Source organism: Ceratotherium simum, chromosome 3, assembly GCF_057802395.1.
Source record: "Ceratotherium simum simum isolate JZ-2026a chromosome 3, ASM5780239v1, whole genome shotgun sequence".
Taxonomy (NCBI): Eukaryota; Metazoa; Chordata; class Mammalia; order Perissodactyla; family Rhinocerotidae; genus Ceratotherium; species Ceratotherium simum.
In genome coordinates, this window is record NC_141902.1 from 27,563,991 (window position 1) to 27,851,453 (window position 287,463).

Genomic DNA, 287,463 nt, shown 5'->3' on the forward strand with positions numbered 1-287,463 from the left:
GACCTCATTCCAAAAAGGATTTGAGGCTGTTGAATCTGGGGTTAGCCTGCTCCCTTACTCCAGGGACAAAACTAAAGTAAATATAACTTTATATTTTCTGTACAGGAGATTTTCTTTACCAACCAAAACGATCTTTCGTGACTGGGAGGCATTAGAGCATTGGTCAAAGACAGCATTCTGCCTAGAGCTCCTGCTTTGAGAGACATTAATGGATACCATTTTGATATTCTGGAGCATATCTTTTTAATCCTAAATCCCACATCCAGTCATCTAGTTTTAGTATCCAAACCACTCATAACCTTCTGTACTTGGGTATTTCACCAATTGTAAGGGAAGCACAAGAAACACAAGTATCTGGGCAAATTTGTGAACTGTTGATCATTGCTGATGTTCTGAGTGAAATGGTCATGAAGAATTACCATAGAAAGTGGATCTCCCACCGCCATGTAAAGAATGGTAGTTATGAGATGATTAAGGGTGTTGATTGGTTTTTGAAGGCCAGAACCATTGGAAATCATACTATTGACAGCAGTCTAAATCATACTAAATGATTATAGATCATTGCAGGTAGCAGAAATTATTAGACAAGGCACACTCTTTCCCCTTTCTATAATGCCTGTAACTGGTTCCTTTGATATCAGGTTTATTTTGTACCAAATAAGCAGAAGGATAATAGGTTCTCATTCTAGAAAGTATTAATAATTAAGATCATATCTGTACATGCATTTACAGACAAACACATTGTTCTGGTAAATCCTAATCCTAACCTCAAATTTGATATAATGACAGCAATAGCCAGGGGAGAATTTGGCCAACAGATTTTGTTCAATATACAGGGAAATATATTTGGCCAAGGCTTATGACTGCCCTGATAAAATATTAACTCATATGACTCCTTAAGGTCTCTGGGCTCCCACCATGTATGACCATGCAAATATGTTATTCCTTGAGAAATTCCTTTAATTGGGAGGACTCCCTTCACTCACGAGTTAAAAAAACAAAAACTTTGGGGCTTGCTAGGTGGCGTAGTGATTAAGGCCACACCCTCTGCTTCTGCGGCCTGGGGTTCATGGGTTCGGATCCTGGGCACTGACCTACACAATGCTCATCAAGCCACCCTGTGGCGGCATCCCATGTAAAAAATAGAGGAAGATTGGCACAGATGTTAGCTCAGGGACAATCTTCCTCAAGCAAAAAGAGGAAGATTGGCAACAGCTGTTAGCTCAGGGCCACTCTTCCTCACCAAAAAACCAAAACCTTGTAGCAAGTTGTAATAGCAGTAGAGATTTAGACTAGGAAACACCTGAAAAATCTTTCTCATTGAGTGCAAGAGAATTTCACATACGATAAAATTATTTCCTTTCCAATTTAAATGCAGTTATTAGAAAATTAGTCTCTGCAGCCAATGTTTCCAAGGTTGTCCCCTAACGGCCCTCCTCCTTACATATAATTTCTCCTCTATCATTTACCTATATTCACACGTAGTTTGAGTCTATTGATGAATTTAGGCCTTTTTGAAAAAAACTGAAATTCTTCCCTTAATCCTATTCATTTCCCATTGACTCACAGCCCTCTGTACAGTCAGTCAGAACACTGGAAAACTTGCAAATGAAGCATGTGGATTAGAAACATCTACAATAGATACAGAACCTTATGTTGGTCATGTGCTGATATCCTGAGGAGTGAGGTGTCTATAAAGGATTATCCCAGGAACTGGGAAAACTCACTCTCGTTCCAAGAATTCATTTTTGCTTCTTTGATTTGGTAAGATCGCTTCACTCCTATGAGAGGGGGGTGGTGGTTGCCTCTAGCTATATTCAACATTATTCCAGTTTCTCCCCATGGCGACTGAGGGACATTCTGATTATATAAACGAGAGTATGTTGGGGCTGGAGCTAAGAAGTCCTACAGAACGCCGAAAAGGGGTTCAAATTCTTTAAGCACTCCTTCCTCCTCCCAGTCCCCAAGTCACGCACCAGCCGGGTCCAAGATGGCTTCCCAGAAACAGGTACCTAAATGTTGTTTTAGTTTAGAGCGCCCCCAACGGCGGGGGTCAAAAAATATGCTGTGAGGCCTGAACGCCTGTAAACTGGGCCATCAGAAGTGAGCTGCCGCCAGATTTTATTTTCAATCAGGCATTATCTGTGGTTGCCTACGTACCCTTCTCAGCCTTTTAGGACCTCCCACCCTCAAGAGACTTCCTGAATGACACTCACACTACCCTGCTGGAAGAGGCCGGGCATCGGCCCTGCCATTGGTGGGTCGGAGCGTAGGTGGGCGGAGCCGAAGGAGAATGGACTACTAGCAAGCCAGGTTGAGAGGAGGGCTGGCCATGCTCCGCCGGAAGGCGCCTTGTTCTCCGAAAGGGTGAGTTGAAACGCTCGCTGGCTGGAAAGGAAGCCCCAGGACTTATTCAGGTAGGATTCCCGCTCACACCCGCTGCTCAGTGCTGGTCCAAGAGTGCTTGCAAAAGCTAAAGCTCTTAGAACTGGTTTCAATAACTCATCCTCCTCCTCGCTCCCCCGCCCCCTGCCCGTCCCCCGGTTGTGAGGGATCAGGTGCTGGGTGATGCTCTGGACTGAACCATTCTCCTTTGTGAGAGGCCGGGGGAGAGGGCGGCTGCCGGGCCACAGGGCCCGAGCCCGGACGGGCCGCGCGGGGGGCTGCGCCGGCCGCTGTGGAGTTTTTAGGGCTTGTCATTGCCTACCGGGCGTGGTGTAGATTTGAGGCAGCTTCTGGTTCTCCTTGCGCCTTCAGAGGAGGGAAAACTCCCCGGCTCCGTTTGGTTACTCCATACTTGGACTCACAAGTGGGAGGTTAGGGGGGTTTTCTTTTTTCTTTTTCATTTTTGCTTAGTTTTTGTATTCTAATAATAAAGGTGGGTAGGAAAGCTTGGGATGCGCGTGTGCAGATTAATATACCTTCTTAGGTGTAATTTCTGTGGGTCTTTGGGAGAGAAGAGCTGGGTATTGGCGAGTGTTTAGAGATGGTGGGAAGAGAGGAGCTCAAGCTTTGCACCTGCATTGACAGGTCTGCAGAGCTCACTGGTTTTCTGTTGCATTATGTAAACTCTTCCCTGGGAGAAGACCCCTCCCCCTGCCTAGGAGCGAATGCAATTTCTTTATTTACCTGTCCCTAGTGTCGCAGGAAATTTCCCTGCTATTGCAGCTGCTGGACAAATGCAGCAGCTCCTACCTTTTAAGGGGCAGTCCTGAAGTGATTAAGGGTTTCAAAGACGTGTTTAGTGGAGGTGTAGAGGAGTGTAGGTGTTTAGTGGACCAATCTCTTTTCAATGACTGAGCATAGTGAGCCAGAAGTCAAAGACTTAGAACTCGATGTCTTTTTCTTTTAAAGAGTAGACATGGTGGAACGCCCCAAACACAAGCCAGAGGAGCTGCATTATCGGTGTCTACTGCATCCTGCCATCACACCAGCGTCCAAAGATTATTTACTCTTCATGTTGTTCTGAGCCTATCATTTCAGTCAGGGATTCTCTGACTGGGTTATCTTTAGCATCAGCTGAGGTCCTATCTGTGTGGGGCACTTTAGATACTAGAAAGTGAGTTTGTGATTTGAATACTAATGTCCTCTGTTAGTTAATTAGATACTGTCTTCTACTTAGGAATTTCTTTTGTATTGGTCGCCAAATAGGTTTAGGTTTCAGAACAAATTGTGGTCAGCCTCTTAGGGCCAGAACGTGGGAAGCTTCTCATTGCAAGTATTTTGGAATTATCCCACCCCTTAAAAGAAGAGTTATGATGAGGAAAACAACATTGTCCATCTAAGAAGACCTGGGTTGCAAGAGTGGCATGCCAGTGGGTCTGCAAGGCAAGATGAAGGGCATTGGCCAAAGAGAGGGTAGGTATGTGTGTGAAGAGACAGGCTTGGGGGAAGGTTTAAAACTGATGAAGCAAAGGAGTAATGCACTAGGATAAGGGATTTGATGGAGCAATGTATGTGTACTTGCACAGTTCACACTTTCCCCAGGTTTGATCTGTCTTGTGCATCTGGCCTTTTGATTTTCTCAGTTCCCAAATTGACAAAATCCATTTAGACATGGATAGAATATGATAGAAATATATAGAAATCTGCTGAGCTGGAAACACACATCTTGTATTTCCTGGGACAGCCTTATCTGCAGCATAGCTGGGTGATGGAGTGGAAGAATCTTGGCATTGTCGTAACCACTACTGCAGAGCTTCAGTTGAAACAGGAAAAATTTGATGTTTTATGTGAAGAAGGGTCGAGTTTCTGACAGGTAATGTAGGATGGCGAGGGGATCATTTTTTGAAAGAAACCGTGTACACATTTTTCTAAGCAAAAGTACCATTTAAGATTAATTTCTGGGTGCCAAGAAATGTGCTTGCTTACTGAAAGAATGAGATTTGATATTCTCATGTGTGGAAAGACTGTAACATTTTCAGAGCATTCGCATGAGTGTTAAATGCTTTAAAGTTACTGTTTGTCCACAGCCCTGCAAGAGTTAAGCTATCTTCTAAGCTTACATTGAGCCTAATACCTGGGGGATAAACAGAAGACAAATATTTTTCTGGACTCTCAACCCTCACCCCTAGAAGTCCCTCGGCTGCTGGACTTGCATTTGAGCAAGTCCCTGATCTACAGGTCTTGCATGACCTACCCTACACTACTGTGACTAACCTAGCATTTACCATTTTACCTTTAGCATTTGATTCATTGATAGACTATCATTTCATATTTTACTCAGTTTAACTTTGTATATCTCCTCTTTAATTAGTTTTTTATCCTTTTCTTTACAAAGTTGGTGGTCTTCCTTTCATCCTCCTGTTAGGATTTGTTCACTTTGCTTTTTATGTTAATTCACTGACATTGTGCCTTTTTGCTTCTGTCTTGGCTGAGGCCTTTTAAGGAATGTAAAGAGACCCTGATTTTCAAGACGTGGTTTCTTTGGTACCTAGTACCCGAGTGATAGTTGTGTTTGTATATAACAGAGCTGTTGTATGAACCATTTACTATTGCCTAAAAGTTTATTTAACCATTTATTACATTCTAAATTTTATCTTGGATAATCTTTCCACTCCTTAACCTCTCAGTATTGTCTTGTGTATGCAAGTGTATGAAGTTGCAATTTAGCTTTTTTGTGTGTGTTTTCTAATTCTTTCATATTGCCTTTAAGATTTTCATTGTATTTGTATTGCAAAATAAATCCACCTCTTTGTAGTCACTAGATGTTTTAAATTTAAACTACAAAGTATATTAGTCTGTGAGATTTCTCATCAATCTGTTCTTTAGGTAACATTTTTTGTTTTTTGCCCTTTTACTGTCCATTAAAGGGCTCTTGGTTGTTTAATGTCACAAAATGGTCAACTTTAAAATATCTTAATTCTTGCTTTCAGATTGCAGCAGGAGACTTTTAAAAATAAAACACTTAGGGGCCCGCCCATTGGCGTAGTGGTTAAGTTCATGCGCTCTGCTTCGGCAGCCTGGGGTTTGCAGGTTCGATCCCGGGTGCGGACCTACACACTGTCATCAAGCCATACTGTGGCAGCATCACACATACAAAATAGTGGAAGATTGGCACAGATGTTAGCTCAGTGACAGTCTTCCCCAAGCAAAACGAGGAAGATTGGCAACAGATGTTAGCTCAGGGCCAATCCTCCTCACCAAAAAAAATAATAAATAAAAAAATAAAACACTTAATTTCTACCCACTAATGTATGTTACATGATAATCAAAAATCCAGCAGGCATAAGCCGACAGTAGACTGGTCCAGAAAATTGCTTTACATTTATCTTCAGCAGGGATGGATCAGGAATGTATTCCAAGCAGTGGAGCAGTGTAGGGAACCTAGACAATGTTCTACCCTCTTCAAATTCAGACCATTCAAGTGTATTCTCACTATTTTGTTTTTTTTTTTTTTTTTTTCCACTATTTTGTTTGAAGAGAGTTCCCAGAACAGCAGACTCACTCACATTCAAATAAAAGTACAAAAAACTTCAGAGACACCAGGGATTTTAAAAATTATTTACTCTTATCCATGATTATTAAGAAAAGATTGACTTTGTCATTGAAAGAATGAAACATCCCTGATTTTATTTCCTCTGTACATTTCCAGAGAAATTTAATGTGTATGGCTTCATTTTATTTGGTATTTTCAGACTATTTCATTTTTAAAACGTTAATTAAATGACATGCTACTGAAATTGCTAGGTAATAATAGGATTGTGCTTCTTTTCTCCCCTGTATGTCAGTACCTTAAATGTGATAGTTCTAATCCTTATGGTAATGTCCCAATATTCCAGTAATTAGTAATTTCATAATAACGCCTTTTGTTTTAAGAGTCTGTAATTCTCCTAAAACTATATTAGTGACTTTCTGAGAAAAGATATATATTAACTGAATTCTCTTTTTTTTTTGTTGAGGAAGAGTAGCCCTAAGCTAACATCCATTGCCAATCCTCCTCTTTTTGCTGAGGAAGATTGGCCCTGGGCTAACATCTCTGCCCAGCCTCCTCTACTTTATATGTGGGACATCTGTCACAGCATGGCTTGATGAGCGGTGCGTGGGGCCACGCCCAGGATCCAAACCGTGAACCTCCCAGGCCACCGAAGAGAGCTCGCAAACTTAACCACTGCACCACCAGACTGACCCTTTAACTGAATTCTTAATTTCATTTGACAGGAAGAATATTCAAGAGCTGTAAAGTCTTTCTTGTTTCTCAGATTGTCTCTCATGGTCATTATAGAAACCTTTGGAATATCCTGCTTTCATTTTTTCTTTCACTACATACTTTGGGGATACACTACATCTTTGAGAATTATTTCTTTGGGAAATAATGGGTGTTCAGAAGTACATTGTCCCATTAGTGATATGGGAATTTCTTTTTGGTAGGTTCTAGAAGAAACCAGTGGTTTCAAAAGTTTGGTTGCCTATTTACAGCCCAAATCATAGCAAGATTTTGTAATAGAATACGATTTTATCAGATCTACATCTACCCAAGTAAACTGAATGACTGGGAAGATTTTTCTGGATTTTTGAATAGGGGCTACCAAGGTGCGTGAACACTGGACTTTTACTTGGTGTTTATTCCTCATTGCTTCTGCTCAGTACTCAGTCATTTTTTTTTTCCCCTTTGTCTGGGGAGTGGAGCACATTAGTCAGCTCTTTGTTTATTTACACATCAATTCTCCAATAAACTGTATTGCTTTTGCCTGTTTTTCAGGTGTGCCTCCGGTTGGGGGGACCTTTATCACGAGGTCTTAAGTATATATAGGTAATGGTCCCTTCCATTCACTGTTCTCCTGAAAGTCATGGGAGTCAAAAGTTGAGGCAGCTGGATCTGGGCATGTATCTACCAAGAGACAGCCTCGTCAGTCAGAGAACTATAAGTTCCCATAAGCAGGCACTGTGAAGTAGATGGAGTGCTATGACACAGACACTGGCATCATTCCTACTAACACACAAATGATTAATTGAATTACCTGGATGTTGCCCTAGACACCAGTGCTGGTTGAAGTCTTTTCCATGGTTTTGAGGTTAAAGGATTGTACTGCTTTCTCAGCACAGTAGTACTAGAGTCCTTTCATCTTGCCCAGCAGTCCTGCTATTCTCATTGTGAAACTTTTACATCTGTTTCAGTATCCCACCATTCTGCTTAGCAGATCAGCTCAGCCAAGTCTCTAAGGAGTAATTTTGCTTTGAGAGAAACCTTTGGTAGTACTCTTTTCAAATTATTGGACAGGGAATAATAAACTGCTTTTTATTTGCCTACTATCTGCCAAACATTGTACATTATCTTTTAAGCTTAGTAATAACCCTGAAATGTATGTGATGTTAGCTTCATTTTACAGAAGAGAAAAAATGAGACAGTGAGGTTAGGTAACTTAACCAGGAGGGGGACTCTGGTCTGTTGGACTTCAAAGCCCCATTCATTATCCAGCCTCCCCCCATTTAAAAGTTCAGTGCTGGGCCGGCCCCATGGCGTAGCGGTTAAATGCGCGCGCTCCGCTGCTGGCAGCCCAGGTTCGGATCCCAGGTGCGCACCGACTCACCGCTTGTCTGGCCATGCTGTGGCGGCGTCCCACATAAAGTGGAGGAAGATGGGCACGGATGTTAGCTCAGGGCCAGTCTTCCTCAGCAAAAAAGAGGAGGATTGGCAGATGTTAGCTCAGGGCTGGTCTTCCTCACAAAAAAAAAAAAAAAGTTCAGTGCTCACCCCTGTGGGAAAACTGTCTTTGACCACAACATTAGACACGTAGGCATTCGGTAACTGGTTCAAGCTGTACCTTTAGCAGTTGTAGAACTTGGAGAATGTAAAATTTCTTTTTGTGTCTCTGTCTGCTAAAAGGAAAAAAAGAGTAATATTTTGTTTCTTTTATTTAACTTAGTATTTTGAAGATAAGATTATGTAAAATACTTTAAGCTTTACACTTGGTCAGACTTTCAAATAACTCCATTTTTCAGCCAATGCAAGTCAGACAAGCTCACTAAATTTTCATTAGTCCTTTGTCACTGAGGTCATTTTTTGTGCCTGGAGGCACAAGTGTGATAATAACAGTGCTTTATAATGTTTCTTCAACCCCATCACACACGCTTTTGTAACATAAATGTTACAATGAAGACAATCCCTCATAAACAATTAAAAAATATTTATATTTTTCTGTTAGGCTGAACAAATGTATGTGTACTTGACCCAGTTAAAGTAGAGCATGCAAGAGTGGTGTGGGGGAGCATAAAGAGGACCAGAACTCTGTTACCTAAATTATATGTATTGTTACTTATACTGGATGCCAAAAGTGGCATCATACAAAGTGGATATATTGAGCCAGTTAGATATTCCTCATCTGGAACCAGAATGTTATTTTCATCTTGGTGACCATGTGCCAGTGAAGGGAACTTCTCCAGATCCAATCTAACTTGACCTAAGGGCAGTGATCCTTAAACATTAGCCTCTTATTTTCTGTCTTTAGACTTAGGCCAAAACTCCAGGTTTTACGGAAAAAAGTCTACAGTGAGGGTGACTTAAAAATGAATCCATGCTCTATTTTTGAGTCACGGATATAGTGTCATCCATTCGCTTCTTGCCACGGCTTTAAATTGGCCACCACTGAGGCTTTATGGTCCCAAGCCCAAAGGAGATAACTAAAATTTCATTACTTTCAACAGTGATTATCATTGTCTTTTATGTGTATTGCATACAGCCCCTTTTACTTTACTTTACATTAAAAGCGGTGTCTGCTGCAGCCTAAAAAGTGAAGATGCTTTTGATTTTATAATGCCTCTTCTGAATGTTTCTGGTAGGAAATGTGCCACTGCCCGTTTACTATCTCTGCAGTCTGAGGGAAGCCCTTGCTTTTGCTCAGGAACCTCCCCCTTACCCCTCTGCAGCCCCACTCCCACACACCTTTGACTGGAAGTTGAAAATGCATTCCTTCAACAGAAGTACATTGAGTGCCCATTACTACCTGATAATCAAAGGGAATATTGTAGTGAACAAGTCATACACAGTCCTTGCCCTTGTGAAACTTGCATTCTAATATGAGGGGAGTGGACACCGCACAATTATATAATCAGTTATTCAATCTCTACTACAAAAAAGAAGTTATGGATGTTATAAAAGAATTTTTAAGAGGGGCATGTAACCTAGTTACATAGTATAATGGGGTGGTTAAGAATGTGATTTCTGAAGCCACACTGCCTAAGTTTGAATCTGGCACCACTTTTCACTAGCCGTGGGATGTTGGGCAAATTACTTATCTCTCTGTGCCTCAGTTTCCTCATCTATGAAATGAAGATAGTTATTTTAGGCTTAAGAAAATTCAGTGTTAGTACATTTTCATTGTTTAGAAGAGTGCCTGGCATGTAATGTACACTCAATAAATTTGCCTATTTTTTGTCCTGGGAGGGTCAGGGAAAGCTTTTCTTTGAAATGGTGATGTTGAAATGGCTTTGAAGGATAAGTAAGAATTAAATGGGCATGGGCCGGCCCCGTGGCTTAGCGGTTAAGTGCGTGCACTCCGATACCAGCGGCCTGGGGTTCGGATCCCGGGCGCGCACCGACGCACCGCTTGTCCGGCTATGCTGAGGCCGCGTCCCACATAGAACAACTAGAAGGATGTGCAGCTATGACATACAACTATCTATTGGGGCTTTGGGGGAAAAATAAATAAATAAAATTAAAAAAAAGAATTAAATGGGCAGGATGGAGGGGAACCAGTTAGAAGACAATTGCAGTAGTCCAGGGAAGTGAGGATGGTAAATTGATCCAGACTGGCAATAGAGGCAGAAGTGGATGGATTTGAGGGATACTTAGGAGGTAAAGGTAGGATTTAAAAATATTGGATATAAAGGCTGGCCCCGTGGCGTAGTGGTTAAGTTTGGCGTAGTGGTTAAGTTTGGCGTAATGGTTAAGTTTGGCGTGTTCTGCTTCAGTGGCCCAGGTTCGCGGGTTCGGATCGTGGGCGCGGACCTGTACCACCCGTCAAGCCATGCTGTGGCAGCGACCCACATACAAAATAGAGGAAGATTGGACAGATGTTAGCTCAGGGCTAATCTTCCTCAAGCAAAAAAAAGAGGAAGATTGGCAACAGATGTTAGCTCAGAGTGAATCTTCCTCACCAAAAAAAAAAAAAAAAAAAAAATTGGATGTAGGTGGTAAGGAAGAGTTTCTGGTCTCTGCAGCCATGACTGAATAGGAGATGCTGGGGGATGATTACCCTTTGTGTGTGTACGTGTGGTGGTAGGGATGGAGGAGACTAGAGAGACTACCAAGGAATCAGTCTCCTTGAGGTCATAAGCCTCTTAGAGAATTGGACAGATGGGTCAGCCAAAGAGACTGGAGAGACTACCAAGAGCTATCGAGTAAGCAAGTGGATATGCAGGTCTGGAGTTCGGAGTTGACATCTTACCCAGAGGTATAAATGAGAGACTTAAGCATATAGATAATTTGTTGAAGAAAATAATGAGTAATAATTGAAGCCATGTATGTGAATTAGACATTCTTGAAAAGAAGTATAGAAGGAGAAGAAAAGAGGGCCTAGGACCAAAGCTTGGTGAACTTTTAACAATTAAATGCTGGTAGAGGAGAAGAGTAGCAAAGGAGAAGTGATCAGAGAGGTAGAAGAAAAACCAAAAAAGTATGATGTCCTGGAAGGCATCCAAAAAATGTGTTTGAGGATGGGAGTGGATTTTCTGAAATCTTTATGACCCTTCCTTGGATCCCTAAGAGTCTTAACTTAGGTCTCTCACTACTCAAAGTTGGACACTAGTGCCTTAGAACATCTATAGCAGGTGTAGGTTGACTGAAGCCAGTTAGTTGAACATGATCTTCAGACTCTAGAATCTAAAGTGTAGTTATTTCTGTTTGCCTTAAATTAGATTTAATATAGAGGAAGAGAGAGCTAGAGTGCACAGTCAAGTTCATAGATATTAGCCTGCTGAAATTAACGAGTTATTTTGGAGGCCATTAATCTTGGTAATGATCCCCTCTAAGGCTGGTTAGCATCTTCTAGGTAGGTAGAGACATTGGCAAAAACAAAATTTTTTCCCAACTATCTATCCAGCAACATTTGTTGAGTACCTCCTAGGACATAGTGGTTATATCCCAAATATTGTGCTAGATGTTTCATTAATCCTCATTAATGGCCCTGTAACTTGATCCCCCTTTGTACAGGGGAATGAACTAGACTCAGAATGGTTATTTTACTTGATGGGATAGAAATTTGAACCCAGGTCCCTCTTACTTCAAAGCTCATTATACCTTCATGAACAAATATAACTAAAATACAGAGTAGGAGGTAATTATCCTAAAAGAGTACTTAACAAAAATACTATGAAAGCTCATATGGGACTGCTTACTTTGGGTTTGACAATGAAAAGTAGGAATCAAGAGGCTTTCAATTATTAAATCCAATGGATGTTTTAAAGTTCTTATATTCTTGGACATTTTTGCTTTGTTCACTAGAATTGATCACTCTTTTGCCCTGCAAAACTCTGCTCTCTCTGCTTCTGTGACATTGCACTCTTCCTTCTGTAGCATTTCCTTCTCTGCCTGCTTAGTCGGTGTAGCTTATTCTGATTCTTAAATCCTGATGTTCTCCTGGGTTTTTCCTTAGCTTTTCTAACTCTACACCAAAAATTTCAACAATTGGATTTCCAGCTAAGTGTTTTGTTTAGCCTGCATAGTGTTTAAAACATTTTTTTAAAAATCAATTATCTACATTTAAAACCTAGAAGATTTACATAAGACTCTGTATTTCTGGATTTTGAAAAATCTGAAGTTCTCTCTCAATCTTGGATGTGTGTTTCCATATGGCAACACTTAACTAGAGCTGAATAGCATCTACTCCCTTTGGAATGGCCATGGATTCTCCAGTTCTTTACAGACCCCAACATTCTTTCTTGTCTCCCCCACAGTATTGGTGTAGTTTTTCGTGTACTTCCTCTGCTCACCACACTCCCTGGGTAATGTCCTCTCTTAAAACTGCCATTTATATACTAATAACTCTAAATCTATCACCAAGCCAACTTTTAGTTTTATACATCCAACCTCCTACTGAATAGCACTACTTAATGTGCCATAGGCAACTTAAACTCAATATGGCTGAACTCATCTTTCCCTCTAAACTCCAGGTTCTGCTGATTTTTACCCCCTATTACTTGGCTCTATCCCTTCCTTCCCATCATTACCTTTTGAACCACATTGCTATGATTCAGGCCCTACTCATCTTGTCAGGATTCTGGTTGCAAGCAACAGAAATCGTCTTTTGGCTAACTTACACAGAAAGGGAATTTATTGGAAGGATATTGTATGGCTTACAAAATCAATGGGAATGCTAAAGAACCTGGTTTAGAAAACGATCTGAAACCAAGGGAGGTCAGAGACATGGAGAACATGTCTAAGAGAACCTGGCCAAGATCACACCACTGAACAGTCTCTTTAGGATGCCGCAGTAGAATTTTAGTGTCTGCCATTGCTGAGTATTGTCTAACTCATTAGTTACCTCTGCAAAGTCAAAGTTCTCCACAGGAGTGCCAGTTAAACTAGCCTAGGTCATGTGTGTACTTCGTCTCTGACAGGAAGAGGAGGTGGAACCCCACTCTACTTCCCACCTCCCCCCACCCCAGCTCTATAGGGAGGTAAGATCCAGCCTCCCATTGAAGACTCTTACCTTGAGCTATTCCCCCAATATAGGAAGGGGCTTTTGGTTGCTGAATAGAAAAAAAATCAGCCAATATCCACTATACAACTCTTTTCTGGACTACCACAGCAGCCTCCTAACTTAATCCTGTGTTCTCTGTCTCCTCATCTGGCAAATCTATTCTCTATCCAACAGCCAGTGTTAGCTAACCAAAATGCGGTTCTGATCATGTCATTCCGTGTTTCAGTGGCTCCTCATCTACCTATAAGAAAGTGCTTTAACGTGGCGTTCAAGGCCCTCCTTGAAGGGTCTGGCCCTTACCTATCCCTTCAATCTCATCTCCCTCTAATTTCTTCTTTGTGACTTACACTTTGGCAAGAATGAACTACAGAACTACTTGTTTCCTCTACATGTCTCATGCTGTTTCTCATTGCTGTGCTTTGCTTTGCCTCTTCTCTTACTGTCCCTGCTGCTTGAATACCCCTTTCCTGTAGCCCACCTTACCTTCCCTAATTAACTCCTCCTCATCTGTTAAGAAACTACTTCCTTGATAACTTTTCTTCCTAAGTCCCTTTCATCTGTGTTCCTGTATTAGCCCCCTGCTTATTTCATTGCATGTATCACCTTGTATTATCATTGTTTACATTTGTCATTATTGTCATAGTCCCTACTCTTCACCCTCTCCCCACATATATACACAAGTATACTCCTACCTAGTTGTGAGTTCTTTGAGGATAGAGATTATGTCTTATTCATCTTTGGTTCTCAAATACTACCACATTACTTGGTATATCATATGCTCAATAAATATTCAGATAATGAAGAGGCATTTGATGTAGATCTTAGAGGATAAGTAAGATTTTGATAAGGCAAAGAAATGAAATAAAGATGGCATATAATTTGAAGGCAATAGCATTAGGCTGTTGAGGTGAGAAAGGCCCAGATGAGAAAAAATATATGACACTAGTAAGTTGTCTTTTTTTTGGCTAGCATATAAGTGTATATGTAGAAGAATAGTGGGAAATAAGACTGCAAAGGAAAAATGAGGTCTTAAGATTTATCTCTTAAGTAACAGGGAATCTTTGAAAGTTTTGAAGCAGGAGACTGATTTGGCCATACTGTGTTTTAGGAAATTAATCTTGTAGCAGAATGGATTTGTAAGGGCAGAGATCAGTTATGAGGCTTCTTTCTCTTGCATAAGCAACTGCATAATTAAAGAAGTGGCAGCAGAAATAGAAGAGTCAGATATATGGATCCTAACTTGGCCTCTTAGTTTCTTAGTTGAATCACTGAACTAACTCTCTAAGCCTCGGTTTTCTCATCTGTACAAGAGGGCTGACTTGATATGATTGCCGAAGTCTTTGCCAGCTCCAAAATCTGGCTGTGATATATTGCAAGAGGGTCAGTAGGACTTGGCAAATGATTGGATGGTAGATACAGGAAGAGGGTTCAGAGACACCTTTGAGGTTTTGTCCCTGAGTGAATGGGAAAACAGTATTGCTGTTTACAGGAGTGGCAATTGGATGTTCCTAGCAATAGTGGTAATGCTAGGATCTTTAAAAATAAGAGATCTAAGGCCAAGTTGATCTTCCTCATTTGTGTCCTAGAGTACAGAAAATAGGATTTCAATATTGGGGATGGTTATGTTTCAGGGGAAACTGGTAGTCAGGAAGTAAGAAGCTGTTTTTAATAAGTTTACTTTGGGAGATTTAAGCTTGCATAACATCATTCTGAGGTTGACTAGTCTCATTGGAAATGAGGGTGGTCTCAAGTGGCATTGCAAAGTGGACACTGGCCAATGTGTCAAACAGGCTGAGTTTCAAGAGAAGTGAGGTGGGGGTGAGAGACCAGGTTTGGGGGTGAGGAGTAGGTGTGTGTTTTGGAGGGGAGGAGGCTGAGAATTGTTACAGGGCACCAGGGATTACTTTGTAGAAAGAGATACTGTTGCCTAGGGATTGGAGTATCAAGAATGCAAACCAGCATTATGGGTTGTGGCAGAAAGAGTGCTTTATCTTTTAGGAGTAAAAGTCCCCATGTCCCAGCAACTGGGCTGACTCACTCCTGTGATGGAGGGAAGGTCTGGCCCTTTTAATGGGTAATGGGATAAGGTGTAGACACTGCAGCACTGCAGTTGACAGGGCTGCTAGAAGGCAGGGGATTGAGAGGGAGGTGGAGTTGGCCTAGTGTGGAACCTTCCCTCCCGAGTTTATGCTCTTTGGTGTGCAGAATACAGTGTAGGTGGTAGGGAATTAACCCCTGGACTAGTTTCCCCTAGCAAGAGACTATTCCTCTGGCCAGGCCCCTTTTTTTCAAGCAAGCTGCAGGCTTCGCCTGGGCCCTAGAAACCGGATAGGCCTCTCCGTGCGCTCTCAACCTAACCCGTGGTGGCAGGGGAGGGGGAAGTTCCGTGTAGTCCCTCCCTTTGCGCTGTTTTGCGTCCTTGCGTTTCTGGTGAGTGGCAGTCGAGTTTAGCCAGTGAGGACGCGGGGCGGGCAGGAGCATCACGTTAGGTTGCGCAGGAGGAGGGGGAACTGGTGCTGGAGAGACAGCGAGAGGGGCGAACCGGCCCCCCACGGCCACTGCAGGTAAAGGCACCTCTCTTACCCGGCTCGGGTGAGGCACAGCTCCTTTTCTCCTTCAGGGCTTGTCGAGCCTTCCAGCCTGTAGCTTCCGCCCTAACATTGCTCCCACCCGGGCATCCACACCCCCCCTCCCCCCGCATCTTCCCGTCTTGGCCATCCCCACCCTGGAGGGCACCCCGCTAGCTCCCTCCCTCAAGTGCATGTACCTCATCTCCATTTTGGGGGCGCCAGTTGCCAGAAATCCGCCTCTGCTGTATGGGCCTTACTGGCACCAACACCGGCAGTATGAGCAGGTAATGTCCCCGGGTCCCGCCACCCCCACCCCCAGTCGCGTTTCCCTCTCCATCAACCCCTCACTTCCTTACCTTGCCCCTTCCTTTCTTCCCTGTGAATACATAATTTCTGTAGTTTCTCCTTGCCCCTGAACATACGTACATGCTTTTAGCTTTCATAGTTGCCTATTTTGCTTTCCCTGTTTATTCAGAAGGGCCCAATTCACCAGCCATGTTTGCCCCCAAATGTCTATGCCCCTGACTGAGGTGTGAGTGCTTTTTTCTTCAGTAATTGGGAAAACAGAAACAGAGTAGCCACACATTTGGCAGTGAGAGTAGTGAAGATAGAGAAAATGACCTAGGATCTCGATCTTCTTGAAGAAATCTCCTGAGTGGCTCCAAGTTAATAGGTCCATTTCTTATGGTCTGTGTCCTTCCGTCCTGATCCCTTGCTGGCCCTAAATTGTGATTACAGTCACCTTGGATGTTTATTTCCCGTTTCTTTATAAGATTTGAGACCCTTTGGGTCTCACAAATGTCTCCATGGTACAGTTTTTAAATCTTTCCCTTTTAAAACTATGTTGATGATTTTCATCTTAGGCCTCTGATTATTTTATTTTCAAGGGGTTTCTCATTTAAATTAAGCTGCTTCTACCCATCTTGTGTTTCAGTAACATGTGTTTATGTCTGTTTGCAGCTGATCTTCTTGAAGGGATACAGTTTCCAATAACAAGATTTATACTTTGAAGTAAAATAGTTTGTTCTGTTCCGAATCTTTGAGCAGTTAGAGGTTAAGAGGGCATGGGTGGTACTTTGTAAAAGTGCCTATTACAAAAGAAGTCCGGTATTTGTCAATATGGCATTCATTCATTATCTTCTAAGAAGATGGGCAGTACGGAGAAATCTGTAAATGGAGAATGGATGTTAGACAACTGGGATAATTTCTGTTGCAGTGTTTCTCAACCATCATAAACAATAAACTATGACAAACTCCCTTTTGAGAGACCATAAGAAATTTTCTCTCACCAGAGATGTTGATAACCCTTCCAAGGTGAAATGCTTCTTTCTCTGCCCACCCCCCACCATGTTATCTTTTACAGATCTTTACTGGCCAAGAATATTTTGTCCAATTTTACTGAATATAAGTAACCTGAACAATGAGATATGTTTTCTTTTTCCATTTGATAAATATAAAATTATGGCATTGAATACACATTTTCAAACTTCACATACCTTCCATCCCCCAGTTGAGAATCACTCCTTTGTTGAAAGGTATGGGGAGATTGAGATGGAAAAGTGTAGAGCAGAATAAAACAAAGTCCTTTATGATCAGACAGACTAGTTGTTATTGAAATAGGCAAGGGTGAGAAGACATGTAAAATAAAAATGGAAGAGTTGAGACTCTAGATTCCCCAAAAAACCAACAAGAACTATATTAAAGGTGGTAAAGCTGCAGAAGAAGATGAATTTATATTTACTTTGAGAGGAAGGAGTAGTTCCCCCTTTAAGAGGGAGGTGAGATGAAGGGCTGTTTTATGAAGTATTTAGCGTTAACTGGCTTGTTATTTGGAGATTATAGATGGGTGGCCTTGGATTTAACCTTAACTGACTAGTTTGTTCCACTTCTCCCCAATTCCCACTCCTCCAAGGTTTCTGTCATTAGTCTGGTCATTAGTTTGGAATTATGGAAAATGATTAAGTACAACCATAAAACTGTGTCTTTCCTTTTAAGCATATATATGTGTTTCTCTTTGGGGCAATGGTAGGCCAACACTGGCTTACATTCTTAATATGATAAAAGTCTGGTATGATTTATCTAGGCAGATGCTTTGCTTAGGGATATCCAAATGCTTCATATAGTTGAATGCTTAACATTTATTTATTTTTACAACCAGGGTTTGAATCATGGAAAGAGAATTTGTGGGGTAAATAAGCTTGGTAGAATAGGCCAAATGTGGATACTGTCAAGACGACCCACAAGTAGGAATAGAAGGAGGGGTGAAGAAAGTTGGAGGTATGTTGGGAGAAGGTTAAATCTTTTGAGAGTCAAAGACAACTTAAAGATGGGAGTTAGAAAAGAAGCAGGAGACTAGGATTTAGAAAGTATGTACAAGGTGAATTAGGTCAGTAGAGGTGAGTTGATGGGATGGGACTGAGAAGTAGTGAAACTTGGTCCTGTGGCATTAAGTTTTTTAATTATTGGGCCAGGCGGAACCAGAAGAAGCAGAAATTTGGCCCCAAAATTGGGAAGGAGGATAAATGATAAATGCATTGACCTTTAAAAACTTATACTTGAGTCATATGGGAGTAAGGAAATAAATCAGAAACTGTTACCCTTGTTTTTCCCATTTAAAAATGAGATCTCTCTCTGTCTGAGATTGGGCTGCTGTGGAGGGAGGGAGGGCATTTGGATGAATAAATAGCAAGGAGTCGTGGAAAGGACAAGATACTCCATGGAAGAAAAGACAGGTTATAAACTATTATCAGCATAAATTTCTAGTTAGTGGAAACTTTCACTGTAGTTTTTATATGACACATAACTGTTAGAAATTTAGTGTAACTTCTCTGACAGTGCATAGAAAGATAATAGGTGGCAATGTAGGGAATAACTAGAAAAAAGTTGATGGTAGTGTTGAGGAAATTTATAAAATTATTGAGTAGATTTTCATTAAATTAAGAAACATCCATAACTTTTCTGGTTGCCATTTTGAATAACTTTGGGACAGGTATTAGATAGTAGAGGCTGGAATGAGTTGGTGGCGTAGTTTAGCCGGGAGTGGGAAGTGATATGGATCCTGGGTGAGATTTTAAGGGTGTACAATTACTCGAGCAAGGAAGATCTTGTTTGACATTGGTGTAAATGCCATGTATACTTTGTAATTTTGACTGGTATGCGAAGTACTGATGAGTTTGTTCTCTTTTATCTATGTCTGAGTTTCTGGGATATTTACGCACATTATATTGTTTTATAAGCATAACTGGAGTGGGTTAAGGAAGGGAAAAAATAGTTTGAGAGTTACGTGAAAAAGTCTTCTTCAGTCAAGTCTATACTGTGTCGCTGGCAAATTTCTTCTCTAGCGTCTTCTAAAAGTTAGGAGAAATGATCTTATCAAGCAAGGCTTTCCTGAGTTGTCAAATATTGACATCATATGCAAAGAACAGATACTACTTTCCATATAGTTTAGTTATATGGTGATGTACTTATAATTGCTTGTCGTAGTTTTTCCTTTTTCCAGCATTTTCATAAACTTAAACCCCTAGACATGAATTTGGTAAACATACTTGTAGGTATTTGTGGGACAGTTTTTCAAGACTGGAAGCCTTCTACTGTCTTGTCTTAGAAGCAAGGAATACAATTTAGTTTCTGTAAGGGCTGAATGGTTCATTCCAGATACTACAGGCAAATATATTAATTCATTAAATATTTTTTTGAGCAACTACTGTGTATGCGATATCCTGCTGGTGCTTTAGGAATCCACAGATAAATAAGATGTGGTCCCTATCGTCAAGGAACTTTTTGTCTCTCAGGGAAAGAGGAGCTGGGCTACCATGCAGGATTGTGTAGGGTGTACATTGCACATATTCATTATCATCATCAATAGTATGTTTAGTATGACAATTTTCCAGCAGATGGCAGACAAGCATCTTGAGGAGCAGGCAGCTTTTTATAATTTGCACAAAGGAACCATTTAAGCCTTCAGAGGTTATGGATAAGAGACTCATCATTTTAGTAAAATATTAAATATAAGTGTTTTAAATAAGATGCAAACAATGCTGTGGTATTTAAGGGTGAAGGGACCAAGTCATCACAAATTGCTCTGTTGTTAAAGGGTCAGAGGTTCAGGGCTCACCTTATGGAGTAGAAGACCTTTGAGGGTGGGAAAGATTTCAGCTGGGACAGATTTTTGGGAGTGGGGCTGGGGGAGTTCCAGGCAGAAGCTACAGCATAATAGGACAAGTCATGCAGATAGGAATCACATTAAGGAAACTGTGTAGTCTAGTTAGCCTGGAAGGTAGGGTCTATATAGGAAATGATGAGAGAGAATGTTGGGAATATAAACTGGAAGTAAAGTATAGAATTCTTTGAATCCCTTGCAAAGGAAGTTTTTGATCTTAAGTATGAGAGGGGGGGAAGGGACTTGAGAATAGAAATGCTATGTATAGATTAATTGAATAAAGATTAGTATAGATTAACTAGAATAAAGGTTGCAAAACTTCCTGAGTAAAATTATAGTGTAAGCTTAGCAAGGTTGTACTGTGAGCTTGGTTAAAGGTGGTTATTTTTGCCAGTGGTAAGTAAAAGTATCTAAAATACAAGGGAAATTTATAAAGTACAATATATCTAAAAATGTTTATCTACATTCACTGAATTGCTGCTGGTATATTGTTAAGTTCTGCCAGCTTAAGAACCTGAGATAGAAGGTGAATGAATATTAAATTTCCAGACCTCCACCTAAGAATGATAATTGTAAAAAGAAATGGACAGAGACAGCTGAATGATCTCCAGAAACTTCAGGGTGTGTAGGTATAAGATCTCAAAAGAGGGATTGGTTTCTTTTTTTCTTTTTTAGTTTTAGTTTTGAAGCAGAAATACGGGTGTTCTTTTTGCTGTGTCTCTATCCTCAGATTACCTCATATTTCTCTCCTCTCTTATTATTTTGATGCTATTTGATATTAAGGGTAATACCTAAGGAGGAGAAATTTTCCCTGTGGTCACCTACTTTGCTTATTTTTCATTTGTCTTCCCATAACAGGAGTTCCACCATCTTCCTCTGAAGACCTAGCCATCTTGCTCCATGAAGGTCAGGACAATCTGACATGCACTTGTTTCTTGCCTCTTTAGCTGAAGAGTAGTCCTCTTCCATTGTGTACATTTTTTTCTTAATAGGGGAGGGGAGGGGAGAGCCAGTACCCCCCCTCCCCTTCCCTCCCTAGACCTTGGGGAAGTACCCTGCATTGCTTTCCCAAGATGGCAGACCCCATCATGGATCTGTTCGATGACCCAAATTTATTTGGCCTGGACTCTCTGACTGATGACAGCTTCAACCAGGTCACACAAGACCCCATTGAGGAAGCTCTTGGACTGCCAAGCTCTCTGGATTCCTTGGATCAGATGAACCAGGATGGTGGAAGTGGTGATGTGGGGAATTCATCAGCAAGTGACCTGGTCCCCCCACCAGAGGAAACAGCCCCCACAGAACTTCCCAAAGAATCAACAGCTCCAGCTCCAGAATCTTTAACCTTGCATGATTATACCACTCAGCCTGTCAGCCAGGAGCAGCCAGCCCAACCTGTCTTACAGACACCGATGCCAACATCAGGACTTTTGCAGGTCTCCAAGAGCCAGGAGATCCTGAGCCAAGGGAATCCTTTCATGGGTGTCTCTGCCACAGCTGTCTCCTCCAGTAGTGCTGGAGGGCAACCACCTCAGTCAGCCCCTAAGATTGTTATCCTTAAGGCCCCACCAAGCTCCTCAGTCACTGGTGCCCATGTGGCACAAATTCAGGCCCAAGGTATCACCAGCACAGCTCAGCCTCTGGTGGCTGGCACAGCCAATGGTGGAAAAGTCACTTTTACCAAAGTGCTAACCGGCACGCCCCTTCGACCAGGTGTTTCTATTGTCTCTGGTAATACAGTGTTGGCCGCCAAGGTCCCTGGGAACCAGGCTACTGTTCAGCGCATTGTCCAGCCCAGCCGACCAGTAAAGCAGCTGGTCCTACAGCCAGTTAAGGGTTCAGCTCCTGCTGGAAACCCTGGGGCCACAGGGCCCCCACTGAAGCCTGCAGTTACACTGACCTCTACACCTACCCAGGTGACTTGAGTGAAAGGGGGAGGTGAATTGTGGTTTAGTAGAGGGCCCAGCAACTGTGTGAGCAAGAGCCCATGAGAGCTATCTCCAGGAAATCCTGTTAGAATTCCGTCTTTGCTTTTTATCAGTTAGTGTTGGCAGCCACGTACTTATTATTTACCAGGTGGAGGCAGTTAGTATTAACATATTTTTTGAGCTCTTACTACATGTTTATACTGTGCCCAGCTAGGGCTGAACAAGACAGCACAGTCCCTGTCCTTACAGAGCTCACAGTCTGCCGGGAAAGACAGACATTAAACAAGATTTCACAATGATGTATGATATAAGGTTTTATGAGAAATATAGGATGCTATGGGAACAAAGAATCATTTTTGAAAAAATATGTTTGTTTGTATTTGCAAGACTTATAGAAGCTATATGTATCTTTCCCCTCTTCTTACTACTAAGATTGTCCTCCTCTGACTCTGCCCAGTGAAAAGGCTAGTTTCTTTTGTGAGAAAGTAGAGGCTCTAGCCTCTGAATAAAGGGCCAAAAGAGTTTGAGGGGCAGGGGGCCAGTATTAAGATCAGTATCTTTCCCCTCTTCTTATTACTAAGATTGTCCTCCTCTGACTCTGCCCAGTGAAAAGGCTAGTTTCTTTTGTGAGAAAGTAGAGGCTCTAGCCTCTGAATAAAGGGCCAAAAGAGTTCGAGGGGCAGGGGGTCAGTATTAAGATCAGTAGGACCAGTGGAAAGAAGCTATAAGGAGGTGAATTTCAGCCCCATATAAAGACTTTTGTTCTAATAGATTTCCAAAAAATGGAATGACTGCCTTAAAAGATAGTAAGCCTCCCATCAGGAGTTTTCCAAAAATAGGCTTGATACCCACTGGGTAGAGGTGTTATAGAAAAGATCCTATCAGGACAGGATAGGAGGATGAACAAAGTGAATTGTACTTTGTCTTCTGACCCTCAGTTTTTATGACTCTAGGATGAGGAAAACTGGTGGCTATTTAAGGATATACCATTCTTTAATGTTGTACCTTTCTTGCAATTTCCTTTCTTCATTCTAGGGTGAATCGAAACGCATCACCCTGGTCCTCCAGCAGCCACAGTCTGGAGGTCCCCAAGGACACCGGCATGTCGTGCTAGGGAGTCTACCAGGCAAGATAGTGTTACAGGGTAACCAGCTGGCAGCCCTGACTCAAGCCAAGAATGCCCAGGGTCAGCCCGCCAAAGTAGTAACTATCCAGCTGCAGGTGCAGCAGCCACAGCAGAAAATCCAGATTGTACCACAGCCTCCGTCATCACAGCCACAGCCCCAGCAGCCACCCTCAACCCAGCCAGTGACTCTCTCCTCTGTGCAGCAGGCTCAGATAATGGGACCAGGACAGAGCCCGGGACAAAGACTTTCAGTACCACTCAAGGTGGTGCTGCAGCCACAGGTGAGACTTAAACAGTTAGGAAGAAAAACAGACCTCTTAGTCCTTTGCTGTCACCCTCAGCAACCACTCATTGTTGAATGTGGGGCCAGTCTAGAGTCATAACTCTGAACTGAGATGCAGACTTTTATTTCTTTCACCCATGGAAACCTTGTTTTAATTATATCATGAAAAGATTTGAGGGTTATTATTGGGTTTGGGATAAGAGGTGGTTTATCTGGTATTTGTCTTTTTTTTTTTTTTGCTGAGGAAGGCTCGCCCTGAGCTAACATCTGTTGCCAGTCCTCCTCATTTTTTTTCTTGAGGAAGGTTAGTCCCAAGCTAACATCTGTGCCGATCTTCCTCTATTTTTTTGTATGTGAGTTGCCACCACAGCATGGCTGATGAGTGGTATAGGTCTTTCCCTGGGATCTGAACCCATGAACCCGGGCCACTGAAGCGGAGTGTGTGGAACTTGAACCACTCAGCCATGGGGCCGGGCCCTGGTATTTGTCTTTGAACTGTTCCATTTACAATCTTTTCCTAATACTTTGTGAAATAAAAATGATTCGAAATATCCTCTCATTTAAAAGATAAAGAAATAGTCTTAAAGAAGTCAAGTGATTATCACTCCTCCCACCCCCTCAGGGAGGTAAAGGTAGGCCAAGAGTAGAATTTGAATTTTTTTTACTTTTAGCCCAGAGACCAGTATTCTCTCTATTGTTTGAAATTTTTCTAGAATAATGGAGATGGATATTGACATTAGGAGCATGGCTAAGGGATTCGACGTTTAATTTGGCACAATTCTTGCCTTTTCTCACCCCTTTCCCACCAAAAAACACTTTTTTTTTTTTAATCTGTCTAGGTTCACTAAGACTTGATCTGAGTTTAGTTCATGAGGAATTAGAGGACTAAAGTTTCTAGCCTACCTGCTTCAGAGGTGGGTTTTATTTAAGCCATTTAGTTACAAGCATGTTGAAATTTTAGTATCTTTATTTCTATAGGCTAGCTCTTCTCAAGGGGCCTCTTCTGGGCTCTCAGTAGTTAAAGTTCTAAGTGCCAGTGAAGTGGCAGCTCTGTCCTCACCAGCAAGCTCTGCTCCCCATACCGGAGGCAAGACAGGAATGGAGGAAAACCGCAGGCTGGAGCACCAGAAGAAGCAAGAGAAAGCAAATCGGATTGTAGCAGAAGCCATTGCTAGGGCCCGTGCCCGGGGTGAGCAGAACATACCTCGAGTCCTGAATGAGGATGAGTTGCCCAGTGTTCGGCCTGAGGAGGAAGGTGAAAAGAAACGCAGGAAGAAGAACAGTGGGGAGAGGCTCAAGGAAGAAAAGCCAAAGAAGAGCAAAACATCTGGTGCCTCCAAAACTAAGGGCAAGAGTAAGCTAAAGTGAGTACCAGCCATTGCTATTTTGATGGGACATTTGAGGGCAGTGTATTCATTTTTAAATTAGTTTTGAAGGAACGACTTGTATTTAGTAGCAACATAGTTCAAGGTGATCTGTCTGTCATGGAAGATAATAAGGCCTTTCTTTTCTCTGTCCCAATGCTTGTATGATTTGTTAAACAGAAATTTGCAAATTTTCATAGTCTGAAAGAGAAACATTAAGGCATAGCAAGGATAGCCAATCATTGTGTTGGGAGTTACATTTAAAAGCTGTGACTGTGTTTTTTTATATTCTTCCTGATTTTGTATCACTGTAGTGTGAAAGAGACTTTTCACTACCCCTCTTCCTTCCACACCTGTAAAAGAGAGCTGCTGGAGTCATAGCTACCTTGTTCTTGCATCTTATCTGTGAACTGAAGATTTCATTAATGACTGTCAGCCCTACCATGGCTTGCCACATAATTCTTGTTACAATTGAGTGTCCTCTCTTTGCCTTCCATGTCTTGTAGTTTCATTCCTTTCTCCCTAGCTTCTATTCCCTGGGATTCTTTAGGCTTTGTGGTGTAATTATAATAATCCCTTATATTTATACATGATTTTTCAGCTTTAAAAAAATAAGTTTCATATCTATTGTCTTATTTGATTTTCAACAGCTGTGAGATCAAGGATTACAGATACCATCAATGTTTACAAATAAGGGAACTAATGCCTAGCTAATGATGACTGGGCCTAAAATGAGGCCTTGTAATTCTTAGTCCAGTATTCATTCTGCTGGGCTGCTGGGCAGAATGAATGAGTATCGTATGCTACCTTCCTTCAGGTATTTGTGAATCACTGGTAGCAAGGATTTGTCAAATCTGGTGAAAGGTCAGCCAGTGGTTTAGAAACCCCAGTATCTTCTTTTTTCAAACACCCTACTCAATAGCTATGTGTCCCACAGACTGAAGATCTAAACACTTCTGTCTGGAAGGTTCATTTGTGATGGTTTAGATTAATTATATTTTCTTACTCAAAAATTTTCCTTGCCCTCACTGAAAATGAATTTGGTTTTTCCTTTTTAGTACCATTACTCCTGTGGTGGGTAAGAAGAGAAAGCGTAATACCTCATCTGATAATTCAGATGTGGAAGTCATGCCTGCACAATCACCCCGGGAAGATGAAGAAAGCAGCATTCAGGTAAAAGGATCCCTAAAGAACTTAGTAGAAAATTCATGTTAATTCTGACAGATAAACCAGGAATAGATACTGAGAGACTATAAGCCTATAGAAATTTCAACACTTGTTCTAAACCAGAGATACGCCTAAAAGGTAAAAGAAGTAGACCTGGTCATGGTCATTTCTTTTCTTTTCTTTTTTTTTTTTTTTTTTTAAAGATTTTATTTATTTATTTTTTCCCCTCAAAGCCCCAGTAGATAGTTGTATGTCATAGCTGCACATCCTTCTAGTTGCTGCACGTGGGATGCGGCCTCAGCATGGCTGGAGAAGCGGTGCGTCGGTGCGCGCCCAGGATCCGAACCCGGGCCGCCAGCAGCGGAGCGCACGCACTTAACCACTAAGCCACGGGGCCGGCCCGATGGTCATTTCTTTTCAGTTTTTGTCTTTTTAGGCAAAAAACATATTACTATAAAAATAGCAATACTCATTTTCCTCAAATTCTTGTGTTTTAGAAACGAAGCAAAGTGCAGTCATGCGGCGTGATTGTTGGGGCTGTGTCTGTACTTTGGTTTCTCTTCGAACTGTCCAGCTGTCCCTTTGCCTTACCTTTTCTGCCCTCAGGGTTCTGACTCTGTGGACTGAGGTGCTTAAGCACAATGTTTTTTCCTACCTTTTGAAGATGAGAGACTTTGGAAGAGAATAAAAGAAGCTGGACCAGAAGAACTTTAGTCTTCTGTCTTTGATTCTTGCCTTACGGTACCATCTTTGGCTGCAGTTTCCAACCGTAGAAAGAACCTGGTATTAAGATTCAGGAGACCCATAGTGCTTCTCAGTAGCTCTGTGGGCTTGGCCAACTGACACTTAGCTGTGTCTGAATTCCTCATCTGTAAATGGAGGTTTGGACCAAACGAATCTGAAGTGCCTTTCTAGCTATTAATACTTATAAATGCCTCTCCTCTTTCTTAATATACGTTCAAAAATTGACAAACTGATACTTGGGTTCTTTTGGGGGAAATTAACTTGTGAGAAGAGCCAAAACATTTTTGAAAAGGAAAATGAGGCAAAAACTAGATTTAACAGACATCAGAGTATATTATGAAACAGTAATTACTAAGAGTTTGAAATAAGAAGAAATAACAGATTAATAAAAGATAATAGAGTCTAGAAATAAATGCAAATAGTTATGAGAATTTAGTATATGAATTAAAATGCCATTTTAAAGATTATTTAATAAATTATATTAGGACAACTGGCTAGCCATTTAGGAAAAAATAAATAAAACTGGGTTTCTTGTATCACTCCTTAGAAACAAATTCTAGTTTAATCTAAGGTCTAAATGTAAAAATTGAAATCATGAACTTTCTATAAAACATGGATGGATTTTTTTTATAATTCTTGAGTGGGGTAAATCTTTCTAAATAGGGTATTAAAATTCAGAATTCATAAAGTGAAAGATTGATACATTCAACTACATAAATTATGCCATGTGTAACAACAAAAAAATTCCATAAACAGCATAGTGGTTAAGAGCACACTCTGGAGCAAGATTTCCTGGATTCTCATCTTAACTCTACTAACATTGTTATCTCGGACAAGTTTGTTTAACTTCTTGGTGCCTCAGTTTCCTCATCTCTAAAATGCAGATAATAATACCTACCAAGTAGAGTTGTTAGGAAGATTAAATGTAAACATAGAACAGTGCTTAGCTCGTGGTAAGAGAGTATAGTAAGAGTTATATATGTGTTTGTTAAATAAAGTATTTGTTAAAGAATCAACAAACAAACTGAAGGCGGGGGCCAGCCTGGTGGCGTAGTGGTTAAGTTCACGAGCTCCACTTCAGCGGCCCAGGGCTCTTGGGTTCAGATCCCAGGCGCAGACCTACGTACTGTTCATCAAGCCATGCTGTGGCGGCGTCCCATACACAAAATAGAGGAAGATTGGCACAGATGTTAGTTCAGGGCTGATGTTCCTCACCAAAAAACCAAACTGAAGGCAAATTTTTATAATACAAGAAGTAGATTAGTAAAATTTGAAAAGTGGTATATTAGTTTGCTAGGGCTGCCATAACAAAATAACACAGTTTAGGTGGCTTAAACAACAGAAATTTATTTGCTCACCGTTCTGAAGGCCAGAAGTCCAAGATGAAGGGGTCAGCAGGTTTGGTTACCTTTGAGACCTCTCCTTGGCTTGCAGATGGCCATCTCCTCGATGTGTCCCCACATGGTCTTTCTTTAGTTCATATATCTCTGCTGTCTTTCTGTGTGTCCAAATTTCCTCTTCTTTTAAGGACACGAATCAAATTGAATTAGGGTCCACCTTAATGGCCTCATCTTAACTTAATCACCTCTTTAAAAAGCCCTGTCTTGGGGCCGGCCGTGTGGTGTAGCGGTTAAGTGCGTGCGCTCTGCTGCTGGCGGCCTGGGTTCGGATCCCGGGCGTCTACCGATACACCACTTATCAGGCCAGGCCATGCTGTGGCAGCGTCCCATATAAAGTGGAGGAAGATAGACACGGATGTTAGCTCAGGGCCAGTCTTCCTCAGCAAAAAGAGATGTTAGCTCAGGGCTGATCTTCCTCTCACACACACACACACACACACACACACACACACACACTAAATAAATAAATAAATATTTTAAAAAAATAAAAAATAAAAAGCCCTATCTCCAAATACAGTCTCATTCTAACGTGCTAGGTGTTAGGGCTTCAACATAAGAATTTGAGGGGACACAATTCAGCCCGTAACAAGTAATGATGCCGGTGTTGGCAATGGAGTTAAGGTACAGGCACTTTATACATAGTTGGTGGGAGTATTGAGACAATCTTTTTGGCAAGTCAGTGTTTCAGTATGTAACAAGATTTAAAATGTTAATGCCCTTTGACCCAATGATTGTGCACCTAGGAAACTACCTTATGAATATATTCTTGAAAGCATGCAGTGATGTATGTACTGCAGGAATATTTACAGTAACAAAAACTGTAAATATTAAACACAAAATTAAATGTCCATTGGGGAGAAACTGTTAAGTAAAAATTATGAAAAATCCATGCAGTAGAATACTACATGGCAATTAAAAACAATGAAGTAGGGTAGGGTATAATAATGTGGAAAACTCCATATTAAATGAAAGAGGCTAGTTATAGACTAGTGTATATAATATCTCTTTAATAACTTTTTTAAAGAGAGTGTGTGTCGGTGTGTGTGTACATACATACATGTATATGCATCCATTTTTTTATCCTGGAAGGATACATAAGAAATTTTTTAAGAGTATGTATCTTTGAGGAGAGAGGTTGAAGATAACTGGGTCACGATTACTGTACTTTCATTTTTGTTCTTTGGAACTGTGTGAGTTTTTTCAACCCCTTTATCATTTTGTTTTTTAGGTTAAAAAAATATATATATGTATACGTATATATATATATATATACACGTGTATATATATATGTGAGAAAAATTACAACAGTGCAAAAAAACAGACACTATGAAAGTCTCCCAATCTAGACCCCAATCTCACAGTCCTCAAGTTCTCCTTCCCAGAGGTAACCTCGGTTACAGTTTTTTTGTGTATCCTTCCAGAAATATTCTTTACTTTCATGAACACTCTACTTTTACTTCCAATTAATATTAGTATTCCATACCTACTCTTCTGTACTGTGCTTTTTTCTCCACAACAATACATCTTACAGGTTGTTCTTTATCAGAAAACATAGATTTAGCCCATTGTTTCCCCCACTCTCTTTTTTATTATGAAAATTTTGAAACATACACAAAAATAGATTATTTAATGAAGTCCCGTGTTCCATCACCCCAAAAAGTTCCCTCATACTCTTTTCTAGTCAATCCACCCCCTCCCCCCACAGAACCATTGTTCTCATCTCTATTACCATAGATTAACTTATCCTGTTTCATGTAAATGCAGTCATATAGTATGTACTCTTGGGTCTCACTTCTTTCAGCATAAGTTTTTTGAGATTCATTCATGTTGAATGTATCAGTAGTTTATTCTTTTTTTTCATGAGAAATACTTTATGAATAGACCACAGTGTTTATCTGTTCTCCTATTAATGGACATTTGCGTTATTTCCTGTTTGGAGCTATTATGAGTAAGGCTGCAGTGAGCAGCCTTAGGACAAGTATTTTGTGGATATAGGTTTTCATTTTTCAGAGCTAAATCCCCAGGAATGGAATTGATAGACCATAGGGAGGTTAAACATATAAATATAACTTGATAAGAATCTGCCATCCTCTGAAGTGATTGTGTCATCTTACACTTCCACCAGTAATGAGAATTCCAGTTCCACATCTTCAACATTTGGTGTTGTCAATCTACCCCACTCTTTTTAAATAGTTCTATGGTATTCCGTTTTTTGACTATATCAAAATTTATTTAATGAATCCTCTCTTGATGAGCATTTAGCTTTTCTCTGGTCTTCTATTACCACAAGTAATGCTACAGAGATTTGTACACACATGCAAATTTATCTGTAGGATAATATCTTTGAAGTGGAATTGCTGGATCAAAGGATATTGTCAAATTTTCTTCTGAAGAGTTCATACCCCTGTGTACCTCTCACCAATACTGTATGAGTTCCTCCTTCAAATATTTGATCAAACTTTCTTGTTTTTGCCAGTCTGTTAGGTACAAAAAAGAAAAGAATTGGCATCTCAGTTTATTTTTGAGTTATAATTATTTTATTATGAGTGTGAGCATCTTTTTACATTTAAAAGCCATTTGTGGTTTTATTTCTGTTCATTTGTAGTTTTTTTCTATGCATGTCATTTGCCTGTATTTCTGTTATTATTGATCTTTTTCTTAGATATTCAAAAGAACTTTTTATGCTTAGAAAATGTATCATAGCATTTTTCCCCTCAGTTTATTATTTGTCTCAATTTCGTTCATGACAGGATTATATTATGTAGATATCTTAAAATATTTTACAGGGGTCGAATTGATCAATCATTTTATTAGAAACACCTTCCCTACTCCAAGATTATAAAAAATTCTTCCACATCTTCTTTTAGAAATTTTATGTCTTTTTTTTTAATTTTAAATCTTCGATCCTTTTATAATTTTGTTTCTTTCATCCTTTAGATGTCTAGCCATTTGTTTCTAATCCCATTTATAGAATAATCCACTTTTTCCTCACTGATTATAAGTGCTATTTTTATCACATTCTAAATCCACATAAGTATTTTAGTCTATATTTGGACACTATTTCATTGACCTGTTTATCTCTCCTTGGAGAGGTACCAAGCTGTGTTAATTAGTATAGCTTTATATTGTCCTTAATAATTGGTAAGGCCCACTATCTTTTTTCATATATTTTCTGATTATTCTAAGATGTTTATTTCTCCATTTGAATTTTAGAATCAGCTTATCTAATTAAAAAGTTTTATTAATTTTGTTTTGTCAAATTGACGTAATTAGGGAGAATTAAGTCTTCTTATTCCAGAACAGTATATTTTCCTGTTTATTCAGGTCTTCTCGGGGCCGGCCCTGTGGCTTAGTGGTTAAGTGCTCGTGTTCTGCTACTGGCGGCCTGGGTTCGGATCCCAGGCGCACGCCGATGCACTGCTTCTCTGGCCATGCTGAGGCCTCGTCCCACATACAGCAACTAGAAGGATGTGCAGCTATGACATACAACTATCTACTGGGGCTTTGGGGGGAAAAAAAAAAAGGAGGAGGATTGGCAGTAGATGTTAGCTCAGAGCCGGTCTTCCTCAGCAAAAACAGGAGGATTGGCATGGATGTTAGCTCAGGGCTGATCTTCCTCACAAAAAAAAAAAATCTTCTCTTATGTCCTCTTACAGTATTTTAAAGTTTTCTTCATAGGGATTTTGTATATTTCTTACTAAATTTAATCTTTTAGATAATTAATCTTTCTTTTTCATAGAATCTTTTTTCTCATTTTTTCTGGCTGAGTCAAGATAAGAGTGCTATTGATTTTTAAAAATTAGTTTTATGTCAAGCAAGTTTGCTCAATTTCAGTAGTTCTGCTTCTAATAACTCATTTGATTCTTTTGGGTTTTCGAGGGATATCACAATTGAAAAATAATTTTATTCTCCATCCTTCCTAATTTTTTATCATGAGCTGCAAGTATTACTTAAATTACTTAATTAAAAAATGTTTTACTCAACCACCTGAAAGAATAAGGTAGATCTAAAATGTATTGATATGGAAAATACCTCACAGAAATATTAACTGAAAAAGTAAGCAGCAGAACAATGAGTATAGTATGATTCTGTTTATTAAAAGAAAAAAACTTTAGAACTAAAACAAAGAAACCAAATTAGATACAATATATTCTTGTACCTTTGCACTTCAGGGTTGCTCCTGGTGTGAAGTACATTGCACCCTGTAGCTTGAGAGTCCTATTTCAATTTCCCAGAGCTTCTTGCCAGTAGTACCCAGGTTTCTTTCAGTTGGATTCTGGTTCTTTGGTAAAACGATTCAGCAAATTAATATATATTCAGTACACAGAATAAATTACATGGTTTAACATCACATAGTTTGATAAATAAGCTCTTTATCATCTGCTGGTTTGATTTTTCGTGGGGATTTTGGAGTAAAATCTAAGTATGACAATAGGCAAATAGTTTTCAAGATTTTCTCTTTGAGAGACTAAGCAATTATTTTAACTATTTTTGCCTTTACAGAAGAGACGCTCAAACCGCCAAGTGAAGCGAAAAAAATATACAGAGGATCTGGATATAAAGATCACAGATGATGAAGAAGAAGAAGAAGTGGATGTAACTGGTCCAATAAAAACTGAGCCTATTCTCCCTGAACCAGTGCAGGAACCAGATGGCGAGACTTTGCCTTCCATGCAGTTCTTTGTGGTAAGCTGAGAACTTAAGCAATTTGAGGTTTGTCCTACTGCTCACAATCTCTGTTGACTGACTGCATCTTTTGCTACAGGAAAATCCCAGTGAAGAAGATGCCGCCATTGTAGACAAAGTGCTTTCTATGCGGATTGTAAAGAAGGAGGTGAGGCCTCTTAATGTCAGCCCGTAATGCTACATTCACAGGCTTTATTTATTGAGCACCTTTGGATGTCAGGATATATTGGCTACAGTGTAGTTAGGAGAAATGATGGGGGAAAGTTAGCTAGAAAATAGGAACTGTCTTAATGCCTCTTCTTTCACTTACCTGTTTAAAATGGGAAAAGGCTTATTTTCTCCAGCTATCAGGCCTCTAGTATTGAAGTACCAGGTTAGTTCTTTAATCCCTCAGTCAATAATATATTCTGGTAGCATTGGTATGAAGCAATACCATGTGTGGTTAAAGTTAAATGTTCTCTCTTTGACATATAAGGTATTAGTAACTATAATTTCTTTCTTCTCAGCTTCCTTCTGGACAATATACTGAAGCAGAAGAATTCTTTGTCAAGTACAAGAACTAGTATGTGATCTGTGCAAAAAGCTTTTCACCCTAAACTCCACAGGGTTGTAAAAAGTTCTCCTGCATAGTTATCCTGGGTGGGAATATGTCCCTTTTTTATCATGTCCTAGTCCAAATTATTTTCGGTGAGGAAAATGGCTATTCAGAGAAAAGTTCAGGAATTGACATGATTCTTATCATTTCCCTGCAGGAAGGTGGGGCAAGGGTAGTTCTTGATAATCAAATCCCTTGTGGTCCTCTATACCTTAGTCTAACATTAAGATCTTGCTACTCAAAGTATGATCTGTAGACCAGCAGAATTAGCATCATTTGGATGCTTGTTAGAAATGTGAACTTGTAAGCCCACCCCAGACCGGGTGGTTTGTGTACAAAATCAAGTTTAAGAAGCGCTGACCTAAGAGACTGTCTCCCTATTTAAGCATGTACTCATTATGTCTGCTTCTGGCTAATCCCCAAATCTCAAACACTAGCCTACCAATTCCTCTTTCTCACACCATGACTGGCTATTTCCATCCCCTTCAGCTCCTATCTGCACTGTGAATGGGCTACCATCTCCCAGCTAGAGAAGGATAAGAGGATTCATCAAAAACTAAAGCGCTTCAAAACTAAAATGGCTCAGATGAGACACTTCTTCCATGAGGTAATTAGGAATAGGTATTGCCTATTTCATAGAAGCATAAATTACTGGGGTTATCAGCCTAGGTGCATTCTTCAAAAGACTTACAGTTGCTTTGCATAAATGGGTATAAAGTTTCATTTTGATTATTGGACTTTTCTTAATTGCCCCATGCTTTGTTTTCCTAGGTCTAAATATGGTCTTTTCATAAGTTATAGAGTATTTTAAAATTGACTTTCTCTATATTCATGATGTATTTTGAAAACGGATGATAAACTGATTTCTGGTCCCCTTGACACATGCTTCTTCCTCTAATGTCAGTCTTTAGCAGTTGATGGTATCTGTAGACGTAAGCAACCATATCAATGAGAGAGAACATTTTCTCTAATTTTTAATCCAGTACCACTAGAAATGGTAATAAAGGAGCTTTACTTTCCTCTATCCATTGTTACTGTAGATTAAACACTGGAGTATGCATAAGGGTTTCTTGAGCCATATTTTAGCTCGCCATTTTGCTTTGCAAGCTTTGTGTACATATCCCTTTGCCAAACTGGGATTTTTCATCTTTATTCTATATACAGTACTAAATCCTTGAGAAGAAGGATTATTTTTCAAAGCTTCTTAGCTAAAGGAGAAACGGTCTAGTGAGAAAGATTGAGAGAAGGAATAATATGTAGCTTCAGCAAAAAAAACAGTTCTGGCTGAATACATCTGATAAAGCTAACTTTATATCACCAGGTTTGCCAATAAATGAATTATTTTCTGCATCACCCGGAGAGGGCAAGTAGGACCATGTAGGTTTTATAATTTCTTTTATATGAAAATAATGATAATTGGGTTGTGTTTTTTCATCCATATTCTTTTAAAGCCTAATTTGTGAAATGCACAATGAAACTATAATCCCATTCCAGTTGGTATTTGATGTACAATTTGTGACCATTGAACCAAGCTCTACTAACTAACTTATATGCCAGTTAAATCTGCCTTTAACAAAAGGTAGGCCATATAACCAAATCAGTCATTCATTTATTATGTGTTAGTCACTATGGTAAAAAAACCAGACATGGTCTGTGTTCACATGTAGCTCACTGTCTAACTGGGGAGAGAGAGGTGTCAAAAAATAATTCAAATTGTGGTAAGTGCCAGGAAAGAAAGAGCACAAGGAGACATAAAAAAGAAAATGCCTGCTTTACTTTGGATGATTAGGGAAGATTCTCTGAAAATTGCTGTATGAATAGGAGTTAGCTAGGCCATGAACACACATAAATAGTATCCTTGGCATGGGAAATAACATATGTGAAGCCTCTGAGACCGGATGAGGAACTGAAAGGACAGTGCAATTGATGTGCAATAGAGAGAGAATGGCTTAAAATGAGATTAGAAATCAGGCCGAGTGCTTCTTTACCTTTTAAGCAGTTTGGTTTTACTTTTCTTTTTATTCTAAGTTCAAAGGGAAACCACTGAACTATCTAAAACAGGTCAAAGACATATTCCAATTTTCACTTTTTTTGTGTGTGTGTGAGGAAGATCAGCCCTGAGCTAACATCCATGCTAATCCTCTCTTTTTGCTGAGGAAGACCGGCTCTGAGCTAACATCTATTGCCAATCCTCCTCCTTTTTTTCTCCAAAGCCCCAGTAGATTGTTGTATGTCATAGTTGCACATCCTTCTAGTTGCTGCATGTGGGACGCGGCCTCAGCATGGCCGGACAAGCGGTGTGTCAGTGCGCACCCGGGATCCAAACCCGGGCTGCCAGTAGCGGAGCGCGCACACTTAACCGCTAAGCCACGGGGCCGGCCCCAATTTTCACTTTTAAAAGATCACCTACACTTTGGAAAATGGATTGAGCAAGAAAGTAGGATGAGCAGTAAGGAGGCAGTTGCAATTTTCTAGATGAGAAATTATCATGGCTTAGACTGGAGTGGTTTCAGTGGATAAAGGGAGTGGATAGGTTTGAATTTATTTTAAAGTAGAATTTGACAGCACTTGGTGTGATGCCATGTATAAAGGGCTTCTGGTCTGAGCAAATGGGTGAGGTGGGATCATTTATTGAAGTATGAAAGGTTTTAGAAGCAACTGATTTGGGGAAAATCACAAATTTAGTTTAGACCATGTTAAGCATAAAATTCCTTAACATATGTCTAGTTAGCGGGTGGATATACAAATCTGGATTTTTCAGGCTGCAATTAAAGTTTGGAATTTATCAGCATATAAATAGTTATTAAAGCCTTAATAATGAATAAAGTTACCTGTGAGGAAAGTTCTATACTTTCTAATAGTTCTGTACTTTCTTATAGAAATTTCTTTCTGTAAGAGAATGGATATGATTCCAGAACCAAGCTTTAAGGAATTCTCCCAAATTTAGAGGTCCAGGTGAAGGAGAAGGGATTATATGCCAGAGTGGTAGGAGAAAGCTTAGGAAAAAGATATGTCACCAAAAAAAAAGTACCTTAAGAAGGAGGGATTTTTTCCTTAAGGTTTCTTTGAGATCTTTGCAGCCTTGGGTTATTTATCTTGGGACCACCCAAAAGCTGGTTACCAGAGACTTAGAAGGAAAAGAACCAGTGAAGGTGATTAAGAATTGGCCAAAACAAAACCAAAATAAAGGTGGAGGGGGCTACCAAGAGAGTATGGTGTCTCAGAAAAGCCAAGGGAAGAAAGTGCTTTAAGGAGAGAATGATGAATTATTGAATACTGTGTAGAGGTAAAGTGACATGAATACAGAAGTGTTTCCATTTTATTTGGCAATTTGAAGATCATTAATGACCTTGAAAACAGTAGTTTAATTGTGGAGTGGATGGACAAGTGAAGGAGGTGATGAAATGGAGATCCCATGTATTTAAAACTCTTGGGAAAGTTTGGGTATGAAGCAGAACAGAAAAATAGTTGCAGGTGAATGTAAAGTCAAGGGAGATCTTTTTAAGATATGAAATACTACAGCATGTTTGTATGTTATGGGAATGATCCAGTAGAGAGAGATTCCTAAAAAGGTGAGAAGGGACGGAATCCAGAGCATTTATGGAGAGAATGGCCTCTGTTAGAAAGATGAGACACTTTCTCTGGTAACAGGCGAGAAGATGGGTGCAGACACAGCTAAGTTTATAGGATTTGATATTGTGAAAATTAGGAACTCCCTTCTGATGGCTTCTGTTTCCTTAATAAATTTTGAAGTAGGGTCATCAGCTAAAGGTGGAATGGAGGAGGGATGGGTTTACTGGACAGTGATCTTTTGGTCTTATTGTTTGGTTTCATAATTCCTCTAGGATGAAGAGCCCTTCAATCCAGACTACGTAGAGGTGGATAGGATATTGGATGAGTCTCACAGTATTGACAAGGACAATGGGGAGGTGAGTAGGGTCGTGGAGGAACATGAAAGGTCTCTTATACATTTCTGCTGGTCTGCTTGCCCATCCTTTATATTTCAGATATGGCTGAAAAATCCCTTGGACTGAAAAAGTGTTTTTTAATTATTCTGAGGGATCTTTAGAATGATAATGGGAAGGTAAGGGAGTAGGGAGAGATACTAAAAAGAAAGATTCCCATAAAGTCAACATCTAGGAGCTATATTTATAAGTATTATATTCGTAAGTACTGGGACCTATATTTACAAGTACTCATTCCCCTTGGTCTCAGATTTTATATCAGAGACCCTTGATGTGCAGTTGAGGGTGAGAGGTGGGGAGAGGGAAAGTGATACTTCACAAATCGCCAAACTTATGAATATAAAAATACTTGTACAGGGGGCTGGCCCGGTGGCGCAAGCAATTAAGTGTGCAAGCGGTTCAGTGCGCGTGCTCTGCTGCAGCGGCCTGGGGTTCACCAGTTCTGATCCCGGGCACGCACCGACGCACCACTTGTCAAGCCGTGCTGTGGCGATGTCCCATATAAAGTGGAGGAAGATGGGCATGGATGTTAGCCCAGGGCCAGTCTTCCTCAGCAAAAAGAGGAGGATTGGCAGATGTTAGCTAAGGGCTGATCTTCCTCACAAAAAAAAAATACTTGTACAGACTCATAGCTTTCTCCGTGTTGTTGTTGAGAATTATTTCCCGAACTTAAATGCATTATCATTTGTCATTAAAACAGATCTACGGCATTTGAATCTGTACTTTTAAACAGATTATGGGTTCCCACTCTCACAGATTCAGATTCAGTAGGTCTAGGGTGGGACTCGGAGATCTGTATTTTTAAGTTGGTTCTCCAGGGGATTCTCATGTATAGCTTGATTTGGGAATCACTGCACTAAAGCTTTCTTAGTTTGGGGAGCAGATTTTAAATACACTAAAACACTTGCTAATAGAATTTCATATATCACTTTTTTCATTTTCCAAATAAGAGGCATACAGATCTAAGCCACTAATGAGTTCAACATTCTCTCATTTAAATTTATTTCAAACTTACTTAGGCTATGAACCACCATTTCCTTAGAATTCTTCGCTTTCTTTTTACTTTAAATAGTTGTTGGTTTAGCTTTGCAGGGGCATATTTCATGAAGTTTTTATCACTTCTGACAGTTCCTGCTTACACAATGACCAATAGAGAGCAACACAACCTTGTTAAGATATCAGTGGCAGGTGGTGAGCTGGGCTCGCTCACAGGCTAAATAACTTGCTCCCACACATCATCCTTACAGGACCTAAGAGTCCAAGTCTAACCTCTGTAAAATTCCAAAGTTTGCTCTATTTTATAAACCTTCAGGGTCACTCGGATAGAACCTTAGGTGTCCAGGACCTATTACAATTCAATATGTCTTCAAATGCTACCAGGCATGCTTCAGATAACATCTATTCTACCTAACCCAAAAAGCATTTGTTTGTTGTTCATTTGTGAGAGGTGAGTAGGGAATGGACCAGATATTACTCAGAAAAGGTTAGTTACTGTTAAATGCTTCTCATCATTTTCAGGATCTCAGCCTTCTTAGCCTTGAAAATCGTATCCTCTCTGCCACCATACTTACCCTTCCAAAAGTAATTGGCCTTTGATTAGGCCCCTTTGGAATGTGTTGCAACTGGCATGACAGATGAAAATGTTTTAGTACCCTGGTACTGTAATTTATGCTCCCAGTTTTGGATAATAACATTCTCTGTACCCATTTTCCCCCTTTCCAAAATGAGTTTAATTTGTCATCCTTTTTACATTACCTAGTAGTGGAATTAAATATTATAATAAATATTAAAGTTTTTGGAAAAGTAATTTATGATGTTTGAAAGGCTTTACATAGAAAGTAACCTGAGTCACTACAATAAGCAAAAAGGTTAAAGAGCAACTCGGTTAATTCTAGAAATTCCTTGATTTGTGACTCTGTTGAGGCACTTATATCTTCAAACTTCTCATGGGCTGTTTTAGGCATTCATTCTATGAATCAATAATTAGAGATTCCTGTTGATTATACTAGGCCCAGTTTAATCGTTCTTGCTTCATATAAGCCAAAAAAGGAAATGCAGTCTGTGCAGTGATCATCTTGAGTGGTGAGAATAGGAGCCATTTTACCATCGATCACTGCCCCTTCCTCTGCAGTGGAATGCCTACATAGAGCATAGTACTGTAGTTGGAGCTTCAGCATTTCCTCTTTGTCTTCACTCTTGTTACCCTTCTTCAGTGACAACTCTCGTAGTTATCTCCTAGCTTCCCGAGTCTCACAAGGAAATATCACATTACTGCTGTATGACTGCTCTTTGAAGTAACATCTGCACTCTAGGAGTTCAGAAGCTTGGTGTCAGCCCTGCTCTGCTCCTATGGGTTTAACCTATTCCTTACTTCTAAAAGTAGCCTGGCTTTCACTGTATCAAATTTGGTGCCAGGAGAGTAGTATGGAACAGAGCCGTATCTTTTAATTTCAACCTAATTCAACACAATATAGGAAAAGAATTTTTTTTTTTTCATCTGCTTGGTTGATGAGCATAATGTTTCAGTGCTTAGTGTTCTAGAAACTACTGGGTAGAAATTTCACTTTTAGAACAGATTCTGATAAATTGCCTGGAAGAATGATCAAAGCCGTGAATTGTACAGTGCATCAACAGATGCGCCTGTGGTTGGTGTTTTCAGGCTGACATTTTCAGCACCTTTTTAGGTATTGACTCTTTGTGACCTGATTCTACAGTCAAATTCTTATCTTTTAACCACAGCAGAGACACAGAATCAGTTTATTAAGGCTTTGACTTCTTCTCTCCTAGCCTGTAATTTACTACCTGGTGAAATGGTGCTCCCTGCCCTATGAGGATAGTACATGGGAGCTGAAAGAGGATGTTGATGAGGGCAAGATTCGAGAATTTAAACGGATCCAGTCAAGGCACCCAGAACTCAAAAGGGTGGTAAGTACATTTGCATTTGGAATGTAAAGCCCATATAGGAAATTATTTAATTTTTCCCCTATAGAAGTTTATGTTGTTTTGGGTTTTTATTGTGGAAATTTTCAAACGTATGAAAGTTGAAAAAATAATATATTTAGTATAATGGACTCATCACCCAACTTTCACAGTTAACACATTGCCAATCTTGTTTCATGTATTTCTCTACCCATTCGTTTCCCTGTTTCCCAGATTATTATAAAGCAAATCCCAGATTCCTTTATTTCATCTGTAAATATTTCAGTGTTTGTCTAAAACATAAATAATACCATTATTACACCTGAAAAAATTTAACCATTCCTAAATATAATCAAATAACTAATCACTGTATACCTAAATACAATCAAATAACCAATCACTGTATATCCTGATTATTTCTAATTTTTGTTAAATTGTGTGAATTGGATTCTGAATAAGGTCCATCTATTGCTATTGGTTAATATGTGTCAAATGTCTCTTAATTATAGTTCCCCCTTGATTTCCTCTCCTTACTTTGTAATTTTCTCTTGAAGTAACGAGGTGATTTGTTCTCTAGGGTTTTTCACAGTCTGAAGTTTGCCAATTGCATTTCCCTTGGTACCTTTTAACATGTTCTCTGTCCCTCCTATTTCACATAAATGGTTAGATGGAGAGCAGTGCTGTCCATTAGAACTTTTTAGAGCTGTGCTGTCCAATACAGTAGCCACTAGCCACATTTCAAATACTCAGTAGTTACATGTGGTTAGTGGCAGATATAAAACATCTTCTATCATTGTAGACAGTTCATTAGATATCACTGTTCTAGAGGCTTAATCAGATGGGGGAGGGAGGCTACTAAATCTACTTCATAGGTGATTCCATCAGGTTGTGTTTTGTGATATTATCAGCCATTTATGATCATTGCCTAGACCCATTCTTTAACAATTTTTAAATGGTGATATTTTAATTCTTTAGTTCTTCATTTATTAGCCAGAATTTAATTTAGTTCTTCATTTATTAGCCAGAATCTTCTATAAAAATAAATATGTTTCACCTACTATTTGGTTAACCTGAAGTACAGATGGTATAGGAAAGAAGGATAAGTGCTTTGTTCTTTTCTTTATTTCCCAGTTTTCAAAATAATTAATAGTTCCCTAGCATCCTCCAAAAGTGACCAGTGGGTTTTTCCTCTTTTTTTAAAAGTGTCAGTATGAACTCATGGATTGCAATATATTTAACATGTTTTAATCCAAGCAATAATTGACTTCAACTACTAAAACTACCTAGTAAGTTTGCCTAAGTTTGTTAGTGTCTCCAGCCCATTTATTCAAATTTTCTATTTTTTAGAATCGTCCGCAGGCAAGTGCCTGGAAGAAGTTGGAACTGTCACATGAGTATAAAAACAGAAACCAGTTACGGGAATATCAGTTGGAAGGAGTTAATTGGCTGCTCTTTAATTGGTATAACAGGTAAAGAAAAAAGAGTGGGCCCATAAGATGTAGGCTTAGTCTGGGATTGTTTTCATTCGTTTTCTGTTCAAAGAGTTTCCTTTTACGTACTTTTTTAAAGATATTATCTTTTGACATGCTTTTCTTTTTCCATGATGAATCTACAGGCAGAACTGCATCCTGGCTGATGAGATGGGATTGGGCAAAACTATTCAGTCTATCGCCTTCTTGCAGGAGGTATATAATGTGGGCATCCATGGCCCCTTCCTGGTCATTGCCCCACTTTCCACAATTACTAACTGGGAGCGAGAATTCAATACATGGACAGAGATGAACACTATTGTGTACCATGGCAGTCTGGCCAGCCGGCAGATGATTCAGCAATATGAAATGTACTGCAAAGATTCTCGGGTGAGTTGTATGTCATGGGAATGTTACGGTTTAGAGAGAGTAGGCCAAGGTACCTGGTATTTTAGAGACTTTTATATGAATAAAAGACTTTTATTGAACTCTCTGTGCTTTAAGGCATTTTTTGTCTAGATTGTGCACTGCGTTTTTTTGACTTGGCTGTTTTTATCCAGTAGACATTTTGATTCAGTGGAAGTTATGACTTTATTTGTGAATACATATACTTTTAAATAGAATTTTACCAGCATTGATGAGTTTTCATTAAGAAAAGTATTTTCCAGAATAAAATTCATTTAGCCATTTTAATTCCTTGATCCATACGGTGGTGAACTTAAGCTATTTCCTTTCTTTTCTTTTTTTAAAGTCTACTAAAATTTTCATCAAGATCAATTTCTTTTTCTATGTAAATTTGAAAATAAATATTTGAATCATCCATCAGCTCTTAACATCGAATTTTATGAATTTCTTTTGTATCATTAGTTGTCTGTGGTTTTTATCTCTACCAAACCAAATTTATTCAAGTCATATTTTGTTGCTCTTAATTTTGTTAAGATGATTCAATTATTCTGTCCACTTTTAGGTAGTAACCAATATCACCACATACTATGTTAGCTATTTTCACTTTTAGTTTTGTCTTGTATGTTTCAGCAATGCCCAACATTTGTGGATTTCACTGTTAAACAATGAACGATCTAGGACTGAGATACATGAGCTAGGCATACAGCAGAATCAAAAACGTCCAGCTTTGTTCAGTGAGGTCTGTCATTTTCCCAAGAAGCTGAGTATGTTGAGGAGGCAATGTATCTTACATTCAGTGACTTAGCACTGTTTATTAGGAAGTTAAACAGCAGCAGAGGTGGGTGGTGGTGCAGTTGTTATTTCCTATTAAGCCTGCCTGAATATAGAAAAGAGAAATCAGAAGAGTCCTCATTTAGGTACATTTTAGGCCTTTTCTGACTTGACTGCCTTCATGCTTAGGGGCGCCTCATCCCAGGCGCATACAAGTTTGATGCCCTGATCACCACTTTTGAGATGATTTTGTCAGACTGTCCTGAGCTTCGTGAGATTGAATGGCGTTGTGTCATCATTGATGAGGCCCATCGACTAAAGAACCGTAATTGCAAGCTGCTTGATAGTCTCAAGCACATGGACTTGGTGAGTTCCTCACACTGACTTGTGGCAGAAACACTTGGAATTAAAATAACTCTAATTTCCTATGGAGTTAATATAACCCTAATTTAGCAGAGCAGAAAAAAGAATCAGAATTTTGGTATTGGGTGGTAGGTATGGCCCATGGGAATGGTAACCTGAAAGCCATATAAAAGTCATATAAATTTTAGAATTAGAAGGCAATTGTAGGTCAGTGGTTCTCAACCAGATGGAGAGGTAGGGTACTATATTAGTTACCTATTGCTGCATAACAAAATACCTCAAAACTTAGTTACTTAAAACAACAACTCTCTGTTTTTCGTGATTCTATAGCTCAGTGACTTGGACTAGGCTCAGCTAGGTCATTTTTTTAGTGATCTTGCCTGGAGTCAGTGATGCGGCTGCCGCTGGCAGTTGGTGCTGGTTGTCAGCTAGGGTGCCTGGGTCATCTTCCACATGGACTGTCATCCTCAGTAGGCCAGACTTTGCTTCATTACACAGTAGAATCAGGGCAGTGTTCCAAGAGGGCAAAGGTGGAAGCTGCAAGGCCTTTGAGGTATAGGCTCTGAAACTCACACAATATCACTTCTACTACATTCTCTTTGTCAGAGCAAGTCACAAGGCAAGCCCAGATTCAAGGGGTGAACCTTGATAGAAGGAACTACAAAGAATTAATGGCCATATTTAATCCAGCACAGGTACATTCCCTAGAGGGGGACATATTATTAGGATATCTGTGGGGAGTTGAGTGTGGAAAAGGATATGTAATTGGAAAAAAACATATTCTGAATATTTCTTTACTTGCTTATAATCATAATAATTAATTCAATATTTTAAATAATATCAAGGGTTTTCTTGAATATTTTATGTTTATCAAAAGAGAGAGCAAGTGAAAGAAAAGATAGTAATCTGGTCCCCCATAATTTTACTGATAAAAAAGCTAAAGCAAAAGTTATATACTTGATAGAAAATCCCAGAAGTCCTTTGTGCTTTTGAGTTTTATCGTTCTTCTGTTTTCTCCATTTCTAGGAACACAAAGTACTACTCACAGGAACACCATTGCAAAATACTGTGGAAGAACTGTTTAGCTTACTTCATTTCTTGGAACCTTCACAATTTCCCTCAGAATCAGAGTTCCTCAAGGACTTTGGGGATCTCAAGACGGAGGAACAGGTAGGAAGTCTATCTGATGAGGTATTAACCCAGGACAAAAAAGGTAAAGTTTGTAGTAGGCAGACATCTACTGCCAATAGACATCAAGGGCCCTTCTGAACTCCTTATAACCTTGTGACTACATCATTTGTGGCATTGTCCAAAATCCACATTTCTCAGATACTAGAAAACTCGCATTGTGTTTCTCTGTGTTTCCACATAATGTAAGAATGTTGATCTTCATGCTATTGATTTCTTTTCTCTCTGTATTGGGCACAGGTTCAAAAGCTACAGGCCATTCTCAAGCCAATGATGCTGAGAAGACTCAAAGAGGATGTTGAAAAAAATCTTGCACCCAAACAGGAAACTATTATTGAAGTAGAGTTGACCAACATCCAAAAGAAATACTACCGAGCTATTTTGGAGAAGAATTTCTCCTTTCTTTCTAAAGGAGCAGGTCATACTAACATGCCTAATCTACTCAACACAATGATGGAGTTGCGCAAATGCTGCAACCACCCGTATCTCATCAATGGTGAGAGAACTCCTGGAAAATACCTGCACTTGTGTATTACCTGTTTTTACTTTCTAAATGATATTCCTCAGGAACAATGGATGCATTACCCATCTAGCCTAATTTGGAAGTGGAAGGGCGTTCCCCTTTTAAAACAGTTCTTATGTGGAATATCTTTCTCTGGTGCTTTCTACTCCCTTGATCCTGCATAATCTCCAAAATTAAATAGGATTTACAGTTTAGAATTGCATGAATAAGAACTCAAGTCATTCCATTCTCTGGATAAATGTTCTCACTGGTACTCTGTTTTTCTATTTCTGTTTTGGATGCCAGTAGGATGGTAATAGTGGTTTGCATGTATTGTCCTAGTCCTTGTTCACATATTTACGTCTTTTATCCAGTTACTGTCTTAAGCCTGACTTACTTGGAGTACTTTGTATAACACAATTGAAGATGATTTAGGATTTTTGGGTGCTTAAATCTGTGTGTGAGAAATGTTGATCTCAAGTTAGATTACCTTTTTCCTTTGCTTCCTTATGTCTTCCTTATGTCAGTTAAATAAATCTACAGCCTTAGTGTGTTTCTCTAGATCTCACTATCAAGTTTGATTTTTCTTTTGGCAGGTGCAGAAGAAAAAATCCTAACAGAATTTCGAGAAGCTTGCCATATTATACCTCATGACTTCCACTTGCAGGCCATGGTTCGTTCAGCTGGCAAATTGGTTCTTATTGACAAGTTACTTCCAAAACTTAAAGCTGGTGGCCATAAGGTTCTGATCTTCTCCCAGATGGTACGCTGCCTAGATATCCTAGAGGATTATCTAATCCAGAGGAGGTGAGAAAAGAGTCATCCCTTGCTTTGTGTTGACTGTATCTTCAGAAAGCTGCCAAGAATAGGAAGGCCTGGGTTTAATTAAAGTTGACTAGGACTGGGATAAGAGCAGTATTTAAGACTCTCACTGTCAACTTTTCTGATAAGGTTTTTGGTCAACTGGAGATATGGAGTTACTGGTATTGATTCTACTCTGCTATTTGGGGGTCTTTTTCTGCTTAGCCAATTGAATGTTTTTTCTGTGACTCCCATGCAGGTACTTATATGAGCGTATTGATGGGCGAGTTAGAGGCAACCTTCGACAGGCAGCTATTGACCGCTTCAGCAAGCCTGATTCAGACCGCTTCGTCTTCTTGCTATGCACGCGGGCTGGTGGACTTGGTATTAATCTCACAGCTGCTGATACCTGCATCATCTTTGATTCAGACTGGAATCCACAAAATGACCTGCAGGTAAAGGAAATCATTGTCTTAGGAACTACCTACCTAACCTGGAAAGTTTTTCAACAGGATCAGGATCTCTTAGAAAGACTGGTCCTTCAGACAGTATGGAATTGTTTACTTATTTAGGGGTGGCAGTCTAGATCAGAGACCAGCAGACTTTTTCTGTGAAGGACCAATAGTAAATATTTTAGGCTTTGCGGACCATACAATCTTTTTTTTTTTTTTTTTTTTTTTGGTAAGGAATATCAGCCCTGAGCTAACATCCATGCTAATCCTCTTTTTTTTGCTGAGGAAGACCGGCTCTGAGCTAACATCTATTGCCAGTCCTCCTCCTTTTTTTTCCCCAAAGCCCCAGTAGATAGTTGTATGTCATAGTTGCACATCCTAGTTGCTGTATGTGGGGTGCGGCCTCAGCATGCCTGGAGAAGCGGTGTGTCGGTGCGCACCCGGGATCCGAACCTGGGCCGCCAGTAGCGCACGCACTTAACCGCTAAGCCATGGGGCCGGCCCACGGACCATACGATCTGGTAACTCACCTCTGCTCTTGGAGCACAAAAGCAGCCATAGACACTATGTGAATGAATGGGTGGGGTTGTGTTCTAGAAAAACTTTATTTACAGAAACAGGTGGTCTTACAGATCATAGTTTGCTAACCCCTGGTCTACATCATGGGGCAAAATTTCATCTTGCAATTGACTTTTTTTTTTTTTTTTAAAGATTTTATTTATTTTATTTTTTCCCCCCAAAGCCCCAGTGGATAGTTGTGTGTCGTAGCTGCACATCCCTCTAGTTGCTGCACGTGGGACTCGGCCTCAGGACGAACGGAGAAGTGGCGCCTCGATGCGCACCCGGGATCCGAACCCGGGCCGCCAGCATCGCAGCGCGCACACTTAACCACCAAGCCACAGGGCCGGCCCTTGCAATTGACTTTTGATTTTGAGTTGTTCTCATGGCTGCTTTATAGATGTGAATTGGTATTTTGAATCCTTTCTCCCCCCGATTTTATGTTATCTTTGCCCTTTTCTTCCTTTTTTGTTCTTTAACCAGGCCCAGGCACGGTGTCATCGAATTGGGCAGAGCAAAGCTGTGAAGGTGTACCGTCTCATCACTCGTAATTCTTATGAGAGAGAGATGTTTGATAAGGCTAGCCTCAAGTTGGGATTGGATAAGGCTGTGCTTCAGTCCATGAGTGGTCGAGATGGCAACATTACTGGAGTGAGTCCTCTTTGTCTCTAGATACGTTTGTAGCAGGTCATAGTGATAGAGAGACAAAAGCTATTTTTGTACAGGAATCTGACCACCTTTTTTGGATTCTCAATTATTGTTTTTTAAAATATAGTAAACTAAAATATTATGATACTGTTAGATACAGACTCACCAATATTCTCTTGGTAGTCTTTTCATCTTTCTATTGGATTTTGTAGATCCAACAATTCTCCAAGAAGGAGATAGAAGATCTTTTACGAAAAGGAGCATATGCAGCCATAATGGAGGAAGATGATGAGGGCTCCAAGTTTTGTGAAGAGGACATTGACCAGATCTTGTTAAGACGGACCACAACCATCACCATTGAGTCTGAAGGAAAGGGTTCTACCTTCGCAAAGGTGTGTTCTGTCTGTGCCAGAGGCTAGAGAAGCAGAGATAGAGACAGGAATCTCTAGAATTTAAATATATTTTTTAAATATAGTTATTGGTTTACCATTGCTCAAAAAGTGTTATAGTCAACTTTACTCTGTTCCTTTGTTCCTTACTAGGCAAGCTTTGTTGCTTCTGAAAATAGGACAGATATTTCTCTGGATGACCCCAACTTTTGGCAAAAGTGGGCCAAAAAGGCTGACCTAGACATGGATCTACTCAACAGCAAGGTGAGCTTCCTTTGCCTTTAGAAGGAAATATTGCAGAAGACACATTATTTTCAGGAGTCTTTATCGCTGCTCTGATTCTTCAGTGCTGACCTTGGTTTATGATGGTGTATTATATAGAAGGGCCATTGTAAAAACTTTCTACGTAGGCGGCCCCAGAAAACTACTTAGACATCCTCCACTTAATTTTGCTTCCTGAGTCCCTGTAGATTATTTCGTATGCTCTAAAAAAAATCTCTTTGAATATTTACAAATGTTACCTCCAAGTCTATTTCATTTCTTTTTTTGTGTGTGTGAGGAGATCAGCCCTGTGCTAACATCTGCCAATCCTCCTTTTTTTTTTTTTTTGTGCTGAGGAAGACTGGCCCTGGGCTAACATCTGTGCCCATCTTCCTCCACTTTATGTGGGACACCGCCACAGCATGGCTTGCCAAGCAGTGCATCAGTGCGCAGCCGGGATCCGAACTGGCGAACCCCGGACTGCCTCAGTGGAGAGCGCGCACTTAACCGCTTGCACCCCCGGGCTGGCCCCTCCAAGTCTATTTCAGTCCATGATTGTCTTAATTCCTTTCCCATGATCGTATCATGAAGAGAGTTACTTCTTCTGTTCTCTGCATAGAATAACTTGGTGATTGACACACCTAGAGTACGAAAACAGACTCGCCACTTCAGCACTCTGAAAGATGATGACCTGGTGGAATTCTCTGATTTGGAAAGTGAAGATGACGAGCGGCCACGCTCTCGCCGACATGACCGTCATCATACCTATGGGCGCACTGACTGCTTTCGGGTGGAAAAGCATCTCTTGGTATATGGGTAAGAACCCACCTTGCCATCAGAGGTAGTGCATCTCCATCCTGATAGACATCTTGGTTGCCTTTCAAATTGGATGCTGTGACCAAAGAGGGGATAATGGGAAAAACTTTATTCTATTTATTCTATTACCATGTTTTCCCAAGATCTTTTTGTCTCCCACCTTTTGGGAGATGTGATTCTTGGAGAATGGGGAATATCATTGATTAGAGTACCCAAGAAAACATTAATATAATTTCCTTTTCTGTTTTCCTAGTTGGGGACGGTGGAGAGATATCTTGTCTCATGGACGCTTTAAGCGACGTATGACTGAACGAGATGTGGAGACAATTTGCCGGGCCATCCTCGTGTACTGTCTTCTACACTATCGTGGGGATGAAAATATCAAAGGCTTCATTTGGGACTTGATTAGCCCAGCTGAAAATGGCAAGACAAAAGAATTGCAGAATCATTCAGGTAATTATCAACTCTTTACTTTTTTTCTTTATATAGGTTACCTAATCCTTTTCAGGTCCAAGGGTTTTTCTCAATCCAAGTCTTCAATCTCTCCCGTTTCCCAGGTCTGTCTATCCCTGTACCCCGTGGACGCAAGGGGAAAAAAGTCAAGTCACAAAGCACTTTTGATATCCATAAGGCAGATTGGATCCGGAAATATAACCCCGATACTCTGTTCCAAGATGAGAGTTATAAGAAGCACTTGAAACATCAGTGTAACAAGTAAGGATGGAATTTAGCAAAGACCAAAGCATTTTCTACCTCAGACTTTCTACGTTGCCATTGAGCCAGCTCTTCTCTCTCCATTCTAGGGTGCTGTTGCGGGTACGAATGCTATACTATCTGAGGCAGGAAGTTATTGGAGACCAGGCAGAGAAGGTGTTAGGAGGTGCCATTGCCAGGTAAGTTATGCTATATTCTTCTTTATGCCCTGCCTTATTCCAGAAAAGATGGGTTTACTCATTTCATTTTATACTATCTTCGGGATGCCTGATAATTAAAATCTATATATCAGGTCTTTAATCCTATAGTTGATACCAGTGGAAGGAATAGGCAGATGCGTGAGCATTTAAATTAATGAATAAAAGAAGATACCTGTAATAATCTTTCCAAGGATTATCATTTTAATTTCCTGCATTGCTGGGCTGACTCTGCCCTCTTATACCTTTAGTGAAATTGACATATGGTTCCCAGTAGTGGATCAGCTGGAGGTTCCAACAACATGGTGGGACAGTGAGGCTGACAAGTCCCTGCTCATTGGAGTCTTTAAGCATGGTAGGTACCTTCTCTTAGTCTATGCTTTTATGCGCACAGATGGAACGTTTAGCAAAATGCTCATGACTAATAATTGAGTTCTCTGATTGATCTTCAGTAAACTTATGTTTGAATGAGAAACTAATTCTTAAATATCCAGAGCAGAGCAATTAGTTCTTATAAATAGATGTTCAAGAAAGAACAGATGGGTAGTTAAATCCCAAGGTAGGGAGTCTCCCATCTGTTCTCTAATCACTGTACCCAATCTGTATGTTGTGGCATCTAAGTTTCCACAAATCAGGGGAGGTAGTATATACCCACTCTTGTTAATAATAACACACTTAGTTTGTATGACTTTCCTATGGCTTCCTGAAAGTGTTCTACTTGTATAACATCCCATTTGCCTAAATGTTCAGCAGTTACTCTGATGTAGGTGTGAACAACAGTGTTTGAGTGAAATAAAAATAGAGTATATAAAGGGAGAATACTCTCTTTTCAGTCTTGCCTAATAGCAGATCTCAAGCATTAAAAGCAGCGAGCGCTAACTTCCAGCCCAGTGACTTACTGAATTGGAATACCATTTCTTTTTTTAAAATACTTTTTTATTTACTTTTATAAAATAAAAGTAATGACAGTCCACATATTTTTGAGAAGTTTCCATTAAACTGAAAAAAAGATAAGAAAAACTGTGAGCATTTGTAGTCTTAGATTTACTTGTGAGACACAGAGGTTTAGAAGAGTCCAGATGTCCTGAGGTGTGTTTGTTCATTCATTCATTCATTCATTCACTGTTCATCAGACATTCAGAGTGCCTGTTTGTTTGTAGGTACAAATTTCTTATCCTTCATTTGAAAATGTCTGACCCAGCCCTAAATTATTGGACTTTTTTAGTTTTCCCATCTATGTAGTAAGAACAATCATAGAAAGATTACCAGTTAAATGGCTTTGTAAATCTGTCACCATTCTATATAAACTCTGATTAAATTCCTATCTTCCATAACTAGTGATAAAACTCTCTCTGACTCTAAATTGCTATAGAAATGTTAAATATGGTAATATAACCCAACAGCTGTCCAAGTTAACATTTTAACCATATTTTGCATTATGAGCAAAATGAGTAGCCCACATATTGTAATTATTCCAGCAGCATATGAAGTAACCATAAAGTTAAAATGAATCTCTGATTTTCTTCACCTTACGACCCATTTTCTTCTAGGCTATGAGAAATATAATACTATGAGGGCAGACCCAGCCTTATGCTTCCTGGAAAAGGCTGGCCGACCAGATGACAAAGCCATTGCAGCAGAACATCGAGTGTTGGATAATTTCTCTGACATAGTGGAAGGGTAAGCAGGTGTTTAGTTCTTTTAAAGCCCTGAGTCCTCCCTATGAAGTCTGTTAGTTGCTTTAAGAGATAATGTAACTCTAGCCTTGACTGACCCATTGGGATTCTTAATGGTGGTTATGCTTATGAATGATAAATTCTTAACAAAAAGTGAGACCAGCAGAAAGGACTCTATAAACTGGCCTAAAGCCACACATTGTCATAAGATGCAATTAAGGGTGAAAATTAATGTTAACTCCCAAATGGTTTATTTGATTTATTCACTTTTCTTTGCAGTGCTTTTCTGTACAGTTACAGTAGTTGAGAGGATAACTGGTTCTCTTAAAAGATAATAGCCATGCAGTTCTCCCATGCCATTTATGTGGTAGAGCCTCAGGAAATTTTAGCCCTAGTTTATCATCTTCTAGTTGTGGCTGACACCTAAGGGCATTTACTCTGCCTGGATACATGCCTCAATGATGAGTTGCCATGCTAATACTGAGCCACCAAGTAGGGCAGCATTGCCCTGGTTTGGGTGCCAGTGAGTTTAACAAAACTTCTCACATGGAGACCTGAGAGGCATGTGAAATAGTTGGCTTAGTTCGTGAATATCCACCCACCCCTTCATCTTTGGGAGATTTCTCTTTGATTATCACAACCACAGTTTGCTTAGTAGAGGACCCTCAAAGGAAATTGGGTTGTTTATTCATTGCAAATCATTTATTATGTCACCCTTTTGCTCAATAGAGCAAAGTAGTAAAAAGAAACAAGCAAGCGTGGACCATTCAAATGAAATAATAAAAGTAAATAGTTGCGAAGGATGGGGAGAATGGGTTAAATAGAAAAGGCTGTCAAGAGAAAGGAAATGTGCGGGTCAAAGGGTTTCATTTCAAATTCAAGCAATTTAAATGGCACTTGGTCAGTTTCTCCCAGTTCTTTGTTATGTTGAATGCTGCACCTAACTTACTCAGAGCTTAGCACCTGGCCTGCCGTCCCTTTGGGCAAGAAAGAAAAGACTGTTCCTTGCTGGATTGTATGTTTGGCCAGGTCTTCATGCTAAGTTCCTCTTAGTCAAAGAAGGTATATTGTTAACATTTTCTCATGCTTCTGGATAATTTTAGGGTTGACTTTGATAAAGATTGTGAAGATCCTGAATATAAACCACTCCAGGGTCCCCCAAAAGACCAAGATGATGAGGTGAGGAATTTTCATATGAGTCTAGCTTTTCTCTGTTAGGAAATAGTTAAGTATTCTCCCATTCCCTGATGCTGAAGTATATTGGTTAATTCATAATACAAAATGGAAAGTAGTTACCATTTTGAAAATATAAAGTGTTAATGGAAAAGATTGTAACACCAGCTGGGGGAGGTCAGGGATGGCTTTGTGGAGGAGGTGGGACCCAAGCTGGACATTGAAGTATATATTATTTGACTACTAAATTCATGAGTCCTATTATCTTCAAGCCATTAATAAGAACTGACGTTTCAGGTTCTACGTTCTTATTCTTTTAGTTGGTTGCTTCCATTTTTTTGTGGAGTTCATTAGAAATTTTTCTTGATCCCTTGGTGCCATATAGAATGACACACATAAGAAAGTGATTTCAGAGTGCCAACTTCCCCCCTTTCCCTCCCCCCTCCATCCTGTGGGGTGGATCTCCTTCTCTAGGGTGATCCCTTGATGATGATGGATGAGGAGATCTCAGTGATTGATGGAGATGAAGGTAAACTTCTAGGTCAACTAGTACAATTTTGTGTGGGGTGGTGGGGTTGGGGAATTACTGACTGAATTTTATCCCATCCTGGGATTTCTAAGAGCCTTACCTTTGGGTGGGTTGAAATACCATATTACCTCTACTACCTTTCCTGTATTTCCTGTTCATTCTACTTTGCTTCCCACAGCCCAGGTGACCCAACAGGCAGGCCATGTATTTTGGCCTCCAGGCTCTGCTCTGACAGCTAGGCTTCGGCGCCTGGTAACAGCCTATCAGCGCAGCTACAAAAGAGAACAGATGAAGATAGAGGCTGCGGAACGTGGGGACCGGAGACGGCGGCGTTGTGAGGCAGCCTTCAAGCTAAAAGAAATTGCACGGCGGGAGAAACAGCAACGGTAAAATATGGCTGGGAAGTTGGGATAAGCTGTCAGTTTGTCTTCAACTATGGGCTCTATACTGAAAAGCATCTTAGGAAGGATTTATTTGGAATTCCCTACAGAGAGACCATCTTTTTTGCTTGAACTGTTGTACCTCTGTGATGTAAAACCTCACTTGTGAGCATAATCATGATTCCCAGGAAAGTCTCCTATGTAGCCATTCTCATTGAGTTGTTTGCCTGCATCATTTTTTCCCCTTAGCTTGCTAATTCTTAAATTGTTACATAATATAGAGTACCTCTTAGTACCTCTTCTGCTGTCTTCTGGGCCTTTTTTTTTTTTGCCCCTACTTTCAGTTTTTGTGTATTCAAATATTCGAAGCACACTAAGAAGTAACCAGTTTCTCTGTGTTCTTTTGATCACTGTGGCCTGTTTCCTCTTCCCTTTGTAGATGGACGAGGCGTGAACAAACTGATTTCTATCGAGTAGTGTCTACCTTTGGTGTGGAGTATGACCCTGACACCATGCAGTTCCATTGGGATCGCTTCCGCACGTTTGCTCGACTAGACAAAAAAACAGATGAAAGTCTTACCAAGTACTTCCATGGCTTTGTGGCCATGTGCCGCCAAGTGTGCCGCCTTCCCCCAGCAGCTGGAGATGGTAAGCAAAACTGGAGAGTCTTAGTTGAGTGGGAGTGGATGGTGACAGAACCAACCCTTGGTTCATTTCTCCTTCCACCCCTATCTCTTGCAGAACCCCCGGACCCTAATCTGTTCATTGAGCCCATCACTGAGGAAAGGGCCTCACGGACTCTCTACCGCATTGAATTGCTTCGGCGCTTACGGGAACAAGTTTTATGCCACCCCCTTTTGGAAGATCGGCTGGCATTATGCCAGCCTCCAGGTCCCGAATTGCCCAAATGGTGGGAGCCTGTTCGGCATGATGGGGAGCTTCTACGAGGGGCAGCCCGCCATGGGGTGAGCCAAACAGACTGCAACATCATGCAGGACCCAGACTTCTCTTTTCTGGCTGCCCGTATGAATTATATGCAGAACCATCAGGCAGGAGCACCAGCTCCATCCCTGTCACGCTGCTCTACTCCACTGCTACACCAGCAGTATACCTCGCGCACTGCCTCACCACTGCCCCTGCGCCCAGATGCTCCTGTTGAAAAGCCACCCGAGGAGACAGCTGCCCAGGTCCCCAGTCTGGAGAGTCTGACTTTAAAGCTAGAGCATGAGGTGGTGGCCAGGAGCCGACCAACCCCACAAGACTATGAGATGCGAGTAGCCCCCTCTGATACTACCCCTCTGGTTTCCCGGAGTGTTCCACCAGTCAAACTGGAGGATGAGGATGATTCAGACTCTGAGCTGGACTTGAGCAAGCTGTCACCATCATCCTCTTCTTCCTCATCCTCATCCAGCTCCAGCTCCAGCACTGATGAGAGTGAGGACGAGAAGGAAGAGAAGCTAAGTGAGTGCATGTGACAGGCTGGTGGCCCTCTTCCCCATTTCCCCCCTCTCTGCTCTTTCTCTTCTTATCTAAATGCATCCTCTGAGAGAGATTCGGATTTTGATGTGATAGAATGTTGAGAGATCTATTATTCTTTGGGCCTTTATTTAAAGCCCCTATAATACCATTCCTATATAACTTTATTCTTCTATCTTTGCTCACACATTCCATATAATCTCTAGCTGCTGACCAGTCCCGCTCAAAGCTCTATGATGAAGAGAGTCTCCTGTCCCTCACTATGTCCCAAGATGGATTCCCAAATGAAGATGGAGAACAAATGACCCCTGAGCTTCTGCTGCTACAAGAAAGACAAAGAGCCTCTGAGTGGCCCAAGGTAACAGCCTCATTCCTGGACATGTAAAGTCTAGAAATAACAGTGTAACATATACAGGGAAAAAGGAACAGGTGGTTCTGGTTTTCTTAGTGTTTAGTACTATATGTTTTTTCATGAAACTCTTCCCAGTTGATTTAGGGATCTGATACTGTTACCTTTATAATTTTTACCCATCCTGATAATGATAGCACTATTTTTTGTCACAGGATCACATAGCTAGTACTCAGGCCCTAAAACCAGTATTGATTTCTTTTTCCTCACTCAGGATCGTGTCCTGATAAACCGTATTGACCTCGTCTGCCAGGCTGTACTCTCAGGGAAGTGGCCTTCTAGCCGCCGGAGCCAGGAAATGGTAACAGGAGGAATTTTCGGACCAGGCAACCACTTGCTAGACAGTCCGTCATTGACTCCAGGAGAATATGGTGACTCTCCAGTCCCCACACCACGAAGTAGCAGTGCAGCTTCCATGGCAGAGGAGGAAGTGTCTGCAGTCACCACAGCAGCAGCTCAGTTCACCAAACTTCGCCGTGGCATGGATGAGAAGGAGTTTACAGTTCAGATCAAAGATGTAAGCTCAGCATTTAGGCATTGGGAAGTGGGGAAGGAGGCTGTAGCTCTTGCTAACTAGTTTCACTAAGAGGATACTAAACTCATTTGGTTAGCTAACTTTTAAAATGAGAGGAGGAAAAAAAATTAGAGTTCACAAAGATCCATTTAGGAAAAGTCATTGTAGTAAAGGAAGGGATCTTGACTTGTATCTCCTGAGGACTAGATTAAAAGAAACCGTATTTTTGAAAGAAATTTAATTGACACAAGGCATCTTTTGGGTGGCTTGTTTCTAGATCCTAGAAACCTCGTTTTTAAAAATTGAACTCAAATTGTGGGAAAGCTGTTAAAATGACACCTAAGTATTATGGGCCTTACTAAGTTAAAAAGGAGTCATTCCTTTGTCCTGAAATTAAATCGTGTTATTTACTTTATAGATGGAAAATTTTATTTTTCCTGATCCTCTTCCCTGTTGAACCCTATTAGCTGGTCATTAAGTACTCAACAAGAAAAATTTTTTACATTAGCATGTGACAGGAATATCAGGATTTTGCCCCTGTGATGAGTTGCCATGCTAATACTGAGACACCAGGTGGGGGTTTTACCCTGCAATGGGTGTTATTGAGATAAATTCTCCTTCTCTTAAATCTACCTGAGGGGCATTAGGTCAAGAAATGAAATCTTTCTAAGGAAAAAGTATATAAGTTTTGTTGTATTTCTAATTTCTACCCTTTAGTCAGATGGCCTTCCTTTTCACCATCATTAAGGCAGACTTACCATTAAGCCAGACTTAGCCCAAGTCCCTCAAACCTTAATCTTTACTTTAAAAACATGTGCCATATGACGTCTTGGGTGGCTGGGTTGTCTTCCTAGGAGGAAGGATTGAAGTTAACATTCCAGAAGCACAAGTTGATGGCTAATGGAGTAATGGGAGATGGACATCCTCTGTTTCATAAGAAGAAGGCGAACAGAAAGAAGGTAGTCGAGGTGAGTGGTAAAGAAAGTCTTTAACGTGATGATTAGATCTTTTTATTCCTAGTAATTGATGAAGGCAGTTGGGATTGAGGGACTAGAAGATATCAGAGTTATTTTATGGCTACCATTGGCTCTGCTCCCCCTCCCTTCCTGCCCCAAAGAAGAGTATGTGCTCATGGGGGTGGATTCTGGGTTTGCAGCTGGAGGTGGAGTGCATGGAAGAGCCTAATCACCTTGATGTGGACCTGGAGGCCCGGATCCCTGTCATCAATAAGGTGGATGGTACTTTGCTGGTGGGTGAGGATGCCCCTCGCCGGGCTGAACTGGAGATGTGGTTACAGGGTCACCCAGAGTTCGCTGTCGATCCCCGATTTCTAGCGGTGAGTGGCAGTTCCATCCAGCAAGTTTTAAAGTCATTCTCTTGGTATTTAAGCTGTATGAGAGGGAGGAAGCATGCCATATTGTATCCTTGTTTCTGCATCTGCAAAATAAGAGTAATAATACCTAGTCTTCCTACCTCAGAGTTGTAAGGATCAAAATAAAATAATGTTAAAGTACTTGTTAAACTAAATGCTAGGCAAATACTTATTATTAAACTATTGTATAACTACCTAATTTTTTTTGGAGATAGCCACTTAATGGCAGTTTTCCACTAGGACTAATCCTTTATTTATCCACGTAATAAGTATTTATTGTCAAACTAGACACTAGTACCTTAATTATTACTCCACAGCTTATTTCTCTAGGATAACCAATACTTTTCTATTGCAGTATATGGAGGATCGCAGAAAACAGAAGTGGCAGAGATGTAAAAAAAATAATAAAGCAGAATTAAACTGTTTGGGAATGGAACCAGTACAGACAGCTAACTCTAGGAATGGAAAGAAGGTGAGTGAGACTGAGGCATTACTAGTCAGTTCACACACTAGATGTGACTTGGGATATTAGTTAATGTTATTTATCTTTTTTCCAATGTATGTTTGAGAAAACTTCACCAATAAGGAAACCAGAGTATTTTTATTGGTATTTTTACAGTCCTGTGGCATTGTCATCTCTAGAAAAGCATAAAATTCTAAAAACTAACTTTAGCACTTAAAGCATATTAAAATATAAGAATTAGTACGATGTGTTAGAACATTCAAGGCCTTATCCTGCTCTTCTACTGACTAAGGGATTTTTGGCAAATCTTTAACCTTTTCAGTTTGCAGATCCTGAAAAGTGAGGTTTTGGAGCAGATAATCTCTTAAAAGTTATGATTCTACATATTTTAGAAGTGATTTGGGGGCCTACTAAGGAAAACAGTCATGGTGTTTCCCAACATAGAAGAGGTTGAGAATCACTGTGAATATACTAGTAATGGAAAAAGGACAGGAAACCATGTTTTATAGTTATAATAACAATTTTGGTCATTAGGTTATTCCATTATTTTCAAATGTACTTATGCTTTTATTATGGTGACAGACCATTTGGTGGATTAAGTACCCATAATCCTTTCCACCAAAATATAACTGCAAAAGTTTCTCTTGGCTATGTTTGCCTTACTTTGGGCAATAGTTGTGTTTTTTAATCATATATAAATCATGGTTTGGTTTGGTAAGCAGTCATTTAAAATGGATTAGCACTTTTGTATTCTAAAGAGAACATTATTTTGCACGTAATATATGTTTATTTGTGAGGTGAATTTATGAGGCTTATTATTTTTATACTGGTGAAAGTGGTTTCATATAAATATTGTTACCATAGAAGAATGTTTTAATTTTCCTTCTTAGCCTCCATGGGAGCAAGAGTGTAATAAGCAGAATGGCTGATAGGGGAGGCTGTTGGCTAGAAGGCTGGTACCTTCTTTGTCCTGAATTTAACATTATTAGAGAGGCCTGTAAAAAAGGCTTTTCCTCTAGTATTACCTATTTTTACCTCAAGTACTTTTCTACTTCTTTATAGTTAGTTGATAACTCTAAGAAAGAAGAGATCATAGGAAATCACAGAAAATCATAATGCGCCTGGTACAGAATTCTTAATGCAGAATTGATGGTGTATCTAGCACTGCATTATTACTGAGACCTGCAGGAGTTTAGGTGCTATTACAGTTATATTTTGAAAGTCTATACAAATAGAGTATAGAGATGTTTATTTTTCCCAAGTCAGAAAGGTATATTCCCATGTCAGGTGTTAGGCTTAGATTGAGAAATAGAGTCCAGAGATACAGATACCAATTGTCTGAGTTTAATGCTAGTTTACCCAGTATTATTCTTAGGTCTAGCAAAGCAGAGGCACTAAAAGTAATAAGTTCCAGCTTCAGTGAACTTAACCAAAATTTACAGTCAGAATATCTAGAAGAAGCAATTTAAAATTCAGCAGATATGTAAGTTTTTTATCAACGTGAAAAAAAACTTATTTGGTGGGGATCTGCCCACAATCTTTTTGGTGTTCTAGACATCCAGAAGTTTTAATCTGACCTGTCTTGAGTTTATCCCACTCTGATGTGATAATAATGATAGTATTGTAAATGTCAGTATAGTTGTGCTGCACTTCATGTGGTAAGGTCATGTGAACAACTTGCCGTCAGTCAAGTATACTGTGCGAGTACTGATTTATTCACTGTCTTACTCAGCCCCTTATTAACAAAGGTAAGCATTTGTGAAATGGTTGGCTGGAGTAAAGGTACAATGTAGTCAAGGAAAAAAGCAAAACTCTGGTTCACCTGAGTTATCAGTATCAAATCCTTGATCTTAGCCTCAGCATCATAATGCTTCAACCAACCATGTCCAGCATTTCATCGTCCTCATCACCATCAAGCCTCATCTGACTATACTTGTTTTGCCCCTCCTGAAAACAGATTCAGTGAAAAAGCATTTGCAAGCTAGGACTCTATTGACTTCTGTTTCATTTTTTCCCTTTCTTTCTTTTTACTGTGTTTTATTCCTTCCTTTCAGGGTCACCATGCTGAAACTGTCTTCAACCGGGTTTTGCCAGGGCCTATTGCACCAGACAGCAGCAAGAAGCGGGCCCGTAGGATGCGACCAGACCTTTCTAAGATGATGGCCCTGATGCAGGGTGGAGGCACTGGGTCCCTATCTCTGCATACCTTCCAACACAGCAGTAGTGGCCTGCAGTCCGTGTCATCTGTGGGTCACAGCAGTGCCACTTCTGCATCTTTGTCTTTTGTGCCGTTTGTGATGGGTGGTGCAGCATCATCCCCTCATGTAGACTCCAGCACCATGCTTCATCACCACCACCACCACCCCCACCCCCACCATCACCATCATCACCATCCAGGCCTGAGAGCCACTGGCTACCCTTCTTCACCAGCCACTACCACCTCTGGTATGGCCTTGAGGTTGCCACCACTGCAACCTGAGGAGGACGAGGACGATGAGGATGAAGATGATGATGATGATTTATCTCAGGGCTATGATAGCTCAGAAAGGGACTTCTCACTCATTGATGATCCTATGATGCCAGCCAACTCAGACTCCAGTGAAGATGCTGATGACTGAAGCCCCAACATGGTCCCCATTGCTTGGGTGGCTGCTGTATTTTCATTTACTCTGGCCCTTGGACTATGGAAAAGTGGGAGGGGCAGGGGAGATGTGGGGAAACCCAGGACTCCAGGAGGTGAAAAGGAAAAAGAAAACTTATACCTGATTACTTCCAAATTTGAGAGGATTGGGTGGGCAGGGGATCTCCTAAAATAATACATGACCACTTCCTCATTTCTGGGGAAGGAAAGGAGACTAGAGCAGCTGATGCGCTCACCCCTCCCTAGACACCTCCATTAACCACAGACTATGTAGCGCTGGCCCTAGCCTCTGGCAGAGCCTGTTCCTGGCCGAACTGTGGATACAGCTGGAGGGTCAGGAACTGTTACCTTCCTTCCCCTTGGCATTAATAAATTTAAGTTAATCCTTTTCCACTCTTCCCTTGTTCTATATTTGCTCAAACCCAATATAAATATTAAGAGTTGATGTTCATGATGGGTAATTTCAACACCACTTTCCTGAAGTTCATTATTGTTCATGCAAAGTTACCTTGGATATAGGGGAAACAAATCATTTGTACTCCATTAAAGGATATAATATACATGAATGTAGGCTGTCCAGCTTGCTAAAGGCAAGGAAATAATTTAAGCTAGATAGTAGGATAAAGGTTGTTCCAGATTCATACTCCAAGTTCTTAGAAGAGACAGAAGGAACAATTTCGTCAAGGACCACCTACGTTTTGTTTCCAATTAACTGAAATAACGGTGCTCTCGAGAAGCCGTAGGAATGGTGTCACTTCATGAACCGCGGCAAGGGGACTGGCTGACTGGAAGGACACTGTCAAGACTTGGGCCCGGGGAACTACATTGTGTGAAGCTCCTCGAATCGTTTGTTTCCCAGCACCCTTCCCCCACCATCCCAGCGCTCAGATGAAGCCTGGGCATTTTATTTCCCTTTCTAAGGCTAAGTCCTTCCCCCATAGCTTGGGTCGTAGTTTATCGGGAGGGTGGGCTCCCTCTCCCTGGTATGAGTTCTCTGTGTCCGCGCGGAGCCCCTGAGCCAGCGTCCTGGCACCAGGAATCCTTCTAGCCCCGGAGCAGCAGAGGCTTTTGCTTCCCCACCATTTCTAAGAGGGGAGCGTACCAAGTTACGCTGTAGTCTTCCCACTCCCAGCCCACGCCAGATCCCGCTCTTTCCGCTTCCCCTTCCTTTGCCGATGGGTGGGGCCATCACACCCGCGCGCGGCAGCCCGTGTGAGGCGGGGCCAGCACGTCCTGCCTCCCGCCTCCTTCGCATCGCCCAGCCACCGCCGCCGCCGCCTCGGCAAAAGGTCGGAGCTCCTGTAAACCGCCGCAGGGCAGAGATTAAGGGCGGAGGCAGGGCGTCACGTGATGACGTCGATTCGCATGCCGCTGTTGCTAAGTTGACAAGAAAACCCCGCGAAAACCTAGACTCTTTTTGCGTTGCACATTTTGTTGATTTCCCCACGCGTTTTCTTCCTTTCCTCCTCCTAACCTCCGGAGAGAGCATTGAAGGAAAAAAAAAAAAATTCTCAATCGCTTTCGGGACCCGGAAGCGGAAAGGGCATCTTTGAAGTCGATACTTCCGGGTCACTGGGAGAGTGCGGGATTCCGGGGCCGAGAGTGGGTGGCGGAGCCGGGACCTCGCGTGATTCTCGGAACCCGAGGAGGAGCGACGTCTGTGGCTATGGCTGTGACTCTGGACAAAGACGCTTATTACCGGAGAGTGAAGAGACTGTACAGCAATTGGCGGGTGAGACAGATCCCGTAATTTTCCCTAGGGAGCCCCCCTCTGCCATCCCATAATAACCCCTCTTTCTCGGCGCCCTTTTTTCCCTTTCCGTCGGGAATTCCCGGGTTCCGTGTTGCGCCCCTTTCGTTGCTCCAGGATCATTCACCACAGGCGGCCCCGCGCGCTACCCCGTAAGAGGGAATCCCCCGAAATCACCCTGCCCTGCGGCCACCACCATCTTCCCCTGGCGCTGGCCCCCGTCATGCATAACAGCCACTTCTCGTAGTCGCTTCCCGCCCTAGAAGAGGGATCATCCTCCCCTCCCACTCCGTGATCACGTCTTGCTGCCTCCTCCTGCAGTGTTCACACACACCCACGCACTCACTCTGTCCTTCCAAAACCACAGTATTCCGTCCCAGGTCCCGCCAGAATTACAACCCTCTTCATAAAGGACGGATGGAGGGGCTAGGAGGATGTGAATAGGGCTCTTCGCGTTTATCGTTTGCGGGGCTTTTGCTGGAGTTAAAAAAAGAAATACTGCTCACGCACAACCGCCTCATGTTCTAGGCCCTCCCGTGGGTAACACAAAAACCTAACGCTGAAAACCTGCGGGCATTAGTAATACAAAAAACGATGTGATGCCTAAAAACTCCTTAGTTTTTCTCCTTGGTCGAGTATCCAGGGCACGTGCTCAGAAAGAGAGCTGTTGTAGTTCCCAGTCTTAAAGATTGAGCAGTTTTGCTGCTTGAGAAACGGTCCACAGTTAAAATTTATTTTTGTGATAGTAATTTATCAATTTGAACATTTGTTTGCATCCTGTGGTGCAGCCCGAGCTGTCTAGCTTAAGTCTGGCTTCTGAACTATGTCATCCGGGGAAGATAAAACTAATGGTGACTTTATAAAACCTGAAAAACGTCCTGACAAAGATGATCAGTTTTGATTTCAGCATTATAAATTGCCTTTCAAATTGATCCTCTACTAAAAAACAAGCTAATTAAAATTGGTCATTTCCCTGACATTCATATTAAAGGTTCCTGTGCATGTTTCATCTTTTGAGGATAAATGCATTAGATAACTGAAAATAAAGTGAATTCTCCGTTGCATTTTATGAAAAGAAAAAATAAGGGCTCTATGCTTGACAAATGCTGAACATAAATTTTATTTTTAAAATTTTTTATTGGTTAATTTCCACCAAATGTTTTTACAGCTTCTCTCACCATCACATTTTTAAATTTGAACATGATCCATGTTAGAAAAACTTTCTGAAAGCCCCGATATTTTCTGGGTAGTAAATACTGGGCCGGCCCCGTGGTGTAGCAGTTAAGTGTGTGCTCTGCTGCTGGTGGCTGGAGTTCGGATCCCAGGCGGGCATGGATGCACCGCTTGTCAGGCCATGCTGTGGCGGCGTCCCATATACAGTGGAGGAAGATGGGCACGGACTTAGCCCAGGGCCAGTCTTCCTCAGCAAAAAGAGGAGGATTGGCATGGATGTTAGCTCAGGGCTGATGTTCCTCACACACAAAAAAATAAATAAGTAAATACTTGTGTGCTGGTAATAATCAAAAGCCCTCTCTTCCAACCATAGACCCCCAAATTATACACCTTTGATGTGGAAGTTGTTTCTAGTCCCAGTGATAAACTCTATCAGATTATTCTTAATCCTCTCTAGATCATTCAGGAGACCTAAGATTAATTTAGAGCTCAAAGTTCCCCTACATGATTGATAAATGCAAAATGTGAAACTAGGAAAAGCTTGAGGTCAAAAGACAGATTGGCAACCTTAATATCAAATGACAATCTGTAAATCCATTAAGTTGTCATTGGCCTCCATTTTTTGTTTCTCAAAAATCATTAAAATATATCTTGGCCCTCCTATTTCACTTAATGACATCATTTGAAGGGGGGATGTTACATGTTGATAAGACACTGGGGTTATAAGGTTATGAGCCTAGTTAGTATAAAAATGTACTCAGCAAAATTTGTGCCTAATTATTATGAAAATTTTATTTGAATAAACTTTCTGCTTTTTTATAATTGTAAATTTTAATAACTTTGCCCAGAACCCACCTGTAGAATTTCTTTCTATAGGCACAGTCTTTCCAGGTTACAGTACATTCTCGATCTGCTTAAGCAAAGATCATAGTTTTTTAGGGTAAGTTCTGGTTGCTTATCCTCCTAGCTGTGGCAGAAAGATAGTGAAATATATAGGTGCATGCTATACATTTTTCTTTTACACTTTTGCCTTTTTAAATAAGAAAACTGGCATTGAAATAAGAGAATAACTTGATGTTAGCTATACAAACCCTAAGCCTCGTGTTGTCAGCTCCCATTTTCAAAGAAACCTCTGTTATGACAAAAATTAACTAAAAAATTAGTTTGGGGGGCTGGCCGGGTAGTATAGTGGTTAGATTCATGTGCTCCACTTCAGTGGCCCGGGGTTCGCAGGTTTGCCTCCCGGGCTCGGACCTACGCACTGCTTATCAAGCCATGCTGTGGTGGCGTCCCATATAAATAGAGGAAGATGGGTGCGGATGTTAGCCCAGGGCCAATCTTCCTCACCAAAAAAAAAAAAAAAATTAGTTAGGGCTCCACACCCACTTTTTAGTTTCAGATTCCCTTAAGCATAAGCCTTTCAGAACTGTGTGGTTACTTGTGATCACTCCAACTCTCTCTCTCTTTTTTTTTTTTTCTGAGGAAGATCAGCCCTGAGCTAACATCCATGCTAATCCTCCTCTTTTTGCTGAGGAAGACTGACTCTGAGCTAACATCTATTGCCAATCCTCCTCCGTTTTTTCCTCCAAAGCCTCCGTAGATAGATGTATGTTATAGTTGCACATCCTTCTAGTTGCTGGATGTGGGACGCGGCCTCAGCATGGCTGGACAAGCGGTGCGTCGGTGCGCGCCCGGGATCTGAACCCGGGCCGCCAGCAGTGGAGCACGCGCACCCAACCGCTAAGCCACCAGGCCAGCCCCACTCCAACTCTCTTTAATTACAAAGTTGTAGACAACTAAAAAGCTACTAACCTTTTTTTTGTTGATCAGAGTAGGAGCTAATGTGGCTCCTCATCTCACCTGTCTGCAAGTTGAGTTTGGGTTAGGTACCTATTGTGAGGCTATTGCAAATAAGATTATTTCTTAATTATAATTTTCATAACTTAGTCCTAAAAATAGTTGCATCCATACTTTTAACTGTTTTGAGTAGAAATTTCTAAAACATTAAACCTTATACCTGAGCAAGTAGTGTCATTTTAGAGATAAGAAGACGAGCTCAGTCAAAATTCAAACAGGAGACCTCCATAGTGACTAGAACTTATTACTGTTTTATAACTCTTCTTGGATGTTTGAGTCTAGTCCAGTCCTGCCTCTTATTTTTTAAATTAGGACTGCTACATGCAGAAAGGGTTTGCAGCACCTGTCTATTTCTGTAGTAGAAAACCCCAGGTGGTAGTGGTAGGTCATAAGAGTGGGCTGTGGGCTTCTCCTCTGTTCTCTTATACTTACTGGGTCCTTATTCAGGGCTTCCCAGCCTTTTCATGATTGTGATTATTTTTAACCAAGTAATATGATTAGTACTGCACAGAGTACGGGGGGGGGGGGGAGGTTACCCACCATTCCAGGGTCCCGGCTGCTTTGAGAGCTGAGGGACACGATGTCTAGGCACATCTATAACTCATTTGAGACCTACTTACTAGGACATCCTGCTGTGAGTGAACCTTGACCTCAGTCATCTGCCTTTTATCCCAAAGGAATTCTGTAAAGTGTCAGAAGAGCAGCTATTTTCAAAAGGAATGCTCATCCAATGCATTCATTCCTATGGCTCTACACCACCCGTCAGCCACCCCCAAAAAGAAAGTTTGTGTCTTTGGAGGAAACTAATAAGCTATAGTGTCAGTGCTTCTCTTGATGCTGCTTTCTGGCTCTTTGCTGATTTTTTGTCATGGTCAAGTTTCTTGCTTTGGGTTGCTCTCCAAGATTAGGCAGCTACCTTCTGTGACTTAGGAAGGTTCTTTAAAATATAGGCAATTCCCATACTACTTTGAGCAAGATAATGGGTTGCGTTCACCCGTCTCAGTTCTTTTATGACTCCTTTATCTCTGGAATGAGTTAGAGACAGGTTTAAATAATGCTTTGGTCTCGAATAAAGAGGAGAGCTAGATGGAAGTAAATGTCTGGACATTTGGTTTGCAGAGATTTCTGTCAAGGGTGATACTTTGGGTGACTATTAAGTCCTTCCTTTCTTGGAACTGTTCACCTGTTGTCCCTATGTAATTATTCATGGCATACCCTTTTATTCTCAGAATAGTCTTGGTTTGGATGATAAATTATATGGATAATCCTAGCTATAACAAGCGACTTCAAAAATGTTTCCCCTTTTGGTACAATACCCATTTGGTTCAAAGGAAGATAGTTCCTCTGCTGCAGTATTTCCCCAACTTTTATCATTCAGATACTACCTTCACAATTTTTGCCAATTCCTTGCCATCTATATTATTTACCTTGCACTTTAAAATTATTTTTACTCAAGTAATTCATACATAGGTTTTAAAAAACCAAATAGTCCTAAGAGCCTTAAAACAAAACAGTCACCTGTCCCAGAAGCACTCACTCTCAGTTCTTTTGTTTCTTTCATATTTTGAAATAATATCTATTTCTTGATTTGTCAATTTTAGATATTAGCTTGTTTTGGTAGGTTAGGGTTGAAATTTAACTTTTTTTATGCCATCACACTCATCCCAACTTCCCTACCTCCTAATATTTTAAAATTTATTCCTGACACATTGTTATGAAAATTTTCAAACACATAGAAAGGTGAAAGAATTTTACCGTGAACACCCGTGTACCCACCACCTAGATTATACAATTATTTTATTATACTTGCTTTATCGCACATCTACCCCTCTTGATAAGTTTTCACAATTTTTAGTAAAATCAGTAGTCAGTTTACATTGTTATGCTCCTGTAAATATTTTTACTACTGGGTGAAGTAAAATAATGTAGTTACCTTTCCTTTTCTCTACAATTTTTCATTTTTCCTGGCGTTAATGATTGCCTCGGTTTTTCTCCTTTTTTTAATGTCCTTAGCCTAAATTTTTTCCTGCAGGTCTGTCATAATCTCATCAATCTTCTATTCTAAAATTCTCACATTTGTCAGATATTTTATTAATTCTCTGTCTTTTAAACACTACCACCACCACCACCCAACCAACCTAACATTATCCTGCTCTGTCTGTATAGGGTGATCTCCAGGCCTATTGAATCTTGGAACTTTGCAGTGTTCAATCCCATATAGTATCCTAGAGCCCATGTTTTAATTTATTTCTTTGTTTTATTAGAGCATTTTCTCTAAGAGCCTCTTAAGAAAGGATATGGAGAATATATATTTCTTGAGCTCTTGTGTGTCTTAAAAGTTTTATTCTATCTTCACTTTTGGTTAATAATACAGTTCAATGGGTATAAAATTTGAGGTTGAAAAGCTCTCAGAGTTCTCAGAATTTTGAAGCTATTGTCTGTCAGTGTTCAAGCTTGCAATATTACATTTGAGAAGGCTGGTATGATTCTATTTCCTGTTCCAATATCTATGGGCTGTTGTTCTCTGTAAAACGTTTAGAATCATCTCTTTATTCCTTGTGGTTTGAAATTTCACTGCCTTGGTATGAGTCTTTTTTTTTTTTCCTTCTTGCATTGAGTTGAGAAGTGAGGGGCTCTTTTAATCTCAAGACTCACATCCTCTGGTGCTGGAATCTTGCATTCTTTGATTATTTTCTCCCCTCCATTTCTTCAGTGATGTTTTTTTTCCCCCCTGAAATTCCTATTCGGTAAGATTTAGACTTCTTGCCTTAAATTTGTTTATCTTTCAATTTCATTTCATATTTCTTTGTCTTCTACTTGCAGATACTGTTTCTTAATTTTATTTTCCCACTTTCTATTGAATTTTTTTTTTTTAATTTTAGCTGTGTTTAATTTCTAAGAGTCCTTTCTTATCCTCTGTTCTTTTCTTCTTTCATGGATGTACTATATTTATTTCTCTTACAGAGTTTTTTTTTCTTTTCTGTCCCCTGCCTTGTCTGTTTCCTCTGGGTTTTTTGCTTTCTCTCTTACATATTGGAGACTTCACAAAAATCAAAATGAGGGTTGGGTATCCATCTGTATTAAGAATAAGGTAATAAGAAACTGGTTGGAAGCTCTGCATGGACGGGACCTCTCAACTAGTAAGGGTTACTATGGAGTGAATCAGCTGGCATATTCCATGGAGGACCCCCTAATGTCAGTATCTGAAGTGTTTTCTCTGAATTCAGTGAGGACGCGCAAAGAACAATCCTCCAGTTCTTGTCTTTGGGGCATTTACTCCCCATTATTGTCATCCAGAGTACAGACTTCCATTAATCCCCAACATTTAATACTTGCCTTCTGCTGGGCCTACTGTCTGAGTCTAGAGCCCATCTTATTTTCTTAGCCTGTTTCTCCAGATAATAAATCAAGTCTTTTTGTAGAGGGATTAGGAGTTGTCTCAGGGCTTCTGAAGACTGTGGGTCCAGCTCTTAAGCTCGCCATCCAGACCTGTTCTCAGCCCTGAACTCATTCGTGTACAATACACCCCATTCCCCTTCCCTGTTACTTGGTGCCTCCTGAGTTCTGAGCCCATTGGGGCTTTACGAGATATGCACACTTATCATCAATATCTTCCCAGCGAGAATGCTTGTCAAGCACCCCAGCTCTGCTTAGTCATTTCCCACTCTCTTCTTTTCATCTCTCAAAAAACTGTTGAACTCCTTAAACCTACATATTCAGAAAAGATACTTTACATCGCTATAAATGGAAAATTGTGTCACTTTCCAAAAATAAAAAGTACTGTTAAAAAATGAAGTTAATATAAGCACAGCTGCGTTGTTCAATTGTAGCAGGTGGTAAGGACTAGCATTAAGCAGATATAATCTTGATGTAATCAAGTGCATTAAAAGAGAGTTGAAAAGTATATAACTTTTTTGCTCTGTGATTGAATATTTAAAGCCATATCTGAGATTACCTAAAATCATCTCCTGTATGAATTGTACACTTTCAGAAAGTCTGTTCTACTCTACATATCCTGTACTGATTATGTAATCACCAGCTAATCTTTGACATCAGTAACAGTAGTGGTGTGATACACCTGGTAAATTTTTAACAAACAGCCATTTTAGTCTTTAGTAATAATGATGGCAGACATAGTAGTTACTATGAGCTAGGCACTATTCTTAGTAATTGATACACATTAGCTCATTTAATTCTCACAGCAACACTTACAGATGTGAAGACTGAGGATACTGGAGCACAGAGAGGTTCGGTCACAGTTAAGTGGTGGGGTCAAGGATTCACACCCAGGCGGTCTGGCTTCAGTGAGCCCTTACCCAGTAGACATACTGTCTCTCTAAATATAGAAGGCAGACTTTGATACCTATTACTTTCATACCTATTACCTTGCAGTTGCTGAAAGAAATTTGTAGTAAATTTAAGTCACCAATACTAACATCTTACCTGAAAAGTTTATCAAATGATTCTTTATCTTTAGGACCCTAATGAAATTATTCTCTCATCTGATTTGTTACCTAAAAGAGATAGAGATGGTAGAAAAAGTATAACTTTGCCTGTTATTCTATAATAATTGTGTCCTAATGAAAAATATGTATTTTAAACTTAATATGTGTATTTTAATTAGACTTTCAGCACATTTTTTTAAAGCCTAAATCGTCATTAGTGTGAGGACTGCCTATATATTTGTGTGGGAGTTCTGAGTGTGCTAGGTCTTGATTTGGGGTTTTGAATATGATAATGCATACTGCACCTAAAGTTTTATTGTGAGGATTACAGATAATAAATGCAAGGCATGTATTACTCCCATCTAAAACACCTGTTTCAGCAAGACTTCGGTGTCAGGTGGACCAGAAGCCTGGAAGGAGGCAGAATTTGGAGACAGAAAGGGTTTAGTGAATGTTGAGAGTCAGGGCACACCAGGGGTCACTGCTGCAAGATGGTTCATCTAGAAAGGGGAGCACTTGAATTGCAAGTCCAGGTTTGACAAGGGCTCAAGTCTGAGTCCTGAAGGCCAGCCCAAGCAGAAGAGATCAAGTAGGAATCTGGGGCCACTTAAGCAGCACAGAGTCGAGCCCCAGCTGGCTATAGGACTGGTCCTGCGGCGAGGGCTACTAACTTTGAGGCTTTTTTTTTTTTTTTAAACCAGCCCCCTTCCACTCCAGTATTTTCAAACAAATTCTAGACATACTCTGGAATTTAATCTGAAAATATTTCAGTATTATATATAACTTTACTATAATGTTACTTTGGGTAACTTACCATGTGAATTTTACAAGCAGATTATTAGGGCTGGCCCCCTGGCTTAGCGGTTAAGTGCGCGCACTCTGCTACTGGCGGCCCAGGTTCGGATCCCGGGCACGCACCGACGCACCGCTTCTCCGGCCATGCTGAGGCCGTGTCCCACATACAGCAACTAGAAGGATGTGCAGCTATGACATACAACTATCTACTGGGGCTTTGGGGGAAAAATAAATAAATAAAATTTAAAAAAAAAAAGATTATTAAAAACCTCCCACAGTTTCAGACTATTTTCAGATGTAATCTATATAAGGCATTTATACTCCTCATAAGGTTTGAAAATACAAAATAGCATCCCAGATTTTGCTGTCAAAATAATTTGATTTTATTGTAATCCTTTTCATTGAATCACATTTTAAGAAAATTTTCTGTAAATTTACCTTTAGATATCTTAAATTCTGCTATTATTTACTTCTTCTGGTGTTAGAGTCCACCAGTTTTTGTAAAGAATCAATTAAAAATATTCTATGGAATGGTCAGAGCACCTGGGTTCCAGAAGAAATTAGGGTTCATCATCTCATGTTTTTGATTGACAGTGGAAAACTAGGCATTTTATGAATGGAAATTCTTGAGATTTGATGGATTTATTTCGCCAGTCTTCACAAAAGAGCTGAACATGTGGGTCTTTTTTCTTCTGTCCTTATTTTAAGTTATATTGAGATTCCTTTGGATGATTTTCCCATATTATTAATGATTAAGTTGCATGATTATACTCTTCATATACTTTTTAAAAACGTGTTACTATGTATTGAATTTTTGTACATATTGATACCTTTTTCTTTGCTGAAAAATTTTGACTCAACCAAGATTTCAAGTATCAAAAAATACTAAAAGGGACTTTTTGGTTAGGTTCAGTGGTATTTTTTCTAGACAAATGTTTAGGGAAAAAAAATATTGTCCGTGTCCATAACACATAAGCATTAAATATAGGGGAGTGCCTCTTGCTCATTTGGGGGGGTTGCCAAGGTTCTAGTAATATTAATGCCACAAAATCCCATGTTTACTGAAGAATTGGAGTGTAGATAGCAAAAATTTGGGGAGGAGAGACTATCTGATGCCAAAGTTAGTGTTACTATATGTGATAGGAATTATATAGCACAGTGCTTCTCAAATTCTTTGATACCAGGACCCCTTTATATTCTTAAATTATTCAGGACCCCAAAGAGCCTTTCTTTGTATAGGTGGTATCAAGTATATAAAGAAAATCTGGCCTCATACATGCATGAAACTGGAAAAAGGAGGATATTTTAATAACCTTTTCAGATAATTATGGATATTCTTTGTTACTACACTAAACCTCTAGAAGTGGTAATCTCTTAAAAGGTAGTTGTAATGTGGAATCTGAAACCACAACAAAGAACTTTTTTTTTCTTTTTTTTTTTTTTTGCTGAGGAAGATTCTCCATGAGCTAACATCTATGCCAGTCTTCCTCTATTTTGTATGTGGGTCGCTGCCACAGCATGGCTGCTGCCGAGTAGTGTAGGTCCATGTCCAGGAACCAAACCCAGGCTGCCGAAGCAGAGTGCACTGAACTTAACCACTAGGCCACAGGGCTGGCCCCAACAATGAATTCATACTCAAGCTATTGTTCTGTCTTGCACCTTTGATCCTTTACCCATGGATGACTTTGTAACATCACACATTGCTTATTTGGAAAACGCTGTTCCCTCAGTTATGCAGATTTTCTTAATGTACACATTTCATTATATGATATCAAAGAATCATGTAAATATCACCACTGATCTCAGAAAAGTTTTGAGTAAGTAGGGAAGCTGTGAAGTTCACGGTGGTGGGTACAAGTTTTTTCAGAATTTTAATTTTTGCTTGAAAACTCAAATTTTATCATTGATAACACATATGTCATTCATTTTTCTTGGAATGACAGGCTTGGTTCATTCATTTTCGAGAAAATGTATACCAGATACCCAAATCTGTTTAAATGGCTAATTCAACTTGTTATTCAAATAATTGTACAAATACTTTTCCTTGAGACACCCGTCATACTGCAGTGTGCACACAGAAGTGCTTTGTGTGTACCTCCCATTTCTTTACACAGAATATTAAAAAGACATTCTCAAGGGTTGGGATTTCATAATACTAATCATTTTTACTACATTGAGGACATTCTTTAGTGAACTTGGCTTTTTTTTTTTACCTTTCTTTCCATGAGTATGTAGTAGCAAAGAACTAGTTTGGTGCCACTGCCTTGATTCATGCTAAGACATTAGCAGTTTTAACTATCATCCCTTTTGCATCATCAGTGAGAACTAATGATAAAACTTGAGCAATCTGAAGGAAGACATTTTCTCATTGAAAATCAATGGGGGAATGCATGTTTCTGTGTAGTAACTTCTTTGGGTTATATATTTTATTGTGGTAGAGAAATTTAACAAAACTCTCAATCGCTATATTTGGATTCTTACCGGCAACCAGAAGTCTTAAAATGTGGAACAGTCTTATGGAGATGTTTTTCTTGACTTAATAGAGGAAGTCAGAGATTTGACCTCATAGCCCACAATTACCAGTCTCTTGGTCTTACAGAGCTGTTCAAGAGTAGCTAATGGTTGGAGGACTTAACACTTCTCAATTTCTTTTTTTTTTTTTAGTTAACAATTTTTTCTATTCTTTTTTGTTTTTTTATTTTTAATTTTATTTATTTATTTTTTCCCCCAAAGCACCAGTAGATAGTTGTATGTCATAGTTGCACATCCTTCTAGTTGCTGTATGTGGGACTCGGCCTCAGCATGGCAGGAGAAGCGGCGCGTTGGTGCGCGCCCGGGATCCGAACCCGGGTCGCCAGCAGCAGAGCGTGCGCACTTAACCACTAAGCCACGGGGCCAGGCCTCAATTTCAAAACTTACTAAAAAGTTGTAATAATCAAAACAATGTGATACTAGTATAAGGATAGACATGTAGATCAATGGAATAGAATTGAGAATCCAGAAATAAACCTTCACATTTACATCATTTGGTTTTTCACAATGATGCCAAGACATTTCAATGGGGAAAGAGTAGTAGTCTCTTCAACACATGGTCCTGGAACAACTTGATATCCATATGCAAAAGAATGAAGTTAGGCCCCTTCCTCACACCATCCATAAAAATTAACTCAAAATGAAGCATAGATCTAAATAGGAGAGCTAAAACCATAAAAATGTTATAGAGGAAAGTATAGGTAAATCTTCATGTCCCTGGGTTAGGCAAAGCCACCTTAATAAGACATCAAAAGTACAAGGAAGTGGGGCTGGCCCTGTGGCACAAGTGGTTAAGTGCATGCGCTCCACTGCAGCAGCCCGGGGTTCGCTGGTTTGGATCCCAGGCGCACACCGACGCACTGCTTGTAGAGCCATGCTGTGGCGGCATCTCATGTAAAGTGGAGGAAGATGGGTGTGTATGTTAGCCCAGGGCCAGTCTTCCTCAGCAAAAAAATGAGAAGGATTGGCAGATGTTAGCTCAGGGCCGATCTTCCTCACAAAAAAAAAAAAGTACAAGGAAGTAATTTGGACTTCTTCAGAATTAAAAACTCTTGTGCTTCGAAGGACACCATTAAGAAAGTAAAAAGACAAACCACCAAATAGGAGAAAAGTTTGCAAATCATATCTGAGAAGAGACTTACATCTAGAATATAAAACGAACTCTTACAACTTAATAATAAAGCAGTAACCCAGTTACATAATGGGCAAAGAATCTGAGTAGGAACTTCTCCAAAAAAGGTATACAATGGTCAGTAATCACGTGAAAAGAGGCTCAGCATCATTAGCCATCAGGGAAATGCAATTCAAAACTAAAGTGAGATACTACTTCACACCAGTTGGATGGTATAAAAAAGACAGATAACAACAAGTATTGGTCAGCACGTGGAGAAATTGGAACCCTCATACATTGCTGCTCAGAATATAAAATGGTGCAGTCACTTTGGAAGACAGTCTGGTGGTTCCTCAAAAAGTTAAACATAGAGTTACCATATAACCAGCAATTCCTCACCCAGGTATATACTCGAGAGAAATATGTCCACACAAAAACTTACATGAATGTTCATAGCAGCGTTATTCATAATAGCCAAAAAAATGGAAACAACCCAAATGTCCAACAATTGATGAATGGATAAAATATGGTATATCCATACAATGGAATATTATTCAGCCATAAAAAGGAATGAAATATTGATGCGTGCTACAATATGAATGAACCTTGAAAGCATGTTAAGTGAAAGAAACCAGACACAAAGACCACATATTCTATGATTCCATTTATATGAAATGTCCAGGATAGACAAATCTATAGAGACAAATTAGATTAGTGGTTGCCTAGGGCTGGGTGTTAGATGGATAATGATTACTGTGGGTTTCTGTTGTGGGAGATGAAAATGTTCTAAAATTAGATTGTGGCGACACAGTTGCTTAACTCTGAATATAGTGAAAACCATTGAACTGTGCACTTTAAATGGGTAAATTGTATTTTATGTGAATTCTATCTCAATAAAGCTATTTGAAAAGTAGAATAACTAATGGCTGTGAGGTTGCCAAGCAAACATATACCTTAAACTTGGAATTTCTATTAGGAAAAAATTATATATATCCTGAATAAATACTGAAGTCTGTATTCCTATTTTGCTAGTGTAAAAAGAAAATGACCAAATTACCTACTCTTTACTTTTCAGAAAGGAGAAGATGAGTATGCCAATGTTGATGCTATTGTTGTATCAGTGGGGGTTGATGAAGAAATTGTTTATGCCAAATCAACTGCCTTACAGGTGAGAGGTTTCCAGCAGTTTTTTAGCCCTGAGAATCATTGAGTCATGTATTGCACTGTTCAATATGGTAGCCACTAGCCACATTAAAAATTTAATTCCTCAGTCCCAAGTCTCAAGTACTCAATAGAGACTACCGTTTTAGAGTGGATATAGAATATTTCCATCATCACAAAAAGTTCAGTGGACAGCACTGATTTAGAACATAAGAAAAAAAGAAGAGAAGTATATAAATTGAGAAGGATTTAACTCTCTATAACAGGAAAACCTAAATAACAGTGGGTTAAACAAAATATTTCTTTTTCTCTTAGATAGACATCAGGGACCCAGGTTTTTTCCAGGTCTCTACTCTGCCATCCATAGAGTATAGCCCTTTCGGTCATGGTGCAAAAATTGCTAGAGCTCCAGCGGTTATATCTACATTCCAAGCAAAAAGAATGGAGAAAAAGAAGAAAATGGAAAAGGTCCCACAGAATACTTCTACTTATAACTTATTGGCCAAAATTTAACCTGATGGCCATATTTAGCCACAAGAACAGATGGGAAATAGAGTCCTCACGCCAAGCAGTGTGCCTGTCCAAAAATCCCGAGTCTTTTATAGAGAAAAGAAATGAATAATTGGTAGGCAGCTAGCAGTCTTTGAGGGAGGTAGAATTAGAACGCACAGTTCTCTGAGGTGCTACTCTGTCCCTTGTTTTATGCGTTTCTATCCTAAATAGCAATGTAGTTCTTGTAACACAAATTATCCAAATGATTTGATGACGTTTATTATGGAATGTTTCAAACATGAAAGTAAATAAAATGGTATATTGAACTCCCATTTACCCATGATCCAATAAATTGTTAACTCCTGGCCAGTCTCATTTCATTTGTATCCACATCCAGGCACCCCTACCCCTGATTATTTTGAAGTTAATTCCAGAAATATTATTTTATAGATATTTCTGTATAAGTGTACTAATTTTTTTTATCTATAAATAACTGTTGTCACTATTTTCTTTTCCCATAGACATGGCTCTTTGGTTACGAACTAACTGACACTATCATGGTCTTCTGTGATGACAAAATCATCTTTATGGCCAGCAAGAAAAAAGTGGAGTTCTTGAAACAGATTGCCAACACTAAGGGCAATGAGAATGCTAATGGAGCCCCTGCCATCACACTGCTGATACGAGAAAAGGTCAGAACTAATAAAGAATGTGTCATAAATGTGAAAGAATGTTTAAAAGTGATAAACAGAAATACCTTCTAGGAATTTAAGAGAATACAATGGGAAGATTGTAGCTGACCGTGGTTGTAATTACAAAGTTCTGTCACATCTGCATTGTTTGTTAGGAAGAAAAGAGTTCATTAACCCTATCAGTTCTGCAGCAAAACAAATGGGCTGTGAAGTTCAGGTGAACACTAACTTATCTGTCCATTTTCGAGGACACTGTCAACTTGTTTCTTTTCATCTGAGTACCTTAATTAGAATAAATAACCTTAAATATCCTTAAGAAAACTGAGATATACTTCATTTCCAGTTTTTATCAAATGTGATCTTTTTTGTCATACTGCCCACCTGACAAAGACTCTTTCTCAGAATATTGTTTACCTATGTGTTTGAGTTTCTTAGCTGTTCCCTAAGAAAAAGAATAGCCTTACCAACTTATATGGCATTTCACTTAAATATATAAAAATATCCAAAGCAATTTTGTGTTAACTTTGATATGTTACAATCTCCGCTAAAGAAGTAAGCGGGGGATGGGTAGAGAATTTATTCTTTCCACAGTTTAGAGTATTCATCTCTGCCTGTTAGTAGTAGGACATAAATGTCTGATTCTAAAACTAATTAACAAACTCCATTTCTTCCCTGTGGCACTGATAGAATGAAAGTAATAAGAGCAGCTTTGACAAAATGATTGAAGCCATTAAAGAAAGCAAGAATGGCAAGAAGATTGGAGTGTTCAGCAAAGACAAATTCCCTGGAGAGTTCATGAAGAGCTGGAATGACTGCCTCAACAAAGAGGGCTTTGACAAAGTAAGAATTCTCCCAGAAACAAGCAAATTGGGAGTTGAGAAGACAAAAGTGTGACAGTCTTCCCTAACAGAGAGTACAGAGAATTTGTTTTGGGAAAACTATGTGTTCATTCACATTTCCATTTTTCATTCCCTTTGACTGAGCAGTAAGCTAGTTTTACTTTTCAGTCAGGAATGAGGCATTCAAGAGATACATGTTAGAAACCCGTATGGCTTTGATTTCAGGTAGATATCAGTGCAGTTGTGGCCTACACCATTGCTGTGAAGGAGGACGGGGAGCTCAACCTAATGAAGAAAGCAGCCAGCATCACCTCAGAGGTCTTCAACAAATTCTTCAAGGAAAGAGTCATGGAAATAGTGGATGCAGATGAGGTAAATGGAGAGGGGAAAGTCTTTTTACTGTTTTAATGAAGCAGAAACAAGTCCCTGCCATGCAGTGCTTTGGTTATGTTCAGCTTCCTTTGAAATTAAGCCTTCAATACTTAAATTGGTGGTGTATAATTGTGCCAACTCTCTTTCAAAATAACTGTAAACCTGCACTGTAGTTTCTTGAGGTTACCGAGTATTTTACTTGAGAATTCCTTGAATAGCTGTGAATCCCACATATTGTTCTCTAAATTTGCTTTGCATCTATACCAGTATATTATCTGGTGCATAAACCAATTCATAAGACTTTCGTAGCATTCTAAATGATATCAGGGTATAGGTTGTCTTCAGATGATAACATCCAAAAACCCGACACCCCTCTTTGCCACCCTCTAGTAAGTGTTGTTTTATTTCTGGGTATACTTACAGAAAGTTCGACACAGCAAACTGGCTGAGTCTGTGGAAAAGGCCATTGAAGAGAAAAAATACCTAGCTGGAGCAGACCCTTCTACTGTGGAAATGTGTTACCCTCCCATTATTCAGAGTGGTGGCAACTACAATCTCAAGTTTAGTGTGGTGAGGTAAGTATGAGAACTTCAAAATAAAACAAAAGCCAGACCATTTCAACCGTTAGCCTATTTTTTCTTTGACTCATTCCAGAATTTGGAAAAGTAGGAGGAGACAATAACAGTCTGCCTTCTGCATTGTCTTCTTGTCTTATTCTGTGCATATTTCTATTTTATTTCACGGTTACTCATTTCTTACTTGAGCATTTGATTATAAGCATTTTTCAAGATTAAAAATGCCAAAGAAAAATGCAGAGCATGTTCCCAAAAATCATTAAAATCTTATTAGGGGGCCGGCCCCATGGCTTAGCGGTTAAGTGTGCGCACTCCGCTGCTGGCGGCCCGGGTTCGGATCCCGGGCGCGCACTGACTCACTGCTTCTCTGGCCATGCTGAGGCCGCGTCCCACATACAGCAACTAGAAGGATGTGCAGCTATGACATACAAGTATCTACTGGAGCTTTGGGGGAAAAAATAAATAAAATTAAAAAAATATATATCTTATTAGATGTACCATAATGTAATTCCCCTTCTAATTTTTAAAAATATTGTAAAGAATGCTATTTCTCCTGGTCAGTCTGAAGGGACTAATTCATAGTGAATACTATAGTTCATAGTGGACTGGTGGATGGATGGCTCCTCACCACCTTACTGTTAGACTGTAGTTAATAAACATCAGTGTATCCTTTGCATATTTACAATACAACTCAACTTTCACTGAATATTTATCCTAAATATTTAGGTCACTGATTTTACTCCAGAGCCTTTATTAACTGATTAGTTTATTTAAAGAAAGAAAAATTGGGGTCCTTATTCTGCTTCAGCTGTGGGATACAGCAGGGAAAGGTGGTGATTACGATGTTGTGTGGCAGTGATAGGAAGGGCTTTGCTAGTTTGGGTAATGAAATGCTTTCTTCCTTTGGTCTCTAGTGACAAGAACCATATGCATTTTGGGGCCATCACTTGTGCCATGGGTATTCGCTTCAAATCTTACTGCTCCAACCTTGTTCGCACTTTGATGGTTGACCCTTCTCCGGAAGTTCAAGAAAATTACAACTTTTTGCTCCAGCTTCAAGAGGAGCTGCTAAAGGAATTAAGACATGGTGAGGTGCCTTAGAAGAGAAGGTTTGAAAATTGTGTAACAAAAGTGTCATTAGTGTTTATGTGAGTTTATATCCCTGAGGCTCTCATACTAAAAATAGAATTAGATTTTACTAACCTTGAATCATACTAGCATTTAGTTCTTGAATCTGCTTTTCTTTTAGGCAGAAGTAGTTATTATGGTTTTACATTGATGTTTACAAAAACTTCTCTGGGAGCCAGCCTCATGGCCTAATGCTTAAGTTTGGCACTCTTGCTTTGGCAGCCCAAGTCCGGTTCCTGGACACGGACCTACACCACTTGGCGGCAGCCATGCTGTGGCAGCGACCCACATACAAAATAGAGGAAGATTGGCACAGGTGTTAGCTCAGGGCAGATCTTCCTCGAGCCAAAAAAAAACGCTTCTCTGACTGGTTAGGCCTCTGTATTCACATCTTCATAAAATGCACTGGCTGTATTACTCTTCCTTAGAACTTCAGAAAGTTCTTTTTTTTTTATTGCGGCATAATTAACATACCACATTCTATTAGTTTCAGGTGTACAACATAATGATTCAGTATTTGTATATATTGGGACATGATCACAAGTCTAGTTAACATTCGTCATCATACATAGTTACAGAATTTTTTTTCTTGTAATGAGAACTTTTAAGATCTACTCACTTAGCAACTTTCAAATATGCAATACAGTATTATTAACTGTAGTTGCCATGCTGTCCATTGCATCCTCAGGACTTACTTATTTTATAACTGGAAGTTTGTACCTTTTGACTCCCTTCACCCATTTCACCCACCCCTTATTCCCCACCTCTGGCAACCACTAATCTGTTCTCTGTATCTATGAGCTTGTTTTTGTTTTGTTTTTAGATTCCACATGTAAGTAAGATCATATGGTATTTGTCTTTCTCTGTCTGACTTATTTTACTTAGCATAGTGCCCTCAAGGTCCATCCATGTTGTTGCAAATGGTGAGATTTCATTCTTTTTATGGCTGAATAATTTCCATTGTATATATGTACACCACATTTTCTTTATCCGTTCATTCATCGATGGACACTTAGGTTGCTTCCATATCTTGACTATTGTAAATAATGCCGCAGTGAATATGGGGGTGCCGATATCTTTTCAAGTTAAGTGTTTTTGTTTTCTTTGGATAAATACCCAGAAGTGGAATTGCTGGATCACATGGTAGTTCTATTTTTAATTTTTTGAGCAACCTCCATACTGTTTTCCATAGTAGCTGTACCATTTTACATTCCCACCAACAGTACGCAAAGCTTCCCTTTTCTCCACATCCTCACCAACACTTATTTCTTGTCTTTTTGGTAATACCCATTTGAACAGGTATGAAGTGACATCTCATTGTGGTTTTGATTTGCATTTCCCTAATGATTAGTGATGTTGAGCATCTTTTCTTGTACTTGTTGGACATTTGTATATCTTTGGAAAAATATCTATTCAGATCCTCTGCCCATTTTTAATCAGTTTGTTTACTTTTTTGCTATTGAGTTATATGAGTTCTTTATATATTTTGGATATTAACCCCTTATCAGATAACGTGACTTAAAAATATTTTCTCCCATTCAGTTGGTTGCCTTTTCATTTTGTTGATGGTTTCTCTTTTGCTGTGTAGAAGCTTTAGAGTTTGTAGTCCCATTTATTTATTTTTGCTTTTGTTACCTTTGCTTTTGGTGTCAAATCCAAAAAATCATCACCAAGGCCAGTGTCAAAGAGCTTACCACCTATGTTTTCTTCTAGGATTTTTATGGTTTCGGGTCTCACATTCAAGTCTTTAATCCATTTTAAGTTAATTTTTGTTTATGGTGTAAGATAGTGGTCCGGTTTCATTCTTTTACTTGTGGCTGTCCAGTTTTCCCAGCACCATTTATTGAAGAAACTGTTCTTTCCCCATTGTATATTCTTGGCTCCTTTGTTGTAAATTAGTTGACCATATATGTGTGGGATTATTTCTGGGCTCTTTGTTCTGTTGCACTGATCTGTGTGTCTGTCTTTATGCTAGTACCATACTGTTTTGATTACTATTGCTTTGTAACATAGTTTGACGTGAGGGAACATGATGCCTCTGGCTCTGTTCTTTTTCTTAAGATTGCTTTGCCTATGGGGTCTTTTGTGATTTCATACAAATTTTAGGATTATTTATTCTATTTCTGTGAAATATGCCATTGGAATTTTGATAGGGATTGCATTGAATCTGTAGATTCCTTTGTGTATTATGGACATTTTAACAATATTAACTCTTCCCGTCCATGAGCATGGAATATCTTTCCATTTATTTGTGTCTTCTTCAATTTCTTTTATCAGCGTCTTATAGTTTTCAGTGTACAGGTCTTGCACCTCCTTGGTTAAATTTATTGCTAGATAATTTTATCTTTTTGATGCAATTGTAAATAGGATTGTTTTCCTAATTTCTCTTTTGGATAGTTCATTGTTAGTGTATAAAAGCAACAGATTTCTGTGTATTGATTTTGTATCCTGCAACTTTACTGAATTCATTTACAGTTGGCCCTCTGTATCTGTGAATGCAGAATCCATGGATACAGAAGGCTAACTAAGGGACTTGAGCGTCGTGGATTTTCATATCCACGGGGGAGCCTGGCCCCATTCCCCCATGGCTGCTGAGGGACAACTATATTAATTCTAACAGTTTTCTGGGTTTTCTTTATATAGTATCATGTCATCTGCAAATAGTGACACTTTTTCTTCTTCCTTTCCAATTTGGGTGCCTTTTCTTTTTCTTGCCTAATTGCTCTGGCTAGGACTTCCAATACTATATTGAATAAAAGTGGGGAGAGTGGGCATTCTTGTCTTCTTCCTGATCTAGAGGAAAAGCTTTCAGCTTTTCACCGTTGACTGTGATATTAGCTGTGGGCTTGTCATATGTGGCCTTTATTATGTTGAGGTACGTTCCCTCTATACCCACTTTGTTGAGTTTTTTATCATAAATGGGTGTTGATTTTTGTCAAGTGCTTTTTCTGTATCCATTGAGAGGAACATGTAATTTTTATCCTTCATTTTGTTAATGTGGTGTATCACATTGATTGATTTGCGGGTGCTGAACCATCTTTGAATCCCTGGAATAAATCCCACTTGATCATAGCATAGATCCTTTTAATGTATTTGTTGAATTCAGAAGAACTTTAGAAAGTTCTGAGAACTAGTGTCTCCACTAACAGAATGTGTAACGTTAATCCTACATTGAATGGATACCAAGAATCTTAGTGTGAGAGCGGAACTAATAATAACCCTGCTAAGCAAGCCACTGTCTACCTCAAAAGAAAGCAAAATGTTTGACACCTCACATCTCTTTTGCCTTTAGACTCTACACTCCCAATTGGCTAAATGAGACTTTATGTTTACCACCTTTCAACCGCTTTGTAAGCCCACCAATGTTGCCCTGAGCTTCCAGACACCATTCCTCCATAATATCTCAAGTTGATCTTGAGAAATCCTATTGGAAATCCATGTCATAGGTAGTTTAATGAGGATCAAGACCCCTCTGAGGCTACCATATCTGGACTACTCTAGCTTGAACTATCTATTCATATCCTAGATCCTGAAAAATTTAGGCCAGAGTCCTTCTAACAGTAATTCACCTAGTTAGTAGTCCAGTTTTTCAAAATGTATGACTTTAATATGATGTCATTTATCAACACTTAGAAAATTATTTCACTGAAACCAACTGGTGTTCCACAGTCCCCCTGAGTCAGTGATTCTCAAACAGCGTAATTAAGAATGACTGAGTGTTGGGCCGGCCCCGTGGCTTAGCGGTTAAGTGCGCGCGCTCCGCTGCTGGTGGCCCGGGTTCGGATCCTGGGCGCGCACTGACGCACCGCTTCTCCGGCCATGCTGGGGCCGCGTCCCACATACAGCAACTGGAAGGATGTGCAACTATGACATACAACTATCTACTGGGGCTTTGGGGGGAAAAAATAAAAATAAATAAAATCTTTAAAAAAAAAAAAAAAAGAATGACTGAGTGGATTGTTTAAAAAATGCAAATTTCTAAGCCCTACCACTCCTGCTGCTGCATTCCTTAGTTCACACTTTAAGAAACCGTGCGTTAGGAGACTTAATAGGTGAAAAAAAATGTGTTTATTTTTCTTTTCTGAAAGATACTTTAGTGTCCCCTTTCTGTCTTGTCATTAGGTGTGAAGATATGTGATGTGTATAATGCTGTTATGGACGTGGTTAAAAAGCAGAAGCCAGAGCTGCTGAACAAAATTACCAAAAACCTAGGGTAAGATGCTGTGATGTGCATTGTCACTCTGAGTCAGTTTTCATGACTGCCGGTGGTTAGACAAAATATTCTTAGATTGATTCACCCCACATTGATGGACTATTAAACTTAACTGTGTGCCAAACACATAGTGTTATTAGAGAATAAGATCCTGATATGGGGTGGAAATTTTTCTAGACCAATGTAGTAGATGCCAGTAGATGTTCCAGGCTTAAGTTACAAACGTTAGGAAACGTTACATACTATATTTCCCTTCTTAGAAGCTTAAGCTCACATTTTCAAATTAAATACGCTGAGATGTCCTATTGTTTAAAAAAATTTTTTTTTGAATTTTTGTTTAATCCAGTGTTTCTCAAATGTTAGACCATTGAACACCTAGAAATACCTAATAACATCTTACAAAACCAAAGGCATTTTGGGAAACAAAAGCTCTAGGCAGTCTCCTTAGATGGAAATTAGTCTGGAGTATATAGTTTCTTTCTGGACTTTGCTGACGTACAAGAGGAAATATACTCACCTATACCCAGTCTTGGCCCAGGTGACTTAATGAATATGGTTATTAACATTCCACTAAAAATTGCCTCTCTTAATCCAATTATTACTGTCTTGGTAATGTGCCCCTTAACAGTCTGCTAAGTTCGTTATAGGAAAACTTGTAACTTGATTTCATGGTGGAATTTAAAATCTAATTGTGGTAAATAAGCTAAAATAAAGAGGGCTTGATACAATAAATGTTACATAAAGTACTTAGGACATTATTTTCAACGTATTAAGAGCCTGAAGACTATCCTAAATCCTCTTCCTGAACTGACTGAGGCAGGGGCAAATCATTCAACATGTTTGTCAGCCTTATCTTGAAAATTGGAATAGAACATATTGTACTTGACCCACGTTAGAGATCTTTTAGCCTATTGCTTAAGTTTCTCTTCATTTCTTTTTTAGGTTTGGAATGGGAATTGAATTCCGTGAAGGCTCTTTAGTGATTAATAGTAAAAATCAGTACAAACTGAAAAAAGGTGAGTTTTACATGCATGCAATAGGAAAATACTTTTTTGAATAGTTCCTTTAGCTTTGTCTCCCCCTTTTTGGCATAGAATCTACACTTCTTCATCCTTTCACAGTCATAAGCTGATTCCTGTTTTACTGTTTTAGGGATGGTTTTCAGCATCAACCTGGGATTCTCAGACCTGACTAACAAGGAAGGGAAGAAACCAGAAGAGAAAACCTACGCCCTGTTCATTGGTGACACAGTGCTCGTGGATGAGGTGTGTATCTCTTCGTAAACTGTGAATGTTCATGAACTGACTTTTGAGGCATCTTTTTTACCCTATGGTTTTTTCTTAAAAGTCTTCGTTAAATGCTACCTAAGGGGAGAAATCCGTGTAAACAGCCTGACCTGACACAGCTAGGAATAGAGGTTGTAGTCCAAGTAGGGAATGATTTAAACCAAACTGCTTATCACACTGTGTCTTGAACCTTGATAGTGATAATATCAGGAACCAGTTTTTTCATAACAGCTTTATTGAGCTACAATTTACACACCATACAATTCACCCACTTAAAGTGTACAATTTAGTGGTTTTTAGTATGCTAACAGTTGTGCAACTGTTGCCACAATCTAATTTTAGAACATTTTCATCACCTCAGAAAGAAACCCTGTACTCATTAGCAATCATTCCCCATTTCCCCCCAAATCCCCAGGCCTAGGCAATGACTAAACTACTTTCTGTCTCTAAGGATTTGCCGATTCTGGACATTTGAGATCTTTTGTGAATAATTTCTTTCAGTTAGCAGGAACTGATTTTTAATAATAATGATCGCAGATATTTCAGTGTTCTTATTATAAGCTAAGCTCTTTTACACACTAATGCGTTGAATCCTTATAATAACCCTATAAGTAGATACTTTTATCCTCATGTATACAGGTAAGGAAACTGAGGCACAAACAAGTTTAAGTAACTTGCCAAATGTCGCACAGCTAGAAAGTGATTGCACCAAGTTTCAAATCAAGCCTGTATTCTTAACCATTATCCCAGTGTTGCCTCCCAAATTATACAGTTATGCACTCTTTAACAATGTTTTGGTTAACATCAGACTACATAACGACAGTGGTCCCATAAGATTAGTACCATATAGCCTAGGTGTGTAGTAGGCTATACCATCTAGGTTTGTGTTAGTGTACTCTGTGATGTTCACACAATGACAAAATCGCCTGACGATGTGTTTCTCAGAATGTATCCCCATCGCTAAGTGATGCATGACTATAGTTGCTAATGAGAGATTGGGAGGATAAAGACTGTATTTACTCATTGTTCAAGATTTTCATATCCAGAAGGTTCAAAGCATTGCCCAGCTGTATTCTAGGTCAGAAAGTCACACTGTTTCATTTAAATGCTCCTATAGATATCTGACTTCTCCCTTTTATTCTAGGATGGCCCAGCCACTGTTCTTACTTCTGTGAAGAAGAAAGTGAAGAATGTGGGGATTTTTCTAAAGGTAGGAATAAGATGAGTGAGTGGTATAGGAAGTTTGGTACAGTGAAGATAAACAATATTGGCTAAAAAAATTAAAGCCTGAATTTCTAATTATGACTTTTTCCACATAGAATGAGGACGAGGAAGAAGAGGAGGAAGAGAAAGATGAGGCAGAGGACCTGTTGGGAAGAGGCTCTCGGGCAGCATTACTTACAGAAAGAACACGAGTGAGTTTACTATTTTAAACTACATTGATCTCATGTCTGTCATGGGTCACATGTCCTGGTAACTTGGGTTTTCCCTTCTCTAGAATGAAATGACTGCGGAAGAGAAGCGAAGAGCTCATCAAAAAGAACTGGCAGCTCAACTCAACGAGGAAGCAAAGAGGCGATTGACTGAACAGAAAGGAGAGCAGCAGATTCAAAGGTAAGAGTTTGCATTGAGCAGTGAGAGTGTCTTAGGGTTATGTGTGATTTGCAGAAATTTCTCAAAAAATTTTTCATTCCCACTCCAGAGCTCGCAAATCTAATGTGTCCTATAAAAACCCATCTTTGATGCCTAAGGAACCACATATTCGGGAAATGAAGATCTATATCGATAAGAAATACGAGACCGTAATAATGCCCGTGTTTGGCATTGCGACGCCTTTTCACATTGCCACAATCAAGGTACTGACATTGAATCAGGTTCCATCCAAACTGTTTCTTAAAATATTAATTGTGCTTACCACAGATTGTTCTCTCTGCATCCTCCCTCACCCTCTGCTCCTTCAGGCTCTACTTTCTCTCTTTACTGACCTCCCCCCTTCTCCCTTACCTCCTGCTGTCGTGCTCCTTCCTTTCCAGTTTTTTGTAGAAAGTTAAATGATCTGGCCTAGAGATATAATTTGCCTATCTTTCCTTGAACTTTATTTTTTAACCTGTAGTTGTACATATGGCAGAAGGTACTTGGCAAACTCAGTGATTCTTTTGGAAATACATTTGGTCATATAAAAAGATAAGCTAAATATGTGGTTTATTAAATTCAGATTAAGGTTTACAAGCTAGGTTTGTAGTCAGTTTGTGACTCCTAACTTAATTTTAGCATCTCTATAATTCCTAACCTTTGTCCAGGAAAGAAACCTAATTGTTTATTTTTGTAATGCTTTCCGTTTCTTTGAACAGAATATCAGTATGTCCGTGGAAGGAGATTATACTTACTTGCGAATCAACTTTTATTGCCCAGGCAGTGCTCTGGGCAGGAATGAGGGCAACATCTTTCCTAACCCAGAGGCCACTTTTGTCAAGGAAATGTGAGTCCTCAGGAAAACAACCATCCCCAGATCCCTGCTGGCTGGGTGGTACTCTCAGAAACATTTCCTCTCTGTGCTGTACCCTCCCCATCTAGTGAATGGCAGAGGCTCCCTCGGTGACACTTGTTTAGGATCACCTCACAAGCTTTGTACTGTTTCGAGGATGGAACCTAATTTGGAATCCTCATGAAAATACTTTATACTTACTACAGTTATTTTGCAATAGAATTTCAAGGAAATGTGTGCCACATTGGAGTCTATTCCTTCTTGATATAGAAAGAGAGAATTTGGGGAGGTTATGCCAGTTTTGAAAAATAAGTGTGACTGCCCCTTCCAGTGGATTAGCCATTTATAACATTCTCTGTTTAAGAGAAGAAAGGGAGATTTTTTTGGCTTTGTTGGCATTGTCTCACCACTCAGTGGTACCATTTTTTCCTAAAAGATATTAAGCCAGTTATAGCAATGAGTGCAGGTTACCTGGCCTGATAAAGAAACTTATATAAATGCTTCCCCTTTTCTACAGTACATACCGAGCTTCAAATATGAAGGCACCTGGAGAGCAGACAGTACCAGCCTTGAACCTTCAGAATGCTTTCCGAATTATAAAAGAAGTACAGAAGCGTTATAAGACTCGAGAAGCCGAAGAGAAAGAGAAGGAGGTGAGCCTAAACACAGACAAAGCACCTTTGTGCAAAAGGACGTTTGTGGGTTTTGGGGACATGTAAAGACACATGAGGATTCACATTAATTTTCGTTCTGCTTAGGGCATTGTGAAACAAGACTCACTGGTGATCAATCTAAACCGGAGTAATCCCAAACTGAAAGATCTGTACATTCGCCCAAACATTGCCCAGAAGAGGATGCAAGGTTCACTGGAGGCCCACGTCAATGGTATGGATGATCTCTCACGTGCCTGGGCTTTGTCTTCGGGGTACATTTGTAGGAATGACAGATCAGATAATATGGAGTGACAAGGAAATGCTAGGAGGAATCTACCTACGTTGCTGTATGGCCAGAAGGAGAGCAAAGCTCTATACAGTTGTTGGCATTTCCTCTGACCCTGTTCAGATCAGCCAGAAAAGATGCAGTGCCTTTTGGCCTAGCCTAATGATGCTGCTTGGTACTTAGCTGCTTCCTTCTTTTCCGCCAGGTTTCCGTTTCACATCTGTTCGAGGAGACAAAGTGGATATTCTATACAATAACATCAAGCATGCTTTGTTCCAGCCTTGTGATGGAGAAATGATTATCGTCTTGCACTTTCACCTCAAGGTCTGCCTTTCTACTTACTAGCTGTGAGGTCTTGGGCAAGGTCTTTCTGTCACCCTCTTTCCTTTAAAATAGTGATGGAAAATGTCATCTGTCACATAAGGTCATTAAGAAGATTGAATAAAATAATGTTTAAGTCCACGTTGCCTGGTATCTAGAAGGTGCTAAGCACGTTTGTTCCTTTGGTATGATGTATAATGACCATCCAAACTAAAAGGTCTTCTCCAAATTCCTGTTTCTGATAGAAAATTTTTGCTTTAGACACATTTTATTACCAACATCATCTCCGAAGTCCATTCTAATAAATAGGAATACTTTTAATATTTATACTCTTTCACATTCCCAAATGTCGTGATTTATGATGACACCAGGGATGCTTTAACTGATTTTACATAAATGCTGTGGTTTCCAGCATAGGTATTTTTATATTTTCATGTTTTGTTTGTTGTATCTTGCCTCTTTGTTGCATAGCCTAAATCTTCTGACTTCTTTCTTGTTCTTTCTGCTTTCTGCCCTCAGAATGCCATCATGTTTGGGAAGAAGCGGCATACAGATGTGCAGTTCTACACAGAAGTGGGAGAGATCACCACAGACTTGGGGAAACATCAGCATATGCATGACCGAGATGACCTCTACGCTGAGCAGGTCTGTGAAATTGAGTATTTTATTTACAGGATAGTGAGGTAGGAAGCAGTCCAAATCTGAGCTCAGTAATTGTTGTTTTATAAACAACCCTTGAACCTGTGTGCAGAACAACTCAAGTGTCTGCTGGGCTGGTGCAGTGCAGTGGCTTATGGATCGATCAGACTTAGGTTCAGACTCAGCTCTGCAGTTACTGGCATGCTGACCTGTAATAAGGTGTACATATTAGTATCATGTTCTGAGAATTAAGGACCACAGAAACACTTCTGATTTTTTGAAGGGACGTACTATTAACAAATAAAGTGACAGCTATAGTTAATTAGTATTTTTTTCTTCTACAGATGGAACGAGAAATGAGGCACAAACTGAAAACAGCCTTTAAAAATTTCATTGAGAAAGTAGAGGCTCTAACTAAGGAGGAACTGGAATTTGAAGTGCCTTTTAGGGACTTGGGGTAACATATCTCATCTTTTTTTGGGCCTGAAGTTTTACTTCTGTTTTAGAAGAATTGGTTATTTTTCCTTTAATAATAACTTAACATAACATACCATGTCCTTTTTCCTATGACTGATAACCTTTGATACATCCATTCCCTCTTGACAATTTTTAAGGGCTGGGATGAGTAGCTAAGACTGAGAGGTTTCCTCTGGAAATGAGTCTCCACTAAGGATGCTGGAGTTGTGTTGAAGTGGGAAAAGGAAAGAAGTTGACTGTGGCAGCGGCAGTTTCTCTTGCAATGAGCCCAGTCTCATGGAGTTTCTTTTCTTTTTCTCTTTCAGATTTAATGGAGCTCCCTACAGGAGTACCTGCCTCCTTCAGCCCACCAGTAGTGCGCTGGTAAATGCTACAGAATGGGTGAGTATTTCTTACCTCCTTTTAGTAAGAAAATAGAAAAAAGAAAGCAAGAGGGTAGGTGTTTTGAAAATTAGATCCTTCTTATTTCTTAGGTTTTTCATTTTTGATATTTACTTATCTTAGACATAAAATTTATTGAACAAATGATTCTTAAAAAGGCTTTTTAAATAGTTTCTTCACATGGTTTCCATAAATTTCTTCTTCTTGAGGGAAGATTTTAATTTTGCAGATCCTTTTACTGGGGTTCCTTAGTGTGTTACACTGCTTTTAGTCTTTCAAAAAAAAGCAAAACAGTTCAGTTATCCTTTGCACAGTGATTTAGATTCTGAAAGTATTTGAAAATGCTAGTGCTTTAGGGTAAGTATTTATGTGATAATGATGTAGTTCCTGCCTGACAGCCACCGTTTGTGGTGACTTTGGATGAAGTGGAGCTGATTCACTTTGAGCGGGTCCAGTTTCACCTGAAGAACTTTGATATGGTAATCGTCTACAAGGACTACAGCAAGAAAGTGACAATGATCAACGCCATTCCTGTGGCCTCTCTTGACCCCATCAAGGAATGGTTGAAGTAAGTAAATCTGCCAGCAATCTCCCATTTACCCCATGAACCCAAATTATAGAATATAAGTGTGGTGTATTGTACATAAAAATCTACTGATGTACTTAAGGTGAGACTGCCTTTGGGTTGAGTTATAGGCCAGGACTTGAAAATTTGGGATCTATTAGATGGAAAGCTACTCACTTTTTCCTGAATACCCAACAGTAGTTTATGGGTACTTAAACAGGGAAAATCATTGTCTGAGATCTTTTTTGACTACTCGATACGTGTATAAAAAGATATATATATATACACACACACGTATAATAATATTTACAAAAAGTGGGGGCATATTTCTATCTTTTCCTCTCTTTACTGAAAGATAAGATAGAATTTTTTTTTATATTTATTTATTTAGTGTGTGTGTGTGTGGAAAATCAGCCCTGAGCTAACATCCAGGCCAGTCCTCCTCTTTTTGCTGGGGAAGACTGGCCCTGAGCTAACATCCGTGCCCATCTTCCTCCACTTTATATGGGACGCCGCTACAGCATGGCCTGACAAGCGGTGTAGTCGGTGCACGCCCAGGATCCAAATCCAGGCCGCCAGCAGTGGAGTGCATGCACTTAACTGCTACGCCACGGGGCCGGCCCCTATTTGTGCCTTTGATGTTCATATACTCAGATTTCAGCCAAAAGAGTTTTTCATGGAAGTACCAGAATTCCAATAAATAGGGAGATATCACTCCCTAGGTAAAGGGTGAGGTTTAGTAGCCAGGAGTATAGTTTGCTCTGCCCCTCCCCACCATTATCAGGGAAGGGGAGGTGCTATAAACATAAATCTCCTCTTAAGAAATCGGTTGAGGGGGCAGCTCGGTGGCATAGTGGTTAAGTTCACACACTCTGCTTCAGCGGCCCGGGGCTCGCAGGTTCAGATTCTGGGCGCAGACCTACGCGCTGTTCATCAAGCCATGCTCTGGCAGCGTCCCACATACAAAATAGAAGAGGATGGGCATGGATGTTAGCTCAGGGCCAATCTTCCTCACCCCCCACCCCCCCCAAAAAAAGAAATGGGTTGAGAGCTTAGAAATAAACTGAGAAAAAGACAAATTTGTTTCCATAAGGATTTTCCTAAGAAACATGTACAGGTAGGTGATATAGGATCACAAATATTATATGTCAGTGTATGTGACATTTTAAAATTAGCTTTATTGAGGTGTAATTTACATGTAATAAAATTCACCAATTTAAGTATATGATTTGATAAGTTCTAACAAATGTATACAGTCCTGTATCTACCATCATAATCAAAATACAGAATATTTCCTTCACTCCTAAAAGTTCTCATACTCCTTAATAGTCAGTCCCCTCATCCCCATCCCTGGTCTCTGTCACTATACATTTTGCTTCTTCTAGAATTTTATATAAATGGAATCATACAGTATATAATCTTTTGTATCTTGCATCCTTCACTTAGCATAATGCTTTTGAAATTTTTCAAAGTTGTTCTGTGCATCAGTATTAAATCCATTTTTATTACTGAGGAGTATTCCAGCGTCTGGATATTCCATACTTTACCCATTTACCAGTTAATAGACATTTGGCTTGTTTCCATTTGGGGGCTATTATGAATAGCTGCTATAAACATTATATACAGGTCTTTGTATGGACATATGTTTTCATTTCTCTTGGGTAAATGACCTAAGAGTAGGATTGCTGGGTCATATGGTTAACTTTGTGTTTAACTTTATAAGAAACTACCAAATCATCTTCCAGAGTGGCTGGAAAACCTGCAATATGTGGGAGTTGTAGTTGCTCCACATCTTCACCAGCGCTTGGTGGTGTTGGTCTTTTTAATATTAGCCATTATAGTGGGTGTGTAGTGCCATCTCGTGGTTTTGGTTTGCATTTCCATGATGACTAATGATCTTGAGCACCTTTTCATATGCTTATGTGTCATTCTATACCTTTGATGAAATGTCTGCATATTTTTTGTCCATGTTGAAAATCTGTTACTGAGTTGTAGGAATTCTTTAGGCTGGGTACAAGTCCTTCTTCAAATATATTTTGAAGGTTTTACATATATTTTCTTCCAGTAGTTTCTTGGCCTTTTCATTTTCTTAAGTGTCTTTTAAACTCCAGAATTGTAAAATTTTCATGAAATCTGTTTGCTCAACTTTTTTTTTGTAATTTGTGCTTTTTATGTCTGATCTAATAAATTTTGCCTAACCCAAGGCCATAAAAATTTTTTGTTTTCTTCTAGTTTTATAGGTTTAGGTCTTATCTTTAGGTCTGTGATCCATTTTGAGTTAATTTTTTACTGTGGTGTAAGGGTCAAGTTTCATACGTTGCATATATATTGCCAGTTATTCTAGCATCAGTTGTTGAAAAGATTATCCCTTACCCATTGAATTACCTTGGCATCTTTGTCAAAAAAAAAAATCAACTGACCATGTAGGAGAGGATCTATTTCTGGACTATATTTTGTTCCATTGGTATATGTTTCCCCTTATACTGATACCATACCGTCTTGTTTATTGTAGCTATATAGTAAGTCTTGAAATCAGGTAGTGTAAGTCCTCCAATTTTGTTTCTTTTCAAAGTTAGCTATTATTGTTTGGCTAGTCTATATAAATTGTAGAATCAGCTTGTGTCTTTCAACAGACTGGTTTATTTCATCTCAGTTATCAACTTTAGTATCTGTACAGTCTATAATGGTGTTCCCTTTCATTCCTCGTATTGATAATTTATTTCCTCTTTTTGTTGGTCAGTCTGGCTAAAGATTTATCAATTTTATTGATTTCTTTTTTCATCATTGTGAAATGTCCTTCCTTATTCCTGGTAATACTCCTTGTTTTGAAATCTGTTTGGTGTGATATTACTATAGACTTCTAGCTTTATTTTAGTTAGTGTCTCCATGGCATCTTTTTTTCTGTTCTTTTACTTTTAACTTACATTACTTTATATTTAAAGTGGCTTACTTGGAGACAGCATATATTTGGGTCTTATTTTTTTTAATCCATTCTGAGACTGTCTACCTTTTAATTGGATTGCTGAAAACACCATTTACATTTAATGTAATTATCGATATAGTTGGGTCTAAATCTACCATTTTGCTGTTTGTTTTCCCATCTGTTCTTTGTTGCTTTTCTCCTCTTTTTATGCCTTCTTTTGGATTAATTTTATGATTCTATATTATTAGTTATACCTCTTTGTTTTTTTTTTTTAAAGATTTTATTTATTTATTTTTTTCCCCAAAGCCCCAGTAGATAGTTGTATGTCATAGTTGCACATCCTTCTAGTTGCTGTATGTGGGATGCGGCCTCAGCGTGGCTGGAGAAGTGGTGCGTCGGTGCGCACCCGGGATCCGAACCCGGGCCGCCAGCAGCGGAGCGCACGCACTTCACCGCTAAGCCACCGGGCCGGCCCTATACCTCTTTGTTTTACTTTTGTAATGATTGCTCTAAGGTTTACATAGACCTGTTACCACAGTCTGCATTCAGATAGCACACCACTACTGTTGGAAGGTTCTTATGCTTTCTTCCCTTCTTCTATCCCATCTGCTATTATTGTCACACGTTTTACTTCTAATATACTATGGATTCCACAATTTATGGTCATTATTTTAACCTGAACCAGTTATCTTTTAATTTACAAATGGAGGGGAGAAAGTCTTTTCTGTTTACTCACATATTTACCATTCCTGGTACTCTTCATTCCATTGTGTAGTTCCAGCCTTTATCTGCTCTAATTTTCCTTTGCCTCATAAACCTCTTTAGTACTTGAGGCGCAGGTTTTTTGGTGACAAATTCTCTCAGCTTTTTTCTTGAAAGTACTTCACTTTCATTTCAGAAAGATGTTTTTGCTGGATATAAAATTCTAAGTTGACAGTCTTTTCTTTGGATACTTAAAAGATGTTGCTCCGTTGTCGTCCATCTTGCTGGGTTTCTAATGAGCTATTTACTGTGATTCTTTCTTCCTCTGTACAGATTATCTTTCTTCCTCGGGTTGCTTTAAGATTTCCTATTTATCACTGGTTTCAAGCAGTTTGATTACTAGGTGCTTTAATGTGGTTTTCTTTATGATTATTCTGCTTGGTGTGCATTGAGCTTCTTAGGGTTTATAGTTTTCATCACATTTGCAAATGTTTTGGCCATTATGCTTCAGATATTTTTGCTCTTTCCTCAGTCCCTTCTTTTTTTTTTTGAAGACTAATAACAGATTTTATTTCTTCATTTCTCTCATCATCTTCGTTTCCTTCTTTCTTGAACATATAGAGCATATTTATAATAGCTTTTTTAACATCATTGTCTGCTACTTTATCCATCATCTTGTATTTTCTGGATCTATTTCTGTTGGTTGATTTTTCTCCTGCTTCTTTGTATGCCTGGTAATTTGTGATTGGTTGCCAAACGTTATGACTCCACATCTTGTGATGCTAGGTTTTGTTGTTTTAATTTTTTTAGGTTCTATTCCAGGATACAGTTAAGTTACTTGGATTCTGTTTGATCTTTCAAGACTTGTTCTCCACTGTCACTGGTGCTGGTTCAGGACAGCCTTTAGTCCAGGGCTAATTGGCTCCCCTGCTGAGGCAGTACTCTTCTGAGGACTCCACCTGATTCCCTGTGTGTTATGAGGTCTTTCCACTGAAGCTGGTGGGAACAGGAATTATTTCCAGTTCTGTGTGAGATCTGGGAATTGTCTGGCTTCCTGCTTTCCAGTGCATCTTAGCCCAGTTCTAGTTAGTTCCCTCTCACGTGTGTGCAAATCAGTCCTTCAGCCAAAGACTTGAGGGGATCCCTCTGCACGTCTCCAGAGCTTTCTCTATCACTCCATCCTTCAGTGCTCTGCCGCACAAATTCTAGTTATCTCAGCCTCCCAAATCCTACTCTCTCTCTCAACTCCACAGAGTACCAGGTTCTGGTTGGGTTCTCTCTCCCTGCGTAGCAGCCTGGGAACTGCCTCTAGGCAGCAAACTGGAGCAGAGTTATAAAACAAAAGCTTGTTAATTTCCTTCTCTCAGGGATTGTAGTCTTGAACTTTTTATCCAGTGTTTGAAAACTGTTGTTTCATATTTTAGTTGGTTTTCTAGTTGTTTAAGGTGGAAAAGTAAATCTGGTCCTTGTTACTCCATCATGGCTAGAAGCAGAAGGTTCAGTGTACTGCTTCTACTGGATTCATGCCAGTGGTTCTCTGGCAGGTTTTATGCTGAAGGTTTCTTGTTGTGATGCTTTGTGTTGTTATTTCTTTGGTTTTCTCTTCTCTTCTTTCTCACCCACTTTAATTGATTCAGCTCTCAACAGAAGTGGATAAGACAAAGTCATTTGAGCATCTTCTTAATACAGGGCACTCGTACTAAAAACAAATTCATCCCTACTTTCAAAGAGAAAGGAAGGGAGGCCACATCTACAACACAGCCTCTCGTCACTGCTGCTACTTATTTTTACTTGTTCTTGAAGAAGGGCAGAGGCTTCCACTGTTAATAAATATTGTTTCATTCCTCTCTCTTCCTGTCACCTTCAAATAGATCTTGCATCAAATAAACAAGACATAAGAAAGCAATGGAAGGTTGAGGAAGGGAAGCTAGGGCCAATGAAGCTTGTCATTATGTCTTAATTGCACGAATACGAATGATCAGAGCTGAAACATAAGAATCACAGAAGTGGTTATGAGTTGAGACCTATGTGCAAATAAGAGTGGAGTCCGAGAGGGGAAAGCATGGATGAGTAAGAGGGAACTCTAAGTGAGGAACAGGGAAATTGGTGCTTAAGGAAGAGAATAGAAAAGAGAGAGAGGGTGAGCTCAGATTTACTTGGTTGAGAGACAAAGCTGGCTTCAGCTGGAATGTTGCTCTGTCGTGAGGGCTGGTGCCCTGGGAGACGAAATTGGGCATGTTCTGGTGGCATCGTGCAGAGAAGACCTGCTCTTCAGAGATGCTAATGACCAAGATGACACAGGACATTCTCAGAAAATATAGAATATTGATTTTGACTTTGTAATGTTATTTCTCTTAGTTCCTGCGACCTGAAATACACAGAAGGAGTACAGTCCCTCAACTGGACTAAAATCATGAAGACCATTGTTGATGACCCTGAGGGCTTCTTCGAACAAGGTGGCTGGTCTTTCCTGGAGCCTGAGGGTGAGGTGCGTGAGTGTGGGGTTTCTTTTCTGGTACATAGTGTTGCCCATTATCATTTGTGCAGTTGGGAGAATGCCATATAAATAGTACATAAGGGACCAGATCAAATGGGAGAAGCTCTGAATACATCTTGGTATTTTTGTTTCTCCAAATTAGTTATACAGGTAAATGGTAAATGAGCTGGGCATTAGTAGCCACTGATAACATTTCTTTCAAATTATAAAAACTGTTCTTTCAGTGAATTTCTTAATATTTGGAAAAAATTCTTCAGGGAATTTTGTGAAAATTGTTTTCTAAAAAATGGTCCTCCCACCTCTGCACAATGCATTGGTTTTTTTTTTATTTATTTAATTTTTTTTTGCACAATGCATTGTTATCAAGAGTATTTGTGGTTAATTTCCTGGATAAGGAAAGATGAAGTGAATCTTTAAGAAATATGAATTAGATATTTAGGGTATCTAATAATTGCACCTTACTGATGATTTTAAATAAGTCATTTTATCTCTTGGTTACTCAGGTGTTTTTTTGTTTTGTTTTATTTTTTCATGTAAAATAGAAATGCTGGTGTGCTGCATTGAATTAATTCATTAAGTTAATAAAGTGAATGTTTAAAAAAAAACAGTAAATAGTATTATGTTCACTCTAACTCACCAGGGGAGTGATGCAGAGGAGGGGGATTCAGAGTCTGAAATCGAAGATGAGACTTTTAATCCTTCAGAGGATGACTATGAAGAAGAGGAGGAGGATAGTGATGAAGATTATTCATCAGAAGCTGAAGAATCAGGTTAGTCTTTATAGGGAAAAGTTTTCATGGCTTCCTAATCTAAAGTCAGTTCTGGAAACTACTTTCTTAGAAGGAAAGAATTCTATCATTCCCTTCCATTCCTGTCTAACGACTAATGCTTAATCAATTTTATTCCAGACTATTCCAAGGAATCATTGGGCAGTGAAGAAGAAAGTGGAAAGGATTGGGATGAACTGGAGGAAGAAGCCCGAAAAGGTAAATTTGTTCTTGTTGTTTTATTTTATGTTTTGAGGCACAAATGTCAACATTTTGAGATATTAGTAGCCTAGTAAGAATAACAAAAGTACTCTAAAACTGACATGGAGCCACAGCTACGACTTCACTGACCAAAGGAGAAAAAGAAGTCTGGGCTATGTCCATACTCTCCAGGTGCCATGACTGCTTCTCTGGCTGCTTTTTTCATCTGCTCAAGCCCCCAGTGGCCCCCTAGCCATGATAGCCACATAGTCTTGTAAGGCTCCAGAATTAGGCTATTCAGTTTTCAAATCTAAGGCCTATAATAGTCTAACTTTCTGGGCCTCTTCCAGGTTAGGAATATTTTTGTAGTGCTAGATTAATTACTCTGAAACCAAACACCAAATATAAGTTAAAGATGAAAAGAAAATATTATCGTATGCCAAGCATTGTCATAGGTACTTTGCATAGGTTACCTTATTTAATCCAAAAACAGTTGTCCATTTTATAAATAAATAAACCAAGGCTCAGAAAGGTTAAGTACTTGCCCAAGGTCACACAACTAGTAAGTGACTAAGTAAAGATTAAAACTTAGGTCTGACTCCAAAGTACATTCTCTGTACTATTTCATGCTATCCAGTAGTAGTGGGTACCTAGAGCTAACCTATAGCTAACTAGTAATGCCTCTTTCTTCTATTTAGCGGACCGTGAAAGTCGTTATGAGGAAGAAGAAGAACAGAGTCGAAGTATGAGCCGGAAGAGGAAGGCATCTGTGCACAGTTCAGGCCGTGGCTCTAACCGTGGTTCCAGACACAGCTCTGCACCTCCCAAGAAAAAGAGGAAGTAACTTCTGAACTTTGGCCCTCAGCTCCATTCTTCTTCCAGCCAACCCCTGAAAATTTTACATGACATAGAAACTGTATTTTTCCTTTTTATTTTTCTTTTGAAGTTTTGCCATTTGTGTTTATGGGTTTAGGGGGCCATTTGTGTGGACCAATCTACTCGGGGAATTCCAGGCCCACCAGGACACGTGCCAATGGCCCCATCCAGATGGCAAGGGAGGAGGTGTTCTTGAAGAAGGGCAGAGGCTTCCGCTGTTAATAAATATTGTTTCATTCCTCTCTCTTCCTGTCACCTTCTGCCAGGACATCAATGGCTTCTGACATCTTATTCTTTGATGTCTCAAAGCTATATTTCCAAGACATTGGTACAAGGTGACCCTTAACTATCTGTACCATGGTTCTTGACCAGCAGATTCGATCCTGCATACTGCCATGACCTTCTTCACATCTCTAAGTTCCATCTTTGCAGTACTCAAGAAAAGGTTCTTGGAATTTGCTAATGGTTGTGATAAACCATACAACTTGAGCTAGTGAGGCAGATTGGGCTGGTACCTCCGTCTGAGTTTTCCTGCTTTCTTGCGTCATGCAGATTCTGAGATATTTCTGCTGCCTTTGAAGACATAAGAAGCAGTGACACTCCCTGGTTTGGTTTCATCTTCCTTACAAATTCACACATGGTACAATGGTAGAAGCAAAATTACCACTGTTTCTTTTTTGATATATCTGAGGAAGAATGGTTATGCCTCACATACTGCTTCTAGTGGAGTCTAGAAGGAGGCTTAAAGGAGTCAACATTTAGATCTGGAAGGGGCAAGTCATGCCTTGGGCCTAGAATACCCTGATGAGAAAAGAGAAGAGGAAGGGAGGCCACATCTACAACACAGCCTCTCGTCACTGCTGCTCCTTATTTTTACTTGTCTTGCATTGTTCTGTATTTATCACAGTTTCTGTTGAACAGCTTTTTAAGTATTCGGGGAGTTTATCTTGCCATCCTCCCCCTCCTGGTTCTCTGCACCCACCTGTCCCACTGCAGTTCCTTCTGTGTTCTGTGACTTTAAGAGAAGGGGGGGGGAGGGGTCTCGGATTTTATTTGTTTGTTTGTTTTTTTCTCCTTAGCAGTAGGACTTGATATTTTCAATTTTGGAAGAACTAAAAGATAAATAAACTGTGGTTTTTTTTGTTGTTGTTTCGTTTTTGTAAATTCACCTTTTGTGACAGTTCTTTTGCAGTTCCTGAAAGCAAGCCTGCTTCTTGCCTGGTAATGTGCTAAGGCATTAGAATAATGCCTTTACCCAGCTAGTCTCACAAAAATGAACTGATCATTCTAAACTTACATCATTAGGTTGAGAGATACTAGACATCACAGTAAACCAAATTCATGGTATAGCAAGTTACTTTATAAGAGACTTTTTACTATGGTTCCCTCAGAGTTTAGAATGGAACAGCACTTGTTCCATCACGAAAAAAATCTTCAGTCATCTCCTTGTAAATAGCATGGAGGGCAGCAGCCGCTTGAAGGGACACCTTCAGCCTTCCTATTGGGGTAGCCTGATCTTCAGGGCTAACAACTGTTGGGAAAGGAAAAAGAAACATGTCAGGTAGCAGCATCATTCAATTAAACACTTAAATACCTGGTCTTCTTTGCCATGTTAGGTGCTGGGGATACTAAAATGAAGTTACTACCTCATTTCCTAGGGGGACTCAGTCCAGTGGAAGAGAGAGGAAAACAGTCCTTACAGTGCAGTGTGGTAGATGCCGTGATGAAAATTCAAGGTGCTTTGGGAACACAGAACAGGCACCTAACCCGGAATGGAGGAATTGGAAAAGGCTTGCTGGAGGAAATTCCTGAGCTAAGTCTTAAAAAAAACAAAAGATGTTCAAAGCATGTGCCAAAACAAGAACATGACAAGTTTGGAAAACTGCAGGGAGTGGCAGAAATGAAGCTATACACGTACACAGGGGCCAGATCATAAGGGCCTTGTTTGTCTCTAAGGAATTTGGTTTTAACTGAAGGTATTAGAAATAACGGATTTTATTTGGGTTCTAGAAAAATGACTCTAGTATTTGGAGCATATATTCAAAGGGGGCACAAGTAGATTGGGGGTTAGTTATGAGGCTGTTGCAGTAATTCAGGAGAGAAATGAAGGGATCTGAAGTAAAAGGGTGGAGAGGTGGGGACAGATGCAGAACATTTAAGAGGTAAAACATGGAATTGTAGTGCTCGAATGTTGGGAGTGAGGAGAAGGTTGGAATCAAGGATGACCATTCTAATTGTGGATGACGAACTAGATGATGCGTAGGAGGATACAGTACAAAGTTGTAGTCGGGGGGAGTTTGCAGTGCTAAGGGAACATAGAAGTAGTGACTATTAGTCTGCTGTAAGTCTAGCTTATATTAAAAGTCTGGTCTAGAAACCTAGATTTGAGATCATTTCTAGGTTATAATTAGAACTCAGAGTGGATGCAAACACCCAGGAAAAGGGTATACGGAGGGAAAAAAGGCCAAGAATTGAAATGAGGGAATCCAACATTCAAAGGACTAGACCCGAGAAGAACCCGCAAAGGAAACAAGGATCCCCAGAGAGTGATACGGAAAGTCAAAATGGCCTAAAAACCAAGGGAGAACAGTTTTAAAAGGAGACTGAGCGATGACATTAGAGGTGTAGAAAGGTCAAGTAGGACGAGTAAGAAAACCAACTGGGGGGCCGGCCCGGTGGCACAAGCGGTTTAAGTGCTCGAGCTCCGCTGCGGCAGCCGGGGGTTCGCAGGTTCGGATTCCGGGCGCACACCGAGGCACCGCTTGGCAAATCGTGCTATGGTGGCGTCCCATATAAAGTGGAGGAAGATGGGCACGGATGTTAGCCCAGGGCCAGTCTTCCTCAGCAAAAAAAGAGGAGGATTGGCAGATGTTAGAACAGGGCTGATCTCACCAAAAAAAAAGAAAAGAAAACCAATTGGATTTGACAATTAAGAAAATTGGTAAGAACAGTCAGAAACGTGCTTGGATGGGAACTTGATCGTAATTGAAGAGTATAAGAGGTGCGGAAATAGAGAGTATTGTGGACCGTTGAAACACTCAGCAATGTTTCAAGGAGCTGAGTTTTTTTTTTTTTTTTTTAAAGATTTTATTTATTCAGCTTTTTCGCCCCAAAGCCCCAGTAGATAGTTGTATGTCATAGGTTCACATCCTTCTAGTTGCTGTACGCAGGACTCGGCCTCGCGTTGGACGGAGAAGTGGTGCCTCCGGGCGCTCCCAGGATCCGAACCCAGGCCGCCAGCATCAGAGCGCGCGCACTTAACCGCTAAGCCACAGAGCCGGCCCATAAGGAGCTGAGTTTTGAAATGACAAGATAGAAGGCAGCTGCAGGACTAGAGAGCAGAGTTTCATTTTAAAATCAGAGAGATCGGGGCTGCCCCGGTGGCACAAGCGGTTGGGTGCGTGCTCCGCTGCAGCGGCCCAGGGTTCGCCGGTTCGGATCCCAGGCACACACCAACGCACCGCTTGGCAAGCCATGCCATGGTGGTGTCCCATATAAAGTGGAGGAAGATGGGCATGGATGTTAGCCCACGGCCAGTCTTCCTCAGCAAAAAGAGAGGAGGATTGGCAGATGTTAGCACAGGGCTGATCTTCCTCACAAAAAAAAAAAAAAAATCAGAGAGATCAACAGGGAGGGAGATCATAATAAGGAAATAACTACAAATTTTTCTGTTGATGATTAAAATATCAAAAATCAAGAAACATTCATTGGCTTAAGGGATTTTGAGGTCATTAGAATAAGGCTTAAAGGGATTTTCCTTACGCACAAAGGGCACTGGAGGTCGGGAAGAGCGGCATGTTTAGGGAATGCAGACAGGAGTAGAAATTGGGAGTGAGAGTTGGAAAATAGCTAACAGATGGCACTTGCTTTGCGCCAAGCACAGTCCTAAGCACTTGACTTAATCTTCCCCTAATCCTTCACCTAAGCACTCCCTTAGCACCAGGACAATGCTATGGCATAGGAACTGCTATTCACATTTTATAGTTGAGGAAAAAGGCCCAGAAAGGTTAAATAACTTGCCCACTGCCACAGTTGGAAAGGTACTAGAGGAATATAATGAAGAATCTTTTTTTGTGTGTGTGTGAGGAAGATCAGCCCTGAGCTAACATCTATTGCCAATCCTCCTCCTTTTTTTCTTTTCCCCCCAAAGCCCCAGTAGATAGTTGTATGTCATAGTTGCACATCCTTCTAGTTGCTGTATGTGGGATGCCGCCTCACCATGGCCAGAGAAGCGGTGCGTCGGTGCGCGCCTGGGATCCGAACCCAGGCCACCAGTAGCGGAGTGCGTGCACTGAACCGCTAAGCCACGGGGCCGGCCCCAGAAGAATCTTGTCTACCAGCTAAAGTTTAAACTTTGTAACGCTTGGCCTGAAGAGTCTATTCCTCAAAATTTTTTTATAATGATCAGTAAAAACAATTATACATCATGACACAATAAACATGTACATAAGACAAGTTCCACAAAATATTTATGTGCAATGTACTCTGATATTTTCTACAGTTTTGGTTTGTTTGGTTTCTTCAAATTCTGGTTGTGACTTTAATTGAATTTCACCATCTAATAATGGGTCATGACTGGAAGTTTGAAAACCATTGGTCTAATGGATTAATCTTAAGTGCCTACTACGGCCGGCAGATAGTGTACATGTGTGCAGCCCCGGGTGTGTAAGGTAATAGGGAGCAGTGAGGACTGGACAGAGCAGCCCTACCTAAAGCCATTCAAATGCAAATATTTTTAAAACATGCTGGTCTATAGCAAACAGTCTGTAAACAGATTTAAGAAGAATGTGGTGATCAAGTTTATTGTATAGCAACACTTACTGTGGTACATAGAAATGAGGTGGAAGAAACCAGTGGCAGGGAGACCAGTTTAGAAAACAATTACAGTTGTGGGGATGTAGTCAAGACACTTCTAAATGGATAAGACTTGGTAACCAATGGATGTGAGGGAAGAGGAGAGCTGCTGTCTATTTAAGAGACTGGGTGCATGATAATGCATTAAAAGAGGAGGGGAATTAGCTACCTTTATAAACCTTGCATGCTTAAGAGAGGTCAGAAATTCTGATGTTTAAATTTGATTGAAATTAAAAGAACTTGTCTTCTTAAAAATTCCCTATCTCAAACATTGGAGATTCATAGTAGATTCTAGTTGTCATGAAGTATGTGGGCTAAAATATACAACTGATTACTGTCATGCTTGATCTAGAAATAAGTATAGCTGCAGGGATTTCAGTCCAGTTTATGTCTCATCAGGTCTGCAGTGGTAATTATGTACTGAACGTAAAACAGGAAAAGCATTCAGTATTAGGACGATTTCCTTAGAAATAAGCGGAACAGAGAAGCACAAAAATTGATTACTCACTGTCTAGCTCTTGCTCTAGAATGTCTCTTCCTGATTCCATGATCTGCCACAGCTCCAGATATGCGTATCCTACTTCTTGACATTCTTTCTTCTCATCGATAGGATCACTTACCACGGTAAACTTTAAACTAAAGGAAACAAAAACTCCATTTAACTCAGCACTGCTGATACCCTTAGGCTTTAAAAATAAAATAAAGAGGGGCCGGCCCCATGGCTTAGCGGTTAAGTGCGCGCTCCGCTACTGGCGGCCCGGGTTCGGATCCCGGGTGTGCACCAACGCACCGCTTCTTTGGCCATGCTGGGGCCGCGCGTCCCACATACAGCAACTAGAAGGATGTGCAACTGTGACATACAACTATCTGCTGGGGCTTTGGTGGGGGGAAGGAGGAGGATTGGCAATAGATGTTAGATCATAGCCGGTCTTCCTCAGCAGAAAGAGGAGGATTGGCAGATGTTAGCTCAGGGCTGATCTTCCTCACACACACACAAAAAAAGCTAGAACAATCTGAACAACCAAAAAAAATAAATAAATAATAAAGATAAAAGTAATCATAAATTATACAATGTCTTCTCTGAATCACTTTTCCCTCACCTCCATTTACAAGACTACAACAGCAAAAGAGCGAGGAATCAGAATAAAGTAACAACAGGCCTTGACAAGAGGCAACTAAGACTCGAGATAACATAGCTGGTCAAGTAGTCTCAACACTGTTGAGATATAATTCCTTGTAAGATGGTTTACAATTTTGACGAGAGATTTGATATGGACACAAAACCAAGCTGTTGCATTAAAACTAAGATTACAGGAGAAGTTAGAATAAAAGCTTTTAAATTTCTAAAGAAAATAAAAGTTGGGTACCAAGCCTGAGCAGAATAAAGGAAACAGAAGCAACAGAGAATTGCAAAACAAATATAAAAAGTGTATTCTTGAGAGTTGTAGTAAGTCTTGAAAGACGATGCTGTAAAAGACACAGAGGAGTGCCTCACAAGCAGTGAGCAGTCAACAGCAATTATTGTGATCTTGACTTAGCTTAGCAAAGAATGATATTGAATTCCAGAAACAGGTAGCTATTAAATTTTTTGAGATAAAATTCACATAACATAAATTCACTATTTTAACCATCTTAAAGTGTACGATGCTGTGTTTTTTAATATAACCACAATGTTGTGCAGCCATCATCACCACCATCTAATTCCAAATCATATTCATCACCCCAAAAAGAAATCCTATACCCATTAAACAGTCACTCCCTATTCTCCTCTCCCTCAGCTCCTGGCGACCAGTTTACTTTCTGTCTCTCTGGATTTACCTATTCTGGACATTTCATATTCCTATTAATTTTTTAAAAGTAAATATTCGTGGCTAATAGTGCTAAGGGAACAAGAATAGGACAAAATAATCAAGTTCTTAAAATCACAGCTAAACACAATTAAGCTGAAAAGAAGAAATTCTGAATGGCATACATCCTTAGCTCATTAAGCAATATTCACGTGTGATTATGTTTCTGTATCATTACTGAGAACTTCAACAATGCAAAGGGATAATGCAGACTTCCCACCTCAATTTTCCAGGGAAAGGGATGGTAACTAGCATCACTAGCTTGCTGGGCACAATACCAAGTGCTTTAGGTGAAGTGTGTTATTTCAACTTTATCCTCACAGAAGCCTTCAAGTTAAATAATATCTCAAAGATCATAGAGCCTGTTGTGGAAGAGTCAGGATTCCAAACCAGGTCTGTCTGATTACAAAGCCAATGTTCTGTCCTCCATACCATTCTCGCAAAAAGAAAGTCAAAGGTAAAAATCTATGGAAATCTAAAGTTGAGTAAAAGGTTACAAAAAGAAAAGAAAAGAAAAAGGTTACCACTGTACAAGAAAAAAAGAAGAGAGAGTTCTGGGACTGGTGAGAGAAAAAAAGAAAAGAAAAAGCTAAATTTAACATTAATGCAGAAAGGAACAACAAATCATTTTCCATTTCCAAAAGTGACCAGTAAGTTTATATCTGCTTAAGTCCACAGTGACACTGAGGTCAGAGTCACTGTTTATTTTAGCTGGCTCCTTTTTCATCCTTTCTAACTAAGTGGAGATGAAGTAAATGCAAATTAAAGAAATTTATTGGGCTTTAAGAAAAATAATGGATTAAAACACCAGCCCTATATTATTTCTTAGCCACACACGAAAAGGAGATACGGTTGCCAGATTTTTCCAAAGAAAAAACTCCAAACAGATTCCTGCTTAAATTTGAATTTCAAATTTCAGCTAAACAACAAATAATTTTTTTAGTATAAGTATGTCACGTGCACTTCATCTGGAACCTCTAAAAGGAGGCCTCCTCGGATTAAAGGAATAATAAGGACAATTGGCTTTCCTAAAACTTATAGTAGACCTAGAATTTACTTCAGTTATTTCAAAGTCAAAGTATTCCTGTAGAGAAATAGGTTTAAAAGTCTACATATAAAATTAATATTATAAAGGCATAATATTAGGTAAGCTAGCAATGGTATTGCATTTGTGAGAAATGAATCAAATTATCTTAGAACGTCAAAGTGTTTTGTCCATTCCATATAGGGCACTGTCAGGATTCAAGTAAATTACTGCCACCAAAAAAGCACTTCTCAGGGGCTGACATGGGCGAGAAGTGAACTAAACCTATGAAATTATATAATTTATCACATAGTCAGTCACAAATATAAATGAGACTCAAGTAGATGAGAAATGCATTGAGTAAATTAATATGAAAGAAATTTTAAAATATTCAGCATCAGCACAAAACCAAACTCGAACTTCTGAATTCCTGTGTGACTATCTCCTTTCTTTCCAAGTGGAAAGCAGATCCTTACCGTCCTTGCTCAGGCTCTTGTCTGTTCAGCATGGCAAAGAGAAATTGCCTTCGGCCTTTTTGCTCCAGTGGGTCCAGGTCTATCACTGTATTAAGGGTAAAAGGAAAAAAAAGCAAAGAATAATACACTGTTGCTATTTGGGCACCAAGGCGTTCATAAGTGGTATATGTAAAACAGTGATAGAAAGCAGAGGTTGGCAAACCAGGGCCCGTGGGCTGGCCACCTGTTTTCGTAAATAAAGTTTGATTGAACACAGCCACGCCCATTTGTTACATATCATCTATGGCTGCTTTCCAGCTACAATGATAGAGTTGAATACTGTAGTCGTGACAAAGTGTTTGGCTCACAAAGCCTATAATCTTTATTATGTGGCTCTTTAAGAAAATATTTGTCGACCCCTGATATAAAAGGCCACCTAGAGATTTGGGTTCTGCAGCAGGTTCGACTCAGGGTGCCTGTCTCAACATCCATGCCCCACTTCCTCTTCATTTCTATATGGGAATGTTACAGCCTCAAATAAATTAGCCTGTTTTCCAGCCTCTGTTTTAGCTATTTGGTCACGTAATTAAGTTCTGGCCATTGTGTTGTATGAAACCTGCTTAACAGGCTCAGCTAGGAGGCATTCTTCCTTTCCCCAGCATCCATTAAGGACCATGGGTGACCAAAAGGATGGAAGATAGGCAATAGGACGATGAAAAGGCAAGACAGGACTGTGGATCCCTGATGGTATCAGGTAGCCTCAGCCCTGGACTGCCCATTTCTGAACTCGTTCAACACAAGTGAGAAATAAACTTCTATCTCGTTTGATGTAAGGACAGGATATACTTTAAAAAAGAAAAAACAGAAATAGAGCAAGAAACAACTCTTAGAAATTTAAAATAAATATTCAGTCCATGACTGGAAGATAAAATTCAGAAAATCTCCCAAAAAATAGAGAGAAAAAACAGAGGTAGAATTATAGGAGAAAAATAATAAAATCAGAGATAAATTTGGAAGATCCAAAATCCCACTCAAAAAAATAGGAAAATGTTGGGAACAAAATTATCAAAGCCAAAAGCCATAAGCTTCCAGATTGAAAGAGCCCACTGAATGGCCAGAACAATTAAAGAAAAATATGCACATTATTCTGAAATTTAAGAACATCAGAGATAAAGAGAAAATGTTGAAGTCTTCCGGGGAGGTCAGGGTAGTTTTCATACAAAGGTTAGACTCCTGGCCTAAATCTAGAAGACCACGGACCAACTGCTTTGAAATTCTGAACAAAAATGTTTTCAACATAGATTTCAATACTTGGTCTAATTATCAACGGAGTATACGGGTAGAATAAAGACATTTCATGCATGACTGTCTCAAAATATTTACTTCCAATGTACTCTTTCTTTAAAAGCTACTGGAAAATATGATCCATTAAAATAAGAAAATAAATCAGAAAGAGGATGACACAGGACCCAGGAGGCATGAAATCCAGTATAGGAGAGAATTAAATTCTCCACACATGGGCCGGCCCCATGGCTTAGTGGTTAAGTGCGCGTGCTCTGCTGCTGGCGGCCCAGGTTCGGATCCCAGGCGCGCACCGACGCACTGCTTCTCCGGCCATGCTGAGGCCGCGTCCCACGTACAGCAACTGGAAGGATGTGCAGCTATGACATACAACTATCTACTGGGGCTTTGGGGGAAGAAAATAAAATAAATAAAATTTAAAAAAAAAAAAAATTCTCCACACAGCAGGGAGATAATAGCTGAACAGTCGTCTAGAGAGGGACAAGAGGATGAAGAGAGGTCTTCAGGAAAAAAATAGATAAATTAGTTGATAGGTTTATTTGAACATATGGAAAGGCTATTGGAGGATGTGAAAAGAATTACCATAGGTATAATGAAAATAAAGCAAATAAAAAATTGAAGCAAAATAATAAAGAAGAAAGGAAATATAATCATGCGTACTACTTGGCTTTACAAGAACTCATATTTACGTATCCATAATAACAGAAACAATTAAGATTGGATTAAATAAAAATTATGATCCAACTACATGGGAGGAAGGGGGCAGGGGTGTGGTGTGAGAGAGAAGTTTTATGTGCCAACATATGAAGTCAGTAGATAATGTCTAAAATTGATGAATCAGGGCTGGCCCCGTGGCTTAGCGGTTAAGTGCGTGCGCTCCGCTGCTGGCGACCCGGGTTTGGATCCCGGGAGCGCACCGACGCACCGCTTCTCCGGCCATGCTGAGGCTGTGTCCCACATACAGCAACTAGAAGGATGTGCAGCTATGACATACAACTATATACTGGGGCTTTGGGGGAAAAAAATAAATAAAATTATAAAATTGATGAATCAGGAAACTCCAATAGAAACATTTCTCAGAAACTTGGAGCTAAAAAACAGAAGAAATAGGACAAAAAGTGAAAAGTGGTATGGTGGACTGAGGGGGGGTGGGGAGGGGCAAAGGGGCATGAATTGTGGAGAAAAAGGTGGTGCTTAATTTTAATTAAAAATCTTTTAAGGCCTATTTTAAAACCATATGCATATAGTACTTTGATAAATAAAAAAATAAAACGGTGGGATCCGCCCCATCAGAAGTCCAGAGAAGTCTAACCCCTCAGTTTCAACGTTTGTCCACCGCCTCTCCCCGCGAGCCACAAGGGGCGCCTCACCCTTGCTGAAGTGGAAGTGGATCTCCTCTCCCGCCCTCGGCTTCCTCAGGGACACTGGGGTCTCTGTCTCTGACAAGGGCAGATCATAGAACCTGTACTCCACGTACACCTGTTTTACGTTCTCATCACACATCACTTCAGCCTCGGGGTTGAAGGCCAGGGAGACAATTTCAATGCACATCTTCTCTGACTCCTGATAAGGAAAACGCTTGTTTATTTCCTATAGGTTAGTGATACTCCAAGTGTTTATACTCCATCTAACTAACACATTACTTGCTAGGAATCCATCACAGGAATACTCCATCTAACATATTACTCCTTGAGAATCAATTTATGGGTAAAACTGGCACCAAGAGACAACTTGACTGAATTGCCTCAGCTAATCTGTGGGATATTTATAAAGAGAATCCAGTTGTTCCATCTCCCAGTCCAGTGAATCATTTCTCCAGACCAGCCTTTCTCAGCCATCTCCACATACAGAATCAAGAAACCTCTGAACAGATAGTTTTCTTAAACTTTCTCGATGAAAACCAATCCCATATTTTCCTGAGGTTAGGTCTTAGGAGACATGCCGATTGATATTGGAGATTTAGCGCAGAGCTGCCTGGTGCTTCCTGCACCCACCCAAGTGCAGGCCACAGAGCAGGACATCAGACCACCCTGTCCTCCCGCAGCAATGCCAGTATTTTCAGCTCCACTTCAGAGTCGCCACCACCACCATCCATCCACTTTTGATTGTCCCTGTGTCCTCTTTTGCATTAGGGACACCAAGAGGAGGGCTGACATCTTCTGGTTCCAAGAAGGAAAGTGAGGCCAAGGTTAAGTCCCCCGTTTCCACAGTGTGGCAGCAAGTCAGTGTCACGGCCCTAGTAAGGAGTCAATCCAGGATGGCCCCCTACGAGCCACAGTCTTCCTTTCCTCTATGAGTGCCTCTTTCCTCCAGGTTGCCAGGCCAGTGCCCCCACTTCTTCAAAGATCTGCCCCCTCCCCCAGCGCCATCTTTTTTTCCTCTTAGGAAGCAAATGGAGCTCCTGTGCCTTCTCCTAGGAGGCTCAGCAGACAATATTTCTCAACAAATCTGCATCAGCACAATCTGGGTGCCTCTTAAAAATAAAGATACTTGGTGTTTTCCTCTCAATAGCCCCTACACATCCTCCTACAACACCCATCATGAAAATCATTGATTCTATGCAGTGTTTTCCAAAATGTGGGTTTTGACACTTATGGATCAGCTTGGTGGGTTTCACTGGCATATTTTTAAATGAAAAGGATAGAATAAAATAAGATAGGATAGAAGAGAATAGAAAATATGAGAGTGCATGGCAAATGGTAAAGGTAAGTCTTCTTTCTTGAAACTTGTGTTTGTATATGAGTGTACTGGGCACAACGTAGAAACCTTTTTCTTATAGTGGTTATCATAAAAAAAGTATAAAAGCCACTCTCATCAGACTCTCTAGGGTGGCCCCTGGGAACGTGCATTTACTTTTAATATTTAGGTATAATTTATATACAGTAAAATGCAAAACCTTAAGAGTACAGTTTTGACAAATGTATACAAGTGTGTAATAAACACCCTATTCAAGATACAGAACATTTCCATCACCCTAGAAAGTTCTCTCCTGCCAACACTGCAATTATTTTTAAATTGCAAACCCTATGCTGTAGTCTCAATAAAAGTTAGGCCGAATTTCTCAAGGTGTGTCTTGAGGAATAGGTGTTTTACAAATGAATGGTCTGTGATAAAATAAATCTTGGAAACTCAAGATTAACAACCAGACTTAAAGAATTTAATATGCTAATGTGCACTGGGACACTTTTAAAGGATGATATAGAGGTAGTTTTTTCCAAAAATGTTTGACTACACAATCTTTTTTCTTTTTCCTGGAGCATGGCTGGGGTTTAATTTTCCATGGAACACACTTTGGGAAACACTGGGGTCTAGAAAAAAAGAGAAAGGTGTTCATAATAAGTTGTCTCTCCATCTTAAAAAACCCTATGCTTGGTGGGGATGAATATTTTCCCTATAGTTAAACATGAACCACCACAAGACAAGTAACTTTCAAACTGTAAGACTCAGCACATGTGTTATCTGCACGTGTGTGTATAAATCACTGAAATAAGTCTCCTGAAACAATTCTTAACATTACTGTGTGTGATGCAAACTGTTATTTTGTATTCTACGCTATCTCAGGCTTTCTTTAGTGCTGGCTGGGACCCCCAATTTTGATTTCACTCCCCACTAAGAGATGCCAACTCACAGTCGAAAAACATTGCACTAGAGTTATGCTATATAACACAATAGCCATTAGCCACAGGTGGCTATGGAACACTTGAAATGTGGCCAATCTGAATTGGTATATGCTGTTAAGTGTAAAATCCACACAGGATTTTGAAGATTTTGCATGAAAAAAAATGAATGTAAGATATCTCAATAATTTTTTATACTGATTACATGTTGAAATGATAACACTGTGGATATATTAGGTTAAATAAAATATATTATTTACTTATTTTTTGAGGAAGATTGGCCCTGAGCTAACATCTGTTGCCAGTCTTTCCCTTTCTTTTAAATTTTTTCTCCCCAAAGCCCCAGTACCTAGTTGTGTAGCATAGTTGTAGAGTTGTAGCTCTTCTACATGGGACGCCGCCTCAGCATGGCTTGATGAGCGGTGAGTAGGTCTGTGCCCAGGATCCAAACTGGCGAACCCTAGGCCGCTTAAGCAGGACACACAAACTTAACCGCTATGCCACCGGGCTGGCCCCATAAAATATATTATTAAAATTAATTATACCTGTTTCTTTTTACACCTTTAATATGGCTACTAGAAAATTTTGAATTACATTTGTGGCTCACATTGTAATTCTGTTGAACAGCACTTCATAGACTGTAAGCTCCATGAGTTCTGGGACCTCAAGTCTGTTTCACTAACCCCTTTAGTCCCAGCATCTAGCATACCCCTAATTTGTTTTGTTACCTCTCCATGTCACCTAGATCTAAATTTTTCAAAATTGCTTTTGACTTGTTCCCTCACCAACACTCTCATCCCATTAAAGTTAGGAACTGAAAATTACACCTGTCAGGGGAGAAGTGTTGGTAACACTGTGAGAAATAGGGCTAGTATAGGGTGAGTATAGATTGGTATAATTTGGGGGATAATAATTTGGTGGCATTTATCAAAATTTCAAGTGCACATCCCTTTTAAAACCAGCAGTTCCACTTCTAGGAATCTATCCCACGAAAACATTTGCCAGGTACACAAAGATACATATGAACAAGGATGTTTACTGTGGCATTACTAGTTTTTTTCTTTTTTCCCTCTTTTATTGTAGGTACCTGGTTGTACAGAAATGAAAGTGACAATGTCCTGATGCAGTCGGTCTGTATACAGATCAGAGGACAAATTCTGCAAAAGCTAGGTATGGTCATCAAACATTCTCTCCTCTCAAGGCTCATGTACAAAGTCTGGCTAAGAAATTTTACTGTGGAATTTTCTCCCCCCATCCCTAGCTTTATTGACATATAACATTCTCTTGATTTCTGTACCCCAGATAAACAAAACTCTTTTCTACCTCAGGGCCTTTACATGTGCCATTTCCTCTGCCTGAGCTGAGTTCTCCCCAGCTCTCCCCTTCTCATTCTTCAGATTTCAGTTCAAATGTCCCCTCTTCAGAGAGGTCTTTCCTTACCTCCTTACCTCACTCAACCCCTCCCATTACTATCTATTATATCACCCTATTTATTTTCTTCCTAGTATTTAGAATTAGCAAGTATCTGGTTTATTTGTTCACTGATTTATATGTTTTCCCTCAGTAGAATTTAAGAGTCAAGAGAGAAGGGACCAAGTCTGTCCCATTTACCATTCTGCACCCACAGAGCCTGGCAAAAACTCAGACAGGCACCGCATCACTACTTGTTGAGGGAGTCAGCACCTCACAGGGCTGCTGTGAGGACTGAATGAGCCAATGAGCATCACGCAGATGGCATGAGAGCTTAAGCAGTGTTGCCCACTGAGGTCTGTCTAAAGAAAAGATCAGATTTTTTTGTTTTTGTTTGTTTTTTCGCTGAGGAAGCTTCGCCCTGAGCTAACATCTGTGCCAATCTTCCTCTATCTTGTATGTGGGATGCCGCCACAGCATGACTGACAAGTGGTGTAGGTCCACACCCGGGATCCAAACCCATGAGCCCAGGCCACCGAAGCAGAGAGTACTGAACTTAATCACTACACCACAGGGCTGGCCCCAAGAAAAGGTCAGATATTATTTTAATGAAATACTGATCAGCAGTTAAGAGGAATGAACTACAGAAAGCTAAATATATCAACATGGATTGACTCCCAAAACATTATTAATTGAAAAATGCACATTTCAGAATAATATGTACCAAAAAAGAAAAATAAACGGGAGAAACTGGGTGAAGGGTACATGGCATCTCATACTATTTTTGCAACTGTTTACAAATCTATAATTATTTCAAAATAATAATTTTTAAAAATAATAATATGTGCAGTTTAATGTCATTTATTTGAAAGCAAAAACGACAAATACAAAACAATATGAATGCTAAAGTTCTTTTTTTTAAGATCTGAAGATACACCCCAAGACTCAAAACAATGGTTTTCTTGGGGTAGTGGGAAGAGGCGGCAGGGATTATAGGTAGTGGTCAATGGAGATTTAGCTTTATCTGTAATATTCCAGTTTTTAAAAGAAAAATGTATTCTTACATTACTTGTGTAATTTAATTTCTAAAATTTTATACTTGTAAATAGCCTGGGACAAATGATCAGAAATCCATATTTAGGCAGACTGCATCAAGTTTATTCTGATAAAAAAGGTGAATTAGGAGGATGAATAAGATTAACATTTGAGCCAGGTACCCCTGGAGGGCTTATTCATTCCTATTAGGTTGAACTATATGAAACTGTCAATAGTCCACCACTTTTTATGTATAAAAATGATAATTTCATATGGCTTGTTATGGACTGAATGTTTGTGTCCCCCTCAAAATTCATATGTTGAAACCCTAATCCCAATGTATTTGGAGGTGGGGCCCTTGGGAAGTAACTAGGTCATGAGGGTGGAGCCCTCATGAATGGAATTAGTGCCCTTATAAGAAGACTCCAAAGAGCTAGCTCGCTCTCTTTCTGCCATGTGAGGATACAACGAGAAGTTGGCAGTCTGCAACCTGGAAAAGGGTCCTCACCAGAATCTGACCATGCTGGCAACCTGATCTTGGACTTCCAGCCTCAAGAACTGTGAGAAATAAATTTCTGTTGTTTATAAGCCACCTGGTCTATGGTACTTTGTTTAGCAGCCCAAATTTACTAAGACATGGTTCAATATTTTAATTTGACCTAGAATCCTTTACATGAGCTGGTTCCACTATACAATTTTATTGGGACTGAACAGCAAAAAAAAAAAAAGTATACAATTATTAATATTCGCCATAGTAATCACTGTAATGTATACTAACTCATTTGAATGTGCTGGCAGAACCCCTAAGAGCAGTCAGTTACGCAGCATTAGTGCCAGACAGACAGTTCCCATTGGCTTATTCATTCAGATGTGCTAGCTAATTTGGCTGGGAGGCAGAGTTGCTAAAATTAATTAGCTAGCATACATAGGGGTCAGGACATTCTCCACACCTGAAATTAAGAGCATAAGAAAAGAGAATAAACTTTGAGGTTCTTGAGACACAGTATGGGTAAAACACAGTAAGTAACCTGAAGCCATAAAGCAAATGGAAATGACTGCTCCCTTTTCATTAGTAGCTGTTAAGAAGGGGAGGGAAGGGGCCGTCCCATGGCCTAGTGGTTAAGTTTGGTATGCCCCGCTTCGATGGCCCGGGTTCGTGGGTTCAGATCCCGGGCGCAGACCTACACCACTCATCAGCCATGCTGTGGCTTCTACGCACGTGTAAGGTAGAGGACAATTGACAGAGATGTTAGCTCAGGGCTAATCTTCCTCAGCAAAAGAAAAAAAGTGGGGGAGGAAGGAAAAGTTTTCCATGGTTCACTCAGAGTGGGAGATTGATTTCTGGGACCAGGAATGGGACTTCATCTGGAGGAAACCATGTGGTTTGGGTTGAGATCATTTCCTGGAGATTCTTAGAGGGAAGGTAAATACAGATGGCCTTTAGGAACCTCATGCTGATTAACAGACAGGGCCCCCTGGGGAATAGGCCTACATATATCCTATGAACACAGGCACTGTCCTAATTCTAGACTCAGAGAGGGGCAGTTAAAGATCCAAATGGATTGTGATTGTTTCACTTTTTCAGTACTTTAAGGGAAAGACATTTTAGAAGGGTCTTCCTTAAGTTGTACTGTTCAACCTATTCAATTAACCTGGCAGGCAGAAGGGAACTGACACCCTTCTGCCTCAATCCTTCCCCTTAGGGCCTAGTCCTTCCTTGCAGGGGCCACCACCAGATCATAGAAGCTTGATCTTGAGAACCAGAATGCTTCAGAGAGGATATGCTATTGCCATCATCAACATTTGTCATCTCTATCATTTAGTGTTAATTTGTCTCAGGCACCATATTAAGCACTTACCACACATTACCTTATTTAAATCTTGCCACGTCACTATAAGGTAGATAAACTTAATTTTACCGTTTTACACATGAGGAAACAAAGTCTAATAGAAGTTAAATAACTTCACCAAAGCTGCACAGCTAGTATGTAGCAGAGCCAAGATCTAAACTACTTTTTTTAAAAACTGAGATATAATCAACATATGACATTAGGTTAGTTTCAGGTATACACCATAATGATTTGATATTTGTATATATTATGAAATGATCACCACAATAAGTCTAGTGAACATCTATCACCACACACAGTTACCAATTTTCTTCTTGTGATGAGAACATTTAAGATTACTCTCTTAGTAACTTTCAAATACACAATACGGTATTATTAACTATAGTCACCATGCTGTTCATTACAGCCTCACAAACCACTTCTGTCCAAACCAAATCGTCATGCTCTTAAACGCTCTACTCTCTTGCCTCCTCCATTATCCTGGTTGACTCCTGGCAGAAGAGTGAGAGAGCTCAAGTATTGTCTCTGGGCCTTTAACCTCTTCGATCTTTTATGCCTAGCTATTTTGAAATACAATAATGATTGAGTATATATGTGTCGTGTTATAAGTTTAATTTGATAATAACTAATTTTTTGCTTAAGTAGTCTCGGTTTTCATATTTAGTTTCTCAAGTAACATTTTTGGGTACACAAACATTTTCTAAAAGGAAATCTTATTTAGGAGCCTTTAATTTAGAGCAATAATTTTAATGTGATCTGTCTGACTTGTAGTTCAAAAATTTTCTGACCAGTTGGCTGCTTTTTGGGTTGATCTGAGAGGTGCCTGGTTTAGAAACCTCGACTGGAGTGCCAGCTCTTTCACTGACTAGCTCTATAATCCTGGACACATCATTTGATCTTCTTTACCTTTATGATATCTAAGGTGTTATTGTCTACTTGTATCATTGTATGGTTCTGATCTGTCTTATAAACATTTCTTAAGATATTAATTACATAATGTCTAAAAAAAGATATGACAGATAAAAGTTCAGAAGATAAACCTAACTATTGGGCCGGCCCCGTGGCTTAGCGGTTAAGTGCGTGCGCTTCGCTGCTGGCGGCCCGGGTTCGGATCCCGGGTGCGCACTGAGGCACCACTCCTCCAGCCATGCTGAGGCCGCGTCCCACATACAGCAACTAGAAGGATGTGCAGCTATGACAGACAACTATGTACTGGGGCTTTGGGGGAAAAATAAATAAATAAAATCTTTAAAAAAAAAAAAAAAAAAACTTAACTATTTGCTATGTTAACTATTTAAATCTACTAACTGTGAGTTGTTTCTCCTCACTCCAACATCCTTAATCTTCCTGCAAATCCTCAGTACAAGTTTTGACTTTCAAGGAAGAGTTTTCTGACCTCTACAAAAGCAATAATAATTTCCCTTCTGAATTCTAACAAACTTTAGAGTTTAGATAACACATATCTACCCACTTGATTCTAGGTCACGCCATGCTTTTCTTTATTGTTTCTAAAAATGTTCATAATACTCAATTGGATTTTAATCTTTCATTCAGTCATTCATTCAACAAATATTTATTGAGCACCTACAAATGTGCCAGGGAGCATTCTAGTGGCTCCATGGAGTGACTGTTTTCTACCTCATTTACAACCCCACAAGATTCTAATACAATGATTGTTGAGTATACCCGTGGATATTTATTCATGTGTGTGCGTGTGTGTGTGTGTAGCCTCAATTAGTTCCAAAAGAGATTTGAGGCTGAAATGCTTAATAAATAATTGTAATTACAGGTTTTAAAGGTTGGGTCAAAAACTTCAGAAACTGAATGATCTCTCTGAGCCCTCCCACAAAGAATCTTTTCCTTTCTTCCAGCCTCCACTTCCCAAGGTAAACCTGTTCTCCTCAGGTGGATTTAAAGAAAGGGGCATCACTCAGGCTAGGGATGAATCACAGTACACAATGAAGGAGGCAGGTAAGGGATCCAAATAGGAGAGAAAAGTGTTGAAGCAAGTCCTCATTACACTAAATCAAGAAAATGATCCTTTCATCTGACTGTATCTGCAGACTTCTATTCACTCGCAATGTAAATTCAACTAAATAACTTGAATTTCCCATCAGGTTCATTAAAACTGGATTTGAACATCACATATGTGGCCATTAAGCACACTGTCGTTATTTACAATCTTGCCTCATACTCAACGATCGCCCCCCCCCCCCCCCGGGTACTTACTGCCTTAGGACATTTCTGAGATACGGGTGTCACTATGTCGTCACTGTCTGTAGTTTGTGCTTCACTGACTTCAGAAGCTTGTTCACAGGATTCTTTGTCTGTCAGGGAAGAGGCTGGAGTTACAGAACTGTTTCAGATCACCCTGTCTTTTTCAAAGATTCACTTTTTTGGAAGCTTGCCAAACATACAGGGTTCACTTCTGAAAAAAAAAGGAAAGAAAAGGAAAGAAGGAAGGAAGAAAAGAAGATAGAAAAGAAGTTTGTCCTTTTGTTGGGGCTGGAGAAAATGACCAAGCCAAGGAAAAGCAGTGTGGCAAACTGTATTTTCCAAAGACAGCCTCAAACAATATCCCCCATGCCATATACTCTCTTGCAATGTGACCTTGACACTCTTAATAGTTTTTATTGAATATTTGAATTTCCTTTTGGTAGAGTGCCTTTCCAATCTTTTGCTCATTTTTCTACTGGGTTGTTTGTCTTTTACTTATTGATCTGTAGGAGTTCTGTATATTTTTGTGTATGTGTGAGGAAGATCAGCCCCGAGCTAACATCCATGGTAACCCTCCTCTTTTTGCTGAGGAAGACCGGCTCTGAGCTAACAACATCTATTGCCAATCCTCCTCCGTTTTTTTCCCCATAGCCCCAGTAGATAGTTGTATGTCATAGTAGCACATCCTGCTAGTTGCTGTATGTGGGACGCAGCCTCAGCATGGCTGGACAAGTGGTGCGTCGGTGCGCACCCGGGATCCAAACTCGGGTGGCCAGTAGTGGAGCACGCACACTTAACCGCTAAGCCACGGGGCCGGCCCTCTGTATATTTTCTGAATTTGAGCCCTTTGGTAGTTACATGAGTTACAAATATCTTTTCCACTCTTTAGCTTGCCTGTTTAATCTCTTGCTGAACAGAAATTCTTACTTTTAAGATATTAACCTTGATCAATATTTTTCTTTATGATTAGTGCATTTTGTTTCTTATTTTAAAAAATCTTTCCTTACTCTGAATGATGAATAAACGCTGCTATGAGTATTTGTGTTCAACTTTTTGGGTTGACAAATGTTTTCATATCTCTTGGGTAGATACTTAAGAATAGAATTGCAGGGTTGTAAACTATATGTTTAACTTTTTAAGGGACAACCAAATATTTTGTAAAGTGGCTGTACTGTTTTACATTCTCACCAGCAATATATAAGGTTCCAGTTTTTTCCACATCCTCACTAACACTTGGTACAATCACCCTCCAGAATATATCAATTCTTGGTGTGTACTGGTATCTTATTGTGGTATTATTTTGCACTTTCCTAATGACTAACGATGTTGAGCCTCTTTTTGTGTGCTTATTAGCCATTCACATATCTTCTTTAGTGAATGTCTATTCAAATCTGTTGACCATTTTAAATTAGGTTGTCTTATCATGGAGTTGTAAGAGTTCTTTATAGATTATGGATGCAAGTCCTTTATCAAAAATGTGATTTGCAAATATCTTCTCCTAGTCTGTAGCTTACCTTTTCTTTTTCTTAATGGTGTTCTTTGAAGAGGATACATTTTTATTTTGCTGAAGTCCAATTTATCAATTTTTTATTTTATGTATCATGCTTCTGGTGTCATACCTAAGAAATCTTTGTCTAATCTAAGGGACAACCAAATATTTTATCCTATGTTTTCTTTTATAAATGTTATAGTTTGGGTTGTAATATTTAGATTTATGACCTATTTCGGTTAATTTTTGTGTATGGCATGAGGTCAGGGTCTAAGTCCTTTTTTTTCTAGATATGTGGATATCTGATTGTTTCAGCACCATTTATTGGAAACATTAGATTTATTGGAAAGATTAGATTCCCCACTGAATTGCCTTGGAATCTTTGTGGAAAATCAATTGACCTTAAATATCAGGGTTTATTTCTGGATTCGCAATTCTGTCCCATTGATCTATGTCTATCTTTATGCTAATACCACACTGTCTGAATTAGTGTAGCTTTATAGTAAGTTTTGAAATTAGATAGTACAAACATTTCAGCTTTGTCTTCTTTTACACAATTATTTTGTCTATTCTAGGTTCTTTGTGTTTCTATATAAATTTGGGGGAGAACGGCTATCTTAACAATTATGAGTGGTCCAATCCATACACATGGTACATTTCTCCATTTATTTGAATCTTCCTTAATTTCCCTCAGGACTTTTTATAGTTTTCAGTATGCAGGTCTTGCATTTCTTTTCTTAAATTTATTCCCAAATATTTTATTCTTTTGGATAATATTGTGAATGAAATTGTTTTCTTGATTTCATTTTTAGATTGTTCATTGATAGTATATGGAAATACAATTGATTCTGGTATAGTGATTTATATCCTACAACCTTGTTCACTTGCTTTTAGTTCTAGGTCTTTTTTAATTTTTGTAGATTTCTTATGATTTTCTAAATACAGGATCATGTCAATTGCAAATAAAGACAGCACTACTTCTTCCTTTCCATTCTGTATGAATTTAATTTCTTTTTCTCGTTTTATTGCAATGATTAAAATCTCCACTACAATGTTCAAAAGAAGTAGCGAAAGCAGATATCCTTTCTTTTTCTCAGTCTTAAGGGAGAAACATTCAGTCTTTTACCACTAGGTAGGATGTTAGCTACAGGTATTATTGTCCTTCATTAGTCTGAAGCAATTTCCTTCTATTCCTAGTTTGCTGAGAGTTCTTATCAAGAATGGGAGTTGGATTTTGTGAAATGCTTTTCTCCATCTATTGAGATGATCATAAAACTTTTAGCTTTTATTTTATTAATACAGTATATTAAATCTATTTTCTGACATTAAACTAACCTTGCATTCCTAGAATAAATCCCACTTGATCATGATGTACAATCTTTTTAATATTTTTATTTTTTGCTGAATTTGCTAATATTTAATTTAGGATATTGCATCAGTGTTCATGATGGATATTGTTCTGTAGTTTTGTTTTGTTTTGTTTTTAATGTCTTTGGCTTGCTTTGGTATCAAGATAATACTAGCTTTATAACTGAATGAGTTAGGACGTTTCCCTTGCTCTACTGGTTTTTAAGAGACTGTGAAGGATCAGCATCATTTCTTCCTTAAATATTGATAGAATTCATCAATGAAGCCATCTGGGCCTGGACTTGTTGATGTGGGAAGATTTTAAATTACTAATTCATTGTCTTTACTTTTTATAGGTCAATACTGATCTTCTATTTCTTCTTGAGTCAGTTTTGGTAATTTGTATCTTTCTATGAATTTGTCTTTTCCATCTAAGTTGCATAAAGTTGTTCATAATATTCTTTTATAATCCTTTTAATTGTGGGGTCTGTAGTGACCCTACATTCATTCCTGACTTTGCTAACTTATGTCTTTGCTCTTTTTTCTTGATTAAGTGTGCCAGTTATCAACTTATTGCTTCTGAGCTCAAAATAAGAACTTCACTGCCTGCTCTGCAATAACGGAGCTGGACCCTGCAAATATTTCTTTCTTGCCAGCTAGCAACACATTAAGTTTTGTCAGTAGAGTGCTTTGGAGGATCACTGGAAGAGGAAAAGATTTCTCTCCCTGGTTCCAGTGTGTTCATTTAGGCAAGCTCCTGCAGCAGATGTGGACTCTGCAGACCAGGCTCCTGCAACATAGGGCCTGGCTCCAACAACATACATGGTTTCTTGCAGAACACAATGCTGGTAGCACACAGCTTCTGCAACATCCAATTCCAGCAGTTCTCAGTGGCCAGCAGCACATGGCATCTCCCCATGGTCAGTTTCCCTGGTACCTCCTAGAGTGAGTTTGCAGTGAAATGCCACTGGCTTGGCACCTCTCTGTGAATGGTTTACCCCTAACACTCCAGAGGACAATTTCACAGTTCCTCTGAGTTCTGATGTGCAGCCACAGCAAATTTCTGTGCCGCTCAGTAAAATATAACTTAACTCTCTCCAACAAGGTCTGGATTTCAGCCTTGAAGGGGATTGTCTACCAGATTTATTTCTTCTTTGGGGCCTCTATCTCAGCTCTAGGAATTAGTGGATGTTCTTTAGATCTGCTATTCTTGTATTCTTTAGAGTTCTCTTTATTACTTACTAGTCAATCCTCATCCCCCAAGTTCAATCCTCTGTTATAGTTCATAGTTCTTTATATTAAACTTTTCCTGTTCAAATTATTATGTAGTTTCTGTCTCGTGGTCGGATCTTAATTAGTATAGTCATTCAAGATAAAAGCTTACCAAGTTTAATGATCTTTTCAAACAAACAATTGTTGGATTCATTGATTTTATCTAATCTTTTTCTGTTTTCTATTTCACTGATTTCTGCTCTGATCTTTATTATTTCTTTCTTTGGGTTTGATTTTATTTTTTTTTCCTAGCTTCTCGAAGTAGAAGCTTACGTTATTGACTTTAGATCTTTATTCTTTTCTAATTATAAGCATTTAAAGCTATAAAAATTTCCTTACAAGCACTGCTTTAGCTGCATCCCATAAATTGTGATACGTTGTGTTTTCACTTTCATTCAGTTCAATATATTTTCTAATTTTCCCTAGGAGTTCTTCTTTGATGCAAGGGTTCTTTAGAAGTGTGTTGGTTGATCATCAAATATTTGTTATTGCCTGCATTGGTTTTCTATGGCTGCTGTCACAAAATACCACAAATTTAGTGGCTTAAAACAACAGAAATTTAAGAACAACTTTTGGCTCGGAGCCAGTGAAAGCATCCTTATTGTCACCCAGAAATACGAGGCACTGATCCCATTCAGTAATCCTAAAATGCTTACAGAGCCATTTCTACAGACAGTGGTGCTGCACAGTCCTGAGGGCAGTGGCAAGACCACACTGGCAGAGATGTTGATGCTGGACTGAACACAGGACAACCTCACAGAAACATGCGATTCTGCCTTCTGTCTCAGCCACAACGAACTCAACCACAGTGGGTTATGCACTTTTGCAGAGCTGGTCTCCAAGGACTGGCCTGAATTGCAGGAAGCCATTCCAGAGATCCTAGCCCAAACACAGAAAATCCCTTCTCATGACTTCATTTTCTGAATGTAGATATGAATTATACATATCACTTTAAATATTGCCTCTGTCCCCTTTCTTTCTCTCCTACATTTGATTAAATGTAGCTTAGACCTCCTCACCTTACCCTTTATGTCTTTTTTTTCTTTTCTGAAGAGTCACTCATTCTACAATAAAGTAATGGATCTTCAAGGTGTTAGTGAACTTCCTATGAGCTCCTCTAGTGGTGTCAGTTGCTGGGCCAGATGTTACTTTAGCCTTGGTTGTGCCTCTGGCTTACATAAAACATGTACAATTCACTTAAGCTTGTTAAAGATGAAACATCTATCTCAAGTATACTAAAATAAATAAAGGTAAAAACATTCATGAAAAAAGAAGAGAACAACAAGAAATTTATTCTCTCACAGGTCTGAAGGCCAGAAGTCCAAAATCAAGGTGTTGGGAAATCCACGCTCACTCCAAAGGCTCTTGGGGACAAACTGCCTCTTCCTTTTTTTCTTGCCTTTTTCAGCTTCTGGTGGCTCCAGGCATTCATTGGCTTGTGGCCACATGACTCCAATCTGACTCCACAGTCACACTGCCTGCTCCTCTTCTGCATGTGTCTCTCCTCTGTGTGTCTCTAATAAGAACACTTTCATTGGATTTAGAGTCCACTCAGATAATCCCGGATGATCTCCTCATCTCAAGATCTTTTTTTTTGGGGAGGAAGATCAGCCCTGAGCTAACATCCATGCCAATCCTCCTCTTTTTGCTGAGGAAGACTGGCCCTGGGCTAACATCTGTTCCCATCTTCCTCCACTTTATATGGGATGCCGCCACAGCATGGCCTGACAAGCGGTGCATCAGTGCACACCCGGCATCCAAACCCAGGCCACCAGCCACGGAGTGCACGCCCTTAACCACTACGCCACCAGGCTGGCCCCCATCTCAAGATCTTTAACTTAATAATATTTGCAAAGACTCTTTTTTCAAATAAGGTAACATTTACAGGTTCTGGGGTTTAGGACATGGATACATCTTTTGGGGGGCCACCAATGAACCCACTACATTATTTATTTAAAATGTGAATATATTTTAAATCCCACAAGCTGATATTTTTGCTTTACACAGCCATTTAAATTAACCCATATTCTTTGCTTTTCATTCCTTGTTACACTTTGTGTTTCCTTCTGGGATAATTTTCCTTCAGCCTAAAGAACAACTTTTAAGTTTTCTTTAAAATGTAGCTTGGAAGCAAACTCTCTATTTTGGTTTGTCTTTAAACGTCTATTCTGTGGAAGGACATTTTTGTTGTGCAGAGGTTTCTTGGCTGGCAGTTAGTTATTTTCTTTCAGCAGACGAAGGTATCTTGCCACTGCTTTCTGGCTTCAGTTGTAGCTCTTGACAAGTCAGTTGTCCATCTTACCATTGTACCCGTGTCCATCCTTTTCTTTTAAATGGATGCTTTTGATATATTCTTTTTGATTTTATTTTCTGTATTTTCACTCTGATGTGTCTAGATTTAGATTTACTTTTACTTTTTTGTTTGAGTTTCATTTCATTGCATCTTAATATCTTTTATTAGTTCTGGAAAATTCTAAGTGATTATTACTTCAAATATTGCCTCTTCCTCCTTCTTTCTCTTCTACATTTAATTAGGTGTAGCTTAGACCTCCTTATTTTATCCTTTATGGCTCTTTTTTCCTCTTTTGTATTTTCCATCTTGTTTTGTTGCTTTATTCTAGATATTTTCACCAATTCTCACTTCAGTTGTGTCAAATCTGCTTTTAACCCACCTATTTCTCTTACAAATTTCTGTATTTAGGAGTTCTGTTATTTCTATTGATTCATTTCCAGATTTGCAATGTATTTTGCAAACATTTTGTAACTGATCCAGGCAAAAAAAAAAAAACAACTCAAAAATGGATGCCAAATTTATGGGGCCGGCCCCGTGGCTTGGCGGTTAAGTGCATGCGCTCTGCTGCTGGCGGCCCGGGTTCGGATCCCGGGCGCGCACCGACACACCACTTCTCCGGCCATGCTGAGGCCACGTCCCACATACAGCAACTAGAAGGCTGCGCAGCTATGACATACAACTATCTACTGGGGCTTTGGGGGGAAAAAATAAATAAATAAAATCTTAAAAAAAAAAAAATGGATGCCAAATTTATTAGCTGAAATTTGATGAGGAAGAAGAGATTTATATAGACTCAAAATATCTTCTCATAGATTACTTAAGAATTACAAAGGGAAAAATGATAACTTTATGATGGAAAGATGTGGCAGATGCTTTCTTAAGCAAAGCATGATCAAAGTGATCAAAGTTATCCTCACCAATAATGGGACAAACTGATATCATGAACCTCCTAATGTGATGCAGTGAGAAGGACACAACATCACTTCTGTGGTATTCCTCTAAAATATTCACAACCTGAATCTAATTACGCAGAAACATCAGACAAATCGAAAATGAGGGACACTCTACAGAACAGCTCACCTACACTCTTCAAAAATGTCAACATCATCAAAGACAGCGAAAAGATGAGGAACTGTTCCAGATTTTAAAAAACTAAAGAGACACGACTAAATGCAATGTATGATCCTGGATTAGATAAGGGGGAAAAAACTCTGCTATAATGGACATTATTGGGACAATCAGCAAATTCTGAAAATGGACCGAACATTAGGCAATAATGTATCCACATTTAGTTTGCAAACTGGATAATTGTACTGTGGTTATATAATTTCCTTTTTCTTACTGAAATATACAGCAGTAAGGGGGCATGATATATGCAACATATTCTCAAATGCTTCAGAAAAAAGTGATACAGTGAAAAGTAGAAAAATGTTAAAAGTTGATGAGTTTGCATGAAGGGTTTACGTGCATTTTTTTTGTCCTATTCATATAGCTCTTATAGAAGTTTGAAATTATTTTAAAACAAAATGTTTTTTAAAACTTACAACATCGATTTTCGTAGCTCCAGTTCCCTGCTGAAATGTTAAAGTTCAACTTTTATCTCCACGAACCTAGTAAACACAATTGTTATGCAGGTTGGGTCTGTTGTCTCCAATATCTGGAGTCCTGGTGGGCATCTGGTCAGCCCTCGTCCCTCTAGCCCTGTTAAGTGCCCAAAGCACAGTTCTGCCTCTCGGAGCACAAGAAGCTCAGAATGGTGCTGTCTTCAGGGTCCCAGACCAGAGTGGGAAATTCTGCTCCAGGCAGACACCTACCTATGCTGGGCAGACTGCAGATTCAGATTCAGATTCAGACTGCATCCCATATCCCCACCCCAAAAATCCACCAAAAGCATGGTTTATCTCTCCACTGCTTCCTCCAGACCAGCAATGTCCCAGAGCTGAGGCAGTTCTAGCTCTAGGCTAGGTAATTCCTCTTGCTCTTATTGGCTCTTTATTGCTTTTAAGAAACATTAAGATTTTTTTCTTTTTTTTTTGCTTGAGGAAGATTCACCCTGAGCTAACATCTGTGCCAATCTTCCTCTATTTTGTATGTGGGTCACTGCCACAGCATGGCTGCCGATGAGTGGTGTAGGTCTGCACTCGGAACTGAACCGGGTGCCGAAGCAGAGCATGCCAAACTTAACCACTAGGCCACAGGGCTAGCCCCAAGATTTTAAAAAAGTTATTAACTTTAACTTTTTTTTTTTTTTTTTTTTTTTTTTTTTTAAAGATTTTATTTATTCAGTTTTTTCCCCCCAAAGCCCCAGTAGATAGTTGTACGTCATAGGTTCACATCCTTCTAGTTGCTGTACGTGGGACTCGGCCTCGCGTTGGACGGAGAAGTGGTGCCTCGGGGCGCTCCCGGGATCCGAACCCGGGTCGCCAGCATCAGAGCGCGCGCACTTAACCGCTAAGCCACGGGGCCGGCCCAACTTTAACTTTTTGATTGTCATTAACAGGAGAGTTGGTCTGAATTAACTAGTTTGCCATTACTGTAACCTGAAATTATGTCTTCTTTTCCTTGTAACACAAAAGCCTTGCCTTAATTTAAAAGAAATTTGGATTAACATCCCATATGAGCGAATCATACTCCTCCTCCTATTTCTTTGTAACCGTAATTCACAAGACCCTGGAATTTATGCTTGCTAGGTAACTAAACTGGCCAGCGAGCTAGCTAGCTTCAAATACACAGAAAGGTACTCTCTTTGAGGAGTCCAGCCTTGGTTGGCCTAACCAGAACACTTGCAGCATAAAACTGAGCCTAGGGTCTTCAGGACTAATTTTCCATGAAAAGTTAAGCAATGCAAGATGAAGGAAGAAAGTCAATAACTGGTTTGATAAAATAATCCAATGATTAAATAGGAAAATTCGATTTTAAAAAGACAATACCATTTACAGGATGTAGGGCTTCCTTCTGCATCAGTGCTGAATGGGATGAGGTCATTTCCTCTTTCTTTTTCTGATTTTTCAGACCGTCATCTATGGAGATCTTAAGCCCTGAGAACTTCCATTCAGCGTAGTTTACCTGCTTCAGAATAAGGATAACAAATATAAGTATATTGTATAATTATAATAATTTTATAAGATTAATAATTATATATTATTAATTATACAATACAATATAAATTATAATGACGTAATATGTAATATATTTATAATCTTATATGTATTTTTTTTTATTTTAGGTGCTACATAGTAACTTTAATCCAGTTTCCTATGAAGAAAAGGCAGTATCAAGCACATAGCAGGTGTCCAATAAATACTTGTTGTTTAATTTACTTTGATTACAGTTGAAGTGGACTGATTAGGGGTGTGGTACTAAAGTTCGAAGCGTAAATTGCAGTGTCCATAATCTGTTGAATTAAATTACATTGAAATGAAGTGAACAGTCCAGAGGTTTATTAAACCACTTGTGGTGGTGGAAACATGGGCTAACCACAAAAAACCATGATTATTGCTTATCTTGTGAGTCTGCTTCTGCTTCTACCTCTGAGAATAAAATATTTGGGGACACTACAACCCATACTTCAGTCCTTCAGGGTCTCTAAGGCCTTACCTGCAGTGTATTTCCATTTAAGATGTTACGACTAAGATATTCCATTCTGTTCTTCCCTTGAATGCCTGTTCTTCTGCCGTGTTTTCTTCTTGAGTAGTTTGCAACCTGATGTTCCCTTTCCTTCCTTTCTCCCACCTGAGGAGGTTTGCTCTTAGCTTGATACCGGCCAGCTTCAATAGGAATCTCAGCGGATGCCCCCTGGTCCTAAATAGAAGGGTCAGAGACAGCCTTACAAGATGATAGCCTAACAGCCTTGATAGTCAATAAAGGGATTTGTGAGCTAGCATTAGACTTCATTTCTCTCCTGCCAGAGAGCTGAGATACCATCTCTCTCTCCGCCCCACAATAAAACCCTGTTTTGCTCCATCAATAGCCTTACGGCATTATGAGGGATGCAGATTAAGTTTGCAGGACACATGACAGTCACAGAAGGAATTTCTTTTACTCCAGTTTTAATACTGTCTTCCTCAAATCTGCCCCACAGGGTTGGTGGAGATCTGCTACCTGGAGAGGAAAGGAAGCCTCTTCCTTTTCAGGTGAGATCTCTACACCGTCCTTGGTATGGTTCTCCGCAATCTGAGCTTCTGGTTTCAGGAAGCTCTCTGGGGGTAAGTAGTGAGACTTCCAATCCAGCTGCACCTGAACAGATCCATTGGGTTTCCCCGCAGGGTCAGTGAGGTTAAAATCACCTGAGAGACACACAGACATTAACAAGATCTGGTCATGTGAAATAGGCAAGTGAGCATTCATCAGCACCTTATCTATTCCCCTCCCCCATTTTGAATTTCACCATATTTTGTTTGTAATTAATTAACATCTATCAAATAATCATGATGAAATATACTCAGAACTAATGTAAAATAGCAATGAATACTTCTATTCATTTAGAATATTACTTCTAATATTCACTTAGAACATTTACAGGGGGGCCGGCCCCGTGGCTTAGCGGTTAAGTGCTCGCGCTCCGCTGCTGGCGGCCCGGGTTCGGATCCCGGGCGAGCACCGACGCACCGCTTCTCCGGCCATGCTGAGGCCGCGTCCCACATACAGCAACTAGAATGGATGTGCAACTACGACATACAACTATCTACTGGGGCTTTGGGGGAAAAATAAATAAATAAAATCTTTAAAAAAAAAAAAAGAATATTTACAGGGGAAGATGGGTATCTCCAGGTTTCAGGAAAGGACAGTCAAAAGATGTATGGAGAGGTATAGCTTGCTTGTCATCAGTCACCCAGCCAATAAACAAGATCACATTATTATTACTACTACCAAATGCTTTCTGTGCCATGGGCATGCCAAGAAAACCATTACCTACACTCAAGTGGCCCCTAATTCTAAAATTACAAAAGCCAAGAAAACTTAAGCAAAATGGCTTTTCCCAAACGCCAGACTTCTGATTTGTAACACTGATTAATTTAACAGATGACTCACATTGCCTCTTCTCTTGGGCAAAAGATGAGTTGTGTTCAGAAAAGTCAGCTTTTTTTTTTTTTTTTTTTAGCACTTGTGGTATGGGGAGCAGGGAGGCCTCACACACTTTCTGGAACATCCAGAAGCTTGTCAAACATGGTTGGTACTGGCTGTACCCATCCACAGCTCCTAATGAGAGCACAGATATCCGACTCACCCTCCCAGGACTGCAACCAGAGAGTTGATCCTTCCTAGGTGCACCTCACAACCCTGGGTATGAAAGTAAGGTGAGGGAGTAGGGAGTTCAGCTCCATATTGGGAAAAAAAAAAATCCAAGAAATTTGCCTTTGCCCTGGTGTAGCATGGAAGTCTCTCTAACTTGTGTCCAATGTCTAAAAGAAGCAAGAGAACTATGGGAGAGTGTTAGGAACACAGCTTATACTCTGATATCTAGTCATGTGCCAAGAAACAGCAGGCCTTAAGTAAAGACAAATACGGGGAAGCACTACCAAATCGGAAAATGTTTGTTCAGAGATCGAGGTATGAACTTCAGGTTGGTGGGTCTATCCACTTGGGAATCTTGCTTTTGTTGCTGAAAAGAAGTAGAAGAAGCCAATGTTTCCACATGATTAGTGAGGCTCTAAGTCTTCTGCTCTGTCGCTCCTGACAATATTCTAAAATTCTTTCAGCAGGCTTTAAGAGAGACTGTTCCAAGCAAGTAGTCAAAGAAAAGCAGAATTAGGACAGGGAGACAACACTGGGAAGAGAGCATAAAGATGTAATAACCTTGAACTCCCACCTTTAATGGATTTGTTTTGTGCAAGAGGAAGCAAGGGCACTTGGACTCGGCCAAGGTAAGAGCCAGGCTCCGGGTCTTCATCATCAAAAACATACACAGACAGGGCCTCCCACTTCAGATATTGATCCAGGTCAGAGGTCATAAGAACTGGGAATTGAGCCTTGTCTCTAAAGTAGGGATCATTACTGGATGGAATGATGGCAGTGTCATGGTCAGAAAAGGTGAAGAAGCGGTACATGGCGTATGGACTGGGTTGGGTTCCCAGCCATCGACTCCGGAGGCCACAGCACCTGATGATTTCCACTTGCAGCTCATTCTGATGCTTCCAAGTCTTTGATCTAAACTGGAAAGATGTTGGTCTTGGACTGAGGAAAAGGGCAGCCTGAGAGAATTATTGTAGGTGAGGCCCAGTACCCTTGATAAAGAAGAGCTATGACCTAGAGAATTGTTGAATCCTGACTGGGTCATAGAGAAACCTAATGACTTTCACCGGCCTGCAAATTGGCTCTAGCAGATAGTTATCAGAGGGAGATGTTGGCACTCAGGCCTTGTCTTAGAGAATGGAACAGAGCAGCTGTTTTCTGTTAGGGAGAGGTAGCTAGCTCCAAGGGCGTATTTCATTTCAAACTCAAGCTTGACCAAGGAAAGAATCTGGTCTAGTTGTGGTGTGACAGTTTTTCTCTTGCATTCATATTCAACAAATACTTATTGAGAGTGGAAGACTGAGCTGTTCTCATGAGCTGCTTGGCTGAGGCCCCTCTGAGATGCATGGGCACATCCTTTTTCTCACCTCATCCTCCTGGGCCTCCCAGGCTCCAAGCACATTGGCTGACAAGTAGGCCTGGGCTTTCCTTTGCTTATTACATGCCTGTAGGGTGGATCTTATGGGGAAGCGCAGCTTCATCCAGTACTCTAGCACCCCGAAGTCTTCTCCACCAGCTCCTGGGTAGCAGAAAGTATGAAAGGCATGGAGGATACAAATAGTGTGGTGAAGATCAAGACTAAAGGCAGAGGAAAAAAATGGGAAACCACCAGAAGAGCAACTATGACTGTGGGAAATTCCACATTAGTCCTGGGAGCTATGGGGAGCCGACAGCACTTACCAGTCAGTGTGGCAGAGCCATGGACTTTCTCCACAGTCTCCAGCACCCTGTCAAAGCAAATCCATCCGGCTGCAAGGGTGTAGTGCTCACTGGCAATAGCCTGGTATAGATCAAGCCGGACTGAAGCCCCTTGAAGATAGTGCACGAAAAGGGAATCTGTCTCCACCACATACTGGGAGGTGAAGTCATAGAGGGGCTGTGGCCCCACAGCTAGTGGGGTACAGTGGGTTTCAAAATCATAGAAGGAATAGGTGCAGAAAGTGGTAGGTTGAGTGTCTCCAGCCTGAGCCAGGGCAGCAGATGTCAGGAAGGCCTGGTGGATGTGCAGTTCAAAAAGATTCTCACTCTGATGCAGTGGAGAAATGTTCACTTTATCCTTATCTCCACGGGCTGGCAGTGTTTCCAGACATAATGACAACTCTCGGGTGCCGTAAGCCACATCTTTGAGCTGTTCTAGAGGGGAAAGAAAACTGCCTATCCATTAAAGAGTAGGGAGCTCTTCCTTAGAGTAAAGGAAGGTGGATAGAAGGAGAATAAAAACCGTGGTGGAAGTCCAAGTTGTGATTATCTCAAGAAACCATGAGATTCAAAAGGAAAAGCAGTAGAATGACAACCAAGAGCTGTGAATTCTGATGGGCATATAATCCAATGCCTGCTTTAGAAATGGTACAAAATGATCTGTTGAAAAGGAAACACTGAGCTCAGAAAAACACTGGAGGCACAATTTCATCAACAGATGACATTGTTTTGGCTTATAGCAGGGTCCTATGAATTAATTGGTAATTCCATTAGAGAAGCACTAGAAACATAAAATGTGAGTATTTCCAGTAGTGTGAGATATTGGCCATGGAGAAAATAGCAAGTTATAGTCATGGTGTCTATTACGCTACATTGGGCTCCACCAAGAAATAATTTCCCTTCTCTAGCCAGATCAATTACAAGAATCTTCATTCTGTTAAGAATTTGATTTCATCATAAGAAGGCAAAAAATCTTCCTTAAGTAAAAGAGTAATGAGTAGAAAGTGGAGGAGGACACTTACTGGAAAAAGGTTGAAAATATTGGCAATGAGATGCAAAGATATGTGAGACAGTCTACCAAATCTGTACATTACCTCCCATGTCCAACCAATCAGAAACTTGGATATTTGGTCTGCTTCAAATGGGGGAGTATTTGAGTTGTCACAGTATGTTGATGGTGAAGGTCCTATTTTAAGAGTTAAAATAGTAGAATAAAAATATTTTGGATACATCAGAATGTCTTCCTGTCCAAAATCTGTCCAGAGATTGACTAATGGTTTCTTAATTGATAAGATTAACATAACTAAATAAAATATATTTAAAATTTTGCATTACATAACACAGGATTAATAATCTTAGCATGTAAAGTACTTCTATGAATCAATAAAATACAATTAAGGAAAGAGTAAAGGACAGAAATAGGCAATTCTCAAAAGAAATAATACAAATAACTGGTAAACATATGAAAAACTCTTTAGCCTTACCAGTAATGAAAGAACTATAAGTTAAAGCAAATGAATCTTCAGAAGTAGGTAAGAGTATTTATCCTGCACTGCCCAGGGAGAAAGACCCTGAATCTGAAGGACATGAGAATTTCAATCCAAGGAGGGATTTCCTCTGTTATATGGCAGTAAACTTTTAACAGACTCACCCTGGCATGGATAAATCCTGCCCCGGAATGACCCATCTCCCTTCATTCTAGCTCCATCCTCACTAAGAAACTGCTTACTGATTCTGTTTTCCAGAGAGAGGCCTGCCATGAACAGTGGTTCCAAATATTTTCATGGCAGCAATGGAACAGCCGCTATCATAAAACAACAAATGAACGTTCTGGTTTAAACATCAGTCTTTGATGAATTTTGTTAGTGTGAGTCAGGTCTCTCACCACCGAGTATAATAACAAAGCCAATTTTCTTGATATGCAAGGCTGAGACCAGAGCCTGGTCAGCAGTGGCTGTACTAAATACGGGAAGTACCACATTATGAAATTTGCGTAAGTGTCCAGCCAGCTGCCCCATTATGTCGACATCCTCAAACTGCAACAAAGCATTTAGAGACTTTTAGAGAGAAATCACAGAAAAGCATGATGAGAGATGAGTGATGAAGCTCTATTACCTCACTAACACTGCTATGTAGGCCCGGGTTGAGGAAACAATCTTGATAGAGGGAGAGTGTTATGCCACCCTGAGAGCCAACAGTCATATGCTGTCATTCTCAAAACAGATTCAGCAATTGCTGGGCCCTGGCGAAACTCTCCAGAGAAATCAGAGAAAGATACTGACATGATGGAGCAAAAGAAGCTGCTAACCACATATAAAAACAACAAAGACGACAGGATAAAGAATAAGAAGGATAAGTCATACGTCATACGCTGAGGACATAGGAGGCGCCTTCCAGACAGGTACACGGAGGGGAGCATAGCCATTGGCCGTGCGGCGGGTCCCAGAATGAGGAGAACAAAGCACTAAGACTTGCCGGATATTGGAAGGCCATGGCTTCTTAAAATACCTTCCAGCTGATTGATACGATTGTTCTTGAGGTCTAGGAGTTGATTCAACCTCTCCAGTTTTTCTTTGTGATCTCTATTTTCATTATGGGCTTTTGTCATCATTGCCTCCAGTTCCTCCTGAAACAAAATAATGTCTGAACTTTTCTATCTCAGTGGCCCAGAACCAAAGAGCCCAGATTAAAAAGTGGCACGTGCCAGGTGAGGGAGAATCGACTATCTCCTTAGCAGGGCAGATTCATCCACTAGAAAAAGATTTGGGTTCCTCACAGACCCCACCAGGACCAGTTATGCTACGAGTGCCACAGACTAGTATTTTCCCGGGACTGGCAGAATTGGAACCCAGAAGCTTCACACCTGCTGTTTTCATTAGCTGGCCCCTTCACTGGCTTCTAATGCCAAGGTGCCATGGGCATGTGCAAGTCCTCAAGTTATTCAAAGGACAGCACATTCTGTGTTTGCACAGGACGGCATATCACCTCACATCAGTCCTGGAAACTCAGGTCTTGCTTCATTCTCAGTTTTGTAAGTGGTTCCCGTGAGCCCATGTATCTAACCTCCCCCTTTACCATCTTTTCTTGCACCTGATAACACATGTTGATTTTGCGCTGTAGAATAAGCATGTCTCTGGTCTTTTCCAGTTCCAGTGTGGTCTCTGCATGCGATACTTGCAACTCACTTAACATCTGGGACAGTTTATTTTCTTCTTGGTTTTTTGGTTCACAGGGCTATAGAGGGAAAAGCAGTGGTAAAAAGGAGGACAAATATGATAGGTACAGTAATAACTATTCTCCATACAGCGGTTGTTGGTAATAGTAAAATACCAGCAGCAGAATCTACTCCAAAATGTCAAAGAGGACTTGTGTGACTTCACGAGTGCTCTCTCCTCTAGTTCCTCATGTTCAGTACTAGCAGTGAGGAAGTTATTCAGCTTTTAATGGCTGTTTGCTCTTCAGCAGATCATGTCAAGTCCTCATCTGAAAAAGATTCTAAATTTTACAAGCTGTAAAGGGTGGAAAAAATGTATGGAGCTCATGAAGCTATCTCTACTCTCAGCCTTCTCATATCCTTCCAAATATTGTCCTCCATCAGGACAAAATATTATTCAGTTAGTTTTCTAATCCTTTCATCTTTTCTAGAGATATCTGCCAGAGATCCCTCTGCAGAGGGGACTTGCTTGATTACAGATGCTCTTACCTCTATCTGAGTGGTCTCTCGGAATAGAGGCGGGTGAGTAGCTGGTTCTGATTGCCTGTCAGGAGATTGGGATATTGTGTCTTTGTTTTGGAGGATCTCTACTTCCTGTTTATGCCTCTGAAGGAGGTTAGCAACTTCAAGCTTCAGATCCTCGTTCTGAGCTGGGGAAAAAACAATCCAGAAAGTTAAAACTCTGTAGTTATCAGTAACCATAGTTAAAGTTGAACCAAGTGTGAATTAAAATTTCCCACTAATGTTAAATTCATTTTATAAATTTGCCCTTAGAGAAGCAATTCTCTCTTATTTCTACAAAGGAGTTATAGCTTATTGACCCAGTAAAATGAGTTGACACATGGACTCCAAAAGCAAAACAAAAAACACCTGCACAATTTGTAGAGAGGAAGAGAGAACAATGATAACAACAAAGCCAGTTGACTAACTGGGACAGTCTAAACTTTTTGACAGCACCATCCAAACCAGTATCTCCCCAACTCCATTCTCACTTCTATACTATTGGCTCTCTGGCGCACCTACCTCCACACCAACCCTGACCTTGAGGGAGGGAAGATGGACATTTGGGCATTTCCGTGTATGTGTGTATGTATGTGTGCATGTGTATGTGTGTTTCAGGGAAGAAAGGTGATCAGTGTTTAGTGTGATCATTTCATTACCATGCATTCAAGAGGAGGTTAGATTAGATTACCTTAAAGTCTTTACCAGACTTCACTTGTACTCCATACATACTACAAGGTCCTTAGCATGTGCTCCTAAGCTTTATCCTTTTATGGTTCTTGCCTCTATTTTTCTTGATGTCATATTTCTTTTTCTTTACTCTCCTACGTGAATATACTAGAATTTGATGAAATATAAGTTTGATAAGACTAAATATCAAGGTCCAGGCTAGCAAGAAGAAGTGAGAAAAAGGTCTTTTTGACAGTATTTAAAAATCTTCAGAATAACTATCTACTGACAGTAGATATAGTGATCTAAGAGTGAAGACAGGGGAAAATGGTAGTGGTAACCAAGAGCAGCAATTTGCTTCTCAATTTCACTGGCTTCTCAATTTCACTTGCTTCTCAATTTCAGGTATCAGGTGCTAAAAAAAAAAGCTCCCAATCACCTCTAAAATGATTGATAACAATAAAAGGCAGAGAAATTCATTTTCAATACTTTCAATAAACAAAGTGAATGTTTAAAAACGTAATAAATTAAGAATTGGCATCCTCTCAAATGGAAAGTCATTACATGGGAAAAAGTATATGTGTGAGGTAGGCGTCATCCTTTCTTGATTGTAAATCTGATCTGATTGCCATTGTTCTTATTCTAGTTATCCATGACCCCCATAAACATAGGATCAAGTGAGGGGATTGGAGAAATTCCGGCCCAGTTCCCTTCTCCCAAACCAGACGTAGAGGATGCCTTATTTGAGAGAGCTCTTCCAGGCCCGACCTACCTCTCTCTCTGGACAGCTGAAGTAAGACTTCTCTCTTCTCCTCCAGCTCAGCATCCAGCTGATCCTGCAACTGAGAGACTTTCTGCTGTAGCTGTTCTTCTAAGAGCCCATTGCTCCAGGGAGGCTGGTTACTGCTGTCCAGCATGCTGAAAATGGGAAGCAAGTGAGGAGGGAGGGAGGGGTTGTGAGATGGATACTCAAAGGTGTGTGATATGACCTCGTCATTACACATTTCAGCATCTTCTGGGCCTAGTTCATCATTCATTCCCCTACATGTTTTTTCTGCCCTGCTTTATCTATAACTGTCATTTACCAACTGCCTTGGAACTTTTGGGTCCTATCAAGGAGTTCATTAGTATCACTTCTGTTTAAGTCTCAAATATCCCACTGAGCAAACAACCCAAGTCATATCTACTTCCCAAAGAACTTCTCCAGGTAATGGCTTTCTTTAGGCAAGGAACTAGGTACCAAGACATTTTGAGGTCTGCTGGATTAGAAATAAGGGACAAAATATTCTTCTTTTCCTTACTCCATTCCTCTATCTACCTTCACCAATGAGTAGTTTAGAGAATACTTGCCTTTGAACTAGATTATAACTTACTACAATGAAGGGCAGGAACTAAACTTTTCAATGACTGTATCCTGCACACCATTGTATCTAGGTGTGAGGGCAGACCGATTTTGAGTGAAAAACACACATGGCCAGTTCTTGATTATTTACACAAGTGAAGTGACATCGATAAATAATTATTTCTTCTTATGGCTTTTTGCTATTTATAATTTTAATAAATGTGGTCTAAAAACAACTTGCTTAAACTCGTGATAAGATTTCTTGGCATTTCCTGGCCATACATGACAATCCAAGAAGATAATGCTCTGAGTGATGAAGGGAAGAGGCCAATAGTAATATTTGTCACAGGGGGTCTTCAAAGCGGATAATTCTCACACTACTTCATTTCACTGGGCTGAAGAGCATCAGTTATTCCCAGGATGCTCCCATACAACCTCCCCAATCTACCTCCTGCTGCCTTTAACTGAGTCAGAAGGCACGTTTAATATTTTTAAACTTCCAGGTATTTTTAATTTTAAAATTAATACATGAATATACGCTTGTCATAAAAAATTAAAATGATGTCAAAGTATATAGAATAAAAGTGAAGGTGTCTCTTTGCCCTACTCCAATCCTTTCATCTCATTAATGGTTTGCAGATCCACACACTCATGACATTTAGGTCAGAGTTAACATATCCTTTTGTAAGTTGATTTTTCTTTTAACAATATATCTTAGGCATGTAGGTCTACCTTATTGTTAACAGCTTCATAGTGGGGATTAAACATGATTTATTTAGTCAATCCCTTATCAAAGGAAATTTGGATGGTTTCCAATTTCTTTTACTATTACTAACAAGGTGGTAATTAACATTCATATTATACAGATATCTTTGCACATACATAAGAGGATTTCTTTAGTTTTGATTCCAAAGAACGGAATTGCTGGCACAAAAGATATCCATGTTTAACATTTTGATAGTGTCAAATTCTCTTCCAAAAAGACTGGGCCGATTTATATTCTCACTAGTGTTGAGTACAGTTTCCCCACATCCTTATTAACCCTAGGTATGATTTTTAAAATTTGCAAGGCACTTTTCTATAATTGTCTTTTATAACAAACAATGCTCTGGGACCCAAACTTGATACTCACTTTTCTAAGAGTTTGTCATAATTGTCATTCAGCAATTGTCGTTCTTTTTCCAAATCTTCAATTCTCTCCTGAAACTAAGAATGACAGTAGAGTACCTGAGATAAAACTTTAAAATCTATTGCCTTGCACAAGTCTCCCCTTTTCCGTCACAGGGTGGGTCCTGGGTGGGAGGTTTTCTATGCTCCTCTCCCATGTCTATGAGGAGCTATTCAACTAGAAAGATTCGAACCAATTGAAGGAGTGATGGAATGAAGATTTTCATTGGAATTAATGAGGATTCTCTGAAGTAAATTTTCACGATGTCTGGGTTTCTACTGTTAGGGAAGTAGTAGAACATTATAACAGAGCAAAGACTTTGGAGAACAGACATAAATATAAATCCCAGTTTTTCCCCTAATGGTGTAATCTTGAGCAAGTTATTTAAACACCTGAAGCCTCACTTTTCTCATTTGAAAAAATGAAATACCATATTGTTACTAAGATACACTTTTTAACATCTCTGAATTGGAATATAACTTACAATTGATGGTATCTTTCAATTATTGTTGTTATTTACCTCCTTCAGTGTTATCTGCAGGATGGACACATCTTCCAGTTGGCTCTTCAAGCTCACAGCCTTCTTGCTCTCCTCCTTCAGCTCTGCCCTGAGCTCGTCCACTTGGCTGAGGAGGGCATCATGGGCTGTACTTAGGACTCCCTGATTCTGGGGCAAAAGAAAAGTTGCTCTGGGGATGGTCATATCACTCAGCAGGAGTGGTCTCAAGATACCAGCAACTCCATCCTTCTCTAGTGGATATCAAAAACCATGGCTTTGATTAACAGCATGTTGCCTTTGCACTGTAAATTGACCTTGTTTTTCACCCTAGCATTTCTTGGGAAGTGTTGTTTCCCTGTTAGTGAGGACTTTTCACTCTGGGAAACTGTAATTCATAATTGGAGACTTAATTTTCCCAAGGTTCAAATTAAACCCTGGCTCTAAACAAAGTGCCACCTTTCACAGCTGCCTTTATTTTCCTAAGCTATTTGAATGTTTTTTATGTTGATATACTTCTCCCTCTGCACCTAGCAAAGTGACATATTAACTCTAGAAGATAAGTGTGCATTCTTCTGGTGGACGTGTCTGGTGAGGAACAGCTGTGGCTGGCCATGCTGGGAACTCTGCCCCAATGACTCTTAATCAAGGACATTCTCTCAGCTTCACCTGCACCCCACTCACAGAGATGAATAGGGCCAAATATTTAACAATACCAGAGAAGATTTGCAACAACTTTGCTATATCTCACCACTTCACACATGCTAGAGGAATAGTCTTAGGCATTTTTGAGCAAATGCTATAATTCTCTCTGGCAATAGGCTGAAAAATATTGTTCCAGGTATTTCTCAACTCAGATCTCATAGTGCAATCTTTATGAAACCAGTGCAATAAGCATCTTCTGATAACATTAACAGTATCATTTGTCTTAATAGAAATTATGTGACATAATAACTTCGATTTAGTTGGCTAAATTCTGGTGTTATGTTACTGGAAAATTAACGCAGATTTCTTGGGTTTGATTACTAAGAAACAGAGATTCAAGGAATCATTTTTAAGTACCTTCTGGAGCAGAGTTTCATAGGCCTGAAAGAAAGAAATAAGTATTATTCTATTGATATATCAGCTTGATGTTTACTTTGATGCTTATCTCTGTAATACAAATGTTTAAAGATTTATTTTAAAAGACGTTATAAAAAATTCCCATGAATCAAGTCAATTTGTGTACCTATTTACTAAAAAAATGCTGCTACTTTTCTCCTGCCCTAGCTTGCCAGGTAGTCTGTGAACATAATAGATGACACATTTCTTTAAAAAGGATGAAGAGTCATTTATTCACTTTTGCATTGCAGTCGGTGGATTATCCAAAAAATATATTTATTTTCAGATTAGGCACCATCTCTTACTCAGCATGCTTCAGAAAGGTCTCTTTCCAGTTTTAGAAATAGAAAAAACAATAACAAAACTAACAATGACAGCTACTATTGGCTGAGCAGCTACTATGCATTATATGTTACCATGTGATTCATTACCTGTTACATTGTGATCATTATATTTACTTCGCATATATTATTTCACTTAATCCACAGCAAATCTGAGAGGTAGGTATTATCACCTAAACTTTAAAATGAGAGACCCAAAGCTCAGAGAGCTAAGTCACTTGCTCAGAATCACATAGCTGTCAAGAGGCAGAGACAGAATTTTACCTCAGCCTGTCTGACTCTAGAGTCTGTGCTGTTGACCATCATATTGTACTGCTAAGGGATTAAGAGAATGCAAATTTATTTTAGTATATGTGAAGAAAGCATGATTAGAAAGGTAAATTGCTAAAGAAAAATAAATTGTAAAAAAATTGTGGGCAACTATTCACCATTTTAGGTCATCTCTACCACTACCACTAACATGGTTAAGAACATTTAATTTAGAGTGGCTTTCTTCGTATTTTCCTTTAATGTAATGGAGGAGTAGATGGATTAAAAAAAATCTAATCCCACAAATATAGCAATGTACCCATACAACTTAAAATTATCTTCCTTCCCATATTTCCACATCTTTTAAATGCTACCAAAATTAACCAAATCAAAAGAATACAAGCATATGCATAGTTCTCTACAAAACAGAGGTTTGGAGGTTGGCCTTGTAAAGATGCCTTTAGTCCCTATTAGAACAGATGTACCAACGGCAGCGCTAACTGTAGCCAATCTCAGTGAATGGCACCACCATCATCTAATCATCCAAGCTAGAGACTCAGGAGTCATCTTTCATTTTTCCTTTTCCCTCACTCACTCCCCTTTGGTGATGAAGTCTACTCTTCTACTTCCTGGACCTCTTCCAATACAGTCCTTCCTCTGTGGGCCTCTCTCATTGCCTTGGTTGGGACCCTCATGCATCTCCCTTGGACCCCTGCACTAGTCTTTTATATGATTTCTTGCCTCTAGTCTTGTACCAGCCAACCTATCATTCACTCTGCTGCCAGATGATTTTTCCTTGCAGTTTTGTAAATTTTGAGAAGTTGAAAATTTCAGAAAAGTATAAAGACTATAATAACAGTCATCTATAAACCTACTACCCGGAATTAATAATCACTAGTGCTTTATAATACTTTTTCAGAAGTATTATTTCTTTATTAAAATGTATTTCAAAAATATTTCAGACATTGAAAAAAGGTAAAGTGATCTCTTTGGGGAAAAAAATTGATCGTGTTATCAACTTGCTTAACATCTTTCTGCAGCTCTCCACTCTCTATAAGATAAACTCTAAATTCCTGACTAGGCTCCATGACCTGGTCCCTGAGGTTTCTCACCTCTGTGCCTTGGCCTACGCCTCTCCTCCCCTGGAAAGCCCTCCCCTTTCTTGCACATCATTAGCACCCGCTGATCTTTCAGTATCCCAGTATTCGGCTCATGAATATACTGCTTTATGAATCCTTTTTGGATCCTGCACCCCATTCTCTGGTGGATCTGACTACTCTCGTTTGTGTCCCCCCATACCCTGTATGTGGATAGTTGTACTTGTTTACTCCTTGTTCTTTCACTCCTGAAAGTCCCTTGAAGGCAAGAGCTGTCTTACTTATCTTTGTAATCTTTGTATGCCAGTGCTTTGCACAGTTCCTGGGAATCAATAACTATTTATTCAATAAAAGAACAGCGCCGATCTATCACTTAGACCCTTGCTGTCCTATTTTCACCATTCAGGTATGAGTTTCTATTGTGTGGTAATGAGAAAAGAGTGTGAGCCTCAGTGCCAGATAAACCTGGACTTAAAGCCTGCTCTGCCCCTTACTATTTTTATGACTTGAGCAAGTTACTTAGCTTCTTTGAGGCTCAGTTCTCTCACCTGTTAAACAATGTCCTTACCTTGAGGGTTGTTGTCAGGCTTAAATGAGAACATGACTGTAAATCTCTAGGACAGAGCCCAGCACATAGAGAGTGCTCAGTAAAGGCTGGTTTCCTTCCCTTCCCCTGTGACTGCTCTTGGCTTCCCAACTTAATCATATTCTGATTGTGGCCCTTGGCTGGGCCCTTAACCCTGAGACAAGTCAACCCCACTTAATTCCACCTTAGCAGGCAGGGCTTGAGCCTTCTTCCTAATAGAGAGATAATGAGAAGTACTGGAAAAAGAATGAACTCTGAGTTTCAAGGCTTGAATTTGAATATCACCTATAAAACGTGTGACCTTAGACAAGTAACCTAGTTTCTCTCAACTGTGGTTTCCGAAGCATGAAATGGAGAAAATAATACTATTCTCTTTTTTTTTTTTTAAAGATTTTATTTATTGATTTTTTCCCCCCAAAAGCCCCAGTATATAGTTGTATGTCGTAGCTGCACATCCTTCTAGTTGCTGTATGTGGGACTCGGCCTCAGCATGGCCGGAGAAGCGGTGCCTCGGTGCACGCCCGGGATCCGAACCCGGGCCACCAGCAGCGGAGCGCACGCACTTAACCGCCAAGCCACGGGGCCGGCCCTACTATTCTCTTAATTAATTGTTTTTTTTCCCCAAAAAAGCACTGCTGATGATGGCAACTCACCTCTTTTTTTTTTTTTTTTTTTTGTGAGGAAGATCAGCCCTGAGCTAACATCCATGCCAATCCTCCTCTTTTTGCTGAGGAAGACTGGCCCTGGGCTAACATCTGTGCCCACCTTCCTCCACTTTACATGGGAGGCCGCAACAGCATGGCCTGACAAGGGGGGCATCGGTGTGCGCCCGGGATCTGAACCGGGCCACCAGAAGAGGAGTGCGTGCACTTAACCGCTATGCCACGGGGCTGGCCCCATGCAACTCACCTCTTGAACTTCTGTTAATTGTGTTTTTGTCACTACCAATAAGGTATTCCTTTCATGTAAGACCTTCTTAAGTCGAATCAGCTCTATATTCTCCTTAATAGAAGCTCTGGAGAAAGAAGACAGGGATCAAATATTCTGTCTGCAAATGGGTAGAGTTAAGCACCTTTTCCCCCTGACTCTGCACCAATAAGAACATCTTCCTCTTGCCTCTTGCCTTCCTATCTCCCCCACAACAGACCAGAAGTAGGAAGTGTATGTACACTCTGGTAAATAATCTCCTTTCTTTCATTTCCCCTCACACCAGCTGAGATTTGATAGAGAGACCACCAAACTTAAACTCTAGGTTCTGAGAAAACACAGTAGCTATTTTTTAAATTATGGGCTCAGTTTCCCATAAACCTAGCAAAGTCCAGCTAGGTCTGAGACTGGTTTCCTTAGAGGAACCAGGGAGGTGTGGATATGGACAGCGGACACAAAGGAAGATTATTATTTCTGAACCTAGGAGATCATGTTTTCCTTATCATTTGAAAGGTTGGGGAGGATTTGGGTTCACTAGATTCTATCTCAGTGATTCCCAGTCTTAGCTGCTTATTAGAATCATCTGGAGAGATCTTTAAAATTACACTACCTGAACTCCACACCCAAATAATTGAAAGGGAATCTCTGGGGTGGGGCCCAGGCATCTGTGGTTTTAAATATCTCCAGGTTGAAAACTTATGTCCACACAAAAACCTGCACATGGATGTTTACAGGAGTTGCATTCATAATTGCAAAACTTGAAAGCTACCAAGATGTCCTTCAGTAGGTGAATGGATAAATAAACTGTGGTACATCCAGATAATGGAACATTATTTAGTGCTAAAAAGAAATGAGCTATCAAGCCATAAAAAGACATGGAGGAAACTTAAATGCATATTGCTAAGTGAAGGGATCCAATCTTAAAAGACTATAGACTGCATGATTCCAACCATATGACATTCTGGAAAAAGGCAAAATCATGGAGACAGTAAAAAGATCAGTGGTGTCAGGGTTAATGGGGTAGAGAGGGATGAATAGGCAGAGCACAGAGGATTTTTAGGGCAGTGAAACTATTCTGTACGATACTGTAATTATGGATACACATCATTATACATTGTCCAAACCCATAGAATGTACAAAACCAAGAGTGAACCTAAGGTAAACTATGATGTTTGGGTGATAATGATGTGTCAACGTAGGTTCATCCATTGAAACAAATGTACCACTGTGGTGTGGGATGTTGATAGAGGGGGAGGCTATGCGTGTGTAGGGAAAAGGGAGTATATGGGAAATCTCTGTACTTTATGCTCAATTTTGCTAAGAACCCAAAATTGCTCTAAAAAATAAAATCTATTTTTTAAAAAGTTCTACAGGGACTGATGTACAGCGAGGCCTAAAAACCCCTACCCAGTGATGAAGATGACACAGTTTTCCCTGTATGAAGTGAAGCAGCAAATCTTCTATGATACATAAGCATCCTCTTTAGGTTAATCCATTTCTTAACCCAATTCAGATCTGAATCCAATTCAGATTGGATTCCTTCACTTAGGGACTCCAAGTCTACTTCTCAGATTGAATTGAATCCCAAGCATTCTCTTTTCCTCTGAGATGGTGGAAGGGTGCAAATAAGAATCACTTTTTCATTTCATTATGGCTTGAGGCAGGGAATGCCACACTCTTACCGAAGCTCTGTGGCCTTCTGAGCACACTCCAAAGAGCTTCTCTGTTCAAAATTTTCATCTTTGGACCATATTTTCTCAGGAGACTTAAGCGGTTCTTCCACTTGCATAGTATTGCTGGTCATAATGTGGGCACTGTTAGGCAGACATAGACCAATGAGTTTAGTCATAATTATGACTTTGCTGAAAGAAATTATACTGTTAGAATTAGAAACATTAAACACAAAAGAAGACATGGAAACTGCTGTTAAAGGGGTTTAGAATTGGGCTCTCACATATATAAAAAGAAATTAGAGGAGTTAGTAATCTTGGTGTGTGGAGGATAATCTTACAAAATATTGCTTTCAAGTGTCAAACAGAAATATAGATGAATTATGACCTAAGGGATAAAAATATAAAGAGAAAGAGAGAGAATACCTTCGATTAAGGAAAGGGCCTTTATTTTCCTTTCTTTGGAAGACAAAGAGGTGTTTATTTTCCATTTTTAAGCAATGAAGTTGGAATTTGACCTAGAGTTGACTTTCATCTTCTCTGATTATGTTGGAAAGATTCAAAAATGCCAACATTCACTTGTTCCCTGAATGATATATTTCCAATTAAAGCCAAAAAAGTAACAGTGCAGGATAAATGAAAAGAACTCACAGTTCGCTGGGTTCATTGGATATTTCACCTCTGGTTTTTTCATTTGTCACATGCTCCTTGAAAGTGGGAGGGGCTGTGTAGCTCACTCTGCCCCTTGACTCTGAAAGTTTAGACAGAAGAAGCAGACTCTGGCAACAGATTTCTCCAGAACATCAAGTGTTAGAACTGGAACGCCAAGTGCTGGAAGTAGGGAGCCTTGAGACCTGGGGGAAATCCCTATATGACCACTGATCCCAGAGAAGTTCTTAGTCTTTACTCTTGCATAGATACGCAACTACAGATCTAATAAGTCAGCGGGACTACAGACTCCCAAGTGAGTATAAATGGGAAGAAGAAAGGTGCAAGCTTGTCTGGGGCAGGGACTATGTGTCTAACTCTAAGGCATCTTTATCTCTCTATATATCTGGTATATAATTGGTACTCAATAATGCTGAAGTTAAACCCAACTGAAATTTAGACTTTTTTAATTTTTCTATTCCTAGCTCTTTTTGCAAGATTTGGTTGGCTCGAATAGGGAGCTTGAAATTATAGGACCATACTAAACAAAACCTAACATTGAATCCCCAGGGTAAAGATACCTCATTCCCATGGACCTAAACCAGGGATAAGTAGGCTAGGTGAAGGAAATTTACACACAGCACTTTATTTAATTCAGTGTTGGGTTTCATAGCAGCCAGAGACTCTTAGCCACTTGGAATACAGGAAGAGAAGAAATTGCAACTCCTCACTTACAGCCTGACCTCTAGGCCTGGACTTCAGGAATGGGCATTGAGAATCTCTGAACCCATAGAATTGTATACAAAGTTTTGTCTATGTGTATGTGCACTTTTCTTGGGAGGCGGCCTAGCTTTGCTCATGGTTTGAAAGGAGTCCACTCCACCAAAAAGGCTAAGAATCCCAGTTTTAGAGGCACAGCCACTTAGTCCAGAGTCCCAGAGTCCCAGTAGAGGGACCTGTCTTAAGAGCACTGCCGCTTACACCTGAGCAAGATTTCAATATTATCTTGCATCTGTTTTCTAGACTTGCTGCAGAACTTGACCAGCAAAGTTGTGGTTTCCGTTGTCTTATTCTCCCTCAAAGGTACTTCATGGTGAACTGAGAATTTTCAACCTGACATTCCACTCAGGAAAAAAAGATTTTAGGGAGGTAGAAAGGAATGAGAGGGCCGGCCCCGTGGCTTAGCGGTTAAGTGCATGCGCTCTGCTGCTGGTGGCCTGGGTTCGGATCCCGGGCGTGCACCGACGCACCGCTTCTCTGGCTATGCTGAGGCCGTGTCCCACATACAGCAACTAGAAGGATGTGCAGCTGTGACATACAACTATCTACTGGGGCTTTGGGGAAAAAAATAAATAAATAAATAAATAAAAGAAAGGAATGAGAACAAGAGAACAAAAGAACACAATGGAGTTGTGGGCGGAATAAAGCAACGAGGTGAAAAATGTGGCTGGCAAATAACTCCTTCCTAGTGTTTTAGCCCTGTGGGGACTTGGCCTTGAACCTCACCCGTTTTGGGTTTCTCAGACATCCGCGCACCGGCAGTGTGGAGCTGTCTGTGTCCCATGGGGACTTGAGACTGGGGGCGGCGGGGGAGAGGGGGACCGCCGCGCTGGAACTGCAGCTGCAGCCCGTGCACTAGGGGGCGCTGGTGCTTGGTGGGGCGCTGCCGAGACCCTTCATTCCAAGGCCGCCTTGTGGGCTCTGAGAGCTGCTCCACCGCCGCCACCTCTGCCCTAGGGTACCGGCCCGCAGCGGTCAACCGGAGCAAGGCTGTCCTCATCCTATGCACAAAAATAAAGCTAGTGGTACGTGGCTTCTCCTTCTATGACAGTTATTATTTCTACAGTTTATTTGGTGGCAAATAATCTGAATTGATCTCTGATATAATTTATCTACTGTAGTCCATTATTTACACTTCAAAAAAATTAATTTTCTGCCCCCAATACACTGTAACTCTTTCAGGGCAGGGACATCGTGGTGTCTGTCCTTGTCATTCTGTTGCAGTGATCACATACACATCTTAGTAAAACATGTTGGGGCACTCCTCAATATATATTTGTATATTTGTTTTTAAATTATATACATTTACTTGTGTACTAATAAATTATAGTCATTATAAAACATACCAAAAATACTAATTTTTAAAGAGGAGATAATATAAGTAGAAATGTTAATATTTACTTCTCCCATCCCAATTATCTGCACACCCCTGTATATGTGCCCAACTTGAAAGATTACTCCTCTACAGCTCCTTGTATACATCGAGCCTTACCTATAACGGATAGTCAACCATTATTTGTTATCTTGACCTAAAATCGTGCTTTTTACCATTACCATCAGATTCTGTGGTCCCACTGCCTGCCAGTTCTGAATTTACTGACTATGTGGCCTTCAGCATGGCATTAACCTTTGTGCTCAGTTTCCTCTTCTATGAATAAAGATAAAAATAGTACCTGCGTCATTAGATTTTTATGAGGATTAAATAAGTTAATATATGTAAAAGTGCTTTGAACAGTGATGGTGCATTATAAGCACTGTAGGAATTAGCTATTATTATTACATATCATTATATCCAGATAAAGAAATCAAGGCATAAAATAGCTAGGTAACTTGCCCAAAGTCAGAGAGGATGGAATCCAATTTAGCCACTTAATATCTATAATCTTAAGTGCTTTTTGGTTATCAACCAAGAAGCAAGACTTTTTGGCCCATGTAACCTTCTGACTTCACCGGATTCTCAAGTTCTCCACAATATAAAAGAATCTCCAACTCTGAAGAGTACTGGCGTACAGTGGAGGCCTGCAATCCTGTAGATTCTAAATGAAGCTCTGAACCCTCCTGGGGATTACCAATTAGAAAGCAAAAGCTGCTCTTGACATCAGGGAATTGGTCTGACATAGCTAGTCCTCAGTGCTGTTTGAAGATGGCCTGGAGCTCACACTGTCCTGTTGGACATAATCTCATGGAACACCAATATCAGACAAGGCCATTCCAAGACCATGATAGAGTGATACAAAACAAGGCCACTGCATAATTTTGTCTAAGCACAGACAAAAACAAGGTCATTGTGCCACCCACAAAATACTAAACATCTTCCTCTCCTGGCTAATATGAGTGACTGCTACTTTTTTACCAGTTAAACTTTAGCCTCACTCTAGTCTATCCTCCCAGTAAGTAAGATTTATTGAGATACCCAAACATAGAATTGTCCCGGCTTTCTGACAGTACCAAATCTGGATCAAAATCCTGTTCCCTTGGACCTTCCCCCAAATCACCCAAAGGAAGCCCAAAACCTATAATAGGTTCTTTCTAATACATTCTTACTGAGATGCCTTTGGTTTCCCATGGTGGGCATTTTCTCAAGCTGCCAACTACAATAAACCCAACTTGCTCAACTATAGGTATGTTCCTTGTGGTCTTTGGCTGGAAGGCATTGACAGCAATATCTGCAAAATATGTCCTAGAGATAAACCCTGGACTTTCAGAATTCCCATTCTTCCCATCTGTTTATCTACTCCATCTCAGATTCCTCTTCAGGTCTGCACCCAAAAGATACACCTTTGAAAGCCAATCCCTAAGGTCACTTTATATAGCATATTTTGGAGTTAAGGGCTTCTGGCTCTGCCACTCACTCACTAGCTGTGACCTTGGGCAAGTTACTTAACCTCTTTGTGCTTTCCTGTCCTCTTATTAATACTTCTTTCATAGTATTAAGAGAGTTAATGGTATTTATAATATTAAGTTAGTTAATACATACAAAGCACTTATTACATGCCCACATATAGTAAATGATCAATAGGATTTTTGGTTTTGTTTTGTAAATAAAAACCCCTTCTCTTACTTGCCCCTGCAGCCTTTGTTCCTCTGAGATTTTGGCCATTCCTCCCATCCCCATTCTCTCTTTTGTGACCAGGGCAGGAGCCTGCCCAGTCTCTTGCTCTATGGATTGAAATAGCTGTGATGATGTTCTGTGGCCTATGGCCACAGTCTATTGATGTGTTTGGCAAGAAAACAGAATAAAGTAATATTGCTTGAAAAATTATTTTTGGAGTTAACCATCCTTGACATTTGAATTGTTTTCTGGCTTAGACATCTCAGGAAAATGTATTCCTTTTGGTTTAGTGTAGTATAGGCTTGGTGTAGATTCAACTTTTAAAGACTTAAGGAGAACTCTAGGTACCTTTTGATCTCATCCTGTTGCTTCCAAGAAAGCTCCTTCACCAACAAGTGCTCTTCACGAAGACGAAACAAACTGTCCTCCAATTCTTCCCGGCTCATCCTGCTCAAGGGTGGTTGAGTTTTTATATTCTTACCTAAAGTCCCAGGAGAGGGTAAGTGGAGATTATTTTTACGTGTAATTTTTTTAACCCATCAGGTCTCTCATCACATCTCGTCCAGAGGGCTTGAATCTATCTTGAGTCAAGTGTTTAAGAGGAAATTCAGGAAGTATATGAAATGTGTACTTATGGACCTCTTTATCATTTCATTTCTCTCCTGGACATGGAATATCACTCCAGCATATGACTCAATCTCCTGTCTAGAAAGTACATTCTCTTTATACAAATATCAAATAGGACTTTTAGTCTACTTGACTTTTATTTTTAATCCAGTCTTCTATTTTTTTTCCTATTAGATAATTTTGGACCTAGACAAGGATTGTGCCCACAACTGTCTCCAAATCCCCAGTAAGGAAAAGGATAGAAACCTTTCTGGATTACCAAGAGTCATCTCATTTGTTTTTGTGGTTTGGAGAAATTGTCCCCAAAGCTGTCTCCTTGGAATGGAGCCTCTGCTTGATCTAAGCAGAGGAAACTAAAGCACACTTTTGAGTATATAGGTGTTCAGTAGCCCACAGTCAGCTCTGATCTCATGGGAACCATAAAACCCAGAGCTCAAAATATAGCTCCTTCCCTGGAAGAAAGAGAGCTCAGAACTTTAGTCTCGAACCACCTCAGCTACCACTACCACCTCTCTAATCGATCCTTTGGAAATGATGACAAGTAAGATTTTTTAAAAACAGCTTTATGGAAGTATAATTGACATGTAATACACTGAACATATTTAAAGTGTAAAATTTGATTAATTTTGACATGTCTGTATACCTGTGAAACCATCACTACAACTAAGATAATAAACATATCCATCACCACCAAGTTTCCTTGTACCCCTTTGTAATCCATTCCTCCACTCCATTCTAGTTCCAACCCCACCTTTGTTCCCAGGCAACCACCAATATGCTTTACATCCCCATGGATTGGTTTGCATTTTCTAGAATTATATAGATTGAATCATCTATTATATACCTGGGTTTTTTTGGCCTGACTTCTTTCACTCAGCATAATTATTTTGACATTCATCCACAGTGTTTTGTACATCAACAATTCCTTTTCATTGCTGGTAATACTCTGTTGTATGGATATAACATAATTTATTTATCCATTTACCGTTGACACTTGGATTATTTCCAGTTTTTGGCTATTATAAATAGAGCTGCTATGAATATCTGTGTATGTCTTTGCGTGGACATATGTTTTCATTTCTCTGGGTAAATACGTAGGAGTGAAATGGCTGGGCCATAAGATACATGTATATTTAACTTTTTAAAAAAACTGCCAAACTGTTTTCCAAAGTGATTATACCATTTTATACCCACCAGCAGTGTCTGAGACTTCTAGTTTTTCTACATCCTCACCAATACTTGATCTTTTTAATTTTAGCCATCCTAGTGAAACCAGGGGCCAACTTGCTTTAACTGTACTCAGTCAGTTGTCTGTTTGCAAAAGTAGATAATGCATTACTAAAGCCCACTCTATCGATCTCTATAGGTCACCATGGTAACAGGTGCTTAAGTTTTTCAGGAACTGAGAGTCAACTCCTTGTCCAGTTCGGGGCAGTTCAGACCACCGACTCATCAACTGGGCCTGTGCAGAGGACCTAGAGGTGACTCTTTGATGTCAGGGGGCCGAAAACTCCACCCTCAGATCATGCTAATGCCTCCATTTTGTGAACGTGTGTCCTACAAAGAGCCATGAAGCTTGACTCAGATCATCAATTACCTCACTTCTCCTTACCTCCAATCATCTATTCCTACACTTCAGACCATCCTGCCCTCTATCCCATAAATATCCCTAATCCCCATTTTCAGAGAGGTGGATTTGAAATTTATTCTCCTGTCTCCTCACTTGGCTGCCTTGTGAATAAACCGTTTTGCTCCTGCAAACTCGTCATTTCAGTGATTGGCATTTCGTGCAGAGGGCAAAATAAACCTGGTTCAGTAACACTAATAGGTATGTAGTGGTCTTAAGTGTATTAATTTGCAATTTTCCTAACAACTAAGGATGCTGAATATTTTTATGTGCTTATTTTACCATCCATATACCTTCTTAAATAAAGCATGTGTTCAAATCTTTTGCTCATTTTTTATTGTTAGAGTTTTAAAATCTTGTCACTATTGAATTATAAGAGTTCTTTATATATTCTGAATATAAGTCTTTTGTTGGGTGTATGTTTTGCATATTTTTTTCTCCCAGTCTGTGTCTTGCCTTGGTCCTTCTAGGCAAGAAGATTCCTTACTCTCTAATTTTGAAGGACACCTTTACGTCAGGATTAGGAATGAGAGAAGATGAAAATAGACCAGGTAACAGCATGTATAATCATTGCAGCTTAAAATTATGCATGTGAAGGAGAAATGTCGAGGTGAGGTGAGTCCATGGAACTCAGAGATTTGACCAGTCTGATTCTATTCCTTTCTCCAGGGAATCTTTAACCCTTTAGGCTCAGATTAAGTCAGCTATGTCTTGGATATCTTCCTTTGGGGCTAAGACTTTCCACACAATGATTTTCTCTGAATAGTCTTGTTTGATTAAATGATACTGAAAGACCTTTTCTTCAGTGAATGCTACAGTCTTCCCAAAAGAGAGAGTTCTATATTATCTAGAGGTGTTTGGATTTCTATCTACGCAATCCACTTGGTCTCAAGAAGACAAGCCTGACTCCAGCAATTCCTGATTCAGGCAAGTCATCCTCTTCCTTTCTTCCAGTCACCACTCTCTCCCCTTCCCCAACACAGTCCCTGCACACAAATGATTTCACCTTTAAAAACCAAGTAAAACTCCCATGTCTTGGGCCAGCTGCTCCGTTTCCCGTCTTGAGACCTCTTTTTACCCATCTATCTCACACGAATCAACTAGTTTCAGCCCAGCTAGGCAGGTTAGCTGTAATTGCCGCTATGGTTTATCCTCATGTGTGATAACATATTCTAATTATTTTGTCCCCAAAGGGAAAGCAATAAGTAACGTCTCTTTCCTTTCTTCTTCATCATTTTCTTTTGATTCCTTTTTTTTTTGTGAGGAGATCAGCCCTGTGCTAACATCTGCCAATCTTCCTCTTTTTTTTTCTTTCTTTTCTTTTTTTTTTGCTGAGGAAGACTGGCCCTGGGCTAACATCCGTGCCCATCTTCCTCCACTTTATATGGGATGCCGCCACAGCATGGCTTGCCAAGCAGTGCGTCAGTGCGCGCCTGGGATCCGAACCAGCGAACCCCGGGCTGCCACAGTGGAGCGCACGCACTTAACCGCTTGCGCCACAGAGCCGGTCCCTTGATTCTTTTAATAAGTTTTTATTTTTAAATAATTTCAAAATTACAGAAGAATTGCAAGAATAATACAAAGAATTCCCATACTCCTTTCACCCAGATTCCACAAATGTTAACTTTTACTTCATTTGCCTTATCCAATTCTCTCTCTCTTTCTACATATGTTACATAATACATAATATTACATATATTCTCTCTATATTACTTCTTGGAACCACTTAAAAGTATATTGCAGACATGATGTTCCATTACCTCTAAAGACTTCATTGTATATTTCACGATGTTCCATTACCTCTAAAGACTTCATTGTGTATTTCCTAAAAACAAGGACAAATCTACATAGGCACAGGATATCCATCAAAATCAGGAAATTAACATTGACACCATTTTACCATCTAACTCACAAAACATTCATATTTCACCAATTGTCCCAATAATGTCCTTTCTAGGTCCAGGAAACAATTCAGGATCATGTGCTGCATTTAATTGCCATGTCTCTTTAGTGCCCTTCACTCATGAATAGTTCTTCAGTCTTTCCTTGTCTTTTATGACGTTGACATATTTTAAGAACACAACGTAGATGCGTTTACTTTGTAGAATGCCCTTCAGTTAGGGTTTGTCTGATGTTTCCTCATGATGGGTTCAAATTATGCATTTTTGGCAAGAATCCCACAGAACTGAAGCTATATTCTTCTTAGTGCATCATGTCAGGAGGCACATACTGTTGATATCTCTACTAGTCTCATTACCAACAATGTTAATTTTGATAATTGGTTAAGATGGTGTCTGATAGTTTTGTCCACCATAAAGTTAACTTATAAGTCTTCTTAAAACTTATTAATTAATAAGCATTTTGTAGGTAAATACTTTGACATTGTATATTATGACATAATATCTTATATGACATTAAACTTTTAAATTATGACATTATAAAATTTTCTCCTACTAATTTTAGCATAAGTTGATGCATCTTGCTTGAATTTTATTACTATCATGGTCACCAAACGGTGATTTTCTAATTCCATTATTCCTTCTACATTTATTAGTTGGCATTCTACTATAAGGTAGAGATTTCCCTTAACTCCGTTTATTTTTTAATTCATCTATCTATTTATATCTGTATGATCTCATAGATTTCTATTTTTATTAATGGGTTATAATCCATAAATATCATTATTCCTTTTGATGCTCAAATTGTCTTAGATTTGGCCAATGTGAGCCCTTCCAGCTGGTTCTGGTGTCCTTTTAAAACATCTCCATGATTTTTTAAGAATTTCTATATTTTCTGGCACAATATGATGTTCTAGGCTCACCTTGTACTTTCCCTGCCCCAGCATCTGGTTTCTTTTAGTGGACGATGGTATTTAAAAGCCAAGATCTGGGTACTACGTGCTCTTGTGGGTAGTGGGATGTCATTCTTTCTATGTCCTCTCAGCTGATAGAGTCAGGAAGTGTATGTATGTATATGCAGGTGCACATGAGGACACACATACACCTATATCTATTTCTATATGCTAGAAACCATGAGTTAACTCTGATACCTCCATTTAAAATCCAAATTCATAGAATTATAAGGGAATACTACAAACAATTGCATGTCAACAAATTAGATAACCTAGGTGAAGTGGATAAATTCCTAGAAAGACACAAACTACAAAACTGACTCAAGAGGAAACAGAAAATCTGAATAGACTTATAAGAAGAGATTAAATTCATAATCATAAACTTCCCACAAAGAAAATCTGAAGCCCAGATGACTTCACAGATTCATTCTACCAAATGTTTAAAGAAGAATTAACATCAATCCTTCACAAACTCTTCCAAAAAATAGAAAGAACACTTCCCAACTTATTACATGAGGCCAAAACCGGAGAAATCACAAGAAAAGAAACTACAGATCAATATCCCTTATTACTATAGACACAAAATTCTCAATAAAATAATAGCAAACTGAATCCAGCAACATATCAAAAGGATTATGCACCTTTTTATTCCAAGAATGCAAGCTTGGTTTAACATATGAAAACCAATCAATGTAATATATCATATTAATAGAATAAAGGACAAAAACCACATGATCATATCAACAGACACAGAAGAAACATTTGACAAATCCAACATCCTTTCATAATAAAACACACTCAACCAACTACTAATAGAAGGGAACTTCCGGGCCGGCCCTGTGGCTTGGTGGTTAAGTGCGTGCGCTGCAATGCTGGTGGCCCAGGTTCGGATCCCGGGTGTGCATCGAGGCACCACTTCTCCGTCCATCCTGAGGCCGAGTCCCACATACAGCAACTAGAAGGATGTGCAGCTGTGACATACAATTATCTACTGGGGCTTTGGGGGGAAAAAATTAAATAAATAAAATCTTTAAAAAAAAAAAAAAAAAAAGAAGGGAACTTCCTCAACTCGATAAGAGTCATCTACAAAGAAATCACAGCTAAAATCATGCTTAATAGTAAAATACTGAAAACTTTCTCCCTAAGATGAGGAAAAAGACAAGGATGTCCACTCTTGCCACTGCTATTCAACATTTTACTGGAGGATCTATCCGTGGAAGTTAGGCATAAAAAAGAAATAAAAGGCATCCAAATTAGAAAAGAAGTAAAACTATCCCTATTCACAGATGACATGATCGTGTATATAGAAAATCCTAAGGAATCCACTAAAAAAAAACTATTAGAACCAATAAATGAGTCCAGTAGGGTTTCGGGGTACAAGATCAATATACAAGAATCAATGGTATTCCTAAATACTAGAAATGAACGATACAAAAAAAAATTAAGAAAACAATTCCATTTATAATAGCTTCAAAAAGAATAAAATACATAGGAATAAATTTAACAAAGAAGTACAAAACTTGTACACTGAAAACTATAAAACATCACTGAAAGAAATTAATGAATGTTTAAATAAATAGAAAGACATCCCATGTTCATGGATTGGAAGATATAATATTGAAAAAATGGAAATACTTCCAAAATTCATGTACAGATTCAGTGCAAACCCTATCAAAGTTTCGGTTGGATTTTTTTTTGCAGACATTGACAAGCTGATCCTAAAGTTCAGAAGGAAATGCAAGGGTCTCAGAATAGCTAAAATAAGCTTGAAAAAGAACAAAGTTGGAAGACCCACACATGTTGACTTCAAAACTTACTACAAAGCTACAAATCAAGACAGAATGGTAGTAGAATACAATAGGCATGTAGATTAATGGAATAGAATTGAGAGTCCAGAAATAAACCTTTACATTTATGATTAATTTATTTTTGACAAGCATGTCAAGAAAATTCAATGGGGCAAAAACAGGTTTTTTTCAACAAATGGTGCTGGAACAACTGAATAGACACGTGCAAAAGAATGAAGTTGGATCCTCACCTCACACCATATAAAAAAATTAACTCAAAATGGATCATACACCTAGGTAAGAGCTAAAACTATAAAATTCTTAAAAGAAAACATAGAAGTAAACCTTTGTGACCTTGGATTAGGCAGTGTTAGATATGACACTGTGAAGTTCGACGTGAACCAAAAGCACAAGTGACAAAAGAAAAAATAGATAAATTGTACTTCACCAAAATTTAAAACTTTTGTGCTTCAAAGGACACTATCAAGAAAATGAAAAGACAACCCAAAGAATGGGAAAAATATTGCAAATCATACACCTGATAAGAGATTTGTATCCAAAATATACAAAGAACTCTTACAACCAACAATATAAAGACAAATAACCCAATTAATAAATGGGCAAAGGATCTGAGGAGACATTTTTCCAAAGAAGATATACAAATGGCTGATAAACACACGGAAGATGTTTAACATGATTATTCACTAGGGAAGTGCAAATCAAAACCACGAGGAGAAAAAATAAATTAAAAAAAACCCCACGAGATACCACTTCAATAACAATGACAAGTATTGGCATGGATATGAAGAAATTGGCACCCTCATATATTGCTGTTAGGAACATAAAAGCATGCGACTGCTTTAGAAATAGTCTGGCAGTTCCTCAAAATGTTAAATATAGAGTGACCATATGACCTAGCAATTCCACTTCCAGATACAGTCCTAAGAGAAATGACACCACATGTGCACACAAAAACTGTTCATAGCAGCATTATTCATAATAGCCAAAAAGTGAAAACAACCCAAATGTCCATCAATTGATGAATGTATAAACAAAATGTAGTATGCCCACACCATGAAATATCATTCAGCAACAAAAAGGAATGAAGTATTGACAATTGATAATGCTACAACATGGATGAACTTTGAAAACATTATGCTAAGTGAAAGAAGCCAGAAACAAAAACCCATAGATTATATGATTCCGTTTATATAAAATGTCCAGAATAGGCAAATTCATATAGACTGAAAGTAGATTAGTGATTATCAGGGGCACGATGTGGGGACATGGGGAATGTCCCATACCAGGCTTCTTTTGGGGGTAATCAAATGTTCTAAAATTAGATAGTGGGGACAAATGCACAACTCTGTGAATATGGCAAAAATTACTGAATTGTACACTTTAAAAGAGTGAATTTTGGGCCAGCCCCGTGGCTTAGCGGTTAAGTGCACGCGCTCCGCTACTGGCGGCCCAGGTTGGGATCCCGGGCACGCACTGACGCATTGCTTCTCCGGCCATGCTGAGGCCGCATCCCACATACAGCAACTAGAAGGATGTGCAGCTATGACATACAACTATCTGCTGGGGCTTTGGGGAAAGAAAAAAAAGGAGGAGGATTGGCAATAGATGTTAGCTCAGAGCCGGTCTTCCTCAGCAAAAAGAGGAGGATTAGCATGGATGTTAGCTCAGGGCTGATCTTCCTCACAAAACAAAACAAAAAAAAAAGGAGTGAATTTTATAGTATGTAAATTGTATCCCAATAAAACTGCTATGTATAATATATATGTATTATACACCACATATATTATGTATTATTATATAAATGTTATTTTATATGTTGTTATATGTATATCACACATACGAGGAAATAAACACATATGGACAGTTTGAAGAAATATACAGCTTATACCAACATACATACCAGCTTAAGGAACAGAACATCACTAGTACACTAAGAACCCACTGGTAAGTTTCTCACCCATACTATTCCCTTCTTCTCCCAGACATGACCACTATCTCGAATGTTGTATTAATAACCGCCTTATATTTCTCTATCATTTTATAGAGAAAATTAAACTTATTTATTAAATTTATTTATTATAAAAATAAATGTATTATTTCATTGTATGAATGTATATCAATGTATATTCATTTTCTGATCAATGGACATCTATGTCGTTGCCATTTTTCACTCTTATGAATAATGTTGCTGTGAACATTTTGGTGTATGTCTCCGGGTACACATACACAAAAAATTCTGCAAATTTTATACCCAGAAGTAAAGCTGCATGTTCAACTTTACTAGATATTATCAAGCTTTTTTCCAAAGAGACTGCATCATCTATGCACCCATGGGCAGTGCATAAAGTGCCTTATCTTTGGAAAAAAAATGTATAGAAGTGAAATCAAGGGAAAATAGAATCAATAGTAGCTATAATTAGGACTGAGGGGTAGGAGAGTAGGAACAAAGTTACAAAAATATTTCAAGGTGAGTGTGGAAGAAGCTCTAGCAGGGCCGTGTCCTTTCATATTAAATTGCCTACCTCTGCCTAGTGCGAGTGCAGGGCTAATAACATGTATAGATGAGTGACACCCATTCATTTGCTCCTGGCTTTTGCTGTGGTGTTTGTGGTGATGGCATTTAGCTTGACCTCCTAAACCTGCACAGTAAAAATTTTATAGGAATTTAAGAATAAAATGTTGAGAAGATTGAAGAAAAGAGCTGAGAGCAAAGCAGTCACTGTGAAGGCTAGTAAGATGCCCCACAATGACAGACTGAGAGTTGTTTTAATTCTAAAAGGCATCCCTCCTTACGCACTGAATTTACCTTTCCACGCTGGTACCATCAGAGGTATCAAGTCTGTGTCTCTATCAGGTCCTTTGATGTACTGTCCACCAGAGAAGTGATGCTGTATCAATTCCCAAGCTGTAAGAGATCCCAGATGACACTGAAATAAAGAAAAGTCCAGCCAATCACATGCAACTTTAGGACGCCTTCTGCAGGCTGGACTTAAGTTGTAACGGGAATTTCTCAACATTTCGTGATGGTATATGACACATCACAGTCTTTTTTTGTGGTAGTGTGGACCACTTTATACTAAAGAGTAAGACCAAGCATTCAGTAATAATGACATTACTTATTCAAAATGAAATCAATTTTTCTGATTATAGAATTGATGCATATCATTTTGGATCATTTTCTAAGTATCTGCTCAGCCTGGAAGCCAATGACCATCCCCTTTCTCTAGGAAATGAGCCTCTGACGCCCCTCCTGTCCCCTCAGTAACCAGTTTATACTCTATGATCCAGTCCCCACAGTCGTCGTTCACGGGCCCAGCGGTAGACAACTGACCCAAGCTGGGCCAATCAGATTTTCTTTCCCAGGCAGTTGGAAATGGGACTGAGAAAGTTAAATTAGCCTCTGTTGATGGCTACAAATATTATATAAACTTGGGAGTCCGGGGATGGCCATATTCTGCTCTGTATCCTGAATAACTGGGGAAATCCTATCTGTAGAGTCGCCTCACACCTTGCTCAGCACTCTTTTCCTGGATTATAGTATCCAATATCCTGGCTTTAAATACTATGTACATATATACTGCTGCTTCCAAAAATTTTATCTCCAGCCCTGATCTTCAGATTTGTACATCTTCCTCTACTTCGCTGGAATGCGCTTTCCCTTGCTCTTTAGGTGGCTGGTTCCTTCTCATCCTTCAGTCTCTCAGTATCTTTTCATCTGCCAGGAGGACTTTCTCTTCCTCAGTTCTACCCTGTCACGTCACTCTGTTTATTTCCCTTGTAACATTTACCACACTCAGAAACCACCTTCATTTATTTACACTTGTTTATTGTCTGTCTCCTCTCAGTAAAATGTAAGGACTCTGAAGGCAGAAAATTGGTTTATCTTGCTTACCTCTATTTCTTAGCACCTGGACAGCTCCTGGAATATAGTAGGCAGCTAATAAATATATATTGAATAAATGAGTAGATGAATGAATAAACAAAACAAAAGAGAATGACACTGAGCGGCTGAGATGAGTCAGAAAGTCCTAAAGATTTCTGTTCTTGATTTCAGTCTTTTCCAAGACCTGTCTCTGTTCCTGACCTTAGGTTCTGTAGGACAGTCCTATGTCCTGTACAACAAACTCTCCCTTTTTGCTGAAGCTAGCTTGACTTGTCAACTGAAGAAGTTTGTTCACAAGCTTATTTCGAACAAACAGAAAAATAACAAGAAGCAAATAAAAGGCATGATAGAGAAATTCTATCACTGGGACAGAACATTAACATTTTGTTGATCTACTTTCCAGACAATTTAACTTGAATTGTGTCATTCATATTCTGTTCTGTAATATTTCACTTTTTTAAACTACAATAATTGGAGAACATCTTTACAACGACATAATTTTAAATGGATCTATACAGATTTCATAGCACGCCTATTTTAAGAAAGCTGAACAATCACCCAAAGATTGATGTGCTTCCATGTTACGCAAGAGTCCTAGGATTAGCAGAGAATGGAAGCAATGAAGTAAACCATTTTGTTTTATAGTAAATCTCACATTTAAGGTAGCTTTTGCAGGTTTGCTAAGTTACCCCATCTCCCCAGCCTCCTACTGTAGAGAAGTAACATGAAGGGAAAGGAGAGGTGACTGCATCACGGGCCTCGCCCTCTGGACCTGAAGCCATTTGCAAAAATGGAGCTGTAGTGGAAGAAGAGATGCCGTGGTTCTTTATTTTTCTTTATTTATTTATTTATTTTGTGAGGAAGATCAGCCCTGTGCTAACATCTGCCAATCCTCCTCTTCTTTTGCTCAAGAAGATTGGCTCTGGGCTAACATCCGTGCCCATCTTCCTCCACTTTATATGCGACACTGCCACAGCATGGCTTGACAAGCGGCACTCGGTGCGTGCCCGGGATCCGAACTGGCGAACCCCGGGCCACCGCACCAGAGCACGTGCACTTAACCGCTTGTGCCACCGGGCCAGCCCCTGTTGTGGTTGTTTAATATCTGGGCCCAGAGAAGATTGTTCTGGTTGATGACCATTCCAAAACACACCACCAAAGCTGTATAGCACTGTGGAGCAACTGAAAAGTACCACTAAAACTGAAGTCAAAAAAGCTCTAAGAATGAAATGGCCATTATCAGAATGCCAGAAAAGAAAACCCAGGAGAGACTGTCCGTGAAGGTGTGATGAAGGAACATCCAAAATCCAATGTAGTGGCCATATTTAATCTCTCAGGAAAAAAGGAGTGGAGAGTAGATGCAAGTAAGAAGAGTTTATCAGTTGTTTTGAACTTAGCGAATGAAAGACTGCAAGAACTCCGTAGCAGTGATATTAAGAATTGCAGTGCACTGGGGCAAGGGTGGGTGAGTGAGGACGAAGAATAACCCTTCAGTAGTGATAGATGCATGAAGCCAGCTTGATGACACCAGCAATTAAAATCAAACAGCCAGCTCCCCTAATTCTGATTTTATACTCACCTCTGATTAAATTTGGAGAGGATGAACTGTAGCTAGAGGCTGTGGTCAAGAGCCTCAGAATAAGAAAGACATGGATTCACATCCTTCCTTTCCTGTGTGACCATGGACCAGTTACTTACCCACTCTGCTTAGTTTCCTTATCTATAAAATAGGGATGAAATACTCACCTCATATGGCTATGATGAGGATCAATTGAGATAATGTCTATAAAAAGCTTAGCACAATGCTTGGCACTTGGTACCAGCTTCATATTAGCTAAATGCTAGCTGTTTTAATTCTTTCCAGTGAACTAGTCTCTGGCCAATTGATAATTCTATATTGTATTTATCAGTATAAGTTAATGATTTATATTATGATATATATCATTTTCTTACGTATTGGTTAATATGAGTCAGTCCTCTATAGTGTTTAAACATCATGTGTCTCTTTACCAGTCTATAAGCTCTTTTGAGGATATCTTTGTGTATATAGTGCTTAACACAGTGGCTGGTATCTACAGATGTATAATAATTTTTCAGCAGAAAATGTCATTATTATGACATTAGATTGCGGCAGAAATTGTTTTCCTTCTTAGAATTGCTTTTAATGATTTTTATAAAGTTTTATATTAATTCTCCCCCATTCCCAAGAACACAGTGAAGTGAGAGCCATAATGGTGTCACTGATTTGAATAGGAGAGAGCAGGAAGAAGAAAATTTCAAAAATCAGGTGAAAAATCTGCTCAAAGGAATGTTAGTAGCATTTCAGTAGAGCATAGGAGATAATGCTGCAAAAATATTTCCATCCTTTAAAAAATTCATGGATTAATGGGCCTGTGTGACAAAATAAAGAAGTACAGTTTTAACTATTTCAAATTTAAGATGGATTGGGAATTCAGGTCTTCCTACTGTATAAGAAATTAACTTTAACAGGCCCAATAAATAGTCAAATCTCTAAAAGGGGGGCTGCAGTTGGGCTCCTTTGAGTTGGTCTCCTTGCTGTGGGTCTGAGGGTAGGAAGGGACAAATTGTGAATTGACCCTTGAAGAAAATAGTTTTACAGTGAGTGAGAGAACTCAGGAGGAGCTGAACTTATGTAAGAGAATAGAAGCAAATGAGATAAGCATTGAGAAAGAAAATTAGAGCAGAGATAAATAGAAGCTGTGGAGAAAAGTGTAGGCTCTCTAATTGTAGCATCAGTTGCATAACTACTCAGAAAAGATGACAGGAACTTCTAGAATTTGGATTGAACTTAATTTGACAAATATTACTGTGGGACCATTTTGTGTAGTTGCTACAAGGAGAAGGAAACTAGAGCCCTTGCTCTTAGGAAGTGAATAATTAAGAGGAGAAACGAGAAAAATACACTCTTAACTGTAAGGTAAAATATAAAAAGTCAATCACAAAAGAACAAAGCAAAGTGAGAATGCAAAGGAAGACTGAGATTCACATCTACTTGAGGGATCAGATAAAGCTTTATGGAGGGAGGGTTGCTGGAGTCTGTGAGGGATTTAGCAGGTGGAGATACAGAGTGTTCTAAACAGAGAAGACAATTTGAATAGAGACAAGGATGGGCAAAGAGTAGAGTAGTCTTGCACAAAGTAGTATGACGAGTTTGAGAAAGAGTTGTGGAGATTTAAGTGAAAGGAAGGATATTTTGGAAGACCTTGCATATACATTAGAAGAGTTTTATTCATTCTGAAGACAATGGGCAAAAATTATACATTCTGAGCACAAGAGCAATAGAGTTAGAGCTGTGGAAGAGCTTTAGGAAGATGCATCTGGCATTAGTGAGTTAGAGAGACTGGCAGAGAGAAGGAGTGTTAGGATATTGCTACGGTTCAGGCAATTGGCCTTGAACAAGGAAGGATGGTGGCAAGGGGATGGAAGAGTGGGATAGTTCACAAAGACACCGAGGAAGGAGAATCAAAAGACTTGCCAACTAGTTGGATGTAGGAGGCAGTTAAGAGGGTGACAGGATTAAAGATGACCTAGTGATGTTGTGCCTGGATGCCTGAGAGACTGGTAGTATAATACAAAATGAATAAACTTACCTCACTCTTCTCAAAAACACCCCATGGAAAGAAATGAGAGACTATAAATATGTATTAGATATAAACTTACAGTTCTTGCTTCCTCCAGAGAGCTCTAATTCTCTTCTCTGACTGTTCTGGTGTCCTCTAGTCCTCTAGAATCCTCTTGTCCTCCTGGCTTGTTAAGAGAGGAGTTAATACAGTTCTGTTTAGCTCTTAAGATGTTAACTCTTTGTAGATCAGAGCTTGAAGGTTGTGCTTTTTCTCTATGCATGTCGTAGTTGGAGAAAGAGCAGCTAAAAGATTCCTTAACACACCAACTTCTCAACTAAAACTAAAGCTGAAAACATATTTATTTGATTTGAGATTAACAGAAATTTGTTGGTATGGGAGAACAAACTTTAAATCTCTTCAGGAAGGGCAACAACAGTGGGAGATTTTCTGGAGCCCTGAGATCTCTTCGAAGAGAACAAACCCTGCTCCATTCATGGGATCAATATACCTGCTCAAACCACATGTGCCAGAACCCTCTCAAGTGAAAGAATGTATATCTCTCATTTCACTGTGACCACAGTTTCCAAATGAAACACTGGGATGTAATTATGCAACAACAGAACTTGACATTTGAAAATTAGATATTCTTAAAAATTCTGCATGGCTGGTCACTGCATTCAAACTATACATTAAGTGGAATACGGTCTCAATTGTTATATGAAATCCTCTTTTGGGCCAGCCCTGTGGCTTAGCGGTTAGGTGCGCGCGCTCCGATACTGGCTGCCCGGGTTCGGATCCCGGGCGCGCACCGATGCACCGCTTCTCCGGCCATGCTGAGGCCCGTCCCACATACAGCAACTAGATGGATGTGCAGCTATGACATATAACTATCTACTGGGGCTTTGGGGGGGAAAAAAAAAGAAATCCTCTTTTATGCACACTTGGTCTGTGCACGGGGAAAGTTCTATTCTGGTTACTGCCATGAAGAGCAGGGATTCCCAGAAGGGCGAGCACATGTTGAATGGGCTCTGTGTGACTTCTCTTATATCCTAAGAAATAACAAAATAAAATAAAAAGGGAGAAAATTAGGAACTATAGAAATCATCCAGAGCACATAAATTTCCCAGTGAAAATAGAAAAATTCAACATAATATTTTCCCAGGTCTAAGTGACAGAGTTATAAAAACTGGCCTTTTCTGCACCCAAGACTGCTTCTTGCCCAAGATATTTCATAATGAATCTTGGGTCTTCTCTCCTTTTTTCTATGATCTAACCAGAGATAGTGCTGGGCAAAATTTTGAAGTAGGCCAAGTTTGTATTTGGTGATCTTCCTCTCTCTTTTCTGAATCTCTGATTTTTGTTGATGTTTTAAACATCTCCTTTACCCCTTTCAGGCAACCAGTTATCTCTTTTTTTTCCCCTTGGCATCCTCATTACATCTTAGAGTGAATTTAGACCATTTGTTCTTTTTTCACTAGGCTTAATGTACTTCTTAAGACTTTTTCTTTTTTTTTGAGGAAGATCAGCCCTGAGCTAACATCCATGCCAATCCTCCTCTTTTTGCTGAGGAAGACCAGCCCTGAGCTAACATCTATTGCCAAACCTCCTCCTTTTTTTCCCTTTTTATCCCCAAAGCCCCAGTAGATAGTTGTATGTCATAGTTTCACATCCTTCTAGTTGCTGTATGTGGGACGCCGCCTCAGCATGGCTGGACAAGCAGTGCGTCAGTGCGCACCCCGGATCCAAACCCGGGCCACCAGTAGCGGAGCACGCACGCTTAACCGCTAAGCCATGTGGCCGGCCCCTTAATGTACTTCTAAATGTGGAATGTAAGGCATTATTCCACGTTAAAGGAATTTCAGTCTTCAAGAAGCAGTTGGAGTCAAAGCAATCCTAAGAAAAAAGAACAAAGCTGGAGGTATCACACTCCCTGATTTCAAAATATACTACAAAGCTCTAGTAATCAAAACAGCATGGCACATGCAGAAAAACAGACACACAGATCAATGGAACAGAATTGAGAGCCCAGAAATAAATCCACACATTTATGCACAGCTAATTTTCAACAAAGGAGCCAAGAACATACAATGGAGAAAGGAAATTCTCTTCAATAAATGATGTTGGGAAAACTGGACAGCCACATGCAAAAGAATGAAAGTAGGCCACTATCTTACATCATACATAAATATTAATTCAAAATGGATTAAAGACTTGAATATAAGACCTGAAACCATAACACTCCCTGAAGAAAACAAAGGCAGTACACTCTTTGACATCAGTCTTAGCAGCATCTTTTTGAATATGTCTCCTTGGGCAAGGGAAAGGAAAAATAAACAATTGGGACTACATCAAAGTAAAAAGCTTCTGTACGGCAAAGAAAACCAACAACAAAATGAAAAGACAACCTAACAATTGGGGAAAGATATTTGCAAATCATATATCTGATAAGGGGTTAATTTCCAAAATATATGAAGAACTCAAACAACTCAACAACAAAAAACAAATAACCTGCTTAAAAAATGGGCAGAAGATCTGAACAGACCTTTTTCCCAAGAAGGTATACAGATGGCCAACAAGCACATAAAAAGATGTTCAACATCACTAATTACCAGGGAAATCAAAACCACAATGAGATATGATCTCACATCCGTCAGAATGGCTATTATTAAAAAGACAAGAAATAAATGTTGGAGAGGATGTGGAGAAAAGAGAATCCTTGTACACTGCTAGTGGGAATGTAAATTGGTGCAGCCACTATGTAAAACAATATGGAGATTCCTCAAAAAATTAGAAATAGAAGTACCATGAGGCCAGCCCCATGGCATAGTGGTTAAGTTCGGTATGCTTCACTTCAGTGGCCCAGGTTTGCAGATTTGGATCCTGGGCGTGGACCTACATCATTTGTCAGCCATGCTGTTGCGGTGACCCACATACAAACTAGAGGAGGATTGGCACAGATGTTAGCTCAGGGCTAATCTTCCTCAGCAAAAAAAAAAAAACTAGAACTACCATATGATCCAGCCATTCCACTTCTGGGTATTTATCCAAAGAACACAAAAACATTTATTTGAAAAGATATATGCACCCCTGTATTCACTGCAACAATTATTCACAATAGCCAACTGTAAACAACCTAAGTGCCCACGGACGGATGAATGGATAAAGAAGATGTGGTGTGTATACATACACATATATATACACATAACAGAATACTACTCACTCATAAAAAGGTGAAATCTTTCCATTTGTAACAACTTGAAAGGAACTTGAGGATATTATGCTAAGTGAAATAAGTCAGATGGAGAAAGACAAATGCTGTATGATTTCACTCATATGTGGAAGATAAACAAACAAGCAGATAGATATGGAGAAACAGACTAGTGGTTACCAAAGGGGAAGGGGAGGGGGAGGTCAAAAGGGGTAAAGGAGTATATATGTACGGTGACAGATGGCAACTAGACTTTTGGTAGTGAACACAATGCAGTCTTTAGAGAAGTCGAAATATAATGATGTACACCCGAAATTTATACAATATTATAAACCAATGTTACCTCAATAAAGAAAAAACAAGTAATAAAAACAAGGAGTTGAAGATATAATAACATTTTTCTGATTACCCAAGTAATACATGTTCATGATAGACATGAATAGAAAAATAAAAAGAAGAAAATGAAATGTATTAGTAATTCTATCACCCAGAGATAACTACTGTTATCATTTTGGTTGCTGTATGCATAAAAGCATACAAATTATTTAAGATAAAAACAAGATTATTTTATTTTTTAAAATTTATTTTAAAAATTAAAAACTGTAGTAAAATACACATAATATAAAATTTACTATTTTAACCACTTTTAGTGTACAGTTCAGTAGTGTTAAGTATTGCTAAAAAACAAAATTCAATTGTTAAAAAACAAAATCCAACTCACATCAAGAGTCCCTGATGTGTCAAGGATATTAAATTTTTGTATGTTTTCTATTTTGGTTGTTATACATGTACGTTGTAAGTGTAAGTGTTTTGAAACAGATTTTAGGAAGTATTTTTTAACAGCATGAAAAAGTTTTATGTACTAGACCTATGCTGTCCAAAACGGTATCCACTGGCCATGTGTGGTTATTACACACTTGAAATGTAGCTAGTGAGACTAAGGGACTGAATTTTTAATGTTATTTCCTTTTTTTTCTTGCAGTTTTTAAAAAACAACTTTAATGAGGTATATTTTACACTTCATTTATGCCCATTTCAGGTATAAAATACAATGATTTTAGTAACTTCACTGATTAATGCAACCATCACCATAAATCAGTTTTAGGACATTTTCATTTCCCAATTTTATTTACTTTAAACTTAAATTTGAAAACTGATACTTGATTCAGTAATTGAAAACCTTACTCACACAAGCTTAATAAGGCTTTCTTTTGCTTTTCAGCACTCAGATAAAAGGGAAGGGACTTGAATGATCTCGTCATTGCTTGAATCTGCCAATTCAAATGCATGCTTTCTTTGTGATATTATCATCCCTAATTCAGCATTTCTTCAAATTCCCAGAATTTACCATTCTTTGACCCTCTACTATTCTGTTTTTACCACTCCCCAGAAGGGAGTGGTAGTCAGGACATTGGACAATGAGGAAGGGAGCAAGGGAGTATGTTCTGAGGTTTCAGGTATCTGAATATAAATTGAGATGACAAAAAGGCAGTATTCTGGGGGTGGAGTTATGGAATAGGTAGTAATAAAAGATGAGTCATTCTACTGGAAATATTCCTCAGACATTAAGAGAGGTCTCCAAGATTGTGTTTAAAAAGTCCCTGAGTAAATTTTATACTGTAGTTCCCCCTTATCTGCGGTTTTGCTTTCCATGGTTTCAGTTACCTACGGTCAATCGCGGTCCAAAAATATTAAATGGAAAATTCCAGGGCCCGCCCATGGTTAAGTGCGCGCGCTCTGCTGCTGGCGGCCTGGGTTCGATCCCCGGCGCACACCAACGCACTGCTTCTCTGGCCATGCTGAGGCCGCGTCCCACATACAGCAACTAGAAGGAAGTGCAGCTATGACATACAACTATCTACTGGGGCTTTGGAGGAAAATAAATAAATAAAATTATTAAAAAAAAAAAAAAAGAAAGAAAATTCCAGAAATAAACGATTCATAAGTTTTAAGTTGCACACCATTCTGAGTAGTGTGATGAAATCTCTCCCAGTCCCGCTGTATCCCGCCCGGGACCTGAATCATCCCTTTGTCCGGTGTATCCATGCTGTATACACTACTTGCTCATTAGCCCGTTAGGAAAAAACATAGTATACGTAGGGTTCGGGCTATCCCAGGCATCCACTGGGGGTCTTGGAACATATCCCCCTTGCATAAGAGGGAACTACTGTAAGGGTCAGTTACGTGAAAGATAATTATTATGTGAAATATAATTTCATATTTGAAATGATCTGGGCCAGTTCACATAGTATTTTTATAACATTTAGATGTGTGCTCAAAAGGTCAATTCCTACCATTATATAAAATAAGCACTACTTATGAAATGTAAAACCTGTCAACTGGTAAGCATTTTGTAAGCTGTACAAAGATTAGCCTAATGAAATATCACCAGAGGATAAAATCTTGCACCTCAAGAGCCAGAAGGAGAACAGATGGCAAGTGTGGTAAACAAGGCTTAACCTATAAGAAACCTGATTTAGGTCATTGCTGGGATGAAAATTAGAAAAGGATCAAAGAAGACAAAAGAAAAGATGGAGAAAAACATTTAGTAGGAAGGAGAAAAAAGAAATGGAGGAAACAAGAAAGAAATAGGAAGTCTTTCTAATTAAGTCATTTATTTTCACAGTATCTCCTTGAAGGGGATAGAGGCCTATATTACACAGGTCCATAGCATTCTATACTTATCTTTAGTAGCACTTAATAAAATTTATTTTAAGCAATTAATTAATTATTCATTTAGTATTTGACTCTGTTCTGAAGGTCAGGGGCCATGTCTATTTTGTTTACTTCTATGTTCTTGTGACCTGGCACAGAACTTGGCATAATGCTTATTACATAGCACGTACTTCATAAATATTTGTTAAATAAATGAGTAGGATTTTTCCACCTTTGCAAAACTTATATTATTAATAACTTGTAATGGTTATATGCACACATTCTAAAATCAGACTTCCTAGCATTTTTAGCTCCATCAACAACTAGCTGTGCTACCTTAGGCAAATTACTTAACTTCTCTGTGTTTTAGTTTCCTCATATTTAAAATGCGAATAATAAAATTACCAAATGAACTAATTCATGTAAAATACTTAGAAAAGTGCTTGATGCATGATATCCGCTCAATAAAAGTTATCTATTATTTTTATTATTATTAATATGAGGGTGACCAGTAATACTTAAAGTCAAATACTACTCAACCCCAAAACCACTAAATGGATGTCATGATTCAGAATTTCTTTAATCTTTCTAATTTTTTCAAGCTTTGTGGATAAAGATTTTTTGCTTGTTCTTTTATTTTTTAATTTTTAAGCTCAGTGTTTTGGTTATTAAAACAAAAATTTAAAAGTCCCTGACTACAGATTATAATACTTAGGTAAAAATAAATCCATATATACATTTTTTAAAAATCTGTAAACATCTATACCAAATAGTTAAAAATGGATGTTTTTGGAGAATGGATCACATAGGGATTTTCACTTTTTCTGTATTTCAAATTTTTACAATAATCACATATTTATCAGAAAAAAATCAAATAGGATATTTCCACTTGGAAAGCTTTAAAATAATAAGAAAGAAAAAACACACTGGAAGCCTTGAGAAGGTGTGTATGCAACCGAAGTGATGAATAATTTTATTAACAATGTGTAAAATCTTTTTTGTAGAATCTGTACTCTAGAAGCCAGATCATCAATAATCTATTCACTGGACTCTGTATTCCAAATTTCCCTAGTATGATTTTACCCACTGCCAAAGGCTTTTGGAATGAAAACAGAAATGGGTATAATGAAATACTATGTCAGATAACTAGTCAAACAATCAACCTATTCAATATTGTGATTCATACACATACACCAAGCACAAATTGGGGTCCATAAACAAAAGGATTACAGAACAAAACAGTGCTATCCTGTTATGGGATAAATAATGACTACGAAATGAGTTTGAGAAGGGGTGCAAAGTTTGAGAACTGGAACTATGTTATATCTAGTTTTGTGACGTTTAGATCAATGCCTTGAGTATATAAAATACTTAAAGTCAAAAAAAACCCACTAAAGTACTGGTTGATTAAATAAGCAGTTAAATGAATCATCATGTATTCTTTAAAAGCGTTAATTGGGACTTGAGTTAGGTTTTAAAGAATGGTTGGATTATGGGGAAAGAGAACAGCAATGTGGCCCATTGGAGTGGGGACAGCAGGGGCTGCCCAGGCATAGGGCCCTGTGGAGTGGAGAACACTGACAGGTAATGAGACAGGCAGGGAAGGGCTGTGAATGAAACAATTAAAAACGTAGGACTGGAATAGAGAGCTATTATAGGAGTTTAGTGTGGGAGTCACACAGTGAAAGTGAATGCTTTCAGATGATTACCATGACAGCAGTTTGCAGGATCAGCTTGAGGGACAGACTCAAGGTGGGAGAAACAGGATGCAGTAAAAGAGTAAGGGTCTTGAAAGTATTGTGTAATATCTTTATAATATTATTAATATAATAATATTAATATTAGGCATTTCATAGCTATTGCTGCTTTTCCTTTCTTCTTTTTGACAGGTGGCTTGGAATTGGGAGGAGAGAAGTTACAGGGGGTACATTATTCTGGTAAAACGCCCAAGCCACATAAAGCCTTCCTCAAATAGAATTACTTCTTGAATTAAAAATAAAAGTTCAGTTTTGTTTTGTTTTCTCTTTAGCCCAAGGTAAGGAGTTAACTTCTTCTCTGTTTCCTTACCTCTTCCTTCTCTCTCCTTCCACTCCTGGAGTCTGGCTAATGGCTTTCTTTCTACTCTACACAGCCACCCAATAGAAGAAGCATTCACCTTTAGAACTGTAAAGGTGTTATAGAGTAAGCAGAAGAGATCAACGGAACTTCCTTCCCTCCATCTCCCCCACCTAGGTTTACAGAGCCTTAAAACCACTGTCATGAATGTCTGTTATCAACATGGTGCTTAGCGTTCTGCCTTGTATTATGCTATTTTTGCACTAGTTTTCTCATCCTTAGTAAACTCTAAGTTACTTGACAGAGGTAGTGATCGTTAATTCTTCATGTATCCTCCTTTTTCACCCCACCTAGCATAGGAGTGAACTCCTGGAAAACATAAATGCTGTCTCTTAAGTACTTCTCTTGCACCAAATACAGTGCTGGTTAATAAGTAGGTCATGACAATGATCATGCAGTAAAACTGATTTCTGGTAAAATGAAGTAAGTGGTTTTCATTGACATTTTATAGACATTTTTATTCTATGAGAACAATGAGTAATAAAACATGTTAGTGTTTATTTGTGTTTACTTAAGTCAAGAATTACATGAATTACACGTAGACCAAGCCTCACAGTCTCCGGGTCCCTCTGAGTTAAGTGCTATACAAAATATATAATAAAGAAAGGACAGTGTACTTGTTTGTCCTGGGAAAATAGCAATTTCCCCTGACAAATAAAAGTTAATAATTAATTAATTTAATACAAATTTAAAACAATCTCTGTTTAAGGCCCTGTGATATGTAGTAAGCAAGGGGAATACAGAGAGGAATAAAAATTAAACTCTGCCATCAAAAAACTTACCATCCAGGAGCGGAGAATAGACGAGTGTAAAATTAACCACAGTGCTCTGAAGTAGTTTTAAATAAATTGCAATGTGGGCAATTGAGCTGAGGCTTCAAGCACTTGGAGAATGTTCTCTCTCTGATTTCTTGTTCAAAGTCGACGATTTGGAAAATATAGAAAAGCACAAGGAAGTGAAAAAAAAAAGCACATGTAATTGTCCCACCAGGAGAGAACCACTACTAACATTTTAGTATATTTTTTCTTACACGCTTTCTGTTTTTGCTTTTTAAATTAGCTTGAAGCAATACATGCATATGGCAAAAAATTCAAACAGTATAGAAAGGCATACCATCGAAAAAGGTAGAAGGTTCGCTCCCCAAAGGTATGTTGAAATAAATTTCTAGGCCCAAGATGGAGACTCTCATGCTGGGTGTCACGTCAGCAAACCGAACTTTCATGTTCCTGTAAACGCTCCAGTTGACCAGAAACGCAGTATATCCAATCCTCAAATACCAAGCCAGCTCTGGGCTATGTACTGTATTTATTTCCGTGTTCCTTGATCTTTCTAAATAAGGTCAGATACGCAAGCCCAGCCGATAATGCTGTTTCCGCCTGTTTCCGCCGTGAGGCTTCTGATGCTACATGAACCTGGCTCCTGCCCTCGGGAAGAGTGCTCCACTGCTTGTGAGGCACTGCCTTCTCCCAATCCATGGATTGTTTTCCCTTGAATAAAGGACATCAAATTCGTTATTAAATTGTTTTAGTTTTGTCATTTGACAGGTAACAGCCAGCTCCCTCGTGAATCTCTCTGGAATTCAGAATTAATTCAAAACTAATACATAAAATTGCATTCACATACACTTATATCCCTTACGTATTACATACAGATGGAATCACATCATCTAGATAGTGTTTTGCACTTTGCTTTCCCTAATGGCACAGAGAAATCTGCCTCATTCTTAGTAGAGCTGGTCCTATTCCATTGCGTGCATGGCTGCTAATACAACGAGAGAGCCTGGCAGGCGACGACCCAAACGAGTAGATGGGAAACACGCCATTTCAGGATGAAAAGAATTAAGGGACCAGATTGTGTGGGGAGAGAGACAGAGGGGGAAACCTATTTAGTGGGCATGTAGGGTATTAGTAAGTGAGATGACTTGGGCCAGAGGATGGGCGCTGTAGCATTCCAAGATTGGAATTTAGACTTTCTTTACTTTTTGTAGTGGAGAAGAATTAGGAAGTCAGTTGGTTTGGGTGACACATGGATTTTCTGAAGAAGGGCCTGACAGGCTATGAAGTGGAGTTGTCCAGGAGGGAGCTGACATTTGAGTCTAGAACCGAGAAGGGATCTAGGGTTGGAAAAACGGCAGGGCAGGTTAGTTTTCTACACACAAGACTAGGCCTAGTCTTCACTGCTCCCTCCCCACTCCAAGAAAAGTCCTTTCTTTATCCACAGCGCACGACGGTGGATTCACTCCGCGCGTCTCATTTTTCCTAGGCCCGGGGCTGGGGCAGAGCCTCAAGGCCTGCTACCAAACAAAACCCCTGACTCCTTCCCCGCCCCCGCGCCGCGGGAATTCCGAGATCTGGGCGGGCCTTCTATTAGGCACTCTAAAGAGCAGAGATAGGACACCGTGGCCGGCAATCAGACCTTCCAGATACCCGGATGTGAAGTGGTGCGCGATACAAAGGCGAGCTTCTACCCAGCGCTTCGTCAGGTACAGTGGCCAATAAGCATTTCTCAGGCGATAAATGACAGGAAAAATAACCAGTTACAAATTAGCTTCTCTCACGCATGTGGAAATTCTCTTGCTTAGTCTAACCCACTACTGGTTGTGATTGGGCAGAATCGTGAAGAGCGGTAGAACTGTCTAATTAGAAGCGGGAGCGAGAAAAGTCGCAGCCAATAGGAAGATTCCTAGAAGTGGGGCGGGGGCTAGGCCTTCTCCTCGGCGGCAGAGGAGGCTCGGGGGCCATTTTGTGAAGAGACGAACCGGTTGCGGCCGCGTTGCCGACCTCGAGCAGCAGTCGGCTTCTTCACGTAGAACCCGGGGGTAGGAGATTCAGAATCGAATCTCTTCTCCCTTCCCCCTCCTGGTAAGTAGACGGGGCGGAAGCAGGGGAGGCGTTGGGTTCCTCGGGGAGCGCGAGAGTGTGCGGGAGAGGAGACGAGGGAACCTTCCCCTCGGTAGAGTAACCAGGCCCCGGTTTATTCTGTTGGCACTGGGGGATTGTGTCTTATGCTGGAGAGAGTTTTGTAGGTCTCAGCGCTTGCGTAGATTTAGCCTAGTGTTCTCTAGGCCACGATCCGCAGGGAAAACGTCCTTTTTCTTTTTCGCTCCCTGTGTTAACGGCTGCTTTCCTTTCCTTTTCTACAACCATGAGGACTCCAAGAGAGATCGTGGAAGGAAAGATCGAGATGCGCATTGATATAGTTGAAGTTAATGTAGTACCGCTGTTTCCTGTTAAATTTAAAAATTGGGCGGGGGTTGGGGGAGGGTTGCAGAGTACATATTGTGCCGCAGGCCTGTAAATCCTGGAGCGTACCGCAGGGCGTAAGAATAACGAATATTATAACAATAGATTTAATATTTTGTTGCTTTTTATTTTATTCCTCCCTGAGCAAAAGATGGACCTCGAAATGGTTATTTTCAATTCTATTTTTAAAAAATATTGTAATCTCATTTACATATTAACAGTAATAATTAAAGCTGGCTTACTTTTTATCTGCAGGTTACAAATCACTTGAAATATATAAGTTAGTGGAACTTTGCTTGAGGTAGGTATTACTATCTTTCTCAGACAAACTGAGGCGTAAGAGTGTTGGTTGCCAGGGTCGTATTAAATCAGTGAAACTGGTAAGGAATTTGACCACATAGGATAGTCAAGTGGTTTTACCCATCTATTGGAATACTAGGTGCTAAAAGTAGTATACTATCTGAATGTTTACGAGGTCCTAGTTACAGCAACCGCTAGCGGTAACTGGAAATTCCCAAACTGCACTTGGGAAAAATATTTACGAGAATTGCGTTTGTTATTAATGTAACGTCCTGATAAACTTAAAATTTGACTTTCAGGGTATTCTCATATTAATTTTCCAGACCATCTAAACTTTAACAAAAATGCATGACTAAATAGTTTTAGGCACGTATTATAGTGCCTAGTATTTGCAAGGTCCTGAAACATGATTAAAAATTTTTGCTAAGCTTATAAAAATTACATAGGTTTCTAAATAGCACCCCTTTCACTTTTCTGAGAAATCGCTTTTTTTATTCTGGTGTAAGATTTCATTGGTTTTATTTTTCTTAGTGTGTTAATTCTCACAAAAACTTATGTTATTAAGCACAGTTTAAACCAACACTGCAGGATAAATTCATCCCTTAGGAAACAAGTCTACTTGATAGAAAATAAAAGTAGTCTTATTATAGATAGCTATGCATGTGTTGATCCCTCACTGTGTAGATACTGTGATAGGGATTAAAGGCGTTGCCTTTATATTTTTTTAAGCCTAAACATATATATTATTATATGGGCTTAAAATTAAAGTTTATCCCTCTGCAGAACTGTTAGAAATGGGGTAAGAGCAGTGATTGGTTAATTCAGGAAATCATAGACTTAATAAAAATACTGCTGGCAAATAAAGAGAAATGTAAGGAATTAATGTTTAAGAACAATTGATAAGAGTTGAAATTATTTGAAGGGCACTTTTTTTTGCCTTAAGGTGTTAGAATTATGGGTTCCTTGAGATCGGCATGTACCAAGGTAACAGTTCCTTTGAGGTAATATTCATCTGGAATGATGTGGCCACAGGCTTAATATCTGAAACAATTCTAGATGTGTTTTCAAATAGGTAGGCATTAGTAACATTTTCATGTTGGCTGGAGAGGAAGGATTTAAGTAGGATGACTAAGTTGCACGTCTTCTGACCTTTTTGTGTTTCCCATACTCATGCCAGGGGAATGCTTGGTGTCCTGTTTGCTATTCCTTCTGTAGAGAATTAAACATACCATGTATTTGTAATTAGGTCTCTAGAGGGTTTCACATAGCATGCGACCTTTGTTTTGGATGGAATTGCTGTTAGAAACAAGCAAGGAATAAACTCCAAAACAGCTAGTTATTCTAATCTTTAAGATTAATTATATTAACTGGTGAATGTGTAGGATGTAAGTTGGGGAGTGTGACAGTTGAAAGAATTTTGGCCTAGGAGTTAAGAGAACTGGATTTTAGCCCCTGCTGGTTATTAGCTGTGTCAGGCAAATCAGTTAAACTTTCTGGGTTTCAGTTTTATACTTATGAGGGGGTTTAGACTGGTTACCTTTGTTAACTTCTGATTTCTGTAACTCAAGTTATTTGTTGCTGGGAGGCTGAAAAGTATACAGAAATAATTTTATTATTAAAAGCAGTTTTTTTATAATAGTAATTTTTGTTAACTGCCTTAATATCAGTATTTTAGTCTTCAAGTAATTTTATTAGTAGTAGTTTTTGGGGAATAGTATTTGCTCATACTTGATATGTATACTCATTCATTCTCATTGGGATCAGGGAAGATTATGGTTTTGTAGGTATTAGGTTTACTAGAGAGTTGACCATGGTGAGAACCAGAGCTATTAGATGTAGCATAACTACATGGATTTTCTTAGATATTGGAAATTTGGGATTTATAAAGGGAAGAAGGATTACTATAGGATTTTTTTATCCTCTTGGTGCGTTTATTATGATAGGTTATAATGTTCTTGGATTTATTTTATATCAATCTTAAACTCTTCACAGTGGTTCTTGAACATGAGCTGACATCAGAATCAGCAAGAGGGCTATTTAAAACAGATTGCTGGGCTCTCCACCAGTTTCTGATTGAGTCTGGGTTGTGCCCCAAGAATTTGCATTTCTAATTAAGTGCCAAGTGATGCTGGTTGGCAGACCTCACTTTGAGAATACCCCTTTCGAAGAGGAATCGGAACCTCCCAGAGATTTGACAGTTTAATCTAAGTATACTGTTGATTGCAAAGCTTTACCGTTAGGTGCTAAAGTTGTTTGGTCTTTGTTTATGAGTGATAGCTCATCAATTTAACGTAACGTCTTGGGAGACATCTTCACTTTGAAAGATGTAAATGCTTTTCATATTAACTGACTCTTTTTAAGAAACATCTTCACTTTGAAAGATATAAATGCTTTCTTTTCATGGTAATTGCCTTTTTTTAAGCTTACTGTCTTGTGACAAGTGCAGAGAATTTGTTTGTAGATGAGCCACGAAGTTATGTAATATATCCTGAAAATTTTGAGTACCGGTTTCAGGCTGTGACTCCAAATAAGAAAATTGAATGTTTCACCATAACGATACATCACAAACGCTGACTTGAAGAAGATAACATTGAAATGATTGTACGTTTTCTATGACCTTTTCTTCAGTTACACATTTGTACAATTTAACACATCAATCCAAGTGTAAAAGTAACTTATATGTCATGCCTAAATTGGTCTGCATTTATTTTATTTTATTTTTTTGCTGAGGAAGATTCGCCCTGAGCTAATATCCATTGCTAATCTTCCTCATTTTGCTTGAGGAAGATTTGCCCTGAGCTAACATCAGTGCCAGTCTTCTATTTTGTATGTGAGTTGCCGCCACAGCATGACTGACAAGAGGTGTAGGTCCACGCCTGGGATCTGAACCTGCAAACCTGGCCTGCCCAAGTGGAGCATGCTGAACTTAACTTCTAGGGCATGGGGCTGACCCCTGTATTTAAATTTTTAAAAATTTAAAATTAAAATTTTAGAGTTATAATACCTATTCTGTTGTCATCATTCATACGTAATTGACTCAAGGAACACTTTTAAAAAGCTCAGCTTATGATTTTTCATTTTACTGACATTTGTAAAGGAAAATAAAATGTCATGGCTGAATATTGAAGTGTGAGTGCAACCACTTCATTCTTATTTACTCAGAGACCTATAATCTAATTGCAGATCTTGTTTTTGCTGATGAAACAGCCAGTCCAACATGTAGTTATTCAGTGTGGTGTTATGTATCAGATCTTATAATTCATATCTTGGAATTAGCTATATATACTACTTAATAAACAGTGGGGCCATGGGGACACGTTCCTTAAGAAACATACTTTTATTTCTCACCTGTTTTATGACATTAAATATTCAGTAGCTGCCATAATCTTTTTTTCTTTCATCTGTGGTTTTTCATTCTGTCAGTGAGTGGAATAATGTGCTCCTTATTTAAAGCATCTTTCTCCCTTACTGTTGAACCTATCGGGTCATGTGGTTTGATCACTCATTGGTTTTCAGAATAGATGTTATCTCTACTATGTATCTTCATGGTAGGCCATTCTTCAATCTATATCATAGGAAAAACTACATGGACTTAAAATTTAGAACACATCAATCTCCTTACCTTCATATTCTTGATATTTGACATTTGCTCACTTCTTCATCTCTGTCAGCCTGGTTTTTCTGTATTTTCTTTGCCCAGACTGCTGATTATCAAGATGAATGTTAGAATGTAGACCTTTTTTTGAGACTCTAAGGACATACAGGGGCGTATTTAGTTAATTTTAGTCACCTACTGATGTTAAAGCATTGTAAGGACAGTCACTGGTAGAGGTGATGAGAGGCTCTCCCCATCCCAGTGGAATGTTATGCATTACCAAAATGTGTTAGATGCAATGGACAGATATTTCTGTCTTGGGGGTTTAGGGCACAACATTTCTGAGGAACTCTGACTCAATCTGTCCCTTCTCCTTTCACAGGGCAGCAAGGCGAACCCCATCCCTACTCACTGGAGCTCAGCTTTGATTTTTAACCTCCCTTCCCCACCCTTCCAGAACACACACATTCCCATTCCAAAACTGATTTTATAAAGACATTTTAAACATAATGACGCAACTTGGTGTGCACTACAGCAAATTTACAGGTGTTTTTTTTTTAATTGTTTCCAAACACGGGACCTGGATTTAAGATGTAATTTTTAAAATTTCTATTTCTATTTTTTCTGCAGCAGTTGGGTTAGAGGAGGAGGAACCTTTTAGCCTCTCATAAACTGACCTCTCTACTTCCTCGTGTATTTTTAAGATTGATTGATGATGTGGAAAGGGCTTTGCTTGTCTGCTACTGAGAACTTTACCCTTGCGGTTTTTGTGGAAACTGCTTTTGGAAAGAGAAAAGAAATGAACTTTACTGACTTAACATTTTTGCACCTCCCGTTTTTCTAATCTGGGCTATTTTTATTTTTGTTTTTTTACAGTGAGATTTTTTTGATCTTCAGCTACAGTAAGTTATTCCAATTTTTTTTTTACATTTTTCCTGACTTTCCGCTGATTTCCTTTTTATTGTTGTTACTAGTTACTATTATTATTTATTATTATACTTATGATGGTGATGATGATGATGATAATAACACTGATGATTTTTAACCGGATTAAAATCGAGTTTTTCTGAATGTTCATAAGAATTTCTCCGGCCTCCTGAATGACTTTGGAGTTTTGCACCTTGGGAGAGAAAGTGAAGGCATTAGCATTTTTAAGTAGATTGATCACATAAACCTTTTCTCTCCCAACCCCACCCTTGCCCTCATCCCCTTCCCCACGTGAAAGAATTTTACTGGCTGTTAAGTCTGTGACCTTATTTTTCCTGATCTTTAACTTAACTGTTTTAGAGCATCTCTCGACGTCTGTATTTTTAATTTTTTTATTTTTGTTTTTTTTATTTTTAATCTTTCATTTGTTAAATTTTTAAACTGTGCTGCAATAAAATGTGTGTGGTACTACTTAACACCTATGATGGTGATGGCATTTTCCCAGAAAGCCATCTTCCTCCTGTTTCCCTTGAAATCCCATCCTGCTTTTCCTGTACACTACCCCTCACAAACCACAAGCTGCAGCAACATGGATGCCCAGCCTGGAGCAGCAGCAGCCAGGATGACCTGGAGCCAGGGGGGCCTTCGGAACAGATGCACACCCTTCCTGGGTGATGGTAAGAGGTGTGAGGTCCACTTGGTTTCATTACAAAGACTAGGAAGTACACCCGTTTAAGTTTAGTTGATGTGGAGTAGATGATAGCTTCTGTAAATGTTTGGGGTAAGGCTTTTGTGTATCTCAAAGGATGTTTCCTAAGGGAGGCCACCTCAGTTTTTTAGAAAGTAATAGAATTATGAGTCTCTAATTAACTCGGACTGATTCAGAATTTTTGATAATTGAAAAGAGCAGCTGAAATTTTACATATACTTTAGAATGAAAATGGCTTGTTTTAATGGTTAGCACCAAGACAAAGACATATCAGGTGGTCCTTTTTAGATTATTACCACTTAGAAATTTTGTCATTTAGAGTAATCTTCCTTGAGTTTGTGACAAAAATTTTGGGTTGTATTCTAGTTAGAGTGTTTTTATCATTAAAATTTAACATGAGTCAAACTACAAGAAACATGCTGTAATATTAAAATGCTATTTCACTGGAAGATTTTTAAAAAAGAAAAGGATAATTAGGCATTTTTTTGGTGAGGAAGATTGGCCCTGAGCTAACATCTGTTGCCAGTCTTCCTCTTTTTGCTTGAGGAAGATTTACCCTGAGCTAACATCTGTGCCAGTCTTCCTCTGTTTTGTATGTGGGATGCTGCCACAGCATGACTTAATGAGCAGCGTGTAGGGCTGCGCCTGGGATCCGAACCGAACCGACCCTGGGCTGCCAAAGCAGAGCACGTGAACTTAAACACCATGCCACTGGGCTGGCCCCAGGCTTTTTAACCTCAGAAAGTAAGGAAATTGGTTTAATCTCTGTATTCAAATCAGGAAAGATCTAGGGGTGACCTCTTTTTCAGTGACGACTTGTGGCACAGCTAGATAACTGGGGAATCCAGTGTGTTCCCAAGAGTGATAGGAAGGAACGAAGCTGGTTTATTGACAAGAATAATGCAGAGATTAGTAAGGATGTGGATAGCCAAAGAGTTAAGAATTTTAGCAACTTGTAGTGTTTTACCGACAACAGTGGAATATTTTGATAACTCACTTTAGAGTTGCTTTAATAGATTTTGAGCTGGGGGATAAAGCAGAATGATGTTTAAAGGCATATTCAGTGCTGTGATACTAGGGTAGATTACATACTTGACCCCTTCCCTTTCTCATACTGAAAGTACTAAATCTAGTTAAAGTGAACAGGAAACAGAATGGGAGAAAGTTAAGTACAATGTCCTGAGGTTATCTGGTAGAGGAATGGGAATTTTGCTTTTATAGGTCCAGGTTTTACTGATGCCTTCTGTTGTATGAAAGCTATTTCTATCTCTCTGTTGCTCTCTGTCATTGTGTGGCTGCTGTTCGCTATAGGCTCAGTTTATTCCTTATTTGTTAACTCTACAAATCCATTATTTTGTAGATCACGTTTCTCTAGTTTTGGGGCGACAGAAAGGTATAATAGTTCTTCAGGGACTCATAACCTCGTGAGGGAAACAGATGAATGAGATAATGTCACTATGTGATTAGAGGTAAGCACAGAACCTATAGAAGCATGCAAAAATGGGTACTTAATTGTCTCTTTTAAGAGGTCAGGAAATGCTTGTAAGAGAAGGAGAGCTGAACTGAATCTTAGAGAGTTAAGGCCAGATTATAAAAAATTAATGCCATGCCAAGGAGTTATTTTATCCCAAAACCAAAGGGGAGCTATTGAAAGATTCTAAACTGTGGAGTGACAGCAGATTTTCATTTTTAGAAATGTCGTTCTGTTAGCCTTGTGGAAATGGCTTAGAGAAGAATGAGATTCGAAGCAGAAGATAAATAAGGAAGATATTAAAATACAAGGAAGAATAATGGCTTGGCCTGGTCAAAAGCAATGGTATTGGCATTAGAGAGGAGGCGGTAAATTTAGGAGGGTTTGCTGGTGGCAAACCCTCCTAAATTTGAGTGAGGGCTTTGGTATGACTCCCAGGTTTCTAGCTTCTGGGATGGGGATAGATGTTGGGTAAACAAAGGGAGCAGGTTAGGGTCGAGAGTAGGAGAAACAGCAATTTAAACATTGAGATGCTCATAGAACATTCAAAGAGAGATTTATTCATTACACGTTTGAGTGCTTCTTCTGAAAACCACCTTTAGGCTTGGGCATATAGGGATGAACAAAATACAGTGTCTCCTGCTCTCTCGAGTGTTACAGACCAAAGAGAGGAGAAAGAAAGTAAACAAATAGTACTTTCACAATTTAGATCCGTGAAGGAAAAGAACAGGATGAGATGATAGTAGGAGAACCAGTTTTAGAATATGCAAGTAGGAGGGCGCTGCCAGTGAAGAGACCTTAAAAGAACTGAAAATACCTGAAAGCACAGGTAATGGGGGAAAAAATTAGCCTCAGAGCAAGAAATAGTCCTGGGGAATAGTCACCAAGAATGCATAGAATAAGAGACAAAGTTGGAGAGGTAGGCAAGTACCAAGCATAATATACAGGTCCTTTTAGGGCCATGTTTAAGATCTAGATTATCTTGGGCACAATAAGAAGCTGTGGAAGGACTTTGGAGATTGGAGAGATCCCACTCCTTTCTCCGGAATTTCCTTCTGGCTGTTGTGTGGGGAATGTGAGTAGTGAGGACTAAGTGCAAATGGGACAGTAAGTTAGAAGACATAGTAGAGTAGGCCACTATCTGTTGAAGAAAGTAGTAGTGCCAGCCCTGAGGGTACTTGCCCTGGTTTTTCAAATGAGTTTTCTTTGTGTGTATTAATGAACAAATGTAATTAGTTTAAGAGATAGGTTAGTCAGGGTCTAGGAAGTTACTAGTTAGTTCTATACCACCCCTGTTGGGCTGACTGTGATATAATCGCTTTCCTGTTTGAAAGGAAAAATGAAGAGGTAGAACCTGAATTTCTTCCTTTTGGAAGTAGTAATCTGGACACTTTATCATGTGTCCACCATTGTTAACGTTTTTGTGTTATTTAATCCTGATCATTCACATTTTGGAGATAAGAATGTTGAAGCACAGAATTTAAATAATTTGCCCAAAGTTAGATGTACCTAATAAATGGTGAAGCGTGGATTCAACCCAGGCAGTTAAGCCAGCAGATTTCAACTCGTAATCATACTAGACTGTCTATACTTTGGTGACATGTGAAGTATTCTAAAAAAACAAATCTTTAATTTGGTTAAAGTGCGAAAAAAAGAAAAACTGCTTTGGACTTCTCTTTTTAAAGAGTTTTAAACTAAATATCATCATTATACATTTTATTGTTTAATTCACAACATGTTAAATGGCATGAAGAAGTGTCCAAGGTAATAAATTATTTAGGTAGATGTAGCTTTTGTGGTATAATTTTATAGAATCTTTGGATGTGTCAACATTCTTTTAGGGAAGTTAAACACATTTTAAAGGTGAGTTTTAGTTGGGAAAAAAGGAAATAATTATATTTATGGTTTTAAAAAATACACACCCGAGTGGTGTGTTGCTAAATGCAGCGGTCCTTTTTCAATCTTCATCACACATGACATGACCTACTGGTGTGATTTAACCAGTTGAGCCACTTTCCTCCTTGAAACTTGTTTTACTTAGTTTCCAGCGTTTTGTGTTTTTTTGGCTGTTCTTTTCCCACTGTGTTGGAGTGCTCTCTGGTTCTGTCCTTCTACTTCCCTTTTCTGTTCACACTCCCTGGAGTATTTCATTCAGTCATGTGATTTTATATAGCATCTATAAGCTGATTCCTAGACTTACATCACTAGCCTGGACTTCTCTTTTGAATGACATACCCATTTATCTAGTTACCTACCTGACAACTCCCTTAAATGTTAGTATATCAACTTAAAAGTCCAAAATTGGGCTCCTGCTATTCTCTCAAACCGGTTTCTTCTGCAGCGTTGCCCGTTTCAGTTACTGAAACTCCAGTTTTCATGTCATTTAGCTCAGACTTAGGTTAGCCATCCTTGACTTTTTTTATCCTCTCATACCTCGCCTTTGGGCTTGCAGAAAATACTGTCAGCTATTCCTTTAAAATATAGCAAGAGAGACCCTGGGCTGGCAGGCCTCGGGGAGAGCTCCAGTGGTGTCTGTGTCGGCGCGCCCACGCCGGGCCGCGGCGGTGGCCGCCGCCGGTGTCCCGGTCCCTGGAGAGGTCTCGCCCCTCGCCGAGATGCACTCAGGGCCTATTAGGGGCTTCAGGAACAAAAGGAAGAATCAGCTCGTTATTCCCCAACCATAATTATGGCAGAAACTTTGAAAAGTTGTCCATTATACGGCCTCATGGAAGAAACATACTAACCAAACAAAATAGCTTTCTTTCTTGTTATTTTATAGCCTCCTTCTAGAGCAGAGGTCCTTCTGTATCCCATTGTTATAACTGACTTTATCAAACTCTTCCCATTTGTATGCTTTCCCGTTCTTCCCATAAAATAAGTAAAAACATCCAAAACAAAAAAATAAAATATAGCAAGAATTCACCACCCATACTGCCATCGCTTAGTCCAGTGTCAAGCATTGTTGTCTCTTGTCCTTTACTGCAATGGATTTGTGTTTCTTTTCCCCCTCCTCACCAGTTTGTGGTAGCTGGATTGATTCTATTAAAATGTAATGTGTGGGGCTGGCCCAGTGGCGTAGTGGTTGAGTTCGTGCGCTCTGCTTCGGCGGCCTGGGGTTTGCAGGTTTGGATCCCCGGTGTGGACCTATGCACCGCTTATCAAGCCATGCTGTGGCAGGCGTCCCACATACAAAGTAGAGAAAGATGGGCATGGATGTTAGTGCAGGGCCAGTCTTCCTCAGCAAAAAGAGGAGGATTGGCAACAGATGTTAGCTCAGGGCTAATCTTCCTCACAAGAAAAAATAATAATAATAACAATATGTGAAATACATTGCCTGAAAGAGTTTCTGCTTGAAACTCACCTAATAGCTGCCTATTTCAGTGTTAAAGTCAAAATTTTACTGTGATTTACAAGGCACCCTACATGATCTGTGGTGCTCCTCTTCCCTTACTAATAGTGTACTCTTCTCCAGCCACACTGGCTGCCTTACTGTGTCTTGAACACACTAGATATTCCTACCTCAAAATCTTTCCTTGGAATTTTCTTCCCCCCGACTTTCATAAGGTTAGGTTCCTCAATTCATTTAGGTTCTTACTCAAAAGCTACCACCTCAGTGTTGTCTTCCCTCACTTAGCCCTCCAAGCTCTCCCCCTCTACATACTCTTTAGTACTTTTCACCAGCTCTTGTATTAGTGAACTTTATATTCTGCTATGTAAAGGTATAGAGAAATATCTGGAAAGATACATGTGAAACATTCATTACTTCTGGGGAAGGGAGAGGGATTTAGGAAGTTTGGAAGGAAACTTTTGCTCTGTGTTCTTAAAGACTGGGTATTATAATAAGCAACACAGTATTTTGCTTCTAATTGTAAATAGCGTAACTACAGCCTGTCTAGTAGGGGTTCAGTAAGGAGTTTTCATAAAGTTGAAAAAACAGCCTTAAAATAGGTTTGGCTGTGATGAAGTGAGTCAGGTTAGCTTTTGAGGGTATAGGCTGCTGTGTTGTGAATGATGGGGCTATAATCAAAATTTGGAGGAACTATATCTTTAAAAAATTTTTTTCCAGTGAGAATGCGTAGCTGTTTTTAAGAGGTAACCATAACAGATTAGAGGCTATCTGGATTTTTTCTTTCTACCTCATGTGATTCCAATTTCACCAGTCTGAAATATTCTTCCTGTTTCCCCATTTAGATTAACTTTTGGCTTTTGAGTTGATTTCAGAACTGACAGCTGTTTGGGAATTCATTGAACCAGGCTTAGGCTTTTCTGGCTAGTCCAGAATAACATTTAGGAATAGTTTAATAGAATATATGTTAAATGAAATTTTTCCCCTAGCCCTCTTACTAAAATTCTGTATTCTGAAAATGATGTGACTATTCATAGTACACTTTCATTCCTTATATTAATCCTTTAAACCTAGTTATCTTCACCTAAGTGGTTTTGGTGTTAACTTCAACAACGTTATTGCTTTCCAAAGAAAACTTTTTCCTTGTTGTTGTCCTTGAAGTTTTTTGGCTTCTCTTGTTGGTATTATGCAGTTATTTGTGCTGTTTAAGATGTAGTTTTGTTGCAATTAAGAAGGAAGACTAATCACATGATTTAAGATTGATGTGGATCGTTAAAAAAAGGTACCCCATCTTTATTTTACCTTTAATCTAAATTAAGTAAGCAGTGCATGCACATATAACATTTAGAAAACGCAAACCAGCCAAAAAAAAAAGACATACTTAAACCTTCCAAAAATAAAAGTTTTGGTGTGTCCTTCCAGGCTTTTTTTGCTTATACTGTAGGCTTTTCAAAAAGTCATGTCGTACGTACAGCACATACATTTAGGTCGTAGTGGTTTATTTTTGTTTTTTTACCTAACATGAACATAAAATTAACATAAGGTGTTAGTAGATACAGAGCTCCTAAAAAAGTTAATAGCTTATAGTATTACATTGCATACTTGTACAGTATTTTACGTAATCAGTACTCTATTGTTGAACCCTTAGGGTTTTTCCCCTCTTAGAAACAAGTTTTATAAACAGTTGCGCAGTCTTATAACTAAAATTTTATAAATATTCTTAATTATTTTCTTAGAATTAAGCCCAAGAAGTACAGTCATTCAAGAGCATACATGTTTTAAAAACTTTTCAATCTAGGTTGCTCTCCAAAAAGTTTGACAGTTTATCTGCTTACTGGCAGTGTAAGAGACTGCTAATGATTTCCAGTTCAGTGATTTACTTGAATCTTTTGCTTATATTTTAGAGTTTGACCCTGAAATTCAGTGTCCATAGTGTTTGATAAGTATATAAATTGATGAGTAGAGTTGTGGATTTGCTGAGTGAAAAATTGCTACCATGTTGACTATATTTCTGTGCATAGTTTGAGATTCGCATGTAATTTTTATTCTCAGATACGTGTATGCATATATTTGGCGTTATCTTAATTTTCTTGTGAAAAATTTTCAAACATACACAAAAGAGAAAACAATATGATTAGTGTCCACAAACTTGTCTAGCTTTAACAATCTTTGGGTAATCTTGTTTCATCTGTACCTGCATCCACCCCTCTCCCCGTCATGTTATTTTGAAGTAAATCTTTGATATATTTCATCTGTAGACATTTCAATATGTACTTTTAAAAGATAAGGACTTAAATAACCACAGTCATTATTGCACAAAAAACATTTAAGAAGTTAAATATGTTTTAAGACCCTGAAATACTCCTCTGAGAACTGAGCAGGCATTCCCCAGTTGTGTTAGATTTCTATGGGAGTGGTAACAGGGATGATTTTTTTTTTTTTTTTTTTTTTTTTTTTTTGGTGAGGAAGATCAGCCCTGAGCTGACATCTGTGCCCATCTTCCTCTGTTTTGCATATGGGATGCCACCACAGTATGGCTTGATGAGCGGTGCATAGGTCCACGCCTGGGATCTGAACCTGTGAACCCCAGACTGCCAAAGCAGAGCCCACGAACTTAACTGCTACACCACCGGGCCAGCACCTGGATGATTGTTCTTTGCTTAGTCCTTTCCGGAATATGAAAAGTTCTGTTTGTTAGAAATAAGTTTAAAAAATATTTTGAGAGAGAATCTTGGCATGGTTATCCTCATATTGTTGATAAAATTGAGTTCAGGATAACAAAAGATGGGATTCCACTATATTTTATAGTATTTTACTGTCAAATTCTCAAATTTAGGTATAATCCTATGTTTTAGCTGCTTAGGTCTGGGTGATGGAGAATGTTGTAGTAACTTTGTCAGATTTATTAAAAATTTTTATAAAATATTATTTTGTGGTAGTGGTCCAAAATCTTTTATTCACAATTCAGAAGTTTAAGATTTTATTTATTTATTTTTCTTCCCCCCAAAGCCCCAATAGATAGTTGTATGTCATAGCTGCACATCCTTCTAGTTGCTGTATGTGGGACACAGCCTCAGCATGGCCGGAGAAGCGGTGCATCGGTGCGTGCCCGGGATCTGAACCCGGGCCGCCAGCAGCGGAGCGCGCGCGTTTAACTGCTAAGCCACGGGGCCGGCCCTCACAATTCAGAAGTTTATAAATGTGACAATAGAATTTTTCATTAGTTTGACAAACTCATTTGGTGACAAAACCTAACCTCAGTTGACATGAGATTATAGTCTATGTGTTACCCTTAGTGACTATGCATATTTATTACTGCAAAAATATTAATATTATTTGATTTGATAGCTAGGTGATTCCCCAGATCTCACTGGGATGTTATATAGCCAAAAAGCACAGTATTACCTTTGTAAAACTTGAAAAATCCTGATTTTCCAAACACGTGTCTCCAAGGGACAGTGGTAGACTTAAAGTATACTTTGTTGGCATTCAGTGCTCAGTTTGAGTTCACTGATAAAATTGAAGCTTTCTGCAAGATAATAAGGAAATCAAGTCTTGTGAATAAATATTGTTGACCCTTGCTATTCAGAATATGGTCTGAATATATTCAGCAGCAGCAGCAGCAGCAGCATCTAGAAGTTTCATAGAAATACAGAATTTCACACCCTATTATAGAACTATCAGAGGCACATTAAACAGAAGCACTGGTGTGGGCTGCTTTCACTGCTTTTTATTGCCTGCTTGGGAACTAGAAATTTTTGGTGGACTTTCTGGCAAGAGTGTTTTTGATGTTTGGGGGAAAAGTTGAGAATCACAGTGTAGCCACATATTATGTAAATTTGAAATAGTACAATGTAAAAAATGACCATTTTATGTGCAAAATTCGAACTAATGACTCTCCCCAAATTGTAGATAGAATCAAGTAATTTCAAACAGGCAGGCTGGATGAATGGTGCTGCCACTTAAGCTAGTAATCAGAAATACGTGCCATCCTAAATATGTGTATTTTGAATTATCTGACCTCTTAGGTCATATATCTGATATGAGGTGAACAATCTATAATTATTTCTTGGTGATAAATGATAGCTGAGAAGATTCACATTTAAAACACATAATTTTGCGGATCAGGGTAGATCTGTGACTATAATAGGTATATGACCTTTTTCCTTTTCCCCAACTTTTTAAAGAAAATATTCAAACATAGAAAACAGTGTAATGAATTCTTATGTACTTTCCAACTAGATTGCCGTGTTTCCTTTTTCAGTGTTTTTTGCTGAACCATTGAAAGGAAATTGCTGATTTAAGACAAAGATCCCTAAATTCTTTTTTTTTTTTTTTTTTTTTTTTCTCTGAGGAAGATTCACTGTGAGCTAACATCTGTTGCCAGTCTTCCTCTGTTTTGTATGTGGGTCGCCGCCACAGCATGGCCACCGAGGAGTGGTGTAGGTCTGTGCCCAGGAACCGAACTTGGGCTGCCGAAGCAGAGTGCGCCAAACTTAACTGCTGGGCCACCAGGGCTGGCCCAAAGACACCTAAATTCTGAAGCATAAATCTAAGTATAGAGTCTCTTCTCTTTTTTTTTTTTTTTTTTTTTTGTGAGGAAGATCAGCCCTGAGCTAACATCCATGCTAATCCTTCTGAACTTTTTGCTGAGGAAGACCAGCTCTGAGCTAACATCTATTGCCAGTCCTCCTCCTCTTTTTCCTCCATAAGCCCCAGTAGATAGCTGTATGTCATAGTTGCACATCCTTCTAGTTGCTGTATGTGGGAACGCAGCCTCAGCGTGGCCGGAGAAGCGGCGCGTCGGTGCGTGCCCGAAATGCGAACCCGGGCCGCCAGTAGCTGAGCGTCCGCACCCAACCGCTAAGCCACAGGGCCGGCTCGTAGAGTCTCTTCTAACCAGGGGTTTATGTACTAATCATTTTATTGCTCGTATTCACGTAGTTTTTAGAATATTAGAAATAAGTCCTTTCTGTATTTTTTGTTTTTTCATTATTTTTGTGTATTGCATGTCTGATTATTTTAGTTCCCAATCAAGATTTATTGACCTTACTGAAGTAATTTTGAAATGTTGATCTTAATTCTTCTGTGAAAAGTATTCTTTTACATATTCTTAATGATTATTTGATACTTGTAGATTTCGAGAACCTTTTTTCCAAATGGCTTAAAATATTCCCAGAGAAAATAAATGTTTGTTGATAGGGAGTTTTACGACGTAGAAGCTGCTCTAGTTAATAAAATGATGGGTTCTAAAATGCTGCTTTTTTCTTTTCCTTAAGTCTGATGTAACCCTCATAGAAACAGACAACTAGCATTTAATAATGTCACAGTTGATTATGAAGGTTGAGAATATAGAGAGAAATACCTGTATCTGTTGGACTACCAGTGAATGAGAAGACTGCAAATTATGGGACACAATATCCCGTGAAAATTTTGGTGCTCTAGAGATGCCCATTTCCTTGATTTTATATTGTTCTGAATTGTTCTTGAGGAAGAGAAGTGCTCAGCTTTTCCAACTTCTGTTTAGGGGTTTATAGAAAAGCTTTGCTGACTGTAGGCCAAGCTGTATATCATAATCATTATATTCCATGGTAGCATTAAGCTATCTTTGCAGAGTGAAAAAATTATAAAAGTAATATGTTATTAAAGAAAAACTAGGAAAAAAGAATACTTAAAAACCTTACAACCCTACCACATCCTGAGATGTGTAAGGCTTTAGTGTACAGTCTTCTAGATGACTTGTATATTGCATATGCTCCATAACATCTTGAACATCTCAATGTCAATACATTGTCATTTTAAAGTTATTGTTGCTTGTGTTCAGTTGGATTGATATACTGAAATGCATCTAGCCTGTCGCAGATTGTTATGCACTTGTTTTTCTAATGTGTCGCTGTTAATATGTGCACTTGTTTTCTTTTTTTTAAAGATTTTATTTATTTATTTTTTCCCCCAAAGCCCCAGCAGATAGTTGTATGTCATAGCTGCACATCCTTCTAGTTGCTGTATGTGGGACGCGGCCTCCGCATGGCCGGAGAAGCGGTGCGTCGGTGCACGCCCGGGATCCGAACCCGGGCCGCCAGCAGCGGAGCGCGTGCACTTAACCTCTAAGCCACCGGGCCGGCCCTGCCCTCTTTTTTTTTTTTTTTATAAACTTTATTTATTTTTCCCCCCAAAGCCCCAGTAGATAGTTGTATGTCATAGCTGCACATCCTTCTAGTTGCTGTATGTGAGACGCGGCCTCAGCGTGGCCAGAGAAGCGGTGTGTCGGTGTGCGCCCGGGATCCGAACCCTGGGCCGCCAGTAGTGGAGCGCGCACACTTAACCACTAAGCCACGGGGCTGGCCCTGTGCACTTGTTTTCTAATGTGTCGCTGTTAATATGTCCACATCCTTGTTTTCTTCAGACAAGGTCTCAAAAGTGAGATTATTGAGTCAAAGAATATGCACAGTTTTAAGGCTTTTGATAAAATAGTCCGTTTGTCCTCTGAAAATATGATACTGTTCATCCTGCCAGAAATAATGTATGAGAACGACCATTTCAATTTAAAATGTTTTTGCTTGTTTGGTAGGTGAAGTATGGTTTTTGGTTTAATTTATATTTCCTTTATAGTGATGTTGAATTTTTTTAAATCTCCATAGACCTTTTTTATTATTTGTTAATCACCTGTTTGTGTCCTTGGCCTATTTTTCTGCTGGTATGTACCAGTAATAGTAAATGAAGTAGTAGTAGCAGCAGCTGCAACAGCAACACTTGCTATGTGCCTGGCACCATGTTCAGTGTTTTCTGTACCTTCATTTACATCTCAGACCATTCCTAATGAGACAGATACTATCAGTGGTACTCATTTTACAGTTGAATCTGGTTTTTGAGGGGACTGGCTTCAGGAAGGGAAGTGTACACCATTTGTAAGTGATTGAGCTTGAAGTTAAAACAGATCTGTCTGACCCCAAAGCCTCCGAGTTCTCAGCCTTTAGGATGTATTTATGTATTATTTTCATAAATTTTTATATACAGTATTAAGGACTTGAATTATTGTGGATAAATATGTATTGCAGACATGCATCAGTTTTTTTATTTATGTTATGTTTTAGTTGGGGGATGTTTTGTATTTTTATGTTTTATTCTAATCTGAAGCTTAGTCACTGTTGTGGAGACAGGCACTTTTGTATCTACCTTTTCAGTTGTTTGTTTTTTTTCTTTTTTTTGAGATAGGCTTTACCTAAACTTTGATTTACAGTTTTTTAAGTTGTTAACCCAGGTCCTGCTCAAAACTAAACCAGGCTAGAGCTTTTCAGTGTACAGAAAATATGCAGAAGGGTTTCTCAGTTGAAATTGACTTTACTAATTATCATTGTTCCAAAACTAATATATAACATGAAAACAACTTTTGCTATTCGAGGAAAATTGTATTAATCTTATTAATCTTTTTTAAATGGCTTGGGTGAGACTCCTTAGTGTCTGTTGAACAGATCAGTGAAGGGTATATAATTGGGAGAGATTGTTAATACTTCACACAACAAAATCAGTCTGAAATTTTCTTCAAGGTGGAACCAGGGACTATGAAGTAAATATAAGAGGATGAAACAGTAAATGAAATGTAAAGCCCTACACTTAATGTTAAAGAAACCCAACAAAATAGTTGTCCGAATATGGGAAGTTAGCATTATATTAATAAGTAAGAATTAGGGATTGTACTTAACAGTGAATTCTGCATGTGTTTACAGTGCCAAAGCTAGCAGAAATAATAGCATCTGGCTAGCATCCGGAGTTCCACTATGGTAAGAGCAACCAAATTGGACTACTCTGTTCAAAGGGACATTGACAGATTAAGTTGTATTTATTATAATACATTTGTTATAATACATGTATTTCTTATTTTTATAGATGTCAGGATAGGGAACAATTTGAATATGATGTTTTAAGTCAAAGAAAAAACAATTTGATTGCTAATGAATGGACCTTAAAGAGAAGAGCTAAGGCAAGAAATTAGTTAAGAGCCAATTAAGTTTTAGAAATGAATGTCTTCAGGTTGTGAATTCCTTGACTTTGGTGGCCGTTCAAGAGGCTTGATCATTGGTGAGTTAGCTAAGTATGTTATAAGGGAATTTAACATCCTCTGAAGAATTTTGGGGGTATTGAACTACATGATTTAGTTTTTAGTCATTGAGATTCAGGGAAAATTTCTTAAAGACCTTCATTTTTAATTTTTCTGTTGCATTACGTTTATCCATTTATACTTTAACAGGAACAGTCATTTTTATTGTAAAAATGCTTATTAAAGATAACTTAAAGGAAACATGCAGATAAAGAAAATATTTACTTAACAGCATCAGCACTCAAAGATAGAACCACTATTAATATTTTGGGGCCGGCCCCGTGGCGTAGCAGTTAAGTGTGCGTGCTCTGCTGCTGGCAGCTTGGGTTCCGATCCCAGGTGCGCATCGACGCACAGCTTGTCAGGCCATGCTGTGGCGGCATCCCACATAAAGTGGAGGAAGATAGGCATGGATGTTAGCTCATGCAAACAGAAGCAGGATTGGCATGGACGTTAGCTCAGGGCTGATCTTCCTCACAAAAAAAAAAAAATTGATGTTTTGGTCTATTTTTCTGTCTCATAGCTATAGATGTACCTATACATCTATATATGTTTTTTATATTTTTATAGTATATATTTTATATATTTATAAAAAGTTTTTACCAATATGTAATCATTACCATATATTGTTTCAGAGCCTCTGTGTTACAAACATTTTCCATTTAGTTTTCTACATGTTTTTGGTAAGTGGCTGTCTACTATTTTTTGTCACAGAGATTTAAAAAATTATAAATGGTCAAAGTTTCTCTCTTTCAATTCCAAACATAGGATGATCTGAAATTTATTTAACATCATCAGTTGCTTAATACAAATATGGACCTACCCATTGCTTAGCGTTTATCTTTAATTAGGAATTTTCAAATGAACCTACAGAAACTTATATTGGATTACTTAGTTATAGCAGTGGAAGTGCCAGTTCCCTCCTCCACCCCATTGGATGATTATTCTTATAGTAGCAAATCTGACAGAAAAAAATATATAGTTTTGCTATTTTCTGGGAACTTGCTGAAGTGTGTGACCTGGTATGTATCATTTTTTCCATTTGCTGTAATAGGATCTTAAAGCTTTTGAACAGGTAATATGTACATATGGAAAATACGGCATCCATGTTTCAGGCTCCATGTTCTTTTTCTGGTGGCAGCTATCTAGATTGCCATGTTTGCTCTATGTGCTTTTTTTCCCCTCCTGAATGGTTTTAAAATTATAGGCATGGTACTTAACTTAGGAACTTCAACGTGGCTGTATCTCCCAAAAATAAAGATAATTTATAGCATCAAAATAATTATGAAAGTTAACATTCAATTTTATATCGTATACAGTCTGTATTAAAATTCTCTAGTCACAAAAAATGTCTCTTACCCAATCCAGTGTCCAATCAAGGGTTCACACATTGCTTTCTTAGTCTAGAAAACCCTACTTTTGCTTTCTTAGTCTAGAAAAGACCCCCTGCATTTTTTTGAGGACTCCCAACCAGTTGTGTTGTGTGATGTCCCCACAAACTTGAAATTGTCTGATTGTTTCTCTATGTATAGATTGAAGTCAGATATTTTTACCAAGATTATCGCATAGGTGATGTATGTTTCTTATTTTGTCGCATCAGGAGGCATATAATGTCAGATCACTTGGTTTGTGGTGACCTCCATGTCTCCATTGTAAAGGTACATTTTCCCCTTTATAATCAGTGAGTAATCTCTTGGGTAATACTTTGAGGTCACATAAATCCTGTTTCCCACCCAGCTTTCATCCTGTGCTTTTAGCATACATTGGCAGTTGTCTGAATCAATTATTATGTTGCTGTAATCAGTCTTCACCAAATTAAGTCTAAAAAAGTGGTATCTTTAAATTTTTCAAATTTCAGTGTTTTTCTTAAAACAGTTTTTCAAATTTATGATTTGTTTTTGATTTCCTGCCCTTTTTTTTCTTTTCTTATTCATACTTCTTTTGGGGACTGTTGAGTTTTGTCTTTTGTTGTCATTAGTACCATCGAGTTGATTCCACTTCCTAGTGACCCTTTATCCAGCGGAGTGGAAGCCTGCCCAGTCTGTCTGTGCCATGCTCTCATATTCTGGTGCTGTATCAGGTAATGCTCTGCTGCTATTCATAGGATTTTTTTTTTTTTAATAATTTTATTTATTTATTTTTTTACCCCAAAGCCCCAGTAGATAGTTGTATGTCATAGCTGCACATCCTTCTAGTTGCTGTACATGGGACGCGGCCTCAGCATGGCCAGAGAAGCAGTGCGTCGGTGCACGCCCAGAATCTGAACTCCGGGCCGACAGCAGCGGAGCACGTGCACTTAACCGCTAAGCCACGGGGCCAGCCCTATTCATAGGATTTTGATGGTCAATTTTTTTTTTTTAATTTTATTTATTTATTTATTCCCCCACCCAAAGCCCCAGTAGATAGTTGTGTGTCATAGTTGCACATCCTTCTAGTTGCTGTATGTGGGATGCGGCCTCAGCATGGCTGGCGAAGTGGTGCTTCGTTGCGCGCCCGGGATCCGAACCCGAGCCACCAGGAGCGGAGCACGTGCACTTAACCGCCAAGCCACAGGGCTGGCCCTGGTCAATTTTTTTTGGAGATGGGTGGCTAGGTCCTTCTTCCTAGTCTTTCTTAGTTTGAAAGGTCTGCTGAATCCTGTCCCGGCAACCCTGCTGGTATTTAAAATACTGGTGGCATAGTTTTCAGCATCACAGCAGCACACAGCTGCTACGGTGACAACCAACATATGGGTGCTGTGGTTCCTTGACGAGGAAACAAACACGGGCCACAGCACCAAATCTTAACCAGTAGGCCATCAGGGCTGGCTGCTTGTCTTATTTAGGTTTTGACAATTGCATATGTAGTTCTTTACATTAAAATTTTGATCTATCTATAATTTATTTTGGTATACAGAGTAAGATTGGTCCTCAATTTTTGTTTTTAGATGGCTACGTGGTACATTTGCTGAATTATCCATTTCCCCCTTTTATTTATAATATCTTGAGTATTCTCTTAGTTTTAATTCTTAGACATAGAAATTAGCATAATTTATCTAAAATGGCCAACTTTGTGTTTTCATGGCCTGAAAATGTTCTAAAAATACCTCCACATGTTATTTTCTTGTGCTAATCGTCTTTACTTGATAGTCTTTACTTTGAGATTGTCTATATGTTGATGAAGAATAAGTTTTGGGGATGGAACAAATTAAAGTACATTGTTCTTTCTGTAGACACAAGGGCAGTTCATTGTTGGCCTGTGAAGAGGCCAGAAGGAAATAGTTGATGAATGCAGTAAAATTACATAAGAGGAACATAACAAAGAAGGGGGACCAGATAGAGTAATATGTAAGTAGCGTGGGAAAGGGTACCTAAAAGGGCAAAACAGGAGCTTAAGTTTGTTAAAGGAAAATAGCTTAGGCCAGATGATGCTCCAAATAGGCAGAGAAATCTCAGTATCCAAAAGATACTGAGAAACCGTTGACAAGAAATTGTGCAAGACAGTGTGAAATAGAAAATCTTGGGACTCAAGAAGATTTAGTCATCTTTTTAAAAATGTGCTAACTCATTGCTGCCATCTAGTGACACTTCGTCTTTAAAATTCTTCAAAGAAAGTTAGGAAATAGCATATTAGGCGTATGGCAGTTGGATCTAATTTGAATTGAACGTAGGGGCTAGTTTAGGTTTTAAGGGATAGTAATAAAGAAAATTCCAAGGCAGGTTTCTGAATTCCTAATCTGAGGTAGTTTATTTCCTTTGTTCTCTAGTTAGTATGATTTGACATCTAATAAGCCATACTGATGCCATTTTTGATTTATTTTTTCTGGACCAATGGATAATGTGATATGAGTGAGTATAATGTGAGTAGCCTATGTAAATAGGGTGAACAGGTATAGGACTGGCTGAAATGATCAGTAGAAACATCTTGTGGCTTGTTTACTTATTTTCTGCTGTATTTTTGGGAGGTTTTTTACCTTCTTTCTTAAGTAAACATGCCTAGGTAAGATACTGAACACAGTCTGAATGCGTGGCATTGTTTTGTCAAGTATTTATCTTCCAGCCTCCCGATCCCTTTCCACTAAAGGTGCAGTTCTAGTGCCCAAGACATAAAGGCAAGGGGGCTGAAGGATTGATTATAAATTATAACCAGTTATAAATTGATTTTAGCACAGCAAAATTCCAGGACCTTCATAACCTATGTTTCTGGATCTCGTAATCATCAGATAGTGCAATCTGCCTTTCTCACCTTGTTATACCTCTTCCCAGCAGAATTTACTTGAAATATGTGAACTTAAGAGAAATGGAGTAGTAGTTAAAGACATTACCCGAATTTTTACCCATATTGACAATACAAGCTAGGTTTGCCTCTCTTAAGAGGGCAGAGTCATGATACCAGCTCAAACTTGAGAATGAACAGTTGGAAATAAAATTGACGTTTGCTTGCATACCAGCCAGATGTAGATTTTATTTATTTATTTATTTTGGTGCTAGGATGTGACTGGGATGGTAGAAGTGGGAATAGAAACACATTTCTTTTTTTTTTTTTTTAAGAAACACATTTCTGTGTCTACAAATCTTAACCATTTCTTGTCCTTCACAGTGCCGCTAAAATCTCTTGTTGCTTTTTTTGTATCATCTTATGCTTCAACGTACAGCATAAGATCAGACACAGATCCTTTGGTGTAATAAGGCAGTAAAAGTAACTCAATATTCCTGGTTTTGACTTTTTCTCAGCAGGATAAAGACAAGGCTTAGTGATCCTTTGACGATAAAAATCATGGGAGTAAGAACCTGGGATTAAAAAAACGTGGAAACATATACATGCGCATACATCCGTGGGCTAGAGATTTGAGTACTACCACCCAGTAACCTCTAGGAAAACAACATCTTTTTTCTGTTGTCTGTACTGTGCTGGAATTCTGCTTTTCTGGAAACCAGATCCACTTGATCTCTACTAGTGAATTAATAAACAGGATACAGAGTAACCAGGGAACATCATCCCTTTCAGAAATCTTTTCCCTGTTGGTTTTACTGTTTGAAACCAATTTTAGGGAAGAAACTGATTCTGTGTTTTTTTTATTCTATGTACTTTTATTTACTTAGATCTTCTGTAGTATTCAATGTTGAGTTTAAGAAAGAATGAATTTGAGTTAAAAATGATTTTGTTGAGAAAACTTTTAGAAGATATGACTAGGCTACTTTAGTCTTTGAGGAATTATGGAGTGTTTAAGATGTGCCAGAAACTTTGATTTCAAAAAGTGGAATAAGTTGGAATTTATAAACTGTAGTCCATGAGCTGGACATTATTCTCCATTAAGATACTAGAATAGATAATTAAAGTAAATACTAGTTCATGTAGATTAACATCACTTCGTTGTTTAACACCATTATTAGACCACTAGTACGTGTATTAGTACATTTGATGTTCTCAAAACATTTGAATGGTTTTATAAAACAAATGTTTTAAGACCTAGATTGTTATTATTGATGTGACTGACCTTTTATTTTTCTCAAATGCATTTCCTGATTAAGGAATTAGGTGCTTGATTTTTAAAAATGACTTTTTCCTGCCAAAAAAAAAAAAAACTTGTTTGTTGTAGAAAATTTGGACAATACAGGAGAACTATGAAAGTGATAATAAAGATTAACCAAAGGCAGAGTACCCACAGAACAACATTCTTAAAATATTTCTAAGCACATAATTTTTATGTGGATTGTTTATATATGCCTTCTGTTATGTATTATACAATTGTATGTACTGCTTTTTGACTTAAACATTTTATCATAGTTCCCACATCATTTAACATGATCTGTAAATTTTCTAAAGACTTACATTGCTGGTAATTAGAATACTGAGTTGTTAAAAATCTGTTTTACAAAAATGCGTGTAGAATATAACTAAATGCTATAGATCTGAATAAGGTGAAAAGCAAAAATTGACCCATTCCTTCTTTGACTTGGTTTTACACTTGAAATCTGATTTCTTTCTTTCTTTTTCTTTATTTTTTTTATTTTTTATTTTTTTTGCTGAGGAAGATTCGCCCTGAGCTAACATCTGTTGTCAGTCTTCCTCTGTTTTGTATGTGGGCTGCTGTCACAGCATGGCATAAGTCCACGCCCGAGAACTGAACCTGAGCTGCTGAAGCAGAATGTGCTGAACTTAACTGCTAGGCCACTGGGGCTTGGCCCTTATTTATTTATTTATTTATTTATTTATTTTTTAAAGATTTTATTTATTCATTTTTTTCCCCCCAAAGCCGCAGTAGATAGTTGTATGTCATAGGTTCACATCCTTCTAGTTGCTGTACGTGGGACTCGGCCTCGCGTTGGACGGAGAAGTGGTGCCTCGGGGCGCGCCCGGGATCCGAACCCGGGCCGCCAGCATCAGAGCGCGCGCACTTAACCGCTAAGCCACAGAGCCGGCCCTGGCCCTTATTTATTTAAGACTATACCATTGGGATCTGATTTTAAAGCTGGTCGGAGCAGACCCTCCTGTTTCTTCCTTCCCTAGCACTTGTTGTTAAAAAGCTAGGAGAAATTAACCTGTTCCTATAAGGGTAGATTATCCCACAGTGTAAACCTTTATGACCCTTGAGATAGCCTCAAATGTACTCATTTAGATCTATTCCATTTCTATTAGTCTTAAAAAAAAAATACCTTAATGAGTTATTAAAAAGCAAAAATCCTTGTAACTACTACTGAAGTTGAGAAAAATAGAACTTTGCCAGCAAGGTTTACACTTGATATTGATCCCTGTGACAGTCCAGAAGTAAGTGGAGTAACATATTTAAGGAAAGACAATATGGTCCAATGATTTTATACCCAGCAAAACTGTCTTAGAAGTATAAAGGGCACAGGCAAACTGTTAGTAACAATGCAAAAACTGAGAAACTATTCTCATGAGTTCTTTCTAAGTAATATATTGAGATAAGCCTGAAACACTGTAATACCTAAAGAGATATGGTAGAATTTAAACATTAATAACATCACAAAAAGACAATGCTTCCTATGTAGGTAGTCTTTCAAAAGGGTCATACATGAATCTCATCAAGCCTTTGGTCGCAGCTTCCAATTTCAGGGAATTTGTAGGACAGAAGAATGCGGAATTGTACTAAAAATATGAAATTCTGGAAAATCCAGACTGGGAAACTGCAGTTCAAATGCCCTGGATTCTTCAACAGATACATTTTAAGTTAAAGGGATGGAAGGGGAACTTACCTAAAAAGAGCCTTAAAGACACATCACATTGATTTTAATAGGTAAGACTGTACCGTGTAGGGATACACATATAGCTGATAGAATTATTTTAAAAGAAAAGTGATTACTACAAAGTTAGAGTAGTAGTTGCTTTTGGGGGGAGGAAAGGGATTGAGAATGGAATGGTGCACATAGGGCTTCTGAGTTTTGAGATTTTATAGAGGCTAAGCTGCTCTAGCACTTTCAGACTTTTTTACTGCATTCCCTTTTACTCACTACTGGAGCAGGCAAAACCCTCCATGTGTCAACTATTCTTAAAACTAGTTTCCTTTGATTTCTAGTAAATAACAGCTGGATACTTTGGGATTCTTAAATTTCTAGGTCTTTTAGACTTTCTGTTGCTGCTTTTTGCTTCTCTCACAGTCAGTGATAGATACCATACTTGTTGGCTGTTGGCTTGCCCTTACCAGCTTGCATTTTATAGTTTTGATTGGGATATCTTGACACCATTTGTTGTAAATGCTGCTCATGGGTTTTTGGCTTGTTTTTATGTAGAGATTCAGAAAGATTAAAAAACTATGCTCCGCCGTTGCTGCTTTCTTCCAGTAATCCCAGTTCTTTTCCAGTAGTTTCTTTGCATCTAGAGTATTGACCGTTTTTCTTACCCTAACAGAAGTTTCACTGGTAAGCTACCTTAACGATCAGAGGTAGGGTGAAGTGTGACCTGAAATCATTTGGTTATTTCTGAAGCTTTGGGAAATCTGTTCCCTCTTGAGTAAAATTTTAAGCAGCGGTACCAGTAGAATGGAAACTCTGAGGATCATATCTGTTCCTATTTGCCCCCTGAAGTAGCCGTGGTGCCTCCTACTTAGCAGATACAGTACTCAATAAATGTTTGATGAAAAATGTGTTAATTTGTAGTAACTCTTTATTAATTCCTTTGGAGGATGTGTTGCTAGGGGTGAGATAATGGTCCTTTGGAGGATGTGTTGCTAGGGGTGAGATAATGGATCTTTGTGGGTTCATCTGTCTTGACTTGCTCATATCTTGATTAAATCCTTGACTTAATCTTGATTGAATGCCCATACTTAGGGCATTGAAAGCTATTCCATTGACCTTAGCCAAGCTTTTGAAGTGGAGGTCATTATATTATTTTTCTATTAACAATTCATGATTTTTTTAGCGAACTCATAAACCACACATAATCAAAGAAAATGAGAAAATTATATGTTGAAACTCAGATGACAACCATTGTTAGCACCTTTTCATTTGTATACCTGGATGTTTCTCTACCAGCCTTTTCATATGGGTTCCCTTGAGAGAATTAAGCCCTGGTACCCTAAGGCATTCTTTGTATGTAGTGAATTCTCTTCTGTACGTCTAGATTGGCACTAGCTATGTACCATCCTTAATGAAAATTGAGAAAATAGTCGTTTAAATCCATTTCTATTCTGTGGTTCAAAGTAGTATACTTGAAGGGGATGTTAGTTTAATGTCTGTTGTTGTTTTCCCTTCATGGCCAGTATGGTGGTGGCATGTAGAACCATCCTCTTGACTCCCACAGGTAATTTCTTATCATTAAATTCAGGGAGATTTTACCTGTATTTCCTATTGGTATATTGATTATTTGCTGAAAACTGGCATATGTCCCCACTTATAATAATAGCAAACTTTAATAGCCGGCAGTAATATTTGAAACCAGTTAGGCCTTTTAGTAGGTTTCTGTTTTAATTTCTCTTGGTGTTCTAAGGCTTTCTGGCACTCACACTTAGAGTTAGAAAGGCTGTCGGTGATCCTCAGTGGCTGCTGTTTGGTAAATTTTCATTGCTTAGTCAAAAAACAAATGAGTAAGAACTACTGTTTATAAAGATATAATTTAGAAATCAAAATAAAGACAGACTGTTTCTTGAATTTCAGAAAGACGAGAAGGGAAAAGCAGTTGTTACAGCACTGCTTGTGAAATGTCTAGTTGTTTTAAGGGTCAGAATGGTAGTGGTCATGGATAAATGATGTTATATTGCCTGTTGTTACATACGTATATATGTAAAAGACACTTTTACATAATCTATGAGAATTAATTTGTCATGATTCTCTTGAGGATTGGAAAGATAACAGATACTAGACACAAGTATCTTTTGATTTGAGGTTCTTCAGTACCTTTCAAAGGGTGAATGGGAAATAAATTAATCTTAAGAATGTATAAATCTAAGATGGGTTCGTCTTAAATTCTGTTGAAGTTTGGTGTTTGGGGTGGGAGGGGGCAGCAGACTGACAGAAAAGCTAAAAGAATGTCAAAACATTTTCACTTAAAGAAGACCTGAGGTGATGATATCATGAATCTAAATGTAAAGATAATAGGATTGAGCCTCTATAACATACATAAAGGTATTTTTTGTTTTGAAACATTCTGAGGAAAGTTGTATTCTCTTCCTTAGTTCTCCTGGTCTTTTGATTGATGCAGTGTTCTACTTGGTAATTTTATCATCATCACCATCGAGTATTATTAAATATCCCAGTTATATTTTGTAGGTTATCACATAAAAAATGAAGAATCATTGCATTCTATAAAAAGATGCTATTGATACTTAAGGTATTTATGGCATATTATAAGTCAATTGAAGTCCCTGGAAATAAATATTTTCAGACTGAATGAATTGGTTCTGTTTATTGCTTTTGTGTAATAAGGTTAATTATACTTGAAGGATAGAGTGTCAGTTGTCCACATTCATCTAGGTAAAGAGCGGTTTGTAGACAGAATTTGGAGTTTCATATATCTTTGGGTGAATGAGACTCATTTTAGTGTAAAAGCAATGTGCAAGAAGTTATTGATAGATGGCAAGGAATGATTAAGTTTCATTCCTTGACTGGGAAGGTGAAAAACATAAGGAGAAAATGGTAGTAGAGAGCTTAGGGAGTTCTAATTTGCTTGAGGACTTTTAAAACAGAGAGGGGTCACTTGAAATTAATAATGTCCAAAAAGATGGTGTTGCCAGTAGTCTGTGAAGAGGATTTTCCCCCCTTGAGATAACAGTCTAGTGCTACTGGAATAGACTAAAGAAGAAGTTGTTGAATTTCTGTAAGGATATATTCAGGGGCTCTAGTCTCTGAATAGTAATATACTTGGTGCTATGAGATCCCTTTAATTGACTGATAACTCTGGGTAGTCACTGGTTCAAAATAAGAGTAGAAACAGTTTTATCAAGGAATGTTTTGTTTTTAGCATCTTTTGACACGAATGCATTTTTTTTCCTTCCAGTTTTTCAGCTGTGTGAGAAACTTTATCATCAAAGACAATGGCCAGCAACGTTACCAACAAGACAGATCCTCGCTCCATGAACTCCCGTGTATTCATTGGGAATCTCAATACTCTTGTGGTCAAGAAATCTGATGTGGAGGCGATCTTCTCGAAATATGGCAAAATCGTGGGTTGCTCTGTTCATAAGGGCTTTGCCTTCGTTCAATATGTTAATGAGAGAAATGCCCGTGCGGCTGTGGCAGGAGAGGATGGCAGAATGATTGCTGGCCAGGTTTTAGGTAAGATTTGGGTTGAACTAATTTTTTTGTTGATTATGCAATTCAGATCTGAGAGTTTTTCTCTGTTCATGTTTCTCTTGCTCTCCCTCTCTTTCCATAAAGCTAACATTTTGTTTGAGGTGTTCTGAATACATTTGTGACTGACTTAAGCCTAATAAAATTATGTTAGGTTTATAGGTATAATAGGCTAAATAAGGATTTTTTGTTTATTGTATTGTTTTGTGTAGTAGAGACTGGATAACCCTCAGTTGGCAGTTTTGAGTAAGGTAGGGGAGGTAGGAAAGATATTTCATAAGGTACAGTTGCTGCCTAGATGGCTGTGTCCTACTGTTCACAGTGGACTGGGGGAAGACAATACAGTCATCCCTTGGTATCCACAGGCGATTGGTTCTGGGACCTCCTGCAGATACCAAAATCCTTGGATGCTCAAGTCCCTTAGTTGGCCTTCTGCATCCATGGATTCCACATCCAAGGATTCGACCAGCCGTGGATTGTAAACATGGTAGTACTGAATAGCTTAATCACTCGGGCTCTGAAGTCAGATTGCTTGGCTCTGCCTTGGGACTTAACCACTGTGTGTTGGGCAGCCCTACGTAGCTTGGCTGAACCTTAAATTTTCTCATCTGTTAAAATTGAGATAATAGTACCTCAGTGAATTTATTCTCTATTCTTGCCTGAGATAACAGTACTTTGGAGTTGTTAAGAGAATTTAGATAAATTGAGAGGATTAATTGAGCTGATTCATCAGAAGCTTTTAGTATAAGTCCAGCGTGTTACATCTGTTTTAGCAGCATAAACTCTGGTTATGTTGTTTTAGATGTTCCACCAATAGGGGTCTCCTTTGTGATTTGGTGTCTTCAAATGTTGAGAACATAATAGTTCTCAACATTAAACATAACAACAATAAACATAAACAATAAACATAAACAATAAAACATAATAGTTTATGTTTTAAACTTGAGAAGCTCTCATTAAAATTTTATATTAAGACTTCTGGAGCACGAGTATGTTCCTGGTGATTGTAGAATTTCATCTCCTTGAACAGTTTTCTGATTGCTTATCAATTTCTAGGATTTGCTGTCAGAGTTGTAGTAATTTGATATAGCTTATATTTTCTTTGGTGTGAATAGTAGGGAAGCTGAAGGGTTTGTAAGACAAGTCAATTTCTTTTTGCTTTTTATGAATAAAAAAGAATAAGCACACAGGTGTCGTGTGCTGTAGAATGGCTAGTGCCGTTGTGGATAATATATTGTATTTACCAAATTAACAAATTATTTACTTTAGATTTGTAAAGGTTATTGCAATTCATAATTAAATGAGATTTTTTAGTTTTTGAAAGATTCCTGTGGTGGTTTAGTTAAATTTTCATTTTGTTTTCAGCATTTTCAGGAGTTTTTATTCAATTTCTTTCTTTTTTTTTTTCTTTTCTGTGAAGAACATTAGCCCTGAGCTAACATCCGATGCCAATCCTCCCCTTTTTTCTTGAGGAGGATTGGCCCTGGGCTGACATCCGTGCCCATCTTTCTCTACTTTACGTGGGATGCTGCCACAGCATGGCTTTAACACGTGGTGCATCGGTGCACACCCGGGATCCAAACCTGCGAACCCTGGGCTGCTGCAGCGGAGCACGCACACTTAACTGCTGCGCAGCCCGGCCAGCCCCTATTCGATTTCTTACAATGTGTACTGTACAACAGATTTAAAGTCCAACTTATGCTTCATTTCCTCCCTGGATTCCTCTCTTTAGATTGGAGTGGATTTTTTTCCCCTTAAATGTTTCATGTTGGTATTTCCCCATAACACAGCTCCCCAAAACTTCAGCATTTCATAATGATTATAACATTTAATAAATGTTGACAACAAATCACGTTGTGTAGAAAAGTCTCAACAGCTTTTGAGACTATTTTGGACGTTTGGTTAAGGTTCCTCAGTGATTATTTCATTATAACTCTGTCATTCTAGAATAAAAATTTTGTGTAATTTGTATCTCATATATAAACACTTCTCAAATGCTAATTTTTAAAGTCCGAATCCCAATGGATTGGGAAGGAAAAATATTGGAGATTGGAGAACCTTGACATTTAAGATACATGTCAATACTTGCTTGACATTTAAGATACGTAGAGTAGGGCAGTTGTAATTGAGAATACATGAGAAATTTTCGCATACCCATTTGTCCTACACCCAAAGTACAGGAAAACTCAGAATATATAAAACTTGGACGTCTATAAAATGGCTGTGGGAAAAATGAACTAAAATGGGAGTTTTGTGAGAGGTTTAAAATGAAATCAGGTTTTTTATTCACCTTGTTAGTTGTTAACTGTGGGGAAAATTTTCTAACAAAAGTGGAGAGAAGAATGTAATGAACCTGTGTGTTATGTACATCTCACCTAGCTCAACAGATATCAATATTTGACTAATCTTGTTTCTATCTATGTTTCTTTTCTGTTTTTTCCCCTAATTTTAGGAGTATTTTTGAGACTTCAGCATATATCTAGCAAACAAGGGCTTTTAACAAAATGTAAACCAACCACACTGATGATTGTAAATTATATGATATAATTTATAGTAATTATCAAACTTTTTTATAACTTAGCTTTATTCAAATCAATTCAATCCATGTCCACATATGCATTTGATTAGTTGCCTCTTAGATGTCTTTAAATCTGAGTTTCCCCATCCCTTCCTTTCTCATTTTAAAAATTCATGACATTTAGTTTGTTGAAGAAATCTTTAGTATTTCCCACACTGTGTGCTGATTGCTTCCTTGTGATGTCATTTGTTTTTTTCTACCCCTATTTTGTGTAATACTGGTAGATCTAGAGCAGTGCTGTCCAATAGAAATGTAATGTGAGCCATACAGGTAATTTTAAATTTATGAATAGCTATATTAAAAGAAGTAAAAAGAAATGGGTGAAATTAATTTTAATATATTTTATTTAACCCGGTATACCCCAAATATTGTCATTTCAATATGTGATCATCTAAAAATATGATTGGGGTATTTTATATTATTTCTTCACACGAAGTCTTTGAAATCCAGTGTGTATACCTCACTTAAAACACATCTGAATTCAGACTAAAAACATTTCAAATGCTCAATAGCCCCTTGTGGCTAACAGCTTACTGTCTTGTACTGTGTAGATCTAGAGGCTTGATTCAATTCAGAGTCTATTTATTTTGGTGAAAATACATCATGGATAGTGTTATGTACTTCATGTTGTATCACATCAGGTGGCCTAACATGGTTTTGCTGTTTTTAATGATAAGAATAATTTGTGGGTTCGGGTTTTACATCCTGACCCATCTGTGATAAAGTTCCCCATTAATTTTTCACCTTACGGTGATCATCCACTGATAATTGTTGCTTAGGTATTTCGTTAGGGGTTGCAAAAGAAATACTAGTTTTCTAATGCTTTCTGCATTTGTTACGTGTTAATTTTTCTAAAATGAACAGCTTCTCTCATTAATTGATTTTTCTGAAATACTGTTCACATTTGAAAGGCAGGATAAATCTTTTTCAAATTTTGGTGTAATTAATTGATACTGTAGAAGCCTTTAAATATAATCATTGCTTTTGTTTAGTTTTAGTCCATTGCATATCATTCTTTGGATCTCAAAATACTTTGTCTTTGGCCAGTGGATCACCATCAAGAGTGTTCCTGTGTCCTTGAGACCTTACTCTTGTAATATTGCATTACTTCTGTGTTTTCTGGCGCCACAAAATACTGCATGTCATCTGGTATATATTGCTTGACCTAAACCTGGAATTTGCCACTTTTTCCTCAAAGCCTTGGCTCCTTTTGATGGGAATTATTTAGAAACCACTGTCTGTACACTAGAAGTGTTTATATTGAATTTTAATTGCTTCTGGCTAGTTTCAGTGGGCAGAATAGGGGGCAGTAATTTTTCAAGAAAACAAAACATACCATTTTATGTGTGCTTTGTGCCATAGTTTCAAAATAACCATACCTGTATTTTTACCAAAATTAAGATTATTAAATGCAATTTTAGACTTGAGCCTCTCTTTTATTAATATATATTTTATTCTGGATACTGACTTGGTACTATAGAATCACATGAAATAGTTCTTCTATAAGGTTGTATAATCCACTTGATACGTAGTTTAGTTGTATTGTTACATTTTGTCTTAACATTTTAAAATTGCTTCTCAAAAAATTTAGTTATATGTTTAGTTTTATACAAGCGTATATGACTCCAGAGTCAAAAGAAAGTTGTTATAAACATTAGATGTAAAAATTAGAAATGTTCAGTGAACCAAGAACTCTGAAGATTATTCATAAAGGATATTTAGCAAATAGTGTACTAAAAATCTGTTTCAATTGATCATTTGATGAACTGAGTTTTGGAGAGCTAGCTTTTAGCAATTGGTTTTTGGGATACGGGTTCTTTTGTTAGAACAAGAGGGACAACATGAACTCTTTAGTTTGGTAGGCCCTGGGTGGCAGGGTAAGTAGCCGGCCACTCTGGAATAGGCATTTTAAAAATTATGTTGAGGGCCGGCCCCGTGGCTTAGCGGTTAAGTGCGTGTGCTCCGCTACTGGCGGCCTGGGTTCGGATCCCGGGCGTGCACTGACGCACCGCTTCTCCGGCCGTGCTGAGGCCGTGTCCCACATACAGCAAGTAGAAGGATGTGCAACTATGACATATAACTATCTACTGGGGCTTTGGGGAAAAAAAAGGAGGAGGATTGGCAATAGATGTTAGCTCAGGGCTGATCTTCCTCACAAAAAAAAATAAAATTATGTTGATTTTGGAAATTAGGAGTTTGTTTTCCTTTGCTCCTTTATTTTCCTTTTCTTGGTGTGTGTGTGTGTGTGCGTGCATGTAAATGTTATTTATAAGAAATTCACTGTCTGCATAACATTTCTTCAGCATTTTTAATGCAGCTTAATAGCTGATTCTATTTGTAAGGGGAACAAAAATTTGTCCCCTTACAAATCAAAAATTGGGGATAATTTGAGGGTGCTATACTTCAATCATTAATTCATGAATTGCCATATATTTTGTATCTCTGTGGTCATTGACTCATTCCTAATATATTTTCCTATGCTAATTTAAAATGCACAGAATCATTCTTGAAAAGGCAACTGTTAGGCATTGATACTTTTCTCCTATGATAGTAACTGAGTGAGTGGATTGGGTGCTCTGAATGGTGAGAGTTTCATTGACGTTGGAGCTGATGGTGAAAGGTACCAAAGACAAACTTAATGTGTTAGGAATAATGAACACTTTTTTTGTGTAGAACATAGGACAAAGGAATGAGAGATTAAGGCCTAATGTCATAAAGAGTCTTGTGCCTTTTTTCTGTAAGGAAGGATGAGATACATCATTAGACCTTTGTTGATTTATATGACTGTACACTTTTAAAAGCTATAGCTTGAGATCCACCGCTCCCCCGCCCCCAAATTGTAATTAAAATTCTGGGGTTTGTTTTTTCAGATATTAATCTGGCTGCAGAGCCAAAAGTGAACCGAGGAAAAGCAGGTGTGAAACGATCTGCAGCGGAGATGTACGGGTCAGTACCAGAACACCCTTCTCCGTCCCCTCTACTCAGGTCCGGAACTTTATTATTTATAACTACATTGTGTCCATCAGTGGGCATCTTCTCTATCTGTTTTCTGGATGTGGGGAGGGTTAACTGTAGTGTGTTTTAGCTATGTAAAAGTAATGCTTTATTAATTTTGTGTTAGTATACCTCCTTTTCACCTGTTTCCCAGAGAATTATTATAATTCCCTGAGATTTTTACTGTTAAAGAGTAGTTTGGTATTTATAGCATAAATTAAAATCCTTCAAGAGGAGTTAAAATCTTCTAATGAAGGTGGGGAGTAAGAAAGGGAAGGAGGGTGGCATAAGAATGTTTAGTTTACTGTTGTATTTTTCAGTGTTCTTATTTTAGCTGTTATGTTGTGTGTTGAAATTTTAGCAAACTTTTGCCTAAATTTGCAATTTGGCCACTGCATGTCCAGTGGCCGAAGATGATTGGAATTTAGTGATTTATTGTTTGGATGATTGGGGATTATTCCATGGTAATCTGTTGATCTATTTGTTGTGGTTGGTTTGGCATGGGTTTGTGTTTTTGTTTTTCCCATCTGCTGTTGTGAATTTACGTTAACAGCTCCAAATTAATCCTCTTTGGTATTTATTTTTCAGCTCCTCTTTTGACTTGGACTATGACTTTCAACGGGATTATTATGACAGGTATGTTAAAGGTGTTTTTGTTTTGTCTCTTCTGGTAAAACATGTAGTAAGAACCATTTTATTTTTTGCTTTGTAGCAATGAATATTCCCTTTTGTAGTAATGAATAATAAACATGTTTTCATACCAAGTCCCCCTTTTTTGCCAAAACAGAAAATATCTTCCCACATATCGTCAGAGGTAGACGAGGTAGGATGACATTTCTGTTGATTTCAAAGAATCGGTTTGTATATTGTCAGGGCATATGGAGATATAGCTACTATTTTCTGGACTAATGGTTTTTCTTGAAACAAGTCAGTTTTCTTTTTGTTTTAACTTGTATGCCAAATAAAAGTAAGGACTTGCCTAATGATGAAATGGGACTTAATTAGTGGTTCCATGGTCTCTTCATTATTTCCCTATTGTATCTTGTCACTTTGGCTTTTCGTTGTAGGGGATTACAGCAAAACTAAAAAATGATCCCTAACCTTAAAAATCTTTTAGTCTCCTTTGAGCAGACAAACTAATAACAAAAGTAATAACAAACTAGAACTAAGTAAACAAACTAAAACAAAACAATAAGATTGGGGATGGTGGTGATAATGATTCTGAAAGGCAAGGAGGTTGGAATAATCATGATTTCTTCGTGTGCCTTCCGAACAGAATTAATATTTGTTGGAGAGTCATGAGAAATAAAATTGAAAATTGGAAGATATGTGGATAGGGCTAGGTTGTGGATGGCTTTGAACGTGGATTTAGACATGATGTAGGAATTCGTTATCAGAATGGCATGAAATGCAAAAAATATTAGTATCCCATTGGCATTCTGATAACGTTAGTCTTTATGCCCGTTAAAGAAACATTCGTTTTATTTGGTTTGCTACTTTTTAAATTATGCGTTATTATGGAAGTATATGGAACATACTCATACATTGGATTTGATAAGAAATCAGTACAGATTTTCATCTTAGAATTCCAGTATTCTAATCATTCATATTTTTATGTTATTAATATGTATATAAGAATTCCAATTAGATCAATCTCTGCTTTTGGAATGGAAGTAATAGCTTGATTTGGGAATGTTTCACAGAGGAGAAATATCTGAACTGAGTTGATCAATCATGCCAAGGGAGTTGGGTAAAGGAATCAAGTCAGCCAGTAAATGGTATGAGCAAAGACCTGATTGTGTACACTTGATGTGTTTGAGAAATACCACTTAGACTATAGTAGCTAGTCATCAAAAGACCAGAAGAATAAGACTGGAAAAATAGTTTGAATCTACATTGTAGAGGTCCTTGAATGCTGTATAAAGGTTGTGTGATTTGAGTCTCCTATATGCATCATCAAAATGGTTATTTCATTTGCCCTTAGAGATTTTTTCAGATTTTTATGTTTGAACACATATTTTGAAAACTGTAATGATTTTTGTACTTTGAAAATATTAAAATAGAAGACCTTACAGTTGAGAGAACAGGTTTGGGCATCTCTACTGCTGAAAACATGGTCACTGGTTGAGTGACTTGAAGGCACTGAAACCTAGTGAGTTTGTCTGAGGCACTTGTCCTTTACTCTTTCTGCACATAGGAATTTCTTGGCCACATTTAAAAAAACATTCATGCCCAGCTACACCTGTGGGGATTCTTATACAGCTGGTCTAAGTAGACGCTTGAGTACTGGTGTATTTTTTTTTAAAGCTTCCCAAGGAATTCGAATGTCCAGGCAGGGTTGAGAATCATTGATAACAAAGAACGAAGAAGTGATTTTATTTCCGTGATTCTTATCCTATTTCTTTGGTAGGGCTCCTTTTAGAATAATTCTAATACACTAATATTTTTGATATAATTTCTGGGGTATCATGGACTCTAGCATAAGAAACCCCCTGTTTTGAGTGTACAGAACATTGTAACAGTGTAGAAGTCTATCTTCATGAGTTAGTCCTCTAAGGTTTTACTTTTAGTTGTCTTGGTGAGACAGCGCAACTTGGACCATCCCTATCATCTTACTGTAAATACATTTGGAAAAAATTGTTTTAAGTGAGGAATTTCGAAAGGGTTAATTGAAAAAGAGATACAGCATGGGCCAGCCCCGTGGCTTAGCAGTTGGGTGCACGCGCTCCGCTGCTGGCGGCCCGGGTTCGGATCCCGGGCGCGCACTGATGCACCGCTTCTCCGGCCATGCTGAGGCCGCGTCCCACGTACAGCAACTAGAAGGATGTGAAACTATGATGTACAACTACCTACTGGGGCTTTGGGGGAAAATAAATAAATAAATAAAAATTATTAAAAAAAAATAATAGATACAGCAAGGAATAGTGACCAAATTTACATGTTTGCAGAAATATCTTCAAATTTCTTACCCCTGGTATTTGGTCCTAAAAATTGGTGGTAACACCACTGTTGGCTTCTTCAGTTTTTCAAGAGGCAAAAGAGTGCCTTTAGTTATTATCTGATATATTGTTGATATTATAGAATGTCAGTGAAAAGTTATATCTTTCCCCTTCCATTCTAATCTCAGCCAGTAGAAAAAGACTTCTGATGATTAATGGAGCAACCAGCTAGTAGCTGAAGGGTAGTACTAAAGTCTTTGGTGGGAAAATGAACATGTTTAGTCAAGAATGGAAAAACTACTCGGGAAAATGGTACTGGTTTCCTCTCAGAAGTCATTCTGAAGATACTTTATTCACAAGGTTAAGATTTTTGTTATTATCCTAGTTAGTAACATAGTGATCCTAAAGGAGCTATGTTGGATTCTCTGTTAAAAGAAGATGGGAAGTTGGCTCTGAGATTTGCTGAAAGTTCTGAGTCTTCCTGTGGAAATGGGGGTTAAATCAGTGTCTGCTTAGTCACTTCAGTCATAACCCTTAAGAACATGAAAGTCACATAAATGATTCAGGACATAAATTTGGTGTTTCTTTAGATCGTTTCTCTATTATCCAGCTTTCTGGGATCTTGAGTCCTACTACCTGTTGTGTATTATGGTAGGGAGGCAACTGATATGGAGCAGAGAAAAGAATGATTTAGGAATCCAAAGACTTGTTACTTAGCAAAGAAGGTTATGACCAAAGTCATATGTGTAATCTCAGTTTTCTGAGATGGAGGTGATAATACCTAGTAGTAGAGTTGCCATGAATATTTTGGGATCATTTATAATATAATTTCTTAGTTTTTATGTTTCCTGTTTATTATTAAAATCTCCAAAGATTCCTTTTTTCTTAAAAGTCCATCTTTATTAATATGCTCTTCAATTATTTATTTATTTATTTATTGTGAGAAAGATTAGCCCTGAGCTAACATCTGTCGCCAATCTTTCTCTTTTTGCTGAGAAAGACTGGCCCTGGGCTATCACCCGTGCCCATCTTCCTCCACTTTATATGCTGCCACAGCATGGCGTGACAAGCTGTGCGTCGGTGTGCACCTGGGATCTGAACCCGGGGCTGCCACAGCAGAGCGCATGCACTTAACCGCTACACCTCTGGGCCGGGCCCTCCAAAGATTTCTTATATGCTAAAGTTACGGAAAATTACACTTCTGGATTAATATTATATTAGCCCTGTTAACACTGACATACATTATTACTGTATATGAATCCTTCATAAAGGTGTTATGCACTTTAATCATCATTAGCCTGACTTTTGAAAGAAATTTAAAGATTGTCGTCATTTGGTGTTTTGTAAGGAGAAACATAGGAAATAGGTGATGAACAGTATTTTGTTATTGTTAGAATTAGGGTGAGTTGTATTTTTGTTTGGGTTTTCATGGATGTGTTAGTAATCAAATCTCAAAGAGCGTAAATACTTTACCTTTAAAATTAGAGGATAATCATGCCATAAAAACTTAAATGAGCCACTTATATTTTAATATGCTGTCTTCTGAGAAGGAGACTGCAGAGGATTGGATTTTGTAGGCTTAATGCTGCCACCTGCACTACAGTAAGGTTAATGTTTTTCATTGGGCAGGGGGTGGGGGAAAAAAGTTCAGAACTGTTACCTGTGATCATTAAAGATTGCCTTAGTTTGGAAGCAGTTTTAGTGCAAGTTTTTGCTGTTGCCATCTTGTTCTTGTAGAATTTTAGATTCTGAGTATTTAAATAGGACTACCAGGAATAGTGCTATTCCTCCAAAGTTAACTAAATATATTTGTTAATATTGTAGTATTCTCTATTTCAGTGGTTAGATTTTACATTTTAATGATGAAAAATCCAAATGATTATTAGGTTTTTTCCTTACCTTTTTCATAAATTAGGCCTGTCTTTTTATTGGTTCTTAAGGCCATTCCTAATGTTGTAGGTGTTGGAAGTTCTTAGATGAGTTTAACATAAATTTCCAGTGTCTGTGAAACTACTATTTTAGATAGATTTATTAATATCTAACATCAGATACACTGTCAACTTTGTTTTGAATAATGCTATAAACTCTCATATGTAGGTTATAATTACCCAAAGATTCATTAAGCAACACATATTTTTTTTCCCTAGTAGGAATATAAGCCCAGAAGCAGCTTTTTGTTTTAGGATGACTATTCATGGTGGGGGCAGTGTGTAAAAACTAGGGGAGTTGCATAAGTCATCCATGTGTGCAAAACACATTATTTGTTGATGTTGAAAGTCTGATAACCTGTAAGCTCCTGACAAAGATCTAGTTTCAGTTGTGTCCTGTTGAGAAGTTGCTTCTAGGAAAATTGTTGCTGGAGCAGTTCTTGCTGGAGGACTTCTTGTGTGAGCAGTTTCTTTGAAATACTTTGTAGTGATTTTTTTTTTCTTCTTAAATTAATTGCTCTAATTTATTAAAATCTGTTTCTACATTGATTTTAAGTAATTCACTTTTGAAATTGTTGATCATTAGAAGGTAGCATGTGCTGTCATGCCAAAAGTGTTGTAATAAAAATAGCACATTGTTGGAGATAACACAGGCCTTAAAGCTATAATTTTTGAGGAATCTTTCAGGCAAGAAGATGGGAATACATATACTAAAAGTAGATCTGAAAGTTCTTAGGTAGGCTTACATATACGTGGAATTCATGTTTGTCACAGCTAACCTGGCATTATTATAATCAGACTTGATTTATAAGAGTTTTCTGATTTGCACCACAGATATTTACAGTATTTTCTTAAGTATAAAACCATATCCATTTTCAGAAAAAGCTTTCAGATAGACTTTCTGTAGATTGAATCAATTGTAGTCCCACTTTCTTTTTCTTACAAGAAAATGCTCTGGAATTACGTAGTGGTGATGGTTGCAGTAGTTTGTGATATACTAAAAATTACTGAGTTGTACACATTCAAAGGTTTATTTTATAGTATGTAAATCATATCTCAATTTAAATAAAAGAAACATGACTCAGTTACGGACAACCAAGTAATTCTTTCTCAGTCATTCTATAGAGAACTTGGGAACACAGGAAACATCAAGTGCTTAGTAGTCTGGTTTGATAATAGGCTATAGTATGATAGTGGAGACATGGTAAACACCTGGTAAGCAAAAGATGTGGCTCAAAATGACCCTGGTTTTAGTTCCGTGGTCTTTGAGGACTTGATAATAAATAACTTATCACACGTTGCATATGGTACATGAATAATTAAGCAAAGTGTATGAGTGGACTGTAAAAATTCTTTCACTGGAGATTTTTCAGAGTGCTGTTACTATTCCGTATCTAAATATATGTGTACCATGAATAGAGGAATGAGTTAACATCAACTTACAGATTAAATACAACACATATATGATAAGCACTATATTATACAGTGAGGAAAGTGCTGTGAAATTAATAGAGGTTGCTATATGTCCTGCGTTGAACAGGATTGTCTCATAGAAAGAGGAATTGTGTTGCCCTTTGGGGCTATAAGCTCTCCTGTAAGATTTAAAGAGCCCCAAGTAGTTTCACCCAGGGGTATATTTGAACTTGACTTTGATATTAAGTATGAGGTTTTTAGGCAGATAGGGTATAGCTCTAATAAAGATACAGAGTTGTTAATATCCCTGGTGTATGTGGGGAAGCAGCCACCTGTAATTGGAAAAAATGTTGGTTGTAAAAGGCTTTGTATGGCACATTAGGGAGTTGTGTCCGGTAGGCAGAGATATTTTAGAAATAGCCCCATGGTTAGAAAAGAGAAACTGGAGGGAAAAAGACATGAGTTAAGTAGTTAACATTGGAATGGAGAGACGGTAGAGAAATTTCTGAGGTAGAATGGTCTTGGGGTGGTTTGTTGGGTTAAAGTTACAAGAGTAGATGTTTTGTAGGGAAAGACTAGTCAAGTATATCTGAGATTTTATCTTTTATGACTAGGATAATGCCATTAAAGGTTACATGGAGGGAGATTGGAGGGTTTTAGTTGTTAGAATTTTGGGAAACAAGCAGTTTTGTTGTTGATGCTTACCCTACAGATATTTTCCAGGAAGGTATCCTGGTAGACAGTGGAGAAAAGTAGTTGAGGTGAAATACAGTGTTGGGGAGTCTCCATTGAAATGTAAGATAAGTGAGAGGCTAACCATCATATTCCTTAAACTAATATTTTGAGTCCTTATTTTGTTCCTGGCACACAAAGTTTTAGGTTTTGGATTAACAAATCAAAAAACATAGAATATGGATTGAAGAACCCAGCCCCCTCCACCCCTCCCACCATCCCATTGGGTTAGAGGAACTGTCATCTTGCCTCCCTCCTTTTCCATTTTTCTGATATTCCTGAGCAACACTGGACATGACACATGAGCGTTGTATATGTGTTTAAAAGGAAAGTACATGAAATATTTAGATTTTCAAGTTTTGGAGAATTGAGTGAGACCATCTGCTTGGAAAGGCATGTGATTGAGAGAGCTAGAGGGTTCTTGGCTACTTGGAAAAGTTAAGAGATGCCACTTTAGTTGTCATTTTATGCGTAAGGTGAAGTTTTGCATTTGCTCAGAGCTCCTCTGTTGGTTGTATCTTTCTTCTGGGAATCTGATCATGTTATAGTTGCCAGGAAGATTTTAGATGAGGGCATAGATTAGTACTTTCAAGATAAGCCAGATGTCATTGGACTTAAATTTTTGACAGCAATATATTCTTTATTTTACTTAGCATTCATTTGGGGCTGCTGTCTTATTTTTGTTGTGTCCTGGACTCCTGTTGAGTTAGGTGCGAGACATTTCTTTGAAAGGGAATCACTTGAGTCTGGATCAGAAAACTTGGTATATTGCTCTGAGTTAAGTGGTGTTCTGGTTATATTATTACCTAATCCAAAGGTAGCCTGTGCTGTTTTAGGAATCTACTTCAGGACATTCTTCATCCAGGTAGACTTCGTCAAGGTCCTTGTTAATTTTTTTTTTTTTGGTGAGAAAGATTGGCCCTGACATAACATCCATGCCCATCTTCCTCTATTTTGCATGTGGGACGCTGCCACAGCATGGGTCGATGAGCAGTGTGTCAGTCCACGCCTGGGATTTGAACCTGCGAACCCCGGGCCTCTGAAACAGAGCGTGCAAATCCACCACTACGCCACTGGGCTGGCCCTTTTTTTTCCTTTTTTAAAACTTAGCTTTATTGAGATGTATTTCACATACTGTAAAATTCATTTTAAAGTGTATAGTTCAATTTAGTGTATTCAGAGTTGTACAGCCGTGACTATAATCTAATTTTAGAATATCCCATCACACCAAAAATAGACACCTTACTTATTAGCTATCATTCTTTATTTTTCCTCTGTCCCCAGGCCTAGCAACCATTAATCCACTTTCTATCTATAGATTTGCCTGTTCTGGACATTTCATATCAATGGAATCATACAGTATGTTGGTTTTTTGTGACTGATTTCTTTCACTTAGAATATTTCACAGTTCATCCATGTTGTACCATGTATTTTACCTCCTTTCTTTCTATTGTTGAATTATATTCCGTTGTATGGATGGTACCACATTTTGTTTATCCATTCATCAGTTTGAGATGTTTCCACATTTTGAATAATGCTGCTGTAAACATTTGCATATACGTTTTTGCATGGGCATATGTTTTCATTTTTCTTGGCTGTGTACCTAGGAATAGAATACTGAGTCTTATGATAATTCTAAGTTTAATCTTTTGAGGAACTGCCATGCTATCTTCCCAAGTGGCTGTACCGTTTCACATTCCCATCAGCCATGTATAAGGATTCCAATTTCTTTTTCCACACCCTTACCAACATTTGTTTTATTATGTCTTTGTTATTTAAGCCATTCTATTTCGAGGGTAAGTAATGTTATCCCATTGTGGTTTTGATTTGCATTTTCTTAAAAACTAATGATGCTGAGTATTCATGTGCTTATATTGCTATTTGTTTATCTTTGGAGAAATGTATTCAGAATCTTTCCCCATCTTTATATTGGGTTGCTTTTTTTTTTTTTTTTGTGAGGAAGATCTGCCCTGAGCAGATCTGCCAGTCCTCCTCTTTTTGCTGAGGAAGACTGGCCCTGGGCTAGCATCCATGCCCATCTTCCTCCACTTTATATGGGACGCCTGCCACAGCATGGCTTGACAAGTGGTGCTTCTGTGTGCGCCTAGGATCCGAACCGGTGAACCCTGGGCCGCCGCAGCGGAGCGCGCACATAACCGCTTGCGCTACCAAGCCGACCCCGTATATTGGGTTGCTCTTTGTTACTGAGTTGTAAGGCTTCTTCATATATTCTGGATGTAATATCTGATATTGACATTTTTCATCTTTGTTACTGTTTGCAGTTTTTTGTAGCTTCACCATTCTGCTTTATGATTATAGGAGATGTGTAACTATCAACTTATACTAAGGACATTTAGCTGGTTTGTAAGGATTATGGTTTCGTTATAGAACTGAAAAAATTGCAGAATTTTAGGCTCTCTTTGGACATTATATATAGGCAGTAGGTAAATGTCTCTGGAAGCAACAAACTAGAACAGTGCTTTTCAGTAGAACTTTCTGTGATGATATAAATATTCTTTCTATAACTGTACTGCTGGTGTGGTAGACATTAGCCAGATATTGCTGTTTAGCACTTGAAATGTGGCTGGTAGGACTAAGGAAGTGAATTTTCAATTTAATTTAAATAGCCATATGTGGCTAGTCGTTATTCAGTTGGACAGCGCAGGTGTAGAATGCTGCACAGTAAGTCTTACTGGGTCGAATGAATTTTGAGTAGTGTTTAGTATGATAATTGTAATGACTAAAGACTGTTCTTTAGGCAGGAAATTAGAACCCATACTGCAGTTTTGGAACAAAGCTGACAAGGAGTATTCAAAGAATATCCAGGACACTAATGTTATTTTTCGAGGAAAGAAGGAGAAGATACCCTTTTGATAAACAGGATAAGATTACACTTTGATACCTTTTAAGAACTGTAATCTAGGAACAAGAAACAAAGTCCACCAAATAGAAGTAGACTTGTTCAGGCAGATAAACTTTTTTCCAGGACCTTTTTTAGCTTACAGTGATAAATGTGTTATTACTGTGAGATCAGTGGAGTTCAGCAAGGGGAACAGATTAATAAGGTACAAAAAATAAGATAGGATAAACTCATGGAAATTTGTGTTTGTGATTTCCTTAAAGCAAGCATGACATGACAGTCTCAAATCACATCCATTATAGGCACAAGATACGATTCTTATTTTGTAATAAATAGCTTGAAAAAGGATTAAATTTTGTGGTAGATTATTATATTCAACTTTTGTCTTATATTCTTAGGGAAAAGCTCTAATAGTCTTTATAAAGCTAACAAAAAAGACAGACCTGTCCTCCTGGCTTTCCAACCAAAAGGATAGGTTTGGTTTGTTATTGCTGATAATGTGATTTGTGGTAAATTCTTTCCTAGAGGCCAGTTTAGGAAAGGCACTTATTTTCTCAACAGATACTTGTCAAGATGGTACTACGAGGCATTGTTGTGTGCAGCAGGGGTACTATAGTGGAAAATACATGACCTCAGGGAAGATGGATGGGTTGAATACATCATATAGAGCATGTTAAGGCATTGTATATGTTTAATTTTTCCTTTGAATGACGTGGGAAGCCATTGGAGAGTTTTGAGCAGAGGAGTAAAAAGATCTTATTTATATTTTAACAAGATTTCTCTGAGAATAGATAATAAGTGACCCTTGGAATTATGTAGGCAAGCAGTCATTTGCGGAAGGATCAGGGCAGTGGCAAATGGGAGTGATGAGAAGTAGTTGAATTTTGAAGTTAATGCAGACAGATTTGCTTTTACAGATCAATGTGAGGGCTGAGAGAGGAATCAAAGACGTCACCCAAGTTTTGTCCTGGACAACTAGAGACTTGGAATTTACAGAAAGAGTGGTGGGGAAGACCATAGGAGGAACTAGGGTGAGGGGTAACTATTCACAGATCAGTGTGGAGATGTTAATTTAAGCTCCTTATTAGACATCCGCTTTGAGAGATGTTAAGACAGTTGTTTACATGGGGCTACAGCGGTCTTCTGCTTATAGGTCAGTAAAACCATGATGCTGGATGAGTGGAGATAGAAAATAGAGATCCCTGGAGAACTGCAACTTCTAAAGACTGGGCTGTTGAGGAATGAGCAAAGGTGATTGAGAATGCCACAAAGAAAAAAATTGGAGAGAAATCAGAATCATGAAGTGTCCTGGAAGCTGTATGAATATGTATCCAAAGACTAGAGGGATGAACTGACAAATGTTATTGGTAGTTCAAGTAATAGGATTTAGAAATGTCCGTTTGATTTAGCAAGTGGAGATCACTGGTGACTTTGACAAGGGTAGGTTTTGATAATGGTAGGGGCAGAAACTTTACAAGGAGATTCAAGAAAGAGTGGAAAGATAGAAATTGGAGATAGCATAGAAAACCTTCTTTTTTTTTTTTTTTGTGAGGAAGATCAGCCCAGAGCTAACATCCGTGCTAATCCTCCTCCTTTTGCTGAGGAAGACCAGCTCTGAGCTAACATCCCCGCCCCCACCCCCAAAGCCCCAGTAGATAGTTGTATGTCATAGTTGCACATCCTTCTAGTTGCTGTATGTGGGACGCGGCCTCAGCATGGCCAGAGAAGCGGTGCATCGGTGCACGCCCGGGATCCTAACCCGGGCCGCCAGTAGCGGAGTGTGCCCGCTTAACCGCTAAGCCACGGGGCCGGCCCCTAGAAAAGCTTTTTATATTCAGTAGAATTTACTCTTTCTGTGTAGTTTTGACATGCATAGCCATGTATCTACCAGTACAATCAAGATAGGTCCAGACCTCCCAAAAATTCACCATGAATTTCTTTGTAGTCAAATCCTCCCTCCACCTGTTTCCTGGCAACCACAAATGTTTTCTCAGACAACTCCTTAAAAGAAATTTTATTAAGTGGAAGGAGAGAAGTGTACTCTTCCGACCTGGCTTGGTAAATGAGAATAGAGGAATGAATGGGCTTGTGTGTTTTTAACATATGGTCTATAAACAATATTCTTCATAATACTGTTATATAATTTCAGCTTTTTTAAAAACAGAAATTGGACCACACCAACAGTTTAAGACATTATCTTGAGAAAAGATCCAAAATGACATTTAGGAGTATGTGTGTTGAGAACATCATGACAAATGAGTAATGTTATAATTCTTTTGAGATTGAGGAGTCTAGAAAAGATTATCACCTGGATGGAAAGCTTTATAAACAGAAGCAATGCCAAGGATTAAAAATTTTTTTTTCTTAACATAGTCTTGGGTCTAGTCTTGCTTCTGAGAGAATTGATCTAAGACTCAAAGTAACCTGCATAGTATTGCCCAGATTATTTTTCATTTAGAATGTTTTCAGGTGAATTTTCAAATTGTCTTCCCATGAAACGTCTAGTTTTGTGTTAACCTAGCTTCCCAATGAATCCATCAATACAAGTCACTATATTTTCTTAATTTTAAGGTGCAGCCTTTTCATACTTTAAAATTTGTAAATTAGGGTACATCTTAATATGAGTATGTACATTTAATATTTTTTTCCTGTCTTGCAGAGGTGTTGTAAATAAGTCAGTAATGCAATTTTCAATCAAGTGTATCTTGGAATTTGTAAAAAATACCCCTAAATACTGATATCAGCAATTTTTTCTGAAAGAAGATTGCAAAACCATTGGTTCTACATATATAGGGTCTATTGATTCCTGCTCTTCGTAAGTAGGAATGCATGTGGTGTGGTGTTCCTCAACCTCAATCTTTGTTCTTTAGGCAAGGTTCTTAACCACAGAAATGATAATAAGCTGTGTTTCTTCTTTTTTTTGTAGTTAACAAAATTCTTTTTTCTTTAAAATTTAATAGTTGAGTGCCACTATATATTGAATGATCCTGTACAGCATACTGGTTTATCATTTAGTCCCTTTATCATTTAGGTGAGAACTGTTGGCAGTTTTTAATTTCGACTTTCATACAGATAATCTGATCTTTAATGGACAGCCATTGGATAAAGCTAACATGAAGAAAGTTAAGGAACATAAAGTGCAACTATGCAAATTTATCTTGGTAATCGGCACTCCATCCGTAAACTGTATTAGCAAAACAAGTGAAAGTTAACAGTTGTATCCAGTTTGGCTTCTCCCAGACTCACCAGGGCAACGTTTTTGTGGAGGGGTGACTACAAATAGCATTTAGAAGTGGTCTCTTTATGTAGAACGTAAACACAAATTATGATACTTCAGCTAGTTGACTTATTTTTAGGCACAAAAGTAAGAATTCCAAGTACATCATGAAAACAGGTTTTGGGGGTTAAGTTTTTGAGATGACGTAGTTTCGTTTTAACTTAAACCTGAATTAAACATGTTACACAGTCATTTTTAGCACATTTTTTCTTTTTTTTTAGTTTTTTTTATTTATATTATTATTTTTTCCCCCCAAAGCCCCAGTAGATAGTTGTATGGTCATAGCTGCACATCCTTCTAGTTGCTGTATGTGGGACGCGGCCTCAGCATAGCTGGAGAATCAGTGTGTCAGTGCGCGCCCAGGATCTGAACCCGGGCCGCCAGCAGCGGAGCTCGTGCACTTAATCGTTAAGCCACGGGGCCGGCCCGAGCACATTTTTTCTTAGATAATGAAAGCAAAGTCAGTAGCCTACTCACTTACATAAAATAAAGCTTTGAGAGTTAAAGCAATAAATACACTTAAATTACATTAGGGTGAACTTGAAAATTTTTTGGTTTTTAGTATGTTTATATGTTAAAATGAATTCTGTACCATAATCTTTAATACTACATTTAAAATAATTTCATTGTGTTAATTACCACATTAAAAAAGGGTAACAAGGGGTCAACCCACTGGCTTAGCGGTTAAGTTCCCGTGCTCCGCTTTAGGGGCTCAGGGTTCTCCGGCTTGGATCCCAGGCTCGGACCAACACACCACTTGTCAAGCCATGCTGTGCTGGTGTCCCATGTAAAGTAGAGGAAGATGGGCACGGAAGTTAGCCCAGGGCCAGTCTTCCTCAGCAAAAAGAGGAGGATTGGCGACGGATTTTAGCTCAGGGCTAATCTTCCTTTAAAAAAAAAAAGGATAACAAGATGTAAAAACTACTGAGGGGTTATACTATATCTACAGTCCAGTGAAAAAGTTATGGTAATTTTTTAAAAGACTGGAAAATAGTTGTCTAAATCATTCAAATATTCTTTCACAGAGGATTTTATGAAGAGTGGGAAACAAATATCCATAAATACATTTCATAATGTTCAAAGATACCAGTTATTGAAAGCCTTGATTCTTAAACAGTTTTATCTGTATAGAGTCCTGGTGGCTACACAGTTTGAGGCAGGTATCTATCATCAATTGGGAGTTCATTTAACTAGTAATTACTGGAGCTAGAATGGAAAAATCCTGCTCTTTTGGTTCTTAAACTCCATACATAAATTTTGCAGTTCTCACATTGTTTTCCATGGTTTCCTCTAGGTTATATCCCACAGATATGTTTTACTGATATTTACTCATTGAGATCTTCATCTTTACTGTCTTAAAATGTTTCCTTTTGAATCTTACTGTGAATTTGCACATATTTTTCTGTGTACCTCTCTAAATATAAAGCATGTTTCTCAGAAATGAGCACATACTATTCTACATTTGGTCCTGATCAGCTCAAATAGAGTAGACTATTCCTCATTTTTTGTGTCAGTGGTTTTTAACTTTGTGAATAGGTACATTCACAGAATTTTAACAGACAATTTCAGGGATTCTCAGACATTCTAATGCCCAAACATAGTAGCCTGTAAAACCAGTCCCTTTTCTAGGAAAATCAAAGGCACCAGGAAGAAACTTCATCCTGAAAATTTTCCATTGTAGATAAAAACTACTGAAGCAGAAGAAAATGCCTCCTGACACTAAGAGAGGAAACAGTGATGGTACATTAAATGAATATATTCAGGAGAATATAAATTTTTACTACGTTAATTCTAGTTGTTTCTACTTTGGTAGTGATTGAAATGTATTATTATTAATCATGGTCTTTTTGGGGTTTTTTTTTTTGGTGAGGAAGAGCAACCCTGAGCTAACATCTATGCTAATCCTCCTGTTTTTGCTGAGGAAGACCTGCTCTGAGCTAACATCTATTGCCAGTCTTCCTCTTTTTTTTCCCCCAAAGCTGCAGTAGATAGTTGTATGTCATAGTTGCACATCCTTCTAGTTGCTGTATGTGGGACGCGGCCTCAGCATGGCCGGAGAAGCCGTGCATCGGTGCACGCCCGGGATCCGAACCCGGGCCGCCAGTAGTGGAGTGCGCGCACTTAACCGCTAAACCACGGGGCTCGCCCTAATCAGGGGTTCTGAGACCCAAAGAAGATCACTGTGTGTTACATTGAGTCGTTTGAGGCTTTCCTTGGAAAAACCTGTATATTTAATAAATGCCTTGTAATGCTTCTGTTTTAGCTTGGAGATTAAGATAGAGATTCCTTGTCTTATCTGTTCAGATAATTAGCTAGCTAATGTGTGTCCAGAAATGTTTTCATATCTTTAAAATGGTGTTCTTAATTACCTTTTATTCTGAGTAGATTTTATATCAACATGGAGTGTCCAGATTTCTGATTCAGGGTGCGGTCATAATTCTTTTAATGACTTGGGCTTTCTCAGTAGGGGATCAGCAGCTGTTGTTGCCCCAGGTGATTTACTGTATAGCTTTCCCGTGGGGAAAATGGTTATTTAATTTGTAGCTGTTTCTTGAAGCTGCTCTGTTATCCCTTTGACCTTAAGGGTTATTACAGTAGGTATGGTTTTCTCTTCGTGTTTTCTCCTCCTTATGATTTCGCAGTCATCACTTCAACATTTTTCAAGGCAAGGTCTATTTAAACTTCCCTTAGAGGAATCTTTGAGAGTTTTTTCAAGAGTCCATTTTTGCTTGAGCAGCAGCAAAGTTCTGTGGCACTAAAAGCACTTCAGCATTGCCGGTTGACCTTTTGAAATACATTCTTCTTCCAAGAATTACAGCATTTGACTCCCATTTGTGTCCTTGGGATCATTACATAGATAGATTTAAAACAAACTGCATTTCTTGTCTCATTTTCATTATGGCGACCATCTTACCTGGGTCAGATGAAATAGTATGGTTCAAAAGGAAATTCCAGTGCCATGAAATATAGAAGCTCATTGGTTTAGAGACTGGTACAAGTGAGAGTGAGTGAGTTGGCAGGTAGGTTAGATCTCTCAGTCCAGCAGGGCTGAGGCATGAGCTATTTCATGCCCAAAGATATGGATAACTCACTTTTGTGTACCTCCAGAAATTGTTTCAAAAGTATCATTATCTTGCATGAAGGAGAATAGTTTCTGAATCATTATACTTTCGAAAATATTGGGCCAAAAGATGAAAGGCTTTATGTAAAAATGCAAGATAGTAGTGATAATAAAAAGTTACTAAGTATCTTTGTTCACATTGATTTCCATAAATAGATTAAAACTCACTAAGTAATAGTTCAGTTAGTACTTGTCAACTGAGAAGAAACCTCTGTAGAAACGCTAAGGCCTTCCTGCTTTCTGAATCATAAATTTTCTTCTTTCCTGGGCCTCAAACTTTTGAAAGTATTCCTTATTGAAGCTTAAAACAAAACATAATGTGAGTGCTTTTGTAACTTTTACTACATCATTGATTCTTTGGTACATGGCAAATCAGTAACTACTGTGCTTGAAGGAGGAGAGTGTTAGTGGTCAATGACTAAAAGCTGCTTAAGTGAAGATTAGGAAATCATTCCCTCACTTGTCTGGCAGTGTGCATTTCCTCTTTGTTAATTTAGGAAAATGTTCCTGTCATAGTCACTCCTAGGCAAAGATAAAATATTACCTTGTTAGAATAGGATGGAAACATTTTAGATTAAGTTGGGTTAAGCAAAAGAGAGTTATCTATGAGAGCCTAAAATCAATGTTTTCGCTACCCAAGAAACTATGGGATTGGAGACTATGTTATAAATTCAGAGAAGACTAGCTACTAATTAATGAGATATATAAGAGGGAGTCATCATATTGTATATGAATTATAAAATTTCAAAGCTGTTTAATACGTGACATTTGTTCCATTAAAGCCTTTGAAGTTAGGCAGAGCAGCAGTTGGTAGGTTGTTTTTTATAGAAGAATACCTGGGCCTCGGTGTTAAATTAGTTGCTAAAAAGGTGCTGAACTGGAATTATGAGATTTTTTGTCCCTTCTGGTGTGTCTTACCTACTTATGCTGCTATAGGGTCTTGTAAAAATAACAACATGGAAGAATGTAGACAGTTTTCTAGAACCGATGTCCATGTAGAAGTTTTTTGTTGTGTTTTGAATTTTCTCTTTACAAACGTAAGAGTCAATACCAAGCTATTATTTTGGTGTATCTTTAGCAATCACTGGGATACTTATCCAATGGAAGCAGCAGTTGAACAACCAGTGATTTTTGGGAGCTAAATGTGTGCTGGGCAATGGATTTAGTTAGGCACTAGTGAATGATGAACAAGATAGACAATATTCTCTGCCCTGTTGGAGCTTTGAGTGGAGCTTATGCTTAAGTGTTGTTAGAATTGCTAGTGGTGTTTTACACCCAGCTAACACATAAGACATGGCTGTTTTTATAGGGCAACAGTGGTTAACACTGGCAATTTTATCTGGTTCAACCTAATATTGCTAACTAGTAGTGATTTTTATCTTTCTGTGGGTGAAAATTTCAGGAATTTAGCTAACAATAAATATCTCTTTGCAAACTTAATTGCAGTCCCTTTCTGTGGGTACTTTATTTGGCTTTATATGAATTGTTGATTGTAGCATATATATGAAAAGAATAAGATCAAGATATAAAGGCCATTCATTTTAAAAAGTAGTGCTCTATTAATACTGCCATAGTTATGAAGGAACCTTTTGTGTCTGGTGCGGAAGGCCAGCCAACCATGTCTTTGGATATGTGTGTATCTGTAGTATTTTCTTCAAGAAAGATAACTGCAGTATTAAAAAATACCAAAGAATGAAGGTTTTCACTGACCTTTTGGATGAAATTAACTTAGCAAAAAGTGACTAATTGAGAGACAGTGAACATTAATTTATTATTTTATAAGGTCACTGTTGTTTGGATCTTGCTGACTTAATTTTGGTTGTGAAGGCATTCTCTTTTCCTTTATCCGATAGGATGTACAGTTACCCAGCACGTGTTCCTCCTCCTCCTCCCATTGCTCGGGCTGTAGTGCCCTCGAAACGCCAGCGTGTATCAGGAAACACCTCACGAAGGGGCAAAAGTGGCTTCAATTCTAAGAGTGGACAGCGAGGATCTTCTTCCAAGTCTGGAAAGTGTATGTATTATTGCAGCTTTGTGATTCTGATATTTCTTGTGTGTTGAAAGAGAGAAATTAATGTAGTTAATAATTATCAGTTTTGGTACAAATGGCTTTGCATAATCAAAATAATGGAAAAGGAGAAGATAGTGATTAAGGGGCCAACTCTTGACTGCCTTCTATCCCTAAGACTTTGGTCATTTGAAAAAAGTCATTAGACTTTAGGGAGTTGAGGCACCTTGTTAAATTCATGAAATAATTCAAGTCAGCAAAGCAGTACAGAAAGTGCTTAAAAATAGAATTGAGGTCTTTACAAAAGTCAGAGTGCTACTACTAAGGGAGTAGGCACATTAGGTTCAGTTTTTAGCTACTAACTAAAAAATCAAAGATCCTCATTACTGGGACAGTCTGGTACTGGCTCCATTTCTCCCTAAAGATATTGGCTACTGGTGTATAGTCTAGTGGGAATGTGTTCGGTAACTGGTAGCTTCTGGTACATTTGATTCTGACCTGGGTTTTGTTTGTATTAAAGTGAAAGGAGATGACCTTCAGGCCATTAAGAAGGAGTTGACCCAAATCAAACAAAAGGTGGATACTCTACTGGAAAGCCTGGAAAAAATTGAAAAGGAGCAGAGCAAACAAGCAGGTAAATGGTGCTGCTGCTTGTTGGGTGTAAAGTTGGGTTAGTTACCTAAGATAGTTGAAAGTATATGTTGGAATAGTGGGATATAAGGCAATTGATTATGAAACTTGGGGAGTTTGAATTGGGAAGGGCATTTGTGTGGGAGGATTTAGACTTGTGCTGCAGTTCTATGATCATTAGTGGGGATTGTCTACGTCCTGTGGACATTACTTGCCCCTAGACAGACTTGTCCTTCTCATCCCCAGTAGAGATGAAGAATGATAAGTCAGAAGAGGAGCAGAGCAGCAGCTCCCTGAAGAAAGATGAGACTAATGTGAAGATGGAGTCTGAGGGGGGTGCAGATGACTCTGCTGAGGAGGGGGACCTACTGGATGATGATGATAATGAAGATCGGGGGGATGACCAGGTGAAAACCACGGGAAAGGAAAGAAAGAGGTGGTGGAGGGGGGATCAGGGACACATGGAGTGCCTCTAACTCCATCCTATTTGTGTCTGTTTCTCACAGCTGGAGTTGATCAAGGATGATGAAAAAGAGGCTGAGGAAGGAGAGGATGACAGAGACAGCGCCAATGGCGAGGATGACTCTTAAGCACATAGTGGGGTTTAGAAATCTTATCCCATTATTTCTTTACCTAGGCGCTTGTCTAAGATCAAAATTTTCACCAGATCCTCTCCCCTAGTATCTTCAGCACATGCTCACTGTTCTCCCCATCCTTGTCCTTCCCATGTTCATTAATTCATATTGCCCTGCGCCTAGTCCCATTTTCACTTCCTTTGACGCTCCTAGTAGTTATGTTAAGTCTTACCCTGTAATTTTTGCTTTTAATTTTGATACCTCTTTATGACTTAACAATAAAAAGGATGTATGGTTTTTATCAACTGTCTCCAAAATAATCTCTTGTTATGCAGGGAGTACAGTTCTTTCCATTCATACATGAGTTCAGTAGTTGCTTCCCTAACTGCAAAGGCAATCTCATTAGTTGAGTAGCACCATGAGAGCAGCTTTGAGTTAGAGGTATGTGTGTTATACCCCACATAAGAGTGCTATGTGGTGGCTCTTCAACACAAATGTAACAATGTATTTTTGTGAATGAGAGTTGGCATGTCAAATGCATCCTCTAGAAAAATAATTAGTGTAATAGTCTTAAGATTTGTTTTCTAAAGTTGATACTGTGGGTTATTTTTGTGAACAGCCTGATGTTTGGGACCTTTTTTTCTCAAAATAAACAAGTCCTTATTAAACCAGGAATTTGGAGAAAAAAAAACCCTGGTTTTTTATTTTTGTATTTTATAATTGTTTACTTCAAATTCTTCGTTTCACGGCGGCCTCCACAAAACCCGCTAGAATGTAATAGATATATTTTTCTTTGAGTCATAATCATGCATAACAACATACATTATTCAAATTATATTTCGTTTGGGTGGGTGTTGCATTAAGAGATAAGTAACTGATGTGGAGTGGAGATTCTTTTGCAGAATGGCTTTTATATCCAAATGAAAAAGTTCAGGAACTACTTAGGCCTTTTCATCAATGCTTTGTGGTCCAGTTGGCACCCTTTTTGAGACTTTTGTTGTGTGCTAAGTTGTTTTATCCTTAAATAGAAGAGGTTCAAACGTGTCAGGATTTTAGGAAAATTGAAACAACTGGAGAACAAAACTTCTATTTTCTTCTTTTAATTGCTATTTATAGCCCCAGTTATCTTCTGGATTCCAAGTCCATGCCTCAATATTACTGAAAATAGGAAAGCTCTTTTCTGGTCTTCTGTAGTCAGTGCCTTCCCAAGTAACTGAGAACATGGGGTTATACACTTATTTTACTTTCAGTTAGTTAAATCCATATGAACTAATTTTTGCTCCTCCCCCCGCCCCCCAACTTGATTAATAGCAGTGATTTTTAGGCATGGTACTAGTTAGCACTCAAACTTCTGAGGAGGGTTTTGTGAAACAGCTTCCAGATTTGTGATGCTTGCCTAGTCCTGAAAGGTCCAGTTTATGTTTTTTACTTCAGTTTTTCTACCAGAGCAGGACAAAAACATGGTTAATTTGAACTATTATCATTCACACAAATCTTGGATTCCCCAGAACATTGTTGCTGTTTCACAGCATGCAGCAAAGGTATTTAGCCTACTATAGGCAGAAGTCATATCCTATTTATAAGGATCTCGTAAATCATTTTATATAACAGGTAACAAAGCAGCATAGAAGGAAGAGGCTGAACTATGGACTACACTTGGATCCCAGATCCACAGTATAAAAGTAGCTTTTGTGTGTTAATTTGGTCAAAAATGGTTCTATCTACCCACCCTGTTTTCTGGTCTTATGTGATCTTACATGTTACACAAACTCACTTTTAGCTTGTAACTCATGACAAGAATATAAACTAGATGCTTATAGGAAAGGGTCAAAGTTCTAAAATGCTAATAATACCTATTTAAGATTATAATGTTAGCCATCAGTATTTAAAAGATACTGGACCAATTAGTCCAGGCCGGAAAGTGTTTACTCTTACTTCCATATGAAACCAAGTGTTGGCAGAAACTGGAAAACGCTTTTTAATAGCTAGAGAAATGATCATATGCTCTTAGAAAATCTATATAAACACACACATAGGGTTATTGATAAAATACCAAGATATCTCTAGTTTGTCTTGATGGGGAACGGTCATTTCACACTCCAGGTCTCAGGCTACTATGAATTAAATATCTATATGTAACTAAGAGAACAGTACTCTAGGCTTGTATAATCACAGGTATACTCTTTTAATACATTGAAATTCAGGCTCCTAGGCCAAAACTATAGCAAAGTAAAGGAAACATGATAGAAATAGCGTGTAGTTACTTGTCTTTCGAAATCTGATCAAATGCAGATGCTACAGGCTTTTTTAAAAAGAGGCTGGGGTTCTTAAGGACCATTGATCAGATGGTAGGCTTATAGTCACTGTTATGTTACTTAACCCTGGGCCCCAGAAAATGAGATTGGAGTAGATTCAATAGAAATTACAGAGGCAGAGCATTAGGCTTGGTAGTGCAGGTAAGGGTGAAAGGCTTGACAATTTTGGAGTCAGGTAATAATTGTTTAGAGGGAATTCTGGGTAACTTGATAATCTCAAAAACAAGGTCCTTACACTATTCAGTGGAAGTAAGATGTAAAAAAGGGTGGTGTATTTATTGGATATAAAATTCAGGACAATGGGTTTTCTCTCAATATTCATGAAATCTAAGAAAATAGCCTGGAGGCTTATAAGAGTGCAGTTTCCAGTGAATATTGGAAAGCAAATGAGAAGGTAGATGATTTAAAAAATCCCTTTGAAACATTTCTTTCTGATGCTGTATAATTTTTAATGGAAACTTTTCTTTGGAGCTCACTGGCTAGGGTACTTTCTAATTTGCTGCCATCTCCTCGGTGAAAGGAGCTAACTTAAAGCTGTCAGGTTGGAATGGATGACAAATTTGGAATGCTTGAAAGGAGGGTTCCCACTAGATTTCACTTCAGATGTTACCGCAGCATCTTAACCCTGCAAGGATTTGCATCTTAAACCAGTCAGTGTGTGTTTTAAAGCGTCTGTTTTATAGGGAACTAGGTATGACAGAAAAGGAAAAGAATACAAACTGGAACAATAAGATTATGCTAAATTGGAAGGGAATGAACAAGTCAAATGAGGATTGAGAATATAATGGAAGGAGTAGAACAAAAGTAACATTTGAGCCATATGGTAACTATAAAATGCCCATAAAGGAATCTACTGCACAACTTAGCAGCAGTATGTTTATTCAAAAGAATAAGTAGCTAGGGGAAGCAAAGCCCAGGGGTATGATATGAAAAATAAAGAAACAACAGATGACAGACAATACTTCACAAGCACTAGTGTTTTTAGGTAATCTAGATGAAATGAGGGGGTATGTGGGAGAATAGGAAATAGCTGTATGTTTGATGAGATCAGTCAAAAGATGTACTTTGTCCTGAGAACGTATGGCTAGCCTATGATATTGACTGACCACTGATGCACTGATTTTAGTTTCAGGAGAGAGCCAGAAGGCATCAGTATTGATTGTGGCCTGGGAGAAAGAAGGACTTGGCCACATAAACTGTCCTACTGACAATCAGCCTTTTTATTTAATATGAGGAAAATTCAGTTGCACCAGTGTCACATGGGGTTTGAATTTCTGGACCCTAGTTCAGATGACCTTGACCAAGAAAATGCTGAATTTAGAGAGATCAAAGAAAAAGTTACCTGAAACTCGAGTAGACCCAGATATGACAGAGAAATGAGAGTGATCAGTAAATGAGTTACATATAATATGCAGAGTATGGATTACTAAGTAACTTTAAAGAATCCCACTTGGCTACATCAATGCTATATTTCACAGAGAACAGGTATCATACTATGGTGTTTATTTGATTAATAAGGGACACTATGTTGGAGAATTTTTAGTGTTTGGAAAGACCTTGGGATAAAGTAAAAATTTGGCCAGGTAGAGAAAAAGCTGGCTATAGATGTATACCTGACTTAGGTGACAGAATTACAAATGTTTATAGAGAAGAGACTAAATTAGGACTGTTGGAAAGTTTAAATTTGTGTTAGTCAAATTAATTCTAATAAAGTAAATCAAGGAGAAAGCCTCAAAACAATATGTGGTTGTATTAGTAACTTTCAAATTAATAAAAAAAAATTTTTTTAAACCACAATTATGAAAAGCAGAACCTGTCCAGAGAGTATTCAAGAGTTAGAGCTCTGCTGTGAGCTAGGGTGGGACTTCCCCCCTGCTTAAATTAGAATTCCAAAACATTACAGAAAGAGAGAAGGGATAGTGTAATGGGGTGAATGCCAAAAAGACAAAGCAGTTAACAGGAAGGAGTTGAAGCCCAAGGTGAATGGGGATAAGAAGGCATGTTGCTCTCAGTTCCAGTCCTGAGCACGCCAGATTATTTTTTAAGGTGTCACACAGGAATAAAAGAGGTTGAGAAAAATAAGATGTTCTGAAGGTCTGACAAAAATTGGCTTGTGCAAAAATAACCCCTATAGGCCTTTCACAAACCTAAAAAATGTAATTAGAGTAAATTATTAGTATATTACCAAAATAGTTGTCAAGTGGTTTTCAGCCTTGGTTGTGCATTAAAATTACCAAGGGAGCTTTTAAAAATCCCATTGCCCGGATACCCACTTCAGACCAATTAAATCTCTGCGATTGGGGCTCTGTCATCAGTATATTTCAAGCTGCCTTAATTTCAGTTTGCTACCAGCATGGGCAGCCACTACACCAAGAGGCAGAAAGCGCCCTTTCCATGGTAAATAAGGTGGAAGGGAAGGATTATGAAAGGATAAAGCTTTCAGAGAGGGTGTCTCTGGGTGACTGGCTATTGAGGAAGATAGTACAAGAAGGCCACTGTTGAGGGGGTTAAGATGAGTATTCGCAGTTGCAGTAAAAGAGGAAAGCATGGTGGTATACTTAAAAGCATCTGGTGAAAGGGTGAGGGTGTCACCTGTATTGAAATCTATGACCAAGATATAGAAAGCACCTAGGGAGGCATCTGGGTTGAGAGAAAAGCAAGGGTTGAGTTAAAAAATGCTTGTTCTCTGAGGTTGCCAGAAAGCTTGTTAAAGTAAGCCAAACTTGATTTGCCCATCACTCATAAAACTACACTGTCAATAGAACTTTTCTGTGATGTTGGAAATGTTTCATAATGCATTGACCAATATGATAGCCCTGTGGCTCCTGAGCCCTTGAAATGTGGCTAGTGTGAACTGAGGAGTTGGATTTTGAATTCTATTTTTAATTTAAATTTAAATAGCCACATGTAGCCTATGGCTACCTCATTGGATAGTGTAGTACTAGAGAATACTGAGCAATTTCTAAACAAGTACGGATACTGAGTACTAACTCAAACTTAAATGAACAAATGTCACTGTTTCCAAGATGTTTCATGTCCTGAGTCCATTGAAAATATATATCTGTAGGTCCTAGACCCTAACATTGAAGACTTACCTAGTATGAGAACATCTACAACTGCAAGCCTAGTCCATGTTGCTCACACCTTCATTTAGCAATGCCTCTTGCAGGGTAAAACATTTCTAAGTGGGAACCCATCTTGTCACTTGGGTGCCGAAGCCTCAGTGCAAATATTACCATTTACAGAAGGTTTTATGTGCCTCCAGCATTATGCTGGGCAAGCATTTAACATATACCAATCTTAATTGATTCTCACACAATTCTATTACACGTGTATGGAAGTAGTAATTCCCATGTTTCAAAGAGTTTGAGAGAGATTAAGTGTCTTGTTTAAAGCCCCATAGTTACTAAATGGTTGAGTCAACATTTCGGCCTACAATCTGACCTAACATCCATGAATTTTGGACCTTAGGAGAGGAAATGGTGTCTTTAAATTCACATCCTTAATCCTAGAAAGTGACGAAACTATTTCCAAACTATGGTAACAGACTCTAGGATCCCAGCACCTTCTCTCTTAACAAAAGAGGAAAAATATCCTTACCATTTTTCTCCATTCTGTGCACTGAGTACTAGAGTGGTTCATAGACCTAACTGTCGCAATAAAGCACATTGAAAAATGCCTTGCTAAGAGCTGAAATGCTGCTGCTTTATGCAACATGGTTGGGCTTTGGAAATGTGGCAAGGATACGGAGAAGACAGTATCCCACCTGTTTTCCTTAGTTCTTTGTGGGGCACCTAGAACCCGTATTCTAAACCAGTTCTACCTCAAACAACATAAACATTACAAAAATCGTGTAAAAATCACTCTTTCTCAGGACATTACTCCTTTTTTTTTTTTTTTGATTTGCCCTGAGCTGTCTTTTTTTCTTGCTCCTCAAAGCCCCAGTACATGGTTGTATATGCTAGTTGTAAGTCATTCTAGTTCTGTGTGAACCACCACCACAGCATGGCAGCTGACAGACAGGTGGTGTGGTTCCATGGCTGGAAAGCGAACCTGGGCCACGGAAGGAGTGAGCACCGAACTTGAATCGCTAGGCCATCAGAGCTGCCTCAGGACGTTACTCTTGATTACCCTACTGTGGCCCGTACCTTGATGCCTTCCTGGCCCATTAGAAGCGCCTGGCAGTGTCGTTGCAAGAGTGTCCTCAAAAAGAAAGACTGGACTTTCCCAAAAGGACTTAATAATGTGAAAGTGGTTCAGTGACACAGATTGAGTAACCGTTACAGACCCACACAAGCCACAATAATGAATTTCTGGTGTGAATTTGGGACCTAAGGGGAAAAAAAAACAAAATCTACCTGTTAAGTTCAGTGACTCGGAAGAATCCCACTCATTTCCAGCTTGGTCCTTGGTTAACAGCTTACTAGTACCCATTAAGACTTAGAAATCTTCCTATGGACCATAAAGTCTTGGTGTCTGATGCATTTTTTTTGCCTGTTTTGTCTGTGCCATAAAGGATACTTGCTCCAGAGAAGTATGAATGAGATACTTCAAAGCCTCTCTTGGCCCTACTGCAGGAAATTACCCCAACCAGAGGGCTTATAGTGAGGCCAGGTGGTCTGCTAAGTAGCTAGCTGGAGCCAACTGGCAGCTCAACCTCACCCAAAGTATTCCTCTCCCTAGTTGGAACCTGTGTTTCCACTTTTTGTTAGTTTTCTTATACAGCCAAACGTCTCCTTTTCCCAGAACTTTCTATGCATTCTCCACAAAAGCTGTTCTGTAGCAGCAGCTGGGTCATTCCCAAGGTCCCAGGAGCCACTGGGGTTTAGTTGCCAGAAAGTTTTCTGCATAACTGCTGGAAGTGTTGGCGGTAGTCTGCTTGTGTCTGCCAGGTCGTCCATCGTGGACAGACCGTCAGCGTTTTTCCAGCTAAAGGTGTTCCAGCCCTCTCTGACTTGGGCAAAGGGAGGAGCAGCCCTTGGTAGAATCTGCTCCCCCAGGGGAAGTCTAGCAGCATCCTCACTTTCTCACTATAATCTGACTGCCTCTGGAGGTGGCCTCAGTGTTTGCTGTCAGTGTTTTCATTCCCACTCACCTGAGCATACAGTCCTGATCCATTCTCCAGGTGGGGCCCAGCAACTACGTGGGTACATACCCAGGGTCCTGCTGTCTCCCCCTCAGCCTGTGGATCAGGCACTTGGCAGCACTCCTCTGAAGTTTATGCTGTCTTGTCCTCTTAAGCACCCACCTGGGTGTAAGGATACATATTTTTTTCTTCAAATATTAACCACCCCAACCTCGCTTTGCCAAGGGATCTGCAGTCTTCATGCAAATGACTCAAAGGTTCATTTTCCCTAGATCTCTACAGACCTTGGGAAGCTTTGTCTTAGCTTTGGTATATCTGAAGAGTGCTGTTTTAACTTTTTTCACCAAGATGGCAGCCTTCTGTCTGCCCTGTGTACCTTGCAATGCCCTTTTGCTGTTTTTTTCATTGGCAATCCCATAGCTGTGCCCTCCCCGCCAACCTCTGCCTTTGGCAACTTGATGGCAAACTTCAGTTCTCTCCTTGAGCAATATTTGTATTTAGCAGCTTCAGAATATCCCAGGCACCATTCAGTTGCAGCATGGCCACACACCTTTTTTCCTAAGAAATGTTCTAGTGAAACAAAAATAACAACCAAGGGTAATAAAATGCATACTCCTGTATCTAGCTGATAACACATGATTATACTTGCTCTGTTCAGAAATAAAGTTGACACACCATATTTTATAGCTACTATTGAAACTCATGTGCCTCCTAAATATCTGTTCAATTGTATTATTTCTCTCCGTCTTGACTGCCACCATCCCAGTCCAAGCTACCATCGCCTTGCTCCTGGACTACTGCAATACCATCCTGTGTACCCACATCCACCATGATCCTTTTTCAATCACTTCTCTATACAACAGCCATAGTGATCTTTTAAAAATACACACAATCATGGCACTTCTTGGCTTAAAACCCTTCTGGCTTTACTTGCCCTTAGGATAATGGCTAAGCTGCTTAACACAGTGTACATGGCCATAAATGGTCTTCTCTTGCCCATCTGTCCAGCCTCTACCTTATGCTCCCTCACTTTCTGTGCTCCAACCAAATTGGACTGTTCTTCATGCCTCCTACTCCCCATGCTCTCCTCTTCCACCTTTGCCCATTTGGTTCCCTAGTTAACTTCTATTCATCCTTAGAGTTCAGCTCAAATGTTGCTTCCTCCAGGAATCCTCTCCTGCCTGTCTTAAGTAGGCCAATATGCTTTCATAGAACCAGGAATATCTTCTTTGTAGTGCTAATTACAGTCACACATCAATTTGTATGATTATTTGATTAATATGTTTTTTTTCTTAGAGTGGAACTCAGTGAAAGCAGGAACCACATCTATTACTGTTCACCAATATATCCCACGTGCTTAATTAACATAGTGTCTGAAACATAAATATATGTTGAATGAATGAATGAATGGGAAAGGGAAAGGAAGAAGTGGGGGAGGGTTAGCCTGGGTGAGACAGTCTTGGAAACAGGCAGCAGGAATGCCAAGCAAGGGTGAAGAACTGACTCCTCACAATACACCTGCCTTGGAATGTTATAATGCCTTGTGCCTGTCTCAAGGGGAGTGTATTCTTACAGGTGAATTTCAGTGCCCCTGCTTTCACTGTAATGTTTCACAATCCTCTACCAATGTCAGCCTCCAACAAACCCCTCAATAATCTGTGTCTGATGCCAAGGATGAGAGAGAAAGGACATTATTCACAAAAGGTGGATGTGCTCATTGCAGTTAACCTTTCAATACCTTTAAGTCCAATTTCCCTTACAAGCCCACTCCCCTTAGGGAGCAGCTCTCCTACTCCTCAACACCTGAATTCTTTACTTTTTAAATTAAAGTACACATATATGCTATAATATGCATACATTCTAAGCATATAGCTTGATGAAGATTTACAAAGTGAACGTGCCTGTTTAAACACCACCTTGATCAGGATGTGGGACATTATCAGCACCCCAGAAACCTCCTTCATGCCCCTCCAATCGTTACCTCATTAGGTAACCACTACTATGACTTCTATCACCACATATAGGTTTTGTCTGTTTTTGAACTATGTGTAGATGGACTAGTATTGTATTGTTGAAGTTTGGGCTCCCCTGAGAGAAACACTTGCGTGCAGTAGCATATTTGGGGGATGATTCCAGGAGACAGGAATGAGGAAGTGGGAAGAGTAAGACAGTTAAGGAGGAAAAGCCAATATAAAGGTGTGTTATAGAGATTGGATACATAATGCTTCCCAGAATTGTCTGCAGGATGGGAGAACAGGAGGCTAGAATATTTATCAACTGGCTCCTGTTCCCCATAGACTGAGGGATGCCACAAGGAGGTTAACTTGCCTCCAATTCTGGGCTGTAACTGATCTTACAAGGCTCCAGCAACATTGAAGGACATTTGGATTGTTTCCACTGGGGGATAATACTGCTATGAACATTCTTGTACATGTCTTTTGAGAACACATTTGTACACATTTCTGTTGCGTATATAATCAAGTGGAGTTGTTGAGTCATAAAGTATGTATATATTCAGCTTTAATAGATATTGCCAAATGCTTTTCCAAAGTGATTGTACTAATTTATATTCTCACTAGCTGTAAATGAAAATTTCAGTTGCTTCACATCCTTGCCAGCACAGTCCTTTTAATTTTAGGTTTTTTAATGTGTGTAGTAGTATCTCACTTTATCTTTGTTTTCTTTTTGGTAAACTTTTGATTGAAATGTAATATACATACAGAAAAGTGCACAAATCGTGTACAGCTGTTGCTTTCACACACTGAACACATACATGCACAAAATAGCAAGAAATCAAGAATTGGAAAATCACCAGCACTACAGAAGCCTCATGCATGCATGCCCTCTTCCTGTCACTCTGCCCGCATTCCAGGGACATCTGTTATCCCCACACCATAAATTCATTTTGCCTGTTTTTGAACTTTAAATAGATGGAATAATATATTATGTAGTCTTTTGTGTCTGGCTTCTTTGATTCAACATATGTCTGTGCAATTCATCTATATTGTTGCATGTTGTAGTTTGCTCATTCATACTGTTTGATAGTATTACATTGTATAGATATATTGCAACTTACTCATTCTATGAATAGCATTTGGGCTGTTTTCAATTTCGATGATTATGAATAAAGCTGCTATGAACATTCTAGAGCATGTCTTTTTTTGAACATATGTATCTATTTCTGTTGGGTATAAAACTAAGAATGAAATTACTGGGGTAAAAGAGTATTACACCACACCCTTGCCTACCTGCTATTTTCTCTCTAATTTTAGCCGTTCTGGTAGGTGTACAGTGATGTCACATGAAAAAAATTTTGTTTTCCTTTTTTTAATAAGCTTTTAATGTTAGAATAATGTTAGGTTTACAGAAAAGTTGCAAAGACAGTACAGAGCGCTGCTTGTATACTCCTCGTCCAGTTTCTCCCAATGTTAACATTTTAACACTACCATGGTACATTTGTCAAAACTAAGAAACCAACGCTAGTACATTACTATTAAACTCCAGACCTTATTCAGATTTCACCAGTTTTTACATGCACTCGTGTGTGTGCGCGCGTGCATGCGCGTGTGTGTGGTTCTGCACAATTTTATCATATGTATAAATGCATGTAACCACCCCACAATCAATATGTGGAACTGTCCCATCACCACAGAGAAACTCTTGTACTATTTATTGTCACACCACATCCCCCATCCTCCCACTACTGTCCCTAACCCCTGCAAACCAATAATCTGTTCTTCATCACTATAATTTTGCCATTTCAAGAAGTTATATAAATGGCATCATACAGTATGTAACCTTTTGAGAATGGCTCCCCCACCCCACAGCATAATGCCCTTGAATTCCATCCAAGTTGTTACATGTTCCTTTTTGTTGCTTTTTATTGCTGTGGATGTACCAGTTTGTTTAACCATTCATCTGTTGAAGGACATTTGGGATGTTTCCAGTTTTGGGCTATTACAAATAAAGTTGCTTTGAGTATTTGTGTGAGTTTTTGTGGACATAAATTTTCATTTCTCTGGGATAAAAACTCAGGACTGTGGTGATTGGTGAGTAGTATGGTAAGTATATATTTTATTTTATAAAAAACTGCCAAACTGTTTCCCAGAGTTGCTGTATTATTTTACATTCCCACCAACCATATGTAAGAGATCCAGTTTCTCTGCTTTCTTGCTAGGATTTGGGGTTGTCACTAGTTTTTGTTTTCACTTTTATAATAAGTATTATTATAGTATACTTATAATACTTATAAAACAACTATAATAAGTAGTTGTTTTTTATTTTGTTTTTTTGTGTGTGTGGCTTTTGTTTGTTTGCGTTTCTCTAATCGCTAATGATGTTGACCATCTATTCATGTGCTTATCTGCTATCCATATATCCTCTTTGATGAAATGTCTGTTCATGCCGTTTGTACATTTTATAATTGGATTCTTTTTAAACTGCTGAGTTTTGAGAGTTCTTTGTATATTCTAGATATAAGTGCTTTGTCAGATGGTTTGCAAATATTTTCTCCCAGTCTGTAGCTTGTCTTTTCATCTTAACAGAGCCTTTTGTAGAGCAAAAGTTTTTAATTTTGATGAAGTCCAATTGATCAGTTTTTTTCTTTTATGGATCATGCTTTTAGTATTATTTCTAAGGACTTAGGACTTTCACCAAGACCTAGGTCCTGATGATTTTCTCCTATGTTTGCTCTAAAAAGTTTTTATAGTTTTATCTTTTACGTTTAAATCTATGATCCATTTTAAGTTATTTTTTGTATAAAATGTGAGGTTTAGATTGAGGTTTTCTTGTTATTTGTTTCTACCTACAGCTGTTCAATTGCTCCATTTGTTGAAGAGACTATCCTTTCTCTACTGAACTGCTTTTGCACCTTGTCAAAAATCAATTGAACACACATGTGGTCTATTTCTGGGTTCTCTATTTTGTTCCTTTGATGAATGTATTTATCCATCTGTCCATACCATACTTTTGTTAACTGTAGCTATATAGAAAGTCTTGAAATTGGGTAGAATGATTCCTTCCACTTTATTATATTTTTCAAACTTGTTTTAGTTATTTCCTTTGCATTTCCTTATAAATTTCAGAATATGCTTGTCTATATGTAAAAAAAACCTTACTTGAGGGGCCGGCCTGGTTGTGCAGCGGTTAAGTGCACACACCCTGCTGTGGCGACCCAGGGTTCGCAGGTTCGGATCCCAGGTGCGCACCGATGCACTTCTTGTCAAGCCATGCTGTTGTGGCGTCCCAAGAAAAGTAGAGGAAGATGGGCATGGATGTTAGCCCAGGGCCAATCTTCCTCAGCAAAAAAAAAAGAGGATTGGCAACGGATGTTAGCTCAGGGCTAATCTTCCTCAAAAAACACAAAACAAAACAAAAACAAAAAAATCTTACTTGGATTATGATAGGAAATATGTTAAGTTTATAGATCAATTTGAGGAGAATTGACATCTTTACCATGTTGAGTCCTCCAATCCATGAATGTGGTATGTCTTTCCATTTATTGAGATTTTTTATTTCTTTCATCAAGGTTTTGTAGTTTTGAGCATACAGATCCTGTGTAGGTTTTGCTAGATTTACACCTAAGTATTTTGGAGAAATTGCAAACGGTGTTGTGTTTTAATTTCAGTTTCTACACATTCATTTACTAGTATATAGGAATATAATTCATTTTTATATCTTGATCTTGTATCTTGCAAGCTTACTGAACTCTTCTTGTTCTAGGAGTTTTGTGAGGGTTTTTGTAGCTTCATTGAGAAATGAATTTTCTCAATTCATTCAGGATTTTGTAGATTCATCTGCCTAGACAATGTCTGTTATTTCATCTGCAAAGAGAGAGAGTTATATTTCTTCCTTTCTAATACATATGCCTTTTGTTTCCTTTTCTTGCATTCTTGCACTGAGTAGGATCTCCAGTACTATGATGTGTAAGGGTGGTAAGAGCAGACATTTTCACTTTGTTCCCAATTTTAAGGGGGAAAGTATTCAGTCTTTTACCATAACTATGATGTCAGCTGTAGGTTTTTTGCAAATGCTCTTTATCAGGTTGAGGTCATTTTTCCCTATTCCTAACTTGCTAAGAGTTTTTTTTTTTTTTTTTTTTAATGAGTGTTGAATTTTGTAAAGTGCTTTTTGTGCATCAATTGGTAATGTTGTGTGACTTTCTTCTTTAGCCTATTGATATGGTGGATTCCAGTGATTGCTTTCCAAATATTGAACCAATCTTCATTCCCAGAATTAACCCCACTTAGTCATGATGCATAATTCTTTTTATACATGATTAGATTCTGTTTGCTAATATTTTGTTGAAGACTTTTGTGTCTGTATTCATGAGGATTTTTTTTTTAGCATGGTCTTTTTCTGCTGGGTTTTTTTTTTTTTTTTTTTTTTGGTATCATGGTAAGACTGGCCTCATAAAATGAATTGGAAAGGTTTCTTTCTTCTATTTTCTTGAAGAGATTATGTAGAATTGGTGTAAATTCTTATTTAAACGTTTTGTAGAATTATCCACTGAAACCATCTAGACCTAAAGATTTATTTTTAAGGATTTTTAAACTAGGAACTCAGTTATCTATTATCTAGAGGTATTGGGTGGTTTTAGTAGTTTTTGATATTTTATGAATTGTTTATTTTATCTAAGTTGGTGAATTTATGTGTGTAGAGTTGTTTGACCTGTTCTCTTACTAACCCTTTAATGTCTGTGGGCTCTATAGTGATGTCCAGAGATAGCACTCTGTTTCATTCTGGATATTGGTAATTTGTGTCTTCTATCATTTTTTTGTTTGTTTGTCAGTGTTGCTGGAGGTTTATCAAGGTTGTTGATCTGTTCAAAGAGTCACTTTTTTGTTCAATTTTTCTATTTTCAATTTCTTCTCATATTTATTGTTAGCTTTTTCTGCTTGCTTTGGATTGTTTTGCTGTTTTTCTAGTTTCTTGAGGTGTAAGTATTCACTGCTGTAAATTTCCCTTTGTGTTCTGCTTTAGCTGTGTCCCACAAATTTTGATGTGTTGTATTTTCACTTTTATTGATTCAATGTAATTTTTATTCCCCTGGAGACTTCTTTCTTCATCCAAGAAGATTTGTGTTGCTTAATGTTCAAGTGTTAGATTTGTGTTGCTTAATGTTCAAGTGTTTGCGTATTTTCCTATTATCATTCTGTTATTATTGATTTCTAGTTTGTTGCCATTATGATCAGAGAACATGTTCTGTATTATTTCAGTTCTTTAAAAGTTACTGAGGTTTGTTTTATGACCCAGGTTATGGTCCATCTTAGTAGATGTTCCATGGATGCTTAAAAAGTATGCGTATTTGGTTGTGTTGTATGGTAAAGTGTTGTATATATTTCAATTAGATCCTGTTGGTTGATGGTGTTGTCTAGGTTTTCCATATCTTTGTTTCTAATCTAGTAGTTATATACATTGTTTAGAGAGGGATATTGAAGTTTTGAACTAAAATTGTGGAGTTATCTATTTCTTTCAGTTCTATCAGTTTTTGCTTCATGCATTTGAACATCTGTTATTTGGTCCATACATATTTAGGATTGCTATGTCTTCTTGGTCCATTAGGCCATTTACATTTAATGTTATTATTGGTATGTTAGAGCTTTAGTCTGTCATTTTATTATTTATTTTCTGTTTGTTTCCTCTGTATTTTGTCCCCCCACCTTTTCCTGACTTCCTTTGGGTTACTTGTACACTTTTTAGAATTCCATCTTGATTTAGTTGTAGTGGGGATTTTTGGGGGGTAATTTGGTTAATTTTATAAAATAGTCTTTTTAAAAAATTGTGTCAAAATATGCATAAGATAAAATTTACCACTTTAACCATTTTTTAAGCATATAGTTCTGTGGCATTAAGTATGTTCAAACTGTTGTGCAACCATCACCACCATCCATCTCAAGATCTTTTTCATCTTCCCCAATTTAAACTCCACTCATTAAATACCATCCCCTGGTTTCTCCCTCCCCATAGCCCCTGGCAACCACCATTCCACTTTCTGTCTCTATTATGAATTTGACTACTCTAGGTACCTCAGATGAATAGAATCATACAATATTTTTTCTTTTGTGACTGGCTTATTTCACTTAGAATAATGTCTTCAAGTTTCATCTATGTTGTAGCATGCATCAGAATTTCCTTCCTTTTTAAGGCTGAATAATATTCCATTATATGTTGTGTGGTATTTTCTGACACTAAATATGTGTGTGTGTTTTTCCAGCACCAACCAATTCATTCTGATTTCTTTCAATACCAACTGAGTGTCCAACAATTCAATTCAATTCTGACACTAACTCCTGGAGTTAGTGTAGACCCCACAGGTTAAGGACTCAGTTCCACAAGACTTCCCCAATTTTAGACACCAGCTGCAAATGGGGTGCCCAAATTACCCATGCTCTACCCAGCTGACTACAAATTTGGGGATTCTCACAACCCTCACCTCCCACCTCAGGTTCAATAATACACTAGAATGACTCACAGAATTCAGGAAAGTGCTATCCTTACTATTACAGATTTATTATGAAAGATACAACTCAGGCACAGCCAAATGGAAGAGATGCAGAGGGCAAAGTTTGGGAGGGAGAGTGTTGCAGAGCTTCTATGCCCTCACCAGGTACGCCACTCTCCCAGCACATCGATGTGTTCACCAACCTGGAAACTCACTGAACCCTGTTGTTTATGGAGATTTTTATGGAGGTTTTATTATATAGGCATGAATGATTAAATCACAGACCACTGATGATTGAATTCAATCTCCAGCTCCTCTTGCCTTCCCAAGGGTTGGGTGGTGGAGCTGAAAGTTCTAACTCTCTAATCACTTTATTAGTTTTTCTGACAACCAGCCCCCATCCTGAAGCTATCTAGGTCCCCTCCCCCCATGAGTAACCCTTTTAGCATACGAGAGACACTCTTTTCACTTAGGAGATTCCAAGGGTTTTAAGAGCTCTGTGCTAGGAGCTAGGGACAAAGTCCAAATATTTATTTTTTATTATATCACATATATATATACATATATCACATTTTGTTTATCTATTCATCTGTCAGTGGACACTGGGTTCCTTCTACCTAATGACTATTGTGAATAATGCTGCTATGAACATGGATATACAAATATCTATTCAGGTCTCTACTTTCACTTCTTTGTGGTATATACTTTAAAGTGGAATTGCTGGATCATTTGGTAATTCTTTGTTTAATTTTTTGAGGAATTGCCACACCATTTTTCACAGTGGCTGCACCATTTTAAATTCCCACCAGCAATGCACGAATGTTCAAATGTCTCCACATCCTCACCAACACTCGTTATTTTCTTTTTTTCCTTTTTTTTTTAAGTGACATCCATCCTAAGAGATGTGAAGTAGTATTTCAATACGGTTTTGATTTGCATTTCCTTATGATTAGTGATGTTGAGCATTTTTTCCTGTGCTTATTGGCCATTTGTATGTCTTCTTTGGAGTAATGTCTATTTAAGTCCTTTCCCATTTTTAAATCAGGTTGTTTGTTTTATTATTGTTGGGTTATAGGAGTCCTTTATATATTCTGTATATCAATTCTTTATGAGCTGTAAGATATTCAAATATTTTCTCCCATTTTATAGGTTGTGTTTTTGCTCTGTTGATAGTATTCTTTTTTTTTTTTAAAGATTTTATTTATTTTATTTTTCCCCCCAAAGCCCCAGTAGATAGTTGTATGTCATAGCTGCACATCCTTCTAGTTGCTGTATGTGGGACTCGGCCTCAGGATGGACGGAGAAGTGGTGCCTCGGTGCGCACCCGGGATCCGAACCCGGGCCACCAGCATCGCAGCGCGCGCACTTAACCACCAAGCCACAGGGCCGGCCCTGTTGATAGTATTCTTAGTGTTTTTTAGTTTATCTCTAAAATTTTAAAGTTGTTTTCAGTGGTTGCTCTATATATTACATAATACATACAAAACAGATCACAGTCTACTGCTTTTATTTTACCGCTTTGAGTGAAATTTTGGAAACTACCTTATTTGGATCCCTTTACCTCCCTCCTTCATAATATAATTGTCTTAAATGTTTCCTCTACCTATACTGATGTGGTTACATCAGACAATTTTATTTTTGCTTCCACCATCAAAGAGAATTTTTTAAAAACTCAAAAGGAGGGTAGTGTATTATGTTAAACCATATTTTTACTCTTTCTGTTGTCCATTTTTCATTACTAATGTTCCAAGATTTCTTCCTTTATCATTTCCTTTCTGTTTCAAGAACTTCATTTGGCCATTCTTTTTAGGGTAGGTTGCTTGGCAAAAATTCTTAGTTTTCCTTCACTTGAATTTTTGTGTTTTTTTTTTGGTGAGGAAGACCAGCCCTGAGCTAAGATCTGTTGCCAATCCTCCTCTTTTCTTTTTGCTGAGGAAGACTGGCCCTGGGCTAGCATCTGTGCCCATCTTCCTCTACTTTATATGGGACGCTGCCACAGCATGGCTTAACAAGCAGTGCGTGGGTGAGCACTCGGGATCTGAACTGGCGAACCCCAGGCCACCGCAGCGGAGCACGCGCACTTAACCGCTTGTGCCACCGGGCTGGCCCCTGAAAATGTTTTTATTTAACTTTCCTTCCTGAAGGATATTTTCCCTGGATATAGAATTCAGGGTTGACCATTCTTTCAGCATTTGATAAATGTACCATTTCTTTCTCGCCTCCATGATTTCTTATGAAAAGTCTTCTGTCATTTGAATTATTGTTCCCCTATAGGTAATACATCTTTTTTCTCTTGCTGCTTTGAAGATGTTTTCTTCATTCTTTGTTTTCAGAGGTTTGATTGTGATGTTTTGGGTGTGGATTTCTTCGAGTTCATCTTGTTAGGTATTTACCAGGCTTCTTGAATCTGTAGGTTTATGCCTGTCACCAAATTTTGGGGAAATTGAGCCATTATTTTTTAAAAAAATTTATCCCCATCCTCTGTCTCTTCTTCTGGGAGTCTGATCATACAAATATTAGACCTTTTATTATTGCCCTACAAGTACCTGATAATTTTTTTCAGTCTCTTTTCTCTGTGTTTCTTGTCCTGATAGGGTAATTTCTATTGTTCTATCTTCACATCTACATATTCTTTCCTCTTTCATCTCCATTGTACTATTTAGCCCATCCAGTTAGTTTTAAATTTCAGTTATTGTATTTTTAAGTTCTAAAATTTTCATTTGGTTCTTATTTATGTCTTCTATTTCTTTGCTGAGATTTTTCTATTCTTTTACTTGTGCTAAGCATTTCATAATTGCTCATTGAAGCATTTTTATGATGGCTGCTTTAAAATTTTTGTCAGATAATTCCAATATCTATGTCGTCTTGGTGTTCATAACTGTGGCCTCATGGAATTTGAGGTTTTCCTTGATTCTTGGCATGACAAGTGATTTTTTTATTGTATCTGGGACATACTGGGTATTATTTCATTATTTTCTGGGTCTTGTTTAAATCTTGTATTTTAGCAGGCCTCTACTGACATCTTGGTGTTGGGGGAAGAGAGGACATCTCTTTTTACCACTGGGTGGGGGTGGAGTGATCCCCATTCAGCCTCTGCTGACATGGAGAAAGATGCCTCATTACTGCTGGATAGAGGTAAAAATTTAGATTCCTGATTCAGCCTCCGCTGACACCATGGGTATCCAGGAGGGCACTGTGTTACTGTCAGGCAGGGATGGAAGTCCAGACTCTCCATTTAGCTTCAGCTGACACTGCAAGGAGAGAGAATGGTACTTCATTACTGCTAGGTGGGGTGGAAGTCTAAGCTCTATATTTGGCTCCACTGACTATAGTTTTTCCATGGTGTTTTGCTGGAGTAGTGTGAATATTGTCAAAAAGTTTTCTATCCTACTAGGCCACCCCTTTGCCAGTTCTTTGGCTAAAGAGAGGATTTGGGGAGGGCCTTTTAAAAAAAAATATCGTATAGTTTTTAAATCAGCTTGTAATATCCAAAGACAAACTGCTGGGATTTTGAGTGGGATAGAATGCAATCTATGAATCAAAATTGAATAAATCTTTATAATTTTGAGTCTTCCAATCTATGAAAATAAAATAACTATTTATTTAGGTCTTCTTTAATTGTTTTAATATTATTTAGTAGCTTTTAGTATAGAAATTTGAACATCTTTTATTAGAATTCATTTATTTTGTACACTGATACAAATGCTATCATTTAAGATGTTTTATTTTCTAATCATTTTTCCAATATTTATTTTATATATATTGACTTTGTATTCAGCTCCTTTCTAAATTTACTTATTAATTTTGTAGATTCATTTTGGATTTTCTATGTATACAATCATGTTGTCGGTGAATAATGAAAGTTTTGTTTCATCTTTTTGTATACCTCTTATTTCTTCCTCTTGCCTTATTATACACTCTTGAATAGAATTGTCCAGTTCAGTGTTGAATCAAAATAGTGATAGAGGATGACCCTACCTCATTTCTGATCTCAGGAGGAAAGCTTTTCATATTTATTGGATTTAATAAAGCCAATAGATATGATGTTTGCTGTAAGGGTTTTGTAGTTACCTCTTGTTAGATTAAGGAAATTCTTTTTCATCACTAGTTTGCAAAGATTTTTAAAAATCATGAGTGGGTCTGGAATTTTATCAATTGCTTACTCTCCATCAATTTTGACAATCATAATTTTTATCCTTTATTTTGAGTGTTAAATCAACTTTGCATTCTTGGAATAAAATCAGCTTGATGTAATATTTACCCTTTTTATATAATGCTGGATTTGTTTTGCTAATATTTTATTTAGGATTTTTGTATCCCTGTTCATGAGAGACACTGACCTCTAGGTTCTTTTCTTGTAGTGTTGTTTCCAGGTTGGGGTATCAGGGTTATGCTGGCCTCTTATAATAAATTGGGCAGTATTTCCTCTTTTTCTATCCCCTAGAAGTTTTTGTGTCATATAGATAGTATTTATTCTTTAAATGTTTGGGAAATTTTACTGATGAAGCCATCTGGGCCTAGAGTTTTCTTTGCAGGAAATTTTTAAATAAGGGATTTAAATTTTTGTTAGCTATAGGACTATTCAGATTATCTATTTTCTCTTTATTTTGGTAAGTTATGATTTATAAGATTTTTTTCTTTTTCTTTTTTTTATAATTTATTTATTTATTCATTTATTATTTTTCCCCCAAAGCCCCAGTAGATAGTTGTATGTCATAGCTGCACATCCTTCTAGTTGCTGTATGTGAGACGCGGCCTCAGCATGGCGGGAGAAGCAGTGCGGCTGTGCGCGCCCGGGATCTGAACCTGGGCCACCAGCAGCAGAGTGCGCACACTTAACCGCTAAGCCACGGGGCCGGCCCTTTTTTCTATTTTAATTAAATTGCAAATTTCTTAGCATAATATTGCTCATAATGTTCTCTTATCTTTTTGATCTTTGTGTTATGTCATTACCATTCTGATTTCTTTTTTGACTCGGGTTATTTAGAAGTCTGTTGCTTAATTTCTTAAGTGTATTGCTGAATTTCTAAGCAAGATTTTATAGTTATCTTTCTGTTGACTTATAGCTCAATTCCATACCATTCAAAGAACAAATTCTGTGTAATTTCAATCTTTTGAAATTTGTTGAGACTTGCTTTATTGCCATGCATATGTTCCATTTTGGTAAATATCCACATATACTTGAAAAGAATGTGTATTCTGTGGCATTTGGATGCAGCGTTCTATATATGTCAATTATGTCAATTGTATAGTTGTTTGTTCATATCCTTTATATCTTTGCTGATTTTTTGTGTCAGATTGTCCCATCATTTTCTGAGAGAGATGTGTTAAAGTCTCCAACTATGATTGTAATTTTATCTGTTTCTCCTTTATGTTCTGTCATGTTTCCCTTTATACATATTTGAAGTTGTGTTATTAAATGCATATGATTTTAGGATTATTACATCCTCCTGTTGGATTGGCCCTTTTATCATTATGAAATGTCCCTACTCTCTAGAAATGCTCTTTCCCTTAATGTCTACTTTAACTGATGCTAGCATAGCTAAACCAGCTTTCTTTTGGTTAAAGTATGTATGAAATATATATTTTTCATTCTTTTCCTTTCAACATTTCTTTGTTCTTATATTTTAGACGCAGTTCACTTAGGAAATGCAGGATAAGTGTTTGATTCTATCCCTTTATATACTAATTTTAAAGATATTGAATTGATTTCCTCTTATCTTCTAAGTCTGACTCTGATAGCCAGGCTCTAGTGACCCTCCTCAGCCTTGAGTAGGGTTGACCTGGGTAACTAATAGGATATCATGAAAATAATGATGTGTGCTTTCTGAGACTTCTCAGGTCTTAAAATACATTGTGGCTTCCCCTTTGCTGTTTCTTTTTTGTTCACTTCTGCAGGGAGGCAGTCATCATGTCATGAGGATGCTCAAACAGTCCTGTGGATAGATCCATGTGGAGAAGAACTGAGGCCTCCTGATAACAGTTAGCATCAACAGCAGTCATGTGAGTGAACTATCTTGTAAGCAGATCATCTAAGCCTTCAGTTGATTGCAGCCCCAGTTGACATCTTAACTGCAACTCCATGAGAAAACCAAAGTCTCTCAAATTTCTAACCCACAGAAATCACATGAAGTATTAAATATTTATTATTCTTTTAAGCTGTTAAATTTTAGAGAAATTTGTTACACAGCAATAGACAACTGATACAGATTTCGGTACATGGAAATGAGGCGTTGCCCCAGCAAAATCCTGAAACGTTAGAGTGGCCTTGACAGTGGGAGGAAGCTGGAAGAACCTGGAGGAAAGAATCAGGGAAAGCCTAAAAGGCCTTGAAGAGACTGTTAGCAAAATTCTGATAGCCTTTGAGAAGGCTGCCAGTGTGGACGTAAAGAAACATGAAGAAAGTGTTATTGGAAACTGGAGAAAAGAGCATCTTTGTTATGCAGAGGCAGAAAGTTTAGCAACACTATTGCCTGCAGTAATCTAGATGGTAGAAAATGTACCTAATGAAATGGAAGATCTATCTAAGGAGGTTTTCAGGAAGGGTGTTAAAAGTGCTGCCTTATTCTTTTTAGCTTCTTAGAGTAAAATGTAAGAGGGGAAAGATAAGCTATAGGAAGGATTGTTAAACAAGAAGGAGCAAGAATTCTTGGGTCAGAAAATTCCCAGGCTCTCCAAATGGCAAATAATGCTGACACTAACAAATGGCAAGTGGGAAAGATCAAATTTAGGGCATTCTCAGAAAAACATTGTCTAAAGATGAAGCTGAGGGTGACAGTAAAGTCTTTTGTTAAGACCTGAGAAATATCCAAGGTGGTGCCTCAGAGGATAGTTCAGTCAAAATATAAGACTTCTTGGAAGCTTAACAGTGTTGTCCCTCAGCAGTCTCAGCAGAGGCTCAAGGTAGAGAATTATCTCAAAGAGATTTGTTAATGTGATTTTTATCTAGTGGAATAAATCCTAATAAGATTCATAGAAGGCCCTCAAAATTTTTAAGAGTATTATAGTGGCAGAACTATCACCAGCTTGAACTGTAAGACAGTAGAAAGTTAAAAGAAGACTTTCAAACTCCAAACTTCTTCAGACAGAAGGCAAGATGAGAAAACTACTCAGCTATAAACACAGGCTATCTTTCCTATAAAATGAAGGATAGTTTAGTGGGCAGAATCATGATCTCAGAGATGGAGCCAAGAGCTACAGAGAATTGTTCCCAGGACTTTAATCCTAATCAAGGATTTGCTAACAAGTGCCCTACTAGATTTCAGAATTTATATGACCCAATGACTCTCATGTGTCTACCTTCCCTTTCCCCTCATTTTTTTCTGTAGTGGTTATCCTATACCTGTCCTGCCATCATATGTTGTGTGTGTAGAAGCCAGATATAACTTGTGTGTTTAGCTCACCAGTCTTACGATTGAGAAGAATTGTACTCAAGAAACTCTATGTAAGGACCCATACCTGATGAGTTTCATCCACACCTGTCCCTGATTTAGATGATGTGATCATGGACCTTGGGCTGATACTGTAATGGGATGTGACCTTTGGGTGTCTTGGGAGGGGGTAAGTATATTTTGCATGTAAAGTGGACATGAATCGGTGAGGGCCAGAGAGCAGACTATGATAGCCAGTCTTCAAGATGGCCCCAATGAGTCTCAGCTCCTGGTATTGATGCCCTTGTGTAGTCCACTCCCACAGTGAATAGGGCTGACCTGTGTGACCAGTAGGACATTATAAAAATTAAAGCATGTCCACTTCCAAGCGGTATGAGATAATGAATGTTTATTGATTCAAACTGCTAAATTTTGGGATAGTTTGTTGTATAGCAATAGATAACTAATTCAGTGACCAATTAATTTATTTAAATATCATTATGAACTCATGGATTTAAGCATATTTGATAGACTTTATTAAATTAAATATGATTGTTAAATGTTTAAGGGTAGCTACTAATAGAAATAGAGGAATCAGTAGAAGGAAAAAAATGTGCATTGAAAAACAAAGAAAACAATCCAAAAGGAAAAAGGAACAAAGTCAGAGGGTGGGGGAGGGAAGAAAATTGGAAAAAGTGTAATAAACGAAAAAATCAAAGTGAGATGTAAAAATAAGTGCAATATATTAGAAAGCCCAAAAAAAATTTTTTTAAAAAAAAAAGAAAAGCAAAAAAACCAAAACTCAAAAATGTCACCTATGTAAAAATAGAGATATTCTGATTGATTAAAAAAGAAAATTCCAGATATATGCTGTTTATAAAAGCCACACCAGAAACTTTGAGTGTTGGTTTCCAAAGTGATTTAATGTGAAACGAGCTAACAGACACAAATAAAGGACACAAATTCATTTACTGTAAGTAAAGGATATGAGAAATTAGCTGAATAAAGATACCTGCATAGAGAAGACAACACAGCAGCACTCTATCAGTGTGAGAATTATCCCTGGCTGTCAGGTCTCTACAAAGGCATTCAGCTGATTGGAGTGAGGATCCCGTCTCATCCTTCACAAAGTTGCCTTTCACAGGGTTTGTTTGATTTCTGCATAGCCCATACCAGCTCTTCTGATAAAGCCCCAAAACATTCCTGAATGCTTACTGTGTGACAAGATACATCTTAAATAAATTTCCCAGGCATATCATCATCCTAGAAGACCCAATTTCATATCTGGTTGGGGAAATTCTGCAAAGATAATGGCACAGAAAAGTTGAAATAAGGGGTTAAGAGTAAAGGGATGGAAAAAGATATACCATGCTAACAGTAATCAAAATAAAACTGTAGTGACAGTATTAATATCAGACAAAGTATACTTCAGAGAAAAAAATATTATCAGGCATAAAAAAGGCCATTTTATAATGATAAGGGGGTAAATTTATTAAGAGGACATAATCTTAAATGTTTATGCACCTCATAATGGAACTTCAAAATACATGAAGCAAAAACAGAAGAACTGTGAGGAGAAATAAGTAAGTTCATGATCACAGTTAGGGATTTCAATATTCTCCTTTTTCGATACTTAATAGGACAAGTAGGCAGAAAATTAGAAAGGATATAGTAGGGGCCAGCTCCATGGCTTAGCGGTTAAGTGTGCACGCTCTGCTACTGGTGGCCCGGGTTCGGAGCCCGGGCACGCACCGACGCACCACTTCTCCAGCCATGCTGAGGCGGCATCCCACATACAGCAACTAAAGGGATGTGCAACTATGACATACAACTACCTACTGGGGCTTTGGGGAAAAGGGGGAAAAAAAGGAGGAAGATTGGCAATAGATGTTAGCTCAGGGCCGGTCTTCCTCAGCAAATAAAAGAGGAGGATTGGCATGGATGTTAGCTCAGGGCTGATCTTCCTCATAAAAAAAAAAAAAAAGAAAGGCTATAGTTGACTTGAACAACACTATCAAGCAATGTAACCTGATTGACTATTACAGACCACTCAAACTAACAACAGCAGAATACACATTCTTTTCAAGGGGGCATGGAACATTCACCAAGATAGACCGTATTCTGGGCCATAAAACAAGTCTCAATAAATTTGAAAGTGAAAGCATTCCAATCATACAAAGTTCTCTGACTATATGCTATTAAAATTAGAAATCAATAACAGAAAGCTGCCTAGAAAATCCCCAAATATTTGGAAACTAAATCACATATCACTAATTTTACTATCATCTTCATGGGCAGGGAGATTCTCAGCTGTAATCTAGGTTACAGTGTACATTGGGTAACTGGCATAAAAGAAAGAAAAACGGAAAACTTGGTTTTCCAGTGTAGAGGAAATACAGATAATAATCACTTAAGAGTTAAATTTGGTGTTAAGGTAGAGAAGTCCTTTGGGGATAATGATCAGCATATTGACAGGGATCTAGTGTGGACCCATTCCTTTCATTTCCAGTTTCCCAGTCACCTGATTCCTCAGGGGTAGAGACTCTTGGAGAGTCTAGGAACTTTGCAAACATGTTAATGGTCTACATGGGGCCAATTATTCTCACTTCCTCACCTGCCTCCTATACTCTCATCAGTGAACACATTGTCCTCCCCAGTTGTGAGCTGATGGGCTGCCCAGGGGAAAACATGGCTCTGGGGTTGTCTCCTGCCAGTACAGGATCAGTTGTGAGGACCTGTCAGGGAGTGGGGATGCCTCGTTCCGCTCCCCACGTGAGAGGTTAAAGTCAGTAGCAGGCTCTGATCCCCAGACTCAGTCTAGGGACCCAATGAGTCTGGCTTTGTCTTTACTGTTTTTCTACTGAAGGCTTGTGTTCTGACCCCCAGAGCAACAGCTCTGCCATCAAGCCATGTGCTTTGCTGGAATTAAAGGTTTTGCTTAAGAACATCTCAACGAACTTTGAAGGAGGAAATTCTTTAGTGTTTGATTATCATCAGGTAATACTCAGATTTCTGGAAATTGTTAACTACTGATATGTATTCTGGAAGAAAGAAAATGTCCAGGACAACCATCCCATCCACAGGAATTTTCTGGGGCACAGAGAATTCTAGTAACTTAGAAAAGGATACTTATAGGGCTGGCCCCGTGGCTTGGCGGTTAAGTGCGTGCGCTCCGCTACTGGCGGCCTGGGTTCGGATCTCAGGCGTGCACCGAGGCACCGCTTCTCCGGCCGTGCTGAGGCTGCGTCCCACATACAGCAACTAGAAGGATGTGCAACTATGACATACAACTATCTGCTGGGGCTTTGGGGAGAGACAAAAAAAAGGAGGAGGATTGGCAATAGATGTTAGCTCAGAGCTGGTCTTCCTCAGCAAAAAGAGGAGGATTAGCACGGATGTTAGCTCAGGGCTGATCTTCCTCACAAAAGAAAAGAAAAGAGAAGAAAAGAAAAGAAAAGGATACTTATATGTGGCTCAGGAGGAAGATGTGTCTGCTCATGAAGGTACCTCAGGGTTTAGTGTTTCTCAAAGTGTGGTTCGGGGACCACCTGTTCCAGAATCATCAGATTTTTGGGCCTGGCTATAGATTTATTGAATCAAATTTTCTGAGGTTGGGACCTGGATTCTGCACATACAACAAGCTTCTCCTGTGAACCTTGGGCAGGGCACCTTAATGTTTAAGAACCATTGTTTGGGATCACTGTTGCTCAAAGAGACACTGGCTGCTTCCTTTGGCTGCCCGCTCTCTGTATGTTCACTCTGCTATCCCAGGGAGGAGGGCAAAGAGGCAAGTATAAATAAAGCCCCTTGCCTACTCCTCCCTCGTCTACAGCCCCCGGGCACCTGCTCTCACTCCTAGACACTCCACTCCCCAATCCATTCCATATGATAAGACTACCCCAGGGACCAGCCCAGTGGTGTAGTGGTTAAGTGCGCACACTCCGTTTCGGTGGCCCAGGGTTCGCAGGTTCGGATCCCGGGCGTGCACTGACGCACCGCTTGTCAAGCCATGCTGTGGTGGCGTCCCATATAAAGTGGAGGAAGATGGGAACAGATGTTAGCCCAGGGCCAATCTTCCTCAGCAAAAAGAGGAGGATTGGCAACGATGTTAGCTCAGGGCTGGTCTTCCTCACAAAAGAAAAAAAAAGACTACTCAAGTTTTCTTGCTAGTTTTCATTCAGAGGTAGAAACTGCAGCCAGCAGAAATAGTGGTTATTCCAGCATCCTTTGAAAAACTGTCAGAGATGTCAATTTCTCCACAATCTCTTGCTTGACTAACTCAGTATGTTCTGAACAGTTCTGAATTTAGTGCAAATTGGAGAAGAGAGATGAGACAGGAAAGGGGAGGAGAAGAGAAAGAGAGAGTAGATTTAAAGCAAGTAATAAATCTGGAGGCTCTGATCAGCTATCTACTGTATTACTCCTGGCCTACCCCATCCCCTCCCTCCTCTTCACCTCATCTACACTATCCTGAGCAATGGCCACATTCCTACTTTTCTCTGCTTTTGTCCATTCTTTTAATCAGAGAGATACTTGCAGGCCCATTACCCACACTGAAACAGTCTATTGAGGAAAGAAGATGTGAAGCTGGGTCTCAAGAAGTTCTACTCTACAATTAACAACAATTCCTCAACTTCTTTAAAGTTCTTATAAGTTATTCCCTCCTGGAATTTTTACAGTCATTTCTCTGAAGTCCTTGTAATTTGCCTTGAAGCTGAGTTGGCTTTTGACGCCAATGGGGCTGATGACATTTGTAACCCAAATCTAGGGCTGCCCATATTCCTACAGTAACAGGGTTTATTATAAACTAGAAGATGTTGAGTTAAGAATGGCTGAATGTTACATTTCAGTAACATCAAATGAATCAGAGTTACGCTCCACATGCTCTAAAAGAAGTTACCATTGTTCTGTGTTCAAATTTGCCCTCTTATATTTTGAGTGTCTCAACTTTATTAGGGCATGTTACCTCTCTGGGCATTACAATGCTTTATTCTTGTCACCACTCACAGTGTTCTATCAACAGCCATAGTGCCTTAATTACCTACTTGACAGCTAAATTTAGTTATCCATATGTCAGAGTCTTCCCCTGCCCTGGCAGTTTGCTGATTCTGGAAACTCTGCCAGTGGGATGAACTACAATCTTTGCCTGTTCAATGCAGTTCTTTCCTTTCCTGAATCCTCCCAACATCTCTTACAGCTGTGTTATTCATTTACTCTCCTCAGGGCAGGAAGAGGGAGCTCACTTTTGCCCTTTTCTGTCCTACCTCAATCACATATCCTGGCTTCAAAGTCTTTGCAACTGAGAGTCCTCCCAGGGTATTTAACAGACTCCGGGACCCAGATGTAATTCAGGAACATGGGTGGCCAAACAGCCAATGGAGAAGAAGAGTGTAATGTTTAGGTAATGTATCCATGGCCTTGTTCATTCTCTGAATAGAAAAGGCCTTTTTACAAAGCCCCAGTCCCAGGGAGGGGCTGTTCCTTCCCCACTGGCCCCGACAGCCCTTGGGTCCTGGGTGATTCTATTCACTGGAAATGACTGGTGCCTTCGTGAAGGATATGTGGCACTTTCCCCTTGGCCAATGCTGCTGAGTGCAAGGTCTCAGTTTGCTCTTTACAGCCCTACACCATCCCCATCTCTCCCCATCCCCAACCCTCATCACCTTTAGAACCCATAGTAGTGCCTGGCCTGTGCCAAGTTCAAAGAGACAATTTTATAGCTAAGCTAATGAACCACCTTCAACTCATCTGAACATTCAGGATCCTCTGAAGGCGTGTTTAGTCACTCCGACTTAGCACATGTATCTCTGTCATATTGTTCGGTGGTAGGTTGCTTGCCAAATTTTGTCCTTGTTTTATTTTATTTATGGGGTTTAGTTATGTGTTAGGTCCATCTACCTAATAAGAATAATCAAAACTAACATTCTTTGAACTTTCTCAATGTGCCAGGCTTTGTTCAAGTGTTTGACATGAATTAACTTGTTGAATTTTTACAACAATCTTTTGAGATTAGTGCTATTTTCTCTATTGTACAGATGAGAAAAACTGAGACTCAGAGACGTTAAGTAACATTCCCAAGGTTACACACCTAGTTAGTGGTGAGGTCCCAGCTTGGAACTTTGGCATTCTGATGCCAGACCCTGTGTTCTTAAACATGAAATGTACTCTTTCTAGAATATAAGCTTCCTGAGGTCAGACACTCTTGAATTCCTGAAGCGGGGAACACAGAACTAAGCATATGAAAGACTGTCACTAAATATTTGGTAAGTAACTATTTCATTATTTAGCATTTTTTAAAGATCTCTGAGGGAACAAACTGTGTACATTTCTTTTATATTTTCCATCGCTGCTCAAGTGAGGCTTCCTAATTAACTAACCAACCAAGTAGAGAAGACCTTCTCTATGACGGAGTTCCATCTACAAAGCCGGACTTCCTCAGTGAGACTAACCTTCATAAGGCTGTCCTTAGGGCAGAACTAAACCCAGTGAGACCCCCTGGGTGTTCCACCTCATTTCTAGTGGTCCCCTCTTTCCACCCCAGAGCACTGGAGAAATATGAGAGAGGCAAACCTCAGCCGAGGGATTGAGTTTGAGCTCTTGGGCCTGACCAGTGACTCCCAGCTCCAGATGCTGCTCTTCGTGGTGTTCCTGGGCACGTACACCATCACTCTGCTGGGGAATCTGATCATGTTCCTTCTGATCCACGTGAGTGCCACCCTGCACACACCCATGTACTCCCTTCTGAAGAGCCTCTCCTTCTTGGATTTCTGCTACTCCTCCACGGTTGTCCCCCAGACCCTGGTGAACTTCTTGGCCAAGAGGAAGGTGATCTCCTATCTTGGCTGCATGGCTCAGATGTTCTTCTATGCGGGCTTTGCCACCAGTGAGTGCTATCTCATTGCTGCCATGGCCTACGACCGCTATGCTGCTATTTGTAACCCCCTGCTCTACCCAATCACCATGTCTCCTGAGATCTGTGCCTTTCTGATCGTAGGCTCCTACGGTGCAGGATTTCTCAATTCTCTTATCCACACAAGCTGCATCTTCAGTCTGAAATTCTGTGGTGCTCATGTGGTCACTCACTTCTTCTGTGATGGCCCGCCCATCTTGTCTCTATCCTGTGTGGACTCCTTGCTATGTGAAATCCTGCTTTTCATTTTTGCTGGTTTCAACCTTTTGAGCTGCACTCTAACCATCTTGGTCTCCTACCTCTTAATTCTCATCGCCATCCTGAGAATGAACTCAGCCCAGGGCAGATTCAAGGCCTTTTCCACCTGTGCTTCCCACCTCGCTATAGTGTGCCTCTTCTATGGCACAACACTTTTTATGTACCTGCGCCCCAGGTCCAGCTACTCCCTGACCCAAGACCGCACGGTTGCTGTAATCTACACAGTGGTGATCCCAATGCTGAACCCCCTTATCTACTCTTTGAGAAACAAGGATGTGAAAGAAGCTTTAAGAAAGGTTTTGGGCAGGAAAATAATGGAATGATCTTCTCAACTCATTACCAATGTGTCTTTAGAGAGCTGAGGGAAATTTACCTTGTGTGGTACTAACCTGAGCACATTGCCATGCTCGTCCCCATGAGTACTGGGCATGCTCTCTGGTCTACAGGTGCTTCTGCATCTACGTGCCGCAGAAAGAATTGAGAGTGTCATGGAGAGTAAAAGAAGTGAGAAGGGAGTGTCTGCTTTTTGCATAATTGGACCTATTGGCAAGATTTAGTTATGCCTTTGTTCAGATGCTACGTTCATAATTCCATGTTTGTGAATATTTTATTCTATTATTAGAAACTGACATTTATATTCTTCATAATAAAGTTCTCCCCTTAACTAATTCGAAGTCCTTGTCTGCTTGGGGAAATCCTCCCCATTCTTTACAATCTCTTCTTTATAAAAACTGACTACATGGCTTAAAAATTTTTTTGGTTGTCTAATTATTTGAATGACACTGAACAACAACTTTATGACAACCTTCACATAATGTTTCATTGTCTTCGTTGACTTTTTGCCTGGCCAAATAGCCACTTGGTCACTTTCAAACTGAATAAACTTGGGCAAATTACTCAGCTTTTCTAAGTCACAGATACCTCATCTTTTAATTGGTGTGAGTTTTAAATTAAGTATTCAATTAGATATTGCAGGTAAATCACTCAGCACATAATAGACATTTGCGTGTTCCCTCACCTTTTCCTTTACATCAGCCCCTAAGTTCTCACCAAGTGAGATGAGGAATGTTCCGCCTTTCTCAAAGGCTTGTTGTCCCTGTTAGTGTTCTGTTCTTGCTAATTTATAAGTTGTGATTGAATTAAATTAAATCTTTTTAAATAAGAGGAATTATGTAGAGGGAGCTCAATCAAGCATGATATTCCTGAGCTCTGTGCCCTCATTGATAAACTTGAGAAAAATAAACCAGGCATGCTTGGCTGGTCCCCTCACAAGCAGATACCTGCCTTGGTCCAGCGCATCCACGACTGGTTCAGCAAAGAGTCTTAACTCTGGAGTCCAGTTTCATAAAGACCATTTTCCCACAGGTGCAATCCATGTGCCCTCATCTAGCCTTTAACAGTAATGCAATTGATGTTTTGCTTCCTATCTGATCATATTTTATCCTTTTTCCAAATTGTTTAGAATCAGGAGGGGAAGAATGGTGTTACATATTGACACACCCTCACAAAGACCCTGACACTGAACTTGTTCCTGAATTTCCATGGAAATTTCACCTTTTATTGTAAAGTTTACTGTTAGCCTTTAGTATTTAATGTTGATCATATTTAGGTATACCTATTTCCTCTTAGTGCTAACTAGAGATTTTATTAGAGGCAGTGTATAGCTGATAAGGATGTGGGCTGTACAGCCACTCCCCCTTGGTTCACATACTAGCTCCATCATTTCCTTTATGTGTGACGTTATTCAATCTCTCTGAGTTTCAGTTTTCTCTTTCATAAAATAGGAATAATAATAATAATTGCAGCAATACAGTTGTTGTTAGGAGAATTAAGTAAGTTAATGCAAGCAAAGCACTTAGAACAATGCCTGGCGCATAGAAAACACTTAATAAACATTAACTGTTATTAGAAATGGCTGCTGACTTTTTATCAAATACTTTTTAATGATTCTTGATATAATGATGTGATCTTCCTCCTTAATTTTGTTCCCGTGGTGAATTGAAGACACAGATTTCCTAATGTTAAACCATTTTGTTTCCTGGAATTCTACTTGGTCATGAACTGATTTTCTTTTAATAGACTATTGGGTTTGATTTGCAAAGATTTTATTTAGACTCTTGGCATCTATATTCAAAGATAAAGCTGGTCTGTTGTCATTTTGTATCATCTTTATTATGTTTTAGTATTAAGAGTAAACTAGATTTATAAAATGTGTTTAAATTCTTTCTTTTCCTATAGTGTGGAATAATTTAAATAAGATAGGAATATATGTTATTTAAAAATGATATATACTCAGCTCTAAAACCATCTGAGACTGGTGTCTTTTTGAAAGGTAAATATTTAAATACCTTTCCAATTTTTTATGATTATTGGTTTAATTTTGGGTTTTTTTTCCTGATTATTAATTCAATTTGATCATTTGTGTTTCACTTAAAAATTATTTCCTTCCTCTAGATTTTCAAATTTATTGCCATGAGTTGCACATAATGTTCTCTTATAATTTTTGTGCTTGTTCTCTAGGTCAGCACCATCTACACTGACTCCTCTGGGTCTCTCCAGATAGTTTGTTCCATTTTTAGGACAATGTAAGAAAAACAAATCCTCTTCTGTAAAATGAGAGAAATGCATTAAGTGGTCTGGAAGGGTCTTCTGGACTCTAAAATTCTATGAGATGAACATTTGAAGGAAGGCAATCTTGAGGAATGATTAAAGACATATACTGAAGTGCTAGGCTGCCTAGATTCTAATTCACTCACTAGCTATGTAACCTTGGGGAAGTCCTTTTAGCTCTCTGTGCTATAGTTTTTTTCATCTGGGAAATAGGGATAACAATAAAACCTATCTCATGTCTGGAACTGTTGTGAAAATTAAATGACATAATACTTGTGATACTTGTGAAAATTAAATGACATAGTATCTAAAACAGTGGCTGGCATACAGTAACTCTTCCGTAAGTAGTAGCTACTTTTCTTTCTTTTGTTTGTATCTGTGATTATATTGCCTTATACATTCTTCATATTTTTGTTTGTTTTCTTTTATTTTCTTTAGTAATGCTTGACAGAGGACTTTATTAACCTTTTAACACATTCTGTTTTGTGGTTCTTCTTCTTATTACTGTAATGTGTCAGTTTCTCATTTTATTAATTTCAGGGTTTTTTTTATTAATTCCTTCTTTCTTCTTTCTTTTTATTTATTTTGTTTTTCTTTTGTCAAGCAGTTGTTATTAAATATTGAAAATCTATGAAAGAATATTTTAAATGTATTTTTCATCTATGTATCTATGTATCTATGTATCTATCTATGTATCTATCTATGTATCTATCTATCATACAATGATTAAAAATAAAATGCAATCACTCACAATCCAGCTAAAGAGACAATATTACCAATCTACTAGGAGCCATTCTTGCTTTATCTTCTAGGGGTGCTTATTCATAATTCATGTCTTTTTCTTTTTGATCTGTATTTTTTTTGTATGCTGAAAATTAATCTTTTGTTGGTTAAATGTGTGGCAAATATCTTTACCTAGTTTATGTCATTTTAAAATGTTATTTATTTTTACTTTCTTTATGATGTGCTGATTAATAGAAGGTCTGAATTTTAATATCAGCAGATTTATCAGTTCTTTCCTTTCTGGTGTGAATTTTTTTAATGTGTGTCTTAAGAATTCTTCCCAACTGTAAGATCATAAAGATAGTCTATGCTTTCTTCTAAATGTTTTTAAAAGTTTTGCCTTCACATTTGTTTTGGTGTTAGGTTGGGATTAAATTTCTTTTTTCTTCCAGTTGTCCCAGAACCATTTCTTGCATAGGCACTCAATATCCTGCTGATCTGTAGTGCCACTTCTGTCATAAATAAAGTTTCCACACATGCGTGAGTCCCTTTTTGCATTCTCTATTCTTTTTTTTTTTTTTTTAAAGATTTTATTTATTTTTTTATTTTTCCCCCCAAAGCCCCAGTGGATAGTTGTATGTCGTAGCTGCACATCCTTCCAGTTGCTGTATGCGGGACTCGGCCTCAGGATGAACAGAGAAGTGGTGCCTCGATGCGCACCCGGGATCCGAACCCCGGGCCACCAGCATCGCAGCGCGCGCACTTAACCACCAAGCCACAGGGCCGGCCCATCTATTCTTTTTTTTTTGTGAGGAAGATCAGCCCTGAGCTAACATCCATGCTAATCCTCCTCTTTTTGCTGAGGAAGACCAGCTCTGAGCTAACATCTATTGCCAATCCTCCTCCTTTTTTTTTCCCCAAAGCCCCGGTAGATAGTTGTATGTCATAGTTGCACATCCTTTTAGTTGCTCTATGTGGGACACAGCCTCAGTATGGCCGGACAAGCAGTGCATTGGTGCGCACCCGGGATCCCAACCCGGACGCCAGTAGTGGAGCGCGCGCACTTAACTGCTAAGCCACGGGGCCAGCCCCCGTGCATTCCCTATTCTATTTCATTGGTGCATTTGTATTTCTCTGCACTGATAGCACACTGTCTTAGTTAGTATATCTTTACAATAAGTCCGTATCTTGTGGGGCATATTCCCCACCCCCATCACCTGGCCTGTAGCCTAGGTCTTTCTCTTTAGGTGTATCTTGGTAATTCTTGACCTTTTGCTTTTTTTTTCTTAATTTTAAAATTTATTAGCCTGCCAAGTTCTATGAAAAATCTTGTTGGAATTTTTATTGGAATTGTACTGAATATATAGACAAGTTTGGGAGAATTCATATCTTTATGATATTGAATCTTCCTATCCACGAACATGGTACATCCCTGTATTTATTTAGGTTTTCTTTAATGTCTCATTAGAATTTCATAATTTTGTTAATATTTTCTGCATATCTAGGGACCTCATATTTTTGCATATCTATGTACCTTATAAATAGTATTTTAAAAAATAACATTACCTGGGTATTTGTTGCTCATGTACAGAAGTAAAATTGTCTTTTGTGTATTTATTTTTTGTCCAAATAATTGCTAAACTTTCTTTATTAATACAAAATTTTATCTGTAGATTGGGGGTATTTTAACGGAGATAATCAGATAATATGTTATCATCTTCCTTTCTAATCCTTATACTTAAAAACTTCTTTTTCTTGCTTTACTGCATTGATTTGGAACTTCAGCACAATATTGAATAGAAATGTTGAAGGAAGACACCTCTGTCTTATTCTTGGTTTAAAGGGAATGCTTTTTAATAATTTGACTATTAAATATGATGTTTGATCTAGGTTTTTTGTAGAAAAACTTTATCAGGTTAAGGATAGTACTGTTTAGCATTAGTTTTCTAAATTAAAAAAATCATATTATTTGATTAGCTCATTAATTTTTTCATTCTTCTTTTGAATATAAGCATTTAAGACAAATTTCTTAAGTGCCATTTAACCTGCATCCTGCAAGTTTTGAAATATAGTATTTTCACTATCAAGTTCTGTGTATATTTTAGTTCTTATTATGATTTATACTTCAACCCAATAGCAAATTTTTTTTCAACTTCCTGATCTGAGGCATTTATGAAATACCTACAGCTAATATCATACTTAATGGTGAAAGAATGCTTTCCCCTTACTATCAGGAACAAGGCAAAGATATCTACTATTGCCACTTCTGTTTAACATTGTACTGGAGGTTGTAGCCAGTGCATTAATACAAGAAAAAAAGCACCTAGATTATAAAGGGAGAAGAAAAATTGTCTTTATTTGTAGAGGCAAGATCCTAAATGTAGAAAATTCTAAGGAATTTATTTTAAAAACCTACTGGAACTAATAAACAAGTTCAGCAAAGTTACAGGATACAAAATCAGTATAGAAGTACTTTTATATATTAGCAAGGAAAAGCCCAAAAATGAAACTAAGAAAACAATTCTTTCAAATAGTGCCAAAAAGAATTAAATGCTTAGGAATAAATTGAACAAAATAAATGCAAGACAAGTACATTGAAAATCACAAAACCTTGCTGAGAGAAATTAGAAAAGATCTAAATAGATGTAGGCATTCCATGTGTGTGGATTGGAATAACCAGGAGCATTAACATGGCAGTAATTCCCAAATTGATCTACAGATTCAGTGCAAGCCCTAGGAAAGCCTCAGCAGGGTTTTTCTTTAAAAATTGACAAGCTGATCCTAAGATTTATGCAAATGCAAAGAACTCAAATACCCAAAACAATTTTGAAAAGAAGAATAAATTTGGAGGAATACATACCCAATTTTAAAACTTCCTATACAGCTATAGTAGTTAAAATAGTGGCGTAGTGGCGTAAGGATAGGCATGTAGATTAATGGAGCAGAATTGAGAATCCAGAAATAAACCTTTGAATTCATGATCAATTGATTTTTATCTGACAAAACACATAAAAGATCCGTACATTGAAAACTACAAAATACTACTCAGATGGAGAGAGGAGTCAAGATGGCGGCGTAAGCAGACTCGGAACTCACCCCCTCCCGTGGACACAGCCAATTTACAACGACTCGTGGAAAAATTACCCCTGAGACAGAACTGAAAACTGGATAAGAGGAACTCCTGCAACAACGGACAATCCTAACTGAGGTGGAAGAGGCAGAGACTCCCTTCCGGAGAGGAAAAACGCCGCCTTCACAAGCCGCCAGCTTCACGGCTGCCGGGAGCAGCTCACAGGTACGCAGCCTCCCTGGAGGCGCGGGGCCCTGAGCCGGGGAGCACCCCCGCTGTGGGCATATTGTGGATCCAGCACAATCGAGACCAGAGGCATAATATCTGACTGTGCCTGCTACTAAAACATTGGGGAGCACCCCCAGAAAACCCGGTTCACAAAGAAACTAAAACTGGCTCTTAAAGGGCCCGCGTGCAAACTCACCCGTTTCAGGAAGCACCCTAAAATCACCAGAAAGAAAGGTGTACAGTGCTTTGGTGACAAGAGACTCACCTAATAGGCCCTGAGTGCATCTCGGTGAGGGGTGAGACCTCTCCAGGGACTGGGACATTGGCGGCGGCCATTGTTGTGGCCTGGTGTGAGCGTGCTGACACAGACGCCATTGGAGTTCTCCCTGAGGCCTGCTAGCCCAGGGTCTGCCCCACCCGCTAGAGCACCGATTTAATCCAGCTCAGCCAGGGCAGCCAGCCCACCCTAGAGACTGGCCCCACCCAACAACAAGCCCTCACGCAACTTGTGGGCCTGCATAGATTGGTGACTGGATTCTCTGCAGCCTGGCAACTGAGCCGACTTGAGCAGGGCAGGGTGTGCACAAGGAGCGGGTGGAGAGTGTGGGGCGGTGGCAGAGTGTGTGGGGCTCCCGCCGTTGAGAGACTGGGTCCGCTTGGGGAGGTCGGGGCGCTCACACGGGGCAGGACTGTGTTGACTGTGTGTGTGGACCTGTGGGCAACAGGGCTTGTCAGCTGCAGAAGACTTGTACTTCTCAAAGACCCACATAGGAGGTTTGCTCCACCTTCCAAAACCTGAAACAATTGGGTGCTCCTGTGCCTGAGGCCAGCCCCACCCAGCTGCAATCCTCAGAGAGCTGACAAGAGATCTAATAGGCTAGAGGCTTACAGCAATTGTAAGGCCCTGAGCCTAACAACCTGCCACGGTGGGGGCCTAATCACTTAAAAGAAATACTGCAACACAAATGTGGTATTAGAACTTGCAGCCAACTGTGCTGGGGATCCCCACACCTGATAAAGAGACTGAAGGGCCCACAACAACTACAAGCAGCTGAGCATTACAACAGCTGGCCAGAAGCATAACTCAGCCTCCCTGGGCGCCTACAGGGAGAGCAAACAGGCCACAACAGAAGGATACACGTAGCCCACATAGGGGTCACCCCTGGAACATTGAGAACTGAGGGAAGCACACTGGAAGCCTCCTAAGCCATCACTTACATAAGGTCCCCTATCCAAGAGCAGGAGACGTAGCTGACCTACCTAATACATAGACACAAGCACAGGGAAAGAGGCAAAATGAAGAGGCAAAAGAATACATTCCAAGTAAGGGAACAGGACAAAACCCCAGAAAAGGAACTAAGTGAAACAGAAATGAGCAACCTACCCAACAGAGAGTTCAAACTAAGAGTGTTAAGGATGCTCACTGATCTGGGGAGAAGAATAGATGAACTCAGTGAGAATGTCAACAAAGAAATGGAAGATATAAAAAAGAACCAATCAGAAATGAAGAATACAATACTGGAAATGAAAAATTCACTAGAGGGACTCAAAAGCAGAGTAGAGGATACAGAAGAACGGATCTGCGAGCTGGAAGAAAGACTAGAAGAAATTACCCGAGGTGAACGGGTAAAAGAGAAAAGAATTAAAAAGCTGAGGACAGTCTAAGGGACCTCTGGGACAACATCAAGCGCACTAACATCCGTGTTATAGGTGTCCCGGAAGGAGAAGAGCAAGACAAGGGGTCAGAGAATCTATTTCAAGAAATAATAGATGAAAACTTCCCTAACCTAAGGAAGGAAACAGACATCCAGGTACAGGAAGCACAGAGAGCCCCAAACAAGATAAACCCAAAGAGACCCACACCAAGACACATCATAATCAAAATGTCCAGAATTAAAGATAAAGAGAGAATCCTAAAAGCCGCAAGAGAATGTCAAGTTACGTACAAAGGAAACCCCATAAGGCTATCAGCTGACTTCTCTGCAGAAACCTTACAGGCTAGAAGAGAATGGCACGATATATTTAAAGTGCTAAAAGGAAAAAACTTACAGCCAAGAATACTCTACCCAGCAAGGTTATCATTCAAAATGGAAGGAGAGATCAAAATTTTCCCAGATAAGCAAAAATTAAAGGAGTTTGTCACCAAGAAACCAGTGCTACAAGAAATGTTAAAGGGACTGATTTAAGGGGAAAAGAAAAGTCCACAAATAGGAAAAATTATCTATTTCCATGATTAGAATGTAATGGATACAAATGCACAACAAAGAGGTTAGATATGATATCAAAAACATGAGGGAGGAGGGGAGTTAAAGAGTACAGCTTTCAGACAGAGGTCAAACTAAAGAGACCATCAATTCTGTATAGAAGAAGAAAGGAACAGAGAAGGACTACTAAAACACTGAGAAAAAAAGCTAAAAAATGGCAGTAAGTACATACTTATCAATAGCTCCTCTAAACGTCAATGGACTAAATGCTCCAATTAAAAGGCATAGGGTGGCTGACTGGATAAAAAAACAAGACCCATATATATGCTGCATACAAGAGACACACTTCAGACCTAAAGACACTCACAAACTGAAAGTGAAGGGATGGAAAAAGATACTCCACGCAAATGGCAATGAAAAGAAAGCTGGGGTAGCAGTACTCATATCAGACAAAATAGACTTTCAAACAAAAACTGTAAAAAGAGACAAAGAAGGGCATTACATAATGATCAAGGGAACAATCCAACAAGAGGATATAACACTTGTAAATATCTACGCACCCAATGTAGGTGCACCTAAATATATAAAGCAATTATTAACAGACATAAAAACAGAAATATACAGTAACACAATAATAGTAGAGGACTTGAACACTCCACTTACACCAACGGATAGATCATCCAAACAGAAGATCAATAAAGAAACATTGGCCTTAAACGACACACTACAACAGATAGACCTAGTAGATATATACAGAGCATTCCATCCAAAAACCGAAGAATACACGTTCTTTTCAAAGGCACATGGAACATTCTCCAGGATTGATCACATATTAGGCCACAAAACAAGTCTCCATAAATTTAAGAAGATTGAAATAATACCAAGCATCTTTTCTGACCACAACGGTATGAAACTAGAAATCAACTATAGGAAGAAAATCAGAAAAGCCACAAATACGTGGAGATTAAACAAAATGCTACTGAACAACGACTGGGTTAACAAAGAAATCAAAGAAGAAATCAAAAAATACCTGGAGACAAATGAAAATGAAAATATGACATGCCAGAATTTATGGGATACAGCAAAAGCAGATCTAAGAGGGAAGTTTATAGCGATACAGGCCTATCTCAACAAACAAGAAAAATCTCAAATAAACAATCTAACAATGCACCTGAAGGAACTGGAAAAAGAAGAACAAACAAAGCCTAAAATCAGTAGAAGAAGGGAAATAATAAAAGTCAGAGCAGAAATAAATGAAATAGAGACCAAAAAAACAATAGAAAAAATTAATAAAACCAAGAGCTGGTTCTTTGAAAAGATCAACAAAATTGACAAACCTTTAGCTAGACTCACCAAGAAAAAAAGAAGGCACAAATAAGTAAAATCAGAAATGAAAGAGGAGAGGTTACAACAGACACCTCAGAAATACAAAAGATTATAAGAGAATACTATGAAAAGCTATATGCCAACCAATTCGACAATCTGGAAGAAATGGATAAATTCTTAGAATCATACAACCTTCCAAAACTGGATCAAGAAGAAGTAGAGAATTTGAATAGACCAATCACCAGTAAGGAGATCGAAACAGTAATCACAAACCTCCCCAAAAATAAAAGTCCAGGACCAGACGGCTTCCCTGGTGAATTCTACCAAACATTCAAAGAAGACTTAATACCTATCCTTCTCAAACTCTTCCAAAAATTGAGGAGTGGGGAAGCTCCTAACTCATTCTACTGAAGCTGACATTACCCTGATACCAAAACCAGACAAGGACAACACAAAAAAGAAAATTACAGGCCAATATCACTGATGAACATCGATGCAAAAATCCTCAATAAAATACTAGCAAATCGAATACAACAATACGTTAAAAAGATTATACACCATGATCAAGTGGGATTTATTCCAGGGATGCAGGGATGGTTTAACATTCGCAAATCAATCAATGTAATACACCACATTAATAAAATGAAGAATAAAAATCACATGATCATCACAATAGATGCAGAGAAAGCATTTGACAAGATACAGCATCCATTTATGATAAAAACTCTGAATAAAATGGGTATAGAAGGAAAGTACCTCAACATAATAAAGACCATATATGAGAAACCCACAGCTAATATCATCCTCAATGGTGAAAAACTGAAAGCCATCCCTCTAAGAACAGGAACCAGACAAGGATGCCCACTGTCACCACTCCTATTTAACATAGTACTGGAAGTCCTAGCCAGAGCAATCAGGCAAGAGAAAGAAATAAAAGGGATCCAAATTGGAAAGGAAGAAGTGAAACTGTCACTATTTGCAGATGACATGATTTTATATATAGAAAACCCCAAAGAATCCACCAGAAAACTTTTAGAAGTAATAAACGAATATGGTAAAGTTGCAGGATACAAAATCAACATACAAAAATCAGTTGCATTTCTGTACACCAACAGCGAAGTAGCAGAAAGAGAAATTAAGAATACCATCCCATTTACAATTGCAACAAAAAGAATAAAATACCTAGGAATAAACTTAACCAAAGAGGTGAAAGATCTGTACACCGAAAACTATAAAACATTTCTGAAAGAAATTGAAGAAGACACAAAGAAATGGAAAGATATTCCGTGCTCTTGGATTGGAAGAATTAACATAGCTAAGATGTCCATACTTCCTAAAGCCATCTATAGATTCAATGCAATCCCTATCAATGTTCCAACAACATTTTTCACAGAAATAGAACAAAGAATCCTAAAATTTATATGGAACAACAAAAGACCCCGAATAGCTAAAGGAATCCTGAGAAAAAAGAACAAAGCTGGAGGTATCACACTCCCTGATTTCAAAATATACTACAAAGCTATAGTAACCAAAACAGCATGGTACTGGCACAAAAACAGACACACAGATCAATGGAATAGAATCGAAAGCCCAGAAATAAACCCACACATCTATGGACAGCTAATCTTTGACAAAGGAGCCAAGAACATACAATGGGGAAAAGAAAGTCTCTTCAACAAATGGTGTTGGGAAAACTGGATAGCCATATGCAAAAATGTGAAAGTAGACCCTTACCTTACACCATACACAAAAATTAACTCCAAATGGATTAAAGACTTGAATGTAAGACCTGAAACTGTGAAACTTCTAGAAGAAAACATAGGCAGTACGCTCTTCGACATCAGTCTTAGCAACATCCTCTCAAACACCATGTCTGACCGGGCAAGAGAAACAATAGAAAAAATAAACAAATGGGACTACATCAAACTAAAAAGCTTCTGCACAGCAAAGGAAACCATCAACAAAACGAAAAGACAACCTAACAATTGGGAGAAGATATTTGCAAACCATACTTCTGATAAGGGCTTAATCTCCAAAATATATAAAGAACTCATGCATCTTACCAACAAAAACTACCAACCCAATTAAAAAATGGGCAAAGGACCTGAACAGACATTTCTCCAAAGAAGATATACAGATGGCCAACAGACACATGAAAAGATGTTCAAAATCATTAACTATCAGGGAAATGCAAATCAAAACTACAATGAGATATCACCTCACGCCCGTCAGAATGGCTATAATTAACAAGACAGGAAACAACATGTGTTGGAGAGGATGTGGAGAGAAGGGAACTCTCATACCCTGCTGGTGGGAGTGCAAACTGGTGCAGCCACTATGGAAAACAGTATGGAGATTCCTCAAAAAATCAAGGATAGAACTACCATATGATCCAGCCATCCCACTGCTGGGTATTTATCCAAAGAACTTGAAAACACCAATTTGTAAAGGTACATGCACCCATGTGTTCATTGCAGCCTTATTCACAATAGCCAAGACTTGGAAGCAACCTAAGTGCCCATCAAGGGACGAATGGATAAAGAAGCTGTGGTATATATACACAATGGAATACTACTCAGCCATAAGAAACGATGAAATCCAGCCCTTTGTGACATCATGGATGGACATTGAGGGTATAATGCAAAGTGAAATAAGTCAGAGGGAGAAGGTCAAATACCGCATGATTTCCTTCATTAAGTAGTAGATAATAACAACAATAAACAAACACATAGGGACAGAGATTGGATTGGTGGTTACCAGAGGGGAAGGGGGGAGGGAGGAGGGTGAAAGGGATAATTCGGTACATGTGTGTGGTGATGGGTTGTAATTAGTATTTTGGTGGTGAACATGATGTAATCTATGCAGAAATAGAAGTACAGTGATGTACACCTGAAATTTCTACAATGTTATAAACCAATGTTACTGCAATAAACAAAAAATTAAAAAAAAAATACTACTCAGATAAATTAAACAAGGTCTAAATAAATTGAAATATATACCATGCTCATTGCTTACAAGATTTAATATTGTTAAGATGTGAATACTCCCCAAATTGATATTTGGATTCAATGAAATCCCAATCAAAATCCTGGCAGGATTTTTATAGATATTGATAAATTGATTCTAAAATTTATGTGAAAATACAAAGGTCATAGAAGAGCAAAGCAATTTTGAAAAAAAAGAACAAAGTTGAGGTCTAACACTACCTGATTTCAAGAGTTATTATAAAGCTACAGTAATCAAGACAGTGTTCTATTGCTTTGGTAAAGACAGATAAATGAATCAATGAAACAGAATAGAGAGTCCAGAAATAGACACAAAAATATATGGATTGCTGAATTTTGACAAAGGTGCCAAGCAATTCAGTGAGAAAGGATAGTCTTTTCAACAACAAATGGTGTAGGAATATTTGGTTATCCATATGAATAAAAATGAACTTTGATTCATACCTTACAGGGTGTAAAAATAAGAATGGATCATAGACTTACCTGTGAAACCTAAAACTATAACATTTCTAAGAGAAAACATAGGAGAAAACCTTTGTGACCTTGGGGTAACCAAAGATTTCTTGAATATGACACAAAAAACACAATCCATAAAAGAACAAATTAATAAGTAGGACCTCATTCAAACTAAAACACATCAAAAGACACTTGAGATAGTGAAAAGATAAGCCAAAGGCTGAGAGAAAATATTTTTGGTCGTATATCTGATAAAGCACTTGTATCCAGAATATATAAAGAACTCTCAAAACTCAAGAAAAAAACAACAGCTCAATAAGAAAAATGGCGAAAGATTTGAACAGACACTTCACCAAGTCATATAAAAGAGGCAAAAAAGCACATGACAAGATGTTAAACATGATTAGTCATTAAGAAAATGCAAATTAAAGTCACAATGAGATACCTCTAAAACCCTAATAAAATAAGTAAAATTAACAAAATTGACCATACCAAGTATTGTTGGTGAGGATGTGGAGCACCTGGAACTCTCCTACACTACTGGTGGGAATGTAAAGTAGCAAAACCACACTGGAAAACATTTGAGTAGTTTCACAAAATGTTAAATATACACCTACCATATGGTACAACTATTCTATTCCACTAAGAGAAATGAAAGCATATATCTATACGAAGACTTGTACACAAATGTTCTTAGCAGCTCTATTTGTAATACTCAGAAACTAGAAATAACCCAAATGTCCATCAACAGATAAATGGGAAAAAAACTGTGGTCCATACAACGGAATACTGCTCAGCAATAAAACAAATGAACTATTGTCACATGCTACAACATGTATGAATCTCAAAGTAATTATGCCAAGTGAAAAAAAAAAAAAAGTTTAGATTGTATATTTCGATTTATAAAAAATTCTAGAAAATGAAAAATAATCTATAATGACAGAGATCAGAACAGACAGGTTGAGGATGGTGGTGGTGGAACTGGGGAGAGGCAGGAGGGGAAAGAGCGAGGATTACAATTGGGCACCAGAAAACTTTGGGAGGTGATGGATATGTTTATTATCATGATAGTGGTGATCATTTCATGGCTGTACACGTATGTCAAAACTTACTAAATTTTACACTTTAAATACATGCAGTTTATTGTGTGTCAATTATACTTCAATCAAGATGTTAAAGGAGGGCCACAGATTCTTTTCTACTTCTCTCAATAAGAGATGGATCCTAACTCTCTTTACCTTGAATCTGGGCTGGCCTCAGAGTCTTGTTTGATCAATAGAGTGTAGCAGATTCTGGGGATTTTGAGCCGAAGTCATAAGAAGCCTTGCCCTTTGGTGCAGCTGTCTTGGAACACTCTCCGTGGGAGCCCTGAGCTGCATAATAGAAGTGTGGCTACCTAGAAATTGCGATGCTAGAGAGGCCACATGTGGTTACTCCAACTGAAAGTCAGCTGAGCTCAGCCTTCTAGCCACCTCTGCCAAAGTGCCAGACATGTGAGTGACCAGCCCAGACCAGCCCAGCTGAATACCATGGAGTAACCTCTGTTGTCACATGGGAAAAAAAGAACAACCCAATCGAGCCCTGCTTGAATTCCTGACCTCTGAAATTTTGAGATATAATAAAATGGTTGTTTAAAGCCACTAGAAAGTTTTGGGGCAGCTTGTTACACAGCAGTAGTTAACAAGAATAGAATTTGGCACCTGAGAGTAGGGTGCTGCCTTAACAGAAACATGTGGTATTGGCTTTGTTACTGGGCAGTGGGCAGAAGCTGGAAGGGCCTAGAAGAGACTGTTAGTGAGAGTTTGAAGGACAGTGAGGAAAATGTTACTGGAGATGGAGAAAATATGACTTACATTATGTGATGGTGGGAAGTTTAGTGAAACTGTTGCCTCTGGTAACGTGGAAAATAGAATGTCCGTAATGTACTTAATGGACTGGGGCATCTGGCAAAGATTTTCAAGAATGTTCAGAGTGCCAAGTGGTTTCTTTTGGCTACATATACTAAGAAAAATGCTCTAGAGATATGGCTAGAAAGAGAAGAAATAAAAAAGAACTGTTTGGCATGCAAAATTTAGAGGCAATATCAAGTAGCTAGGGCTTGCTAGGATCAAAATTAAAACTGTTTCTCTTTCCCAATAGAGTTAGATGGTAAAAGGTTTCTCAAAGTAAAACGAAAAAACAAACACAAAAAGACAAAAAATAAAGGCCTCAGAGTAAAGATAATCTCAAGGGTATGGTGAGAAACTTTTTATTAAGACTTTAGTAAGTGCTTCATAGACTGTCTCAACCAGAAAAGAAAAGGCTTTAAAGAATCTTAAGGATGTCCCACAGCACCCTGACTCACAGCCCAAGCTGGAGAATGGCCTGTCTTAAAGAGCTTCGTGAGTATGGGTTTTGACTAATAGAATGAACCCAGACAAGATTCATAGGAACCCCACAAAGCTTTGAAAGGATTATATTGGTGGAAGGACTGTCTCTTGGACTAAAAGAAACAGAGACTGTTCAAATGGAAAGAGCCCTTGGGGCCCACAAACTTCTATGGTCACGAGGCAGGATAATAAAGCTACAAATGTAGTATTTCTCTTGGAAAAAGAAGGATGATTCAGAACTCTTACATTTAGGTCTTTGATCCATTTTGAGTTACTTTTTATATATGATGTGAGGGAAAGGTGAAGTCAAACTTCATTCTTTTGCATGTAGCTATCCAGTTGTTCCAGCACCATTTGTTGAAAAGACTATTCCCCCCATTGAATGGTCTTAGTACCCTTGTCAAAAATTATTTGACCATGGATGTTTGAGTTTATTTCCAGACTCTCAATTCTATTCTGTTCATCTGTTTGTGTATCCTTATGCTAGTACCACATTGTCTTGATTACTGTTGCTTTGTAGTAAGTTTTGAAATTGGGAAATGTGAGTCCTCCTACTTTGTTCTTTTTCAAGATTGTTTTGGCTATTCTGGGTCACTTGCAATTCCAAATGAATTTTTGAATCAGCTTTTCAGTTTCTCAAAGAAGTCGGCTGGGATTCTGTTAGGGATTGTGTTGAGTCTGTAGATCAGTTTAAGTATTGCCATTGTCCCAATATTATGTCCTCTGATCCATGAACATATGATGTTTTCCCATTTGACTTAGATCTTCTTTAATTTCATTGAACGTTTTATAGTTTTCAGAGTATAAGTTTTGCACTTCATTTGCTAAATTTATTCCCAAGTATTTTATTCTTTTTGATGCTACTGTGAACAAAATTGTTTTCTTAATTTCAATTCAGATTGTGCATCATATGGTAGTGTTGGAGAGTCTTCCTTAATTACATTTAATTTAATTACCTTCCAGTTTTTGTATACTTTTTATTTTTAAATTAACTTTTAAAATCACCTGAGATAATTATTATTGTACAGCCTAAAGTGAGAGTCAATTTTTTTCACAAATGTCTATCCACTTATCCCAATAACATTTGTTAAGTAAATCTTTCATTTTCCACTTAGACTTACTTTTTAGATGATAAGAATAATGCATATTAATAGTAGAAATTTTTGAAAATAAATATAATATGTAGAAGTGAATAAAAATTAGTATTATACATATTATATCTGGATATGGGAGAAACCCAATAATACGGTGTTATAATTGTTACTTTATATAATTTAATGTCTTTTAAAGAAGCTTAGAGAAAAGACAGCAGGTATATCTTCATAGAGTTTGTTATATCAACCTTCTTATTTACCATTTCAGGTTCTCTTAATCTGTTCCTGTGTATTTGAGTTACCATATAGTGTTCTTTCTTTACTCCAATGTAGCTTAGCTCCCATCCACCTCCTTTGTGCTATAATTCTCAAATATATTACATTTCTATATTTTATTAGCCAAACAATACAACTATATACATATTGTTTTTTATGTTTGCTTTGAAAATCAGTTAAGAGAAGGAAGGCAAAGAAATATGCGTTTACACTTTCTTTTATAAGTGCATGATTACCTTTACTGGTGCTTTTAGTTTTTTCATGTGGATTTGAATTACTATCCATGGTCAATCGCTTTCAGTCTGAAATTCTCCTTTGTATTTCTTGTAAGTAGGTCTACAAGCAACAAATTCTCTCCGTTTTTGTTTTTCTGGAAATGTACTTTATCTTGCCTTCATTTTTTTTTTTTTGTGAGGAAAATTGGTCCTGAGCTAATATCTGTTGCCAATCTTCCTCTTTTTGCTTGAGGAAGATTGCCCCTGAGCTAACATCTGTGTCAATCTTCCTCTATTTTGTATGTGGGATGCCCCCGCAGCATGGCTTGATGAGCGGTGTTAGGTCTGCACCCGGGATCTGAACCTGCAAACCCTGGGGCCGCTGAAGCAGAGCACAGGAACTTAACCACTATGCCACAAGGCCAGCCCCAATCTTGCCTTCATTTTTTTTTGGGCGGGGAGGAAGATTAGCCCTGAGCTAACATCCGACGCCAATCCTCCTCTTTTTGCTGAGGAAGACTGGCCCTGGGCTAACATCTGTGCCCATCTTCCTCTACTTTATATGGGATGCCGCCACAGCATGGCTTGACAAGTGGTGCATTGGCGTGCACCTGGGATCCAAACCTGTGAACCCCGGGCCACCAAAGTGGAGCATGCGCACTTAACCACTATGCCACCAGGCTGGCCCCCTTGCCTTCATTTTTGAAAGGTAGTTTTGGGGACATAAGATTCTTGGTTGTGGTTTTTTCCCTTTTGGTTACTTTGAATAGGTCATGCCCTGCCTCCTGGCCTCCATTGTTTCTGATCGGAAGGCAGCTGTTCATCTCATTGAGCCTTCCTGGCATGTGACGATTTACTTTTCTCTTGCTGTTTTCAAGATTCTCTCTTTGTCTTTCAACAGATTAACTATGATATGTTTATTTGTGGATCTTTTTGAGTTTATCCTACTTGTGGTTCATTAAACTTCTTGGGTGTGTAGATTAATATTTTCATCAAATTTGAGAATTTTCAAGCCATTATTTCTTTCAATTTTTTTATTCTTTATTCCCTCACTCTTCTTTTCGTGCTTCAGCTGCGTGTATGCTCGTGTCCTTAAGGGTGCCTCACATTTTCTGAGTCTCTGTTCATTTTTCTTCATTCTTTTTTTCTCTCTGTTCTTTGGATTGCAAAGTCTCCGTCATTCTATCTTCAAGTCACTGATTCTTTCTTCTGCTAGTTTAAATGTACTGTTGGGCTCCTCTGGTGAATTTTTTATTTCAATTACTTTACTTTTCAATTTCAGAATTTCCATTTGATTCTTTTTTGTAATTTCTATCTCTTTATTTATATTCTCTGTTTGATGAGAAATTGTCATCATATTTTCCTTCTTTAACCATGATTTCCTTTAGTTCATTGAATATATTTACAAAGCTGCTACTAAGTCTTTGGCTGCTATGTCCAATATCTGGGCCCTTTCACAAGCAGTTTCTGTTGCCTTTTTACCCCCCTGTGTATGGGTCATACTTTCCTTTTCTTTGCATTTCTCATAATTTTTTTGTTGAAATCTGGACATTTTAGATGATATATTATAGCAATTCTGGATATTAATTTCACCCTCCCCATCCAGGGTTTGTTGTTGTTTGTTTATTTATTTAGTGACTTGGCTGGATTATTTTAAGGATGTCTGTTTCCTCCACAGCATGCAGCCTCTGATATCACTCCTTGAAGGGTGCAGCCTTGGGAACGTGTATAATCACCCTGGGATGACAGTAGTTTTAGCAGGGCTCTTTTTGACTATTTCCCTGATATCTCGATTAAGCTGTCTGCCTCTGTATCATGCCCAAGCTCTTAGGGTTCACTAATTGGTGGCTGATTGCCTTATTGTTTTTGATAATTCCCTCTGGCATAAATTCTTCCAGCCAATTAAATTCAAGCCTCTTTGTAGGGGTGGGTTTTTTTTAATTTATTTTTTTTATTGATGTTTTAATAGTTTTTAACATTATGAAATTTTGGGTTGTACATTTTTGTTTGTCCATCACCATATATATGTCTCCCTTCACCCTTTGTGCCCACCCCCCACCCCCATTGCCCCTGGAAACCACAATACAGTTTTCTCTGTCCATGTGTTGGTTTATATTCCACATATGAGTGAGATCATACAGTGTTTGTCTTTCTCTTTCTGGCTTACTTCACTTAACATAATACCCTCCATGCCCATCCATGTTGTTGCAAATTGGATGATTTTGTCATTTTTTATGGCTGAGTAGTATTCCATTGTATATATATACCACGTTTTCTTGATCCAATTGTCAGTCGAGGGACACTTAGGTGGCTTCCACTTCTTGGCTATAGTGAATAATGCTGCAATGAACATAGGGGTGCATAAGCCTCTTTGGATTGTTGATTTCAGGTTAGTTGGATAGATTCCCAGTAGTGGGATAGCTCACCATAGGGCATCCCTATTTTTAATTCTTTGAGGAATCTCCATACCGTTTTCCATAGAGGCTGCATCAGTTTGCATTCCCGCTGTGTATGAGGGTTCCTGTTTCTCCACATCCTCTCCAACATTTGTTGTTTTTTTGTCTTGGTGATTATAGCCATTCTAACAGGCATGAGGTGATATGTTAGTGTTGTTTTCATTTGCATTTCCCTGATGATTAGTGATGTTGAACATCTTTTCATGTGCCTATTGGCCATCTGTATATCTTCTTTGGAGAAGTGTCTGTTCATTTCCTCTGCCCATTTTTTGATCGGGTTGTTTGTTTTTTTGTTGTTCAGTTGTGTGAGTTCTTTATATATTATGGAGATCAACCCCTTGTCAGATGTATGTTTTGCAAATATTCTCTCCCAGCTGGTGTGTTGTCTGTTCATCTCAATTCTGGTTTCATTTGTCTTGTAGAAGCTCTTTAATCTGATAAAGTCCCACTTGCTCATTTTTTCTTTAGTTTCCCTAGTCTGGGTAGGCATGTCATCCAAAAAGATTCCTTTATGACCAATGTCAAATAGTGTGTTGCCTCTATTTTCTTCTATGAGTTTTATAGTTTCAGGTCTCACCTTCAGGTCTTTGATCCATTTTGAGTTAATTTTTGTGAATGGTCATAGCAGATGGTCCACTTTCATTCTTTTGCTTGTGGCTGTCCAGTTTTCCCAACACCATTTATTGAAGAGACTTTCCTTTCTTCATTGTATGTTCTTAGCTCCTTTGTCGAAAATTAGCTGTCCGTATGTGTGTGGTTTTATTTCTGGGCTTTCAATTCTGTTCCATTGATCTGTGTGTCTGTTTTTGTACCAGTACCATGCTGTTTTGATTACTATTGCTTTGTAGTATGTTTTGAAGTCAGGGATTGTGATGCCTCCTGCTGTGTTCTTTTTTCTTAGGATTGCTTTAGCTATTCGGGGTCTTTTGTTGCCCCATATGAATTTTAGTATTCTTTTTTCTATTTTGTGAAGAATGTCATTGGGATTCTGATTGGGATTGCATTGAATCTGTAGATTCCTTTAGGTAATATAGACATTTTAACTATGTTTATTCTTCTAATCCATGTGCATGGGATGTCTTTACATTTCTTTATGTCATCATTGATTTCTTTCAAAAATGTCTTGTAGTTTTCATAGTATAGGTCTTTCACCTCCTTGGTAAGAGTTATTCCCAGATATTTTATTCTTTTTGATGCAATTGTAAGTGGTATTATCTTTTTGAGCTCTCTTTCTGTTAGTTCGTTATTAGCATACAGAAAAGCAACTGATTTTTGTAAATTGATTTTGTACCCTGCGACTTTGCTGTAGTTGTCTGTAGGGGTGGTTTTTGAGGCTAGTCTTTGAGGTTTGTTCTCAGGGCTTTTCGTAGCTGTCTCTTTTCTTGGCTCTCTCTGGTAAACTAGCTGGCCTACAGTTTAACTTGTTCTTTTCATGGAGCTACCAGCTCCTTTTAATGGCTTACAATCTAAATCTACATTGTTTTTGATCCTCAGCCTTGAAATTCCCCATACTCTTTTTCCTTTTGCTTTTTACAATCGTTTTTGATGCTATTGTAAATGGGATCATTTTCTTTATTTCTTTTTTCAGATAATTCATTGTTAGTGTATAGGAACCCTACTGATTTTTGCATGTTAACTTTGTATTCTGAAACTTCACTGAATTCATTGATTAGATCTAACAGTTTTTTGGTGGAGTCTTTAGGATTTTCTACATGTAAAATCATGTCATCTGCAAATAGGGACAATTTTACTTCTTCCTTTCCAATTCTGATTCCTTTTTTCTCTTGCCTGATTGCCTTGGCTAGGACTTCCAGTACCATATTGAATAGGAGTGGTGAGAGTGGGCACCCTTGTTTTGTTCCAGATCTTAGCAGGAAAAGTTTTTAACCTTTCAACATTAAGTACATTTGTTAGCTGCGGGCTTGTCATATATGGCCACCACATTCTTTTTTCAATTAAATGTAAATTTTCAATTCAATTCATTTGCTGTATGCCCTTGTGACAATTTCTAGAAACTGTGTTTGTTTGTTTTATGATTTTTACCAGTGATGGTTGTTTCACTGGGGAGCAAATCTGTGGAGCTTCTCCTGCCATCATTCCAGAAGTCGTCTGATATAATTAGTTCTTAATAAACATATTAAAATATTATTCAAGATTATTTTATTGATTGGTTTATTGATCTATTTATTATTTATGAATTGATGAATACATTTATTGTGTTTAAGTAGGTTTTACAGGCATATGGGTAAAAGCACTAAAAATGTATTACAAAAGGGGCCAGCCCAGTGGCGTAGTGGTTAAGTTCACGTGCTCTGCTTCAGTGGCCCAGGGTTTGCAGGTGTGGATCCTGGGTACAGACCTACATATGGCTCATAAAGCCATGCTGTGGCAGCATCCCACATACAAAATAGAGGGAGATTGGCACAGATGTTAGCTCAGCAACAGTCTTCCTCAAGCAAAAAGAGGAGGATTGGCAACAGATGTTAGCTCAGGGCCAATCTTCCTCACCAAAAAACAACAAAAAAAAATGTATTACAAGAAAAATGTCAGGTTCTATATTAGTTATCTATTGCTGTGTTAATGAATTACTATGAACTTAGAAGCTTAAAACAACACACAGTTATTATCTCATTTTCTGTGTGTCAGGAATCTGAGTATGACCCATCTGGATCCTCTGCTTTAGGGTCTCACAAGGCTGCAGTCAAGGTGTCAGCCAGGACTGGAGTCTCATTTGAGGCTCAACTGCGGAAGGATACATTTGCAAGCTAATGTCATCGTTGGCAGGATTCAATTCCTTGCGCTTGTGGGCTACCAGCCAAAGGCCATCCTCAGTTCCTTGGCATGTGGACCTCTCTGTATGGCAGTTTACTTCATGAAATCCAGCAAGGGTGAGCTTCAGTTGAGTCTGCTAGCAAGATGCAAGTTACAATCTTATTTAACATAATCACAGTAGTGACATCCATCACTTTTGTTGTATTCTATTGTCTAGAAACAAGTCACAGATCCTATCCAAACTCCACGAGGAATAGATTACACATGGGCATGAATATCAGGAGGCAGGGATGATTGGGGACCATTTTAGAATCTGTCTGTCACTGCCTCCCAGTCCAGATCCCCAGTTCCTATCTTCAGGGGGCAGTTGCTGTTACCTGTTCCTTGTGAACCCATCTAGAGATAGTCTATGCATCTATGGGAAATCACCCCCCCAACACACACATATAAGTGATAATATTGTATGCACAGTGTTCAGCATGCAGATTTTTTCATTTAACAATATATATGTCTTTAAAACTAGTCCATATTAGTACCTGTAAATCTGCCTTGTTCTTTTTTCTATTTTTTTTAAAGATTCAGTGCATGGTTGTATATCCTAGTTGTTAGTTTAGTTCTCTATGTGAGCCGCTGCCACAGTATGACAACTCACAGATGGGTGGTGTGGTTCCGCAATTGGGAAATGAACCTGGGCCACGGTGTTGAGTGCCAAATCTTAACCACTAGACCACCAGAGCTGGCTCTGCCTTGTTCTTTTTTATAACTGCAGACTCTTCCATTATTTGGACATCCCATCATCTATTTTACCAGCTCCTCTTTCATGAATATTTAGGTTGTTTCAAATCTTTTGCTGTTACAAACAATGCTGGAGGATATACAATTCCTGACCAAAAAGTCAATGCATTTTAAATTTTGATAGTTATTGCTAAATGGCCTTCCTAAAAAGTTGAACCAATTTACACACCTATTAGCAATGAATTAGAGTGCCTGTTTCCATTCACAGCTTATGCTCTAGAAATATTGATCTATTTGTATTTCCCAGAGTACACCATGCTTCCTCAAGCCTTTTTTCTTTGCCTCATACTGTACTCTTTGCCAATAACACTTTTCTTCTGGTGCTTTCTTTGAAAATTCCTACACATTCTTCAAGTTCTCTGCTCAAATGTTATCTTTCTGTGAAGCCTCCTCTTGCCAAGGATCCTAATAACCTTGTGCATACTTCTACTAAGGTATGCAATTGTCTTGATTTACGATATTATAATTATAATAAAACAATTTCTCTCATTCTCCACTAGAGGGCAGGGACAGTTTCTGTTCATTTTTATGTCTATCGCATAACACCATGCCTGCCTTATAATAACCACCAAGTATTTGTTGAGTTAATTAAGATGAATCTTAACCCACAATGCATTCCAGATTCCTTACCAGGGTTGTAATTATTGCATCAGTGACAGTAAATCAGCCTGCTATAAGTTGTGCAATTTTGGGGTTAAAAATATTCCTAGGCCAACCCCTCTTATCAATAACAATGCGATAACCTCCTCCAATAACTGCAGGAACTTGCCAAGAACTAGAACACACCAGCAACTGCTAGGATGGCAAATTAGCTCAGGTCGCTGGCTCCTTCCTCCAAAATTAGTCCTGGAGAAAATATAAAGTAAGAGAGAAGCATAGAATCCAGGAATGAACCACCATGATCACTATCTCTGCGAGAAACCCCGGGGGAAACTAGGGTCTGTCTTGAACTAGAGTGTGTGGGAAGGGGCGGGAGAAGATGCGTGGGGAGGAGAGTAAGAGAGTGTGGGGGAGGCTGTGCTTTGGGTAGAGGGAGGGCAGCCGTGAGAGAGTAGGTGGAGAAAAGCTTCTTCATGTTCTGCTCTTGCCTTTCTGTAGAGTTGCTTTGAGACAGACAGTCATTGCCTGCCCCTTCGCAGTGAAACTAGCAGCATCCTAGACCATTGAGAATGGAATCCATGGGGGTTGTATCAAGCAGCTCCAATACATTGCTTTAAACAACTGCACAATACTCCATGATTTTATCCACTATATTCTGTTATCCATGCTACCAGTTTGCCTCCAAATTCCCTGCCAATATTCCTTCAGATTCTTTCTTTCTTTTTCTTTCTTTCTTTCTTTTCTTTCTCTCTTTCTCTCTTTCTCTCTTTCTTTCTTTCTTTCTTTCTTTCTTTCTTTCTTTCTTTCTTTCTTCTTTCTCTCTTTCTCTCTTTCTCTCTTTCTCTCTTTCTCTCTCTCTCTCTCTCTTTCTCTCTCCCTCCCTCCCTCCCTTCCTCCCTTCCTTTCAAGATTAGCCCTGAGCTAACCCCCGTTGCCAAGCCTCCTCTTTTTCCTGAGAAAAATTGGCCCTGAGCTGACATCTGTGCCCATCTTCCTGTATTTTATATGTGGGATGCCTGCCACAGCATGGCTTGATAAGCAGTCCGTAGGTCCTCGCCCAGGAGCTGAACCTGCGAATCCTGGGCCACCGAAGCGGAGCGTGCGAACTTAACCACTATGCCGCTGGGCTGGACCCACCTTCAAATTTTTTCTTTTTCAGCCAGTTAAATTTCTGTTTGTAACTATTAACCCTAACCATTAGTGGGAACAAGCCTGGAAGAAAGGAAAAGGTTAGGAGGTTATTATAATAAACTAGAGGTGAGACGATGATGGAAGAATATTGGAGGTATAAGAGGTTTGGGTATTGGGGATATATTTTGGACATAAAGTTGACAGGACTTACTAAAGGACTGGATAAGGAAGGGGAGAAAAATAAAGTAATCAAGGGTGACTGCTAGGTTTTTGGCCAGAACAATTGTGTGAACGGTGGTGCCATTAATGGAGATGGGAAAGACTGAGTGAGAAGTTTGGTTTTTTTTTTTTTTTTTTTTTTTTTTTTTAGAGTAGGAATTAAAAGTTCTGGTTTGGTCATGCTACATTTGAGATCCCTATTAGACAACCATGTAGGTTATATATATGAGTCTGGGGTTCGGGACAGAGGTCATGTCTGGAGACACAAACTTATGGGATCAGCAGTATATAAGAGAGTATTTAACGTCATGGGACTGGATGAGATCATTAGGGAAATAATATATATAAAGAACAAGACCAAGAAATAAAGCCCGAGGCAACTGATATTTAGAGACGGGAAAGAGAGAGAGGATCCAGCAAAGGAAACTAAGAAGCAGCAGCTGATGAAGTACAAAGAAACCAGGAGAATGTGGAGTCTCTGATGCCAGATGAAAGCATTGTTTTGAAAGTAAGTAGGGGTCAGTATGTCACATATTGCCAACAGTTCAATAAGATGAGAACAGAGAATTTAATATGAGATTTGAAAAGATGGATATAATTGATAAACTTGACAAAAGCATTTTCAGTACAGTAATGTGGGGAAAAGCCTGAGATTTACTTCTTTCCTCTCCCTCCAACTTTCTCCTTCTTGCCTGGAACATAGATAAAATGGCTGGAGCTACTGTAGCCATATTAGATCATGAGGTGACCTTGGGGATGGAAGTTTTGTGCTAAAGATGGCAGAGCAGGAAAACAGAAGGAATCTGGCTCCCTAGCGACATTATGGAACTATAATATCTACCTCTGATCCTCCTTTACATAAAAGAAAACAAACCCTAATCTTATATATACTACTTTAATTTGGGTTTTCTGTTATATGTGACTAAACCTAATTCATGCTGACATAGGAGAGCAAAGGGGCAATGTCATGACAGAAACAAACTTTTTTTAAACAGATGGGAGATACTATAACATAGTTGTAGGCTGACAGGAATAATTCTATAGAGGAAGAAATTGATGATGTAGAAGAGAGAGGGTAGAATTAGAGGAGCAAAGCCTGTGAATAAGGAAAAGGGATTGGAGTCCAGTACACAAATGAGGGGACTGGCCTTAGGTGGTCATGAGAACAGTTTGTGCGCTGTAACAGGAGACAAAGAAGACAGGTAAGGCCCAGGTAGTTTGGTATTTTGGTGAGGAAAATGAAGTAGTTTTCAATTGGATTCTTCTATTTTCTCAGCGAAATATGAAGTAAGTCATAAAATTAATTATACTTCATCCGTAAAATGGGGATACGAATGTTTGCTTCCAAGGGTTAATGTGCATGCATGTAGACCACATACAATATATAGGCCGTGGCTAGGTTTGCTGCACTGAAATCTCCAGTAGGCCTAATTAGCCAGAAATGAAACTTGGAAGTAATAAGTTATATGGAATGCTTCATACGGGTTTCATAACTAGGTTATATTTCTGTGGCACAGAAAGAATATATGAACCTGGAGCTCAGGTGTTAGTTGGGTGATGAAGCCTGACAGGCACCCTCTCCCAAGATCCAAAATGGAAGAAAGGTCTGCTCTTGGCCCTTACTGCTGAAGTCACCGAACTTTGGGTGCCGCCCCATGAGGAACAAGGGAAGGTCTGGGAAACTGCTTCCACTTTTTCCTCCTTCTCAAAGTCCTCATCCTTTCATCCTCAAAGTTCTCGAACTTTGGCCAGGCCTTGTAGTCTGTCCTAGCCTAAGTGGTCACTTTGGAATTTGTAATATCATCTGAGTTGACATAGTTTGTTGGAGAAAATAAGTGGTCAAAATAGTGCACTAAACCAGTTACCACTTTTATGAACTCTCCTTTTTGGTTCTTGTAAAATTCCCTCATGCTTAGAGATCACATTGAAAAACGTCACACCCAATGTGAGAATCCTTATGACAGTGTCGGTGGTATGGCTGTCTACCAGACTCAAAACTTGCAGTTGATTGGGAACTCTGCCTCATCCGAATGACTATTCCTACCTAATGTTACATGGAAACCTGCCTCCAGGTGAGATTCCACTGACTGGTATCTATTTTGCTCTCTGGAGTCACAAAGGTCTTTATATACGGTGGTCACTGTCATCTCCCCAAGTTTTCTCCTCAGGCTAAACAACCACTAGACCAGTGTTTCTCAATGTGTGGTTAGTGGAACTTTCGCTGCAGAATCAACTTAACAGACTGTTAAAAAGACGTAAATGCCTGAGTCCCATCTCCCCAAAAATGAATCTACATTTCTCGGGGTAGAACCTCAGAATTTGCAGTTAGTTTACCAAGGGATTTCCATGCACCTTAATATTTTAGGACCATTACAGTAAACCCATGAGTCAAGGGACCATGCGACTTTTGTCCAACACTGTCATCCCCACACCTGGCACAGTACCTGGAATGTAGTGCTCAATAATTATTAAATGAATGAATGAATGAATGAATGAATTCTGGCATCAGTCTTGATTA

At 38.8% G+C, this 287,463-nt stretch overlaps 5 protein-coding genes and 2 non-coding genes across 23 annotated transcripts; 6 read left to right on the top strand and 1 right to left on the bottom strand.

Annotated features, from left to right (window-relative positions):
• Window positions 1–2,310: 2,310 nt before the first annotated feature.
• On the top strand, window positions 2,311–60,600 carry CHD8 (chromodomain helicase DNA binding protein 8). 8 transcript variants are annotated; one of them, XM_014780512.2, is made up of 38 exons: window positions 2,311–2,417; window positions 20,727–21,784; window positions 22,832–23,203; window positions 24,184–24,569; window positions 25,628–25,742; window positions 32,384–32,566; window positions 32,646–32,714; window positions 33,073–33,128; window positions 33,651–33,768; window positions 37,007–37,090; window positions 39,914–40,051; window positions 41,393–41,514; window positions 41,661–41,904; window positions 42,880–43,056; window positions 44,080–44,223; window positions 44,482–44,737; window positions 45,340–45,550; window positions 45,804–45,999; window positions 47,038–47,205; window positions 47,415–47,594; window positions 47,745–47,855; window positions 48,472–48,668; window positions 48,922–49,121; window positions 49,202–49,382; window positions 49,472–49,561; window positions 49,831–49,934; window positions 51,130–51,259; window positions 52,359–52,434; window positions 52,903–52,957; window positions 53,136–53,343; window positions 53,777–53,985; window positions 54,079–54,798; window positions 55,020–55,171; window positions 55,437–55,739; window positions 56,591–56,704; window positions 56,893–57,072; window positions 57,464–57,580; window positions 59,626–60,600. In XM_014780512.2, exons 2-38 carry the CDS (start codon window positions 20,942–20,944, stop codon window positions 60,187–60,189), a joined length of 7,773 nt encoding a protein of 2,590 aa, XP_014635998.1. In that variant the 5' UTR covers window positions 2,311–2,417; window positions 20,727–20,941; the 3' UTR covers window positions 60,190–60,600. The 8 variants fall into 8 exon arrangements, with proteins under 8 accessions (XP_014635998.1, XP_004421331.1, XP_014636001.1 ...); XM_004421274.3 differs by having other exon boundaries at window positions 49,226–49,382; XM_014780516.2 differs by having other exon boundaries at window positions 2,320–2,417; window positions 20,727–20,774.
• Window positions 51,709–51,818, top strand: LOC147917473 (small nucleolar RNA U6-53/MBII-28). Its single transcript, XR_015551809.1, has one exon. It is a non-coding gene; the product is annotated as a small nucleolar RNA U6-53/MBII-28 (small nucleolar RNA).
• LOC147917474 (small nucleolar RNA U6-53/MBII-28) lies at window positions 56,271–56,378 on the top strand. The gene has a single exon (XR_015551810.1). It is a non-coding gene; the product is annotated as a small nucleolar RNA U6-53/MBII-28 (small nucleolar RNA).
• Window positions 60,601–61,699: 1,099 nt separating the features above from the next.
• Window positions 61,700–99,551, top strand: SUPT16H (SPT16 homolog, facilitates chromatin remodeling subunit). Its single transcript, XM_004421275.3, has 26 exons — window positions 61,700–61,944; window positions 74,951–75,043; window positions 76,050–76,220; window positions 76,908–77,060; window positions 77,285–77,431; window positions 77,855–78,006; window positions 78,921–79,093; window positions 83,257–83,347; window positions 84,290–84,363; window positions 84,500–84,612; window positions 85,778–85,843; window positions 85,953–86,048; window positions 86,132–86,247; window positions 86,336–86,489; window positions 86,985–87,112; window positions 87,636–87,771; window positions 87,877–88,003; window positions 88,263–88,381; window positions 88,898–89,023; window positions 89,362–89,474; window positions 89,800–89,875; window positions 90,274–90,443; window positions 96,424–96,553; window positions 97,203–97,332; window positions 97,471–97,548; window positions 98,229–99,551. The coding sequence occupies exons 1-26, from the start codon at window positions 61,879–61,881 to the stop codon at window positions 98,372–98,374; spliced, it is 3,144 nt and encodes a 1,047-aa protein (XP_004421332.1). The 5' UTR covers window positions 61,700–61,878; the 3' UTR covers window positions 98,375–99,551.
• Window positions 99,552–99,744: 193 nt separating this feature from the next.
• Window positions 99,745–158,942, bottom strand: RPGRIP1 (RPGR interacting protein 1). Its single transcript, XM_087424124.1, has 24 exons — window positions 158,909–158,942; window positions 149,538–149,670; window positions 146,864–147,138; window positions 145,361–145,460; window positions 144,722–144,934; window positions 143,022–143,127; window positions 139,801–139,824; window positions 138,763–138,909; window positions 138,207–138,280; window positions 136,505–136,650; window positions 135,052–135,212; window positions 134,439–134,582; window positions 133,824–133,974; window positions 131,331–131,783; window positions 131,018–131,169; window positions 130,228–130,570; window positions 128,520–128,704; window positions 128,016–128,219; window positions 127,349–127,487; window positions 118,030–118,127; window positions 109,259–109,451; window positions 106,608–106,692; window positions 103,769–103,896; window positions 99,745–99,937 (listed from the first exon to the last, which is right to left on the bottom strand). The coding sequence occupies exons 1-24, from the start codon at window positions 158,925–158,927 to the stop codon at window positions 99,801–99,803; spliced, it is 3,810 nt and encodes a 1,269-aa protein (XP_087280250.1). The 5' UTR covers window positions 158,928–158,942; the 3' UTR covers window positions 99,745–99,800.
• A 15,319-nt stretch (window positions 158,943–174,261) lies between these two features.
• HNRNPC (heterogeneous nuclear ribonucleoprotein C) lies at window positions 174,262–229,315 on the top strand. 10 transcript variants are annotated; one of them, XM_087424141.1, is made up of 11 exons: window positions 174,262–174,408; window positions 175,045–175,090; window positions 179,561–179,586; window positions 181,681–181,789; window positions 203,667–203,944; window positions 209,408–209,522; window positions 210,120–210,167; window positions 227,655–227,815; window positions 228,330–228,443; window positions 228,686–228,846; window positions 228,946–229,315. In XM_087424141.1, the coding sequence occupies exons 5-11, from the start codon at window positions 203,704–203,706 to the stop codon at window positions 229,027–229,029; spliced, it is 924 nt and encodes a 307-aa protein (XP_087280267.1). In that variant the 5' UTR covers window positions 174,262–174,408; window positions 175,045–175,090; window positions 179,561–179,586; window positions 181,681–181,789; window positions 203,667–203,703; the 3' UTR covers window positions 229,030–229,315. The 10 variants fall into 10 exon arrangements, with proteins under 10 accessions (XP_087280267.1, XP_087280302.1, XP_087280313.1 ...); XM_087424176.1 differs by lacking the exon at window positions 181,681–181,789 and having other exon boundaries at window positions 228,689–228,846; XM_087424187.1 differs by lacking the exon at window positions 181,681–181,789 and having other exon boundaries at window positions 209,408–209,483; window positions 228,689–228,846.
• Window positions 229,316–258,728: 29,413 nt separating this feature from the next.
• On the top strand, window positions 258,729–259,816 carry OR5AU1 (olfactory receptor family 5 subfamily AU member 1). Its single transcript, XM_014780998.2, has one exon. It carries the CDS (start codon window positions 258,784–258,786, stop codon window positions 259,717–259,719), a length of 936 nt encoding a protein of 311 aa, XP_014636484.2. The 5' UTR covers window positions 258,729–258,783; the 3' UTR covers window positions 259,720–259,816.
• Window positions 259,817–287,463: the final 27,647 nt, after the last annotated feature.

Excerpts from the sequence above, each read along its gene's own strand:
- RPGRIP1 (XM_087424124.1), bottom strand. Across the intron at positions 109,452-118,029 it reads CTCAGAAATGTCCTAAGGCA|GAGTCAGAGAAGATGTGCAT; the intron begins GTAAGTACCCGG and ends TTTCCTTATCAG. Across the intron at positions 103,897-106,607 it reads CAAGAGCCTGAGCAAGGACG|TTTAAAGTTTACCGTGGTAA; the intron begins GTAAGGATCTGC and ends TGTTTCCTTTAG.
- OR5AU1 (XM_014780998.2), top strand. The coding sequence starts at position 258,784 with ATGAGAGAGGCAAACCTCAGCCGAGGGATTGAGTTTGAGCTCTTGGGC.
- CHD8 (XM_014780512.2), top strand. The coding sequence starts at position 20,942 with ATGGCAGACCCCATCATGGATCTGTTCGATGACCCAAATTTATTTGGC. Across the intron at positions 33,769-37,006 it reads TGAGACACTTCTTCCATGAG|GATGAAGAGCCCTTCAATCC; the intron begins GTAATTAGGAAT and ends TAATTCCTCTAG. Across the intron at positions 49,935-51,129 it reads CATTGGAGTCTTTAAGCATG|GCTATGAGAAATATAATACT; the intron begins GTAGGTACCTTC and ends ATTTTCTTCTAG.
- HNRNPC (XM_087424141.1), top strand. The coding sequence starts at position 203,704 with ATGGCCAGCAACGTTACCAACAAGACAGATCCTCGCTCCATGAACTCC. Across the intron at positions 210,168-227,654 it reads CAACGGGATTATTATGACAG|GATGTACAGTTACCCAGCAC; the intron begins GTATGTTAAAGG and ends TTTATCCGATAG. Across the intron at positions 228,444-228,685 it reads GGAGCAGAGCAAACAAGCAG|TAGAGATGAAGAATGATAAG; the intron begins GTAAATGGTGCT and ends TCTCATCCCCAG.
- SUPT16H (XM_004421275.3), top strand. The coding sequence starts at position 61,879 with ATGGCTGTGACTCTGGACAAAGACGCTTATTACCGGAGAGTGAAGAGA. Across the intron at positions 87,113-87,635 it reads GCCACTTTTGTCAAGGAAAT|TACATACCGAGCTTCAAATA; the intron begins GTGAGTCCTCAG and ends CCTTTTCTACAG. Across the intron at positions 89,475-89,799 it reads GTGCCTTTTAGGGACTTGGG|ATTTAATGGAGCTCCCTACA; the intron begins GTAACATATCTC and ends TTTCTCTTTCAG.